The 288,358-nt window shown below is 35.0% G+C and overlaps 8 protein-coding genes and 2 long non-coding RNA genes across 14 annotated transcripts; 6 read left to right on the top strand and 4 right to left on the bottom strand.

Annotated features, from left to right (window-relative positions):
- Nucleotides 1-16,689: 16,689 nt before the first annotated feature.
- Nucleotides 16,690-129,303, top strand: LOC138336962 (plexin-A2-like). Of its 3 annotated transcripts, XM_069286612.1 has the most exons (28): nt 16,690-16,880; nt 17,035-17,146; nt 47,863-48,917; nt 69,642-69,830; nt 70,515-70,643; nt 73,764-73,864; nt 84,917-85,061; nt 85,650-85,827; nt 104,334-104,424; nt 104,875-104,962; nt 112,368-112,487; nt 112,844-112,948; nt 113,468-113,564; nt 114,028-114,194; nt 115,485-115,636; nt 115,831-115,936; nt 116,069-116,205; nt 116,686-116,853; nt 117,173-117,269; nt 117,713-118,138; nt 118,978-119,260; nt 120,287-120,406; nt 120,814-120,909; nt 121,341-121,525; nt 122,118-122,227; nt 122,657-122,816; nt 123,537-123,673; nt 124,596-129,303. In XM_069286612.1, exons 3-28 carry the CDS (start codon nt 47,868-47,870, stop codon nt 124,786-124,788), a joined length of 4,830 nt encoding a protein of 1,609 aa, XP_069142713.1. In that variant the 5' UTR covers nt 16,690-16,880; nt 17,035-17,146; nt 47,863-47,867; the 3' UTR covers nt 124,789-129,303. The 3 variants fall into 3 exon arrangements, with proteins under 3 accessions (XP_069142713.1, XP_069142712.1, XP_069142714.1); XM_069286611.1 differs by having other exon boundaries at nt 16,690-17,146; XM_069286613.1 differs by having other exon boundaries at nt 16,690-17,146; nt 85,650-85,821.
- LOC138336965 (uncharacterized) lies at nt 76,594-82,609 on the top strand. 2 transcript variants are annotated; one of them, XR_011210509.1, is made up of 5 exons: nt 76,802-77,053; nt 80,554-80,645; nt 80,859-80,951; nt 82,045-82,439; nt 82,554-82,609. It is a non-coding gene; the product is annotated as an uncharacterized lncRNA (long non-coding RNA). The 2 variants fall into 2 exon arrangements; XR_011210508.1 differs by lacking the exon at nt 82,554-82,609 and having other exon boundaries at nt 76,594-77,053; nt 82,045-82,390.
- On the top strand, nt 90,954-95,943 carry LOC138336963 (uncharacterized). Of its 2 annotated transcripts, XM_069286614.1 has the most exons (5): nt 90,954-93,075; nt 93,551-93,711; nt 94,272-94,441; nt 94,813-95,046; nt 95,800-95,943. In XM_069286614.1, exons 1-5 carry the CDS (start codon nt 92,978-92,980, stop codon nt 95,809-95,811), a joined length of 675 nt encoding a protein of 224 aa, XP_069142715.1. In that variant the 5' UTR covers nt 90,954-92,977; the 3' UTR covers nt 95,812-95,943. The 2 variants fall into 2 exon arrangements, with proteins under 2 accessions (XP_069142715.1, XP_069142717.1); XM_069286616.1 differs by lacking the exon at nt 94,813-95,046 and having other exon boundaries at nt 91,752-93,075.
- On the bottom strand, nt 96,797-98,659 carry LOC138336964 (uncharacterized; the record flags this gene model as incomplete). Its single annotated transcript, XM_069286617.1, has 1 exon — nt 96,797-98,659. A coding segment is annotated over one exon (1,167 nt), but the record flags the coding sequence as incomplete, so codon positions are not given.
- A 3,570-nt stretch (nt 129,304-132,873) lies between the features above and the next one.
- Nucleotides 132,874-143,115, bottom strand: LOC138336966 (testis-expressed protein 264 homolog). The gene is made up of 3 exons (XM_069286618.1): nt 142,836-143,115; nt 137,903-138,124; nt 132,874-137,163 (listed from the first exon to the last, which is right to left on the bottom strand). The coding sequence occupies exons 1-3, from the start codon at nt 143,097-143,099 to the stop codon at nt 136,648-136,650; spliced, it is 1,002 nt and encodes a 333-aa protein (XP_069142719.1). The 5' UTR covers nt 143,100-143,115; the 3' UTR covers nt 132,874-136,647.
- A 57,013-nt stretch (nt 143,116-200,128) lies between these two features.
- LOC138336261 (uncharacterized) lies at nt 200,129-204,586 on the top strand. Its single transcript, XR_011210405.1, has 3 exons — nt 200,129-200,233; nt 203,074-203,240; nt 204,338-204,586. It is a non-coding gene; the product is annotated as an uncharacterized lncRNA (long non-coding RNA).
- A 14,800-nt stretch (nt 204,587-219,386) lies between these two features.
- LOC138305151 (metalloproteinase inhibitor 2-like) lies at nt 219,387-228,546 on the top strand. Its single transcript, XM_069245564.1, has 5 exons — nt 219,387-219,510; nt 220,291-220,400; nt 220,514-220,619; nt 226,692-226,846; nt 227,606-228,546. The coding sequence occupies exons 1-5, from the start codon at nt 219,393-219,395 to the stop codon at nt 227,792-227,794; spliced, it is 678 nt and encodes a 225-aa protein (XP_069101665.1). The 5' UTR covers nt 219,387-219,392; the 3' UTR covers nt 227,795-228,546.
- Nucleotides 228,547-239,520: 10,974 nt separating this feature from the next.
- Nucleotides 239,521-246,068, top strand: LOC138304645 (metalloproteinase inhibitor 1-like). Its single transcript, XM_069244825.1, has 6 exons — nt 239,521-240,117; nt 240,600-240,682; nt 241,283-241,382; nt 242,091-242,254; nt 245,147-245,306; nt 245,684-246,068. Exons 1-6 carry the CDS (start codon nt 239,985-239,987, stop codon nt 245,725-245,727), a joined length of 684 nt encoding a protein of 227 aa, XP_069100926.1. The 5' UTR covers nt 239,521-239,984; the 3' UTR covers nt 245,728-246,068.
- Nucleotides 246,069-246,610: 542 nt separating this feature from the next.
- LOC138336037 (metalloproteinase inhibitor 3-like) lies at nt 246,611-252,990 on the bottom strand. The gene is made up of 6 exons (XM_069285303.1): nt 252,862-252,990; nt 251,775-251,881; nt 249,354-249,404; nt 248,605-248,695; nt 247,660-247,781; nt 246,611-246,834 (listed from the first exon to the last, which is right to left on the bottom strand). The coding sequence occupies exons 1-6, from the start codon at nt 252,911-252,913 to the stop codon at nt 246,667-246,669; spliced, it is 591 nt and encodes a 196-aa protein (XP_069141404.1). The 5' UTR covers nt 252,914-252,990; the 3' UTR covers nt 246,611-246,666.
- Nucleotides 252,991-263,162: 10,172 nt separating this feature from the next.
- On the bottom strand, nt 263,163-265,763 carry LOC138335921 (metalloproteinase inhibitor 3-like). Its single transcript, XM_069285109.1, has 5 exons — nt 265,446-265,763; nt 265,052-265,158; nt 264,592-264,691; nt 263,902-264,023; nt 263,163-263,416 (listed from the first exon to the last, which is right to left on the bottom strand). The coding sequence occupies exons 1-5, from the start codon at nt 265,600-265,602 to the stop codon at nt 263,237-263,239; spliced, it is 666 nt and encodes a 221-aa protein (XP_069141210.1). The 5' UTR covers nt 265,603-265,763; the 3' UTR covers nt 263,163-263,236.
- Nucleotides 265,764-288,358: the final 22,595 nt, after the last annotated feature.

The following is a 288,358-nucleotide window of genomic DNA, read 5'->3' on the forward strand; positions in this document are numbered from 1 at the left end:
AAGGTTTACTCTATAGTGGGATCTGACTGTAAACTTCAGACGGCTTGTTTGGAGTGTAATGTATGCTTCTAAATACATCTGCTTTTAATTCCTTCACGACTGGAATGGTTTCAGCCCGACTGGAAAGGATGAAGTGATCGTTTTTATCCTTTTCATGTATATGTAAATTCGATGGACTGTTTTTTTTTCTTATGGCACATTATTTAATCGTATTGTAATTTGAATCTTTTTACTAAAAGAAGATCCTTAATTTTACGTTCAGGTTGTTTCAAGTTTAATCAGACTTCTGTATTTTCCATTCCTTGTTATTCCGAACCCTTATACATCATTGCGAGTTGTAATCCAGCCTTGGATGGTTTTAGTATTTCCTATCTGTAAAAAATTGACCTATTTCCAGACAGTATCTGCCCAACGGACAAAGAAATTGCCTATTGTTTAGAACTTACAACGGACGTCGAGTCATGGTGACGAACGAAAACAGACAAAACGCGATTGTTAACATGGGAATGATCCAGTCAGTAACCTTCGCCACTTTCCGTAAAATATTTCATTTGTCGTTTACGCGGAATGCGTCGAATGTTTCCGATTGGGGACTGATTTTGAGTCTTGGCTTACTATTGGTTAGATCTATATAGACGCTTCAAGTTTTTCCCTCTTTATTTCCTATCAAGCTGAGGTTTATTCTTGCATTTTATCTTACTGAATGGAATCCATGAAAGTGCAAAAATCTAAATGAATGAAAGGCACATTAAAAGTACACTGTAGAAGTCCTCCAACAGGTGTAGAGTGTTAAATCTCGGCCCAACAACAATGCAAAGTTGTTGTTTTTTGTGGTCAAAAATGTTTGATGTTTCCACGTAACGATATTTATTGTTCTACAGTGTGAGTTTTATTCGAGTTCTAACTGTTTCGTATGTCCATAAACAATATATTAAAAGCCTTCTATTGACGTAAATGCAAATATTATACAAAATTGTCTGTACGGTATTCTTCTTAGAAGACAATATCCAAAGCATTTTATGGTATACTGTTTGTAGTTGCCATATGTCAGCGAGGCCATTATCGTGCTAGCATACTCCCCAGAGAAAGGCCGGGGAGCGACAATTTTAAAGTTCACATGTATGGTTGTAAAGTTTTTATAGATACCAGGTACACCAATGAACAGTCCGGGTGTTGTTCTCCATACTCTACTGTAGGTTGCTTTATATCGGCAATAGGCTAGTCTTGTTTTAAGGCATGCCCTGCAAGAAAACGCTACAAAACTCCCATGCCATCGACAGCTGCCGCCATGAAAAGCAGAAAAGGGAAAGAAGTTTTCTGTATTGCAATCTGCTATTTCAGCGTTAGACATGACATTCTTTGTGTTCTGTTACCGCCATTCCGACTGAGTTATCACCCAGTTGGGGCGCCATCGTTACCATCGTCGACGAATCGTCACGGCAGCCATTCTACCATTAACCGACAACCAGCAGCGACAGACGGAGATTTCGCCAATTTTACGATAGGCAGATGTACCTCTCTATGTCCCCAGGGGCTTTTAGATAAACTCTTAAATAGTTAAATACAGCAGAATAACTTTGAATATGTTATAAAAGTTAAGTAATTTTCAGATGGTTTGAGTACGATTTTGGAAAGAAAAAATAATATCTTAACTTATATGTTAATAAAACAAAATGCACTTCCGGTTTTGAATGCCTGATTTTCGAAAAACCAGGTAAAATTGCTCATTTTCATACTTTCAAAAATCATATTAAATAACATCAATTGGGAAAACTGATCACATCAAACCATGATATAATGTTTAAACTTTGTGTTGATGCAAAAGTATCATGTTTAAAAGAATACACTTAAATGTAGTTAGCCAAGGGAAAATGCCTATAAACTGGAGGTCCCTCTGCCTGTCAACATAGACAAAGAAGGAGTTTCCAATCTCTATGTATATATGTTTCTGCACAAACATAATTCTCGAATTCTGTTATCGCCATTCCTAATATAAGCGACCCTTCTATGCTGGTATTTAAATTGCGTAATCACCTCGATTTGAATTGAAATTTGGTATTGTTATCATCGTATCAAATACCTCATTTAAATATTTTGTATGTTTATTATGGAGAATACAAAACTTCCATTTTTTCTATAGTTATTTTGTTCGCCCGTGTAGATAATGTTAATTTAATTGTTCTCAGACTGAGGAATTGCTATATGACACTGAGGTAACGTAGTAAATAAAAAGGAATTGTTATGTGGTATTCACTTCCGAGTACCAGTGGATAGTGTTACAAAACTATAATTATGGGATATTAGTAATTTGTTTCTTAATGATTTTTTATGATTATATTTTCGACGATTTTACGTTTGTCAGATATTCAGTAATTTTTTAATATATATTTATTCCCTGCAATACAAGAATGTTTTATATATCTGCGTATGGATCACTTATGTTGTGTTCTGCGTATGGTTGTGTTTTGTTGTTTTGTAGTTTGTGTGTTTTTGTGTTGTGTGTTGTTTGTTTCTGGTGTTGTTGTGTGTTGTTTTGTTGTTGTGTGATGTTGTGTTGTTATGTTATGTGTTGTTTTGTTGTCAAAAATGTTGATGTTGTTTCCACGTAACGATATTTGTTGTGTTGTTTGGTGAGTTGTTTTTTGAGTTTTGTGTTGTTCGAGTTGTTGTGTTGTTGTTTCGTATGTCCATAAACAAACAATATTAAAAGCCTTTTATTGACGTAATGTTTGCAAATATTGATGTTACAAAATTGTGACCTTGTTGTATTTTGTATTGTATTCTGTCTTGAATATCCAAAGCATTTTATGTGTTGTGTTGTTGTTTGTAGTTGCCATATGTCAGCGAGTTTTTTGTGTGCTAGCATGCTGTGTTGTGTGATGCGTTGTTGTGATTGTGTGATGTTATTTTGTGAAAGGTTGTGGTTTTTTTTTCTGGGAGTGTGATGTGACAATTTTAAAGTTTCACATGTTGTGTTGTGGTTGTTGTGTTTTTATAGATACCTGTGTCCTGTGTACACCAATGAACAGTTGGGTGTTGTTCTCCATACTCTTGTAGGTTGCTTTATGTATCGGCAATAGGCTAGTCTTGTATTTTAAGGTCATGCCCTGCTGAAAGCCTTTTGACGTAAACGTTTACAAAACTCCCATGTGCCATTCGTTGCTGCCGCCATGAAAAGCAGAAACGGGGAAAGAAGTTTTTTCTGTATTTGTGAAGTTCTGTTTTATTTCGTGCGTTCCTATATGTCAAAGTTTTCGTGCTAGTTTGTAGGCCATTGGACATACGCATTTTTTGTGTTCTACCTTATTGAATTCTAAAGTTTATCGGCAATATTCTAAGTCGTAATTATTTTACCGCCAAAACTAAACCTTATATCATGACTGAGTTATCACCCAAAGAAAAGTTGGTTTGTTAAATACGGCAGCCATTCTACCATTAACCGACAACCAGCAGCGACAGACGGAGAGAGCCGGCGTGTTCTGGGCCGTCGCCTTCAAATGTTTCTCCCATACAGTACTCAATCTTGTGTGAAGTTTGCCACAAACCAAAAAGTATAATGTGAAGTTCAACATATATACATCTCAATCTGGCGTAAATCGACCCGCTCTTTCTGGTGAGATTAAATTGCCAGCTTACCTTATTGAATGTCTAAAGTTTTCAACATTCTAATTGTATCGTAATTATCTTGAGTGAAGAATGTGCAGCTCAATCGAGTGTAAAATGTCTCCAAAACTAAACCTTATATCATGTGAAGTTCATTCTTTTAGACAAAGAAGTATAGTTTGTTAAACTATGTTACAAATATCGCTCAAGAGGGAAAGGTATTGGAATCTAAATAGCTCAAAGTTATAAAGAACTTAAACTAGATATCAATCATGATATTTTAGATTAACAATACTTATTAAAAGAATAATTTTAATCATATACTTCCGTGTTCCCCTAGGCTACTAGAGTGATTTATCAAAGGCCTCAAACAATATTACACAATTTTAATAAACATTCCACATACATTTGTAAATCGATCATTTTGTCGACTTTTACAACAAATTGAGTGGTAGGTTTGCTGATTTTTCGATGGTTCGAAAATGTGGCGATATTGGCTGCTTTGCTATGGAGAGTAATTTCTTATCTGGTTAGTCGAAAGAACATTTACACATAATCTAACGGCCCGAGCTGTTATATAACGGCAGTAAATAAAAAAAATGCATGTCACATATTCTCATCGATACCATAAATTCCGAAATCGACGCTTTAATGATTGAGATCGTGACGTCCATGTGTGTAATTCGATATTCGTGACATAATCGGAATGACTATACGCATTATTTCAAATCTTATCACCGTGAAAATACTAAAAATATATTTCACTGTGGCATTTTATGAATACAATAATTATAAATAATATAATAAAATCATGTGCTAACTCAGAATGAAATTTTATGCATTTGTTTGTTTTCAATGTGTCAGACCCATTTTCAGAGACGAGGGACAACATGGCTGCAATCCGTTAGCCTTTCGTCACTAGAAGCCTGAACCATTTATTTGTTGTTAACACTCTACCTCCAATCTAAAATAAATAAAGTTTCTATTCCTTCTCGCAATAAACAAAGAGTATTCTTTATAAATGTTTTTTTTTTCAATCAAGCCGATCTCCGTGTTGTTCATTTACTCTAAGTATTTTCTAGTTGTGCAATAAAAATAAGATATAATTAAAATGCCACCGTTCATTCTCCAGAAAAGCTTTAGCAATAGTTGTTGTTTTTTCCTTATTTTCTTTGACTCTATGCCCCAAGACAGACATTTCATTGTTTTCAAAGTCTTATCTCGACAAGACCAACAACCATGTGATTGTTTGAAACAGTCCTTTTCTGTAAGACATAAATATCGTTTTGTTGTTTACAATGCCTCTTCTCATTTGATGCCCAAATATCAGTAGCTTTTATCAACCTTTATATACCAAGATATTACTTTACTAATCATAATTCTCACAAAATGAAAGGAATGTTTACTATATGCAATACAGCTCTTTTAAGTAAAATAAGTGGTTTTATTTAGCGAGTAATTCAGCATCTTTAAACTATATAAGGAAAAAATATATATAATTAGTTTCAATGTATCTAAATTTGTCTATTGATGACTGTCTCCATCTATTATTTCCCTCTTTATTTTTATTTTATTACATTGTATTATTATTTTTGTTCCTTTTGACCTCTTGTTGCATATGTACATATGTCATAAGTGAATAAAAAATTTGAAATCTTGAATCTCTGATATTAGTCAAACTATCATCTCTTTACTGTCTTCTTTACTATCTTCTCTGTCGATGAAGAGATGAGCCTTTATCTGGTAAGATATAATGTCCAATATTTATTTTTAAAGTCTTGGTATTTGTTGTTGGTTTTCATTCTTGCTTCATTTCTTTTAAAATTGTTTGGTTATTTCAATACCCTTTCTGTAAATCCATTGATGGCACTTTGGTTGTTTGAAATGGCCGATAACCTAAATATCGACCTGTTGTTGCCATTGAACCCTTTAAATCAAGCCCCATTATCGTTTGCTTATTCAATGCCCCATTTCCGTTCAAACCTTATTATAGCTCAGTTGTTTCCAATGACCGGTTTAATTATGTGCAAGATAACGCATTAGATGTTTATATCATTTCACAATTTCCTTTGCCATCTTTGTCTATAGATCTATAACTTTATTCCATTACGTCTTTTTCAATAAATCTTATATACCTTTTGGATATTCTTATTTTCCTCTCTGTCCCTCCCTGTCATCCAATTGTCTCCAATTTGTCGTCAGACATTAAGCCCACGAGCGGTTTTGATGTGTATTCTCTCGCGCGTGGTAATGTATGCTTAAGGTATCATTTGAGGATGCTCAGGTGCTGTTACTGTTGCATGTGACATTTGATGCTGATCATAGGGAGACGATCTCTGGAATGTCCTGACATTTCAGTCAGAAATAGAAAACAATCACTGCTGATGAAAAATAGTTTGGATACACATTTATTACATGGAAATCAAATCGTGCGAGGACAGATACGAACCTTTGGTGTCTATATAACAACTCTGTGGAATCGAACTTAGTTTGATAGCTTATCTTAATTGTCATCGTTTACAACAGATGTTCTGTGCAATTCTGAACCAGATAACGAAGGAATATTGAAAGAAGAGTTGAAGTAGATAGCGTTAATATTCAACTGACATTCTTGGTCATTATGTCGTAAAACGAGCATTACTGATACCTACTCCTACACATGTCCACTATTAGGTTTTATTTCACCTGATTGCATGCGTTGAGTATGCGACCTCATACGATAGCCTTATCCATTACATGTTGTTGTCGGCGCTCGATCGCAGGGCGCAACTTATTTAAACGTCTAAAACAGCACAAATGGCAAAATACATTCATCACATCATTTTGTGCATGGTTTTGAATGACACCATCCTTTATCAAATCCTTATTTAATCAGATCACTTGGATGTCGATGTGCTCAATTTTAGAGGTCACACGACATTATGTTTCGAAAGTGGCTCGTCGAATTCCTGTAGGAGTACACTTTAACGGGCTGTGCGGTGACGATTTTATGGAGAAAAGAACACATGCTATGTAGACACCGACAGTCAGGTTCATACGAAACAGGTGGCAAGGAATTGTCAACGGTCATGGTCGTCTGAGGACATTTTCAAGGAGACGTTAACAGTTAGGATCGGTGCTAAGATAACACCGACAGGCAGACTCTATATTACGGCAGGTGTCAATGAGACGACAGGCAGACTCTATATTACGGCAGGTGTCAATGAGACGACAGGCAGACTCTATATTACGGCAGGTGTCAATGAGACGACAGGCAGACTCTATATTACGGCAGGTGTCAATGAAACTCCAACAGTTAGGATCGGTGCTAAGGAAACACCGACAGGCAGACTCTATATTACGTCAGGTATCAATAAGACGCCAACAGTTAGGATCGGTGCTAAGGAAACACCGACAGGCAGACTCTATATTACGGCAAGGTGTCAATGAGACGACAGGCAGACTTTATATTACGGCAGGTGTCAATGAAACTCCAACAGTTAGGATCGGTGCTAAGGAAACACCGACAGGCAGACTCTATATTACGTCAGGTATCAATAAGACGCCAACAGTTAGGATCGGTGCTAAGGAAACACCGACAGGCAGACTCTATATTACGGCAGGTGTCAATGAGACGACAACAGTTAGGATCGGTGCTAAGGAAACACCGACAGGCAGACTCTATATTACGTCAGGTATCAATAAGACGCCAACAGTTAGGATCGGTGCTAAGGAAACACCGACAGGCAGACTCTATATTACGGCAGGTGTCAATGAGACGACAGGCAGACTCTATATTACGGCAGGTGTCAATGAGACGACAGGCAGACTCTATATTTTACGGCAGGTGTCAGTAAGACGCCAACAGTTAGATCGTGCTAAGGAAACACGACAGCAGACTATTACGAGGTCATAAGACGCCAACAGTTAGGATCGGTGCTAAGGAAACACCGACAGGCAGACTCTATATTACGTCAGGTATCAATAAGACGCCAACAGTTAGGATCGGTGCTAAGGAAACACCGACAGGCAGACTCTATATCACGGCAGGTGTCAATGAGACGACAGGCAGACTCTATATTACGGCAGCTGTCAATGAGACGACAGGCAAACTCTATATTACGGCAGCTGTCAATGAGACGCCAACAGTTAGGATCGGTGCTAAGGAAACACCGACAGGCAGACTCTATATTACGGCAGGTGTCAATGAGACGACAGGCAGACTCTATATTACGGAAGGTGTCAATGAGACGCCAAACGCTAGGGTCATTTGGGGATGGCTTCAAGGTTGCGCCAACAATCATCAGGGTCATACGAGGAACATTTGAAGTAGATGCCTTTTAAAAATGAGATGCCACCAGTTACGGTCTTTATGAACGAATACCAAGGAAACAAATAAGTAAAGTAAGCATGACCGGGTGCGAAAGTTTACCCATTTATCCCACACAGCATCTACATCTTACCCTATATAACCCCTATATAATCCCAATTCTGATCCATCAGAGTTACTTCCCTTCGTTTGACTACGTCAAAACAGACGAAGCGAAACGAAGGTAACTCACTCTGATAGATCAGACTTATTCCCTCATCCCTAACCTCTGATCTGAGGTGCGGCTGATATGTGCCCTGGTGACCTATATCCGTATAATATTGATTGAGGTTGACATTATGAATATTTGATATCCTCCCCGAGGGTATCATTCCCTCCTCTGTCATATCTGCGGTGTATCGCTATCACGGTCATTAGTCACCGTACAGGTGCCCAATCGATCGGCTCCCCCATTGTGGCGATATTGTTTGGATCGAGTTCATTTTTCAATTAGAATGTTTGTTTTAATGAATCGATCAAATTGTTGTTGAGCCACACGCATGTTGAAGAACTGCAGGTAGACGATTTGACATCAGTCTTCTGCTGTGTCAGATTTTTATACGTTGACACTGGGGACGGGGGAAATCATTTGGCGGACAGAGGAAATCGTCCAATAGCTCTGGAAGTCATCTGTCTTAAAGGCACAGCAAAGAATGACAATGCATTATGAATTGTTATGACTGTACATGTACATTATATCATGGGTGTTTTTTTTAAAGATAAATTTAATAATATGTACATTATGTATATACAATATATATAACTTGTCTAAACAGGCTCTTGTCTTATCTGGATTCCTTTCTATTCCAGCGTGTTTGTATGACATTTTCTTTTTTAATTAATAGCAATTAAAATTTATAAAATTCGGACATCTGGTACAGTATCATTAGTCCTCCACCGCTGGACGTGAGCACCACGTATCATTCGATAATAACTCAGCTTTCAGCTACCTAAAAAATCGGCCATGTCCTCATATGTAAGGGAACAATGGCGAAATTCAAAACAAACCAAATTAATTTGAAACATGTGCATTCTTTTAAACGAAAACCGATGAAAGCCACAAAAAATCAAAACAATACATTTAAACCTATAAAATGTCCAGATACGAGTATTATTTCAAAACCTAACACAAGCTGCATTGTCAGTACAAATGGTGCGACAATGCGAATCGTCTTATCGTGGTCATATTTATAAAGAAATGTCAACATACTTTTCGTCTAATCTGCTTCAGTTTGTCATTCGCCTTGGTTAAAATATCCGATAGCAATGACATTTTTAGAACGAATAATCATGCCCTGTCCCCACTCCGTCCCCGTCTGTCAGAAATCTTCCGTCCGTCGTTCAGAGCTACGTCATCGCAGCGATGACTATTTGAGCATGATACGAGACCATGTTTAATGCTCTTTTGTGCCAGGAATTCCAACTGGACACCATCCAAGGGATCAATAGCAACGATAGCCGCCGTTATTAACTTATGCTGTAATCAGCGTCCGAATGACTCCATATCAATATGGAATAATCTGCATTTGAATTGTATTTTTGTGCTGATTGTGCTGATAATAAAGGCTCCCACTCCGGTGTAAGTCACGTGACTCGAGAACGCCAAACCAGTCAATTAAAACCAAACTAGCATCGCCTGAATCACATACCGAAAACAGCATTAGAAACTATTATCTTCAATCGCCATGTATAATTTTAGATTTATAGTTATCCAATATCAATGCAGACTTAACGTTTTCCATATAATGTCTATTGATATTTCCTAAGTTTGGTACTGTGTCTGTTTCAGCGGACCTGTTACGGTCGACTTGGCATGTTTAGGTGCCCTTGTTGTTATTTAGTGATTTGATTAATGTGATCAATATAACACTTCTATCTTTGTGAGGAACATCATGTTTGGTTCACCACGTGCGCGCGTGACACGTTGACGTGTGCGGCGATACGGATGGCTGAATGCACGTCAACGCTTTTGAAATACAGTAATTGATTTTTTTTCTGAATACGGTCAAGTGGTTTTGGAACATGATATAATAAATGACTAAAGTGCAAATCAATTAATGATGACAGCAAAAACGTCTCAATACGTCGTTCTTCACCTAAACTTACAAATGGAATCGTCTGTTTTGAAGCATAAACATCAGGTTGGGGATAAAATAATCTAATTAGAAACTGACTGATAAAAAAGAAAAGTTGATGCTCGCTCTGCTCGTTTGTCTTTGTGTTGCACTTGTTGAACAGGATATTGAATTTCTATTGATGACTCTTGCATGTATGGCTACCATTAATGGAACAGCAAGACGGCATTTCTCTCCAGAAATGGTGCCGTGTTATGAACTTAAGCTCTATTGTTTTATGTGACTCACCATTACCTGTAAATATTACAAAACTGGGTATATAAATCTAGCGTATTTAACAGCGGGAGCAGCGGTGGAAGCTACACGAGAGCCGTTTCTTTACCGACACAGTTCTGATTTGTATTGACGATATACGATCCACTGCTCACTTCCTGTTTTGACTCATACCTATGTTTTTTACAGTTTGCCGCAGTATGTCTCTGGTGCTGGTTAGTCATGCCAATAAACAGGTGGCATTGTCTACATTTTCTGATTCCGTCAAACATGTCGACAATACGTGCTCGTCGATACTTTAGTGTTTCAAATGGCAAACCTTGCACATGCAATATAGAAAGTATAACTGGACAAAAGCTTCATTGGGGATACATCTGTTACAATGAAAATAATGGCGGAAAGCGTCATTTAAACATTTTTATCTAAAGACCTACTCCGTTTTAGAAACAAACACAAATTGGATGTTTGATATAGGACTAGACTATTTAAAACAACGCATTGGTTTTTTTTATCACATTTGATTCTTGCGTCCAAAAAAGAATGATATTGGCATTTGATAAGGCAAAAGGAATAGCCATTCATTCCAATAATGACCTTTCTAATAGCATATGACCTCAATTAATATCATTTATAAATTAAAGAAAATAATTCGACTATAAATGGTGATTACCATTATATAACTAAATACAACACGTGGTGCACATTGATAAAGACCATTTTCTTGTGTGAATCATGGCTGGTAAAATCAATGTTCTATTGGAATCCTAACGATTGAGGAGGAACATGCCACTTAATGATTTGAGGAGAACAACTCCCTTAGATAACCGTTATCTATTTACCACCAATATACGTGACGAATGCATGTAAAATATCCAATATGTCAAACCAAATTTATAGACGGCGTGAATGATTTCATGATGATCTCAGAGGATGCATCTCTCTCACGCAGCTATGTAACCCATTCACCCCTGAAGACACAGTGAGGCTAATCTAAATCAAAGGCTGGACCAGTCCATAATAACATTTCAGGGGTGTTAAGTTAAAGTTTTGACCTTCAACATGCGAATGGCGCATGGTCCCTTAGAAACTCCATCCAAAACACACCACCTGATGTTCTAAGAATAATTCCTACCGTTGTCTATACATATTGGTAATGTGAATCTTCTTTGTCACATTCTGAACACTTTCAGACACTAAGTTCCATCGATAGACACAACTCCGTAGCCAATCAAATTATCTCAGTGTTGAAGTGTCTAAACGTCTCCAATTTGCCTTCTGTGTTGTGGGATTTTGATTCCCTAACACTTGGGGTAGTGAGTTATAGGCCGGTTCTACGTTATATACATATTGTACTTTGTGTAATGAATCCCATGCCACATTCTAGGAGGAATTTGAATAGGCTTGCCGAATGCTTTTGACATTTTACATAGCCAGATATCAGCGCCAAACGTTCACATTATGTACTTTGCCCCTCCCCCATCCCCATCATTATTGTTACTTTGACTTGCCGTTCTTTGCTTCTAGGGTCGACAATGCGACAGTGCAACATGGCTGAACTCAGACACCATATACATGATGTAGCAAACACCAAATCTTGATTGGAATTAAAAATCATATAGTGGTATACCAACTAGTTTTGCAATAAAATGCATCCCAGCTGTGATAACGTAGCTCTAGAACACGGATGAACGATTTCATCAGTTGGTTGTCGTCAGAACAGTGTAAAGGCAGGGTTCTAAATGTAACCTTATTATGGATTATTTGTAAGTTTCTACGAAATGTGGCCTAAATTGAAGTCAGTGTTGAAGTATATGTTCCTGATTTATTTGTGTTTATCAATACTTACTAAACGTTACCGTACTTTTGACCATTAGTTTGCTCTATCTTAACGGAACACGGGATAAAGATATCAACCATTAATTCAAAACCAATTGTTATGATTCTGACTCAATAAATTGAATCAGTGGAGTGTGGGGAGATTGTAATTGGTCCGTACTCATGGTTGCTGGAGATAATATTTATACATGTTTTAACTGCAATGGTTACACAGAAACGATAAATTTGTGTGTTGTTTGTGTTCGAACGTAAAATACGCGGAAATTCCTATTCACACAAGGAGACACATGGGTCATAGCCGCGGAAGCATGGGCTTCTTACCAGCTTATCAAATGGTCTCACTAACGAACCATCATTAAGTCAACACTGTCTCTTGTATTGTTTACCAATAAATGTCCTCTTTTCGACGTTCACATCCTTACGGAATCCGGAAGGTGTCACCTTGTATTTTCATTTTCGCTTCTACGTATCATCATTAAGTCAACACTGTCTCTTGTATTGTTTACCAATAAATGTCCTCTTTTCGACGTTCACATCCTTACGGAATCCGGAAGGTGTCACCTTGTATTTTCATTTTCGCTTCTACGTATCCTATTTCACATAGCGACTGTAGTAGTTCGCGACCAAAGTTCTTATGGAAGTTCTGACGGATTACACCATCTAAAATATTTACTCGTCCATAATCATGATTGGTGTTAAGGTCGATCACCGAAGGCGTGTCAACTAACGAAGCGGTATAACTGATTAAGGGAGGCAACTAAGTAAGGGAGAAAACTTATTAAGGAGGCAACACACAAAGGGAGGTAACTAATCAAGGGAGACAACTTATCAAGAGAGGTAACTAATAAAGGGAGACAACTTATCAAGGGAAGTAACTAATCAAGGGAGACAACATATCAAGGGAGGTAACTCATCAAGGGAGACAACTTATAAAGGGAGGTAACTAATCAAGGGAGACAACTTATCAAAGGAGGTAACTAATCAAGGGAAGCAACTTATCAAGGGAGGTAACTAATCAAGGGAGGCAACCTGTAAAGGAAGGTAACTAATCAAGGGAGACAACTTATCAAGGGAGGTAACTAATCAAGGGAAGTAATTTATCAAGGGAAACATTTATCGAGGAGAAAACCTACAATGAATTTACCTTTTACTTTGGGGATTGTTTAGTAATTTGGACAAGCATAACAATTACTGTAATCATTTTTTACTATAACTATGACCAATAACATTACTTATAATAAGATGTCATCTATGACGAAAACTTCATAACACACATGCCTGTTTATGAAATGCAATTGTCGATAATTCCTGAGTTCCTGGTTATATGGCGTTTCTATTGACATTACTTGACCTTGACCTAGTTTTCCGTATGACCTCGAGTGATGAGGTTGTCTCGTGCTTCAGACAATGCGTTAGGTAGGTTATAACATCCTGGAGAATCATGACGGAACACATTATTACGGGATATATAGGGGCCGATTAGTGTCCGTGCGGATGTCAGACAGGTCATTACGGTCAGTCTGATACGAAACAGTGGTCACTTGGGCTCAATGGACTGGACACTAACTGTTTTACTCTCAGCTGCTTATCGGAAAATAGATAAAGCAATATATTCACAGTCTATAATCTTTTGACAGATGATGGGTTAGCCAACACGTAATTACTCCCGACCCTAGCTGTACCTGGTAGATTGTAAGATTTGATGTTTAAGTGATTATAAATGCTAGGCCATTCTCTCCAAACCACCAGTAGATATGTTCCATTTGATGCATTTTTACCGTTTCACAGAAAAATGATGGTTTGATCGATCGAAATGTAGATCGATTTAAAACAGCATAACTATTCATTTAAAAGGCCTTATTACGCGAAAACATAGTAAAATGAGGTCGTCATTGTATAATTCTTACAGAACCAGACGACGGCTTGTCTGTTGCTTTGACCTTGATATGTTCAAGGTTGGTAAACGGCATTCATTTCTCGTGTGATCTTTAACGTCGGAAAGACTTCGTCCTGGACATCCAGCCGGAACCTGAACACAATTAAACAGACATAAGTCCCATTATTGTATACAAACGGAACATTATTGGGTTCCTGAACTCAATGTCAATTCAAGGTCAGACTGATAATCATATATAAATAGTCTGATAGAAGACTTCTAAGTCAACATATATACTAGGAACGTGTATCTTTATTATTCGTCTACCTTAGCAACGGTCTATGCGGGTAAACCGTGAACTTACTTTCAGTGTCCTCTGATATTTCAAGGTCATTTTAATGTCACAGCATCAACTACAAATTGTTATGAAATGTTACTAAAATCCAACTTATGTGTTTTAAAAATACACTGAATCTGCAGAGAGCAGATCACGAAAAAAAGAGAGAGAGAAATATAAATGACGGCGTAATTGTTTGAAGTTATGTTCCTGGATCCGATGAAAGCAGACAACAACTCACAAAAACAACTACTAAAACTAAACAAACCGCTCACTTGTCATATTCCCGAACTATGCAAACTAATTCGATACCCGATTATTGAAACTGAAAACTATGGCCAAATCTGATCAACTTAGTTAGAACTGTGCACTGATTATAATTTGCATTCGGTCATTGTGGACGCTATATTACGGTAGTGTTTTGTTATTGTCGGGGTCGTATGAGGACCAGAGCAATCGCGTTTGTAGGACGCAATTGTAATTGCGGGTGCTCGAGCGATACCAGATTTCGTCTTCGATTTCGTCAAGGTTGCATATTACAATCTCAGCACACTGATCGTAAACTGATGAGTTATGGCAGACATGCTAGAACGTGCTCGTTTTCAGCTTCACCTAGTTTCCAATTCTGTTCCATAGAAACAATTAATTTTACCAAGGAATATGTTAGTTTGTACAATATTTGCCAAGATATGCGAAATAAAGTTTTTATTAACTTGACATTGAGGAAAGTAACTGATAATTTGGAACATTTACTTCACAAAAATGAAAAAAAAAAAAAAAAAAAAAAAAATCAGAAACGCAATTTTGATAAAATCTTGAGAAATGAAGGTCGAGCATTCCCATTGTAAGTTTCCATGACAACCAGTCATGTCTGTAGAAAATCTTCTTCCATGTGTTGATATTGAAAGACGTTTTTAATTTTTCAAGTGGGCCAATTTATTAGCGTGTTGATTTGTAGCTGTGGTTTTCTCCGATGTAGACTCGAGTGATAAATGGTAACATCGGCTTTAGGCTGCTCGCTTTAATTAACTACATCTAGATATTTTACATTGAACTTTCAATTTTAACTGGAATATTGACAGTTTTAAGCTCTGGTCCCGGCGGATTTATGGGTTTTACGCGTTCCGCCTTTAAGTGGAATTAAGTCTTTGTTTCAAATTTCAAATACGACATTTTCACTGAACTTAGAACTCGATTAGCTTTTCTGTACTCAGTGACCCGAGATATGAGTACATCTTACTTCATACACTAGGAGATGTCCTAAAGAAATCTGTTTGACCACGGACTAAAGTACTACTCCAACATGTTCTGGTGTCTCCAGTTCTCAAAAAAACTGATCGATAATTATTGGTTGGTTTGTTGTTCAGGCTAACGAGCTATGGTCATCTAAGGAAGGCCCTTGCTGTATGCAATACAATGTGTACTGTTTGGTATTTTGGTAGCATGCTTCAGTATGGTAGCACTATAAAATATGATTAAATGTATTGGTAATTAACAACTTTTCAACCATCCAATCTATGTCCCGAAATGCAAAAACAAAGCTCACATAATGTACTCGAGATATCTCGAATGACGAAAAATTGTCCGTCCAAAATTGGACGCTAATCATTGGTCTGCTCTCCTCATATCATATTTTAGTCACTTGCGAGTATCCAATTGTGAGTCGTTGTCGTGAGTTTATAAATCGTGAGTAGCTCTCGTGAGTCGCTGTCGTGGGTCTGCAAATCTTGAGTCGATGTCGACTGTCTCTTCAAATCGTGAGTCGCTGTCATGAGTCTCCAAATTGCGAGTCGTTGTCGTGAGTCTCCAAATCGTGAGTCGCTGCCATGAGTCTCCAAATTGCGAGTCGCTGTCGTGAGTCTCCAAATTGCGAGTCTATGTCGTGAGTCTCCAAATCGTGAGTCGCTGTCGTGAGTCTCCAAATCGTGAGTAGCTGTCGTGAGTCTCCAAATCGTGAGTCGCTGTCGTGAGTCTCCAAGTGATTTTTTTTAAATGAGTCTCCAAGTGATTTTTTTTAAATCTCCTAGTTATCCGTATCGACCTGAGAATGTATTTGAACCTACCCTAATTCATCTATATATCCATTTGTGTGTAATTTAGGGGTTTCTTTATCTGTTCCCTGCAATCCTTTGAACAATGTCTCAAAATATCATAGCATAGTTTGAAATACACATTCTCTTTCTGCTAAGATATCATGGTGCCATCCTTCATCCTTGTATCCTGACAGCGTCCGTGAGCCAGACTCTCGTGCTCGGCACGATCTCTGGGCCATTGTACCTCTCGGATAGAAACTCCAGCGAATCGTGCCACGGCCAGTCTGTGTTTCAGAGCGATCGTCTGCTGCCGCTATCCCGACACCGAGAGCCTAGTGAGTGGGTCTGCAGTCTGTCTGGTATATGTGTACCGTACACACACTCATTCCTGACATGTGTTCCCAGTCCTTTGTGTCCCGGGGTACCCAATCATAGCCTTCTGGATTTATACTTTCCTAACATTTCCGACTCGAAGGAACATCCGATACCACGGATTCTGGTGTGTTGATAACTAATCGTATCGTTGTGGGATAATTTTGATTTTTGAACTGTCTTTGTTTGAAGATTGGCGGTTACCTGTTTATTTTCACACTGCTGGAAAGTGTCGGTGTGGATACTTGTGATATTATTACTCATCGTTTTTCTTGTTTCAGTTTTTGTTGAATAATCGAAGAAGCCACTTTTAATTTGGTGACAATTTGGAATATCGCTGACATTCTGGATTAACTTTTGAAGACGACGATACTCATGTGCTGTGCACCAAAGGTAAGTTACCTGGTATACGTTTATATGGCGTCAACCGGTGCGACATAAAAGTATGGTTATCTTACAGACATTGTTCTGTCACAATCATGTACGAAAAATCTTCTGAACAGTATTGATTTTTATTGTTATGAATGATAACGAGAAAGAGCTTAATCAGTTTATCTATGAACTGGGACAATGGGTGCAGTATTGTTGGAATTTCTAGATCGTTAATCATGATTTTCTATATCTCTCTGTGCACACTAGACAAGTTTCACTGGCATGCAGGTAAGCTTACCAGCATGTATCATAACAGTGTTGAGAAGATTACCACTTATCAGCGCCATCTCGTGTAAATATTTGAACTTTCTCCTGGGAAAAAAAGATTGATGCTCAGAGTAGATAATGCAAATAATGAAAACTAGACATTTTGATTTTTTATATCTATGTGTATAGATGAACTTCTGTATTTCCTCCATATTTCATCCATGTAATGTGTGATAATGCAGAAGATTAAAGTCTGTCAACCATTGAGCTTGAATCACCATCCCTACTTACTCTAACCATCTGAAGGTAGCATATACAATTTCACACACTGCCTTGACAATCCTTTTTTTGAGGTCTGGTTTGCCAATCCTACAGTTAATGATTTAATATTATTCATATGTGTATACAATTGTCTTATTAGCAAATTAGAATAACTCTTGTTAGTCAAGTTTTTAGAATTGGAGAGCATATTTTCTTTACTGATTTACTTCTGTTTTCTATCAAATGCTGCCACAAGAGAAGTGATAGTTTTTTTATTTCAATGTTATAATATATGCCAACATACATTACTACACAAGACCTAAAGCAATCTTTATTGCTAGCCTTCAAGATAACCCAAGTCAAGAATGGCACCAACATTAATTTGATGTGTACAATGTACTTGGTGTTAATGTATCTCTCATTTCATGGTGATATCTTTGAGATTCTGCAGTATATGATGGAGATTTTTGTGGTATTTGGTAGATCATAAGTGTATCTTGATAATTTCAGGATTAATTGATGGTTGTTTCTCGTTGCCTACACATTTATCAATTGTTAAGAGAGTATGCTGCTGGTACCATATTCTACCATAAAAGAGCCGCCATCTCTATTTATGTGCCCTCCCCATTTTTTGCAGGCCCCAATTTCACTTATTTTGAATTAAATGCAGACAGAAAATATAAAAACAGTGAAGAATAATTTTAGATAAAAGACTAGTCCAAATTTCTTTCTATTAGACGCCCCCTTATTTCGTTCAATTGGTAAGCGTCGTGAGCACATATTAGGTCGAATACAGTATGTGTTTATGCGACTATCTAGTCTTTTGAATATCAAAATTATTAATTATATTTTACCTTTATTATAATATGGTGTCAAGTGTTTTATCTGATTCCAACTAGGGGAAGACAAATTAATTAGTACAGTAGGTATATAATAATCCAGCCGAGAAATTTTTACCCAAATATTTGGGTCTTATGGCTAGTTCAGTTCAATGTATCTTTGTTCCATAAAATATATCTGCAGGAATGTGAAAGAGAGTATCTAGAGAATGAGACAATTAAGGTGGTCTGGATATCAGAAATGTGACAATTATGGATTCACTTTCTGTGGAATCTCAGGAGATATTGAAATAAATAGAGGTCTGTGCCCCAGTTCTGGCTATTCTGAGAGGTTAACCAACACAGGGTATCAATCTGTTTTTGGATACTTTCATCATTTTAAATTCTTGATAAACATAAACAACAATGCATAATAAAATTATTACAGTGGTGTGAACACTCAATACTTCAGGATCCTTTATTTCTAGATTGTGCCATCAAACTTCCAGAAATTATACTACAGAAATATCCAGTAATACAGGGACCAGTATATAGTTATAAATGACAGAAATTTCGCAGTGATTGATTCATATACAATGACAATAATGATGCTGATCACAATTCATAGTGAGGGTGATAGTGATGAGAATGATGATGATACTAATGACAAATGATGGTGATGGTGATGATGATGATGATAATGATGACAAGAGTGATTAATAATAATAATGATGATGATGATAATGAAAATGATGATGATGATGATGGTGATGGTGATGATGATGGTGATGATGATAATGATGACAAGAGTGATTATAATAATAATGATGATGATGATAATGAAAATGATGATGATGATGATGGTGATGGTGATGATGATGATGATGATGATGATAATGATGACAAGAGTGATTATAATAATAATGATGATGATGATAATGAAAATGATGACGATGATGATAATGATGATGACAACAGTGATGATAATAATGATGATGATGATAAATATAATGATGATGATGATGGTGATGATGATGATAATGGTAATGATGATGATGATGGTGATGGTGATGATGATGATAATGATGACAGAGATGATTATAATAATATGATGATGATGATAATGAAAATGATGACAAGATGATGATACTAATGAATAATGATGATGATGATAATGATGATGATGATAATATTAATGATGATGATGATGGTGATGATGATGATAATGGTAATGATGATGATGATGGTGATGGTGATGATAATGGTGATGATGATAATATTAGGATGATGATGATGATGATGATGGTGATGATAATGATGATTGTGATGATTATGATGATGATGATGATAATGATGATATGAAAATGATGATGAAGGTAATGATGATAATGATGATGAAGGTAATGGTGATGATGATAATGATGCACAGGTGAGATGTAATATGATAGAATGTGTATACAGGTGAGAAGTACCTGTAAAAGATGTATGTAAAGGAAGATTGTAGATGTAAATTGGTGTCAGACTCGTTAATGCAGGTATGTGTGCTCTTAACAGGTGAGAATTTCCTACACGGTGACACCTGACGTAATAATTCAGCGTAGCAGCACATTCAGATTCTTAAGCTAAATTAAAGAATATTGATTAAAATATCTAACTCTAGCTAAAAAAACATATAAAAGTGATTGCTGACTTTCAAATTTGGTATTAAACCCCTGACAGAACCACTTCAAACGTAATGAAAATGAATTTTAAAGAGCGATATAAATATTCTAAAGGAAGGTTACATGTGGATAGTATGAATCACTAGATATAAAGCGCGCCGACCGATACTCAAGGTGGGGTCACCCAACCATATAAATTTGTCTTTCATCTGTTATGACTGAGAGTTTATTAGACAATACTCTTCCGTGTGGGTGATAAATTGTGATTTATACCTGTGTATGATATAGTCAATTATAGACAGGTGTATACTGACATTATGATACGTTATAAATGTTTATATTATTCCTAACACAAATATGCAATGTTATAAAATTTATGAATCCTATTTCAGATTTTTCACTAAGGTGAGATGTACATTTTCATATTATTTCAAGAAGAAAATTTATGAAAAGTAAAAAAAAAATTGTGTTTTGGGAGACTGCAGAATATCTTTGATGTGTCTCCTTGTGATAGTGTGTTTTGGGAGACTGCAGTATATCTTTGCTGTATCTCCTTGAGATAGTGTGTTTTAGGAGACTGCAGTATATCTTTGCTGTGTCTCATTGAGATAGTGGAATTCTTACTTGTATTATAGTGTGATCTCACTTAACCATACTGCTGAAGACACCAATCAGCACACCCCACCTGGTTGTACTATACTGACAGGCAAACCAGTGATCTCTCTCTGTTTGCTGAGCCCTAGTTAAGATCAGCAATCAGACTTTGTAGACTCCCAAATATTAAACAAAGGACAGTGTACATGCAATGATTTGTAAAATGTTTTCACTGTTAAATTGCTCTCTGTGTAACTTACTGATTATGAATATGCTGTCCTAGATATAGAAAAATACATTTTGATTTATTTCCTTTCTATACAATATCTTGATTAGTTTATATCAAAACATATATCTTGTGGAAAATTTTGGTAATGTTCCACTTTCCTAACTAAATCATGATTTATTTGTATGGTACCGTATGTTACTGAGTAAATGTTGATGTATTATAGCTTCTGTGTAGTTAATTTGAATCTTCAGGATGAAAGTAATTTTGTATTGTAGTATTTAATTTGAATATATACGGTTAATACATCAATACTAAACCAAGATGGAGTTGTTATCTGGTGAAAGGCGATTTAACACAGCACAAGGCTGAAATGATTTCTATAGACTTTACACCTCCTCAATTATCTAACATCTCCTTAGGCAGTTCTGGCTTCATATACCAGTAGGTCCAACATCCTGAAGACATCAATTACTGCCTATATACCTACACTGGGTAATTACCAACTCTGACAAATGTAATAAAAATATTGCTTTTTGTTAAAACGTGAAGATAAATTTATCCAATTATCAAAGAAATCCTGATACATTCCAATCACATGTTTCCTTTTTTTTTCTTTTTCGAGGAAGATAAATTTATTCCAATTATTTTGTGCAGGGTTCATCCATTGTGTAGCAGAGTTGGTCTGTGAAGGTTCGGGGAATAAATCGTAAAATCTTGGTAGCTGGGACACATTGTTAGTAGGGCTTGGTGCCATGCTACAGCAGTTTAAATGTAAATCTATCAGGCTGTTTTCACCACAGCTGCATGCATTGCTACAGTGGGGGTTTGTGTCTGGATTTCTGAAGAAAATTGGTAAATTACAGAATATACTAAGGAAAGGGTAGTCAGGCTTGGTTCAATTTTACTTAACATGCTGTCATCAGCGAAGGTTATTTAAAGACAGAAGTAAAACCGCATTTGTAAATTTGAATAAATGCATGTCTTTTTTCCACATTTTTTGCAATTGTGTTTAATTGGTGTGTTGTATGGTGCGACCGCGAAAGCCGTCTATAGAGTAAAGAAGAAACAGCAGGACCACACTAGCATTTTGTATTATCCTAGTATGATGTATGATGTATTCCATTGAAGTATGTCTAAATATATATGAAACATTTTCTCAAATACAGTATGCGACCCAATAATTATAAGTGCCTCGCCTCATCCTCCTTTCGGAGATCTTAATTTCACTGAAACCTTGAATTAAATGCAAACTGAAAATATGAAATCTATGTACGTTTATTTATTTGATAAATTGATTTATCAATTATGCAATGATTTTATCAAAGGCTATTGTTAGTACAAATTTAGTTTTAATAAGTTCCTTCCTTCCCTAATTTGAAAAAAGCACCCTAGAAGTTTATTTGGTTGAATCATGGTTGATAGAAGTTATAAAATTGAATTGACAAGGTTTAACTTGTGATATTTTACAAAAGGGAACTTTGAATAAAATGATGATATTCTAATTGTAAGTTTACCAAGGTAGCAGTTATGAGCTCAACTCACCACATAGCTTATGTCATTACTGTTACATCTGAGGAATATTTTACTGCCAATTCACATAAAACTGGAGAGAAGACAAATTGCTTTCTATATGTTCCTATTCATCACCATACTGCTGTGAAGTTTTATATTTCACAAACCTTACATCAGCTGTGTAGTAAGTCTCTCCACTAAAACTTCATCCCATCAACCTCACATCCATTTTCCTGTTGTCAAATAACTTGGTTCCTAAAGTGTTATAACATTTCCCTTTTCTTTCAATTTGAGGTTTATGCCAATCAATATCTTTTCTATATATTGATGTTTTTTGTTCTGTTCTGAATGCGAATCTAAAACTAATCAAGCATGAGTTCCGTTTGACATTTTTGTGTTGTTCGTTGTTGCATTATTATCAGTCCTCCAGGTACATTTCATAGATCCTTAAATCATGCGACTGTTGCAAAGACCCATGTAGAACGAATATATGTACCCGGCCTACTATACCTTTCGGCCGGGTACGAATTGGTCCCTATGTGTCGTAGTGGAGCACTGCCTCCGAAAATCACTCGAGCACAGTTTTCTATACTTTTTTGTAGTTTCCAATTATTTTAAGCGTATACATGCATATACATATTATTTTTGTCTAAAACAAACAAAACTACCTTTCTTAATATATACCGTACCACTCACAAGACGTCAAATTCACAACTTTTGGACTTGCCGTATAAATTCCCTTCAGAAAGACCTTCATATGTATTATTAAAAAAATAATGATCGATGAGAAATTGATACTTTATATAGTTCAGTTTTATTCCCTAGTAGGTAAGCGATATAAAAAAGTACGATAAAATGCAAAGAAACGTTTTATAATGGTTTGTACAATCATTAAATTGCTCTATTAGCAGTAATAGGCACCAATTGGAGCTCTAAAGACGACACCATTTTCTGTCTAAAGGTCTTTTGAGCTACAATATTGCAGCTAAGACCCATGGATACATGTACATTTAATATGTACCATTTCAGAAATCAAGAGATGTGTTGCATATCAATATGATATGTATGCATCTTGATTTAAATGTGAGTAAATATCTTAATTTTTATTGAGTCATTTATATATATAGCAACCACAAATATGATCATGTAGATAATATCCAAAATTAACACGATTATTGTGGATTTTGCCTGAAGCAAAAATTATCTCCTCTTTTTAAGTGCTGCAGAAAGCTGGAATTCTTTCCTCTATTGTTGGTGCCAAAATAGCCGTAATTATCTCCCCTTTTGTTAATGGATGCTAGTGTGTTATTTGTACAATTTACTGAAAAAAAAAATGAAAAAAAGTTTTCTCATCTTATCTGCAACATTGATTAAAGTTAACTTTAATATTTCATAAATAGAAATATCACAAAATTATAGGACATTTGATTCCCAGCGAGGTTTTCATTTCATGAGCAAAATCTGTTATTCTAGCTGAATGAGTGACATTCAGTATCTTTGTTTGACAACTTACCAACATCATCCCTTTCTTTAATTTTTTGTATGCAAGCTGGTATGGATACCAGGCCAATAATGTTGCCATTAGTAACACGATACATGATGATGCTGTTAAATGACCCAGAAGACACACCAGACATTTAACACAGACATGAATTCTGAACTTATTCAGATACAAATCTACATCAATATATGAGTACCATATATAAAAACACTGTAGGTCAGTCTGAACCCCACGACACAAAATATAAATTCCCCGCTTGATAATTCCTATCCCTAGGTCATCAGAACAGTTTTATGTGGAAGTCGATGAGGTGTAACCGTTATAAACAGCTGGTCGGTCATTCATTACCATATCACCTGCTCCGTTATCAGGTGTTTTAATGTTCGCGACACATCAAGGTGACCTTTACGGGGATACAGGTGATAAAGTTAATGTGCTATTAAATCAAGCGTGTCATATACAGTCTATATAACGGATATACAGCACACATAAAATAATATGTATATTTCTAAATGTTATAATAATGGTCATTTTTTGTCATTTTCTTTTGTTTTTTTTCTTTGGTGTTGTTCAATTATTTTACTTTTCTATTTAATAACTTGGGTCATTTAAGAACATGCCAGGTTTGTGCGTAGAGGAAAGCCAGAGTACGCAGAGAAAAACCACTAACCTGTGGTCAGCAACTGGCAGCTGTCACACATGGGATTCAAATTCGCAACCCAGAGGTGGAGGGTTTGGGGGAATATGTCGAGACATCTTAACTACTGCATGGACCACTGCGGCCCCTTTTGCTTTTTCTTCTACAGTAAATTTTGTTCATACAAAAATTGAGATTTATTTCTTTGTGGTTTTTTGGCAATAATAAACTGGGGACATTTCATTGAATCATGTTTCACACTAAATGTATATAACAATATTGTGCTAATTAGCAATAAAAGATATCTGATACTTCCAGAAGTTCTTGTTTCCGTAATGATATTGTACCCAGGGTGATGTCACAAAATGTCAATAAATTGCCTACAAATTTGATGAAACAGTTTCATAACACGAAGTAGAATGAATACTTTTAATGTTCCTATTGAAGTAATACACCATAAGCTTATCATAAGTCACTTATAGAAGTGTCTCTGTTTGGTTGTCGGTTGTCTCGCTACCGTATTACCAGTTTGATAATTGTTATATCTGGGTGAATCCTCTCGGGTGAAATATCTGTCGGGATAAAACCTACAGTGTGACGCCATGGACAGGGATACAATGATGACTGTTTAGAGAATGTATTGAAGCTTGTACATAAATGGCAATATAATCGACTGCTTTCTCTCTCAGCGGCCAAAAAGCATTTCAGACCGAGGTTAATTGATTGTGTGTGCTAATCATGGCCTTTATCCCTTAGGTCAGACTTGTTAAGTCACAGGTAATGCCTATCAACAATAATTGTGTGATGACTAGTGACATATTGAAATTCTAGGAAATTTATTCCACGTCGATGCTTGAATTTCGTGGGAGACAGTATATAGACACAGTCTGATGGCGTATATAGATCTGTGAAGCGTTCCGATCCTCTAGAACAGTCACCAGAATTACATTATGAACTTCATCTGATATAACCACCGTTTTTATTCTCTATCAGATTAGGCTGTTGTCGTACACAAGAGGATACCTAAAACGTATGAGTTGCTATGTTGTCGTGGAACATGGTTAGTCATCTCGTAACACAGGTATAGGTCTGCATTGATGCGGCGTGTACTGACCGATAAAAATATATGAGGTCATCTTTTTTTTAACGTTTTCTAGAATAAATCAATACGATGATGTCACAGGTATAAAAAGTAAGAGCACCTTCATCAGAGAGCAAGCTATCAATCATGATTAATTGGTAATATAAGTGGTTTTATTTATAATTGTGATTGTCTGAATCTTTTATAAGACAGGTACATTTCTCCATTAACAAAACATTATTAATTTCTATTTCAGAGTCATTTTAGAGCTTTTTTATCGTTACATATCCAGGTTTTAACTCGTATTCGACATTGCTGTTTGAGACACCTGGTGATGTCATGAGGGTGGTGAAGGTCAGTCATACATTCTGATCTAAAGACATAGATTAACTGTCGGAGCCATTGTTTACTAGCTGTATTGTTGTGTTGAGTTAAAGATGCTCCACCGCAGACAAAGCATAAATGATACTCTTCATTTGAACAATAATTGGTGTTAAATCATGTATACATATGTCTGATTAACACAATAAATAATATAAAATAATTTGTTTTGCATTTGGTGCTGTGCATGCGCAATCAGTATTTCATTCGACACAACATAGTGCTACAGAATTTTTTCGGAATGCAATTAATTGTTTTTGATATTTTTATCTTGAAACAAAATTAGAAGCTCAAACATTTCATTGGTGGTAATGGTGTAGAAATAAGTAACTTTTGTAACTGAAGAAAAACACTATGTCGTTTGCTCTAGTTTTTTATTGAGGAATATACTCTTTGTCAGTGGTGGAGCGTTACTTTACACAACTATTTAGTTATTTCCTTGTGGGAATTAATTATACATAAAGTGTAGGTGGATACTTTTATATGAAGGTATACTGTATACCGTACAATGACTCAGTGTTAATAAAAATTCCTGGGTCTGGCTAACAATGGGGTATACTGCAGTATAAGTTGATTAACGAAAATATGGACAATAATGTTTAGTTTTTATTTGAATAATGCAGTATTTGACCTGATGAGGTTTGTTTATTTTTACATCTTTTAACAGCCATGTCATTTATAGTAAGAAAGATTTTAATAGGCGGAGCTAAGCGGTGTACCCCTACCTGCACCACATTGAATTCATTAGAGGTATATGTTGGAACACCTTAACCATTCAGCCACCACAGCCCCTACCTGATGAGGACAAATTTACCTGCTACTAGAAACACACCGCTTTGCATTACAAGAAGATTGACGAGGTTCTTAAAATGTTCAAAAACAACATCTTGTCTTAAATGGACCATTCTCTGTTCCTGTGATAACTTATATGAAATAGTGGCCTCGCAGTGGTGTGGTGGTCAAGGTCCCCTACATAATTGGCCTTCCATGAACCATGAACTGACACTGCTCGGTGGTTTTTCTACAGGTACTTTGGCTTTTCTCTACTCACAAAGTTACCACCGCCATTTAAACCTGACTCATCCTTAAATGGCCGTGGCTGTTTATAGCATGTTAAACTGAAATAGAGTTATGGACAGTAAGACTGGAGAATTGTATTATAGTTATGAGATATGTATTGTAGTTACAGACAGCTGTGTAATCGGAGAATCAGAACAGGGGACAAGACAATTTATTACTGCGTAATCTGGGGGAAGCTGTGTAAACAGCATCAAAGATATAGCTATCTTGGTTCTCCAGAATGAGACAGGTAAAAATTACCAATTCATTTTACCTGTGTAAGAGTACAGCAGACGTTCCAGCCACTAGTTAGTTTACATAACTCTCCAACTAATTGGCTGAAATAGAGATACAAATGGCTGGTCTTGATTGCACTACCCTGCAGTGAACATAAATAAATTGGGAATGTTTTGTTTAATGTACAAACATTGATTTGGATGAAGATTCTGCCGTATCAGGGGCAAAATATTTAACTGACAATCATTCTTGAAATTCTAGAATGGACTATTCCGGACTTTGAACTAGAAGAATCTACATGCATGTTCAGGGGTGATCGGGTACAGACAAGTGCTAAATAGCACCATTTGTTTTCTGTGTATAGTTTATTCCACTTTAAAACATTGGAAACACAGGAGTATGCCTGAGAGGAGTTACCTGGGGAAAAAGATAGGGTTTGGTTTGTGTTTTTATGTTGTATTGACAGAGCCATTGAAGGATGTATGTCAGGTTTTGATGTATGCTTAGGATAGCAAATGGTCCACTCTTGCAAAGACCTTTTGAATGTCAGATAATTCATCACTTTCCAAACCAAAGTGGTTATGGTGGCCCTGTGTTTAAAATGTCCCAACATATTGCCACAAGCAATCCACCTCTGGGTCCCAAGTTAGAATCCCTTGTGGGGCAGTTGCCAGTTACTGACCAATGGTCAATGGTTTCTCTCCAAGTGCTATGGCTTTCCTTTAACATGTAAGCTTGTTACATCCTTAAATAACCCTTGCTGTTAATAGGACATTTACCTAATGAAACCAAACCAAATAGCAAGCCATGAATCCCTACAGAACCCTATAGAAGAGGACAGTGGAAGGAAGTAATTTGTATTATATAATACATCTTTTTTGTATGACCTTGACAAGGACACTGCGGTTTATGTTCCTATAAATTGTGTCGCTGGTCAGACGGTCAGTCAACTTGACATATATTATATTGGAACCATTAGGGCTGGTAATTTTATGGTTATTGGGGCAAAGATATTATCATAAAAACATATTGATCAGTTATATGGTTATAAGGTCTCAGACTTGTTACAGTACATCAGAAGTATCATGTTCACTGACCAACAGATATCATTTTACATTGACCATCAATAAGGTCAATATGTTGGGAGGGATTTTGCAAAAGACACACTAGACATTTTGCATCAACTTTTTCATCATGCTGTACTTTCTTCTTTCTGGAAATCGTCATTGATGCTAATGATCAAAATAATTGTCCAGATAAATTAAAAAAGAATAAATAGAATGTAAAAATTATGAATGGAAAGATGCATTTACCAAAAATGTGGTTGAAGGTCCATTGCAATGTTTATATTGTATATCTAGGCCAGTCATAACATTCTTCCTTGTAGAAATTGTCAGTGATGCTTAAATCATCAAAGGCGTTATTGTGCAAACAAATTTAAAAATTATATGAATGGAAAGGTCCTAAAGCTTAATAAGTCAAGATTTTTGTTAAAGTCCATTGACATGCTTTTTGTATTCCTTGACCATCAGTTATTGTCCTGCAATAAATAAAGCCATGTCATGATCGTTCTCGTAACGAATCTGTTGTACAATATATACATGTATATGACCACTTAGGGTAGATAGTATTGTAATGTATGGCCTTTGATGTATTGGTACTTCAGCTTATATTATTGTAATGTATGGGCTTTGATGTATTGGTACTTCAGCTTATAGTATTGTAATGTATGGGCTTTGATGTATTGGTACTTCAGCTTATAGTATTGTAATGTATGGGCTTTGATGTATTGGTACTTCAGCTTATAGTATTGTAATGTATGGGCTTTGATGTATTGGTACTTCAGCTTATAGTATTGTAATGTATGGGCTTTGATGTATTGGTACTTCAGCTTATAGTATTGTAATGTATGGGCTTTGATGTATTGGTACTTCAGCTTATAGTATTGTAATGTATGGGCTTTGATGTATTGGTACTTCAGCTTATAGTATTGTAATGTATGGGCTTTGATGTATTGGTACTTCAGCTTATAGTATTGTAATGTATGGGCTTTGATGTATTGGTACTTCAGCTTATAGTATTGTAATGTATGGGCTTTGATGTATTGGTACTTCAGCTTATAGTATTGTAATGTATGGGCTTTGATGTATTGGTACTTCAGCTTATAGTATTGTAATGTATGGCCTTTGATGTATTGGTACTTCAGCTTATAGTATTGTAATGTATGGCCTTTGATGTATTGGTACTTCAGCTTATAGTATTGTAATGTATGGGCTTTGATGTATTGGTACTTCAGCTTATAGTATTGTAATGTATGGCCTTTGATGTATTGGTACTTCAGCTTATAGTATTGTAATGTATGGGCCTTTGATGTATTGGTACTTCAGCTTATAGTATTGTAATGTATGGCCTTTGATGTATTGGTACTTCAGCTTATAGTATTGTAATGTATGGGCTTTGATGTATTGGTACTTCAGCTTATAGTATTGTAATGTATGGGCTTTGATGTATTGGTACTTCAGCTTATAGTATTGTAATGTATGGGCTTTGATGTATTGGTACTTCAGCTTATAGTATTGTAATGTATGGGCCTTTGATGTATTGGTACTTCAGCTTATAGTATTGTAATGTATGGGCTTTGATGTATTGGTACTTCAGCTTATAGTATTGTAATGTATGGCCTTTGATGTATTGGTACTTCAGCTTATAGTATTGTAATGTATGGGCTTTGATGTATTGGTACTTCAGCTTATAGTATTGTAATGTATGGGCTTTGATGTATTGGTACTTCAGCTTATAGTATTGTAATGTATGGGCTTTGATGTATTGGTACTTCAGCTTATAGTATTGTAATGTATGGGCTTTGATGTATTGGTACTTCAGCTTATAGTATTGTAATGTATGGCCTTTGATGTATTGGTACTTCAGCTTATAGTATTGTAATGTATGGCCTTTGATGTATTGGTACTTCAGCTTATAGTATTGTAATGTATGGCCTTTGATGTATTGGTACTTCAGCTTATAGTATTGTAATGTATGGCCTTTGATGTATTGGTACTTCAGCTTATATTACCATGACATGAACTGGTACAATTTGTTTACACGTAACAATAAATACTGTATTCAAAGCATATCCTGAAAGAACCGTATAAATAAGACATGACTGCCGATTGGTGTGTTATCTAAGCCAATAAAAGCAGTATACCATTAGAAAATTACCCTATTCTGGTTTTATTCACATGCTAATCAACTAATTAACTCTATTAACACTTGTTGGGAAACCTCTCATTATATAATGGAATGTTCAACCCCATGGGGAGAGGGGTTATGAATATTCATGAATGTTCAAGAACCTTTCATAAAGTTATGGATAAGCTAACTGGTTTTGGCAGTGTTTTGCTTATAAATTGCACTGTTTATGCCTTTTTGGGGATTAGGTCCTTCCCTGATTTGATATACATATATTGGAGTTGGAATTCGCAGTTCTGTACTATTTTAGGGTGTACACATGAATATTGGAATGTAAAACCGTTTTAGGAAATATTATGGAATTTTCAGCCTTTCTTTCCTCGCTTGTTCCTTAGTAGAATTTTCAGCCTTTGTTTTCTTGCTTGTTCCTTAGTAGAATTTTCAGCCTTTGTTTTCTTGCTTGTTCCTTAGTAGAATTTTCAGCCTTTGTTTCCTCGCTTGTTCCATAGTAGAATTATCAGCTTTTGATCCATTTGATTGACTGTGGTCTGGCTAAGTGGTTAAAGTGCTTTGGTGTGTCTTAGTGTGAAACCCATATGGATCAGTTCTAGTGGGCTAATTTTATTCTGGATACTCTGGCTTTCCTTATGGTCAAGTGTTTAATGTGCTGTACCTATCACCACCAGCCCTCCAACTCTTAGTTGTGTGTGGAGCACTACTAGTGTGAAGCGGTTTTACTCTGAGTACTCTGACTTTCCTTCACCTACTAAACCTGGCATTTTCTTGATGGCCCTTGAAAACTCATAATGAACTGTTCTAGTCATTGAATTAGAAGAGTTCAATAGTGTCTGTAGGGATGAATAGGCTAATATGACTTAAAACAAAAATATACCCTAACCTGAATAACTGTCCCAATGTGCTATATGTGCATGTATATTGGATTGTTTTAAGCTTTGTGATGGATATATTTGAAAATTTTGTTGTCTGTTTTATATTGGATGTCACCTCAGTTGATGTTTTATAACACATCCTTCAGATCTAACCTCCACACTCGCCCTATTTTCAAGGGTTATTGCCCTTGACCATCTAATCCACAAGAATTGACCTTCATTTTTTTTATTCCCCCCAGACAATTTAGGGAAGATTGGTTCTCTATGTAGAGATGGTGTGCATGTAGATATTTAGGTCTCGGAGACACACATTGGACTATTCCATCATGGTAAACGCTGCATTATAGTCACATTACTGTGGGATTACACTGCGGAAACACAGCATTTTGGTCAAGATTGGAGTTATATCCGTTACATTGTGTTACGCTACAGATCAGATAGTTTTTCAGGAAACGAAGTAATGCGGAGAAAATCAGTCGGGAATTCCTTTGCATATAGAACTCTTTATCTCTTTTAAGGCGAAATTTTACTAGGAAATTGAATTAGTTTGTTGAATTCTCAATAGATAAATTTATGACCAAGCCTAAGTCGCCCTGTCTGGTATTGATTGGAGCCCAAGGCTATAACTGGGAATCGCTCTTCATAGATAAGGTCAAAGAAAGATATAGTCAAGGAGGAAACGCTTAGTGATGAAAATGCAGTCAACGAAGAAGTCAATATAGTAAAGAACATATTAGATGTTAAACAGGAAGCATTTCATGTAACACAGTAGACAAAAGGTTTGATAATGTAGAATAGCATAAGATAGGATGTAAATAGAGAAAAAAAAAAGATTCCTTATGAATTTTCAGCATGGTTACAGCATTAATGCAGTATGGATACAGCATGATGAAGCATGCTGCTCATTTTCTTCCATTCTATATTCTTAACAATTGAGAAAGGTATGATGTACAGTCAAACTTGTCTATAAAGACCACCCAAGGGGCCAATACAATGGTCGCTATAGTGAAGAGGTCTTTATACACAGGTTGAATAATGCTGAAATAAACCATTTGAGATCATGAGAAAGTAGTCGTATTAAGCAGGTGGTCTTTATATAGAGATGATTGGTAAGTAGGTTTTACTATGGTAGAGGAGAGCTTTGATATAAATAGAGAAAGGTATGATGTAGTTAGAAGAAAGAAATGATGTAAACTTGATTGAGTATTCTTCATAATTCCTTTGATGTATCAAAAAAAGAAAGGAAAGATTGGATGTAATATCATAGAAAGATTTAGTGTGGCTAAAGTAGGGAATGTGATCAAAGTTTGATTTAGCAAAGACCAGAGAACTTGATGTGTAGTTCGATATGTTCTTTTGAAGGTATTTTTATGTCTTTTAATATCTAACACATTTTGAAACTGGATTTTAAAACTATTTGATGTATTTATAATAAGGCTTCAGACACCAGGAAAAGAAAACTATTGATGCAGAAAATATTAATCATTCTATAATTTGATATATCAGTAGTATTGGAGGTCACAGTACAGGAATACATTAAACAAGTTAAAAGGGAATACAAAATATTAAAGTTTAGAAAAACAACAACACTCGCTTTGAAGATTTCTTTTGAACATCATTATTCATCATGATTAAAATTACAAATGAGACTACCTAGGTATATTGCACTATTTATATTTCTGTGTGTATATTCATTACATAAAATATCAAAGAAACACAATTTAACAAAGCATGACAATTTATTGACTCGTGCCCTATCGGGCCTCGAACTCATGATCTACAGCACCCAATCGCCTAGCCAAACATATCTACCCCATCTACCACTGTGCCACATCCACGTCCCCCATTATTCATTTCATATATAGACAGGTATGATTTTGTTTTATGTTCCGACTTTCATTTGAATGTGGATGTTAGCTAACATACAGTATATATGTATTCTAGCTAAGACATGCTGTGTGGGCTTTACAATAGATAATATGATCAATATATAAATATAATGATTATTTAAGGGCCAAAATTTTAATTTTGCAGATATTTTTTCATTTAAACTATTAATTTCACAAAACATAAATATTACTTGTTTTACAGTATTTCAAAAGCAATAATGTGTCAGTAAAATATAGATTGCTCTTTGTGGCCCAAATGAAAGGTCAAGTACTCATGAGAAATAGAAGAGGTCAACCAATGAGTTGCCAGGTAGGTGACTGGTCACATCAGTTGTAAGACCTGATCGGCATCTCCTGCCTAATGAAGGCTGTGGTATGTCTCACTGATGTTTGTCTAAAATACAGAATCCTCACATAGTTCTCAGATGGCTTTGTAATAATCAAATATTGTTACCTGTCATATTATTGATAAAACAATTATTACGTAATTTTATTTTCATCACTGCTGCATTTGGTTATTTCTTTTGAACAATTATTATTGATCTACCTTTCATATTTGAAAAAGATTAAAGCAATTCTTAATGAAATAGTACAATAAGGAGGCTTTAGAGTTGATTTGATAAATATCCGGCCGTTTTACTCATGTTAAGAGGGCTAACAATTGATTGCACTGCATTATGTAAAAACTTTATGTAACCACATTCTCTTTGTCATGGCACCATTATACCAAGATAAAGCTTCCATGTTCACAAAATAAAAACGGAAAGCAAGAAGCATCCTGGCACATGGTGGTCTTCCATCAGCTATCGTAATACAATACTTGTGGTGATTGATCTATGATTTCTCCGTCTTTGATGTTTAACATTCTATGAGTGCTGTAAAATTACGCCATGTGTATTATTCTCTCCAATTATATCATTCTGCCTAGACTTCATTTTGATCTAATCTGCATTTCTGATGAATGAGGATTTAAAATGGTTGACAGAGCCAGGTTTGCTACCAAACAATGTGATTATGACTCATTTTAGACCATTAAGTTGCTATGACAATCTCCCAGGACAAAATCGACGTAATCCTAAAAAAAAAAAAAAAAAATTGATGGATCATAGAATATTGCATGCTACCCACACCATTATACAACTGTTCCTTCCTACGGCACAGGTTTCCATGGAAACCGGTAGTAACATAAAATTAATTTGGCATAATCCATTTTTTATTAAAATTAGAGTGCCCTGTTAATGTACCATCATCCTCAATTTTGTAAGTCTGGCTTTCCTGTATGATGCATCAAGAAGTGTCAAGGTCACAGTGTATATTACCGAAATTTAATATAAAATTGGAGATCATTGATTTATGAATATTTTATTGCTTAACCATCAGTTTTGATGGCAAGGTTTAACTTCAATGTGGATATAAAGCTATATATATATATATAACTTGAAAGTTATAAAATATAGGTTTCTTTGCATGTGCTGAATTTTGTATCAAGGTCGACCAGGCTGCTGTTCAATTATTTGTAGTTTCTATGTGGGCGTGTGATGTCTCTCCGATATAGAGGTATAGCATAGGTCCCTAGGGAGCTAGGACTCGAAGATTTGACATACTGCCAGGACTTCAGATGTTGTGTCCTGATGGCTAGTAGATAACGTTATCTGTCCATATTTCTCAAAAAGTCACATCTAAGCTTTCTAAGTTGTAGAAATTCTTTTATATGTTGATCAGAAACACTTTCACAAAAGGCGAAGTGTCGAGAAAATAACTACATTAGGTTTTGCAAAAAGTAGAAATGAAAAAATAGAGGTAATATATAACATATTCTCTATTTGCAGATAAGTACTGATTGTGACGTCATGTGTTTGCTAGCGTAACATCATATTTTTCAGAAGAAATGATGTGAATTTCACTCATTGAATTATGATATCACAAAGGATACCTGCCCGCAAGGGAGGTGAATTTTTAAAGCCACACTATACGTAACTATCAGCAAAAAGTCAAGTTAGATTCTACCCGATATTGTTAGTATTTGTAGATGTAGTTGAAATTAAGTCATATCAAAGAATATTTAAAATGATTTCTTAATAACTTTGGTACAGCAGTTGTTGAAAGTTGATACTTGTAAACATGCCTTCATTTTAAACTGGTCGCCATAGAAGTTACGATTATTGCCAAACGGAAGTTGGAAAGTTCATGACCCGTTCTCGGAAGAGTTCGGACAGATGTTATGTAGTTACGGTATTCACATGACGTTCTCGGCAACGATGTTACAATGTCGGCTTACCTCGGCTTGATTGAATAAGTGGGACCCACCTTGCGATGTTCAATGTTTATTTGATTTTTTTTCAAAATTTTCCGAATCATTATCACTCATTTTGACTCCGATTTAGTCCTATCTCTGCATAATTTATAATAGGATTTGTTTTTCACCTTTCTTCTAAATCATGAACAAAATATGACAGATACGGATAGTAGGGCTTTAATATGGAAAGATGGAATAAAGAGAGTTATTGCATTTTGCAATTGATGTTCTGCATCAGTTGTTTAAGGTTTTTGTATGCTTCATTGATTATTCCGTATAGTGTCCTTAGGTCACTTATCCAGCATTGTCATCTTTCTTTCTGCTGCAGTCTTCTAATGCATTCTGGGTGATTTACAGATTTATGCATGTGACACCCCGGTGAATTGCCTGAAAGAGCATCTCATGTAAAAGCTAAAATACTATTGGCCAAAATTCCTCATGGTTTTTCCAAGAATAAGGAGGTTTTTGAGATCCAATGATGTGGTTAAAGTACCAGTTACTGTCGATTAGTTCCACCTTCTGCTGATTATGATCATCAATTGATCACGTTACTGTTAGAATCACCAGAAGGTGGAACTAACCAATGGTAAATTGTGCTTTATCCACTTTGTATTGGTAAAACCCCCGTATTGTATTCAATTCAATGACCTTGACATCTTACTAAGTTTAAAATCATTCAAAATCATTCAAACATTTGTTAAGGATCTGTTACTGGTATAATTATACATGTAGCTGTAATACTCGGTAATCAAATTTCCCATATTTGGCTTTGTTTATGTTACTGGATAATGAAGTGCTCCTATCGGTATAACTTTTATACTTTATGATTTTGTCGCCTGCAGCAGCAGGAGGCTTAATTATCCAGGAAGTAATTAACAGGAGTTGATACTGCACCAACTCATTTCCACTTTATCTTAAATCAGCCTGAATTATTCATTGAAGACCGTATAAGGTAATCTAGATCTGTATTCCTCATCATTCTATGTGTATAGGTCTTAGACCTTCAAACGTCACAGCTTGTAATTTTTTGTCCTAATTAAAAAGTCAATCCTCGGGAGCTAGCTAATCTAGGTTAATGCTATAATTCACCGTGGGTTGATTGTTGTAAAATATACGCTGTGATCTAGAATAAGTCTAGGGTGTCCCAGTAAACACTATACTTTACACAATTCATATGTTCTAGTCTATAGTTATATAAACCATTATTTTTCACTACCCAAGGTGTCCCCATATCTCGATCCTATACAAAACGGCACAGCTGCCAGGCATTCTTTGTTTTCATGGATGGATGAACGTCACCCATAAATCAAAAAGCAAAAAAATATGCACTAAATAGTTATTGCATCAAATTCCTGTATAATTTCATATGGAGGAAAACGAAATGGAGTTTTAAATTAATGTAAGAGCAAATCCAGAGATCTAGCTGTCCTTAATACTTAACTTGATATAAAGTACATTAGGCTGAACTCATTACACGAGGAATTTTAATCATAGACATCCAAGAGCTGAACAAAGTGTCAAGCCGGTGCTGAACGAATAACGTTTTAAAAAGACCTAGATGGTTTTTGAGTGGTAGAAGATGGAAAAAGTTATAAAAATAAAGTTTTCTGTATCAGACAAATTTTTGTTTAGGTTCTTAAGCTGTAACTAACTTAGCCAGCAGTTTGTAACAGTTTAGTCATAAAAGACAGGCAAAGAAGTGTGTGCTTTGAAGTTGGTAAAGAAACTATGTGTGTATAATTATCTCCAGATTTGTGTGTGAGGAGGGAAGTGTTCTTCTCTCCTTCCTTCTTATCCTCATATAAATTATACCCCTTCCACTACACAGACTGGCATGATGTAAAATTAGGGTGTTTAACGAATTCTCCCCTGAAAATTCATAATGAACTGTTCCAGCCATTGAATTAGAAGGGTTCACGTGTGTAGTCAGGGGTGAATGAGTAAAAGGCTCAACAAGTTCTAAATTATTTTCAGTTTATATATATATTCTTTGCATATGACTCAAATTAATTTATTTTATGTTTGATGAGAGTTCTGCACCTGTATTATAACAAAAATCTATCTCAAGACACATGTTGTGCAAATGAATCTCATTTTCATATTGCAAATAACTTTTTCTTAATTTTTGACCATTACAATAGCAAAATGATTTAAGACAACTAATTTCATGAAATATTAATATGGGGCAACAAAGTGTAATTCCAACTGTGTAGACAAAATTGATTGTCTAATTTTCAAGGCAGCCTGCCCCTTTATCAAGACACACGTAAAACAGTTACATGATATAGACTTAACAATAGAAAATGCAAGAAGACAAAGGAAATACAATATTATAATCAAATTATAGTTAGCAGTGTAATGATGTCAGATGACACAGTCCAGATTTGACACTACGCCGCAGTATACAGGGCACAATTAAATTTTGGACTGGATACATACATCACCATGAACAGATGGGGAGACATTTCCAGTATGGTATTCCAGTCAAGCTGGGGGTACTTAAACCTTCTAAACATGTCTGCTGTATCATAAACTCTAATCAGTTCTGATCTTTCTGGTATATGGTCCCTCATCGGTCCTTCCATCTCTATTCCTTAAGGTCAAAGGTCAACTTTGTTTTTTAAATTCTTACTTGCTGATATAAAATGTATGTTATCTCAACTGCACAAGACACACAACAAGATTGTGGTAAGTTTTATCTTGATTCCATATAATAAGTATACAAATACATATTGAGAATACAAATGTTGTACATTGATATTTTTTAATATCTGACATCTTGTGATGTACTTGTAGCAGGACAGTTGAATGCCTGTGCTTCTGTTGAATTTAATTGAAGCTGCGGGCTAAAGCATGTGTGTTGTAAAGTGACTGAATTGGTGATCAATTTCATCTTGCTATCCAACTGGATGTCTCTATAATATTATTTGTTTGTTGTGACAAATGCAGAACTCTTGTATGGCTTGAGGTTTGCTTGAACAAATGGTGTTGTATTCCCTTTTGTCATAGATACCACAAGTACTTTATCTGTGTACATTATACATAAAATGGAAACTTTATTTAGCAGAAATGAATCCAGAAGTTATGTTTATGCAATTTGTAAGGTTTATAAATTTTGAGATAAAAAAAGAAAGTGACATCAACATGTACCAGTACAATTGAATCATTTTTAATTAGAGCCTTGTATTTAGATGCGGGGTTCCTTATTAGTAATCAGAATGTCTGTCTGTCCATCGATCTGTTTGTCCATCTATCCGCTTTTTTCTTTTGTACAATTACAATGGAAGGAAGTGGAATGTTGTTTCCAAATTTTGTATGATGGTTCCCCATGGCATCCAGATTTACTGTGTAACTTTATAGCTCAACTGGATTCAAAATGGCCATCATGGATTTTTAAGAAAATAAAAATGATTTGTTGCCAATGATACATAATCCATATTGATGAGGACTTACCTTAGTCTGATACCTTGGTGAGTCAGTCATTTAGTAGGACCTTGTCTGACTTAAAGTCACTATTCTAGTATTGACCTCCCTATTGTTATTCCCAATCTTCAGTTGGTACGCACATGCAATGATATATGGACAATATCATATTTTGTGCTATGGAATGAAGACCAAATCATTACTATGCTTGTCACTTAAAACAATGTGTAGTTACTTATGGTAACTAGGTATAGATAGCATTAAAAATTAATGATATTATTTATCGTGAGATATTTAAATGTATAACCTTACCAAATACACTTGGCATTGTGACGTCACAACATCACAGATGGCTGTTGATGATTGTACTATCCTTAATGATAAAGGTGTGTTTCCACATTGCAGGAGCAAAATCCCTTGATATGTTCTTGATAAGAATTGTTCCTGAACTGTTTTCAGTTGGCAATTATGTGAGTACGAATGTCAACTGGACAATTGCAAACTCAACATGAAACTCATGAAACTCTTGCATGTTTAGCTCGCTTCTTTAACTGGTTCATTATTTCATAATGGACTGCTCTTATAGTCTTTGATTTAGAAGTGCCTACATATGTTTATAGGGGTAAGTGAGTTAAATTTGCCAATTGGCCTCCATCCTCCTTAATATTTGCCATCAGAAAGCAATTCAGTGCTTAAATACCTGGTGAAACACCAAGAAAATTCTGTCTTTGACTTGGGTATTTGCATGTTACAGAGTTATCTGCCCTTGTGGGTAGGTATTGATTGTGATGTCATTTGCATACAAGCACAATATCTTATTTGTTTTGAAAAAATAGCGCAAGTTTTGCTCACAAAATAATGACTTTGTAATTAATACCTACCCTCAGGTCATAACCTGAAAATGCAAGATAAGAAAAGAAGAATATATGAGAATAAGATTAAGATAACATTAAAGAACTCGCTGCATCATTACGTTCTCGATCTCGTTATAATTATTTGGATTTCCTGTACGTTAAACAGCAGCCCAATTAAATGGAAATAACTCATATCTTGTTAACGATTTTAAAAGTGCTTACCCTACATTTTTTATTTTTTTTTTATCAAAAGTGTTGCTGATTTTCATAAAGGTAACTAACCGACATATACCTAGTACATGATACATCAGTTTTGTGAATGTTGATGTACCTTACATTGGTAGATAATGAAGTTATATAAAAGTGCCATTTCCATAGAGTATAATGACAGTACTCTCATCATTTTAGATTTGATGAGACAGTATTGTTCCCCTCTGGATATTTTGGAATCAATACCGTTATTTAGTGAGGCAGACATTAGTTTCTGGAGCTTTTATTTAAAGTGTAGATGATGAATGACTTTTTTGTACAAAAATTGACAACTGTGCCATGCCATCCACCACATGGGAAAGCATCAAATAGATAAATGTTCCATTTTTATGAGTTTGGTTGGCTGATTTTAATGAATGTTTTATTGCAATTCTTTTTAATTCAACTTCATATGTAGGATAGGAATTATTTATGAAGTTCTGTGCTTAATAAAATTCTCGTTTCTTTTCATAAAGAAAATTATATAACAAGTAAAATCAATTTCCATGTGAGAAATTTCTATTTACATACCGGTATGCCATAGAGTGTTCTAATAAAATGCTTTTCTTAAAATGTTTATTTTTATGACATTATTTTACCCCTGTAATTCCATGATGAACTGTTCCAGTCTTTGAGATAGATGAGTTTAAGCAAGTCTTTAGGGGTGAATGAATAAAAGAGTAATTCTCTCTGGAAATATGAATACATATATCATGGATGTTGGAAATCATAATTTGCAATATGTTTGAAATTACTTTCCTCAAATCTGTCTGAAACAAGTGAACTTGTCCCGATGATTTTGCATGACTAGTCACGATGATTTTGCATGACTACAACAGGATATTATGATGACATGTACCTGTGTGTGTTATCAAGTATATTTGAAGATTTGAATTTTATATTCCATAGTCATGGTTGTTTTTTATCCAGAAGAAATCGGAGAAACAAACTGGTCTGGACTGTCATTGGTTGTATCCATGTTCCGTCTTTGCATATGACAGAGTTAGCTCCCTTGCGGGTAGGTATCAATTGTTACGTCATTATTTTGTGAGTGCAATTCACATTGTTTTCTCCAAAACATATGACGTTACGCTCTTAAACACATGACGTCACAATCAATACCTACCTGCAAGTGCAGATAACTCTGTAATATGCCAATTCGGAATTGTACTGCTCTAGATGACTCCAGCTACTGCTAAAAGTAAATGCTATTAAACCGAACACACAAAACATCAAATGTAATGCAAATCTTTAAGAAGTGATTGTTCTTTATTCCACTTTCCATAAATCTGGTATAACATTTTCTAACAAAGTATATATATTCAAATGAATATGAATGTCAGTTTTTCAACACAGTGTATATGCATGTTCAGAAGACCTTCCATGCAAAAAGAGGAATTGCATGTAGAAATGCTTCAATAATCTGATTTAAATTTCCATTGTTGTTATTCAAAGTTAATGTCGGGGCTGCCTGCATTCTCAAGAATGATGTTAGGATAACACAAGATTATGTACAAGGAAAAAACCATCAGACACCATGATTTATAGACAGGAATATGGGACTGTATCATTGAAAGAAGCATAAAAGTCGACTTTTCATCTTAACATTTGACAGAAACATCTGACTTTCTAAATATGAATAACCTTCTTTGTACTGAGCTGTAGATGATTACAGAGATTGTGTAAGGCCACACAGAGGGACAGCCATAAAGAATGGGAAGAATAGGGGGAAGATCTGCTTCTGATACAGTAATCAGGCCTAGTGAAAAGGCTCCCTGACAAATGACATCACCTCCATCTAATACTTGGGAAAACTCAGGGGAGGGGGGAGGGGTAGACAAGAGATATAGGGTTAATGCTGTATAGGTATATGCAGAACAAGTTTCTTTACACATTGACCCAGTGAGGCGGTCTGGGAGGATCCAGAGATTGCACCTAGCTTACTTGTGCATTCCAGAGTCAACGGAATGATGCTTTTTAAGTCGTTATGTTTCTAGATATTTTAGTTTAAACAATTGAATTCTTTTTTGTAAAGGGGGGGGGGGATACATTTTAATGGTCTGAAAAATTTCCTGGATACAATTTTTCATGAGGGATACAAATACTATAACACCAGTAATTTGATGTTTTCATGTCTAAAAAATAAATGACCTTGTTACGACAATTCAAATTTTTTTTATTGAGATTTACATAGTTGTGTTGAATTTGTGTTTGAAACATTTTTGTGGCGATTAATTTTCATGATTTTGAATGCCCCACAAAATATAAAGAATACAAGTAGGTTTACAGTACAGCCAAACCTGTCTATAATGACCTCCCACGATGACAAAGAAAAATGGTCTTTATTAACAAGTGTCTTGCTATGCAGGTCAAATTGTATCAAAATAGGCGATTTGGGACCCAAAGAAAAAGATCTTATTAAGAAGGTGGTCTTTATAATGAGATGGTTGCCAGACAATTTTACTGTATTTGGCATTACCATATTTACAGAGTAGCTTACAACAGCCATTTTGTTGCCGTTAGGGTTGCTGACGATTTGGTGTGAAAGTTAGTCACATAACGAGACATTCACCTACGTCATTAGATTTTGTGCTTGTACTTTTTATGCACCAAAAATTCTGCTGAATTCAGCTACAATATGATGTGTTAATTTCAGCTTTTTATAACTGTAATTGTGTGTGCAGTAACATATTGCCGTGCCTATATAGCTTACCAGTATGCAGAGACGGTAATTTACTGTTAGATTCTAAAATCCATTTGTTGAGCAGGTCTTTTTCTTTAAAAATGAAAATAATTAGAAAAGTTTGCAGTATTAGAATTCAGTATGAGTTAATTAAGCAGTAATCCGACTGTTTCCTGAGTAAGTAGGAGTGTTCTAAAGTACATGTATAGCAATACTTAGTGCTGATCCGCAGGGTAATTTCCTTTTTTCCCTCCCTTGACAATATTGTCGGCTCCATGCGATTCTAGATAGACTCTAGCTGATGGTTTCGCACTGGTAGATAAGTTTATTATGCTAGTATCTGACTACCTAACAAGTCCATTGTGAGCATTAGAGATCGCTGAGATGGGTATAATCAAATGGGTATTGTTAGAGAATGTTATCCTAGATCGATTTTAAACCAGATATAAACATTTTAATTACTTTTGTACTACCGGCTATCATTGCATTCTTCTTGCTCTTTTTACGTCTTATCTGATGATACAACTCCAGCAAAAATCTGATGATACAACTCCAGCAAAAATTGTAACGAGAAAAAAGTAATATTATGTTCATCAAACCTCTGTATAAAGAACAACTAAGGGACAGAAATGTCCTTTATATACAGTTGTCCTTATATTGTAGATTGTATCAAATGGGGTTGACACATTTGTCCTTTATAGACAGTGTCCTTTATATACAGGTGTCCTTTATACAGAAGTCAATTATATATAAGATTTTACCAAATGGGATTGACACATCTGTCCTTTATAGACAGGTGTAGATTTTACCAAATGGGATTGACACATCTGTCCTTTATAGACAGGTGTCCTTTATACAGAGGTGTCTTTTCTAGCAGGTTGGGGACCATTCCAATAGTGATCTATTCCTTCTCAATCCATTTGAGGGGAGTGCGGACAGCATGTATTTACAGTGTGACTTTTTAGTGGGTTACATCAGATGTTTTCATGTATTTAAAGTATGACAAAAAAGGGTGATTTAAAATTCTTAAGTTTCCTGCAATTTAGAAAATAAATATCTGCATTAACAATGACTTACTTTGTATTAGCTAAAGGATAGTTAACAGGATCAACTTTATTTCTTTCAAAGTGTTTTTGAATGAATGCAAGTGAGATTTAATTTATTTCAATGTTCAAATCTCAATTCAAATAGAGAGATAAAAACCTACAAAAAGCCCATTGTATCTCTAATAATATTATTGAAATAGAATTATTGATACTCTAAGAAGCACACTATGCTTTCACAATTTTTTTTGATTTTACTGTTTTTATTAATGGTATTGCTGTTCTGTAGAATATCAGTGGTAACCAAATATGTATTGATCTCACCAAGCTTTCAAAGACGGGTGTGTAGTCTTTGGTATGTATATAACCAATGGTGTCGCCTTTCTGTGTGGATCTGATACTGTAAAGTAAACTTTTTGTTCCATATGGGAATGTTTTTACTCGATATTAAATTGAAACTACTGGGATTTAAAAGTTAAAATATATATTCCCCCAAAGATTTTCAATGGTATTTGAGAAAAAAGAATAAAATGCAGAAAATGAAATAATTGGAAATATTCTGTTGGTGCTTCAATGGGAATGATTCTAAATTGCAAAGTTATTAAAATATTGTCTGTTGCCTGCACTATATGTGATAAATCATGGTTTGATAAAGTGTCACCCTCTTATATCCTCCTTGAAGTAGGAATGTGATGTATCAATATCTCAGAGAATCAGTTGACATATTTTCAATCTCCAAGATGTATATGGTTTTTCTCTTTATGCCTCTGGCTGAAAGTGAGAAATGGACTGGTCTGTCCTGATGTGGTTGTAATCTTTGTTTTTCTTATAACTTTCGGTGGTGTATTGTTGGCCCTCTATGTGTCAGATAGCCACTAGCTGCTACTCAGAGATGATTGAGAAATTGACTACCTCTAGTAATAATAACTGTAAAAATAGAATTGTGTCATAATACAAAGCAATTATTTTGTATAAATTTAGTTAAAATATTTAGTTCGGACCCATATACGGTAGTTACATTGTTGCCTATCACACATGGGTTGTATAATGTAATTTTATCTTTCTGTGTACTGCAAAACTCAGGAGATTTACAAGTCTTATTGGTGTTACAACTAAGATAAACATAGGCTGATTTATAAATAGTTGACAAAAAATGGTCTTTTACAATCCATCGAGTGTTCTGCAGTTCAAATGAATTTATTACATAATTTGTTTACACCAATCTATATATGAAGAAATATAATATTTTCAACTTTTAGACCGACCGTTCAATAAAACCTTGTTATATTGCACAGTTCGAAGTTATATTGCACGCTTCCATGGAAACGTTATATTGCACGGTTCGAGATGTTATATTGCACGGCTTTAGGAACACCTCGCTGTTGTTGTCTAGTTTCGTAGAAAACTTCCGAGGAATTGCAAGTAACAGTGAGTTACATTATTATGACGTCACAAAGGTTCACGTTCAATTTCGCGCTGGATTTATAGATCTGTATCAAGCACGTCATGTAGACGTTAACTGTACCGAGTAAAGGACGGACACGATGAATGTATTAGATCAAAAGGCTGTAAGCAGGTCTAATAATGTGAAAACAGACAATAAGACATCCAAACCGGAGTTACAACGTGACGTACGTGGGCTATACGTCAATCTTCAATAGGATATTAAGTTTTTTTCCGTACGGTACGGTGTTGATGATTTTGTTAAGTGATTGTCGTATTCGTTTTATAAAAAAATATTCAACTGAAAAACTGGTGATTATGTAATAAAACAAATATTCCATGGTTACTGTGCTCTAGTTCATAATATTTACCCCTCGGTGATGGTAATCAACAAATGTTATATTGCACTCGGCCTTTGGCCTCGTGCAATATAACATTTGTTGATTACCATCACTTCGGGTTAAATATTATGAACTAGAGCACAGTAACCCATGAAATATTTGTATAATATAAGTCTGGGGTCTGGGATGATCAGATCATGGTGACCTGATAAATACATACTGTACTTTACTATTAGAGATAGGGTTATCATCCATGCTAATAATATCAAACAAGCTTTAGATGGATTTATGTGTATATTGTTAGTTTTATTGAAATACAATATCATGATAACATAACTGGGAGTTAAATTTGGAGAAATTATCTAAGAAAATATGATACCATATAATGAGTTGTAAAAACACTAGGAGATATGAACAATTTTAGTCGAGCATGACATTTAGCATCCTGAGTTTATCTTTTAAACCAAATGGAATACTTTTTATGTCCCTCTCTATGAAGCGGGAGATGGGAGGGATTAGATATAGTGTTACCCATGTCCCTCCTGTCATACCTTACCCCCCCTGAGTCCCTGGTACGTGTCCCATTCCGTCCCATCCTGTCGTGAACATACCATCCTGGGTATCTAGTCCTGTCCCATGCTTTGATAAACGGTGATGTGGGTATGTCTACAAGCATTTTAAGTTCTAAGTATTCTGAAGTAGGCAGAGCGAAAAATAAAGTGAAAAAGAAAAGAAAATCTACAATTAGCCAATTTTCAGTTCCTTATACATTTAGGAAATTTCCCAAGCCCAAGTTGACACTTTCGTTGTACGACTGTTTAAGTTGTGGTTGCAGTAGTTGCTACCATGTAACACCTCAGAACTGCAATGTCTTTTCTTCGTTATAAATGATTAATCAGCCATTCATTACAAACGCTGTAATGAATCAGAGCAGGTATTGGTACTGTCGTTAGGAAAGCCTAGCTCTCTGAACAAAGGTACTATCGCTCGCAGAACAGTGCATTCTTGGTGAAAGTGGGCAAAATGATTTAAGTATGTTTTCTGATCTTCATGTGGATAATAGTTCTGAACACGGGAGACTTTTACAGCTCTATTGAATAACGGACCTGCACCCATCTATCTGGGTTACGGTAGAAAATGGATGTGTATGCACTCTCACACTTTTTTTTTTATTATTTTCGATAGTGGTACACAGGAATCCTCTTAGGACTATCAGACATTGATATGAATTTATATACAGGGTGTGAGTTTAATGTTGTGTTGGAAAGCTTAAGGTTCACACTGAAGGTTTGACTTTAGTTCGAAAAGGGTTTCTCAATCTCCAGTATTTTACGGAGCGAAGCATTTACAGCGTTAGTGTATAGTGTTAATACCTATAAGAGAAGTGTTATGTGGGATTCGTCTGCTGATATTTTCGTCCGATCTCCCTATAAATCACCGATTAATTGCCAGTGATCTCTTCACTGCTGATTCAGTTAGCTGTTCAAACAAACCAATACGGAGGGCTTCCCTTCAGTGAGTGTAACAATGGAAAGATTATATTTATTCACATGTCGGCCATTGTGTTGAGGCCCGCTCTTTGTGATCCCTGAAATCTCACCCTTTGTGCTTGTCCATAAAACACAATATTTCCATAATTTATCAATTTACACACAAGTCTTAATGCTTCTGAGATAATTAATCAATGTATGAGGCAGTCAAACGGTTTTTGCGATTACAGATTTTTAACAGCAGACACACCAAATGCTTTAGAGCTGAATTTGTAAGCGACACTTACCGCGCTGTGTATTTTTTGGTGATGAATCAAACATGTAGGATATGTTTTTGTGTTTTGTTCTCTATTCAGGAATGAAAATCGATGACAGACAAAGTTAATTTAAAACTCCAGGAATTTTCTGTGGTTGTATGTCACATAGAAGTCTGATGGTGCACAATTAAAATTTCACATATGAAAGATGGAACATAAACTTTATCTTTCAAATGTGAATATTACTTGTTACACAGCAGACATATCTACCAGGAAACCCAGAATTATTGCTAACGTTGTCTAAGTGATAGAACAATATGTTAGATATTATAGGTATCTTACTTCTGTTTTTACATTTTAGGATAGATATCTGAAGACGCAGCTACTTTGTGTAAATCATAGAGCAATATTTTAATTACGGTAGATTTCTAATTTCTGTTTTTACATTTCAGGATAGATGAAGACAATGGATGTGATGATGTCACTAGTGCGGACATTTGTGTGCACCATGTGGTTGGTGCAGACGGCCAGCACCATGCACATTGTACATACGTTTCGTGATCTACACAAGGACACAACTCTACAAAACTTGAAAGTTAGTAAAATCACCGGTGATGTTTTCGTGGGTGCTACAAACGCTTTGTACCGTTTTACATCGGATCTTAATTCATTTCAAAAGGTTGCTATTGGACCAAGGGTAGATAACCCACACTGTCCTCCACCACATTTACCTTGCAACGACACAAAGAAATCCACAAACAGTTTTTCAGAAGGAATTGCAATTGATTATCAAGATAACACTCTTGTTGCTTGCATTAGTTTATTCCACGGAACATGCCAAATTCGACAACTGCAAAATATTTCTTTGGTTGTCAAGGAGTTATACCAGCCGTCTGTCCCAAACAACCCAGTCAAGTCCAGTCTTGTTTTTATTGCGCCTGGTGTCGAGAATAAAGATGCCTTGTACATAGGAGCGGCATACAGTAACCTTGGCAACAAGAAATATCGTGCTCTAGTTCCTCACATTAGTAGTAGAAATCTGAACTCTCTTGAATTTTCTTACGTCGATTCCTTGGGTGGCACCAGGATCAGTATATTACCTGAAGCCAGATTGGATATCCCTGTTGAATTCCTGTATGGATTTCCTTACGGTGGCTTTGTTTACTTCATCACTCGTCAGTACAAGTCGGCCATTGAATATATGTTCGTAACCAAAATAATAAGAATTTGTCAGCATGATAAATATTTCAACTCGTACACGGAAATCGAGCTGACTTGTCAACCCGAGTTCAACTTTGCTAGAGCAGCCTACTACGATGAATCAACAGAGAAACTTTATGTTGTGTTTGAGAATAACGAGTTTGACATGGATGGACCTTCAGCTGTCTGTGGATACAACATGGCCGAAACTGACCGCCTGTTTAACCTGACGGTAGAGGAGTGCTTCGATGGCGATGGAAATCTAGGACCTTCTCACATCCGAGAGCCTGCACCATGCCCTCCCAAGGTATGTAGATTTTATTTCTTACATATTCCTACACAGCAACTTCTATTGGGTTATCATACACAAACACAGTTATTTCCCTTGTGTAATGATTTACAGTTTTACTGAGCCTTATGAAGAAAGTCAGATGTTGGTAGATTTGATATATGTAGAGTTGAAGGTGAGGGACTACAGCAGTGTTGATGTTTCTTACACAAAAGGTCAGATCATGTTTAAGTGTCACCTGGCTTTGAGGTGAAGGTCAGAGATTATAGTGTAACTCCATCTTGAGATGAAGGTTACAGATTTAAAGTGTTACAGCACCTAGAGGTGAATGTCAGAGATTATAGTGTAACTCCACCTTGAGGTGAAGGTCAGTGATTATAGTGTAACTCCATCTTGAGATGAAGGTTACAGATTTATAGTGTTACTCCACCTAGAGGTGAAGGTCAGAGATTATAGTGTAACTCCACCTAGAGGTAAAGGTCAGGTTATAGTGTAACTCCACCTAGAGGTGAAGGTCAGATATTATAGTGGAACTCCACCTTGAGGTGAAGGTTAGAGATTATAGTGTAACTCCACCTAGAGGTGATGGTCAGGTTATAGTGGAACTCCATCTTGAGGTGAAGGTTAGATATTAAAGTGTAACACCACCTAGAGGTGAAGTTTATGTTATAGTGTAACTCCACCTAGAGGTGAAGGTCAGGTTATAGTGTAACTCCACCTAGAGGTGAAGGTCAGATATTAAAGTGGAACTCCACCTAGAGGTGAAGGTTAGAGATTATAGTGTAACTCCACCTAGAGGTGATGGTCAGGTTATAGTGGAACTCCATCTTGAGGTGAAGGTTAGATATTAAAGTGTAACACCACCTAGAGGTGAAGTTTATGTTATAGTGTAACTCCACCTTGAGATGAAGGTTAGAGGTTTATAGTGTAACTCCACCTAGAGGTGAAGGTCAGGTTATAGTGTAACTCCACCTAGAGGTGAAGGTCAGGTTATAGTGTAACACCACCTTAAGGTAAAGGTAAGATATTATAGTGAAACTCCACCATGAGGTAAAGGTCAGATATTATAGTGTAACACCACCTAGAGGTGTACAGTAAAACAGGATTATAACGAACCACTGAGGACCAACAAAATTGCTTTGTTATAAGCATAGTTCATCATACAGATAGTGCAGATATCTGTCATGGGAAATGAAAATTACTATGTTATAACCATGAATTTGTTGTTAGCGTGTTCATTATAGACGTGTTTTACGGTAACTCCCCCTAGATGTGAAGGTCAGAGGTTACACTGAAACTGTATAATTATTATCATGGGGGTGAAGGTCAGGAAATACAGTATAGACAAACCTGAAGTTGAAGGTTACTGAAGTAAAGTATTAATAAAAAGCATTCTGGTAAGATACGAACATCATGAATGAGAAAGAAAACCGTGTGTGTTATCAAAAAGTGAATTGAGAGTACAGACAATTTGATTGTATGAGGTCTACACACCAATTAGGTTATGGTAGGAGGAGTCGTGGAGAGTCTGTGGTACTACCAGTCTCTACCATCTGTCTGTAATAGTGTTACACAACTTACACATGATTAGGTCTTTATCTGTAAATGGACAAGTGGTTCCCTGTCAGGGTAAGAGCGATAAGGTGGACAAGTCTGTCGACTGATCCAGACAATTATAGATATTGACTTTCAGCTTCCAGCCTTATTTTGTATCAGCTGATAGGAGCGTAGAACATCAGGAGTACTTCATCATACAGGCGAAGCATAATGGCAATATTTAATCTCAACATAACTTCACTGAGCGACACATATTTAAAATATTTATTCTTACTATACCAGGTATATTGGTTTTTTTCATAAACTGATAATAACTGAAATAAATTGTTTTAAATGCAAAAATTTCTGAAATTGATATTACGTGATAGCCCAAAATACTTACTCCACAATAGAGCTCATATTTCATCATTAAATGCAACTTATGCAATCAGAACCGAAGAACAATAATATAAATATGCGGTTTAATTGATTTCTATTAGGTATTGTAACAAAATGAGCATGCAATATGTTAAAGTATTGTGTGTACACAACAAGACCTAACTGGACGTGTTCATGGGCAGCTGTACAAATTGTTTTCTGTATTTTGTGGCTCTTTTGTTATTTTGGGAGAGTTTGTCCGGGATGCACTAAACGTAAACCTATATACAATAGACAGAAGTACATGCTGCCTGTCTTCTACTCCAGGTGCACCAGAGAGATGGGATTTCCAATTTTCTGGTCTGTTTCTCCCGATATTGGTATGGCCGACTGTGGGCGGAAATGCATGTGTTGTACTCTCTTGTAACATACATCTAAATAAAGAAGCACTTTTACTTCAGTCCAAGGGTTTTGTATATGGCTTTAACAGTTTCTTCAGTATCATTAATTTCAGGTGAAGGATGGGTAACTTATATATTAAATAAGGATAAATAGAAAGTTTAACATTGGAATTCTGCCTTTTTCCCAACCCCTGTTTTTTTCTCCATTGATGAGGTTCTGCCATGGTGAAAATGCTTGCATACCATAGTCCTATTTTACGCTGTTTATTTGTTTACACACGTAGTTACCACTAATTTACTGGAAAACACATGTATTCTGTATTCTGGTATTTTTTGGGAAATAATTTGTTGAGGCCAACTAATGCAAGTGCTAGAGACCAACTGTGCTTAACTCTCTGTTGAATTTTCCTTGTTAGATCTCGTTTGTGAGTAGGATTAGACAGCATTTTGAGGTTAATTAGTAAAATCATGACAGAAAACTTGAGTGGATTAAAAAATAAAGGTTTTGAAATGTGTTAATGAGGGCATTGATTGGACTGGTGAATTGGTGTAATTAGAGGAGGCGATCAAATCTAATGAGGAAATTTTATTCTCAGTGTGGAATAATGTTGTAAGGGGCATTAAAGTTACATCATCTGGGACTTAGGAATTACATTAATGACAGATCATGTTTGGAAGGCATCTCATTTTAAGTTCTGGTAACAGTTAATAAAATTCAACCATGAGATTTTGTTATGCGTCACAAAGTGCATGAGTCCTTAAGAAGTTTTCAGATTTTGGGACAATAATGACCCCTATTCTTAATTGGTGAAACTTTTTACAAATCAAGCCAAATTTGGAAAATTTTGAATTTAGTCCTGGTTGATTTCAATACAATTGAATCAATTTGAAGTATCTAGTCAGAATGAGGGAAACAGGCAGCATTCGATCCAAATCAGTAAAAGATTTAAAAACAAGGCATATAAATTTTGCATTACCAAAATGCAAAAGTATTAAATCACTTTTAAGTATAAGCTTTGCTTATGTGACATCTTTCTAATAAAACTGAGATCAAAAGGAGATATTGAGATAAGAAAAACAAGAACAGCAAAGGGAGACAACAAGAGCAAGGGAGATAATCAGGGCAAGGAAATTTAAGTGGAGTAAAGGGAGACAACTAGAATAATGGAGATAATTGAGACAAGGAAAGACCATATGAAGAAATGAACATAAGCTACAAGCTATTTTTAACAGATCTTGATAAGGAAAGTGATAATTTCTGGGAAAGAAAACCTCACATTTTTTCATGTCTTTTCAAAAGAATATTACCAGGTATGTCAATAATTCAAACAAAAGATATCTCATGTTGAATCATATAGAAATACCCACAAGCTTAATTGTCTTATGTTGTGTATAAGCTACCTTTGACATAATTTTTTTGGCCTGCCTAATACCTCGGAGTTTGATCGGATTTTTGTTGTCCCTCCTAATTCTTCAGAGTTTGACATGATTTTTTGGCCCTCCTAGTACCTCGTAGTTTGATATAATTTTTAGGCCCCGCCTAATACCTCTAAGTTTGACATGATCTTTTGGCCCGCCTAATACCTCATATTTTGATATGATTTTTTGCCCCGTCTAATACCTCGGAGTTTGACATGATTTTTTGGCCCGCCTAATACCCCGGAGTTTGACATGATCTTTTGGCCCGCCTAATACCCCGGAGTTTGACATGATCTTTTGGCCCGCCTAATACCCTGGAGTTTGACATGATCTTTTGGCCCGCCTAATACCCCGGAGTTTGACATGATATTTTGGCCCGCCTAATACCCCGGAGTTTGACATGATCTTTTGGCCCGCCTAATACCCTGGAGTTTGACATGATCTTTTGGCCCGCCTAATACCCCTGAGTTTGACATGATATTTTGGCCAAGTTGAACACAGTAGGATTGTGTAATCATTTAGTCACTACAATACTTAGGTATAGAAAACAGAGTTAGAATAATCTAGTCTTTCAGTAGGTATTTGATGAAATCTTTTCCCTCTCAGGGTTTACAACCTTATCCAATCTATAGGTGCCTGTACAAAACCACAATAAATCTATCTTAAACATTTGAAAGTTGTTCTTGGCATATCAACGCCATGTGATTTCTATCCAATCAGATAACAGTATTTATGCAGTCCCTATTGATAGTTACCAAGTGGTAGACTATGGGAGATGTGGTCTGTTACAGAAGCAATGGATGTAACAAACACCACAAGCCGTTCATAAATATGTTTATATGTGTATGTAATGTTTTATACAGATCATAGGGACAGGTGTTAGGTAAAAAGATAAAATGTACATGTAATACTGGGGGCCATCTTAGAGTGAAGTCAGCAGAATAGGATTTTTTTTTTTTTTATAAATATAGTCGTATTTCATGATTAAAATATTGCACAATGAAATGACTTTTGTTATTTGCAGAATCATCAATAGTCCTTCGGGTTCACTGTTAATTTTTTGAATTTTGTAAGCAAAGTCACACAGGTAAAAAATATTAAAAACTATTTTTATCCAATACATACCCAGGATGCTTAGAAAAAAGGAAAAAAAACAAATTGAGATGGCGCTAAATGGAACAAAATTGAAGCCAATATTCAAAGAGGTAATGCAGATTTTAAGTAATCTACAAATCAATCTACAAAAGAAATGCTATACAGGAACTACACGAAGTTTATATTTTCAGTCTCGATTATTTGGAAAAGATTTTAATTCAAGGTGAGTGATTTGAGGCCAAGTTGAAGGATGCTTTAAAGGAAGATATGGTGTTATTGGATGGAGTAATGTGGAACTCAGTTTCCTGATGTCTTCATGTACAACATAAACCTGTGTTTGTCTCAACAATACACAATTTATTGTGTAAATGTAATGGGTCTGCATAAACATAGAATATAGTAAGTTAATCAAACTGTTTTCTATGACAGGTGCAAGTCATTATCATCGCACAAAGATGTGCTCATATAATTTTACAGATGAAATTTGGTCTTGAATAGTTTATTCTATTAGATTTAACACTTTTATGTTTAGAATTTAATTTCACCATTAATGCTTCAGGAAGTATAAAGATAAACACATCTTGTGTTAACTTTTTAAAAATGGAAGCCTTAAAAATGACTTGAAGAAAGCAGGGGCCAAGTGGTTAAGATGTTTTAACATATTACCATAAGGCTTCCACCTCTGGATTGCCAATTTGAATCCCATGTGGGGTAGTTGTCAGGTACTGATGGCTGGTCAATGATTTTTCTTCAGGTACTCCAGCTTTTCTCCACCAAAACACCTGGCACATCCTTCAATGACCCTGGCTGTTGATATGACATACATTAAAAAAAACAAATTGAAGAAACGAAACAAGGCAGAGCATAATTATTAAGATATATAATTGTTTGTTGTTTTTAAGGAAAGTGCAAAAAGACATAAGATATTAAGTGACTTATATAAACACACTGAACAAATGCTATGCCATTTATATATTGGAATACTATATATATATCTCTGAATTAATGTCCAGTAAGAATGGCAAGACTGTAAAATCATGACTGTTGATAATACCCTGTATTTAGGTGTCTGTGTATTGTTTTATGATTTCTATTTGGCCAGGCCAATAACTTTGCTACTGTAGCTTAATGGTCCTAATGGCAATGTCTGGCCCTGTGTGTTAATCAACTATAACATTACAGTGTGTGTATATGAAGGATTGACATTTCTCTAGTGTATTTGCAAGGCTGTGTATTGCAGATATATGAAATTCTCCTGCCCTTGTAATGTTAAAATTCTTTTTCCTTTTGGAGTAAAGCAGGGGTGTGGTGTGTCTTACCTCTTAAATGTTAAATTTCTTGTCCCTTAGGAGGGTGAAGTTACAGGGGTGTGGAATATCCCTATCCCTTTTGGGGTATTGCATGGGTGTGAAATTCCCCTGTCCATTTTGGGATAAAGCAAGTATGCAAAATCCCCCTTTCCCTGTTTGGGAAAAGCCATTGATGTGAAATATTTGTATACCTTTTGGGATCTTGCTGGGAATATGGAATTCCCCTGTCCCTTTGGGGTAATGCAGTTATGTGATTAATTCTAAGCCTTTTGGAGTCTTGCAGGGATGTAAAATTCCCCTATCCCTTTGAATTAAAGCAAGGATGTACAATTTCCCTGTATCATATATAATTCATTGGGATGCAGCAGGGATATAGTAAGGTGGGTACGTTTTTCCTCAATCATTGTCCCTCATTAAATTGGACACATTTTCACCAGGAATTACCTGTATTATCGATACAGATTGTATTGACATTTTCCCATTTTGAATTCATGGACATTACTTAAGGGATTCTAGTCAAATTTGAAAGAATCTTGTCAAATTTGAAAGAATCACATAAAAGTATACTGTTTGGGAATGGATTAAGTTTCAGGAAACCAGACCACTGCATACAATTCCTGGAACCAGTCTGGTGGCATCATCTCTTGACGGACTTAACCTTAAAAAACAACAAAATTATAATAAATCAGAGATTCAAGGAAAATAGGTCAAGCCCAATGTCACTAATGAGGAAAACTCTTGTGATGCTCCTGCTGCTTAAGTCTTTTTAGAGGAATTGATTAAATTTCCCCCCACATTAATAAAGAATATTATGATCTCAGACAAGTTTGATTTCCAAGGGAGATGGATCAAGGCCATTGTCACTATTTTGTTAAAGGTCTTGTTAACACTGGCAATGTGTAACTTTGCTCTAGCCAAAATTTTGGGTCATGTCTAAATGTAGGTCACAGTGACCTTTATGATTGAGGAAAATAATGGGTTCATCTACTACCATGGGAATTATGATTTTCTGAAAAGTTTTATTCATATTATCAGATTTTGTATTATTTTCTAATAGAGATGTGAATTTGCATATTTTCTTGTTGACTGCAAATTGTTTTATTCATTTTTAGCTCACCTGACCCGAAGGGCGATGAGCTTATGTCATGGCGCGGCGTCCGTCGTCCGTCCGTCAACATTTAATTTAAATAGCTACTAGTCATAGAGTTCCGCATGGATTGTGACCAAATTTGGCCACAAACATCCTTGGTTGAAGGGAAACAAAACTTGTATAAATTTTGCTCTGCCCCGGGCCCCCAGGGGCAGGAGGGGCGGGGTCCAATAGGGGTAATAGAGGTAAATCCTATAAATCGCTACTTGTCCTAGAGTTCTGCATGGATTGAACCAAATTTGGCCAGAAACATCCTTGGGGGAAGGGGAACAGAACTTGTATAAATTTTGGCTCTGACCCCCCGGGGGCAGGAGGGGCGGGGCCCAATAGGGGTAATAGAGGTAAATCCTATAAATCGCTACTTGTCCTAGAGTTCTACATGGATTGTAACCAAATTTGGCCAGAAACATCCTTGGGTGAAAGGGAACAGAATTTGTATAAATTTTGGCTCTGACCCCCTGGGGGCAGGAGGGGCGGGGCCCAATAGGGGAAATAGAGGTAAATCCTATAAATCGCTACTTGTCCTAGAGTTCTACATGGATTGTAACCAAATTTGGCCAGAAACATCCTTGGGGGAAGGGGAACAGAACTTGTATAAATTTTGGCTCTGACCCCCCGGGGGCAGGAGGGGCAGGCCCAATAGGGGAAATAGAGGTAAATCCTATAAATTGCTACTTGTCCTAGAGTTCTGCATGGATTGTAACCAAATTTGGCCACAAACATCCTTGGGGGAAGGGGAACAGAACTTGTATAAATTTTGGCTCTGACCCCCCGGGGGCAGGAGGGGCGGGGCCCAATAGGGAAATAAGAGGTAAATATTCAAATTCCTTCAGAAAAGAAACAATGAACCTGTATTCAGAACATGACTTGACATTACACACCAGGTGAGCGATACAGGCCCTCTGGGCCTCTTGTTGACATTATCTTCTGAAAGATATAAAAAAAACCGAATAGTTATAAACTTGTCTCTTTGATAATAAGAAAGATATGTGAATTTTTCAAAAAAAAAAAATCTCATAATAAATCAGATGAAAAATATTGAATGTCCAGTAAAACCTAGAATAATACCTATATGTTAATTTAGATATCCAGTAAAACCTGAAATAAAAGCCTACATGTTAAGCTAACCAGGCATAGGATCAAATCAAGCTTGTCTAGATATCCAGTAAAACCTGAAATAAAAGCCTACATATTAAGCTAACCAGGCATAGGATCAAATCAAGCTTGTCTAGATATCCAGTAAAACCTGAAATAAAAGCCTACATGTTAAGAATAACCAGGCATAGGATCAAATCAAGCTTGTCTAGATATCCAGTAAAACCTGGAATAAAAGCCTACATATTAAGATAACCAGGCATAGGATCAAATCAAGCTTGTCTAGATATCCAGTAAAACCTGAAATAAAAGCCTACATGTTAAGCTAACCAGGCATAGGATCAAATCAAGCTTGTCTAGATATCCAGTAAAACCTGAAATAAAAGCCTACATGTTAAGCTAACCAGGCATAGGATTAAATCAAGCTTGTCTAGATGACCAGTAAAACCTGGAATAAAAGCCTACATATTAAGCTAACCAGGCATAGGATCAAATCAAGCTTGTCTAGATATCCAGTAAAACCCGAAATAAAAGCCTACATGTTAAGCTAACCAGGCATAGGATTGAATCAAGCTTGTCTAGATATCCAGTAAAACCTGAAATAAAAGCCTACATGTTAAGCTAACCAGGCATAGGATCAAATCAAGCTTGTCTAGATATCCAGTAAAACCTGAAATAAAAGCCTACATGTTAAGCTAGCCAGGCATAGGATCAAATCAAGCTTGTCTAGATATCCAGTAAAACCCGAAATAAAAGCCTACATGTTAATTTAAGCTAGCCAGGCATAGGATCAAATCAAGCTTGTCTAGATATCCAGTAAAACCTGAAATAAAAGCCTACATGTTAAGCTAACCAGGCATAGGATTAAATCAAGCTTGTCTAGATGACCAGTAAAACCTGGAATAAAAGCCTACATATTAAGCTAACCAGGCATAGGATCAAATCAAGCTTGTCTAGATATCTAGTAAAACCCGAAATAAAAGCCTACATGTTAAGCTAGCCAGGCATAGGATTGAATCAAGCTTGTCTAGATATCCAGTAAAACCTGAAATAAAAGCCTACATGTTAAGCTAACCAGGCATAGGATCAAATCAAGCTTGTCTAGATATCCAGTAAAACCTGAAATAAAAGCCTACATGTTAAGCTAACCAGGCATAGGATCAAATCAAGCTTGTCTAGATATCCAGTAAAACCTGAAATAAAAGCCTACATGTTAAGCTAGCCAGGCATAGGATCAAATCAAGCTTGTCTAGATATCCAGTAAAACCTGAAATAAAAGCCTACATGTTAAGCTAACCAGGCATAGGATTAAATCAAGCTTGTCTAGATGACCAGTAAAACCTGGAATAAAAGCCTACATGTTAAGCTTACCAGGCATAGGATCAAATCAAGCTTGTCTAGATATCCAGTAAAACCTGAAATAAAAGCCTACATGTTAAGCTAACCAGGCATAGGATTGAATCAAGCTTGTCTAGATATCCAGTAAAACCTGAAATAAAAGCCTAACATGTTAAGCTAACCAGGCATAGGATTAAATCAAGCTTGTCTAGATGACCAGTAAAACCTGGAATAAAAGCCTACATATTAAGCTAACCAGGCATAGGATCGAATCAAGCTTGTCTAGATATCCAGTAAAACCTGGAATAAAAGCCTACATATTAAGCTAACCAGGCATAGGATCGAATCAAGCTTGTCTAGATATCCAGTAAAACCTGGAATAAAAGCCTACATATTAAGCTAACCAGGCATAGGATCGAATCAAGCTTGTCTAGATATCCAGTAAAACCTGAAATAAAAGCCTACATATTAAGCTAACCAGGCATAGGATCAAATCAAGCTTGTCTAGATATCCAGTAAAACTTGAAATAAAAGCCTACATATTAAGATAACCAGGCATAGGATCGAATCAAGTTTGTCTAGATATCCAGTAAAACCTGAAATAAAAGCCTACTTTTTAAGCTAACCAGGCATAGGATGGAATCAAGCTTGTCTAGATGTCCAGTAAAACCTGAAATAATACTTACATGTTAAGCTAACCAGGCATAGGATGGAATCAAGCTTGTCTAGATGTCCAGTAAAACCTGAAATAATACTTACATGTTAAGCTAACCAGGCATAGGATTAAATCAAGCTTGTCTAGATATCCAGTAAAACCTGGAATAAAAGCCTACATGTTAAGCTAACCAGGTGGAGGTACTTATAGACCACAGATATCCCTGGCTTCAGCAGCTGTCGACAAGCCTGTGAAATGCATGTGAATACCATAATGTTGTATGGTGCCAAGGTTTGTCTCCCCCCAATTGGGGTGAGGCGTGCAGTTGGTTCTCACAGGATGGTTATCTTCTCCCTCCCTCTAAACCTCTGTTCAAAAATGTTCGAAGGAGGGCAGATACTCAAATATGATTTCACATCAAAAACGTATTATATCTGGAAATCATTGGAGCACATGTTTTTGATGTATTTCACAGAATTTTGTAGAGGCCTTGTAATCAGTCCCAAACTTATCTTGATATGCAAAGCAACTGCTTTGCAGCTTGAAGGCGAAAATATTCACTTGATGACTTTGGTGGATTCTCCGCTTTCTATGTTGTCTTCCACGAAACACTTGCCGTTTATCTGTAAAGCGGCTACCTTTACATTAATTAAATAAGAAAATTCTTGTTAAGAGTTATTTAAGAGAGAAAGAAAATCGTTTGAATTTAATTAGGTACTGCATAGGCATCTCAACTAAATTCAAATTGATATTTTAAAGTGTTATTAACTGTTCAAAGTGTAATTTAGAATGATGTTTCAGAAACAAAAAGCGGAACAATGTTCATCTAATAGGATGGAGGCGGATGTAAAGATAATTAATTTTCGAAAAAAAAAATCTATTCTTGTAATTAGATTTGTTAATTTGTTTCTACTCTGCAGAACATTATCCACATGATGGGAGGGAAAGTTGATGTTAAATCTGTAACTTAATTATAATGTTTGAAGTGTTTGTTAAGTTATAAATCTACTACTGGCAGCCTTGTTGAGAATTTCCTGTTTCAAGGCTGTTAGACCTCAACTCATCCACTCCTTAAGACACATTTTAGACTCTTCTAAATCAGAGACTAGGCCAGTCCATTGTGAAATTTCAGGGGTGAATAAGATGAAATGACCCTGGTACTGGACATCTGTGTCATTTGTGTTCGTATAGATGTCATCACTGAAGGTTTTCATTGTAATTGTGAATTTTCTGCAGAGAAATTTGTTGGGTTTTCCATTGACACTGTCTCGTCAGGAGACTATAGTAGCTACAGGGTGGAATACCCGATAGGCCTGGAAAGCTGTTCTCTGTTGTCCATTTCATTATCTGATAAAACAATGGTACATGTGCACAGACAAATACACAAAGTAGACAATTTTACATCCTGAAATGTTCGATACATATCAAAGTTAATACAACATCTATTGCAACTAGAAATAATCATTACTGAACTGGAGTGAGTCTCTGAATACAACTCATGTGGCCATTTAACAAATGTAGCACTACTTATCTTTAATATTTTTATGACATAGCATCACTTTCCCTGCTTTCCTGAGAGCACGTATCTGGTTACTCATAGTAGCACTTTGTTGATTTTACATGAAAATAATCTCATTCATGTTTAACCTTTAATTATTCTGATTACCATTAGTGTAGGGAGCTGTCAGCCGTTAATTGAGGAAATGTTGACATTGTTTTATTTTCTACAGCCTCTGTGTCTAGGCGAGGCTTGAGGCAGCCAGGCTTTGCTGATGGTATCACAGGGCTGTATCTTTATATCAGTAATGTTTTATCCAAATGACATTCATATACAGCTAATGGAATTGAATGGAAAGTAATGAATGTGAGTTTCCTCATCATGACCAGGATGACTGTTTGTTAGAGTACAGGAACCAGGCCATAGCACTGATACACAAGCCAGCTTTCTCACACTTGCAAGTTGCCCAGCAACTTCATAGGATTCGACTTGGCCTCCAAGTTCCAAAAGCTGTGGATTAGCTCAAACACTCTCATAACTATAAATAGGCCTCCCCTTTTTTGAGGCCTCATTTGAACTGACCTCCAATTAAATGCAGACTGAAAATATGAAAACTAATAATTTCTTTTATAAATTGATTTATGACTTACTTTGTGCAACAATTTCATGAAAGGCTTACCCGGAATCCAAGTTTGATTCTATGAAGCACAAACCCCTTATATTTTCATATTTTTAGCATCTTGGGTGCTTATAGGGTTGACATTGTATAAGACAAAGTCCATTGCAGGAGATTTTGAAGATTGCTTGCCCCAATATTAATGCAGTACATGCATGCTTGGTACTGTATTGGGTGTGTGAACCATGCAACTACAAATGTCATATGTCAGGCCCCAAACTGTGATACCAGTCTTACTGTAAAATTTATTGTGTAACTTTGACAACTCTGATGAAAAACATACCCAATACGTCTTTCAGGTTTTTGTCAAGCACTCAAGATTTTTGAAAACGGGAACATAGCTGGCGGGGTTGTCACACGGAGAAATGACCCACAAGTCATTAAAACATGTCAATGACATCAACAGCATTACTTCTGGCTCTGTTGTAGGCTGGGCCAATTTGTGTGATTCTGTGTGAAGTCATAGAAAATATAGAAAATAGAACATGACCTTCCTAGTCTAGTGTGTCATAATGGTTACATTATTGAGTACGAAGTTAGAAATAAAAGCCATGGACTAAATTCATTCAAGTCCAGTCTGGTCCAAGATTGTCAATGAGTAAAATTTAAATAGCAGCTATTGTACTTACTGGGTGACAGTATAGTTTTCACAAAATCTTACCAATTCAATCAGTTCAGGTGTTTGATGGTAGTTAGTATATATATAATTAGAAATAACAAGGAATAGGGTAGAATGATGGTTGAAGAGTATTATTCTTACAATTGAGTTTTGGTGGTCATGTATAGCTACAACCTACCCAACGATATTCATAGTCGGACTCTACCTTAGATGTAAAGCTATTTTTTAAAATAGGATCTCGTAGTTAGTCATCACACAAACTAAAAAAATTCCTATGTAAATATATATATATGCAAGTCGTAAAGAAATGAAGCACTACAAGTAGCAGGATCCCAGTTTCCATTTGTAAATGTAGGTGTTTTTTTTTTAAATTTTCTTTTACCCAGTAATCTTCATTTGAAACAGTTTTTCGTTCCCCAAAGCAAATTTTAATCCGTAGCAGCTTAAACCCCAGCTATGCAGCTTATGAGGCTGCTGTAGTTTGTACAGTAAAACCAGTCGAACATGATGTTGGCAAATTGTACCAACATCCTACAGAAACCAACGAAATGAGACACGGATGTGACAAGATCTATCGTGACTGTCATGATAAACTTTGTCACATCAGTAGTCGAGGAAGAAAAAATCTCGACCTGTCTTCAGACTGAAGTATTAGTCTATTTCTTCAGAAATTGAATCAAATGGGGTGTTTTGTAGCTATGATGAAACTGTAACCTGGTGTAGTTTGTATATGTTTCCTCTTATTAGATAATACCGATAGAGATGGAGATGAAATGGGCGGTGTAAGGACAACTAAAGTCATGCTGAGATGTGATATTTGTGTCGTCATGTTATGGAAAAGTTGAGCAAAAGATTGATTATATGTCTGGCCTACCATGCCCCCAGAAACAGTTCTTCTGTGGGGAAGGAAGAATAAGATACAGTCTTATAAATTTGAAATCCAATTTGTCAGCATGCATGCTTATCATTTTGCGAATGGTTGGAAGTTGAGGATGTAGTGTTGACATTGGTACAGGAAAGCCAGCAGTCTATGTACTAGACACTGGGGCTATCGGTTATGAAGAATAAACATCTGGACATTTTCATCATATTCTTAGGAAATGCTTTCCACTCTTGTATATTTATTCTGTTGATGTAGTGAATTTATGGAATATATCTTGCAGACAATTTCAAAAGTTTGTTGACACTGTTTGATAAGTATCTCCTTTTTCAGGCTAAAATATGTATGTGGTTTTCTTACCTGTAGGGCCAAGTATATTTCTAGTTAATGAAAGTGGTATTTTTTTGAATCCTCAACTATTTAATTATTTGAATTCATATCTTATTTTGATTTGAAATGCATGATGTGCTGTATATTGTAAATATTAATGCCTCCATTATTCCTACTGGATCATCAACAGATACTGTCACAGTTCTAAAAGTGATCATAGTTAATAATGCACCTGTGACAAAATGGTACAGTCAAACCTGTCTATAAAGGACTCAAAAGGGTCATTACAAAAATGTCCTTTATAGACAGGTGTTCTTTATACAGAGGTCAATTATACAGGAAATTTGTACCAAACTGGGTTGATGAGTCCGTCCATTATAGACAAGTGTCCTTTATAACAAGTTTGACTGTATGTATTTAGCTCAATGTGTCTGTAAAAAGACTGTTTTTAGCTCAGAGCTCAGCCATGTTGTTTGATCACGATGTCGTTTTGATCTGGTTGTCTGTGGTCCAGTTTTGATGTCATGACAATCTGATTGTGTATAGTACTCCCCAGTGATTTGTGTTCCTTGGGAAGCTGAGCTATAAGGTCAAATCTGTGATGATGTATTGGTAAGTCTTCAGACTGTAAGTGGTCTAGTGGACTACAGTTGACCTGGTTTATGATGTATTGGTAAGTCTTCAGACTGACCTGGTTTAGTGGACTACAGTTGATGTATTGGTAAGTCTTCAGACTGTAAGTGGTCTAGTGGACTACAGTTGACCTGGTTTATGATGTATTGGTAAGTCTTCAGACTGTAATTGGTCTAGTGGACTACAGTTGACCTGGTTTATGATGTATTGGTAAGTCTTCAGACTGTAAGTGGTCTAGTGGACTACAGTTGACCTGGTTTATGATGTATTGGTAAGTCTTCAGACTGTAATTGGTCTGTGGACTACAGTTTGACTGGTTTATGATGTATTGGTAAGTCTTCAGACTGTAATTGGTCTAGTAGACTTACAGTTGACCTGGTTTATGATGTATTGGTAAGTCTTCAGACTGTAAGTGGTCTAGTGGACTACTGTTGACTGGTTTATGATGTATTGGTAAGTCTTCAGACTGTATTGTCTAGTAAATACAGTGACTGGTTTATGATGTATGGTAAGTCTTCAGACCTAGTGATTACAGTTTACCTGGATGAATGTATTGGTAAGTCTTCAGACTGTAATTGGTCTAGTGGACTACGTTGACCTGGTTTATGATGTATTGGTAAGTCTTCAGAGTAACTAGTACTACTGACGGTTTATGATATGGTACTTCAGACGTACGAGGTACCACAATAAAACAAACATAACTCAGAGAAACCCGGACTGTTCACAAGGCCATGTCTTACTTAAACTATTGAACAAGTCTGAACCCTAACTCGGAGAATAGTTTTAAATACCTAAACTATCGAACTAATAAAGTGTTTTCTTATGTTTGAGATTGTGCTTAACCTTAGCTCTGAGTTAACTATAAGCCTTAAAAAATAGTTCTGATATTAAGTCTTATCTAAGGTTATTTATAGCTTAGTCTTATCTTCGCTTAACCTTAGCTGTGTTATTGAACTAAGCCTTACCTTAGTTCTGATGTTAAGTCTTATCTAAGGTTAGTAGCTTAGTCTTATCTTTGCTTAACCTTAGCTGTGTTATTGAACTAAGCCTTACCTTAGTTCTGATATTAAGTCTTATCTAAGGTTATTTATAGCTTAGTCTTATCTTCGCTTAATCTTAGCTGTGTTATTGAACTAAGCCTTACCTTAGTTCTGATATTAAGCCTTACCTAAGCTATCTAGCTAAGTGTAATCTTAGCTATGATATTAGGTCTTACCTAAGCTTATTGAGCTAATCCTTATCTTAGCTCTGATATTAAGTCATCTTAGCTCAGACATCAAGCTTGGCCTTAAGTGTTGCCCAGCTAATTAGCAGATCTTGTTCCCAACTTCCCAGCTCATAAAATTGCGAAGCATTAGTTAACACAACAGAAATAAAGACAGAATAATCATGCAAGGCGTCTTAAAACCGATGGTACACAACACCGTTGATAAGACAATTACACTTGATATGACTGTGGCTGTCTTGAGAACAATACAGACGAGGACAGTGTGTCATGGACAATCATCACCTGACATACATACAACTAACTGCTGGTTACTGTTGGAAAAATCCTTGAAACATAACATGTAAAAGTTGGAGAAAGTAAAACTACCTATAAAGTGTAAGTTGAATATTTTCCTGGTGTAGTACCGCTGTTTGTCAACTTGATTACTCTATGTATACTTGGTTCCTTCAGCTTTAAAATCTACATTTATTTTCCTATTCACAGCAGCAATCATACCCAATGATGGATAAGAAGTAATTTCATTTAAATTTGTGGCAGTTAAAATCAGACTGAGACTGCGAGTAGCTAACCATGCTGCCAGCGTGGTTTGAGGATACACATAGCTAGCATGGTATCGGTGTGCCGAAAACTCATCAACAGCCTACAAGATAACATGTGCCACCGAAAATTGATTATAAAAACTTTTCAACTACATTGACTTCCACACAAAACCATTTTTATGTGTTTTTTTCCCTTTGGGATAATAGATAGAGTTCCTGAAGTTCGGTTTCGCGTCTTTTTCATTTCCTCGCTGATCCTTGCTCCTTGTATTCAGTTTGTGACGCTATCTTCTGACAGTAATGAAGAATGGTGACACAAGTGCAGCTAAACAAATATTGTACAACATTTATAATACGATTGCTTTCTAAAAGTACATAGGAACATGTTATGACAGTCATGCTGGGGTCACCGCAACATGTACGGCATCCTAGAGTTGATGCTACAGAGTTGATCACATGTACAATATGGTTTGATGCAGGTCCTTAAAGTCAGCTTTGGTTTGGGTTGTGTTAGGCTTGAAATCTTCATGGTAGACTATTAAGGATGTATTTACATTACTGAGATGGACCAACTGTTTTATCTATATTGTCCCAATGGGATCTCGACTGGCCCTTAACATGTGTCGTTTACCAGTGCTGTATATAGTTAAAGTTTCTTCTTCTTATGCCCCTACAATAAAATGGGAATGGGATACAGCTTAAGCCATGTTCAGATCCTGTGCTGTCTTGTCCTTTCCAGATTCCTTTTAGCATTTATGTCTTACAAATATATATTTCTAGTTGATATACTATAAAACTTCCCATAGCGACCACCTGTGTAAGGAGACCACCGGCTTATTAAGACCAATGTTCATGGTCCAAAATCACCAATTTCAGCACGATTTAACCTCTGTCCCTTTATAGACAGGCTGGACTCTACCATGTATTATTATAGCTGATATCATTTTGCTTACGGGTATTTATTTTCTTGCAATTAAAGCTGAAAGTAAAAGATAAAGTTTCAGCTAATAAAGATTGAAGTGATTTGGGTAAAGGGCAATAGAAAAAAAAATGTCTATGCATGACTGTTTATTATGCAGATTACAGATTTATGACAAAAATATCCTTCAATATCAAGAAAATGCCATCGTCTGAAAAATTACCAGCTAGACAATATAGGCGAAATCAAACACTATTTTTTCCTCAATAAGAAAGAATTTACATGTATATGGAAATACACGTGTTGTTTGCATATGGTGTGTAATGTATCAAGCACTATTAATGTCTAGACTTAAGTCAATTTTTAAAGTTTGGACTTAGCCGTTTGATGTATTAGCCAACACTGACGAGGAACAGATGGAGGTGTAAAATGTAACAAGACGATGACTCAAATATCAAGTTGTTTATTGGACAACATGTGTAAAACAACATTACAAGACTGATAATGTTGGTCTCGGCAGCACCTAAACAAACATTCCTGGCTGGCGTCCTTTTAAGCTTTTTCATGGTGTCAAAATAAACATGTATGACTTACAATGTCTATATCTACATGTATCAAGGCTCTACCTTTGAAGTCCTTATCAGCTTCCAATACATGATAATATCAAAACCATATGACTCTTCAGGCACAGTCAACTTTTTGCCATACAGAGTTATGCCCCTTGATTTAGCTTTCCTATCCTATTTTTCGGGTTACATGTACTTTCCTTTTCCAATAAAGAAAAAGGTACAAGTAATAATGAGGAAAGGTCTCTCTTGTCATCGTAATAATGACAATTGTAATCACCTATTTTCTATAGGAGAGGAGGTTTGAATGCTAAGTACAGGGTATTATACACATATATCATAGAGAATGTGTTTTTATGTGAATAATGGTTATTTCTAATTTTCTACCTCCTTAAGTAAGAGTTGGTTAAAAACCCAACAGCTATGTATACAAGTGTTGATGCGATAATTAGTAAATTGCCACATATTCACAGCCAAACTGTAAGAGTATTAACTATTTTCCTGACAGCTTCTTGTTTATGAATATAAGTGTGCACTATCTAGTGTTATTATCACAGCCTTCCCCACTTTGTCATGGTCGTCAGAGATATAATTAAAGTTATCTTGTCTTAATTATCTCTGGAAATATTTATGCTTTGAGTTGTCTCACATCCCAACAGTTTACCAAATGTATGCAAACAGGTATACAGTATTTATTGATTATCTTAGGTAATTAGCTTCCTCTCAGATTATCAGGTGTCTGTTTTCAAAGGAATTGTCACTGTAGCCAGACAAAGATAAACAATTCTACATACCAAGGGTTTATTGTCCTTCCTTTATTTTCCTTATAATATAGTAATATATATCTCCCTTTCCTTTTTATCCAAGTTTAAATTTTCAGATATTCTGAAGAGTTACTTCCCTTTTTCATTGTACTAATGAGGTGTGATCTGTGAGAAAATTACAGTAACTAATGGGCTTTTTCAGCTTTGTTACTTTTTTCCTGTTTTACATCCCATGTTTCATTCTTGATGATGGTAAACAACATCTGTTGTTCATTTCCACAACTCAAAGTACTTGTTGTGATTGAGCAGAACGACAAAGTCTATTACGACATATCATGGAGCAATTCATGTATCACTTTAACAATTAATTGTATGATTCTATCATTCTCGCGTTCTCTCCAAGATGCGTTGCCTGTGAAAGTGTGTTTAGGTATCATTTGTTCTGTCTGTTAAGAGTTTTTTCCAATGGTTTCCTGATGACAACTTTCACTAGGGTTCTTTGATGTATGACCTCGGGGTTGGAATGCCATGATCTGGGGGAACACAATACAAGAACAAGGGCTATAGGCTGGTTTTTTCCCTCCTTCTCTCTGCTATTTTACCCCATTGCCACTCAAAGAAGACGAGAGGCAAATGGCAAGTTGTAGCAAAGGAAAGCCAATTATAAGTTTGGCATTTCGGTAATCTATACCACAAAAAAACCCTCCAAATTCCATAGCTGGTGTATGTTCACTCATAATCAGATGAAAGGGATATAAAATTCATAAGCTATCTTGGAAGGCAGGAACATGTGATTGAGGTTTACGCCAGTTTTAATTGGTCTGACTTTAGGATGGTAACACTCTGTAGAAATCTTACCGTTCCTTGTCACTTGGCTCGGCAAATAACCATCGATCTTAATGGCCATCACTGCTGGCTAAGGTTAAGTTTTTCTTTCATGCACAATCTCCAATTTTTTATTGACTAATTTCATCAGAAATGTAAATCACGTTAATTGAAAAGACCTGCGTACACAAATGTTACTGATTTACCGTGCAGTGCTTAGCATCAGATTCGCAAGCGGTCTTACTAAAAAACCTCGTATCAACAGACTTCGTGTTTTACGGGGAGAGATTAATGATATAAAGGTCGTTTTTGGATAGGAATCAGAAAAAATATTTTAAATGTGAAACACTTTAGTCTACATCGGTCTATCACTGCTACAAATTGCTATCAAATTGGAGACATTCTTCCATAGACTGCGTGGCATTAGAATTGGGATAGATACGCAGAGGTAGAAGATTATACCAAACGATTCGACCCAGTGGTGCGGGCAAACAATACGTTTCCCAGAAAAGTCATTTGGCGTTGATATAGATTTTGTTCTGAACTGTTTTCCCTTGATACATACAGTGTTTTAAATCTCTAGCTGTACTTACAATGTTCATGTTACAGACATAGGTAGATGTGTGTTGGCCTGAAAATAAAAATCAGTCCAATGGCACTTTATAGATACTGTAGCAAAGACTTTTGTTACGATACCTTGAATTCCTCATTTCTTTCCTGATGCAACCCTTATTACTGACTTTGAATTTTTGTTTCAAGACCAGTGATTCTGACTACTTGAGAGATTCTTTTGCAGATATATTTTTTAACAATTCCTTAAACTCTTCATTTGTTTCCTGACACAACCCTTATTATTAAATTTACAAGACTTTCAACTTTTGGTTACAGACTGGTGAGCCTGACTATTGCGGGAACTCCACAGACAGCAGACGGTATGGCCCAATCCAGGGACGGAACCCAATCTTCCAGACACCCATCATTGAATTTCCTCGGACTGTTCTCACTTCGGTGGCTGTCACTACCAAAAATAACAATGTCCTCCTATTTCTGGGTACCAAGGATGGCACTCTGAAAAAGGTAGTTGTTAAGAGGACAGTTGTCATCATGAAAACAGCATGTCTTGTTCTTACTGGTTCGAAGGTCTTAATTTACTTCAGGAAAATTAAGGGAAATTTATTGCCCCAAAAACACCAATGGCCTCTTTTAAGGTACCAAGGATATGGTAATCTAGAAAAGGTTAGAGTATCGCTGTTATCACAAAAAAACTAACTCAGCTGTCTATCCGCTAAGAAAGCCTGAATACAGCAGAAAATTTGTTGTTCATATAAACAACATTGTAAATAAAAAAAGGGGGGTTGGGAAGAGTGAAGAAAAGTGAGATCATAGATATATGAGGTTCTCAAAACTAAAAGTTCAGTTGTTCTGAGGGGTACATTCAATGGACTATACCTTCGTTTGTACTGTAAAGCAACATATTTTCGAATATGGTTACCAGGTAACTTTCACAGACAAATAGAAATCATAAAACTCAATTGCTTTGAAGAAGTGTGAAGTATATAGTATTGAAAAAAGCATAATTCTTAAAGAAGTTATAATTACCGTATAGGCATTATAAAGCGAAAGTATGTTGTTGTGAAAATCAGTTGGTTTGCAGTACAAGATACAGACAGGACATTGTGGTGTATCCATCACTATGAATCTCTGAACTCTGCTGTTACTTTGTCCTGTATTACCAGATATGGTGACTTTGTTATGCTCCAGGTAATTCAGTCGCCAGGCAACATCGTGACAGAAGTCCAGGAAATGGACGTGGAGGTGGGGCAACCAATCAAAAATGAGATCCACTTCAACAGAGACTCAAGCATGCTGTATGTCATCACAGATCATAAGGTATGGCATGTCACATTGATCTACACATAAAACAAATGGTTGTAAATTTTTAATATTAATAATTATGTCGAGTAATTTAGGGGTTGCTTAGTGAATGACACAGCAAGATAAAATATAATTATCCATAAGTGCTTTTTTAGTGCATAGTTATTTAGAAATAAAAGAAAAGAAAACACACTTGACAAGGCCTCACCCTCAAGAAACTAGCTTGCTATATTTGCCTTGACCATTAAGAAACTAGCCTGTTATATTTGGCTTGACCATTAAGAAACTAGCCTGCTATATTTGGCTTGACCATTAGGAAACCAGGCTGATATATTTGGCGTGACCATTAGGAAACTAGCCTGATATATTTGGTTTGACCATTAAGAAACTAGCCTGATATATTTGGTTTGACCATTAAGAAACTAGCCTGCTATATTTGGCTTGACCATTAAGAAACTAGCCTGCTATATTTGGCTTGACCATTAGGAAACTAGCCTGATATATTTGGTTTGACCATTAAGAAACTAGCCTGATATATTTGGTTTGACCATTAGGAAACTAGCCTGATATATTTGGCTTGACCATTTAGAAACAAGGCTGATATATTTGGTTTGACCATTTAAGAAACTAGGCTGATATATTTGGCTTGACCATTAAGAAACTAGCCTGCTATATTTGGTTTGACCATTAGGAAACTAGCCTGATATATTTGGCTTGACCATTTAGAAACTAGGCTGATATATTTGGTTTGACCATTAAGAAACTAGCCTGCTATATTTGTTTGACCATTAGGAAACTAGCTGCTTATTTGGTTTGACCATTAGGAAACTAGCCTGATATATTTGGCTTGACCATTTAGAAACTAGGCTGATATATTTGGTTTGACCATTAAGAAACTAGCCTGCTATATTGGTTTGACCATTAGGAAACTAGCCTGCTATATTTGGTTTGACCATTAGGAAACTAGCCTGCTATATTTGGTTTGACCATTAAGAAACTAGCCTGCTATATTTGGTTTGACCATTAGGAAACTAGCCTGATATATTTGGCCTGACCATTTAGAAACTAGGCTGATATATTTGGTTTGACCATTAAGAAACTAGCCTGCTATATTTGGTTTGACCATTAGGAAGCTAGCCTGCTATATTTGGTTTGACCATTAAGAAACTAGCCTGCTATATTTGGTTTGACCATTAGGAAACTAGCCTGCTATATTTGGTTTACCATTAGGAAACTAGGCTGATATATTTGCCTTAATGATAAGGAAACTAAAATCTGATATGTGGAGTGTCGATTGGGAAATTGGTCAGATATTGGCTTCATGACCAATAGTAAACTAACTCAATATGAAATGACAGCGGAACTATCCTGATATGGAATGTCGATCAGTACACTATTCTGATTTTAGCTGACTAACGGGAAATTTTAACTAACCTGATAAGGACTGAAAATGAAAAACTAACCTGATATGGAATTGCTATGCAGACACCATTCTTATATAAAATGACCATTAGTAAATTATACCCAATATCGACTGGCCTTGTAATGTTATGAAAGAGTTCCCTCCCTGAGTAAGTCCATCTGTATAAATAAATAAACAGGAAAATGGACACGGAATAGACATTGAATAATACCATACATTGTGTGTAGTCATTTCCAATTCCTCATGTCTGTGGCTTCAGGTATATTTCTTGTTTTGACCATCTAGTCCCTGTAATCCTTAATTAACTACGCCCCATAGGAAAGCACAGTCTGGGTACACAGACAGCTTAGGGTCCTATTCTGTAAAGTATTAACACCACCGCGTCAAGGCTTCATTAAGATGTTATAGATGGACCAGACAAAACTACCACCTAGGTCTCTAGGACCACCATCCATAATAATGTGGTGGCCAGACCTAAAGTACTGTGATGGGGATGTTTAGATGTTAGTTTAGCTGGTGATGTCACATTTATAAATCGTTCCTGATTAATGTTGTATGTACCATAGAGATTCGTATAGAAAATATTTATCAACAAAACAAGAATGGTTCTTGTCAAAGCAAGATGTCTTGTGATGTAGGTATTAATGAGAGATGCTAACACTTAATTCAGACAATATACATAAAGACATCTATTATAATTTCTTTTATTAAAATCAAAATGCGTGCGCCTGAGTATAATACAGTCTTTTGTTATCTACATTAGTATAATGACACTACCATAGTTATTAACTGTTTACAGTCGTTTACAGTCATTTACAGCCGTTTACAGTCCTCGTAATGTGTAAAAGAAAGGCACCCAGCTCCTTAAATCTTGCCAGTATCTTTCTAGCCCTGAAAAAAATATGAAATTCAAGTAAAAAAAAAATCACCTTGAAACCACAAGTCTGTGTGCTTTAAAAGCAGTTGATGTCAGTCTTCATGAGGCAGACTGCATCTTTATTTTCACTGCCTCTGCTTTTGATTACGGTCTGTCGGAATAAAGTCCGGCCTCCAAAACACACACCAGCTCCAGCACAAAGCTATGGCTTTGTGTCTTTGTAAGATAATTCTACACTGTCAACTTGTTTAGTTTCGTCAAGTTAATGATGTTTCCTTTGGTGCTTGGGGGTAATTTTATTTATTTTTTTCTTCTGAGGCCATGTTTGGAGAAAGAAATAAACAGTTCGGAATAAAACCCAAATCTGAATACACAGAGTGCTATTTCTAACTCTGTGAAGGAAATCCTGTTTATCTTTTTTAATCTGAATAATTATGAGATAGTAGAGATAGATGAAAGATCCAATTGCAATAAAATATATTAATTGGAAAATGCAAAATGTAATAAATGTGCAAATGTTTAGTGTAACAAGTACATGTAAGTTTGTGAATGCTGCACATGCACAGATTTTAAACACTGCATTTGACCTAGAAGTGCCCAGTGTGTTACAATAGATGTTTAGTAAGACCAAATTTGTACTAGTCTTTATAAAATGAAGGCAAAAAAAAAATTTGCAAAAGAAAATAAATCAAGAAACCAGTGTTGATCTTAAGCTTAAACTTTTTTACCTGAAAATTGGGCACACAGATTATTCATTATACCCCCATCTCCCCTCCAATAACATGAACATTTCTGTACCCATTTTGTATAATACCTGATTTATTTTCTGTTTCAGCTCGTACTGGTTGACCTGCGACACTGTGAGGAAAAAACATCATGTGAGGAGTGTACTGGTTCTCCCGACCCTGTGTGTGGCTGGTGTGTCATGGAAAACAGGTATGGAGTAGATTATAATACTGGTTCACAGGTCCCTGTGTGTGGCTGGTGTGTCATGGAGAACAGGTATAAAGTTTTTTTTATAATACTCCTGTTCACAGGTCCCTGTGTGTGCCCAGGGGAAAAATAGGTACTTTGAGGTATACCTAAAGTGTACCTATCAGAATAGGTACGTTTTAGGTATACCTAAAAGATACCTATGGTTTTTGAGATATACCTAAAATGTACCCGATTTGGACTTTGAAATTCTCAAAGTACCTAAAACATACCCAATTTGGACTTTGAAATTCTCAAAGTACCTAAAACATACCCAATTTGGACTCTGAAATTCTCAAAGTACCTAAAATGTGCCTATGGTGGACTTTGAATATTTTAGAAATACCTATAATGTACCTACCCAGTGGGCACATAACGTCCGGACAACATTTTGGCAACGTTTTATTTAGGTTGCGACGTCGGGGACATTCTGACAATGTTGTGAGAACGTTTTTCTCCAAACGTCCTCACGACATTAGCAGTTGACGTCCTGAGAATGTTTTTATATGGTTAGGAAAAAAAACTTTGACAATAATTTAATATATTTCAAAAAGTATTATTGTTGGAAACAACTTTTAAAGGAAGCGAATGAATCTATTCAAATAGTGATACATACAAGTAGGCCTTATATTTTTCAATAATTATTAACTAATAAAAAAATAATTAATCATTTTTCGTACTTTTAAATAGTTTTATTTTTTAATTACAGATACAATAGGTATTAATTGAATAGATGAAAACAAAACAAAAAGTATAATTATAAATACCAAGTTTACATACCGATTATTACGTCAAATATGTAAACTACCGAGTTATGATAAAAGAGTTGTGTTACCTCCCTTTCATTTTAAAGTTTATCCGCTAGGGGTCGGTATTAACTAATTAAAACAAAAAATTAAAATCATTAGAATAAAGCGTCTTTTTTATACCAATAAATTGTGATTTTATTTATATGACATTTTACATATTTTCCCCGCACACTACAGAAACTAGGAGTGGAAACTCGTAAAGATTTGTTTGCGCGGTTATTTTTCACTTCCGGTTCTTTGTTCATTCAAACTTTGTGTACACACGTGCTTCACACGGATAACATTTCTTAGCCTAGACAGCATCCAAACAGGATATATAACTTCCAGATATCGACAGATATTTCAAAGTAAGTCTTTGTTGATTCGTATACAAACTTGTTTTTAAAAGAATGTGTTTATTATATTATATCGCGGTAAGTTATTTTATCTATATGTGTAGTCAGTATTTTGAGTATGTATACATACATTAACTTATACAAATTCCCTGATGTGCCTGTATCCTATTTGTGTTTTTATTTATGTAATAACGTACCGGCACATGAAAAATATATCGTCTAAATCATTATATAGATGTTTAATGTTTTATTCTGTTTTTCTTTTACAGATGATAATGCTTACATAAGTACACACGGAAGTACGTGAAATGGCTCCTACACAAACAGTCTAGGTGGAAGTTGTCGCACCTATTTCATGCAGGATGAGCAGAAGACATTAAAATATTATATAAACACTATATTTTGTTGTTATTGTATTTCAAAATACTAGAATAATGAAAATAAACAACGTAACATACAAACGTTGTGAAAACATTATATGAAAACATTCGGCGGACGTTGTCAAAAAACGTTCCCCAAACTTTCATTTGCAACCTTTTTGAAACCTAAATGCAACGTTGCGATCGGACCTAATAAAAACGTCCTCCGGATGTTGTGTGCCCACTGGGTAGTTTCAACTTAGTTTTTTTTTTTAGACTACCTAAAATGTGCCTCATATTGACTTCATTTCTGAATGTTACAAAGTACCTAAAATGTACCTATTTTTGACTTAGGATTTTTCCATGCCAGGTCCAAGTATCTGAAATATGTTAGGATGGAGTAATATGTGACTATGATAAATTGATTCATGTACATATTAAGACTTGAATATATTCTACATTCTCAAATGTACTTCTTTCCTGTGTTTTCTGTGAATTAAATTACATGTAGTCTTGCAATTGGATGTGTCAAATTTCCTCAGAAATTTTCGTTTAATTATCTTCAAATATATAATCATTATTTAAACACAATAATACTATAAATTCATTATTTTTCCTTTTCAACATTTGTATAATCTTCTGTTCATCATTTAATCACAGTTATTTGAAAATTATAAGAAACAAATATGCTTGGTTTATGACGGTAATCAAAATCACAGGGCATTTCTAAACATGTAAATTTTCACACCTGCATTGGCATTAACTTAAATCTTCCCAAACATGGCCAATTTTTAAAATTGTTTCACATCTTACAGGATGTAATAAACCATGTTTAGAACATTATGAAATAATTTTGATGACTTTCAGAAATAAATCCTTTAAATTTACATACAATTAAACAACTATCCATACATTCCATTAAAAGGGGTCTGGGGCCCATTATCCAGCTTGGATTAAACAAACACTCTACTTTATAGGTATGGAAATTATCGTTCAAATTAGTGATAAGCACACGTGTAGTGAACATGTTCCCCAAGCTGCATGCCGTAAACCGATATGTATACAGTAAACAATTTTGTCGTAAATAGCTAGTCAGACTGATACTTGTGAGTAAATATTCTTTCCATTACAATAATACCAGGAATACTTTATTTATTTACTTTCATCAATTATCAACATCAAAAATTGGTCGAAATATTTGTGCTGAAAGCTTCACTGACTGACTGGGGCACAGTCTGCATGCCGGAAACCAACAGTAAACACCGTTGTAGTAAATACGCTGTCGCTGATTAAATTATCTTTCTACTAGAATAACACCAGAAACACTTCAGTTATACAATTAAATCAATTAAAAACTTCACCAGTTGAAATATTTGCCGAAAGTCTCACGGAGACAATGATTTGTTTATGATGTACAGGGGAATCCCGGCCGGGGAATCCCCTTTGTTAATCACGTGACTTTTCGCGGGAAAATAGAGGAAGGTGTTTACGGAAGTATTTGAAAATGTAAACAACCCAGGCTCTGCTTTGCCGTGCCTACAGACGATGTTTTTGTCCTGTATAACCACAGAAAATCAACTTGATGGGGGTTTATTTCATGCTTGTTAGCTGATTCATCAATCACGGCAAGTTTAATATGTCAGAATGCAGGTACGTTTTCAATTTTCACCGTAGCTCAAATTACCGGTTACAAGCAGCAGGTTGTAAAATTTTAAAAATATCACAGAACCAAAATTTCTTGTTTTGGTAAATAAATAAGTCGTATAACTACTGAAAGCATGGCTTAGATTATTAGTATACCAAGTATTTCATGAATTTTGGACATAATTTAGATGAGTTTGAACGATTTTGATTGTTTATTATTATTATTATTTTTGAATTCACGGTTTGAGAAGAAAATATGTAGGCCTACTGTCTATTTGTTATTTAGCTCAAAAAGTGTCTTTTATGGGTTTTGGTATGTAAGTTGTGATGTTTTGCACACCATATACTATTATTGAATTAAAAAATGTAACTTGTAATATTAATATATATCTGGACGTTGTCTTCATGCTGGCAACAGAAAAGTAGGTCTCATCAATAATCGTCACCGACATTGAAAAGAACGAGAGTGTCCGGGTAATTTTCCTTAATATTCTGTTAAACAAAGCTGCAAAACTTTGATGATTGAAAGCTGTTACAAATATGCATGGAATATTTTGAAATACAAAGCATTTTATGGGTCCATATTTGCATGTAATTGGCTGGATTTTGATTAATTAAAATTATAATTCAAATATAAATTTGTGAAATTTATTTTTAAATTGGATACATAGTCTTATATGAATAAAGAAATCAAGCTATAGAAAGTAGAAGATATATAGTTATCTTCAATTTGTACATAAATATGAAATTAAAATTTATTTGTTTTATATTTTGGAATTTTATATACAGTATATTTCATATTTATGGTTCTAATGATTTAGTATTTATCTTGGTGAAAGGACCTCTTTCACGAACAATGGAAATTTGCCCACGAACCAATTTTTATTAAAACTAAATCTTACATGTAGCATCATTATTGCAAACCCTTGAAATACGTTTAAAAAATTCAAAAGGTCCCAGGGGCCTGTGCTGTGGCCAAATTAATGTTGCCCAGTAGAGGTGTATGACAGGGTTCCCTTTTTGATCCAAAAAGGTATCAAAATAATGTTTTTTATGTCATAAAACTGTATTATTTTCTGAAGAGTATAAATAATTGCATATTATGATCACAAAAAATGTAGGCAAAATGTGACAAATAAAAATTTGGGCTACATTTTAAAAGACAGAAAATATCGAAATTTTGGGTGTTATTTTCGGCCCATGTCAATTATTAACAATGGTAAATTCACCCACTTCCAGTTTGAGTGCACCAATAATATTTTCGAAAAAGTTGGCTCATTACCTGAAGTGAATATTGTGAAAATTTCAGAAAAATTGTGGACCGGTAAAATTTGTCGTTTAAAGGTTATAATATAGCAAGGTCTATTTTTTAGGCAGTATTACACTGTGGTCGCACCACGGCCCTTTTCAATCTTAAAATTGAGAAAACAAAGAAAGTAATTGCTTAATCTTATTTAATACTCATTAGTTACGTTAAATGTAAAGTAATAGTATGATTTTATAACCTATATATTGTAGAATAATCAAAATATTGAATCACAATAACAAAGTATTTCGGAATTTTTAGGGCATTATCGTTCACTTTTCAAGCTAGATAATGATTGCAACTGCATTCTCAGAAATATTCTTTTTATTTACTGCTGAAAGGCATATAAAGTAAAATAATAACAAAATTTAGAAAAAAAAATGGGTTGGAGTAGATTATTATGTAAGAGAATCAAGTTTTTTACCAATTTTCACACATCCAGTATATTAGTACATATATGTATAATGTTGTTGTTTTTCAAAATATTGTGCTTTCAAAGTGTTGGCAATGGCATCAAATCACACCATTACACACAAGTTTTTGTTTAAATAAAACATAGACAAATTGATTATTTTTTTCGTTCAAAATTGTATTAATTTTACTATATTAAGTATTTCTTAGCAGTTTAATATTTAGATTGTTCAGAACATTTTGTGATCAACCAACTGAAGTTTGATTTCGAGTTTTTGCATTTTTTTCAGAATTTTCATGAATTCCATATAGATAAACTAAGTTCAGTTCAAAAAACAACAGCATCTTTTATGGTTAACGAAACAGTCAAATGTTTTTGAGGTCCATAGTTTTATTTTTCATAATTAGCTTTGTGTATCGTAAACACATCATACTATCAATCACAATGGCATAAGGTTTATCATTTCAGGTATTAAATTTAATTTTAATTTTATTTAATTTTCTAATTATATAATAATACTAACATGGAATTCAGATATGATTATTGAAAATAAAGATACAATCACGTTTTGATGATCTACTTACAGATAACGTCTATTTTCATTATTAAAACTGCTTCATTCAGTTAGTTATTTTGCAAGATTAAAGAAGTATTTGCCATTAATGTATCTAAATCTGAAATGATACATAAATGAGTTTTCCCGACCAAATTAAACTTAAAATCTAAAACAATACAATATGTAAAAGTGATTAGATTTACATTTGTTAGCATGAATCAACATAAATGTTAATCTATCAGAAGTGTTAGCCCTTCAAATAATTGAACTACTGTAGGTTTGTAACATGACCCATGTAACCTGGTAACTATTCCCTGTCAAACCACACAGTTACAGAATCCCATTTTAATCACTCTTTTCACTGTAAATATGCTCTATAATTACAAAATAAATCATTAGAACAGTACATATTAGTGAAGCTACTTCAAATGCAAAACAGCTTATTGTGGTCATAAAAACACCAAATGTTTTGTAATTTTGATTATGTAAAACTTAATTTTTCTACAATGTTTCACTAAATAAATCAATTTGAAATCATATCAAGCGTTACAGATGAGAATTGGATTATACATTAATGTTGACATCGTTAGATTCGTGATTAATGATTCAAAATAAGCATATTCATAGCATTATGTAACGTTACTAAAAATAGACCTTGCTATATTATAACCTTTAAACGACAAATTTACCGGTCCACAATTTTTCTGAAATTTTCACAATATTCACTTCAGGTAATGAGCCAACCTTTTCGAAAATATTTTTGGTGCACTCAAACTGGAAGTGGGTGAATTACCATTGTTAATAATTGACATGGCCGAAAATAACACCCAAAATTTCGATATTTTCTGTCTTTAAAATGTAGCCAAAATTTTATTTGTCACATTTTGCCTACATATTTGTGATCATAATATGTAATTATTTATACTCTTCAGAAAATAATACAGTTTTATGACATAAAACATTATTTTGATACCTTTTTGGATCAAAAAGGGAACCCTGTCATACACCTCTACTGGGCAACATTAATTTGGCCACAGCACAGGCCCTGGGACCTTTTGAATTTTTTAAACGTATTTCAAGGGTTTGCATTAATGTTGCTACATGTAACATTTAGTTTTAATAAAATTGGTTCGTGGGCAAATTTCCATTGTTCGTGAAAGAGGTCCTTTACTTCTTGATGTATATATGATGCTTCCAATTAACTTGTAATGATTCATATAATTTTTTTCCAGGAATATCAGAATGGGCCATGGTGAGGAAAGAAGAAAACAATCACAAGTTAGACCAATTACTGGAGATTTGCACCAATCAGACACTTTCATTGGTAAAAATACTCATAAATATGGAAATGAATTGTGAATTATCAATGTTTGTGTGCAAAAGCAACTAATCAATTCATTCACAAATCTAGATGAATTAAAATATTAATTGAAATGATGATAATTCTAATTGAGAAACCACTAACATATTACATCATTCTTATAATTATTATAATTGGTCGCTATCCTTCATTCATTTTTTTTTTTACTTTCATCAGGTAATACTGCTGTGTGCATTGGAGTTAAAAAGTGGAGAAGACACTTCCCCCGGCATATACACTACAAAAGATGATTATATTACGCGTGGTAATGTATGTAAGGATTTTATTAAAATAGATTAATTTCATGTACATGTAGGGTAAACTTCATGTTTAGTTTATTTTCAGTGTTGTATGCAAAGCAAATGTGACTTAAGGTATTTAATAGTTAAATGAGGGGAAACAATTAAAAAAAAAAACCACTAAAATATCCTTTTTGGTGATAAAATCAATTCTTTATTAGGTAATGTTCTTTTTCGAAAACTTTTCCAGGTCCTAAATGTAAAATCAAGACCTTGATTTCAAAGGGTTATATGATCACTTATAACCTTGATTTTGCTGGAACATATCATAGCCGAAACTGAAGGCAGTTCAAGAGAAAAAACTGACCAATCACAGGCCTGCAGCAGATCTAGAGATTTAGTGATGCTCAACTTCAAAGCCATGCAATGTACAGTTAATTGAGTCTTTTGATGTATATCAAAGGACCAAACTATCTTCTCATCTGATGTCATACACAGAGCCTTCAGTTTCGCTATGACATATTCCCAGGGTGTAAAAGATTATAAGTGATCGTTACCCCTGGAAATCTAGGATGGGCCAAGTATTTCTAGGCTCTTATACCTATACTTCAATTCACTGGAACTTCTTGGTTTTATATCTGGTGGGTTATCATGACCTACATTGTGACCTTTGACATACATATACAACTAAGAATAGTCTAACATATTTACAGTAGGACTTTAGTTAATGGTGGAGATGTGGAATGGTAGTCTCATTGAAAGAAATTCTTGTTGACTGTTCAATCAAAATGTGTAAGCATTTGTTTCCCTAAGTTGAGTAAAACAATTTTTAATGAGCTTATTATAATAAAGCGTTTTGATTTGTTAATATTAGCGGAAACTTCAATATGTCTGCATCCAATGATGTAAAGTGGCCTTGCTTCATATTTTGTTAACTCTTGTTAACTCCTTCTGAATGTTTGCATATCTAGAATGCCGTTGTTTTAGATGGTGTAAACCATTCATCAAATCTTTCAAAAACTGTTTCAGTGTTGAATTGCATTAGTGATTACATATTTCGATAACTACTGGTGTTTGGATCTTTTGGATTCCTGCATGCTTTAATATTACCATTATTCTTTCAGTAAACTCCAACAAGAATCACCAGAACAACATTATCCTGTGCAAATCCGTCCACATTGTGAAGAGATATATTCATCAGTTGCAATCGACATGGAAACACTGTACCCTTTCCTAAGATTACATCGCCACATCCAGTGTCTTATGATGGATTAATTGATGTGAAAATGCTAAAAGGACATGGATAGTAAAGCTTTTGAAAATTACTGCATCGAACAGTGACTATGTATCTTGAATGATGTATTCAACTATCAATAAATATTATGTTGATTATTTTTGTGACTTGAAATTGATCAGATTTGTTTTGTTTAAAAAGCAATTTTTAAAATTACAATAAACTTTTTAAATGTTTTCTATTTTCATATTTCTATATCATGTTTTTAATGAGTTGTGAGTTCATGTTAAAAAACATGGGACATGTTTTAGATAGCTTTCGGGTACGTTTTAGGTAGCTCTCGGGTATGTTTTAGGTAGCTTTCGGGTATGTTTTAGGTAGCTTTCGGGTATGTTTTAGGTAGCTCTCGGGTACCTTTTAGGTAGCTTTCGGGTATGTTTTAGGTAGCTTTCGGGTACCTTTTAGGTAGCTTTCGGGTATGTTTTAGGTAGCTCTCGGGTACCTTTTAGGTAGCTTTCGGGTTTGTTTTAGGTAGCTCTCGGGTACCTTTTAGGTAGCTTTCGGGTATGTTTTAGGTAGCTTTCGGGTATGTTTTAGGTAGCTCTCCGGTATGTTTTAGGTAGCTTTCGGGTACATTTTAGGTAGCTTTCGGGTATGTTTTAGGTAGCTTTCGGGTATGTTTTAGGTAGCTCTCGGGTACCTTTTAGGTAGCTTTCGGGTATGTTTTAGGTAGCTTTCGGGTATGTTTTAGGTAGCTCTCGGGTACATTTTAGGTAGCTTTCGGGTATGTTTTAGGTACTTTGTATGTTTCGGGTATCTTTTAGGTATATTTCTCTGGGTATGTTTTAGGTAGCTTTCGGGTATGTTTTAGGTAGCTTTCGGGTACATTTTAGGTAGCTTTCGGGTATGTTTTAGGTACTTTGTATGTTTCGGGTATCTTTTAGGTATATTTCTCTGGGTATGTTTTAGGCACATCATGCCACTAGGCACATATTAGGTATACCTAAACTGTGCCTAAAACATACCTAAAATGTACCTATATTGACTATATAAAACCCCACATCATTCTCCCTCTTTTTCTTTCTTACCATAAAAGTACCTAAGGTATACCTTAGGTACACCTAAAAAAGTACCTAAAAGGTACCTATTTTTCCCCTGTGTGGCTGGTATGTTATTGAGAAAATGTATAAAATAGATTATAATACTCCTGGTTCCCAGGTCCCTGTGTGTGACTGGTATGTAATGGAGAACAGATATAAAGTAGATTATAATACTGGTTCACAGGTCCCTGTGTGTGACTGGTGTGTCATTGAGAACATGCAGGTGTGAAATAGATTATAATACTCTGGTTTCCAAGACCCTGTGTATACCTTATAGTCCTTGGGAATAATAGGTATAAAATCTACCAAACTATAATTTTCATGGGGCTAATTTCATATATTTTTCTTAACATAAGGAAGTCCCTTTAATGAAAACTCACCAAAACAAAGCATTACAAAATGTTCCATGACCCTGTGTGTAACTAATATGTAACAGAGACTAGCTTTGTATAGCTTTCCTCGTTCATATGTCTTGTGTTCTAATTCAATCAGATCACAGTAGTAGTATGTATTCGGTTTCTAAAACTTCAATAATAATAAGAATTATCCTTTATATTAAGCAGGCAGCCAGTAATTTCTAAAATAAGTATGCGCTGAAACTATATATAAAACTCAGTTTCACTTGGTAATTTATTGCATTTTCTGTAATGTAAACGATTTATTTTACAGTGTACACAGGGCATCTCACATTATCACAGAATCTGCCTACCTAGGGGACTTTATTAGTCAATTCCTCGGTTTTAAGCTTGACTCTATAGAGCGTTGGATCTGGTCTAGACTACAGATTGTAAAATATTCATATGATGTAGGCCGAATGGTGTTATCTTTGATTCCTGTTTGCTTTTAAAGACATTAAAATGCCTTTGAATTTGTATGATGTGAAGATGTTAACACATTGTGGAGGGGAGACAACTGTTGTAAAAAGCAGCTGTCGACTGGGGCCCCCTGTGGTATGCCTGTGTAAGATACAATTGATATGTATATTATCTCTGGGTCGGATTTATGTATTGGATCTGAAAAATTTACATATACTTTCAAAATTGAAACATAACTGGTAGGTGAAAACAGAATTATCAGTTGTGTGAGGTAAAAGAGTTTAACAGATATAGCTTATCGGATATCTAAATTAGTTAACAAATAGCCACAGGAACTACATGATTTCACAACATAACTGGTTGTAACCGTGGAAACAAAAGCAATTCAATAAAAAATTCCAAAGTTTACATATATCTCCATGGCTATTGATACCATTACTAACTACCACAGACCATTACATAAAAGATATAATACATAGTATTTATTCCTCATCTCGTTTTGCTTATCAACCATGACTACCACATATATTCAAACCTGTTTTAGCGACCACCTCTGTAAAATAATAAGACCCCAAATGGCCCCATTTATTCAACCTTTGTATAAAGACCACCTGGCTCTAAAGACCCCACTTTCTTTGTCCCTAGGGGGGTGTTTATAGACAGGTTTGACTGTCTAACCAGTGGAATCCATAGGAAAGCCCTTTGCATGTGTTTTCTTTACTTTAACAAACTCTATTTTATTGTTGTTTTATGGAATGAATGCCATGAATATTATTTAGAAATTCCTTCTCTAATGACCTCGTTATATCTGATGTCTCAAATTACCTCGTTATATCTGATGTTATAGATGTTTGGAGCAGGCTAGCTGTCCATCCTCCGCAGTCTATCCCCATTGGTTACCGGCTAAACAGGGAGCGTGTGCTAAAATGGTCGAGGTCCAACCCCACATCCTCAGTTACGAGAAACTGGACACAGACATGGAGAAACAGCAGGTGACATAGAGCTGGGATAGTCATGTTATTCTTTAGCAAATAAGTATAGGATCTCAAAAAGGCTCTCAGAAAAATAACAAAAACTTAGTAAACTCACACAACTTCAATAACCAATGTTTCGAAGAATTTCACTGTCAAAATATATTCCGAAAATCCAGTCAAGGCAGCCATTTTGTCATGCTGTTCTCAAATCCTGACGTCATGTCATTGTTTATAGATGTCATGACGTCTCCACGGATTTTATAGCCAATGAAATCGCTCCAAGTTATATTTCACTACCGACATATTGCCAAAATATATTTATAATTTGATTAAAGTTACTAGATATCAGATAGATTACATACTATAATAAACCAAATTTGTGTTCTTATTTTGACACCTCTGATATGCAATGGAGGGCATTTAATTTCATCCCTGTGTTCGTCGCAGCTTTTATAAGAAGACGTTTTCAGATATTTTACTGTGTCACACATATTATGGTGTCAGGTCAGTTCATTTAAAGTTGGAAAAAATGGAAATGTTTGTTATTATCAGCTTTATCAAGAATGTAATGACCTTATAGATAATTTGAGTGTCTATTATTTCCAGATTACATTTCGACTACAGGAGATCATGTTGAGCCCCAGAGATACAGACAATATTGAGCTGTTGTGTTACTTCTCCGGCCAGAACACCATGTCTAAGACCGCCGCCCAGATAAATGGTGAGACGGTAACGTGCCCATTACCGTCGCGACCAAAGTTCCCAGTACTGCCCGAGGGTAAGGGTGAGTAGTATGCTGGGCCGTCCTCGCTTTAACCCGCTTCTTAACGAGTAACCTAATTAACATGTAATAGTTGTCACATTCACTAACTACATCTACTTCGGGTGGTAACAACAAAAGTTTTTTTGAACAGTTGAACTTCAATGTATCGCTCATCTTAACGTTATACTAAGTTAAAAAGAAAAAAATAATATAAAAATAAAAGAAATTATTTTTTCTCAAATATCTTATAGCTTGTGAACAGTGTCACCTGTCAAAACCAGACCTTGTCTATGGATTTCTGTTAATCTGACATTTTCCTTCTTGATTACAGTAATTAAAACCTGTATAATCCAGAAACCTAGATATACCAACCAAATATGGTGTTTCCAACAGGTTTAAACAAGTTATACTGTGCATCTAGTACCTTGCAATTTTGTTTTGGCGGGATAACTTGAGATTTCAAAATTTTCGACCATAAATACTGTGAATTATTTTGCAATTCTGTCAATTTCTTTGTTTTTCGAAATTCCATTATGATTTATTTTGATAAGAAGATTGAAATAATTGAATGTGACCACTAACACAGTTCAGAATGGTATGATATGTTTTGAATGAGTAAAGCTTTGAAAACATTAGTCTTCACTATTGAAGTTTTGTAAATAAATGTTGAATTTTCAAAGCTTTGCTTAATATCTGTTGCTTGAAAAAGTTTACTGCACAGTAAATAAGAGTATTCATGTTCGTTGCCAAACTCGGATAACCTATAGTAAAAGACTTCTATAAAATATTTTTGAATAGAAAGCCATGATATAATTCAAGACTACTTGTTTGGTCCTAACCTTACTTTAATATACTGAAACTTTTATATACAAGAGTTGGCTTATTTGAGAATGACTGTACGGTAGACTTATATTAACAAATCAATATGTTGATATACTCTAAGATGTTGGAGCTTGGTCTAAAATTCACCAACACTTATATATATATATACCCATCACCTCATACTTATTGTTCTGTGGCTATAGTATCCATATTCAATTAAGTCAAGACAAAAAGTAAACTCTCGTTTGTTATCGCTTCCATCCCAACCAAATTTCATATAATGGATCCTGGTTTTCCCAGAAGGAGGCTGTTAGCACTGATAGTATGATAAGGTCAGGACATCCAGGGACAGTGTAGTCATGTTTCAGACACGGATAGGGTGTCACAGACACCTCAGAGAAAAAATATCTGTTATCATGTATAAAGTTCTGGTCCAGATCGTCTGTAGTTGTTGGTGGAATTTTAGATAAGCTTGTTTGTAGAAACAATATATTAGAATAGCTAGGATGTTTACTATTCAGGGTGTGGCTGTCGTTCTAACGTCTGCTCTAGACAGATTTGTGGATGTTTTTATTGTAGTGTTGGTCATAAAACATAAATACTTGCACTAGAGGTGTTCGGTAGGTGTAATAGTATACATATACATGTCAGCAGTTCACACTGAACAAACTACCTCTACAAGACATATGACCTTTAACACCCAAACCTAATGTAAATAAAAATTTTCAGGATTTAGGGTTTACTTGTACCCAGACATACAACCTTTAACCTATAACCCTTAACCTTTCGCTACCTCTAACCATAAATAAACTTTTCTTGACATTGGGTATTATTATACAGACACTCAACTAGACATTTATCATAACCTTTACCTCTAACCTTTGACCTTTTAAATTCATATTGTTAACTTAGAATGAAGTCTGGAATAGAATCACGTTACATATTGTAACTTTATAACATGGGCTGATAATTGTGTTTCATTGATTTCAAAATAAATTAGATTTGGGATCTTATTTATATTTATTAGGTAGAATTAATATAGCTAACACATCATAGATTTATTTGCTATAATCCATTAATTTGAATGGAAATAATCCACACTAACACAACTAATGTATATAATGCTATGTTCCTAGTTTGCTTGATCTAATTTGCTTTGATAACCATTTTACCTGCATTTTAACAACTCACCTGAGGTATACAGGACTCTCTAATGTTGGGTGTGTGTTTTAACTCTGGAACTCTGGTTTCCTGTAGAATATAGCTAGAAGCTTCACTCAATGCTTTAATACCCATGAGGACAAACTGCCCAGCATTACTACGAGGAGATGGAGATGTGGCTAATACTATCTACTAACTCCATTATTTAAATGTTAGTATTGTTGTTCATCTGTAGGTCAATGATCAAACGAAGTATGGAATTCTTTATTGTAGGAATACAATGCTTACAGTATTCAAACTTACTAAATTTAATTTAGATATAAAACTAATATGAAGGATAAGATAATGCATATATATGTTAACATATAAACTGTATTGACTCTTTTTATGTATTTGTGTCCCATGTAAATCAAGGAATGGTGTCTCATTGTCCTACTTTGTGTTAACAGGTGAACCCATACTATTTCATTTAGCCACATCAAGGAAAGTAACACTTAACATATCTTGGGGAAAGACAAGTGTGTAATCACTGTGTCATTCAGCTTATGGACTGACCCCCAGTCTCTATATTATTAAGATATCGCTAAAATTATGATTCAAAGTTTCCAACTAGGGGGAGATAATCTAGAATAAGAAATGCTGCTGAGAAAATCCTATCAATAATTTAGGGTCTGGTGCCAGTCCCCCTGGTCACATGTAAGAGGTGTCTACTATTGTAAGGTCACAGGGACTGGTAACAGAAGTTTGGGGGAAAAGGAGATTGACCAAGTCCCCCTCCCCCCATACCTGTGTTACCAGTCCCTGTCAAATATGTATAGGTTTATTTGCTATTGATTTCCATCCTGAGGTAACAAAAAGGAACTGATCATGGAAATGACGTGAAAATCAATATTTCATCAAGATTACATAACTCTATATTGCTGATTGCTCATGACTGACCGATCTGTAGACCAAGAAAATGCAGGACAGACAATTGCTATTAAGGAATGAATTAATTCACTCAGACTGCAAAAGCATATTGAATCTTTTGTGTCTGCCTGTGGTAATTAAGAGAGTGTCAGTCCTGTAGGCTGGAATACTATAGAGATTGGGGACACCAGTCATACTGTCATTATGTACAGTTTGGGGTACGATCAGCAGTCTGTATATGTACAGTTTGGGGTACGATCAGCAGTCTGTATTGTATGTTTATGCTACCAGACAATCTCTTGAGTTACAACACAATCATCATCACCACACTGAGCTTCATTTCCTTCTCTTAGATTTATGTCTGTCTTCTAAACCAAAACAACCCTGCCCTTATATGGTCGGTGCATCCATAATACACCAAGAGGGTCCCTTTTATCTAATGGTATAACGCGTCCAGACACCGCCGTCATCTATATAGAATGATGGTGTCTGTCATCAACAATTCCAGACAAATTGATTTAAAAGTATTTATCCAGTGACATGTAATCACAGTGTTTGGGGATGAACAAGAGCCTGGCTGATTCAGTTTCAATATCCTGCGAGTGTTTGATGCGGATAGGCTAGATCAGAGTCCAAAAGGATCGTGTCTTCAAACTCATACTGCCTAACGGCCAATCTATTTACCGTACATACATGTATATTTGTCCTTTGTTAAATAGAGACATCTATCCAACCATGGTTCTCTTAGTGATAAAAATAACAGATTTAAACTCAGACACAGATAGACATTTTTCAAAAGAATTTTTAAAAATTGGTCTGTCATGCAATATCATCATACGAAATTCAGGATTGTCAAGAGGAAAGCATCCTGTAAATTATTAAGGGATGAATCATGAATATTCAACTGTATCCATCCCAAGAATAATAAGGTATATATGTATCATATTGTATTATTTTCTTTTCATTAATCTAAGGGGTTTTATAGAAATTGGTTGAAAAAGTAAATTTAATAGTAATTTGGATTTATATACCCTAAAATTATAATGAATACAGGGGTTTCGAGATCCCTATACAAAATGGGTAAAGTACAATTTACCATCAAATAGTCCCTCCATTCGGTGATTATGACGTCATCATTTTATGTGAGTTTCATGAAGTCATAATCACCGGAAGGTGGGACTATTAAATGCTAAATTGTACTTTACGCATGTCGTTTAAGGACATCGAAACCCCCGTAGTGGATTATATTTGATGACTCTGATTATTATTTTCTCAACGTTTTTTTCCCCAAAGATTAGGAGACCATGCAGATTCTAATTGTAGCCCTCTTTAATGCCCTCACCATGAAAAGGGAGGGGGGCTATGTATACTATAACTCATTTCTGTCTTGTTCCATGACTTCATGTCAATGTCATATGGAGGTTGGGACTGGTGTGTTTTGGAATACCTCAGAAATCCTAAATGACTACTGTTGTTATTGGGTGCATTTTTTTTCCATCCCTTTGTGGTACAAATTATCATTATTATCTTGTGAGTGAAATCATGTCTTATTTGTGAATAAAGGTATACATTTCACTTGCAAACCACATAACATCACAATCATAATTCCTTTCCACAAGGGCAGATAATTCTGTAACACAGAAATACAGAATAGACAGACATCAAAATGGCTATTTTCTGTAATTATTTCTCATGTAAGATGTTTCCTTTATATTTCTCTACTTTTCAAACCTTTCACTTCAAACTTTGGGTAATGTTTGGACAAAAGATGGTGAGTACTTGAAGGTTTTTTTATGAACTTATTGAATGCAAGATGCTATTTCATATGGCAGTTAAGATAGCTTGGTGTATGGTTGTAGCATTGATGGATGTTTCCTTGTTTTATCAAACATCGTGTGATGTGATATTGCAGTGACCTTATCTTTGTTTTTCATGCTACTGTTGGAGCTCGTCAGATGAATGGAATATTGTTTGTGAAGCTTGGTTTCCAATTTGATCATTATATCATCTTGAATATGCTAGAATATGATTCTAATCTTTCAGATAATGAAAAAGGTTTTTCAGATAAGTAAACAGTTCAATTTAAAAACATTCAATTACTCCAGTAATTAGATAATAGAAAAATATAAAAACTATTAAATTGATCAATCATATTTAAACAATCAGAGTTTGCCCAAAGTTTGGACATTTTGTTTGATTTATTGGAGTTTCTGATTTGGGTTGCCTCTCACCAATTTTTACATTTTGTCATTAAAACAGCTGAGTTCTATAACTGATATGTAATTATACATATAACACATTATGTAACACATTTTTGTGAAGAATTCAAAGTACCATTTACACTTGGCCATCAATTTGTAATAGCCAGCATACCAATGGCCTACAATAGTTGTATACACTTTTTTAATGCAATCATAGACAAAGATATTGAGAGGAAAATTAAATCCGAACAATTTTTCCATGTACAGTGCTTGACATTCTATGGATGAGATGTGTTGATTGGAGCCAAAGAAACATATAAAGTAGATTTTCATAAGATAAGTAGGTCTAAGGTCCATAGGATACATAAGTTCAGATTATAGTGTAATCATAACGTACCACCAATGATATGTTGTCTGCATTTAGTTGTCATCTGTATGTTGTCCTGTCTCATTTGCTGTTGTAATTATCATTGTATCATTTGGACTTCATGCAAAAATTGGGAGACAAAGACATGTTGGATGTTTGTTTGATGTTGCACCAAAGGTTTATTTATGATACCAGGATTTGGGACATTGACAGTCTTCAAAGGTTTTCTTCTTGAATGTGGTATATATGGTATAAGCATGGACTTCTAAAGAGACTCTGGAGTTTGTTTACTTGCATGACTTTGACCTGACTTCATTGTTAAATGACAATTTGTCCAATTGTTCACAACTTTTTATGTATAATCAATGAGTTGAGAGACATAATGTTAATGATAATTACAAAACGTTCTTTGAAAAATAAGAAGGTTAGCTAAATAATTGAATTGAGCCTTGCTTCGTGTTTACACAATTTAGATATAAAAGATATATATCAATTTCTTAGATCCTATAAAAGTTATGTCTTAATTCTTATTGCAGGGTTTTACATATTTGACATTCTACTACAAGCTGTCACTATTTCTGAGTCACGAGATTAAGACCAACATAGGAACTTGCATACTCCCATAGGTCTCTGGTTTTTGACAGGAAACTTTGAATGTATTTCTTTTGCCATTTAATCTGGGATTTCGCATGCATACCCATAGCAGTATAGGACATCCAACATAATCAGACCATTTCACTTAGTAGTCTGATTTTCGTTAGACTTTCAGACGAGCTAACAATTAGAGAGAGCTGACTTTTAAACTTGAATCAGCAGATACTGAGACAGTTGTTTCTGTTACATAATTCCTGTTCCCGGTATAGAAATGTAAATTTATGGTAAAGATGTTCTTAGCCTGGTCAATTATCTTAGTCCCGAATGCAGACAATTTACATTTACTGATAAATATTACAGTTGTCCTATGGACCTGGAATTTGGCTTGGAAGATTCTTCAAACATCTTTAGTTGTGTCTCTGCTTGTGAGCCAGCACATTTAACCCAGATACATAGAGCTATCATTGATTAACTTAGTTATATAACAAAATATGTATTGATTTTTCACGAACATCCTACCAAAAACTTCCGTAATAGGAAACAAATTTATTTATCTTTGTTTGAAAGTTTGAATTTTTTCACAGAGGTTTTCTCGTTTGATTCAATATATGAGAAAAGAACCTGCAGAATTCTGTATACATCACAGTGATGGAGTAATCTTATCTAGTGAGGAATGACTGAGGTTTCCAATGCTGCTGTCACGTAACTACAATCAAGCAAAAACCCAAATATTATCAATTCAATATTACCTTTAAACTCACTTTTTTTCTTCAAGAAAGAAAACATCTGATTACAATGCTAGTCTGCCATGTCATTTATATACAACTGTATCTACACAGACATAACCTTGTCTGTGGTAGTGAATCTATACTTATAAACGGTAACACATCAAAATTAGGTTCAGACTCTGTGATCTTACTACGATTTACAGAAATTCCTGACATGATTAGAAACGATAAACAGAGACTCCTGGCACGATTTGTATAGAAATCAATTATACTGATCCACTTGTATCTGGAATCATAAATCTGATGATTTTAGGGTTCATCAGCGAGTTATCGCTCTTGGCGTCACTAGGTGGCGCTAGTGCTCTAGTTGGTATAGAAATATAAACAATATGGCGGCTTATCATTTGTGGAAAGTTGACAGATTGAAGTTAGAATTGTCAAAACGTGGTGCGGTATTACGAGGAAGAAAAGCTGATTTAATTGAACGGTAAGTGTATATTTGAGCATTTTTTCATTCCACAGAATTACGAATATGAAGCTATATGTATAGAATGCCTATCTAGGACTTGTCTTCTTCAAATCTCGCTTGAAGTACATGTACGAACGACTACTGTAGGCCTATAGATATATAAACATTGTATGAACGCTATTCCCGTCAATATTACATGCCAGTGTTGGTAATTAGATCGTTAACGGTAAATTACCGCAACACATAAATTATTTATCATGTACACTTGTACATGTATATACATGTAGTCGCTGTTTATATATGTCAAAATCTGACAGTGCCTAGGCGTTACGTATCTCACACATATTAACAGTATGTATGTTTTCCCATGGACAAACCAACAACATGATTATTTACTGCAATATGCATACAACATTAAGCCAATGAGTCCAGCAGATTGATTTAAAATTACATGCATATACACTATACAGTGTACTGTATATATTTATTGCAGTCTAGAAGCCTACGACAGGAACAAAAACTTTCGGGATGATGTTGTCCTTCTGCCAACACCATCACCATTACCTGATTGGCCAGTGGGAATGTTTGGGTTTCGGCAGTTGACGCTAGACCACAGAAACCAACTGCCAAGTCTAGGAATGTCACAGGTAGAAGGTACTGTATATCTTAACTTAATTAAAATACATACCTGGTAACATGAACCATACTTTTTTGTATAGATTTTGGTTTGGTTTTATAAGTTTAACGTCCTGTTAATAGCCAGGGTCATTTAAGGATGTGCCAGGTTTGTTGGTGGAGGAAAGCAAGAGTACCTGGATAAAAACCAACGACCAGTGGTAAGTACCTGGCAACTGTCCCACTTGGGATTCAAACTCAGAGGTGGAGGGCTTGTGGTAATGTGTCGAGACATGTTAACTACTTGGCCACTGTGGCCCCATTGGTATACACATGTGTAAAGTCAAATATTGAAGTCCAATTCAAGTACATGTGTTACTTAGTATTCAAGGAAATGTAATTAAATGTAGGTTGTAGTTATACAGTAAAAAACATTGATCTTCACACAAACTTGGTATGAAAAGCTATTGCAGGATATTTATAATATTGATTTAATTGAAAATTTTAAACAGTATGATCCCAAATATTTAATCATTCTTTCCTATTTGATATGATTTTGTTTTCATATAACTATGTATAACTGTATCTTGTTTTTGTAGGTTATTTTTTGTACAGGATGGCTGTTGACAAACAACATCAGTCCGATATTCAAGCTATTACTAAAGGCCGTCTCCTATTGGAGTCTGGACGGGTCGAGGCCTGCAGCTTTAAGGCAGAAGCTTCTGATGTGTTTCTGACTGGAACAGTTGCAGCAGCAATGAAAAAAAGAGTAAGCTTGCAAAATATAACCAGACAAACAATCTACTGAAAAACATACTTAAAACTTAGATATAAAACACCTTATTTAGTCCACTTTGGTACATATACCTGGTGTACATTCAAACCTGTCAATAAAGACCACTCAATGGACAAAGCAAAAATTGTCATAATCGCCAAGTGGTCATCATACACAGGTTGAATTGTGTTAAAATTGGTCATTTTAGACCTTAGAAAAATGGTCTTGATGTTAATTTGAGATTAGTTAATCACCTACATGACTTGTAGACTTTGTCTTACCAACAAGTCAATGTTCTGTCAGTGTGAAGTGGTCTTTATACAGAGGTGGTCGTTAAGGTAGGTTTTACTGTACAATTTTTACAGATTTCTTACAACTACAAAGTAAGACTCGGACCAAATGGCGAAGTCATAAATACGGATTGTGAGTGTCCAGCTGGTAAAGGTCCATGCGGTACATGCAAGCATGTCGCAGCCATTCTGCTTGTCCTTGTTCAGTTTATTGAAACGGGTAGACTTGCTATTCAGGGAAGCTGCACAGAACAACTGCAAACTTTTCACAAACCAAAGAAGAATTACCAAGGCAATAACAAAACAAATGTTCGTTCAATTTTTTGTTTCTTTTTAATATAAATCAATAAACCAGTGGTGAATGGGCAGTAGGATTTGAAAAAAAACACAGTTCCATTGTATATACAATTATATAGTGTTAGAATAAAATTACAAAACACATATATGTACCAATTTGAAAGAAGACCTGAAAACAAATTGTAATTATCAATCTGCCTTTGGTTAATTGGTTATATTCAGTTTGTTTTCAGAATTTTATTTATACCGGGTATGGTATTTTGTATAATTACTGAACATATCAACACATCTTTATTGTTTTCTTTTTTTTTGTTCTTATTGCTGTTGTTTGTTTTTGATTGTTATTGTTTGTTTTTAAACATTAATAAACAAGCATTTTATTTGGTGACAATAATTAATGGACTTATTATAGCAATATAAAGGTGCTGGCAGTATTATATGACAACAGAATATCATCTAGAAATGCTAGTTCTGATCAAACCTATATTTCATACATGTACCAAGATAATTAATAGCTTTTGAACAGAACATATTGCAATCTGTAATAATACTACTACACACATTCCCTTTCCATATACATGTATTATAAGAAATGTATGTTCGCCTAGTCTATACCAATCACCATAATTTTTAAGTCAGTATTACAGTGTAATATATATTTGGTTTGTAATATTGAAATTCAGTTTATTTCTGCTACTGTGTTTTCTGTTCCAAAATAATCTTATACATGCATATATTGAACTGTGTTGTCTACGTGTGTCATAGGTTCACCAGTGAAGGCAGAAGATATTGAATCCAGTTACGACATCAACATGGATGATCCTAGACCTGAGAGATACCGAGGTAATGCTGGTTACAACGCATTTGTCAAAACCCAAGTAATCAACTATTGCGCTGCATCATCCAAGGACCTTGCTTTTAGGTAAATTTTTAAACAGTGATTAAATTGCATTATCATGAAATCTTTGTATGTATGAAAATTTAAGAAAAATATGTAAAATTTAATGCAAAAATATAGAAACCTATATGAATCTAGATTCAGAACATTACTTGCTTAAGTAAATATTTTAAATATTGTATTCTACTGTTAATTGCTGAAATTTACTAGTAAACTTGGAAAATGATTAATATTGCACACATGAAAATAACATTAGAGTCAATTTGCAACAGATATCTCATGCCGAAGGCGAACATACAAGTGGCAGCAAGAGACCATGATTACAGCACACTACCTATTACTGAACATTGGGTTGATGCAGGAAATAAGGTATTGTTATATATAAAAAAAAACTTACAACATTGAATATATGACTGTCAAAGAGTTGTTAACCCCTGTCATTTAAAAAACATGGTGAATGACATTGCATAATGAGTTTTTTTTTATCATGAGAGTCAATTTTTATTGAATGTTGAATTTATAAGACTTGTGTATTATTTATAAGTTATTTATAGCATGTTTACTACCTGAATTAAATACTAACAATATTTTAAAATAAGTTAAAAAAGTATTTAATTTTGTATTCTAGGTGTTATCTATGGAAGAATCCCTAAAAATTGAAGAAACTACAAAAAAACAAAGTCTATGCAAGAAGTGGCACAAGGAGAGAAAGTGGCGCCTGACTTCTTCCAGATTCGGGGATATATGTAAAGCCACTGACCGACGGAACAAGGACCAGTTATGTCAATCTATGTTTGAACCTGCCACACTTAGTACACCAGCTATCATACATGGACAATCCTTTGAGAAGGCCGCATTAAAAAGTTTGAGGAAATTAAGGGGACAAGAGTCTATGCATGTGGGTTGAGGGTGGATATCAATAATAGTTTTCTTGCTGCCTCACCAGATGGCATTACAAGCCAGGGTGACCTTGTAGAAGTCAAATGTCCATACAGAGGTAGACATTCTGTAATTGATGTAAACACTGACTTTCCATTTTTAGTAAAAGATGAGCATGGAAACATGCATCTTAAGTCAAACCATAATTATTACTATCAAATTCAAGGGCAACTGAACATTTACAAGAAACAGAAATGTTTTTTTGTAGTCTATACATTTACAGATATTTTTGTAGAGGAGATTTATGCTGATAATTCTTTTTGGTCAGGTAGTATGCTGCCAAAGTTAGAATTATTTTACCAAAAATACTACAGGAAATTTGTAGCAGGAAAAATGTAGGTTTGCAATATTTTTTCAAAACATTGTTAAATATGCTCCTGTGTACAACATTAAGGTAATCAACTATAATATTTATGGTACTCTGGTATTTTTCTAGAATTACAATACTATAAGTTACCATATTTTAATTAATATTCTGTTGAAGTAGGTATTTACTTTTATATACATGTACATTGTACTAGTAGTGCTGACTAATGATCATGATACAAAAAGATAATGAACTTGTACACTATTATGTACGCCTATATATGTACATTACATGTATGAAGGATATTTATATAATTAACTTACAATGGATTGTCTGAAGTTTTGAATAGCAAAGCATATATATAAAATTCTAGATCCAAGAGTAACCTTACAATGTGACAGATTTGAATTCAGTATTTTATATGTTTTTGCTAAGCCTATTACTCTTTCAATGTGAATTCTTTTGGAAGCAATACGCCTATCTCTAACTACATCTTCTGCCTCTAACTGACTTTTACCCTTTAACATTGTTGGGGTATTTACTTGAACATCTTTTGATGCAAATAGATCCTGTACCATAATCCCCCTATCAGCCATGATACTGTCACCAGATGTAAACATAGAACGATCTTGTACAAGGCGAGAACGCTCAATTATCTGGCGGTCACTCGCGGAGCCTCCGTAAGCATCTGATATGTAAGAAACAGCACCTTTGGGTGTGCAGCCAACCATAGTCTTGAGAGTGTTTTTGTTTTTATAGGAAGAGAATGTAGCACTTTGGGCATTAACATTGCGCGGCTTGTGAATTGGAATCTCTGTAGCATCCAAAATTACTCTGGTTTTACTGAACTGGGAAAAGTTATCTGGCATATGCTCGTCAACAACATCTCTTGATGGCCAAATGTCAAGTTCTTTCAATTGGAAATACAGAAAGTTTATCCAAACATTTAGCAGGGTTGAAACAGTAGTTTCACTGATGTGAAAAAGATGACCAAGTTCAATGTTTTCTGTTGCTCTGCGTAATTTCATTAATGTTAAAAACAACTGATTTTCTGGTGACAAGACAGAGCATCTGAACTGCAAGTCATATGCAGCAGGACCAAGTATATTGAAAAATAACTTGAAATGATCATAGTCATCAAATCCTGTGTAGTATTTTAGTATTTTTGGAGAGCTGCGGAAATTTTCAATTGAATAACCTTGGCTACTCTCTTGAATTTCACACTGAGTAGACATATCACTGAATGATTTAATTTGGTCAACATGTTCAGTAGCTGTAACTATATGTAACTCTGAAACTTCACTTTCCACAACAACACTGTTACCAACACTAGGAATAGGCACATGCACTAAATCACTTTCTCTTCTCTTTTGCCGTTCATTACGTGCTTTAGAGGAAGGACTGACAGTGTTGCTAGAGGAGAATGGGAATACTGAAGGGACAGCATTTGGTTTTAATCTTTTACGTTCTCCTGAAATATAATATCAAGTAAGAATAAGATTTTTGTATGGGAAAAACTTGGCAGTATTTTAATTTATTTTTGGCTTTTTTATAATGTTGCTGTGAAGCTGATATACAATGTAGGTACACAAAAAACACTGTTAAAGCTTTTATAGATAGCAATAATTAAGAGATCTTGAATTTATCAGGTATTACAAAGTAAATTCTGTGTGTAGTTGTTTGTATGTTTTTTCTCTTTGTTTGTATACATTATGTATTTTTTCTCTTTGTTTGTATATTTTTTTCTCCAACTTCTTTTTAATACTGCTACATGTACACTGCATTTTGTTGATGCAATTCATATGCATAAAATTGTTTAAATCATATCATGATCTTAAATAAAACACCCAGTCACAAATTCAAATGGACAAGTGTTTTTTTCTCATTCAGCTGTCATGTTCATTATATACATGCATGCAGATTTACATGTATATACAAGATATTTGTAGGTAAACGTGTATCACAGGATTACACATATTTGATTTTATCAGAAATGTTTCGATTACTGTCTAAAATTATTCGATATGAATCAAATATGCATGCACCTGTGGTCATACGAATAGTAGGACACACACGCCACTGTCGTGGTCGCATTCGCCACTATTAACAACTAACAACGAATCGGTCTTGATATTTAATTTAACTTATATTATCAACGAAAAAATGAGCATTTCACAGTAAACGTTCTTGTCTTCCTTCCAAAATACATAGATGATATCGTTGGTCTCTTACCAAGCAATGTCTGCTCAACGTAATCCGTTTCGGAAAAGTGATCCGAACAGACCTTTGAATGCTTGCCGGGCTCCCATAAACCTTTGGTCTTTTCGTCCACACGACGGATTGCAACTCGCCATAACTTATTAAAGTGTGGATCAGAAGGGAATGAATGACCACTTCCATCCGATTTACAACCGGGAACACAACAGTAATAGGGCATTGCAAATGAAATAAAAAGCGTACTGTTTGGCCTAGCTACCAACCTATGTATTGGAACTCTTCAGTCTTTCCAGAACATACCAAGTAGAGCACGCGCGCCACCTACCGGGAAAATGTGCAGCCGATGAGCGCTATTGAGCTGTGATTTTAATGTCTATAGTTTGTCTTGATTTTAAATTTTTAAACCAAGGGAGACAACTTTATTTTAAAAGTCAATCTTTTGTGAATGATGATTGTCGCTGGTCTAGAATATAGATCAGTGATGAGTGTAATATGTTACAGCTGTATATGTGATTTGTGGTGAATTTCCTTTGGTCCTTACAGACATTAGATATTTTATGCCATGTTTGTAAGCCATGTTTACAAAAATAATTTAACCAAGGGGAGATAACTTTATTTCAAAGTTGGTCATTTGTGCATAAGGATGGCAGCTGGTCTAGAATATAGATCAGTGATGAGTTTAATATGTTAAGGCTATATGCATGATTCTAGGTGAATTTCTTTCAGACATTAGATACTTTATTGCATGTTTGTACGCCATTTTTTAATTTTTGAACCAAGAGGAGATAACTCAATTCTGAAATCTATCTTGGTACATGATGATGGTGGCTAGTCTAGAATATTGATCAGTATAAGAAGTTAGGGCTGTTTGTGTGATTCTTTGTGAATTTCCTTCAGTACTTTCAGACATTAGATACTTATGGCATGTTTGTAAGCCATTTTTGGTGGAGTGAATTTGTCAATATACTGACATTTTGTTCGTCTGATGCTCAGTTTACATGCAAAACCTTCATTTCCCCTCGTTAATGGTACCCAATTACAGTGTTGGGCCTGTAATCAAGACAGGCTGGTTCGTCTAATGTTTTCTTTTTTAACAGATCTAGTGGACCTGGTATTTCTGTCCAAAAGAAAATTGTACTTGGCAGACAGGCAATGTAAATACAGTGACTGGATCCTTTAGTCATATTATAGTACTATAAAATACTTGTAATCCCTATTTTTTTTTTTTGCTGGGGTGGGGGTAACATGACATTACAGTAATCGGTTTGATTTGTTTATTTTTATGTCCTGTTAACAGCCAGGGTTATGTAAGAACATGCAAGGTTTGATGTTGGAGGACAACCAGAGTCCCTGGAGAAAAACCAGTGGTCAATACCTGGCAACTGCCCCATATGGGATTCAAACTCCTGACCCAGAGGTGGAGGGCTTGTGATAGTATCTCATGACATCTTATCCACTCGGGCTGTGTCCCTTAAGTAGTTGACATATCGTAATTATCCATGTAACCGTGTAACTACAAGTAATAATGGCTCTGGTCTAAAGATTTGATATGATGTTCTGTTGAATTTGTTGCTTTAAAATATTAAAATGATTGAGTATCCAGAAAACTGAAGGAGTTGTCCCCTGGGGTGGGGGATGGAGGGAAGGGGGTGAGTGTTTATAGTTTGTTTGGTTTAATGTCCTATGATAAAGTCATTAAAGGACATGCCAATGGAGGAAAGTTGGTGTCCTCAACAATGACATTAGATCAACAATGAATGAAAATTATTTCTCCGATCTGTAACTCATAATGCATATTTTTTGTTTAACTTGTAGAAAATATTGTCACCGGAAATTCTAAAAAATAGATGACAACTTCTTCTTTCAATACTGAATGTTGAGATCAACATTTCAGATTTGGAGAAATCTGGAGACCTGTCTCTGGGGTGTAAGTCCTTCAACATACTCGTATATCATGTCGAGTGCACTGTTATACTTCCATAATTTAACTATCAACCCAGAGGTGCTGTGGGGAATTCTGACTGATTCTCCATATTGATTGAGTTGTCACCCTACCTTCATACTCGTATAAATCTCGACGGAAATTCCAATTATTGTCATATCGAAGATGCATCATTTAAATTTATCAAACTTCATTGCTTGTGCGTTTTTATGTAAAAATTTAATACAAAAAAGAGAAAAGAATTGGTGATATGTTTTTTATGATTTAATTTAGTAGATGGGTCACCTGATTTGATTTAACTTTAATGCTAGTGAAGGAACGTTTCTGTACTGCCTGAGGGAATTTCAATAAAACCGATGATTGGATTCATACTGAAGGATCTTTCTTAGTATAACTCTCCTTTGAAAATCTAGCTATTTCTGAATAAACTCCCTTTCTCTGATGTATCTGTATATCTCCTGAAGCCTCGATCCTTACCATATTTGTCTTTTGTTGAATTTGAAGCCCCATTCTCTAATGTATATTTATTTTCCCTGAATTATAAAGCCCCCTTTTCTGATGTATTAAATTTTCCCTGAATAAGCCCCCTTTTTTATGTATATATATTTTTTCCCTGAATAAGCCCCCTTCTATGATGTATTGAATTTTCTCTGAATATGCCCCCTTTTCAGATGTGTATTGATTTTTCCAGAATAAGCCTCTTTGTATGATGTTCATGTATTTGAATCATCCCTTAATAAGCCCCATTTTTGGACGTATTGAATTTTCCCCGATATAAGACCTAGCTGGCCTTTTCTGATGTGTACCGGTATTTAGTTTTCCTGAATAAGCCTTTTGGTATGATGTATTTGAATTTTTCCTGAATAAGCCCCCTTTTTATGTAAATATATTTCCCCTGAATAAACCCCTTTCTCTGATGCATATTTATTCCTGAACAACTCTTTCTTTTCTATTGTAAGCTATGATTTATGGAGCAGATTAGGTTAAGCGGATATTCAGGTTTAACGATGATGTTTGTTTTTATGCACAATTTAATGTCATTCTTTTTATTAAGTTGTACTATTTTACTTTGGCCACAATGATAAATTAGTTAATTTTCCTGACAATCTTTCATTTGACTCTCAAATTACCAACTGTCATGTCATGAGTGCAAGACTTTAGTAAGATAGTTACAACTTGATGGTTGATGGTTTTTCCTCAGGGTACTCTAGCTCCCCCATTAGCCAAGACAACTTGTCATATGTATGTTAATTGCAAGAGCACAGGGTACGAGCAATAACATTAATGTCTGCAGAAAATGACTTGATAGGAGGTTTGAGTAATTGGAAGTTGAGATATGGTGTGTTCACATGAATAATTAGAAGTTGAGATATGTGGTGTTCAGATAGTGTTGTATTGTACTACAAGATTATTGAATTCTTGATTAAACTGAACGTAATTAAATGATGGTTCCCCGGGGAAGCCTCGGGCCAAATCGATGAGGAAGTCGTTACTCTTAAGTATCCAGTACAGAAGGAAATTTGAAATCTCTTGTGAGATCTCTCAAGTGAATATTGGCTCATTTTCTCTGATCATTGTCAGCCAGATTATCAAAATGAAATTTGAATACCTGCCATAGAAAAAAGTTGTGCTATATGGCTCAGGATAGCAACTGTTTCCATTCAGATTCTATATTAATGAAAATTTCTACACTGGTCTTTGGGAGATCATTGTTTCATGAGAACAGAAATTGGACTCACTTCGTTTTTATTATTTTTCGTTTTATAAGAGATGAAATTTCCCAATCAGTCTCTTGAGCTGTATTCATATCATTAAAAAAAATCTGATGTAGGCTTCAAATAGATTTGTTCAGAATTTTGAATTAAGGGTGTAAACCTACATGACTCTGAATGGAGATTAGGTTTCTAAAATCTTCGGGTTCTTTTGTTTTTTAGCAGCATTACGTCACATAAAGATTAATTGATCTGTTGTTGAGGAACACTACTTAAGACTTGCATTGTCTCCAGATCTCAGCATATATTCATGATTGAATTGCAGAGATAGATGTTTAGATCAATACAACCACTTAAGCTTTACATCATATCTTTTTTATTCATTGAGTATTATGACAAAACACTTTTTACTGTAGAGGAAGATAGCAACACAGACCTAGCTATATAGCTATCAATATATAGTCTCCTATCACTGTTATAAAGCACCCTTAATGTTCTCCAAGATTTATCTCCCTTGTAGGAAGTCTTTTATCACTGAAAGTAAAAGAGGTTGGTATACTTAGTGTTTTGTATGATAAGGGCTAATCTGTGTCATTACAAGATAATACAGAACTAAGTGTTACAGTCACTGGAGGAAATTACCATGCCTAAAATGGAAACAATCAAATAAGAATGAGTAGGATACAATGTTTGTCTGACATGCTTTTAAAAAATTTGCTGATCTAATGCAAATTTTTTATTTCCCATTCACTGAAAAATATTTTAGCTTTATGTAATTTGTAGTTGGTCTAATGTCTTTGCAATAAAGCATATCCCACTGTTTCCAATATAATGAATAGGATATTTCTCAGAAGACATTTAGCTATATGACTTCCAAGTACGTAATTTTCAGCATATGTACTTATACGTACCCAACATTGATCATACAATTATTTTTACAAGTTTCCAAAGCTTCAACTCTGATATTTAAAACAATTCTTTAATCATCAACTGGAGATAGACTTATTGTTAAACCCCAACAACTCCATGGACCATACAAAGCCTAGATAAAAATTTATAACTTAATTTGAAATCCAATCTTATATTTCCAAAATTGTTTGAAATCCTTCATCGCATATGATAGATATAGATGTTTGGGTGGGATCACAGGTAAGTATACATTTGAACAGAAAAGATAGGTATAAATAGTGGGGATTCAGGTTGGGGGAGGGGTCACTTTGGTAAAACAGTTTGAGTTATATGTTATCTCGTACTAAACAAAGTAGCTGTGTTGTGTTCTTACAGATTACACTGATGTCCAGGTCGAGTTCCATGTACAGGGTCGGGCTGTGGTGAAGCGAAGTGTTCCTGTATTTGATTGTCGTCCTCACAAAAAGTAAGTTTTGTTATGATTCAAAATAGATATTCACAAGTTTCATTCATGTAAGTTTGGGGAAAGCCTCTAGATCTTGAGACCTGTTAAATCAAAGACATTGCTAGTATAATCTGTTAAGCTTTGACAACATATTATGCATTGTTGGTGTAAAAGTTGGTGATAATCATTTTAGCCCTGTCTGGATGGTGCCTTAAGATTATTTATAAAACTTTTCATGGAACAGATTTGATAATCGACTAGGCAAACAGAATCTGACTTTTGGAAAACTTGCAATATGAACAGTTCTGGCTGCTGATGCAAATGTTCAATCGAGGGCTCACTGTGTAATAGTTTTAATTTTCACAGTTCATAGAATTTTGTTATGCATCAAAGATACAATTCCTGTTTAAAGACCCAGAATAAAAAGAGTTTGGAATGATCTGAACTATAAATGTTGAATTTGTTTTGTAGTTGTACAACCTGTACAATGAGTAACTTTACCTGTGAGTGGCACCACGATACCAACAGTTGTAGTCGTGCTGGCAGTGTAACATCCGGAGTAAGTACTGTAAAGTATAAAATATTTTATAACAAATGTATAGACCCCCTCCCCCACATCCAGAGAAAAAATGAAGTGGTATATGGAGGGTGGGTGGGGGTGGGGTGGGTGTTCTTTGTGGGAGGGATCTCATTTGTGATAGGGTTCTTATTTGTGGGAGGGTCTTATTTGTGGGAGGGGTCTTATTTGTGGGAGGGATCTTATTTGTGGGAGGGGTCTTATTTGTGGAAGGATCTTATTTGTGGGCGGGGTCTTATTTGTGGGAGGGAGGGTCTTATTTGTGGAGGGGTCTTATTATGGGAGGGGTCTTATTTGCAATGAAATACGGTCATGAAAGTAACATCATAAAGTTTAATAATAAATGCTACACTTCCTTATGTAGCAATAAAATTGAGGATTATTTGGTCATATAATGATTGTAAGAAAGATAAATGGCAGGTTTCTAATAACGATGAAAACCTTTATATAGATTTCTGTATCAATTGAAGAATACTTTAAATATTTAAAAAAAAAAACAATTTTTAGATAAACCTGTGTTTGTTCCCTTTTATCAGTCTGCAACAGTTCAGCAAATTTATGAGGACTTTATTTCAAAGATGTCAAAATGTATTTGAAAATAACATTCTTTGACTTATAAACTGATAACTTGTCAATGGGATGCACATAAATTCTAAAGCTGTTTTTCTGGCCACAAGTCCAGATAGCAAAATCAGGTGTGATGGTTCATTCTGACAATTAAGTTGCAAGTTAAACTTTTTTGTCATGTGTGGAATAGTATAAAAACAATTGTGGCCTTGTGTGTTATATTTAGTACTGTCAGTGCATCTAATCTTCAGTATTACTGTCTAGTCCAGATACCTGTGTATTCTGATCAAAACCAGCCCTTGTCTAGTCCAGATACCTGTGTAATCTGATCAAAACCAGCCCTTGTCTAGTCCAGATACCTGTGTATTCTGATCAAAACCAACCCTTGTCTAGTCCAGATACCTGTGTATTCTGATCAAAACCAACCCTTGTCTAGTCCAGATACCTGTGTATTCTGATCAAAACCAACCCTTGTCTAGTCCAGATACCTGTGTATTCTGATCAAAACCAACCCTTGTCTAACCCTTGTCTAGTCCAGATACCTGTGTATTCTGATCAAAACCAACCCTTGTCTAGTCCAGATACCTGTGTATTCTGATCAAAACCAACCCTTGTCTAGTCCAGATACCTGTGTATTCTGATCAAAACCAACCCTTGTCTAGTCCAGATACCTGTGTATTCTGATCAAAACCAACCCTTGTCTAGTCCAGATACCTGTGTATTCTGATCAAAACCAACCTTGTCTAGTCCAGATACCTGTGTATTCTGATCAAAACCAACCCTTGTCTAGTCCAGATACCTGTGTATTCTGATCAAAACCAACCCTTGTCTAGTCCAGATACCTGTGTATTCTGATCAAAACCAACCCTTGTCTAGTCCAGATACCTGTGTATTCTGATCAAAACCAACCCTTGTCTAGTCCAGATACCTGTGTATTCTGATCAAAACCAACCCTTGTCTAGTCCTGATACCTGTGTATTCTGATCAAAACCAACCCTTGTCTAGTCCAGATACCTGTGTATTCTGATCAAAACCAACCCTTGTCTAGTCCTGATACCTGTGTATTCTGATCAAAACCAACCCTTGTCTAGTCCAGATACCTGTGTATTCTGATCAAAACCAACTCCTTGTCTAGTCCTGATACCTGTGTAATCTGATCAAAACCAACCCTTGTCTAGTCCAGATACCTGTGTATTCTGATCAAAACCAACCCTTGTCTAGTCCAGATACCTGTGTATTCTGATCAAAACCAACCCTTGTCTAGTCCTGATACCTGTGTATTCTGATCAAAACCAACCCTTGTCTAGTCCTGATACCTGTGTATTCTGATCAAAACCAACCCATGTCTAGTCCTGATACCTGTGTATTCTAATCAAAACCAACCCATGTCTAGTCCAGATACCTGTGTATTCTGATCAAAACCAACCCTTGTCTAGTCCTGATACCTGTGTATTCTGATCAAAACCAACCCTTGTCTAGTCCAGATACCTGTGTATTCTGATCAAAACCAACCCTTGTCTAGTCCAGATACCTGTGTATTCTGATCAAAACCAACCCTTGTCTAGTCCTGATACCTGTGTATTCTAATCAAAACCAACTCTTGTCTAGTCCTGATACCTGTGAATTCTGATCAAAACCAACCCATGTCTAGTCCTGATACCTGTGTATTCTAATCAAAACCAACCCATGTCTAGTCCAGATACCTGTGTATTCTGATCAAAACCAACCCTTGTCTAGTCCTGATACCTGTGTATTCTAATCAAAACCAACCCATGTCTAGTCCAGATACCTGGTTATTCTGATCAAAACCAACCCATGTCTAGTCCTGATACCTGTGTATTCTGATCAAAACCAACCCTTGTCTAGTCCAGATACCTGGTTATTCTGATCAAAACCAACCCTTGTCTAGTCCTGATACCTGTGTATTCTGATCAAAACCAACCCTTGTCTAGTCCAGATACCTGTGTATTCTGATCAAAACCAACCCTTGTCTAGTCCTGATACCTGTGTATTCTGATCAAAACCAACCCTTGTCTAGTCCTGATACCTGTGTATTCTGATCAAAACCAACCCTTGTCTAGTCCTGATACCTGTGTATTCTGATCAAAACCAACCCTTGTCTAGTCCTGATACCTGTGTATTCTGATCAAAACCAACCCTTGTCTAGTCCTGATACCTGTGAATTCTGATCAAAACCAACCCATGTCTAGTCCTGATACCTGTGTATTCTGATCAAAACCAACTCTTGTCTAGTCCTGATACCTGTGTATTCTAATCAAAACCAACCCTTGTCTAGTCCTGATACCTGTGTATTCTGATCAAAACCAACTCTTGTCTAGTCCTGATACCTGTGAATTCTGATCAAAACCAACCCATGTCTAGTCCTGATACCTGTGTATTCTGATCAAAACCAACTCTTGTCTAGTCCTGATACCTGTGTATTCTGATCAAAACCAACCCATGTCTAGTCCTGATACCTGTGTATTCTGATCAAAACCAACCCATGTCTAGTCCAGATACCTGGTTATTCTGATCAAAACCAACCCATGTGTCTAGTCCTGATACCTGTGTATTCTGATCAAAACCACCCTTGTCTAGTCCAGATACCTGTGTATTCTGATCAAAACCAACCCATGTCTAGTCCTGATACCTGTGTATTCTGATCAAAACCAACCCTTGTCTAGTCCAGATACCTGTGTATTCTGATCAAAACCAACCCTTGTCTAGTCCTGATACCTGTGTATTCTGATCAAAACCAACCCTTGTCTAGTCCTGATACCTGTGTATTCTGATCAAAACCAACCCATGTCTAGTCCAGATACCTGTGTATTCTGATCAAAACCAACCCTTGTCTAGTCCAGATACCTGTGTATTACTGATCAAAACCAACCCTTGTCTAGTCCAGATACCTGTGTATTCTGATCAAAACCAACCCTTGTCTAGTCTGGATACCTGTGTATTCTGATCAAAACCAACCCTTGTCTAGTCCAGATACCTGTGTATTCTGATCAAAACCAACCCATGTCTAGTCCTGATACCTGTGTATTCTGATCAAAACCAACTCTTGTCTAGTCCTGATACCTGTGAATTCTGATCAAAACCAACCCATGTCTAGTCCTGATACCTGTGTATTCTAATCAAAACCAACCCATGTCTAGTCCAGATACCTGTGTATTCTGACAAAAACCAACCCATGTCTAGTCCTGATACCTGTGTATTCTGATCAAAACCAACCCATGTCTAGTCCAGATACCTCTGTATTTTGATCAAAAACCAACCTATGTCTAGTCCAGATACCTGTGTATTCTGATCAAAACCAACCCTTGTCTAGTCCAGATACCTTTAAGTTTAATAATAAATGCTACACTTCCTTATGTAGCAATAAAATTGAGGATTATTTGGTCATATAATGATTGTAAGAAAGATAAATGGCAGGTTTCTAATAACGATGAAAACCTTTATATAGATTTCTGTATCAATTGAATACTTTAAATATTTAAAAAAAAACACCAATTTTTAGATAAACCTGTGTTTGTTCCCTTTTATCAGTCTGCAACAGTTCAGCAAATTTATGAGGACTTTATTTCTAAGATGTCAAAATGTATTTGAAAATAACATTCTTTGACTTATAAACTGATAACTTGTCAATGGGATGCACATAGATTATAAAGCTTTTTTTCTGGCCACAAGTCCAGATAGCAAAAATCAGGTGTGATGGTTCATTCTGACAATTAAGTTGCAATTAAGTTTTTTGTCATGTGTGGAATAGTATAAAAACAATTGTGGCCTTGTGTGTTATATTTAGTACTGTCAGTGCATCTAATCTTCAGTATTACTGTCTAGTCCAGATAACTGTGTATTCTGATCAAAACCAGCCCTTGTCTAGTCCAGATACCTGTGTATTCTGATCAAAACCAACCCTTGTCTAGTCCAGATACCTGTGTATTCTGATCAAAACCAGCCCTTGTCTAGTCCTGATACCTGTGTATTCTGATCAAAACCAACTCTTGTCTAGTCCTGATACCTGTGTATTCTGATCAAAACCAACCCCTTGTCTAGTCCAGATACCTGTGTATTCTGATCAAAACCAACCCTTGTCTAGTCCAGATACCTGTGTATTCTGATCAAAACCAACCCTTGTCTAGTCCTGATACCTGTGTATTCTGATCAAAACCACCCTTGTCTAGTCCTGATACCTGTGTATTCTGATCAAAACCAACCCATGTCTAGTCCTGATACCTGTGTATTCTAATCAAAAACCAACCCATGTCTAGTCCAGATACCTGTGTATTCTGACCAAAACCAACCTATGTCTAGTCCTGATACCTGTGTATTATGATCAAAACCAACCCATGTCTAGTCCAGATACCTCTGTATTTTGATCAAAACCAACCCATGTCTAGTCCAGATATCTGTGTATTCTGATCAAAAACCAACCCTTGTCTAGTCCAGATACCTGTGTATTCTGATCAAAACCAACCCTTGTCTAGTCCTGATACCTGTGTATTCTGATCAAAACCAACTCTTGTCTAGTCCTGATACTGTGTATTCTGATCAAAACCAACCCTTGTCTAGTCCTGATACCTGTGTATTCTGATCAACACCAACCCTTGTCTAGTCCAGATACCTGTGTATTCTGACAAAAACCAACCCATGTCTAGTCCTGATACCTGTGTATTCTGATCAAAACCAACCCATGTCTAGTCCAGATACCTCTGTATTTTGATCAAAACCAACCCTTGTCTAGTCCAGATACCTCTGTATTCTGATCAAAAACCAACCCTTGTCTAGTCCAGATACCTTTAAGTTTAATAATAAAATGATCAACACTTCCTTATGTAGCAATAAATTGAGGATTATTTGTCATATAATGATTGTAAGAAAATAAATGGCAGGTTTCTAATAACGATGAAAACCTTTATATAGATTTCTGTATTAATTGAAGAATACTTTAAATATTAAAAAAAAAAACAATTTTTTAGATAAACCTGTGTTTGTTCCCTTTTATCTTGATACCTGTAGTGTATTCTGATCAAAAACCAACCCTTGGCTTGTCTAGGATACCTGTGTATTCTGATCAAAACCAACCCTTGGCTTCTAGTACTGGATACCTGTGTAATACTGATCAAAACCAACCCTTTTCTAGTCCAGATACCTGGTTTTTGATCAAAAATATCCTGTAGTCCAGATATGTTTAATACCTATCAAAAACCAACCCTTGTCTTGTCCAGATACCTGTATGTATTACCTATAAAAACAATCCTTGTCTAGTCCTGATACATGTGTAATCTGATCAAAACCAGCCCTTGGCTTGTCTGGATACCTGTGTATTCTGATCAAAAACCAACCCTTGTTTCTAGTCCAGATACCTGTGTATTCTGATCAAAACCAACCCTTGTCTAGTCCTGATACCTGTGTATTCTGATCAAAACCAACCCTTGTCTAGTCCAGATACCTGTGTATTCTGATCAAAACCAACCCTTGTCTAGTCCTGATACCTGTGTATTCTGATCAAAACCAACCCTTGTCTAGTCCTGATAACTGTGTATACCCTATCAAAACCAACCCTTGTCTAGTCCTGATAACTGTGTATCTCTGATCAAAACCAACCCTTGTCTAGTCCTGATACCTGTGTATACCCTATCAAAACCAACCCTTGTCTGTCTAGATACCTGTGTATTCCTGATCAAAACCTACCTTGTCTGTCCTATACCCTATCAAAACCAACCCTTGTCTAGTCCTGATAACTGTGTATACCCTATCAAAACCAACCCTTGTCTAGTCCTGATACCTGTGTATTCTGATCAAAACCAACCCTTGTCTAGTCTGATACCTGTGTATTCTGATCAAAACCAACCCTTGGCTTGTCTGGATACCTGTGTATTCTGATCAAAACCAACCCTTTTCTAGTCCTGATACCTGTGTATTCTGATCAAAACCAACCCTTGTCTAGTCCTGATACCTGTGTATTCTGATCAAAACCAACCCTTGTCTAGTCCTGATACCTGTGTATTCTGATCAAAACCAACCCTTGTCTAGTCCTGATACCTGTGTATTACCTATAAAAACCAATCCTTGTCTAGTCCTGATACCTGTGTATTCTGATCAAAACCAACCCTTGTCTAGTCCAGATACCTGTGTATTCTGATCAAAACCAACCCTTGTCTAGTCCTGATACCTGTGTATTACCTATCAAAACCAACCCTTGTCTAGTCCTGATACCTGTGTATTCTGATCAAAACCAACCCTTGTCTAGTCCTGATACCTATGTATTCTGATCAAAAACCAACCCTTGTCTAGTCCTGATACCTGTGTATTCTGATAAAAACCAACCATTGTCTAGTCCTGATACCTGTGTATTACCTATAAAAACCAATCCTTGTCTAGTTCTGATACCTGTGTATTCTGATCAAAACCAACCCTTGTCTAGTCCTGATACCTGTGTATTACCTATAAAAACCAACCCTTGTCTAGTTCTGATACCTGTGTATTCTAACCAAAACCAACCCTTGTCTTGTCCAGATACCTGTGTATTTTGGCATAATTGTATGGTATTGTCCTTTTAGGAACTGTATAATCCAGAACCTGGCTATATTGGTCAAATATGACAGTCCTTGTGACATCCTGTTTAGGCAATTCGCACTGTATGTTAAAGAGGTTAATGATGGATACAATCTGTAAATACTTTGAACTAATCATAGCAAGTAGAAATGTCTTAACAATTGTCTTAAATTGTGATATTTGTGCATTGATGTTAAGCATGTCTGAGTATTTTTTTCGTGGTATAATTGTGTGTTTATTTCTGTCTGTATGATTTCAGTCAGCTGCAGTTACCAATGTGAATGCTTGTCCGATGATTGACAGTCCTTCGTTAGACACTGACATTGTGGTCCACTCTGGGGAGTCGAAACAGATCGCAGTGGGCGTGGTCAACCTACAGGTAATTATTCAGTATTGTCAAAATAATTATCATCAGGAATTCTTTCTGGTTTATAAGCCAGTAATGATTATAGTATATATTTCTTATGTCGCATGGTTGGTGTATATCTACAATTTAAAAAGTCATGCAGCCTTATAGTTTTCACAGCTGGAATGTGCAATTACCTACCCATAATGAAATACTATGAAATTTTGCGGAAGAAAAATCAATCCTGGATTCAAACCCGGGACCTCTGAATGCTCTACCAATAGAGATACCTGATTGCGACAGATTTACCCAGTCCCGCTACAAATATAATCATGATGTGTATCTTCTTTGTTTGCATCACCATGGTAATGTATATTCTGTTGTTACAGCCTGGTCAGACAGACAACATTAAGTGTAGCTTCCAGTATCTCAATCAGACTCAGGTCGTCGTAGGAACCATCCGCTCGACACTTCTCACCTGTGATCCGGTACAGGTAAGTCCTGGTAGCCTCACTTTGGATAAGTTACAGATTAATCCTAACAATTATGTCCAGCACACACTGTATGAGTCATATCTCATAAAAGTCATATCACGTAAAAGTTATATCATAAACAATTTTATTTGTAGGCTCTCCCAGTCAGACATGCATGTAACAGTATTTGTGTCATTGAGATATCATAATCATATTATTGTTTACCCTGTTTATTTTTACATAGGTCAAAATTTTTATAATTTTAAGTAAACATGAGAAAATAACATTTAAACGGTTTAAAATTTTTGCTATTTTACTTTTAGGGCATATATGAAATAAACTTTTCTCAGTATTTCGCAGATCAAATTTTCGCGATCATAGTAATACATGTCCTGCGAAATCACAAAAATGTCAACCCAAGTGAAAATATCCACTTAACTGAATTCATTACATTCTAATTTATAATATTCCATGCAACTAATGTTGAATAACTTCTTTGTATGTATTCAAGTTTATGAATGTTTTTTTTTTGTATTGCAGTTTTCATTCCTGGCTGACTTTGCCTATGTGACGGCCAAGTTCCAGGTTACCTGGGGTCCAAATCAGTACCCATTAGACAACCCGCGTGATATCACAGGTAATGTGGAGCCCCACTGGACTGTCATTGTCACAGTTAATAAACAACATAAGAACTATGTACCATAGTTGTGTGTTCTTCAACATTTATTTCGTCTGAATAGACCCTGAAACAAACAAAATACATATACGTAGACAAAAGCTAATCATTCAAACATCAAGGTAATTTCCCATATGATATTTGTTATGGCTCATTGTAATAGACATCCGATAACTAGACTGCAGCTAAATATGAGGATAAAAGTTAGGTAACTGATACAATATCATTTGTTCTCTGTTAAGAATAAATAAATGAATAAATAAAGAAATAAATAATGACAGGAATACACTGATCTTTGAACTTGGTGGGTTAAACTACTGTTAGATTCTGTTATCATTGCTTAAGGAAGAGATGTCAAGAGATTACTTTGTTTACCATCCATTTTATAGTACAGATATGTGTAACTATCATTTTTCTATTACAGTGAGGATCTATAAATGTAACCTGATGGTGACAAACTGTGGCCAGTGTCTGAGTATGGATTCCGAGTACGAGTGTGGATGGTGTGGGGACCAATGTTCTCTCCAGAAAAATTGTTCTGACTCCTGGCTGGACCGGTCATCAACCTGTCCAAACCCCAAAATACTCAGGGTAGGTAACTCCCAACCCTAAAATACTCGGGGTAGGTAACTCACAAATGACATCAGGTATCAATCACTAGTAACAGGATTATTGGTCAATGTAATGGTGAGGTGAAGTGCTACATCATATGTTTTGTTAGAATCAGTGATCTTGGCATTGTCATAGAGGTCGACTGTATTTATTAGAATCAGTGATGTTGACATTGTCATAGAGGTCAACTATATCTGTTAGAATCAGTGATATTGACATTGTCATAGAGGTCAACTGTATCTGTTAGAATCAGTGATCTTGACATTGTCATAGAGGTCAACTGTATCTGTTAGAATCAGTGATCTTGACATTGTCATAGAGGTCAACTGTATCTGTTAGAATCAGTGATCTTGACATTGTCATAGAGGTCAACTGTATTTGTTAGAATCAGTGATCTTGACATTGTCATAGAGGTCGTTAGAACAGTGATATTGACTGTCATAGAGTACTGTATCTGTTAGAATCAGTGATCTTGACATTGTCATAGAGGTCAACTGCATTGTTAGAATCATGATCTTGCTTGTCATAGAGGTCAAATTGTCATAGTCTAGAGGTCAACTGTATCTGTTAGAATCAGTGATCTTGATCTGTATTGTTGATCCATTGTCATAGAGGTCAACTGTATCTGTTAGAATCAGTGATCTTGACATTGTCATAGAGGTCAACTGTATTTGTTAGAATCAGTGATCTTGACATTGTCATAGAGGTCAACTGTATTTGTTAGAATCAAAGATCTTGACATTGTCATAGAGGTCAACTGTATTTGTTAGAATCAGTGATCTTGACATTGTCATAGAGGTCAACTGTATTTGTTAGAATCAAAGATCTTGCCATTGTCATAGAGGTCAACTGTATCTGTTAGAATCAGTGATCTTGACATTGTCATAGAGGTCAACTGTATCTGTTAGAATCAGTGATCTTGACATTGTCATAGAGGTCAACTGTATTTGTTAGAATCAGTGATCTTGACATTGTCATAGAGGTGCAACTGTAATAAAATCTTATTAAGACATTTTTAAATACAATGTATTCAGAGGTTTATGGTTGTTTTGTTTACAGCCTTTTAATGAAACATTAAGCATTATAAAACCAAACCAGTCATACAATTTGACCAGGGACATGCTAGGATCATAGGTATGACCTTTATAGACTGTCAAGGTCAAATTGTCCAACTTGGTCTTGATATCAAGGACTTTAACTCTTCTTAATTACATGTAGATATAACCTGAATCCTAGTCGAAATATATCAATGTTTTATGTTATTTTTAGTTTAATCCTAACACTGGACCAATCCAAGGCAAAACAAACATTTCTGTGACTGGGATCAATCTTGGAAAAGCTTACACAGATTTACAAAATGGTGTGGAAGTCGCTGGTGTGAGGTGTACTGTCCTTCCAGAGCACTTCTCACCATCTATTGGGTATGTATCTAGGACATCCAAAATCAAATCTTTAAACCTGAATTTTACTTTTACAACAGCAGGAAAACTTAATGTTAACGATTATGTCTTGTTAAAAATGCAAAGACAATACTTCACCTTCTGTTTTATGAATTGAAATTAAGTGATGACATTTCAGTTGGTTAAATGTTATTCTTTGGTTTATCTGACAATAGGTTTCGCTGTGAGACAGAGCCTGCACAGAGCACACAAGTCGGTAAAATTGTGGTGACGGTCGACAACCAGTATACTACAGAGTCAGAGGGAACTTTCTCATTTGTGGTATGTTTACTTAAAATTTCACTGAAAGTATTTTATCTAATTTTTTGCATTTGCAAAGAAACTTTTATCAAGTGTTATTATATTTTTAATAATGCACGAACAAGTTTATACTTTTACATTTTTCACTAACAGGACCCAACAGTAGACAGACTAAGACCAGATATGGGGCCCAAGTCTGGAGGTACTCGCATCACCATCACAGGCGTTAGTCTAGACACTGGCACCAGGACAACGGTGGACATTGGGGGCAGTCCATGTGAGGTTAAAAGGTAAGACAGGATAGCTACGTAGACATTGGGGGCAGTCCATGTGAGGTTAAAAGGTAGGACAGGATAACTACATAGACATTGGGGGCAGTCCATGTGAGGTTAAAAGGTAAGATAGGATAACTACATAGACATTGAGGGTAGTCTTTGTGAGGTTAAAAGGTAAGACAGGATAACTTTAGACATCGGGGGCAGTCCATGTGAGGTTAAAAGGTAATACAGGATAACTTTAGACATCGGGGGCAGTCCATGTGAGGGTAAAAGGTAAGACAGGATAACTTTAGACATCGGGGGCAGTCCATGTGAGGTTAAAAGGTAAGACAGGATAACTCTAGACATTGGGGTCCATGTGAGGTTTGCAGGAAAGACAACTAGGAACGGTAGACATCATTTAGGGCAGTCCTTTATGAGATTTCATTTAATATCCAAGATTTCCGTTGATCATCCATGGATGCTTAATCCATTCCTGTTATAATTATCCAGGAGGAACGCCACCATCCTGGAGTGTATTACCTCCCAACATATCGCTAACAAGGACACAGTAGAGGTGGAGGTTAGCTTCGGTGGATACAAACGTCTGCTGAGACCTCAGTTTACATATGTCGAGGATCCAACCATCACAGCTATAGAACCCACCAAGAGTATCCTAAGGTAAAACATGAAACATATCCTGGGTAGATTTTAATATATTCAGTATTGATATTTACAAGTTTGTCCATCATTATAAGTGAGGTTTAATGCATTTGCGGAGGTAGACATTCACGAATAGACTGCAATCGCATAATTCGCAAAAGTAAATCACATGTGAAAGAAAGTTATTTTTGGTAGTTGTTTCACCATTTAATATTTATAGAATGTAAATAATTGCAAAAAATCACAGAAATAATTCTTCAAATATCAAAAATACCTTTTACCTTTGATTACCAATTACTTTATGAAGTAGATTTTGAAACTGCGGGTTATTTTGTAGTGGAGGAATAACACTTACTGTGATCGGAGAGAGACTTGGTATGATACAGCGTCCAGAGTTCTTCGTCGAGGTCAATGATCAGATGTATCCTCCCTCTGTAAGTTATTTTAACATGAAACTATTTTTATGTGACATCTATGGTCAACCTGGATGCCAGAATTTTGCAGACTACCATAATATTGAGCTTTAGTCACATTTACTGTAAAAGTGGATATAATCACAAGACAAGCCATGTAATGTTTAATAGAAGTGTCCAGTCTCTCTTGGGACATGATTAGTTACCAGTCTAGTGCTTAATTTTGCGATTTGCAAATATGAAGCTTTTGTGATGGAATTGTTTTGTGGTGTACCAACAGAGTTTTGACTACACTATCCATACATTTCCAAAATATTATGTGTGGGGGAATATTTGCGTAATTAGCAGAAATCTTCCATTTGTGTTAATTATTGCATTTACAGTAGCATAAGTAAAGAAAGAAACAAAAGAATAACATTGTGAGTATGATGTTAACATTCACTGATTGAGTCTTGTCATTATAGGGTTATCCATGCCACCACATTGAGAACTACATGAACAAATGGCTGCTGTGTCAGACTCCGCGACTCGACTTCCTCGGAGAAAACGTCACGGAAACCAACCCACTTGAGGTACACTACGGTTTTAACCTGGATGGAGTGACAACATGGCGTAACATCTCGAAGCGGGAGAATATGGGACCTCTACTTTATTACCCTGATCCTGTGATAGAGAGATTCTCTGGTAAAAACATGGAGAAGAAATACAAGAAGGACAAACCTCTGGTGATTGACGGCCGGTTCGCGGGTGTGAGCCAGCTTATAAAGGATGTGAAGGTTGTTGTCGGCCAGAATGAGTGTATGAACCTTGTGACCTCTGACTCGACCATTAGCTGTGATCCACCCGAGAACCCAGACGGTATTGATTCTAAAGGCAATGCTCTCGTATTGGTAGGTAACTCATGTGGACCTTTTTAGGTCATCTGAGACAAAGTTATTCTAACCACCTTTTGTTCGTCTTCATGTGTCGTCCGTCGTATGTCCATAAATAATTTAAATTTTCGACTTCTTCTACAAAACTGCTGAAGAAAATTCAATGAAATTTTGCACAAATCTTTAAGGCATATGGCCAAAAAAATTAACAATATGGTCCCCACCCTCTTGGAGGGCTGTGGGAGGGGCCAAAAGAGGTAATATTGAGTCCTTTGGTAATTAATTTACCAATAATGGAAATCAATGCTTATATGAAGTCATAAGGTCTGTTCCATCTTTGCATATTACTGAGTTATCTGCCCTTTTAGTAGGTATCAGTTCTGACTTAATTAAGTGTGTTAGGGATAATTACCGGTACGTCATTTTTTTTTTTTTTAAATGGGGTGATCGAATTTTCACAACAGCAGATAACTTTGTAATGTGCAAATACAGGATAACTTTCCACCTGATTCTTAACAGTATCTTAGGTTATGAAAATATGGTATCAAATTAATTGCAAATTTTATCAACATTAATGAGAAGTAATCAAATATGAAAAGGAAATGTGCCAAACGTTAAGAGAGTTTATATAATTTTCTTTTAGTATTATTATTGTACTCTTCGATGGCTTTTGGTTGTTTGTAACTGCATGGTGTTTCCTGATGGATTTTTTGTTTCAAAACACTGAAGAATGAATTTGAAAGTCTATTGGATTGATCTAAGAAACCTTTGATATAAAATGTCTGTTGTTTGATCTTTTCCTTTTGAAATTTTAATTGAAATTAATTAAAGCACACTGTTAACTTCTACTTGTACAGATAAAAATTGGGTTTCTGACAAAGGATGTTGGCGTCCTTAACTATTTTGACAACGAGACTGAAGAGAAGCCAATAGCTCTAGGTATCATATTGGGTGTGGTCCTTCCCATCATCGCTATCATCACTCTACTGGCTATCTGTATCATACGACGACAGCGGAAAAACGGACCCAGTAAAAATGGAATTCCCGAGATGTTGAAGGACTACGATGGAAAGAATGAGGAGGCCGATATCGGGCTGAACCATGTGTCTGTGAAGGCTGACATGAACGGACAGATTCCAGGTATTACATTCGTTGCATGAAATTACATGTACACGGGATATTTATCATGCAATCTTGTAATGATACAGCTTTCTGCAGATGTTGTTTGTCTTGTTAGCTCACCTGGCCCGAAAGGGCCGGGAAGCTTGTGTCATGGCGCAGCGTTCATCGTCCATCGTCCGTAGTCCATCTGTCCGTCTGTCGTCCATTCGTCAACATTTCCTTTAAATCGCTACTTGTCCTAGAAGTTTGCATGGATTGTAACCAAATTTGGCCACAAACATTCTTTGGTGAAGGGGAACAAAACTTGTATAAATTTTGGCTCTGACCCACCGGGGGCAGGAGGGGCGGGGCCCAATAGAGGAATTTGAGGTAAATCCTATATTTGCTACTTGTCCTAGAGTTCTGCATGGATTGTAAACAAATTTGACCAGAAAAATCCTTGGGGGAAGGGGAACAGAACTTGTATAACTTTTGGCTCTGAACCCCTGGGGGTAGAAGGGGTGGGGCCCAATAGGGGAATAGAATAGAGGTAAATATTCAAATTACTTCAGAATAGAAACAATGAACATGTATACAGAACATTATTTGGCATTACACACTAGGTGAGCAATACAGGCCCTCTTGGCCTCTTGTTCATAATTTTAAAAGTTTATTAACCTGCAGTCTTACCAATATTTTTCATCACAAAGCTTTCATTTCCGATAATCTGATATTTTCTATCACAGAAGACTGTTTTTTTTTCACTGAAATCTTTGACTCAATGAAATTATCACTTTCTATAAAAACTCACACTCTGAAAATTGAGGACCTGTGCTATAACTTGAAAGTACTTCCAACTTATAGCTAGCAATTTCTGAGAGATCAAACCAAAACTTCATCAATGCTACCACAATGGTATAGATTATACAAACAATTAAGAAGGATCTAGAAACAAGTTATTGAATTGACATTGATATTTAATATGCCACCCTCAATAAATAAAGTATTATTGATCTGTTTCCTTAAATCTATTCTTTGACTTTAACTTCGACCTTCTGACCATAGATTCTGGACCTTATATCAGTGAGCTCCTGGCAAGAATTGAAGATGAAGCTGCACGCCAGAACATCAGTGACTTCCTCATACCTCGGTCTAAACTGGACATTGGCGAACTCGTGGGGAAAGGTCAGTTTAAAATGATATCGGTCAGAAAATGATATATTAGAGCTGAGGTTGTCTTACACACAAAGTTTATCACATCTATGAACCTTGCTTAAAACTTACTGTTGACAAACCTGTTATCATTACTCATATTCCTTGTTGAAAACTTTTGTTAAGTAATTTGAAGTAGCAGCTGTTGAGACCAGATTTACAATACTGTTAGTCATACCCCCTGTACACAATGATAAATGAACATACTATATCTTTTGTAGGTGTGTATACCCCCTGTACACAATGATAAATGAACATACTATATCTTTTGTAGGTGTGTATACCCCCTGTACACAATGATAAATGAACATACTATATCTTTTGTAGGTGTGTATACCCCCTGTACACAATGATAAATGAACATACTATATCTTTTGTAGGTGTGTATGGTAATACGTACCAGGCAACATATACGACCAGTGTTGGGGCTGATAGTGAGGAGAAAAAGACCGATGTAGCTGTCAAATCACTACTAGGTAGGTATCATATACTCAGGAAACATACGTAGTGCTCAGGAGAGTCTGAGAGACAGCTAGGATGAAAACATGTTATGTGTAGCTTGGGTGTTGTTCTCACTTACCAGCTATATATATGAGGTTTTGAGATTTTTTCCTGAGGTTGAGAAATTCTGGTTTGAAAAAAATAAATATTTTGAATACAATTGCTGCATTTAGATGGGTGTTACAATCCTGATGCACAATATTTGCATTGCATAGTATTTTTTGACATAACTTCAACTAGGACAGTGTTTGACTTGTATCTTTTATAAAAAAAAAGAGAAGAATTTCTTCAGTGTTTTTTGTAATTTCTAGATAAGTGATGCATGTCCCTTTGGGACTGTTGGAAATAAGACTTGAACTTTTAACCTTTGCTATTTGATTTTATGGTTTAACCTTTGACGTTACAGGTTGTAACACTGATAACAGCACAGTAGATGCTTTCCTACAGAAGTGTTTGGTACTGAAGGACCTACAACATCCTAACATCCTCCCCCTCCTAGGCCTTTGTCTATCTGCTGCTGAGGAACCACACATGGTGGTCCCATACCTCGAGAGGGGTGATCTCAAAACCTATGTCAGGGATCCATCAAAGGTAGGGGTGATCTCAAAACTTCTAACAAGGATCCTTCAAGGGTAAATAAACTTGGTGCTTAGTTGATTTGAGAAAACTGATCTCAAAACTGATTTTGTCAGGAATCTTATACTGGTAGTCTCCACACCTCCAGTTGTATTTCAAAACCTGTTTCAAGGATTCATCAAAGTGTTCGCTGACCTCAAAACCTATTGTAGTGATCTATTAAATGTTTTGAAATTAAGATAAGTTCCTAGACGTTCCTGTCCCTGTAGAAGGATGATCCATGATGAAATCTTCTTAAAACAATGATGTCATCCAGAAAGTAATATTGCCTGTTTCTTAAAAAGGACAGAATATGCACTAATGATGCAATGGACAATTTTAATGTTATTCTCCGTTTAATAATTTGTCTCGTGCTGCACTTCTAAAATTATAATTAAGGATTAATAGAAGGATAAACTATAAATTGCAAGAAATTTAAGAATAGACAGTTAAGAAACCTGAGCACACAGTATTATGGAAGACCACCTATGATAAAGGAGTTATATTTGTTATAACCCGCGGACTTTATGCTAAACTTTCAATGACAGTACCTACTTTGTATCTGTAGAACATCACAGTGATACAACTATTAGAGATGGCCCAACAGATCTCAGAGGCGATGGTGTACTTGGAAAGTTTACATATCGTCCATGGTGACCTAGCGGCTCGTAACTGTATGTAAGTATTACATTGACCACTGGAGAAATTAAGACAAAACTAAGCAATAGGTGCAGTCATGTATGTGGTAAATTAAATTTAACTTAAGGAGAAGCAACTGCATCAGTGAATGTAATAGAAAGATAAATATGGGAAATAGGGCATTTGTTTGCACATTTTAACTGAAACGCCCAGCTAAAGTGTTTTTGTTTCAATGTTTCTTTAATTGGCTATAGCCTGGTTCTTAAATTTCATATGTTTATCAAATTTGTCATATGTTTTCTTAAATTTGTGATGTTTTTCATGTATTAAATTGTGATGTTGTTTCTTGAATATGATTCAATACTTCTTGATTTTATATATCTGCATCTGTTGTTCCTTGAATTTACTATGTATTTCAAGTTATTTATTATCATGTTCTAAAATTGATAATGTTGTTTCAATGAACAGGTTGACAGATGACAAGGTGGTGCGTGTTTCTGGGTTTGGTGTGACAGATCTATACTCAGTAGAGTACTGTAAGGCTGACGAGGACAGGAATAAGATAGTCACTAAGTGGATGGCACCAGAGGCCATTGACAACTTCACCTTCTCTCATAAAACAGATGTCGTAAGTCTAACGGAAAATAATACTTCACTTCTCTCATAAAAAAGGCGTCGTAAGTCTCCCGAAAAATAATACTTCACTTCTCTCATAAAACAGACTTCGTGAATCTCACGGAAAATAATACTTCACTTCTCTCATAAAACAGACTTCGTGAATCTCACGGAAAATAATACTTCACTTCTCTCATAAAACAGACTTCGTAAATCTCACAGAAAATAATATTTCACTTCTCTCATAAAAACAGACTTCATAAATCTCACGGAAAATAATACTTCACTTCTCTTATAAAACAGACGTTGTAAGTCTCAAGGAAAATAATAAATCACTTCTCTCGTGACACAGACGTCGTAAGTCTCACCAGACATTATTAGTCTCACTAAAAAATAATGCTTCACCTATACTATAGATCATCAAAATAGATGTCGTAAGTCTCACCTCTGAAGGTTCTTAGAATCTTTTAGTTTTGTGTCCTGAAATCATGATAAAAGATTTCCAAGTACATTTTGTATTCAAATGTCACAGAAAAGTTTTCTTTTAAGTCAAACCCTTACCTACTTTATATATTTAAATATATAATGTTTTATAACACATTATTGTACATTACCTTTATCCCTCTGTCTCATTAGGATATAATGTAGTTTTCAAAGTAACTCCTTATCAAGTATTAAATCCGTAGTACCAGTTTGAATTGCTTTTATATATTGCTAAAATATTTTGTTTTAGTGGTCATATGGTGTGCTATTATGGGAACTGTTGACAAGGGGAGTAACTCCTTATCCGGATGTGGAATCAAAAGACTTGAAGAATTACTTAGAAGGAGGACATCATCTAAAAAAGCCACGGCAATGTCCAGAATCATTGTATGTATTAGTTTTATTTAACAAATGTAGATCATTAGATAAAAAAAAAAAGAAAAATGCAAAGTGTGTTATTTGGAGGTAAGTATTATTATAAGATAAAGAAATGTGTGAACTGCCCTCATTAAATTTCCTTTAAACCACCTGTTTATTAAACTCTTTGATTGGGTTCAATTACAACATAAATTTTACTTTTGTATAATGGCCACTTGGCTGTAAAAGACCATTTTTGTGTCGCCTGCAACGCAAGGGCGAAACTTATGTCAGCGTCTGGGAAATGGTTTCCGTGCCAATTAACTTAGGTATCTATTGTCCAATTTCAACCAAATTTTATACATTGCTTTATATCAATGAGTTCTCGGATGAGTTAGATAATGGTAAAAATCTGTCAATATTTGTAAGAGTAATGGGACTTTAAAATTGTCAAAACAGATAAATCCATGGTTTCTGCTCGATAACTTAAATATTAATTATCTTATTTCAACCAAATTTTTTATATTGTTTCATTTCAATGAAATCTCAGATGAGTTTGATAATGGTCAAAATTCGTCCATAATTGCAAGAGTTACGGGACTTTAAAATTGTCAAAACAGATAAATCTATGGTTTCCGCTCGATTACTTTAGTACCTAATTTATTGTCAAATTTCAACCAAATTTGATATGTTGCTTTATATTTATGAGATCTCAGAGTGGTTTGATACTAGTCAAAAACCCATCAATATTTGCAAGAGTTACGGGACTTGATAACTTCACTTAATGATTAACAATATTTTAAATTTTAAATAACTATTTTTTGTGATGCTGTGCAGGTGACACATCCACTTCCGTGGCATTCTTGTTCCTCAATGTACTTTTGGTAGAATTTATAGACATGTTTGACTGTGTTTGAAATATAAGTCCATTAAAATTCAATGTTTTTGATAGGTATGTGATGATGGTGCAGTGTTGGACAGACAGACCAAACGATAGGCCCACATTCCAGGAAGTCAACGACGACATGAAAACCTTCCTGTCAGCCGATAATGGCGAACAAAACGACGATACGTCAGACACTCAGCCGCTTAAGTCCAACATTGAACCTGGCGGCTCGTCAGAGTACTTAGAGGTCATAGGTTAATGTCTATAGGTCATAGAGGTCAAACATTTACTCTGCGAGTCAATTAATACACAACTGAGGTTTACAAGCCATATGCTTTAATTGCATCAACTGTTGTAACAGACATTCTCAATATGAGAAACAAAAAGGAATCAAATATGATATAGACCAGTGGTGTGCAAGAAAATGGCTACAAATGGTTGAGATGGAAGAAATTCTTAAATGAACGGACAAAAAGGTTGTGAAGGAAAGAACTGTGACATATACAATCTATCTGTGTATACACAAAGAAAGGAATATGGAAAAATCTATTCCTGTGTTTTGCAGACATGGCACTGCAGGTGCTGTTACCTGTGTAAAACTATACAAATTATGATGGAGAACGTGGATAGTGTCTTCTTCAGTACAATCAAGTACTTATGTGTGAATTTAATACAGTAAAACCTGACTTAATCGACACCCTGTCTTAAACGTCAATCAGGTCGGCAAAGTCGGCTTTCACTGTAGTTGTGTTTCAGAATGAATAGAATGGCCTACTTTGTGAAAGTTAAAAAAAAAAAATAATTTTTACCACCGACTTCAATGTACCAATGTGAATATTCATAATACCACTAAATCATTGTATCAAAGTGCTGAGGATGCCACATAGTGGAACTAAACTCAAGCTTCTTGTGTGTTGTTAGGAATCGTACAGCTGATGATGAATGAATGTAATAACTGTGGCCATCATGTTATATGTGTGTGTGGCCTAGCGTTTGTAGCAGATTCTATCGACTTATCATCATTATTTCATGTTTACTTTGGTTGGCCAAGCCAATGAAGAGGTAGATCAGTTGGTGTTTCATGCAATTTTGTGTTGTGTCAATTAATTAAACACATATCACCATATCAAACTCCGCATGTTCAAATTGACATTTTCCATCCATTCTAAAATAAATAATGTTACAATCATTATTGAAGCGTATACCATCGTGAACTCCTGTGTGTGATTAACAGTATTATGTGTTCATCATCACATAAAAAGTCTGTTGCAATAAGATTGTCAAATCTGATACTCAAATCATTTTCATTTATTCATCCGATTCATTTATTGTAAAAAAGTGTTCATTTACAGATTCTCAATCAATTGGATGTGATGTAATTTAGTGAGTGAAAGAAATGTCTTTGTGTCTCAAAGGCTTCAGATAAACATTATTATTAGTGCAAGAAAATATATGATAATATATACCTGCAGCTGTCAACATGTTGTCAATACAACCCCACCAACATGTACCTTATTTGTGGCAACGTCATTGTCAACTCCATTATCCAATGTTGGCTTTTACAGCTCCACCTGGGGGTAATGGTAGCGGTTACATGATGTCACTGCAGCTCCACCTGGTGTTGATATAGTTGACCATATACAGCTCCATCTTGTGGCCTATATGACGTCATTGCAGCTCCACCTGGTGTTGATATAGTTGACCATATACAGCTCCATCTTGTGGCCTATATGATGTCACTGCAGCTCCACCTGGTGTTGATATAGTTGACCATATACAGCTCCATCTTGTGGCCTATATGATGTCACTGCAGCTCCACCTAGTGTTGATGTAGTTGACCATATACAGCTCCATCTTGTGGCCTATATGATGTCACTGCAGCTCCACCTAGTGTTGATATAGTTGACCGTATACAGCTCCATCTTGTGGCCAATATGATGTCACTGCAGCTCCACCTAGTGTTGATATAGTTGACCATATACAGCTCCATCTTGTGGCCTATATGATGTCACTGCAGCTCCACCTAGTGTTGATATAGTTGACCATATACAGCTCCATCTTGTGGCCTATATGATGTCACTGCAGCTCCACCTGGTGTTGATATAGTTGACCATATACAGCTCCATCTTGTGGCCTATATGATGTCACTGCAGCTCCACCTGGTGTTGATATAGTTGACCATATACAGCTCCATCTTGTGGTCTATATGACGTCATTGCAGCTCCACCTGGTGTTGATGTAGTTGACCATACACAGCTCCATCTTGTGGTCTATGTAACATCATTGCAGCTCCACCTGGTGTTGATATAGTTGACCACATAATGCGCCAACTACTGGGTAAGGTAGCAGCCCAAATGGTGTGACAACTGAACAGTCAACCACAGTTCTGGCTCTGTCTGATAAAATACACAATGAAAATAGTGTTCATTTTATTGTAAAAATGTCTCGGAAGATAAAATCTGACCTTTTAATGTCGTATGAAGGTATGCAATAAGTTTTTGGACAAATTGTCACACATTATTATAATTAAATCTTTGGGACAAATTTAATTAAGTGTTAGGAAAGATTGTTTTTATGTTGGATTATCTGTTGAACAATTTTGTATATGTGTGCTTTATATTTGCATGTTTTTATGACTTTTATTTATTGATAAACAAAGCGGAAGCTGTTTTGTTGAAGACCAACGTAACTTGTACCAATTTTTTATGCTTTTAATGAACAAATTGTCTTTAACAATTATAGTTTATATCATGTGTGCCATTGTTCATATTAAATGTGTTCTAATTAATGCTATAAGTATGCATTTTAGGATGTCTCAATTGTCTTTTAGCATGTATCAGTGACCTTTGTGTATCATGAATGTCATTTGACAATGTTTGTCTATAAATTAGAAAGGTTACTGAAGCTAGCAATATACAGATGCCATGGACCTTTTAATTGAAAGTTTGACAGAAATGATGTGTTTTTATTTACAAAACATGAATCTTAATGTCTTTGCATAAAATTTTGAAATATTTTCATGTTTTAACTGAAAATGTTGTGAGATACTAGTTATGTGATGGAGCATCCATCTTGATTTTTTTAAGTGCTATCTTGCAAGCATACCCAGAACTGACTGTGTTTTGTCTCGGAGGCAAAGGTTAACTTTAGGGTACGGGTGATCCAACTTCTAATGTTCAAGCACCTTTCTCTATTACCGGTATTTTACTACTTCCATTACAAAAGTCTTATTCAAATATAGTCTTCATTACACACTATTTTGTCATTTTGTGGTATCTTTATTTTCTTCTCCTTTTGTTTTCTCCCAATATTATTTAAATAACATTTGATATTGCTGGCTATGTATGGTGTAGATAAGCATTCATCAATTCAATGGAAAATGACGATAAGATTCAATATGTTTTCTCCATTAAAGAATAATTAAGCATTTACGTTATATGTATAATGAAACATTGTGCAAAGTTATTCTGAATCTCACATATGTTAAAAGATTAAATTTTCCTGTGGTTTTCATTGATAGTGCTAGTAGATGTTTGTTTTAGTGTGTACCAATGTACGAGCCGGTGGGCTATCATAGGTGATTTGGAGATCCTGTGGGCCGATCAAACTATATCTTGCCTACATCGTAAAAGTGCAATATTACTTGTCTGTGCTTCTGTCAGTCAAAAAGCAGACCAAGTTGGTGCTTACTAGTTTCTGTCATGTACATGTCAAGAAAAAATCTCTATTAACTTTCTTAAATGTTAATTTTTAGGACCAACTCACATTAATACTAAGGGCCAATATTCTAATATCTGTGTTTCTGTAGTATATTTTTTACATTTGTCAATCATTTTCTAATTTTCACTACCAAATTAATATCTGTTTTAACATATTCTTGATGTGATCTTTTAGTCAAAATCTCATTTCCTCTTAGATATAAAAACCTCTGCTTGTGGCAGCTGTGGTCTTAGAATTGCCAGTCAGTGTTTTTATTACGTTTTATATGATTTTATTTTATATCACGTGAATGAATATTTATTGCTTTACTTAAAGGGGCTGAATGTAAGAGATAGAGAGATTGTTAATTTGCTGATGTCAGCTGGAGAACTGTCGAAATTCAAATTTAAATAAAATTTGTTCAAGGAACTAATTTGTCTTTGCTTATTACAGAATTTTCTGCTCTTGCTGGTATGTATCGATTGTTATGTCAATAGTTTGTTTTTGAAAACTACATTGATTTCTCAGAAAATTATGCTGTTATGTTCATGAACACTTGTAACAATTCCTACCTGCGAGGGGAGATAACTCTCGATCAATATGCAAATATGGAATTAGTTAAAACACGTTTCACTGCTGTAAGGTCTAAATATTGTAGCTCAAACATACTTAGCTAAAAAATGAAAAATCAAAAATGTTTGAATAAATCAAACAATTTGGACAAATCAAATAATCTTTGGACAATTTTTAAAAAGATTTTTGCTTGTATGATCCCCAAACAGCTACACTATAAAAATATTGGTTGATAAATTAACAACACCAATGTTAGTTTCCTGTTAAGAAAGAAATATCTCTATTACTTACTGATTCTGGTCTTATAGATAGTTCTGCTGTCTAAACTACCCGCACTGATATCTATTGTGAGAAATATATGTATGTAAAGTTGTGATGTGGCCCACGTTTTGTTGCTAGATTTATGTACATTTTGTCCTATTTATACAAACTTTATGTACGAATGCCAGGCTATTAAGTCGCTGTTCATATAATATCAATAAAGATGCTTTCTGAAATATGACGTGTTTTGTCAGTGTTGTTTATATGGAAAATATCTGATTTTTATCAACTTTGTTTGTTTTAAATGTACACCAAATCTTAGAAAGAAGCATGTTAATATCTCATACATTGAATGCTATAGTTATTCTAAATCAGATCAGGGCGTCCACGATCATGAAACAGTCTTTCATCTAAAACCAATCTTAGTAAAATTAGACTTGTAATTCCGCTCCACTATGATGCCCTTCGTTACGCACCAATACAAGATCTAACAATGCCCCGTTCGAAGTCACCTCAGCATCAGCCGCCTACGGAATCTTCAGTGTGGTTGATTCATTCAGAAATATAAACGGCTAACAGTACGTCCTGAGATGTTCCGATTATAGGCCATGGGTCATGCTGAGGTGACCCCGAACGGGGCATTGTTAGATATCGTAGTGGAACGGAATTACAAGTCAATTTTTTAATTAGATTGGTCTAAAACAGACTTATGAGTTAGACATCATATTTAATTGGCGAAGCAGATACTTAAATCCTGAAGACTGTTTCAAGGTTTTTGAACCAGATCTCTTGAGTTCTGTCTGATGACAGTGGCTTGTAGTTCCATTTGATGACTGAAATGACTTTAATACCAGGTCACATGTAATTATAAGCTATAGATGTCAAACAATTTTGCATAATGCCTTTCCATGGCCACGCCTTCTGGTAGGGAGGACGTGACCAACACCTATAAATAGGTCAATTATTAAAAGTACTGGTCAAATATATGATTGATAGAGTAGTTTGAGAGGAATTATTTATTCAGTTTGGTCAAATTGATACCTTTGATCTCTAAAAGTCTACAAAGTGAAATGGTTAGTATTATTCAAAGAACATCCATAATGTGAAAGAAAGAATATTTTTTGTATGTTGCGAGGTAAGTCAGACGTGTTTCAATAGATTATAGGACCCAATAAGCTGAACGGTCACTTGAGTTTTATTGACCATTTTTGGTCTTGGCTACTTAAACACTAATAGGACTCTTTGTAATGTTATTGCGGAGTTGTTATGTAAGGATTTAAGACTACCAGGTATTTTGATTTGACCACTGTAATCTGAAGCTCAGGGATTTGGCACAAATTTCCAACAAACGGTTAATATATGTTGTACATATGTATTATAGTGCACAAATATATAATGTATTGATCGTAAGTTGGAAATTTGTGCTAGGTCCCTGTGATCTGAAGCATTGGTAGAAGTCATAAATATGAACTTTGACTTTTTCAGGCATGCTAGTAAAAAGTCTGATCTCAAGACAAAGTAGTTTACGAAGGCCCGGGGGATCCGATGATTCCCAACTCATATCCAGAAAAAAGACAACTGTAAATGGATGAAATCCATAGAAACTTTCTCATACACTGAAATTTGGATCCACATATGAAAGAAAAACAAAGACATGAATTAATATTCCCAAATAGCACAAAGTTTACTACAATGAATAAATACAAATGCATTCCATTGCTTTTAACAAACGGTGCTTTTACCAGGAAGAACTGTTCACATAATATCACAATGACTAATCTAGTGGAGAAATCACAAAGAGGACGCATTTCTTAGCAGTGTGGAGATGACAAAAATATGCCACAGCATAGAAATGGCACTAAAAAAGGCCACATATCTCTTCTCATCCTGACATAGAAACAGTCAAAGATAATTTGAAATATCTCCAAACAGAAAAAGCCATTAAAACAACCGTAAGTACATAATAATTTGGCATTTTAAGAAGAAGAAACCTTTTTTTTTTTCTTTTTTTTTAATTTACTGCACATTTATAAATATTTTTCAAATACTAATCTACATGATATATGCTATCACCCAATATGTATTTCACTAAAAATTCTGTTGACCACTTATTTTCGTGACAAATTAATTTAGTGTTTTCATGCATGTACCTTTTCATAGCAACTTAATTTTGCAATTTAGACTCTAGTGGTTCTAATGTACTTTTGTTTGATACATTTTCGCGACATAAATTTTTCATGATTTCTGATGGTCCGCGAATCAAAGTACACGAAATATAATCCAGCATGAAAATAAGTTGGTTTACAACATGGAACGTCCCAGGGATCACGATCACACCAACATGGGACGTCCCAGGGATCACGATCACACCAACATGGGACGTGCCAGGGATCACGATCACAATCACACCAACATGGGACGTGCCAGGGATCACGATCACACCAACATGGGACGTGCCAGGGATCACGATCACACCAACATGGGACGTCCCAGGGATCACAATCACACCAACATGTGACGTGCCAGGGATCACGATCACACCAACATGGGACGTGCCAGGGATCACGATCACACCAACATGGGACGTGCCAGGGATCACGATCACACCAACATGGGACGTCCCAGGGATCACGATCACACCAACATGGGACGTCCCAGGGATCACAATCACACCAACATGGGACGTGCCAGGGATCACAATCACACCAACATGGGACGTGCCAGGGATCACAATCACACCAACATGGGACGTGCCAGGGATCACGATCACACCAACATGGGACGTGCCAGGGATCACGATCACACCAACATGGGACGTCCCAGGGATCACAATCACACCAACATGGGACGTGCCAGGGATCACAATCACACCAACATGGGACGTGCCAGGGATCACAATCACACCAACATGGGACGTCCCAGGGATCACGATCACACCAACATGGGACGTCCCAGGGATCACGATCACACCAACATGGGACGTGCCAGGGATCACCATCACACCAACTGGGACGCCGGATCACGATCACACCAACATGGGACGTGCCAAGGATCACGATCACACCAACATGGGACGTGCCAGGGATCACGATCACACCAACATGGGACGTGCCAGGGATCACAATCACACCAACATGGACGTGCCAGGGATCACAATCACACCAACATGGGACGTGCCAGGGATCACGATCACACCAACATGGGACGTGCCAGGGATCACGATCACACCAACATGGGACGTGCCAGGGATCACAATCACACCAACATGGGACGTGCCAGGGATCACAATCACACCAACATGGGACGTGCCAGGGATCACAATCACACCAACATGGGACGTGCCAGGGATCACGATCACACCAACATGGGACGTGCCAGGGATCACAATCACACCAACATGGGACGTGCCAGGGATCACGATCACACCAACATGGGACGTCCCAGGGATCACGATCACACCAACATGGGACGTGCCAGGGATCACAATCACACCAACATGGGACGTGCCAGGGATCACAATCACACCAACATGGGACGTCCATGGGATCACAATCACACCAACATGGGACGTCCCAGGGATCACATCACACCAACATGGGACGTGCCAGGGATCACGATCACACCAACATGGGACGTGCCAGGGATCACAATCACACCAACATGGGACGTCCCAGGGATCACGATCACACCAACATGGGACGTGCCAGGGATCACAATCACACCAACATGGGACGTGCCAGGGATCACAATCACACCAACATGGGACGTGCCAGGGATCACAATCACACCAACATGGGACGTGCCAGGGATCACAATCACACCAACATGGGACGTGCCAGGGATCACAATCACACCAACATGGGACGTGCCAGGGATCACAATCACACCAACATGGGACGTCCCAGGGATCACGATCACACCAACATGGGACGTGCCAGGGATCACGATCACACCAACATGGGACGTGCCAGGGATCACGATCACACCAACATGGGACGTGCCAGGGATCACGATCACACCAACATGGGACGTGCCAGGGATCACGATCACACCAACATGGGACGTCCCAGGGATCACAATCACACCAACATGGAGTATATTGGACAAGGCTTGTGAATCATAGGAACACTAGTGTGGCAAGTTCAATAAATACTGTATTCCACCCAATAAGTGGCCCCTACCCCTTTTTGAGACCTCAATTTCACTTACATTGACATAAATATAATACAGACTTACCTTTGAACCAATAAGATTTCTCCATTTGATTTTTTCTGTAAATTAATAAAATCTTATGAAATGGTAGGTCACATCTGGTTCTATTCTACACCCCTTCATATTTCAATGTTTAACTGCCTTGAGCGCTTATTGGGTCAAATATAGTAGGACTAATTACATGAATAACTATACACTGCTCTCCAAAAGTTCTGTTACATATATAAAGATTTGTCGGCATTTTATCTTTGAGAAAACTCTCGAACAAACAATTAATGAGTTTTAGAGAATATAAATAAGTTGATAGTTTATATATACTGATGCCTGTGTTAATAACGTAATAACATATTTCTGTACTTTATGTATACATGTATTGATAAAACTACATGTGTAACAGAACTTTTGGAGGGCAGTGTATTCCTTTCCTACATACAGTCAAAAGTTGAGTACCGGGAAACAGTTTAGAACTAAACAAACCATACAGATTATCATCAAATATTTTTTCTTAATTTCCTTAAGTCAAAACTTGTTTCTAATTAAATTTCCTTAAGTCAAAATTTTATATATTTAATGGGTTAATGAAAAGCATGGATAATTATCAATACATATTCTTTCCAAAAACAAAAGATAAGTTAAATAGTATATGATAACTGGAAAATGAAATGCATGAATAATCATTGACTCAATTTCTTCCAAGAGTCAAAAGCCAAATTAAATTGAACTACAGTTGTACCGGTAAATGAAATGCATGAATATCATCGACTTAATTTCTTCCCAGAGTCAAAAGTCAAGTTAATTGGACTACATACTGTTAAATGAAATGCATTAATTATTATCAACTTAATTTCTTCCCAGTCAAAAGTCAATTGGACTACTGGTAAATGAAATGCATGAATCATATTCGACTCAATTTGTCACAGAGTCAAAAGTCAAGTTAAATAAGACTACTATAAATGGATGAATTTCCTTTCCTTCCTAAGGTCAATATCTAAAATTTATATAGGTATGTACAACATGTACATACATAGGTATGTACAACATGTACATACCAAACTTACATACATATTAACTAAATATCTGGCATCCCACACAGAAATCTGTAGATGTACATTGTATTCCTCTAATTTTGGAACAGAAAAAAATATTGTCGTTATGATGACTGGCAGCATGATCATAAATGCAAATATCTTGAGTAAATATATACTAAAATCATGTACAGCATTACATATTAATCTTATCATTTATATTATTTATCTGACCAAAAAAACTTTTTGTCTCGTAACAGAGTTAAGTCTGATATATACATTTCAATGGAAATTTGTTAATCTAGAGTTTTGTAAAACTTTGTAAGTCTTTCATATAAAGTCTTAATAAGTTATGAAATCAATTAGTTGGTTGCATGCATTTGGATATCCACAAACTATGATAAATTCAAATGTCAAGAAAAAATAAACAAAAGTAAATTTTAAATTATTTCTGCATCTTTAAAACGTTACATATATACGTAGTAGAAAAAAGCTAGAAAAATTGCAAATATATCCAGTGTTTTTTAAATTTTTCTCAAACAGTTTATCATTAATACATATATATATCACATGCAAAAATATACATATTTAACATACATTATTCAAGTAGACTTGAAGTTGTGAATATGTGCAAATCACATGTGCTTAATGAAATGTATTTCAAACAAAACGAATAATGAATACATCTATCTAATTGACAAACATATAACTATATGATAAGCAGTATTGATTGAATTGTGTATATAGATATGTATAGTTTACATGGCTGAAATCTGACGAAAGCTCAAATTATTATTTTTTTTTGGAAGTGAGCTCAGAAACACCAGTAGACACTAGTACTGTCTTTTCAAACAACCATGACGAATCAAATAATTTGATAGATTAGCTTTGAAAGTGAATGTTAATCCACATACTAGTTCACATTTGGACATTACCCTGTAGTCCTGTACTAGGTGGCAGCCTCACGTATCAACTTTCAAGTAAACATACAACAATCTAATAACTCATATTATAAGGCCTTTTCTTTTATCTTTCATCAAAGATAAAAAGTAGGTCACATTTACTCGATTCGTGTATGCCAAACATTGCATTGGTGGACATATGGACCTATATATATACAGAGTATAAAGTTCCTGTGTCTCCTTATACCAAAGTGATAAGAATCAAGACAACCTCTTTTTGAATTATAAGTTAAGGGTCAAAATGTCACCTCAGTCCTAGTACCAAGTTCAAAGTTCTTATAATCATAATGTAGAAGCTAGAGTTTATTGAAGTGTTTTCTTGAATCTAGGTGAAAAAGTCAAAGTAAACCTAGGTCACAGAGACCTATATTTGGTACAACACACTTTCTGTTCTAGATGGACCCATACACCAAGCATGAAGTTCAAAGGCCTTACAATATGCAAATGTAGGAGCCTAAGAAGGTAGAGTCCCAACAAGCTCTTTCTAGAATGTCAGTCAAAGGTCAAAATATAGGTCATAGTGACCTACTTTTGATACGCATTGCACTATGTACATGTCCTAGTCAATAGCTAGGTGGACCAAATACACTAAATATAAGTATGAAGTTTCAGTTCCTTGAAATATAGGAGTGAGATCAAGAGCTATCCCAGAGCCTAACTCAATGTGCCCTCTTCTACTAGCTTTTCTGCTTCTGGAAGCTCTTCCGTCTATATGCTGGAAGATCTTCTGAGAAGATTTCGGCAAATTCTCTTCTTAGAAGAGCGCAAATTGAGTTGAGCTCAGAAATGAAGTGAGTGGAAGGAATGAGTGATAGACACTTATATACTTCTCAGTAAATTGTGTGAGACAAACAATGGTACAATCATCATTTAATACATACTCGCTAGAAACCATTAATGAAAATACCATCACTACAACAGCCAGCTATACAGCTAGTTCAAACTCGAATAATGGTAGGATCACTATACAAGCTACCTAGCTACAAGCATTGCTACAAACACTGGAATATAGAAAACCAACTTTACCTCACTGAGTCTAATTCATCAAAGTCATCTGTTCTAATTTCTTGTGAGAAAGCATATTGAATACGTATACTACATCCATTAGTCTGCAGTATAATCATTAGTTCACCAATTTGTGAGGAATTTGAAATTTTCTTACACAAAATTATATTTTTTACGTTTAATACCTTCTTGTAAGAGCAGACAACTCTGTATAACTTGAAGACTGTTTATACTAATGTAACCAGCAGCTATCTAGGTGTGACAACATATGACTGCATGATTCTCTTTTGATCTGTGAAGCATTAATCCGTGTAAATAAGGTGATCCCACTAATTATAATTAACATTATCATTAATTATATCTTCATATTTAATGCAATATTTATTCAGTTGGTATTTTTCCAGAAGACATTTCAGGGTCCATTTGTATTTCTTCAAATGATGAACTGGACTCGTTCCCGTCAGAAACGTCCCCGGAATTTTCACCGACATCTTTGCTCTTCTCAGGGCTGATTTCTGGAGTTGTCACTTGTTCTGAACTAAACCCAGAGTCTATTAAGTCTTGATTTTGTGTTCTTTGTGATATGTCCCTTGACTGCGATTTCGCTGGAGACTTTGATGGCCTTGGACTTCCTTCTGCAGTTGTTTCCTCGTTGTCTGAGACCTCACCCATGAAAGTTGTGGCAGAGGCCTCACTGCGGGAGACACTGCTGTCTAACATGCTTTCATCGAAGGAAGGTGCCTCAGATTCGGCGTCCTCAGTATCGTCCAGATTTAGTCCACTATCCTCCTCGGCCTCCTCCACATAGAACTCACTCTGTTTGGCCAGAGGAGCCATGAAGTGTATTTTGTCTGTGTCGTAAATTTCCAGCATCGGATGGGCACAAAGACGATGCTCCTGAAAAAAAGTTGGCATAAAGTACATGTAGTTTGTAGGAAAAACTGAGGTTCCCTAGCTATAAAAGTAAATTTACAGAGTAGATTTTCATTAACAATTCATACTGATCATGAGAAGATAATATTTTCAACATACATGATGAGATCTTCAATTTGGTATCCTCTAGCTTATGGTCCAATATTTATTTTATAATTAAAGCAAGTATTCTATGTTTGCATATTACAGAGTTATCTGCCCTTGCGGGTAGGTATCGATTGTGATGTCATGTGTTTGTGAGCGTAACATCATACTTTTCGGAGAAAATGATGTAATTTGCGCTTACAAAATATTGACGTAACAATCAATACCTATCCGCATGGAAGCTTACTCTGTAATATGCAGACAGAATAGAACTAAAAGAACCTCCAGCAACTTTCAAGTCACATATTTATATAAGCATTTTAGATACTGCTATTATTGAAAAAGAAAGGGTAAAATTGACAGTGAAAGAGTTGACAACCTGTCGCCACTGCTTTAAAGACATATCATACAAAGTCGGGAACAAGACTAACATGCGATTTGTAGAAGTTCCAAGGGAAAGAGCAAATTAAACCATAGAAATTTTTCACTTTTTGACTGATCAATCATTTAATACTTATTATTGTTATATGTATCATATCGAGAGACAAGTATCACGATACGTGTCCTATCATGTACTCAATACTTGTGAAAACTGAAATAGCAAATGAATTATTCTTACCTCTATGTACGAGTCCAGAGCTGGGTACACTTTAAATATGGCCATGAATATAGACAAGGTACTTTTGTAAGGAAAGAAAGTGCTGACGGCGAAGGAAACACTCGGCAGTTTGGTCACCTTATACCCTTCATCTAATAACTTCTTTTTGAATTCTTCATCCTCAGGTGATCCGTCCTCAGATAAAACACCTCCAACAGCATAACGCAATTTGTGAGAAGGGACCTGGAATGTCAAACAAGATAAACATTTTTATTAAGTACATGTACTAATACATTTGATAGAATTTGTCATTTTGACAGTTTTCAATCAAATGAAATATCTTATCCAACTTGTGAGTTTAAGTGATCATAGATACATTATATATATAACGGATAGCACATACAACTACGGTGGCTGATTTGTGCCATTTCGTCTTTTCGTCTTTTCGCCCCGAAAAGACGAGAATTAAGAAACCTTAATTTTCGTCTTTTCGCCCCGAAAAGACGAAATTTAACAACTTTAAATTTCGTCTTTTCGCCGCGAAAAGACGAAAAGACGAAAAGTCAAACACGAAAAGACGAAAGTGATACACGCTAATTAGCGACTTTGATTCTCGTCTTTTCGCCTTCAAAATTCTCGTCTTTTCGTCTTTTCGCCCCGAAAAGACGAAAATTAACAAACCTTAATTTTCGTCTTTTCGTCTTTTCGCCCCGAAAAGACGAAAATTAACAAACCTTAATTTTCGTGTTTTCGTCTTTTCGCCCCGAAAAGACGAAAATTAACAAACCTTAAATTTCGTCTTTTCGTCTTTTCGCCCCGAAAAGACGAAAATTAACAAACCTTAATTTTCGTCTTTTCGTCTTTTCGCCTTCCGGTCTGGTGTGGAAGTCATTTTGAAATCTTTTTATCTTAATATTGACTTAATTGTTCAATATAGAAGCATCAAAGTAGTTTATGATAACAATCGATTTATTAAATTGATAGTATTACAAGTATCTTCATCAATAACTAAGATTAGAAGTTTTAAAACAGAAGTCAACATGTTTGTTTACAGCAGTTACGTAGATTTCTCACACGTGGCATATGCCACGTGCCACTAACAGATTCATCATTCCGCAAATCCTTTAGCGTGATTGATACATTTTTTTAAAATTCATTAATATCTTATTTTTTTGTGTTCTAATCGCCCTCTTTAGCAATTACGCTTATCAAAACATTGCCGTGTATATGTAAGGACCATAATGAACTTAAGATGCTAAACATAGCACTTACAGGAGTTGCCTCCCCTACACAACTTGGAAAAAAAAGTTGTCGGCGGGTATTATTTGAAAGCGTTTGAACCACGGATAAACTTGTTAACAAAATAATTTATGAAAGATAACTCGTGAAGACTTTGAGTTTAAAGGAAGGACTTGTACCAAGAAATTGCTCAAATACAGTTAATTATAACAGTCAATCAGTAGGTACAATGTACTGTGTATTATTTGAAAAGACATTTTGACTACATACATGACATGGTCTTCATCATAATTGTACATTAGAAATTACATTATAATCTCCGTCGTATATGATAGATGACAAAGTATATCTGTAATTTGTATTTTTTTCGGGGCGAAAAGACGAAAAGACGAAAATTAAGGTTTGTTAATTTTCGTCTTTTCTTCGGGGCGAAAAGACGAAAAGACGAAAATTAAGGTTTGTAATTTTCGTCTTTTTGGGGCGAAAAGACGAAAAGACGAGATTTTTTAAGGCGAAAAGACGAAAATTAAATGCGCTAATTAGCGTGCTTCACTTTCGTCTTTTCGGGGCGAAAAGACGAAATTTAAATTTGTTAATTTTCGTCTTTTCGGGGCGAAAAGACGAGAATTAAGATATTTAATTTTCGTCTTTTCGGGGCGAAAAGACGAAAAGACGAAATGGCATAAATCAGCCACCGTATACAACCTCAATATTCCAGGGGTTAATTGTTCTCAATGACTGTATGGTATATATCCATACACCCCTGGACTATTTACTTACATGTGCAGTTTATATATTACTCCATCAATGTTAGAGGTATAGCACGACGAGACACTTTTGATCATTACGTCGTGTCTAACATCAGAAGTTTCTCAATATTGAGATCGTATATTATTGGTTTATATATATATTTGTCATAGCAATATTGAAGGCATTTCAAGATCTGTAGAAAAACACTCTGATCAACTACATATACAGCCTGATTAGAAAGTCTTCAAGACTATAAAGGGTGAGCTAGCTATATATATATTGCACCTCCAACCTCAAAACCCATATATGTACCATTAATTGGTCAAATTTATTCATGCGTGTACTGTATAAATAAATCAAAGGACTTTAATACACAAGTTGTCGCACAGAGACTTTAGCTATATGCTATATACATAGAAATAATATATATATATAGTCCAGGGATGAATAAAACTACAATGATTGCGTAACAGACTAACAGTTCTGGATCAACAACCAGGTATATACGTACCGGTAGCTCCAATGGTAGAGCAAATATTCTATGTATACTATATATAGCATTTGGAGGGTCTTAGATTTGCCTATAATTATCCATATTATATTCAGTTTGGTTCTAACTAAATTTGATATGCATTTTAATAACAAGGGATCCCAGAGGGATCTTGGCGCCCACCAAAGAATGATCTATATCTGACAAAGGAAAGATGGATCTTTTCTCTACTTTTTAAACTTTTTCAAACATACTACATATAAAATTTGAGACAGATTGCTTCAGTACCTTTTGAGAAATAGCGGTAACAAACTTCAACTATCAAAATCCAAGATGACTCCTTGGCGGCCATCTTGTTGATCAATCTGTCCCAAATCACAATATGCACAAATAGGGCCCTAGGGGAACCTACATGTGAAATTGGAGAAAGATCCATTCAATACTTTCTGAGAAATAGCGATAACAAACTTTGAATATAAAAATCCAAGATGGCTGCCTGGCAGCAATTTTGTTGACCGATCGGTCCCAAAATGAAATATGCACAACTAGGTCCCTAGAGGAACCTACATATGAAATTTGAGACAGATCCCTTCAGTACTTTCTGAGAAATAGCCATAACAAACTTTAACTATCGAAATCCAAGATGGCGGCCTGGCAGCCATCTTGTTCACCCATTGGTCCAAAAATGCAATATGCACAACAAGGGCTCTAGAGGAACCTACATATTAAATTTGAGAAAATCCCTTCAGCGCTTTTTGAGAAATGGGGATATCAAACCTTAACTATCAAAATCCAAGATGGCCGCCTGGCGGCCATCTTGTTTTTCCTATCAGACTCAAAATCTGTATGGCACAACTAAGAACCAAGGGTACCCTCCATGTGAAGTTTGAACAAAATCCCTTCAGTAGTTCTCAAGAAATATTGATAACAAACTTCAACTACCAAAATCAAAGATGGCTGCCTGGCGGCCATCTTGTTTTTCCGATCAGCCTCAAAATCTGTATGGCACAACTAGGTACCAAGGGTAACCTCCATGTGAAGATTGAACAAAATCTCTTCAGTAATTTTCAAGAAATACCGATAACAAACTTCAACTGCCAAAATCAAAGATGGCTGCCTGGCGGCCATCTTCTTTTTCCGATCAGCCTCAAAATCTGTATGGCACAACTACTGTGACCAAGGGTAACCTCCGTGTGAAGTTTGAACAAAATCCCTTCAGTAGTTCTCAAGAAATATCGATAACAAACTTCATCTGCCAAAATCAAAGATGGCCGCCTGGCGGCCATCTTGTTTTTCCGATCAGCCTCAAAATCTGTATGGCACAACTAGGGACCAAGGGTAACCTCCATGTGAAGTTTGAACAAAATCCCTTCAGTAGTTCTCAAGAAATATCGATAACAAACTTCAACTGCCCAAATCAAAGATGGCTGCCTGGCGGCCATCTTGTTTTTCCGATCAGCCTCAAAATCTGTATGGCACAAATATGGACCAAGGGAACCCTCCATGTGAAGTTTGAACAAAATCCCTGCAGCAGTTTTTAAGAAATAGTGATAACAAGCATTGTTTATGAACGGACGACGGACGACGGACGGCGGACCACGGACGCAGGGCGATTTGAATAGCCCACCATCTGATGATGGTGGGCTAATAAATACTGTATTTGACCCAATACATCCGTATAAGCACCCCTCCCCTTTTTTAGACTTCAATTTCACTTACTTTGATTTAAAAGCAGACTGAAAATATTAAAATTGTGTTGGTTTCCTTACCGATATCTTTTGCAAATTGATTTATGGCTTACTTTGAAGAATAATCTTATGAAAGACTAGTCCAAATCTGTTTCTATTACAGGTAAGCACCCCTTATTTGCCTCAATTTTTATTTTAAGTGCTGTGGGTGCTTATTGGTTCAAATACCTTATGATATAAGGTGATATAAACAGTACTTAAATTTGAACCTGGCTCTACCAAAATGTTTATATATATACATTTCATTGTCCAGATCAAGGGTAAATTTCAGGGTGATCTGACCTAGTTATTCTTGACACTTGTATAAAGAGCCAATACACATACTATGCCATTGTAGTGAATTAGCACAGTGATTATATATATGCTATGTACATACATTTTTAAAAGATCTTGGCCTATATTGAATACTGTATATTCCATGGAAACAAACTTAAGACAAGAACAATGTACATATAGACTATTGTTTTATCTATTTAAATTAAATGAGTCGACGAGAATATATTACTGGCACGTGGCCTATTGTTCAGTGATATACGCAGAATCTGTAGGTAAACAATTCGCCATTGTATCATGTGGTTTTTGTTTATCTCATTTAAATGTCTTGTAATGTATTTGCAATGGAACGTTTACTTTCAGAAATCTGCCATTCGGTTTTGAATGTATATTCCCGTTTTGACTAATAATTGCATCATAAGACTGGAAAGATCAGATCGTAATATTTGTTTACCACTTTGGGGTTGTCGTAGTAAATACAGACAACTCGATGGCCATTCGAAGGGGCGAGCAAACTGATGTCACTGCACAGCTGACCTGCTTCTTTGTAGGGCCCTCGTGCAAATTTGTATGCAATGGTAACCTCTCCTATTGGAGGCTTTCCGGTTCCAACAGTCACATTTTCAAATATGCCAGAGTAAACAATCAAAACAAAAAGTGTTAACAGCAAACAAAACAGCAATATTCCTATCCCTGCCAGCAGGAGTACTTCCGCCATTTCTGTCAATATTCCACTCGGATGACAACAACAAATTTGTAATAACCTGCCTATCGAAGCAAAGTCACGAAACGTTCCGAACGTTAGCCGTTTAAAGGGAAATAACTCTGCTTCACTTAAAATTTCCCGGGAAAAATCAAAAAAAATATTATTACACAAAATGATAACAAAAACCCGACATGTTTTAGAGAAAGTAATAATAACTATGAAAAGGAAATTATATTATGTAGAGCTATCACAGAAATTAAAGGCTTACTACATTTCCTACTCAAAAATAAAAAGTTTCTAAAAACATTGATAACATTTAACAAAATATTTAACGATAAACGCCAGATTCTATGCGTAATCTAAGCTGAAACTGAAAGTGAAGATTCATTGCGCTGGTTTGACGTCTAGCGCAGTGGTAGGACGACGACAGGAAACATAAGACGACCCGCGATATGAAAAGGTGATGATAAGTGTACTGTAGTATTTTTAACATTACGCTAATGATTTTTGCGACTCTATAAAATCATTAATTTCGTTTTACATTATAATTTTAAAAAAATGTAAACCGTTTCGGAGATGTTTGCACTTAGTGGGCCTTTAAAGCAAAGTTGCAACGAGCACAGTTCACTGTATCAGAGACTTAGAGAGTAGAGATAAGCAGCTTCCTCATGGCTGACTATATAAGCTGAAGTAGTACATGTAGATTGTTTCTATGGTTACAGCTGCAAAGTAAATTACGACCTGCGTTAATCTTAAGTGGATTGTTTTGAATGATAAGGTTCTGTATAGGCCTACATATACTCTAGTGACATCTAATTGTTTGCAATTTTAAAAAAAACCTACACATGCCATAGCTTTCAGTCTTTCCACATATATACATGCAATTTTAAGATCAGTTCCAGAAAGTTTTATAATACGATACATAGTCATGAGAAAAGAAAACGTGCCCCTGAATTATTTCCATTTTCTAAACATTTTTCTAGTAAAACGCCATATAAGAGGACACTAATTAAAATTTGAAACTAAAATATCCAGTAAATTACACTCCCATTCAATGTCAAGTAAGAGCCTTTTCAAAACAGACACTTCCAGGCCTTTTTACAAATTTCCGAAATTTGAAATTCAAAATTTAACAGTGAATCAAACTTGACCCTAATTAGTTTCATAGTTTTTAGGCATAATGGCAGTTATCGTCAATATCAATGTATTTCTTTCAACAATTTGTTTTCCTAAACATATTGACCGAAAGAGATATAATGGCGCATATCGGCCCGTTTCGACCTAAAGGTGGCCGTTTTCAAAATCCGAAAATAAATGTCAAAATATCAAGTTTCTGAACACACATACTTCACATCTGATACATAATTGATCTTATTTCGGAAAAAGAAGTTTGTTAATTACGGTAGAGGATTTATTAAATTACCACAGAGTTGCATTATCGTGCGATTTGTGACCTTTGGGTTTTCCAACATTAAAATCCATTTTTTACATAGAACGCATCATAAGACCAATTCTTACTATGACTCATTTTATTCAGCGTAGTAAAATACAACTTTAATCCTATTCCCAAAAAGTGGTCCTCCTATGCGCTCATATCGAAAATATACCGCAGTCTCCTAAAACACTATGAAAACACGCACCACGCACTTCATACACACAATACATGGCATACATGAGAGTCCGTCTTTACATGACCCCGGCTGTTAAAAGGACGTAAATATAATAAACCGAGCCAAACCAATGCATGCTAAACGGACTGGAATTCAAAAGAAGTATCACTTCTGATGTGACTTCTGATATTGTCGTTAATAAGTTGTTCATTAAATTACTATCACCATTAATATCAAAGGGCACATTTACATAAAATCATTAAATATATCACAGATTTCTGACTAGGAATCTTCTTTTTAAATAAAATTGCCATGACCAGACTAGCCTTAACATGATCAAAAAGGCTTAATAGTTGACCGAGACTCTTCTGATTTTACTTCCTAATCACATCTTCAAACACGTTCCCAACAGTGACTTTCGTTATCTTAGTAACAAAAATTCTCTGTTTCTTTCCCAATTATCTGCTTTTCTATATTTTTTCAAAACAGAGTTACAAAACATTCTTTTCTTGTACATGTAAATAACCTTTCAGAAAAAGAATAGATAAAATGGACATTTTTTTCTTTCTCTTTATTGTCTTTTCCTGAAATGAAGCATGCTCATCTATGATTTCTACCAAAAGTTTTTCCTGATCCCAATATGTACTTAATCATAACTTCAAATATGATTTTTTTTTATTATTGACGGGGCAGTTATGTGATAAAAATATGTTTTGATGACGTGGACCATACATAATGGGCTCTCGAAAAACTCAGACAGTCGAAAATGCATTTTAAAGCCTAGGTTTAGCCAATCATTACACAACTGCTTCAAATATCTTCGTTTAGTAGTTTTGGTTGTATGAAAAATATTTAACTAGCCATATCAGCAATTTTTTTATCAAAAATCATATAATTACGGTTTTTTTTCGTCAGACATTAGTCTACTTTTTCCTTAAGATATTTTATGTGCCGTAATTTTCATACTCAGGAATCAAGAAGAGCTTTAAGTTCTATTGAAGAACAAATTTCACAATTCATTCATCAGTCCAGTAAGGATAATATCAGTTCCAGAAAGTTTTAAAATACGATACATAGTCATGAGAAGAGAAAACGTGCCCCTGAATTATTTCCATTTTCTTAACATTTTTCTAGTAAAACGCCATATAAGAGTACACTAATTAATATTTGAAACTAAAATATCCAGTAAATTACACTCCCATTCAATGTCAAGTAAGAGAAAATTAAAACAAAATTTTAAACCAATTAAAAAAAAAATCGAGCTTCATTACTTTTATGACATATACTCGAGAAACAATTATTTTATGCAATGTATTTTTTGTTTTATTTAATATGTCAAAAAGATTACCAAATGTTACGTTCGGAAACTGTTTTTTTTCCCGTTTTTATTTAGTCTGGTAGATGATATAGTAGTATACCTATAAACTCGACTGATGACTTATATCAATGTAACAATATCTATATTGAAGATGAATTTCATTATTTTCATTTGTTAATTAAGGGTACATTATGAGTAAGACATATTAGGAAATATTGTTGGAAATATTCCTCTGATGATAAAGCTAAATAGCTGTTGAATGTTAATGTTTATGTAATTTTCAGTTTTGAGGAAATAAAAACTATTATTACAAAAGAATTATATGCTTTGGTAACTATATATTCGAAACCAATAAAATTTAGATGTCAAACATGTTTAAATATGAAATATGTATTATTTCATAAGATATTTATGAGATGTTTACTTTCTATAGATTCTATTGTATTTTGTATTGTATGAGCTGTGCTGATGGGCCGATGACCCAATATTTGAATACAACTTGAAACTTGAAGAGCTAGAGTGGAATATAAATGCATTGATATATAATTCATGTTCATCGTATATCAATTTTTGACATTGAAGGCCGCTTTTTTGATGAAAAATTCATTAACCATGCAAATATCACACAGAGATGATTTAGAAATTTAAATTGTCATTTTTGAAATATCCCTCAATGTATAGAATTGATTAATTTTGATTCTACAGAGGACAAACTAATATACAATGTACCTTTGTGATATACATTTATATAACTGCAATGACTAATTGTATGAATAACATATCTTGAAAACATTTTTTTTTTTTTTGCAATTTTGCCAGAATATCAAAGATGGCAAAATTCATCATTCAAGAATTTATCAAGAAAAACATCAGTACGAGTTTGGATTGATGTACAGGTGTAGTGATTGCTAAATAACTTGACATGTTTTAAATCAATAGTATTGTTTTATAACGAAATTAATTAAGATGGAAATAATTTTCAACATTTGATGTTGATTTATAATATTTATTTATTTCGTTCCATTGTGGTCAATAGTTTTTTTTTTTTGATTTTCAATTAAACTATGCTTTATAATTATATTTTAGATTCCCATTGCTTAATTAATTGATTCAAAAAACATTGCAAGTGATTTAACTGATATGATTAGTGTATAATCTAATACAATAATGTTACTAGAACTATAAGGGACTTTGTTGCTCGAAACATTCAATTGGCATGTTTAGCCAGTCAAATACAATACAAAAAGCAAGATACACGCATGAAGTGAACATTCTTAGTATTTGTCTTCCGTTTCATTATGCCATCGGTCAATTATGATAAATAAATGCTTTTGAAGGGATTCTTGGTTTTATTATTAATTTTTTTTTATTTAAATAAATTAATTAATTATTATTTAGTTATTAATAGCACATTACATCTTGTTCATACGAAATGTTATTATAAAGATGATAATAATTTTTGACCATATTGATTTTTTGATATCTTTAAATGCATAATGCGCTAACGCGTGTAGCAATTTTCGCAAATACGGATTAAAGTAGATTTCAATGAATTCAGAGTTGGTCGAGTAAAGAAATAATCAGCGTATTCTCTTGACATTAACAGGTGCAAAATCCAAAGAAACAGTTTGATAGACTTTTCGTTTTATTGTGTATGCTTTCATTCGAATAAGAGCATTAAGAATTGAATCGAAATGATGTCATGGTACAATGTATAAGGCCTTTATTTTCAGTATATGTATAGGACTGTTATTATTATCGATAGATCTATCGACATGATTAATTTCATTCGAGACGCACAAGAAATCTTGACGTCGAGATATAGGGAAGGGATAATTAATGCAAAGTGATATAATTAATGAAAAGGAAGGAAATGAATGAATTTAAAACAAAAGAATCACTATCGTGAGAGAGCTTTATCGATGACGTAATACTTCGCAGACGACACACGATTTCCTAAAATCATTGAAGTATGGTGCACTCTCTGTATACGGATGTAGGAGAAAAATATGGCCGCCATCACACACGCTTACATCTCGTCTGCTTCCAAACTTCATTTATATTGATGGAATACATGTACATTGTCACATATGTTTACAATGTAAATAAAACACCAGCTGATTAGAAAGCATATTTCCGTTAGATCCACTTACATACGATTTAGTTGTCGGTTACAATCACTGTCAATAATACAAATAATCTTAATACAAAATATTTCCGAAATAAATTCAGATGACTCTCTGGTGTTATTTCAAATATGAATGGTTGACAAGTTTTTAGTTTCATCTTTTAGTTACTCAGATAACAATGTAAATATCCTACCTAGAGACAATGGCGGTTTGACAAGATGACCAGTCATAGTCTATATCTGTGTAGCGGTTTTACCTACTATAAACGGCTGTAATTGATTAAGCCCTCATTAACATATACATTTCACTGTATATCGACTATATATAACCAGGATGAAGTAGATCGTGTAGTCGAGGCGTGGAACACCTGTCCTAGCACACAGGTAAATTGATTCTCTTCTCACCATACTTGGTATAGGTACAGTTACGATAATTGCAAAGTTGATATGATGTGGTATAGACTGATAGATTATTCCCATGGTTAGAAAATTCGCTTAAATTGTTTTAATATTAATTATATAATATAATATAATATAATATAACATAACATAATATAATGTAATATACAATGTATGACAAAATATTTACTACAATGTAATATGATTTGATATTGTATTTATTACTTGCTATCGAATTGTAAGCAAGGAACTTAATGAATTTTGGTATTTCGTCGTATTCCTATCTTAGCGCAACTCAAATAGAATAATCATGTTTATATTGATATGGCCAATAATTCATACACTTTGAAATGTAAAGAAAATCATATTAAAACTTTAATAAATTATGAGAATGTATGTAGCCTGAATAGCAAGGAAATACGTTTATAACGAAAATTTGAAATTGGCTACTATAAAATATTGCGTTTCACGTGTGCATTTAGGTAAGGTAGAAGCATGTGTAGCTTATCGATCAATAGATTTGGAAGTAGGTAGGTAGACTTTTAGCAGTGCATTGTGTGCAGTTGCAAGATTAATCTCCAAGACTATAAATAATGGACCTGATTATCAGGAACCAAAAATAGAATCTGCTTTTACGCCCGTGTAATAAGATCATATGATAAATTAAAAGCTATTTTTGAACTGATCTAATACATCTTATACATTATGTAGCGCAAAACTGCTTCTTGCATTTCAATTATCTTAATGTTGAAAATTATAAATTAATATTCCGTCGTGTGCATACACCAGCAAAAGTATCAACTTAAACATGAAAGCTGGTGACAACTTGACATCTGAACAAGACGTTCAATCACACAGATACATAATAAAGGTCCTTAAATCATACTATTAACTGAACTCAGACAATCCGGTCGAGTGCTCGTAAGGTTGAGAGTTGACAAAAGTCAAGAGGTCTCCCGTCAACTTAACCAACACAGTTGTCTTAAACGTTAAAAGGCCTTGATGACCTTCTCATAACAATCTCACCGACTCTCGTCTTTTAAAAAAATAAAACATGACCTTTGGTGGTATATTTATTATACGTTTCTGAAGATTGGGTCATAGACGATTGAATCAGGTTATTACTGACAGCAAATGTTAAAAGTTTGGTATTCAATTCCTTAGATTAAGTTTCACACATTGAACTCATATAAATGCTTTAATCGAGAAAATGCGGCCTAAACTTCATAGACAGATAAAACATGGGATGTTTGACGTACAACTCGTCATGTAAAGATTTTGAAGTTTGGAACGCGGTGGACACACGTTTCACAACTAAATAATTTATGGTAGTGATCGTTATCCGAACAGAGAAGCAATACATATAACATGCCGAGTCATAGCTGTTGAAGTCAAAGAGGAGACAATGATTTCATTGACACGTGCATGGATGTAAAATATATAAATTATATTTACATATTCATGTTGACTTAATTGAATACACTTAATTGAAACACCTAATTCATATTTATACATAGTGTCCTTTCAAATCTATATTTTGTTTTCAATATACATTGGCAAATCACATTTCATCTAGGATCAAAAATCAATATCCGTTTCACAATTTTAAAAGTGTATATGTTAGATTTGGATATTTTCCGGACATGCTTATTTCAGTTTATGTGAATGAATCTACCATTATAGGAACTACTTATTGCATTTAAAGAAGTTTGTGTGTTGAACTGTTTTTTTATTCAAAACTTTCGTGAAAAAAATAACAATAGAATCACCTTTAACCTGTGGAGTCTAACATCACACTTACGTAAGAGGAATTAGAGTTCCGGATAAACAAAACAAGATTGATGGAGTTTGATTAATTTAGCCAATCGTGACAACAAACAAACTTAACTAGTATACAATGTATTTGTATTAAAACTTTGTTAATAAAACTATGAATATACTTTCTAGAGAGAGATAGACCATAACATAAGAACAATTTTCAGTGCAATTTTGAACGCTATATTATTAGATACATTGGTTTACATTGAAGTAAGATTTGCCTAATTTGTATGTAAGAGGAAATGTAGTGTCTGTTTTAAAACACTTTAAGATTGATGGCGGTTTGGTGAATCCACGTCACTTTGTGGTAAAGTGTCCATGTCAAAGACACGCGCATCAACACATCCTTATTAATATGCATTTCCGTTTTCGAAATATCATGAGATTTTCACCTTAAGAGACACCTTAATTTAGACATGGTTTGATAGATAATGTCTATATCTCAAATTATTACCACCGATTTCAATATATGCAAAGGCATAATTATTTGTCTGTTAAGAAAATTACAGTTATTGTATTTTTTGTCTAACTTCTTAAGGGTAACTGGATGAATGTCTGACAAAAAAATTCTGCGCTCAATTAAAATAACAATAATGTTTGATAATTCAATTATTCTAACTTCCTATCAATTTTTTCACCAGTTTGGTTTTCATTGGCGGATAAAAACAAAAACTAAATTTTTCAAGCATACAAATCCATATGCATTACTATCCTTCCTTAGTTGCTTTCAATTGTGTTGGGTCATGTACATATTTACTGACAGTTTAACTGGAGCGGTACCTTTTCTCTACCCCATGTACTTACAGATTCCGTCCAAAATGAAGACAATGAAGAGCATTTATCCTACTATTATAGGATTATCAATGTTGGTTGCCATGGTACAGAATGGTAAGTTCATTGTTTATTTTCATTAGCTTTTTGAACTCCGAAATTGGAGATTCTTAGCTTCTAGTGGTCAGGATGCGACAGGGAATACTAGTAGCTTGTTTTATTTGACAAAAATAGTTTTTAATGATAATAAGTAGATAGAAAGAACAAAAGAGTGTTAGAAATATCAAGATAAAGAGAGGGGAAATATGTGGAAGTGTGATTGAGGAGAGTAGGAACGAAGGAGGGGGTAGGCTGTATGGGAATTGGCAGTGAGTCTGAGAAAGGAAGATTTGGAAATAAGGATATGATTATTCAGTTCTATAGGTAAACAACAAATGAGAATGCTTAAATATTGTTTGCTTAATAATTTGCTTTCTTAGACTACCATTTATTTTACAGCACCATGATTGTCTAAGAACTTTTGAAGGGAATACATACATTAAATTTATGTTTTCATAATTTTCAAATGTTTTTTTTTCTTTTTTCTTATTAATCCTCAGTATTATTTATCTATTTTTGGTTATTCAATGAATGCCATAAAAGCAACTTATTTATACTGAAGCACTAGTGAAAACATGTCATGTTTGTGTCAAGTTTAGGAAAATTAAATTAGAATAGAGGATATTCCTTGTTTCCATTTTTATTTATTTTCACCATAAAACCCGATATTTCATTGCGGAAAAACGTATTAAAAACAATAATTTGTGTTCCCATTTGTATTTATGGTATTCTATAACAATTATCAAGATTTTATGTAAATGATTCTCTTTTCATTTTAAGCGTCCATGCGGTCTCGTGCGGGCCTATGTCCACACCCACTGTTGGCCCAGCGTAATTGGGAAGTAAGGTGTATATCCGACTGTGCACATGATTACCACTGTCAGCCGTACCAGAAATGTTGTACCTATGACTACTGTGCCAGTTGTATAGACATTATACCCAAATGTGGAGATCACGTGGACCGTACGTCACATCCGCCGGGAGCCGGAAAGTGTTTTTCACAGTGTGACCTTGACAATCCTTGCCCCCTAGGCGAGGCGTGCTGTAGAGATGGATGTAAAAGTTACTGTTATGGACCATTTAAGTATTATTTACAACAGGTAATAAATGATTAGCAATATGAATCCGTTGTTTTGTTTTCCCCAAATCGTCCGAACCGACTATTCCTTCCAGTTTCAAATCAAGTGGGTGTCTACGACAAAGAGGGGTACATTGAAAGTGGCAAATAAAACCAAAATATGATTCTCAAAGAGTCAAAACTCCTACTAAAGAAGCAGTAAAATAGTATTTTTGACAGCGGGAGTGACGATGTCTTTCCTTTGTGTTAGAGAGACATGTTAGATAGAACAATAGAACTTGTTGGTCCTTCACTGCAGAACAAATGCACTTTTGGGACATAAGGTGAGAAACGCAGTAGGACGTTATCATAGTATCTGTTGTCCCCTTAGGATGATTATAGAAGTAGGTTAAATTGAGAATATCATCCTTTCTCTGTTTTTTCTTACTTATTTTATTTCTTCCTCACGTGTCCTTTGACATTGCCTCACTTGTACTGCTGTCCTGGTTCAGCGTTCGCTCCTCTGAGAAAGGCAGTGCGTCTGTTTCTGCTTAGCACTCGGAATTACGGGAGTATTCACACGACTGGTTTGCCGTTTCAGTATAAAGTAGTCGAATAGATTGTGTTGTGATGTGTCTTCGGAAGGATATATCGGGATATAGTACTATATAGATTCCACTTATACATGTACATTGAAATACCACAGGAATATACGGTACCGGAGCATCCCAAAACATATAATAACACACGCAACACATTGCACACAAGGAGACCGTCATTTAATGACGATATTTATTGATTGTTATTTTAGCGGATGAAAAATTAAGTTGATAACAGATGTAAACCAGATACCACCCATCAGTTGACAATCGAGAAGCATGATTGCGATGGATACAGTAATGACGTAATCACTGTATTTATGTCAATGATCCCTTATATTGTTACTTAAGCATTGGTTGTCATATTTTGATCTTCATTGGTGTGTGAAATACATTGGGTGTTCTAGTATATCTGTCATGATGCGAGTTAAAATATTGTGAATTAAGCTCAGCAGATCCATCAAGGAACTTCAATGATAATAAGGATAAAATTTATAGAAGGTAGCTCAATTAGTTACAATGACTATTCTCCCTTCACGCCTTCTCTAACTGAACGATAAGAGATGTTGAAGCGAAGTAGACTTTTTTCTGTATCTCAGCATATTACGTGACATCCTCGATACTCCAGGGGGTACTATCACTGACGTTACATCCACCCTGGACTATTCATAGTAAAACTGGAGGCAACAGAAGACAAATAATTTGATCCTTTGATGTATGTCAGATGAATTGTATAACGATACACTGTGGTTGAATGTGTGGCTTTGAAGTTGGGTGTCGCTCTCTTTAATCGTCAAAGGAAGTCTCTGCAGGCCAGTGGTTAAACTGCCTTCAGTCTTGAGATTGTCCATGGGTGGATATGATTTCAGTGATAGTAACCCCTTGAGTATCGAGGATGACTATTTGATCATTTTAATTTGTTAAAACGAGTACCCTATTTTGCCTCCAAACTGACCGATCGCCAGGTGTAACATAGCCACGCCTCGTGCTCACAAACGCACGTGTTTCTATTCAATGTCGGAGCAAACATCGTAGCACACACAATACAAAATACAAAGTCACGTGCGGTTTGATTGACAGCTGGCGATTCGTCAAAAGACGACAATTTCAGAGGTTCAGCTCAACTTTGATTTGCTAGGTTGTTTCTTGTTTTCGATGATAAATCTTTACAGTCAACAAACACTAAGGCCACTATGAAGTTTACTACCATATACTATAATAACACAAAATAAAATGTCGTTAACTATTTTATATGTCATTAATAAATACTTTTTTTTACATATTTACCTTAGTATTTGTTTTTGTACAAACCTATATTCCCATGACGTGTAAATAACTTTTCCCTTTGGAGTTACATAGGAATTGGTCGGGGTTATCGTCTGATACTCCAACGATCGTATTGAGACACAAGGTACCAATCAATATAATTCGATTTTCTTTGAATAGTCCAAGATATGCTGCTTGAGATAAATTACCCGTGTTATCAAAATGTCTACAAGGTATGGAAAAAGCCAATCTGCAAGAGAACAAAGGATTTGGCGACAGGACTGGCGTAAACAGGGAAGGTAGGTAGACATAGGCGACCCCGAGATAAACACTATACAGTACTGCCTGGGATGGTTATACCTCGAAGGGGAAAATGTGATTGTTTTACATTCCTAGTGAAGTGAAATATCTTAAACAGGTAAAATATCTTATTATTTCTAATAATGTATTCTGAATTCTGTTTTCTTCGGCATTTTATACATTAGATCTTTTTCGTGCAATAATGTTCACTGATACAATGCGATGATATATAATATAGAAAAAAAACCCTGATACATGATGTTTTATATAACTCCGAAAAATAACTAGTCAATTATACAATAGAATCAATATATTTATGCAGGGATGCGATATACGTCTTATGATGACGCGAAAGCAATTGAATTATAATGATGAAATGGAAATGTAAAAAAATATATTCCGGCAGTTTGATGTTATTTTTATCCATGTGTTTGAATCTTCTAAAATACATTTAGTAATCTCGTAATACTTGGTTTTTTTTCAGATATCACGATAATTTCTTTATCTATTCCAAATATGTTAATATCTAACATATATTAATTAAGTGTTGGTGAATGAGTTCAAATAAGTCGAATCTACATCATGCACTTCACAAACCAACACTTCTAAATGCTCGTCTTGCTTATAGATTTTAAAGTTATGATAATTCCAAAAATCTTCAGATACAGATTACAGGAATACGAAATTTAGTTTTTTTATTCTTTCACAACGGTGAGGAAGTCTGTAAAAGAAAAATAATTTTGAGCGATACCTATGATTTTGCAAAATACGTCATATTATCTTATGAATCCGTAACGAAAACAAAATACATGTACATTCATTAACATTCACAGGATTGTCACTACGTGTTGGAATATGACAAATTTCTACTATTAATATGCAATCTTGAAATCAAACACGGTATTTCCATTTACCACCAGGGGATGTTGTACTTACATCAAACCATGACAGATTCGTGCGACCTCACACTTGACATTAAATGGACAAACTAAAGCTGGCTGTTTTACCAACTATCTTTACAAATCAAATGCAATTGATGTGGATAAATTATCGAAAATGGATGTTTCGTACAGTATTATGACTATCTAAGAGTACCTTACACACAGAAGACAAGTCAAACGAACGTTTTTTGAGATAATTTTTGTCGTCTTTCTTTCATCTTTTGAATTAGGATTATTGAACTTAAAAGATGTTACACTTGAATACAGACTATTGAGCTTAAACGACGTACATGTATTTTAAACTTTATCCATGATACACAAATATGTATTTAAAACATTTTTTTTAAATTTCTTTTTTATAAAACCGTAAAATCTTTTGAATCCATACAGTACTCTGATATAACGTTAGAGGTTAGTACATTTATTTTATTGAAACCATAGCTAAATGCTCGTACATTATTGTTTACTGAAATAGATACATAATGTTTGAAAACTAAGTTGTGTAAAATGACATTGAGTGAAATGTACACTTCGGCATCATTTCTACATCTAGCAAATAGATACCTTCAAAATATTTAACAGGAGAGATAAATGTCAATTTCTGATTTTTTTTTCAGGAAACACAATCCAATATGGCGGCGGCTCATCACAGTGACGATACTAGATCCACAGACACATCTCGTAAGTCTGTCATACTGCATAGCATATCTTAAACATTTGTGTAATATAAATACTTTTAAGGTCACATATTCTATTGTAAAAGATAATATTTGATTTAAGAAATGTGAAGGAAACAATCTTGTGTCATGAGTAAAATGTCATTATTTTCAAGTCATGTATTTTGTGGAGTTATTAAACTATTTCAGAAACTGGGATTCGTTTTTGTAGAACATATAAGACTATTTCAAAAACTGAGATTCGTTTTTATAGAATTTATTAAACTATTTTAAAAACAGATATTCGTTTTTGTAGAACGTATTATAATGTTTTAGAAACTGGGATTCGTTTTTTTTTGTAGAACTTATTAGACTATTTCAGAAACTGAGAACTGATTAGACTATTCCAGAAATTGATATTCGTTTTTGTAGCACTTATTAGACTATTTCAGAAAATGAGATTCGTTTTTGTAAAATTTATTAGGCTATTTCAGAAACTGATCATGATCTTCGTTTTTGTAGCACTTATTAGACTATTTCAGAAACTAACATTCGTGTTTGTAGAACTTCTTAGTCTATTTCAGAAACTGAGATTCGTTTTTGTAGCACTTATTAGACTATTTCAGAAAATTATATTCGTTTTTGTAAAATTTATTAGGCTATTTCAGAAACTGATCATGATCTTCATATTTGTAGCACTTATTAGACTATTTCAGAAACTGAGATTCGTTTTTGTAAAATTTATTAGACTATTTCAGAAACTGAGCTTCGTTTTTTTTTTGAACTTATTAGACTATTTCAGAAACTAACATTCGTGTTTGTAGAACTTCAGAAACTGAGATTCTAAGATAAACCAGAGAGCGTGCACTATTCCTAAGCTAGGTTTCTTATGTTTTTTACTGTTCGCCGTCTCAGTATTTCATTGCGTTTATTATCTTGTTTTATATTGCCCTAAATCGTTAAGCATTAATTAGTACGGAAATTGTACTGTTAAAAGCTCTGAATTCTTTATCTATGTCATCTGTCGTATACAACGCGATTGCTGTAGAATGCAGAGCATTAAATGACATAGCTATCATAGAACAAATTGCTGACATTGTATAAGGTTGATTGAAGTATGATGTGATTACACTACAGGTGATGTTTCCAATGCCTTGGAGGTTTTATCGGAAGAGGAAAACAGGGATTTCCAGGATTTCAGGAAAAGTCTAGGGTAAGAATACTAGGTAAAAAACCCAAAATATGGAAAATTTTACAAAGGAAATTTTCGTTGCTCGCCTCCTATTGGTGAGTTATCCTCACGATGTGTAAAACATATTTCGTTGTGTTTATAGTCCCTGTTCCACGTTACAGTGTCCAAGAAATCATTTAAAGTGTCGACACAAAAATAAGTCATGTTATTCAGTATACATATGTAACTTTGAAAATGTCGCTAAAGACGAAAATTGAAGTAAATGAGACTTACCCATTCGGAAGACATTGGTCCACCATGTATAAAACAAGTTGAGGGCTTAGATTTCCTGAATAATTATATTTCCTGCAGCCACTGAGATTTCACTCATTAAGATATTTAATGTCATATCCATCGTCCTTAGTGAGTTCATGTTTAGTATTAACGCTATCAGATTGGGATTTTCACTTACAGATTTACTTCTCCCCTGTTGGGCCGTTTCTTATCTTGTTTATATTTATTTACAGAATCGTGGGCAGTTTCACAAAGCAAATGGTCAAGCTTGCCATTGACCAGCTGAAGCCCGAATTCGAGCGGATGGCGGAGCAAGCCGCTGACAGGGCAATGGATTCTAAGTCCAACAAGGTCAAGGAACTGCAGGACGAGCTCAATGGCCGCGAACGGGACCTCAAACAAATGAAACTGGAGAAAAAGATCCTACAGGCAAAACTCGAGAAAGAAATGTGTAATCGAGATATTATAGAAGTGGTCGATACCAAAGAGAAAGACATAAAGCGAATGGAAGTCGAGATAAACAGTCTCAAAAGTAAGCTGAAAAGGAAAGCAGACGAGCTGAAAAAAGAACGAGAAAAAGCAACGGAAGAAGAAACCAGACGAATGGAGATTCAGACATCACTTCAGTCGGAGATTGATCGGCTTAAAAAAGAACTCGATAAGGTGAAAGGTCACTTGGGACAGATTCGGTCAGCCAAAAATGTTGGAAATGAGGAGACACGAAAGTTACGTGAGCGTGAGCGCCAACTGATTGAGGAAATCGAAGAGTTGAGGAAACAGCAACCAAAGCTTCGGAGGAAGATTACGCGGTAAATGTTAAATGCGTCGCTGTACAACACATGACGTATTTGTATATGATATATGTAAACCTCAAAGTGTCAATCAAATCGTGTAGAGATACGGTTATATGTAATTATTTCAATGCATCAAAACAGTGTTTTATAACTTATGTGCTTACTAGACCTATTATGTGACTGCACATTTTTCCCTCGATTGAAAGGAATGGTGCAGAGAACACATTTATCTTCGATTCAGATTTCTATGTGTTTGTGGTGCTGAACAGGAATATAGATGTCTGACAGATTAACAGAAACTTAATATGATCGCTGATTTAGTATTATTTCCATTTACTTATGTTAATATCTGTAATGTATACTATTAGTTAAATATAGTTTTTTTTTGTTTCGAATAAAATCATAATTTTGACGTTCGGCGAACTTTATATACAGTTACTATGTGCTTTGTTTGCTGTAGATCTGGGTTTTTTTTTATCAAAATATCAAGGGAGAAAACTCTTATAAAACAATGTTAGACCTAAATATCGACATCTTCATTGACCAAGTAAATGCGAAAAGACACTTAAATGTATAATTCATTTTTTTTAGTTCAATGAATTTTTTTTTAGTTTCACATTGTTCAAACCAATAAATTTATAACGTAGTTAATTTACAAACTCTCATAGACGTCGCTACTCCAGATTTCCGTAAAGGTGATTTGTTTTGGACCAGGAGTTTCATCCATCGGTGTCAGGTTATATGTATCCCCGACAATCCAGGAGTTACTATCACTGACGTTTGGATTTGGATATAACGTCAGTGATACGCTTGGATATCACGTCAGTGATAGTATCTTCTTGGGAATCGAGAATGGGTTGCATGCATGATGCTACATGGTACATACCAATGTACTAAAGATCCCCTACCTACATGTATTTAATAACTTTGTTTAAGTTACATTTCAGATTGAATAACGAATGAATAGCGATATTAGGAATTTACAAGAAACCGAAACATGGGAAACCTGGTATTTTTTTTTTTTTTTTTTTTTTTTTTTTTTCTCATCTTGAAACCCATGGTGTCATTGTAAGATCCTTTTTTCGGCAATATTGCAGTGCCGTTAAGGACTTGGATTAAGGAGACGGCAAAGATGAAAGATAAATTTCCGCAAATAGGATCAAATATGATAAGATTACTTTATTTCACGTTCATCTGATATTATTATTCCTACAAATAATTTCGTTTCACACGTGTTAAGATTTTCAACTATTTTTAAGATATTGCAAAAAGCAACAGAACTTTTAAACGAAGGTATCGGAATATAACAATCAAAGTCTATCAAAGAATAGTCTCGCCGAGTCCGGTCTCAAGATATCGCAAGTCAAAAAAGTTGGCCGCTCTCGATAACCGGTGCTTTTGTGAAATGATATTCAGCTTAATCTAGCTCTCGTGATTATCAATCATCTTATAGATTAAAATGCATGCTTATGCTGCGAGATGATAATCGATGTTCGTCTAAATGTCCCCTAAAATATCTTTCGGTCACTTGCAGTATGACGCAAGTGATTTTTTTTCCAAATAACTAATACGTTATTACATTAATATGCGATTTATATTATCAATATTTATTTGCGGTTCCTTACAGACATTAGTAATTCACTCATGGATTCGGCAGTTTGTCAGAATTATTTTGAATATATGCTGATGTTGGGTTGATTCTCTGCAAGCGCTCTCTCCTTTTGAATCATCTTTGATTAGTACATGATACTATCTACAAGAGTGTTAAACTATGCAATATATATGATCAAGGACAAGTCATATATTAATTTTCATATGAATATTGTTATAATCAACTGAAGAACTCCGTAAAATTACCGGAAATTGTCAAAACAGACTCATACTGATCCAGAGACGTTTGTCCTCAAATTCACATGTTTGGTTGACGGACTTTGAATATTATCAGACTAAAATTAGATATGTTTTACTACTTTCGAAAATACATGGTTTTTTTCCTATGAAAACTTAGCTTTTATTTGATGTTAAAGCCAACATTTACCGACGAATATGAAGCAATGTGTGCTATCAATCTATACCTTCTAGAGGTAAAGTAAGGGAAGTAACAGAAAGTTAGAGGTAATGGACCCTTCAAACACAATAATGACTAAATCAAGTTAGCATTTTAAGCATTATGTAATGAGAATACACACACTTTAATTTAAAAGATTGGTTTATTTACATTATATATTAAACAAATTATGTTTTCAATCAGTATACAAAGCTTTGTTTTATTTTGCACAACCAGTGCAAATTTTGGATTTTATTTTTAAACAGTCCTCATGTGTTCAGCATACACTCTCAAACACAGCCACCCTGCAGTTTCAGTCACATCTGATCCTTGCCATTCATCCTCCGACCAATCTTCTCTCCATCCTGTCGATCTTTTCTCTCTTCTGTCTATCTTCAGGATTACGACACAGGGAAGGTCCACAATCGATATGAATGGAATGTATGTTACAACAGTAAAACACACAAACAGTATATTGTAGATTCTCAGTAATTAATGATTAACACGTCAGAGTTATTGATTATCACGCGGGTTTATCTTGATGATGGGAAGCTCTGTCGGTAAGCTCCGTCACGTGTTTCAATTCTGAAGTAAGCTGACGTAGGATAGATCGTATATACCAAGATAACACATTTAGATCTTCTCATTTTTCATTAACTTTGGCGTTTATCCACAAATACATTAAACAGTTCCTAATTAGTAGAAAATGTTAATCACCATCGAAGGTCGAGTATGTTTAGGCCTAGGGCCCAGCAGTTATCACAGAATAGTAATATAAGATATTTGATCATGTGACGTTGATCTGACAGGAGTAGAATTCTGTGTCCTATGTTTTAATTAATTCTCTTCACAACAGGAGTTGCCAGACACAGTAAACCCTTCTTACTTCATATATCATATGTATATATTATAAATAAAGTTCACAACATGGTTTCTTCATTCGTATTATCCAGAAACATTATGTAGTTCTAGATCTCCATACACAATACACACACCTCTCTTCCGGTTTTCCAGTACATTACGACGCTCGTCTCCTGGCGTAGTATCCGAGACATGCACAGATTCCCAGGATTCCGATTATAAGCCCGAGGACCAGGGCAATGGCATCTCCTGCATCAAATGCCTCTGCCCCAGGCAGAAACAGTGACAAAATGAACAGAGCTAGAGGCACAGTATGTAGAACGTCTGTCGCCATTTTGATATGCAGTGAACATGTGACGTGTCATATGACTGCACTAGGGGAAGCAACTCGTGTTAAAATTTTGTTACTTTCGGTTTGGTATTTTTTTTTTATTTCAGTTAACGTAAAGAATGCGAACGAAATAATTATTGCGTGCGAACGAAATAATTATTGCGTTTAAACGAAATAACTATTGAACTCATTATCATACATGGATGATATGACAGTAATCATGCCACCGTAGTAATATGATTAAGATATGGCCTACAACTTATGAAACGGCACTTTATCTAAAAATAGTTGTTTTCCTTATTTTTAACGATTTAAAGTTTTGTTTATTGTTTTTTACTTTATATATCTAATGAAATACACGTACCTATAATGGCGTACAGGGGACACTATACATGTCTATAATTGTATCTATCTTGTACTTACAGCATATATATATATATAGTATCTTGTACATAAATGAACAACTTAGTATATAAACTTGTACGTACAAGATACTACGTTGTGTGCGCAAATGTACAATATCATAATTTGTACGTGCAAGATACTGTAATAAATTTGTAAGATATGAAGTTTTACGTACAAGATAATAATTTGTAGGTACAAGATACTAGGTTGTACGTACATGATACAACGATGTACGTACAGACGTACAAGATAAGTGTTTGTGCATACGTACGTACAAATGTACACGATACTGTAAAAATAGATACTAAAAAGATACTAAATTAAACGTACAAGATAATAATTTGTATGGACATGATAAATAAAACTATATATTGGTCCTAACACGCTGCCGTAAATAAAAGCATTATATGTGCTTTTATATTACTGTGTATATGACTTTAATACATTATGCTTCAATATTTCCATTTGAATGTGTGCAATTGTGTTACAACGAACGTAAGTATATTTCAGTGGAAAATACATTTTTTTGTTTTAATTAAATTTCCTTCAAAACACATCGCACAGTGTTTTATGAACTAGGTATGTACATGTACCAATATGTATTCAGAATAGTTGATTTGATATCATGGGCATAATACATTAAATAGTTCCTAATATTTGCGTGAGTTTTAATTTCGATTGGTTGGCGAATTAACTTAATTCACGACATTTAAAACCCTGCGAAATAATTTAAAAATTTTGATTCTACATATCACGTGAATGACGCTTTCAAAGGTAATTCGCGAAAATATACCACTACGTAAAATCACAACAACACAGTAATGAAACTACTACTGGGAAATTTATCAATTAAACATAATTAATTTAGTATCACTGACTTGAAATAAATTCAATTAACCTTAAGAAAATGCTGCTTTGAATATAAAAGTTTAGTTTTAATTATCCCCACTAATTATCTACCGCAATTATTTCATTATTTTCAAAAACAAGACGGAAGTATGCTCATATCAAGGACTCACTTATAAATCCTTGCTCATGTTAATGATTTTAAATAACACCTTTTAAATTATAATACAGGTTTTTGGCTCTACAGATATTCTTCTCTCTCTGTATATTAAACGAAGTAACAAACATATATATACAAAGAGAGGAACATGTCTATAGAGCCAAACGCCTATGATTACATTTGAATTCATATGCTCTAATTACACCTAATACAAAATAATAATAATAATAGACTTTATTTAAACTTGATAACATGTTGAGCTTAGCAGCTCGTCTTACACATGGTTAAGATAAATATAAAATATACAAAATATACAATGTAAAGAAATATCTATACATTCATTAAAGAAATATGTAGCACACATAAAGAGGATATAAAATACATCTACAGGTCCAATACAGTTATCCCATCAAAAATCCTTAGCTGCTTTCTTAAAAGATAAAAGAGAGGTGCTATTTCTTATGTAGTCTGGTAAAATGTTCTAAACATAAGCTCCTTTATATTTAAAAGATCGTTTAAATGTGCTTGTACAGTGATTTGATAAATAAAAATATTTGAATTTGAAAATCTAGTATGTTTGCTGTGGATATCAGATATACGAATAAAATAATTCAAATTCAAAACGTGTATATAAATCGAGAAATGTTGAGTGGAAATAGTGAGATGCATACATGGGGCATCAACGTGGGTTATTATCGATAACTGCATACGTCTAGGTCTCTTTCTTTAGATATCAAATATAATGAGTTAATAATAATATTCCTAAGTCAATGAAGTATATATGATATATATATATATATAAAGTGCACCAGATCAATGCAACCGGCGCTAGTCTATGCTGATGAGGTCAACGCCAGATTAATTACTATGACCTCAAGTTTATATTACTGCAAGGATGTTTCTCGATTACGAATCCTGAACAGTGGCGTAGGAAGATGAAACGTAATGGGGGGCAAAGGTCCTCAATATTTTGTAACCCCCCCCCCGCCGCCGCACCTACAGGAGGAGATTAATTCAACTCCCAACCATATATGTTTTATGTACATTTTTCATATATCAGTAAATTTAATCCTTGTACACATTTATAGACAGTGGGGTCGCTATAAAAGGATATTAACGAATACGCAAATTGGCCAGATTAGCGTGTGAGCGCCGAAGGCGCGAGATTTTAGTGTTTTAGGTGTCTGAGGGTGACCCCCGGAAAAAATATAGTAATTTAGAATGGCTGAGATGAGGTTTACAATGTATTTTGATGATTTTGCGAGCGCCCGAAAGCGCGGGATTTTGGTGTTGGGGGGGGGGGGGGGGGGGGGTCCGGGGCCTCCTCTAGGAAAAATATGACGATTTAGAATAGCTTAAAGATGCTCCACCGCCGACAGAGCATAAATGATACTCATCATTTGAACAATAATTGGTGTTTAATCGTGTATATGTATGTCTAATAAACACAAAACATAATATAAAATAATTTGTTTTGCTTCTGGTGCATGCGCAATCAGTAATTCATTCCATATAGGATATAGTGCCAGGGAATTTTTTCGGGATGCAATTAATTATTTTTTATATTTTAAACTTTAAGTAAAATTAGAAGCTCAAACTTTTCAATGGTGGTAATGGTGTGAAGTAAGTAACTTTTGTAACTGAAGAAAAATACCAAATCGTCTGCTCCTGTTTTTGATAGTGAAAAAATACCATTTGTGCTTAAATGAGTTTTGATGAATTTGCGAGCGCCCGAAAGCGCGAGATTTTGGTGTTTGGGGGGTCCGGGTGTCTACCCCGGAAAAAAAATTACGGTTTAGAATGGCTGAGATGAGTTTTACGATGTATTTTAATGATTATAAAGCGTTCTTAACATGGTATTTTTTCTATTTAAAGCTGCTTGCATTTAGAAATGATAATTGTGTCGTCAAAACATTATGCAACCCTACTCGATCTGAATACACCGGCTTCACACCATCGGCACATGGTTGTGTAACATAAAAAATGAATTAATATTGTCTCGCTAAGACATAAACAAATTGATCTTTTAAGAGAATTTTTTTAGGTAGTACATAAAATCCTTTGATGGACATTTTTAGTCTAGTTCTGTGTATTGAATTTTGACTTGGCCTATTTAAGGTTTGACATTATGTCCTTGAACGTTTTAGGAAATACGCCGCGCAGCGGAAAATTTTCTAGAATGAAGTACGAAAAATGTGCAGGAGGACCCTTTTTTCTTTCAAATAAACATTTTTAGAAAATTTCAGTCGGCGAAAATGGGGGGGGGGGGGGGGCAAAAAGACATGTTTGCCCCCCCCCCCGTCCTGGGGAACGGGGGGGGGGGGGGGGGCAGTTGCCCCCCTGCCCCCCGCTTCCTACGCCCCTGCTGAAATAAGAAATCTACATCCAGAATGTAAGTGTGCTATTGATATACATGTATCTACCGATTACCAGGTATGTGTCTTTGTCAAGAGATGAGCACTTTTAAAATATACTTGTATACGGAGCGAAGTAAACAAGGAAAAGATATTCGTATTTATAATTAACACTGGTGTCAATTTACCAAAATATTAATCAATATAGTGAATTGCTTGACTAAAATCGTAAATTCATTTTAGAACGGAAAACAGTAATTTTTGGAAACGATCGATCTTTTACTACAGTAGTCGGTGCATCAGGTGAGCATTATAAATTCAATGTAAGTTTGCCTAAATAGATAATTTCTTTTGATTCATTCTGTTTGATTAATTCATTTATTATATTTACAGCTTTTGTTTCTTCCATGTACAGTACATACACTCTGTACATGCATGCTTGTGAACCAAAATAAGTGTAAGGTCTTCTATATTTTCTAGCCATCTTCGGAGTCCCCATGGAATACAGGATTAACATTTATTCATTCGTATATTGCTATAAAAACTGAGCTATGTGGATATTCTTTGGGTACCGTTATATGGTACAGAACTACATTGTACTGATATATATTTCTGCATATACAAAGGGAACTTTTATGGTGATTAACCATTTAAAGATTAAATAGTTATGAATTAAAAGGTTCTGCAGGTTCGCGAAAAAAACACATGCATATTTGGTTTGAATGGTTGGACCTAGTTCATCGTTTATGAACTAAAGACAAACCTAGTGGTTGTATATTGTTCTCAGACGAGCGTTGACAAAGCCCTCACAGCCTGTGACAAAGGCCTTTATCAAACACGTCAGGATTAAAAATAAAGAAACGGTCGCTGAATTACGAAAGCGGCATAGGTTCACATTTCCTGCTAAAGGGGGGTAACCGCTATTACAAACTTAGTATGTCACACTGTCAGCAAAATTCCGTGTTTTAGTAAGTTTTGGGTAGTATAGGGTATGTTTTTGGTAGTTTTGGGTAAGTTTTGGTAGTTTTGGGTAAGTTTTGGGTAGTTTTGGGTAGCTTTGGGTTGTTTTGGGTAAATCGTCGTGCCGGTACAGAAGCGAACTGCTAGGTCATACCAGGCATCAGGCACAGGGATCTGAGAATTAGTTACAGATTATATAATCACGGACCCACCAGAATACCATAAGACCATTTTTAAACGTTTTAGAGGTCTAGATAAAAAATGATAAAAAACATACTCTACATGGTACTATATACGAGTAGGGTGGAAAGCCCTAGACTCCAAATTTCTAACCCGCTTACCTTTAGCGGCTATAAAAACACATTTCTAGTATACATCGTCATAAAAACGGTTTCTACCGTTGGTAAGAGCGATAATTTTCCTTTCAAAATCATCCTGTATATCTATACAAAGTGCCGTCATTAAGACGATATAAGCCCATTATGACAAACATCTTGAAGCCATCTAATTAAAATTCATGCTGGCTTCGTTGCCGATATAATATGCATGAGCGAGCCCTCGGCTGCAATCTCGTGGGCCGGCTATAAAAAGTCCATAGATGTACAGTATATGTTTGAATAGTAACGGCGAAATCCATATATAGATGTACAACGTCCCGAGAAGAGAAACCTTTTACCGGTGTCGCCTTTATTGTAAAGAAATCACTCCAATATAGTTGTCAACAAATGTATTGCTGCCGTCAAAAATTACAACAGCGTCTGAACAGTCCATATATGTTTTTGGAGTCTATTTGCAAAGTGAAAATGACGTCAATGGATATAAAGACACTATGCAGTAACTATCTGACCTACTCTCCTTCTACGCACCCAGAGGCAAAATTGTAGTAGTATAGCCAGTGACTTTAGTGCGCATCCTAGAAGACTCACAGTATTACGCGCCTAAACAGGTCAAGACATTGAATGACGTCATAAACGATTTGAACATGTGTGTAGTAAACAAAATGACGAGTAGTAAAGGAGCGAAATATACATTAAGACCTTGTCAAACTACATTGGATTACATCCTTATTGATGAAACAACGATTGACAATATATCCCGATGTAATATTATAGAGAGGTTGCCTCAGACCACCTTCCAATCATCTGTGTATTTGATTTCACTGTCCCAACTGACGATAGTCGACGGAAAGACAACGTGGTGCATACTGCATGGAACAAAGCAACTGTTGATCATGTCGCTAATTTTATATGAACCATACATGAATTGGATACTTCGGCACAATTCGGCATTGGCGCGTTATACGAACAATTAACGTTATGCCTTACCTTAGCATCTGACGAAACAATACCCAAGCGGCGTTTTAAGGAATACCTAAAACCATACTGGACATCGGAGCTGGAAACAACCAAAGACATGGCTTTAAATTATAGACAAATTTGGATTAACGAGAACAGACCTCGCGGTTTATAATTAGTTAGAAACAACTGTACGAAAACGCATGAACAAAACACCGGACACCAACTGAACTTATATTTGGCGAAAAATGTGCACGTGACCGACAATGCGTTGTTGAGACTTTTGCAGACGTTTACGAAAACATATATAAGATGATCAAACTATGGATGACACCAATATTCATTTGCAAATACAAGAAGAACTTGATAGTGTGTTCACTTTTGATGAAATTGAGACAACAATCAGACAAATGAAACTTAAAAATGCTCCAGGAGCCGATATGGTAACGAGCAAACACATTCGATTTGGAGGGAAAGCCGTCATCGAAATTATTCAAAAATTAATGACCGTTATCAGAACTACCAGATTTATTCCCAAAACGTGGAAACGAGGAATTATAATTCCGATTTATAAAGGTGGTTTTAAGAAGAAAAATGACCCGAACAACATTACAGGCCTATCTCGTTTTTACCAGTGCTATACAAACGTATGGATAGTGTGATTTTAAACAGAATATCGCGTTGGATTCATTCATTCATTCATTTTTCCTGCTATTCAACAACAATGATTCAAAGTATCAAACTTAATTCAAAACTTGAGAATTAATGTCATAACAAAGAACCTCGACCTTAGATTCGATAAAGCAGAGTTCATTTTTGGTAAACTAATAAAATGTTACAAAAAGTTCCACATACACAATGTAATTTTATTGACAATAAAACACAACATACAAAATGTATATAAAAGCAAATGTTTCGAAATTGATCGTAACCTCACCAGTTTTAAAAAAACATATTAAATTTGAGTTAAAAGCACTTAAAAGTCTTATTTCGATATATATGACAATAGATATGAATTTCAGATAACTACTCGAATAAACGAATGGTTACAGTTATGAAAATATAAATTAAATAAAACGTTTGTTTTTCGTATAGCTAACTGACATTACTGGCCAACATTGTCTCCTGTTGCTTATGTCCTACAGAGTATAATTGTTTTGTTGTGTGTGTGTATGTTACTGTTATTTTTATCTATTTATTTATACATGTATTTATTTATTTTGTTCTCCCTTGTATTTATGTTTGTTTTTCAAATATTGTCTGTTTGTCAGAGGTAAACATATATACAGAAATACTGTGCTTGTTTAGATTGCCACTGATATAATATCTTACATATATGCATGTATATAACAAATTCTAATCCACATTAATCGACTCAACCTATAGCATTTTCCCTATTATGGTTATCTAATATTCAGTTCTTATCAGATTGTCTCTTTATAAAAGTTTATAGAATAATAATAATTAACCATTAAAATTACATAATTTCACATCAGAGAGTCTGACAACAGACACTATATTTTGTTTTCTTTTTCCCCTTCTTTTGTTACTGTCTTTTTGTCTTATTGTATTGCTTTTGTATGTTTTGTAATATATTTTGATAATAAATAAGATAAAAATAAAAACACCGGATATTGTATTCTCCAAGATGGCGTCAGTGTATATTGAGTGTTTGCTCGGTGCTTCGTAGAATTCCAAAATGTGACTGTTTAACTGGTTTGGATAATTATAAGAACTGATACAATGCATTGGTGGATGCTTCGTTGGTGAGATGGAGAGGCCATGAAAAGGTGATATTCTTCAAACTTTAATGTGGTTATTGGAATATCTATTTCGTTTGTCGATTTGAGTATATAATGCTACAGTTGGTAGTAGACTTAAGGTTACACATTGTGCACACGGTGTGAACTACGAGTGGACACGGAGTGCACGAGGTTTAGACTACAGGTAGACACGGAGTGCACGAGGTTTAGACTACAGGTAGACACGGAGTGCACAAGATTTAGACTACATGTAGACACGGAGTGCACTACGTGTGAACACGGTGTCCACTACAGGTGGACATCGTGTCCAGGTAACATGTCCACTACATCCAGACCACAGACAGACTAGATGATGTGTTAGGAGATATGAGAAAAGATATATTTATTCTGCAGTCTATATGGACTTTGACAGATAGAAATATTTATTGCGATCAGAAACATAATATTTATTGCAACATAAAATTGCCGTTAATTACTGGAAATCATTCGTACTGTAATGTTTCTTTGAATAGATACATATAAAGCAAAATGTATCAATACATATTATCATACAATTTAATTTATAAATAAGGACGTTTATTAGAAGTTATAAAAGCAAATTAACTGCGTAGCAAATTAACTGCGTACAGGTTGTTACGGTAAACCACGTACTGGTTTTGTCTCATCAATGGTAGTTCAAGTCCGCATTTTCCAAGTAAAAATTATTTTTCTTAGCTAGTGATATGCAGTTTAAACATTGACTTTTTATCTAATAAATCTTACTTTTGAAATTCTTTTTCGAACACATAAAATGATGAACCTTGCGTGGAGTAAGAATTTCAGTGTTGGCAGATCGTCGCCCAAGAGATATTTTGATCGGAAAAATATTTTGATTAAAAAGGATATATTGATGGGCATAATAAAAGCAAGGACATATAAACATAAATAGATTAAATTCTTCATAAAATGCTTAACTATGTATGTATGTAATATAGTTTTCTAAACGGCAAGGTGCGGGAAATAGTTTTAACCCTGTCAAATATATAATACGTATGCATTTGCTTTATGGAACCTGGCGCGTTGCAAAGCATTGGAAATATGAGAAATCGTCCATAGATGTTAAAAGTCGGCATTAGAAATTACATTTTATTGTGTCAACCGATTGAGGAACCTGTAAGCAGCAAAAATTTAGTATCGGGCATATATATATACATGTGGCTGCTCGTGAGCATCAACACTGTTCAAAGGACCAATCGCTAAAATGTAGGTCACATGCCTGATAATAAATCCAACTTCTACCCATGTAGATTCATAGTTGTTGATTAGATTCTGAATTTGTCACAATTATTTTAATTCTAGAAACTCTGATAATTTGACAATATCCTATTCTGACCTTCTTTTACAAACCGCGTGAATTACGTGATAACAATGTATGATCCATTCATGTAGTATATTGTACACTTAAAATATGCCTGCTCGAAAGGTAGACCCCTAGACTAGGACTGCAGTTGCCATGGTCACTTGGACTTCATACTGTTCCATCAACCACACAATGTATGTAATATATATATATATACTTTACCTGTGATTTCACACTCATCGAACACACGACCGAAATATCGTCACGCTCTACTGACTCGGTATATAGCACACGGACAGTACTGTCATCGAAGCCAGTTCCGGCACCCCGAAGGAAACAGAAACCTTCAAGGACGGCAGACAAGGTCAAGTCTGATAACCGTGAGGAGGACACCTCAATGGAGGAAGGAGTCATCACAGAGGTTAGCATCACCACAGATGTTCAGATACCAGTGGATGATGAACCTCAGGAGGACGATATGGACCACAACGACGCTAACAGTATCGCCAGTGAAGCAGAGGGCCATATTGATGAGGATGAGCGGGATGTCCCGCCTTTCACGAGACCTCCAGTGAGCCTGGAACTGAAGAAGATAACTCGGACGACGACGCAGAAAGTCAACCTGGAGACCGCCCATAGGAACCCAGACGTTCTAGTAGAATAGTGTCGGCTCCAGTTTGGGTGGTGTCCTCCGATAAAACACGCTAGGGCCTCTAATGGGTAGTTTCAAAATACCACTGCATGCTCAACCACTTCAGCCTTCATTAAGAATTATAAGTTTGTGTAAAAAATAAATCTTTACCGGTTATTGTTAGTGTTTATCTATGTACCATCCCATGATTGGCGCTATACAAGACTTTTTGAAACTTTCCGATTGAAAAAATTTGTGTGTCTCTAGCCGTCATGATTGATATGTGTGTAGTCATTTGTTTTCTCGGCGATGAATGGTCAATTATTTTCGAGAAGCCTATCAACGCCGACAAAACAAATCTACTGCACAACATTACTTACATGGCGGCCCTAGAGACATAATTTTTTTCAATCGGGAAATTTCAAAGGGCTACGTTAGGCAATATGGCATGGTATTTATCCTGGGATTTACTAACTGGTAAGTTTGTTTTCTACCCAAAAGTTCATTCTTACTGACGCTTGAAGTGTCAGTTTGGATTTGGACTAAGGATTTCGTCTGCAATCAGGCTAGTGTGAGGGGCGATTGGGAGCGACGGGCTCAGTTTCTAGAGCACATCTCCACCTCACCTTCCTTGAGTGCAGATCTAGAGGAGAGAAGAACTGCAACAGAGGCACTAGTCAAGCTAGTAGCAGGATTTGGCTAGTGTACAACTGACAGGGTACCAATATTTCTGGACTTCATTTTATTTTAAAATAGCTGACAGTATAAGAAATTTGTATTATTGTGTACATGATACGTGTTTGCACGTTCGTGGATTTTTTTAATTACAGATGTTGTAATACTAAGCTATTTCGTGATTTTATTGTGTTAAATACATGTATTAAATTTGAATTTCAGGCATTCAGATAAAAAAGTCATTTTGTTTTAATCATAGCTCATCTATGTCAGTCGATTATGTTTGTAATGACATTCTTTATAGTCTTATATTCTATTTTTTGTTCAGGATTCATCAAAATGAAGTCGAGACGAGCTTCTACGAAGAGGGGAGGATGTAACAGGGTCGATATATAATACACTTATATATCGTACCTTTTGTATTCTATAAATATGTTGCTTATTTTTAATGATGTAGATATTGCTACAAATAAAGATTTGCTTGGAAAAATCTATTATTGTTTATTTCAATCTTTCAAACATTCCCGCCAGTTTTATACTTATAATATACATGTATAGGGACATGTTATAGCCTACTGGTTTACCCAGGGGTCACTGGTCAGTTTCGGCCTTTATTGGTTTTCCCGCCTAAGTTATACCTGGACAGATATTGATACTGGTCAGACGTGGTATCGTCTGGTAAAATTGACACAACCCTGACTTGACTTGGACGTATGTAACTATGTAAGTAAGTGATCTATGCAATACTAACTTCACAATTCCCAGTCCAACTAATCACTGTCGATTTATATCCCGAATATTCAAATTTCCGATTTTTGTATTATTACGGTATTACTATACTCTATCATGCATTAATAAAATGAGTTTTAAAAAGTCAATTGTTTATAACAAACGCGCATTTCGGCTGGAACGTTTGTATATATTAACGATCGTCTACAGATTGTTCTGATAGTTAATTATTTTTTATAATTTAGAACATCCCCAGCCAGGTAATTACAGCCGACTATGGTCATGGTGGTCTAGCCATGTATTGGGCTCTGTACCACATGGAGGTATCTATCTAATCATATTTTTTATATTGAAATAATTATATTCCAAAGTCTATATATAGATTCTGGTAGAATGAATGTATAGAACTTGACAAAATGTCACGTTATATTATGTTGTAATTTATGATGATTTTAAATTAACGTAACGCTCTGTATATCTATAAACGTACAGATTATATTTATCGCTTAAATGAAATATCTAATATATTCATTTCATCATGTGCAAATGGTTAAACGTATCTGAATAAGATGTAATAAATTGTAATAGTTGTAAGGTTATAACCGTAAGAGTTATTCCCCTTGATTGTGTATATAGCGAAGTACATGTATCTTTAACTTTATATATCGTAATATTATAATGTATGTTCCTGTATATTTACAGGGTCCACTTGCAATTGATGATGTACAATTCCATTAACAAATTGGCGAAGTTACCGAATCCAAATCCGGAATTGGCGTTATATTTCCATACTCCAATACACCCCACGGTTACATTTGTGTGTGATTTGAGTATACTTCTTAATTATATTCTGCGTGTGTGTAGTGATGGTAGTTTTAGTTGGTGTATCATGTCTGTTACTGAACTTGTATTGTGATATCTGTTTTATACATGTATGTAGCGTGCTGCTTTTCGTTGTATTTTTTCAATTTGTGTGATCTGGTGTGTGTGGTAGGGGTCTTATACGTACGTCATAAAATAGGAACACGCTGACTTTTTGTTCGGTAGATGACAATTCAGTTAACGCGACCCTAATATGTCTATAAACACGAACCTGTCAAGACAGCTGAATTTCTTGAATGAGATTACCATGACGTCATCACAAATCGACAAGGATGTTTTCGTTATTTTAAATAAAATCACTGGAGAGCTTGATAAAGATGCGTTTAAAGAAAATGTGAAATCGATATATAACGTGGCCCTACCCCATTTGGTACACGACCCCTTTTGGTACAAAATTCGGGGTTTCCCCTCTAGAATCCTAGTTACTGTGTTTTGTTATCTATACTATTGTGATATGAAAATACGAGTATAACATGACAATTTAAACTCAAATTTGACTTCGATCGTCGATTTATATTCGTATACGCCTACATCGAAATGTGCGAAAGAGGCGTAAATGTTAGCAGTGGGTGCCGTAGATCCATTCGACAGCTATTCTAATTTTTATGCTACATTGTTATCCGTTTTCATCAATAGTAAACGCATTAAATGAATCTCTCTCTATATCCCTAAAATTCTTCGGATATCATTTCCATAACGATTCCTCTTTTATTAACGCAGATACGCCACTTTTCTGAGTATAACACCGCAATTCAAACATCCCGCTTCGCCATTTTTGTTTTTACTACCAATGCGCATGCCTCAACGTTGCTGACTAAAACGATCTACCAGGCCAGGTGCTCGGTTAGGGGTTTAATGATCCGGATTTATAGCAAGGCTATATCTATATCTATACATTATGTGTTGGCGTCAGTTATTACTTTTTTGTTTATTAATCACTAAGATTGTAAAATAACCTTCACCACATGAATGTGCTTTTGTCTTAAATCAAATGAGATAATCAAACAACAGACCAGTGACATTTCCCCCAGACAATGACCAATGAGGACAACCTACGTCACCGAAAGTGATATCGGGCACACAAAAACAATGAAAAAACGCCCGCTTCAAGATGAAAATCGGCTGAAATTATGACATAAAAGCAATGCATCTTCTAAACCTATTGTGCGTCAAAGACAGTGTATTGTTAGAGACTCTGTGAAATTATTAGATATCGTCAAACTAGCTCAGATTATGCAAACACCTCGACACAATATTTTTCGACAGCAGGGATATCGGTCACATTTTATTCACTAAAACGTTATAAATTGCAAATAAATAAATTTTGCTGCCACAAAACTGTCCCGTTTACTAATATGTAATATATGACTGTTGGAAGAAAATATTTCATTCATTATATCTGCTAGTGGAGAATTATATACGGTGCGTAATTAGAAATTATGAAAGTGATATCGGTCACACTTAGAACTTTAGGGGTAACGGTCACAACCAAAGTTACGAAAACTGTGGATAAGACGCTAAATTACTTTTATTGAATTATCTGATCTTGAAAGACGACTTTTTAACCCCTATCAGCAAATGGTTAACGAGCTATTGAAATCGCTTTTCGTCTATTGCTCGTCATCCGTCCGTCTTTTTTTCCACATCGTGGCTACTGGTTACATTTTATTCACCGAAAATATGTCAAGTGTAATGTATTTTAACTTTACTGTTATTCACTGATACAAAATACCTTATTTCAAGTAGTAGCTATCGTTCATTTAATCCTCTACAAAAGTGACATACCTGTATAACCTAGTTGGTGTTTTGTTGTTTTTAAAAAGGATGTCGTTCACAGGGTAACGGTCACATCCATAGATTTTGAAATGGTTTGTCGCTTCGTAAAGATTGCTGAAATATTGCAGCGTTGTTTTCCCTAACTATAAGAATTCAGGTAAAGAAGAAATGCTACCGAGATACATGATGCATCATTAACTATTATCGTAACTATTTTTTATAGTTTTTATATAGGGAAAACACATTTATAGCATATTTTGCTCAATTTTCATAGAAAACGTGTGTGATATTGTTTAGAATTTTTCCTAGATTACATTTTATTATCATATATCTATATTGGTCCTGGTCAACCCCCCTTGGGCAAGAGGGTGGGGCCAAAAGGGCAAAGTAGGCACAAACTTTAAAAATCTTCAGTCTAATACTGGAAAATGGAAAGGATCTCATACTCTTCATAGAGGACATCTGTCTTAAGGTGTTTTATGAAAAATTGTATTATATGACCATGGGTCTTCATGTTTCCCCTGGGGAGGGGGTTAAGTTATAATTACTTTAGTTTATTTAGGAAAATACACATGTATGAACATTATTTATTCATAAAATAAGAAATTAGTCCATTTTTGTCAGAAATATATCCCTATGTGAATGGCCATTGAATCTATCAACTAACTGTCCATGACTGATCCCCAGGGGCCTTATGGCATTGGCCTTAGGGATGGGCCCAAAACGGTCAATATGCTAAAACTTTAAAAATCTTCTTCTTGAAATTCGGAACCGGTTAATCAAATTACTCTGCATAGATGGTAAAGCTTAAAGTCCCTTTACAAAAATAGTGAATTATATGACCGTCTGGGGTCTCAATTTTCCCCTGGGGAGGGAGTTCAACAATTACTATAGTTGATAAAATTATTACACATTGATGAACATTACTTGCCTTAATTTTGATAGAAGACTTAGTCAAGATGTGGTTGTATCTATAGCCTAGGATACATTTTAACATCATATCCATATTGGGTCTTGGTCGACCCCAGGGACCAGAGGGGCGGTGCCAAAGGGGTCAAACAAGTATATCATTTCAAAAATCTTTCTTCTGAATTCACATGATCTTCATAGATTAAGAAAGTCAAATTTATAAAATTCATGACAGACTTCAAGGCCTGATGGGCCAACATATATGTTTATATGCATTTGCTATTGTTTCATTCTGTATCTGAAATCAGTGACCGGTTAAGGCCCATGGGGCCTCTTGTTGCTGAATATTTGGTTATTCGTACACTGATATTGTTTTCGTTTTTGTTCTAACAGTATTTGTATCACACCCTTTGTTCTTCATTGTCTTTGCGTGGAATGTTATAGCTGAAGCGGATTAGCAGATCACGCAATCCTTAATACAAGAATGTCAAATTACCTCTCCATGGGGTAAGGTATACTATATTAACGGACTTGCAGTGTGAAAGTAAACATAATATATGTACTTCCGCAGGTGACTAAAAACAAGAGACTACGTAAAACTTAAAAGAAACATTATCTAAAATATACTATATCGAAAATATCTATATATACGTGGTAACGAACTTCAAGTTGTCGACTACCGCAATTTTCCCATGGTGCATTTATTACTTTAAAATTCCAGAAAGGTTCATTAAGTATTAAGCTCACATGTTGAATTTGAACCATAGCAGCAAGTCCACCTATTAGAGTCAAGAAAGATGACTTTCTAAACATGAAATTAAAAAAAGATCCTGAATACTCTCTGGGAAATACATGTAGCGGTTATCGAAGTAAATCGATTTCGGATTGATTCCGAAATATGTTATACATATAACTGGATCTACATATGAAATCCATTCCAGTACTTTCAAAGTAATAACAGAAATAAAAGAAGGACGGATGACGAGTAATGGGGAAGGCTATTTTTATAGCTCGCCAACCATTTGCTGATGGTGGGTTAAAAAGATCAATTCAATAAAAGCATTTTGACGGGGTATCCATTTGAGTTAATAACGACTACATGTACAATGCTGTAATATTCAGTTTTCGTAACTTTGGATATCGCTAACTGAACTTTCAATGTAAATAAGTCCGCTCCAATATATTTACAATGTAAATATAATATATATATATATATATATATATATATATATGGTGAATGTACAAGAGGAAAGTCATCGACTCTTTATTTTATATATATATATATATATATATATATATATATATATATATATATATTTCTCTGTACTTTCAGACTTTGAGGAATAAAGAATGATTATTGTGATGTAATACAAGATTAACATTTTTTTTGGTATTCATCTTGAAGCAAATACACACACTGACGAGAAAGGCCCATAAAACATTCCCACTAATCCTTTAGTCCGATATTTAGAATTTGTTAAAATGTTTCGTCTCCTTAATCTAAACCACTGACTAGTGTGCTTTGGTGCCATCTCTAAGCACCATGATTACATCTTTGTTCAAATACCACGATATATTTACAAGAATATCTGAAACAAGTCAACGGATCACATTGTCATTTATAATGGCCTTTCTGTGTTTTTTTTCGGTTACATATAATTTTTTTTAAAAAACAAAAAGTAAACCACTACTGTCAGTTGTAAAAAAACAACTGGGCTTAATCATAGCTGTAATATTGTAGCTCAAAATGCTTAATTGCACTTTAAAATGGCTGTACCGAGTATAATGACAATGTCAATATGTTAATTTTTTCTAACCACTGTTGACTACATCAGAGCTACAAATCGATGTTAATTTAATTTTGTATATTAGTAGATGTAAAATGGCAATCCCAAAATGAAACCCCACCCTACCCCACCCCACCTTTTGGACGTGAACTACTTTGAAATTGTTTGATTATACCTACAATGTCATGCTTCTATTCTAATGTATCATTTGTATTAATTATTAATTGGACAACTTCTGCAATATATATGTATATTTAAATTGAATTATTTGGCATAAAAATCACAAATCTTTAATACATTGAATCTTGTACATATGTGTTTGACTTCTGAAACTCGTGGGTGGATGACCTGTGATCGCTATTTGCGAATTGACTTTTTTGGTCTGTATCCCACGAGTGGAAGGAGTATTTTTCACATACACAATTTTTCAACTAAACAAAACATAAATCACATTATACATCATATAATTTACAAACTTTGTTTATCTAAATTCAGATACTATAATTTTTTTTATTTAAAAGAGTATATTTTGTAAATTACATGTATATAATATTAAATGCATTGTGTTATCTGGGGGAGAATCTGTATAGGCTTAGCCTGTTGTTTGATCCATTTTCATATTTTTTTTTATGAAATTTGACCTTACTACCGTCACTTTCCTTTCATAGTAACGTCTGACCTTACTACCGTCACTTTCCTTTTACTAGTAACGTCTGACCTTACTACCGTCACTTTCCTTTTACTAGTAACGTCCTGACCTTACTACCGTCACTTTCCTTTTACTAAGTAACGTCTGACCTTACTACCGTCACTTTCCTTTTACTAGTAACGTCTGACCTTACTACCGTCACTTTCCTTTATTTAGTAACGTCTGACCTTACTACCGTTCACTTTCCTTTTACTAGTAACGTCTGACCTTACTACCGTCACTTTCCTTTTACTAGTAACGTCTGACCTTACTACCGTCACTTTCCTTTACATTAGTAACGTCTGAAATTTGCTGAAATTGACTTTCCTTTTACTAGTAACGTCTGACCTTACTACCGTCACTTTCCTTTTACTAGTAATCCGTCTGACCTTACTACCGTCACTTTCCTTTTTACTACTAACGTCTGACCTTACTACCGTCCAATTTCCTTTTACTAGTAACGTCTGACCTTACTACCGTCACTTTCCTTTTACTAGTAACGTCTGACCTTACTACCGTCACTTTCCTTTTACTAGTAACGTCTGACCTTACTACCGTCACTTTTCCTTTTACTAGTAACGTCTGACCTTACTACCGTCACTTTCCTTTTACTAATAATGTCTGACCTTACTACCGTCACTTTCCTTTTACTAGTAACGTCCTGACCTTACTACCGTCACTTTCCTTTTACTATTAGTTAACGTCTGACCTTACTACCGTCACTTTCCTTTTACTAGTAACGTCTGACCTTACTACCGTCACTTTCCTTTTACTAGTACAGTCTGACCTTACTACCGTCACTTTCCTTTTACTAGTAACGTCTGACCTTACTACCGTCACTTTCCTTTTACTAGTAACGTCCTGACCTTACTACCGTCACTTTCCTTTTACTAGTAACGCCTGACCTTACTACCGTCACTTTCCTTTTATTAGTAAACGTCTGACCTTACTACCGTCACTTTCCTTTTACTAAGTAACGTCTGACCTTACTACCGTCACTTTCCTTTTACTAGTAACGTCCTGACCTTACTACCGTCACTTTCCTTTTACTAGTAACGTCTGACATTACTACCTTACATTCCTTTTACTAGTAACGTCTGACCCTACTACCGTCACTTTCCTTTTACTAGTAACGTTTGACCTTACTACCGTCACTTTCCTTTCATTAGTAACGTCTGACCTTACTACCGTCACTTTCCTTTTACTAGTAACGTTTGACCTTACTACCGTCACTTTCCTTTTACTAGTAACGTCTGACCTTACTACCGTCACTTTACTTTTACTAGTAACGTCTGACCTTACTACCGTCACTTTCCTTTTACAAGTAACGTCTGACCTTACTACCGTCACTTTCCTTTTACTAGTAACGTCTGACCTTACTACCGTCACTTTCCTTTTACTAGTAACGTCTGACCTTACTACCGTCACTTTCCTTTTACTAGTAACGTCTGACCTTACTACCGTCACTTCCCTTTTACTAGTAACGTCTGACCTTACTACCGTCACTTCCCTTTTACTAGTAACGTCTGACCTTACTACCGTCACTTTCCTTTTTACTAGTAACGTCTGACCTTACTACCGTCACTTTCCTTTTACTAGTAACGTCTGACCTTACTACCGTCACTTTCCTTTTATTAGTAACGTCTGACCTTACTACCGTCACTTTCCTTTTACTAGTAACGTCTGACCTTACTACCGTCACTTTCCTTTTACTAGTAACGTCTGACCTTACTACCGTCACTTTCCTTTTACTAGTAACGTCTCTGACCTTACTACCGTCACTTTCCTTTTACTAGTAACGTCTGACCTTACTACCGTCACTTTCCTTTTATTAGTAACGTCTGACCTTACTACCGTCACTTTCCTTTTACTAGTAACGTCTGACCTTACTACCGTCACTTTCCTTTTATTAGTAACGCCTGACCTTACTACCGTCACTTTCCTTTTACTAGTAACGTCTGACCTTACTACCGTCACTTTCCTTTTACTAGTAACGTCTGACCTTACTACCGTCACTTCCTTTTACTAGTATGTCTGACCTTACTACCGTCACTTTCCTTTTACTAGTAACGTTTGACCTTACTACCGTCACTTTTCCTTTACTAGTAACGGTCTGACCTTACTACCGTCACTTTACTTTCATTAGTAACGCCTGACCTTACTACCGTCACTTTCCTTTTATTAGTAACGTCTGACCTTACTACCGTCACTTTCCTTTTACTAGTAACGTCTGACCTTACTACCGTCACTTTCCTTTTACTAGTAACGTCTGACCTTACTACCGTCACTTTACCTTATTTACTAGTAACGTCTGACCTTACTACCGTCACTTTCCTTTTATTAGTAACGTCTGACCTTACTACCGTCACTTTCCTTTTACTAGTAACGTCTGACCTTACTACCGTCACTTTCCTTTTACTTAGTAACGTCTGACCTTACTACCGTCACTTTCCTTTTACTAGTAACGTTCTGACCTTACTACCGTCACTTTCCTTTTATTAGTAACGTCTGACCTTACTACCGTCACTTTCCTTTTAACTAGTAACGTCTGACCTTACTACCGTCACTTTCCTTTTACTAGTAACGTCTGACCTTACTACCGTCACATTCCTTTTATTAGTAGCGTCTGACCTTACGACCGTCACTTTCCTTTTATTAGTAACGCCTGACCTTACTACCGTCACTTTCCTTTTACTAGTAACGTCTGACCTTACTACCGTCACTTCCTTTTACTAGTAACGTCTGACCTTACTACCGTCACTTTCCTTTTACTAGTAACGTCTGACCTTACTACCGTCACTTTCCTTTTACTAGTAACGTTTGACCTTACTACCGTCACTTTCCTTTTACTAGTAACGTCTGACCTTACTACCGTCACTTTCCTTTTACTAGTAACGTCTGACCTTACTACCGTCACTTTACTTTCATTAGTAACGTCTGACCTTACTACCGTCACTTTCCTTTCATTAGTAACGCCTGACCTTACTACCGTCACTTTCTTTTACTAGTAACGTTGACCTTACTACCGTCACTTTCCTTTTACTAGTAACGTCTGACCTTACTACCGTCACTTTCCTTTACATTAGTAACGTCTGACCTTTACTACCGTCACTTTCCTTTTATTAGTAACGTCTGACCTTACTACCGTCACTTTCCTTACTATAACGTCTGACCTTACTACCGTCACTTTCCTTTCATTAGTAACGTCTGACCTTACTACCGTCACTTTACTTTTCATTAGTAACGTCTGACCTTACTACCGTCACTTTCCTTTTACATTAGTAACGTCTGACCTTACTACCGTCACTTTCCTTTTACTAGTAACGTCTGACCTTACTACCGTCACTTTCCTTTTACTAGTAACGCCTGACCTTACTACCGTCACTTTACTTTCATTAGTAACGACTGACCTTAATACCGTCACTTTACTTTCATTAGTAACGTCTGACCTTAATACCGTCACTTTCCTTTTATTAGTAACGTCTGACCTTACTACCGTCACTTTCCTTTTACTAGTAACGTCTGACCTTACTACCGTCACTTTCCTTTTATTAGTAACGTCTGACCTTACTACCGTCACTTTCCTTTTACTAGTAACGTCTGACCTTACTACCGTCACTTTCCTTTTCTAGTAACGTCTGACCTTACTACCGTCACTTTCCTTTTACTAGTAACGTCTGACCTTACTACCGTCACTTTCCTTTTACTAGTAACGTCTGACCTTAATACCGTCACTTTACTTTCATTAGTAACGTCTGACCTTAATACCGTCACTTAACTTTCATTAGTAACGCCTGACCTTACTACCGTCACTTTACTTTCATTAGTAACGTCTGACCTTACTACCGTCACTTTACTTTCATTAGTAACGTCTGACCTTACTACCGTCACTTTCCTTTTACTAGTAACGTCTGACCTTACTACCGTCACTTTACTTTCATTAGTAACGTCTGACCTTAATACCGTCACTTTACTTTCATTAGTAACGTCTGACCTTACTACCGTCACTTTCCTTTCACTAGTAACGTCTGACCTTACTACCGTCACTTTCCTTTTACTAGTAACGTCTGACCTTACTACCGTCACTTTCCTTTTACTAGTAACGTCTGACCTTACTACCGTCACTTTCCTTTTACTAGTAACGTCTGACCTTACTACCGTCACTTTCCTTTTATTAGTAACGTCTGACCTTACTACCGTCACTTTCCTTTTACTAGTAACGTCTGACCTTACTACCGTCACTTTCCTTTTACTAGTAACGTCTGACCTTACTACCGTCACTTTCCTTTTACTAGTAACGCCTGACCTTACTACCGTCACTTTACTTTCATTAGTAACGTCTGACCTTACTACCGTCACTTTCCTTTTACTAGTAACGCCTGACCTTACTACCGTCACTTTCCTTTCATTAGTAACGTCTGACCTTACTACCGTCACTTTCCTTTTACTAGTAACGCCTGACCTTACTACCGTCACTTTACTTTTATTAGTAACGTCTGACCTTACTACCGTCACTTTCCTTTTACTAGTAACGCCTGACCTTACTACCGTCACTTTCCTTTTACTAGTAACGTCTGACCTTACTACCGTCACTTTCCTTTTATTAGTAACGTCTGACCTTACTACCGTCACTTTCTTTTCATTAGTAACGTCTGACCTTACTACCGTCACTTTCCTTTTATTAGTAACGTCTGACCTTACTACCGTCACTTTCCTTTTTACTAGTAACGTCTGACCTTACTACCGTCACTTTCCTTTTATTAGTAACGTCTGACCTTACTACCGTCACTTTCCTTTTACTAGTAACGTCTGACCTTACTACCGTCACTTTCCTTTTATTAGTAACGTCTGACCTTAATACCGTCACTTTACTTTTATTAGTAACGTCTGACCTTAATACCGTCACTTTACTTTCATTAGTAACGCCTGACCTTACTACCGTCACTTTCCTTTTACTAGTAACGTCTGACCTTACTACCGTCACTTTCCTTTTACTAGTAACGTCTGACCTTACTACCGTCACTTTCCTTTTACTAGTAACGTCTGACCTTACTACCGTCACTTTCCTTTTACTAGTAACGTCTGACCTTACTACCGTCACTTTCCTTTTACTAGTAACGTCTGACCTTACTACCGTCACTTTCCTTTTACTAGTAACGTCTGACCTTACTACCGTCACTTTACTTTTATTAGTAACGTCTGACCTTACTACCGTCACTTTACTTTTACTAGTAACGTCTGACCTTACTACCGTCACTTTCCTTTCATTAGTAACGTCTGACCTTACTACCGTCACTTTCCTTTTATTAGTAACGTCTGACCTTACTACCGTCACTTTCCTTTTATTAGTAACGTCTGACCTTACTACCGTCACTTTCCTTTTATTAGTACTTACGTCCTGACCTTACTACCGTCACTACGTCCTTTTACTAGTAACGTCTGACCTTACTACCGTCACTTTCCTTTTACTAGTAACGTCTGACCTTACTACCGTCACTTTACTTTTCATTAGTAACGCCTGACCTTACTACCGTCACTTTCCTTTTTTTAGTAACGTCCTGACCTTACTACCGTCACTTTCCTTTTACTAGTAACGTCTGACCTTACTACCGTCACTTTCCTTTTACTAGTAACGTCTGACCTTACTACCGTCACTTTACTTTTATTAGTAACGTCTGACCTTACTACCGTCACTTTACTTTCATTAGTAACGTCTGACCTTACTACCGTCACTTTCCTTTATTAGTAACGTTCTGACCTTACTACCGTCACTTTCCTTTTACTAGTAACGTCTGACCTTACTACACCGTCACTTTCCTTTTATTAGTAACGTCTGACCTTACTACCGTCACTTTCCTTTTACTAGTAACGTCTGACCTTACTACCGTCACTTTCCTTTATTAGTAACGTCTGACCTTACTACCGTCACTTTCCTTTTACTAGTAACGTCTGACCTTACTACCGTCACTTTCCTTTTATTAGTAACGTCTGACCTTACTACCGTCACTTTCCTTTTTACTAGTAACGTCTGACCTTACTACCGTCACTTTCCTTTTACTAGTAACGTCTGACCTTACTACCGTCACTTTCCTTTTACTAGTAACGTCTGACCTTACTACCGTCACTTTCCTTTTACTAGTAACGTCTGACCTTACTACCGTCACTTTCCTTTTACTAGTAACGTCTGACCTTACTACCGTCACTTTCCTTTTACTAGTAACGTCTGACCTTACTACCGTCACTTTCCTTTTACTAGTAACGTCTGACCTTACTACCGTCACTTTCCTTTTACTAGTAACGTCTGACCTTACTACCGTCACTTTCCTTTTATTAGTAACGTCTGACCTTACTACCGTCACTTTCCTTTTACTAGTAACGTCTGACCTTAATACCGTCACTTTACTTTCATTAGTAACACCTGACCTTACTACCGTCACTTTACTTTCATTAGTAACGTCTGACCTTACTACCGTCACTTTCCTTTTATTAGTAACGTCTGACCTTACTACCGTCACTTTCCTTTTACTAGTAACGTCTGACCTTACTACCGTCACTTTCCTTTTACTAGTAACGTCTGACCTTACTACCGTCACTTTCCTTTTACTAGTAACGTCTGACCTTACTACCGTCACTTTCCTTTCATTAGTAACGTCTGACCTTACTACCGTCACTTTACTTTCATTAGTAACGCCTGACCTTACTACCGTCACTTTCCTTTTATTAGTAACGTCTGACCTTACTACCGTCACTTTCCTTTCATTAGTAACGTCTGACCTTACTACCGTCACTTTCCTTTTACTAGTAACGTCTGACCTTACTACCGTCACTTTCCTTTTACTAGTAACGTCTGACCTTACTACCGTCACTTTCCTTTTATTAGTAACGTCTGACCTTACTACCGTCACTTTCCTTTTACTAGTAACGTCTGACCTTACTACCGTCACTTAACTTTTACTAGTAACATCTGACCTTACTACCGTCACTTTCCTTTTACTAGTAACTTCTGACCTTATTACCGTCACTTTCCTTTTACTAGTAACGTCTGACCTTACTACCGTCACTTTCCTTTTACTAGTAACGTCTGACCTTACTACCGTCACTTTCCTTTTATTAGTAACGTCTGACCTTACTACCGTCACTTTCCTTTTATTAGTAACGTCTGACCTTACTACCGTCACTTTCCTTTTACTAGTAACGTCTGACCTTACTACCGTCACTTTCCTTTTACTAGTAACGTCTGACCTTACTACCGTCACTTTCCTTTCATTAGTAACGCCTGACCTTACTACCGTCACTTTACTTTCATTAGTAACGTCTGACCTTACTACCGTCACTTTCCTTTTATTAGTAACGTCTGACCTTACTACCGTCACTTTCCTTTCATTAGTAACGTCTGACCTTACTACCGTCACTTTCCTTTTATTAGTAACGTCTGACCTTACTACCGTCACTTTCCTTTTACTAGTAACGTCTGACCTTACTACCGTCACTTTCCTTTTATTAGTAACGTCTGACCTTACTACCGTCACTTTCCTTTTACTAGTAACGTCTGACCTTACTACCGTCACTTTCCTTTCATTAGTAACGTCTGACCTTACTACCGTCACTTTACTTTCATTAGTAACGCCTGACCTTACTACCGTCACTTTCCTTTCATTAGTAACGCCTGACCTTACTACCGTCACTTTACTTTCATTAGTAACGTCTGACCTTACTACCGTCACTTTACTTTCATTAGTAACGCCTGACCTTACTACCGTCACTTTACTTTCATTAGTAACGTCTGACCTTACTACCGTCACTTTACTTTCATTAGTAACGTCTGACCTTACTACCGTCACTTTCCTTTTATTAGTAACGTCTGACCTTACTACCGTCACTTTACTTTTATTAGTAACGCCTGACCTTACTACCGTCACTTTCCTTTTATTAGTAACGTCTGACCTTACTACCGTCACTTTCCTTTCATTAGTAACGTCTGACCTTACTACCGTCACTTTCCTTTTACTAGTAACGTCTGACCTTACTACAGTCACTTTCCTTTTACTAGTAACGTCTGACCTTACTACCGTCACTTTCCTTTTACTAGTAACGCCTGACCTTACTACCGTCACTTTACTTTTATTAGTAACGTCTGACCTTACTACCGTCACTTTCCTTTTATTAGTAACGTCTGACCTTACTACCGTCACTTTCCTTTTATTAGTAACGTCTGACCTTACTACCGTCACTTTCCTTTTACTAGTAACGTCTGACCTTACTACCGTCACTTTCCTTTTACTAGTAACGTCTGACCTTACTACCGTCTTTTTTCCTTTTACTAGTAACGTCTGACCTTACTACCGTCACTTTACTTTTACTAGTAACGTCTGACCTTACTACCGTCACTTTCCTTTTACTAGTAACGCCTGACCTTACTACCGTCACTTTACTTTCATTAGTAACGTCTGACCTTACTACCGTCACTTTCCTTTCATTAGTAACGCCTGACCTTACTACCGTCACTTTCCTTTCATTAGTAACGTCTGACCTTACTACCGTCACTTTCCTTTTATTAGTAACGTCTGACCTTACTACCGTCACTTTCCTTTTACTAGTAACGTCTGACCTTACTACCGTCACTTTCCTTTTATTAGTAACGTCTGACCTTACTACCGTCACTTTCCTTTTACTAGTAACGCCTGACCTTACTACCGTCACTTTCCTTTCATTAGTAACGTCTGACCTTACTACCGTCACTTTACTTTCATTAGTAACGTCTGACCTTACTACCGTCACTTTCCTTTCATTAGTAACGCCTGACCTTACTACCGTCACTTTCCTTTCATTAGTAACGTCTGACCTTACTACCGTCACTTTCCTTTTATTAGTAACGTCTGACCTTACTACCGTCACTTTCTTTTATACTAGTAACGTCTGACCTTACTACCGTCACTTTCCTTTTCATTAGTAACGTCTGACCTTACTACCGTCACTTAACTTTCATTAGTAACGTCTGACCTTACTACCGTCACTTTACTTTCATTAGTAACGTCTGACCTTACTACCGTCACTTTACTTTCATTAGTAACGCCTGACCTTACTACCGTCACTTTACTTTTACTAGTAACGTCTGACCTTACTACAGTCACTTTCCTTTTACTAGTAACGTCTGACCTTACTACAGTCACTTTCCTTTTACTAGTAACGCCTGACCTTACTTTCGTCACTTTCCTTTATTAGTAACGTCTGACCTTACTACCGTCACTTTCCTTTTATTAGTAACGTCTGACCTTACTACCGTCACTTTCCTTTTTAAGTAACGCCTGACCTTACTACCGTCACTTTACTTTCATTAGTAACGCCTGACCTTACTACCGTCACTTTCCTTTTACTAGTAACGTCTGACCTTACTACCGTCACTTTACTTTCATTAGTATAACGTCTGACCTTACTACCGTCACTTTCCTTTTATTAGTAACGTCTGACCTTACTACCGTCACTTTCCTTTTACTAGTAACGTCTGACCTTACTACCGTCACTTTCCTTTTATTAGTAACGTCTGACCTTACTACCGTCACTTTCCTTTTATTAGTAACGTCTGACCTTACTATAAGTTACCTTACCGTCACTTTCCTTTTACTAGTAACGTCTGACCTTACTACCGTCACTTTCCTTTTATTAGTAACGTCTGACCTTACTACCGTCACTTTCCTTTTATTAGTAACGTCTGACCTTACTACCGTCACTTTCCTTTTATTAGTAACGCCTGACCTTACTACCGTCACTTTCCTTTTACTAGTAACGTCTGACCTTACTACGTCACTTTCCTTTTATTAGTAACGTCTGACCTTACTACCGTCACTTTCCTTTTATTAGTAACGCCTGACCTTACTACCGTCACTTTCCTTTTACTAGTAATGTCTGACCTTACTACACGTCACTTTTACTTTTACTAGTAACGCCTGACCTTACTACCGTCACTTTACTTTCATTAGTAACGTCTGACCTTACTACCGTCACTTTCCTTTCATTAGTAACGCCTGACCTTACTACCGTCAACTTTCCTTTTATTAGTAACGCCTGACCTTACTACCGTCACTTTCCTTTTACTAGTAACGTCTGACCTTACTACCGTCACTTTCCTTTTATTAGTAACGTCTGACCTTACTACCGTCACTTTCCTTTTCATTAGTAACGCCTGACCTTACTACCGTCACTTTACTTTTATTAGTAACGTCTGACCTTACGACCGTCACTTTCCTTTTATTAGTAACGTCCTGACCTTACTACCGTCACTTTACTTTCATAAGTAACGTCTGACCTTACTACCGTCACTTTACTTTCATTAGTAACGTCTGACCTTACTACAGTCACTTTACTTTCATTAGTAATACCTGACCTTAATACCGTCTCTTTCCTTTCATTAGTAACGTCTGACCTTACTACCGTCACTTTCCTTTCTATTAGTAACGTCTGACCTTACTACCGTCACTTTCCTTTTTACTAGTAAACGTCTGACCTTACTACCGTCACTTTCCTTTTTATTAGTTAACGTCCTGACCTTACTACCGTCACTTTCCTTTTATTAGTAACGCCTGACCTTACTACCGTCACTTTCCTTTTATTAGTAACGTCTGACCTTACTACCGTCACTTTCCTTTTCACTAGTAACGTCTGACCTTACTACCGTCACTTTCCTTTTATTAGTAACGTCTGACCTTACTACCGTCACTTTCCTTTTATACTAGTAACGTCTGACCTTACTACCGTCACTTTCCTTTTACTAGTAACGTCTGACCTTACTACCGTCACTTTCCTTTTACTAGTAACGTCCTGACCTTACTACCGTCACTTTCCTTTTACTAGTAACGTCTGACCTTACTACCGTCACTTTACTTTCATTAGTAACGTCTGACCTTACTACCGTCCACTTTCTTTTTTTCTGTTTATGACCTTTACAATTATCAGACGGTCTTTATTGTGTTATTTTCATGAATAACCATTTGACCTTACTCCTATGTCATCTTTCTTTTCATCATTTAAGTTTGTTTCTTTATTCCCATGCTGGCAGTCTGAACTTGAGTACAAAAAATCTTATCACTTTTCATTATCTCTGTCTCTGTTGGCGATTGCAGTTTGATGGAGTCACTTAGAAAAAAATTCTTCTGAACCGTTTACAATATGTGTTTCTCATACTTTACTAGTTCGTCGAATACTTGTGAAAAATCATACCTTTCTACGTCATACTGTTTGAATATCTAAAACTTCGCTAGGTTTCCTGATGACGAGTTGATTGATGTACTTTTCAGTTTTGAAACATTACGGATGGCCTCTGCTACTTTTGGGCGGTCACACTCATTCCTTATGGTCAGTAAAATTGAAAATGTTGAAAAAAAACAACACCAATTCAATGGTCACAATTTGATGAATATTTTTCAACTGTGTTTCCAACATGATCTGTTTCCTTAAATTATCTATACAAATATCTGTTTCTGTTGGCGATGTGCTGTTAATGGAGTTTCAGAAAATATTGATGAAGGAGTTTAAGAAAGTATCTCATTCACATCATTGACGTCTTCCCGCTCGATGCGGCTCTCATCAACTATGTTTCATAGCCAGTTCAACGAAATCATTTCACTCTCTGCATATCTGTTTTTGTTGGTGATGTAGTCTTAATGGATATAGTTCCAGAAAATTTCGATTCATCGAGTTTGAAAGAAATGTCTTATTTACTACGTGGTTGTTTCTCCTGTAAATGCGGTCTGAACAAATTCAACGAAATCTCATTTTCAGTATCTCTGTTTCTGTTGGCAATGTGTATTTAAGAAGTTTCAGGAAATATCTCTTTTCACAACATGGCTGTTTCCCCTGGCGATGTGGTTTTAAGGAGTTACAGAAAATATCGGATTATGGAGTTTTCAGAAATATCTCACTCTCATCATCCGTGTTTCTTCTGGCAATGCGGGCATGGCCAGTACAACGAAACCATCTCAATCTCAGTATCTCTGTGTCTGCTGGTGATGCGGTCTTAAGGAGTTGCAGGAAATGTATCATTCATGATATCGCTGTTTGCCTTGGCTAGGCAGTGGTAATGAGTTTTATGAAATCATATCAATTTAAACGTCCCCAATTTGCATGTCGAATCTGAGTTGTGTGTTCAATGAAATTATCTCATTTTTAGCATCTCTGTTTCTGTTGGCGATGCAGTTTTAAGCACTCTGAGAAAATATCGGATTTTGAAATTCTCAAAACTGTCTCACTCTCATCATTTGTGTTTCTGCTGATAATGCGGACCTAAGCAGTTATACGAATAATTTCCCTCATCATCTCTGTTGCTGTTGCCGATGCGGTCTTTACGGTGTTCCAGATTTTTTTATGCTTCATAAAATCGGGAAATAATATCTGATTCACAACATCCCCGGTTATTCTTTCGATTTGGGTTTAACAGTTCCAACGAAATCATCTCATTTTTAGGATCTCTGATTCCCATGACGGTGTGGACTTAATGAAGTATTTTCCCTGTGGATACGGCTTATTGAGTTTCCTGAAATTATCTCTTTCTCAACCGCAGTTTCCTATTGGCTCAACGAGTTCTACGACATCATCTAAGTTCCAGTTCCTATATGTGTTTCTCCTAGCGGGTTAAACACTATGCTATTGTGACGAATACTTGTTAAAATGTGACCTTTTGACAGACGACCAACTTCTTGTCTGTGATTTCTTATAATACTTCGCTAAGTTGTCTCCTGATGGTAGCATTACCCGACTGTACGTGTCGAAGGAGGTTATAAACATGTGCGGATGCTGCGACCTAGTAGCCTCGTGACCTGATCATTTGGAATGTTTAAGGCCATATGCTCCTTGCTATGAACTGGGTTTTAGAATTCCCAAAAATGTCTCACTGTCATCATTTGTGTTTCTGCTGATAATGCGGGCATAACCAGTTCTACGAATAATTTCCCTCTCATCATCTCTGTTGCTGTTGGCGATGCGGTCTTTACGGTGTTCCAGATTTTTTATGCTTCATGAAATCAGGAAATAATATCTGATTCACAACATCCCCGGTTATTCTTTCGATTTGGGTTTAACAGCTCCAACGAAATCATCTGATTTTTAGGATCTCTGATTCCCATGACGGTGTGGACTTAATGAAGTATTTTCCCTGTCGATGCGGCTTATTGAGTTTCCTGAAATTATCTCTTTCTCAACCGCAGTTTCCTATTGGCTCAACGAGTTCTACGACATCATCTAAGTTCCAGTTCCTATATGTGTTTCTCCTAGCGGGTTAAACACTATGCTATTGTGACGAATACTTGTTAAAATGTGACCTTTTGACAGACGACCAACTTCCTGTCTGTGATTTCTTATAATACTTCGCTAGGTTGTCTCCTGATGGTAGCATTACCCGACTGTACATGTCGAAGGAGGTTATAAACATGTGCGGATGCTGCGACCTAGTAGCCTCGTGACTTGATCATTTGGAATGTTTAAGGCCATAGGCTCCTTGCTATGAAGTGGATGCGGTCTTTTATATCCACGAAGTTCATGGTTTAGAAGTAGTTAAACCGCCTCTGCTACTTTTGGGCGGTCACACTCATTCCTTATGGTCAGTAAAGTTGAAAATGTTGAAAAACAACACCAATTCAATGGTCACAATTTGATGAATATTTTTCAACTGTGTTTCCAAACATGATCTGTTTCCTTAAATTATCTATACAAATATATGTTTCTGTTGGCGATGTGTTGTTAATGGAGTTTCAGAAAATATTGATGAAGGAGTTTAAGAAAGTATCTCATTCACATCATTGACGTCTTCCCGCTCGATGCGGCTCTCATCAACTATGTTTCATAGCCAGTTCAACGAAATCATTTCACTCTCTGCATATCTGTTTTTGTTGGTGATGTAGTCTTAATGGATATAGTTCCAGAAAATTTCGGTTCATCGAGTTTGAAAGAAATGTCTTATTTACTACGTGGTTGTTTCTCCTGTAAATGCGGCCTGAACAAATTCAACGAAATCTCATTTTCAGTATCTCTGTTTCTGTTGGCAATGTGTATTTAAGAAGTTTCAGGAAATATCTCTTTTCACAACATGGCTGTTTCCCCTGGCGATGTGGTTTTAAGGAGTTACAGAAAATATCGGATTATGGAGTTTTCAGAAATATCTCACTCTCATCATCCGTGTTTCTTCTGGCAATGCGGGCATGGCCAGTACAACGAAACCATCTCAATGTCATTATCTCTGTGTCTGCTGGTGATGCGGTCTTAAGGAGTTGCAGGAAATGTATCATTCATGATATCGCTGTTTGCCTTGGCTATGCAGTGGTAATGAGTTTGATGAAATCATATCAATTTAAACGTCCCCAATTCGCATGTCGAATCTGAGTTGTGTGTTCAATGAAATTATCTCATTTTTAGCATCTCTGTTTCTGTTGGCGATGCAGTTTTAAGCACTCTGAGAAAATATCGGATTTTAAAATTCTCAAAACTGTCTCACTCTCATCATTTGTGTTTCTGCTGATAATGCGGGCATAACCAGTTCTACGAATAATTTCCCTCTCATCATCTCTGTTGCTGTTGGCGATGCGGTCTTTACGGTGTTCCAGATTTTTTATGCTTCATGAAATCAGGAAATAATATCTGTTTCACAACATCCCCGGTTATTCTTTCGATTTGGGTTTAACAGCTCCAACGAAATCATCTCATTTTTAGGATCTCTGATTCCCATGACGGTGTGGACTTAATGAAGTATTTTCTCTGTCGATGCGGCTTATTGAGTTTCCTGAAATTATCTCTTTCTCAACCGCAGTTTCCTATTGGCTCAACGAGTTCTACGACATCATCTAAGTTCCAGTTCCTGTATGTGTTTCTCCTAGCGGGTTAAACACTCTGCTATTGTGACGAATATTTGTTAAAATGTGACCTTTTGCCAGACGACCAACTTCTTGTCTGTGATTTCTTATAATACTTCGCTAGATTGTCTCCTGATGGTAGCATTACCCGACTGTACATGTCGAAGGAGGTTATAAACATGTGCGGATGCTGCGACCTAGTAGCCTCGTGACTTGATCATTTGGAATGTTTAAGGCCATAGGCTCCTTGCTATGAACTGGATGCGGTCTTTTATATCCACGAAGTTCATGGTTTAGAAGTAGTTAAACCGCCTCTGCTACTTTTGGGCGGTCACACTCATTCCTTATGGTCAGTAAAATTGAAAATGTTGAAAAACAACACCAATTCAATGGTCACAATTTGATGAATATTTTTCAACTGTGTTTCCAAACATGATCTGTTTCCTTAAATTATCTATACAAATATCTGTTTCTGTTGGCGATGTGCTGTTAATGGAGTTTCAGAAAATATTGATGAAGGAGTTTAAGAAAGTATCTCATTCACATCATTGACGTCTTCCCGCTCGATGCGGCTCTCATCAACTATGTTTCATAGCCAGTTCAACGCAATCATTTCCCTCTCAGCATATCTGTTTCTGTTGGTGATGTAGTCTTAATGGATATAGTTCCAGAAAATTTCGGTTCATCGAGTTTGAAAGAAATGTCTTATTTACTACGTGGTTGTTTCTCCTGTAAATGCGGCCTGAACAAATTCAACGAAATCTCATTTTCAGTATCTCTGTTTCTGTTGGCAATGTGTATTTAACAAGTTTCAGGAAATATCTCTTTTCACAACATGGCTGTTTCCCCTGGCGATATGGATTTAAGGAGTTACAGAAAATATCGGATTATGGAGTTTTCAGAAATATCTCACTCTCATCATCCGTGTTTCTGCTGGCAATGCGGGCATAGCCAGTACAACGAAACCATCTCAATCTCATTATCTCTGTTTCTGCTGGTGATGCGGTCTTAAGGAGTTGCAGGAAATGTATCATTCATGATATCGCTGTTTGCCTTGGCGATGCAGTGGTAATGAGTTTTATGAAATCATATCAATTTAAACGTCCCCAATTCGCATGTCGAATCTGAGTTGTGTGTTCAATGAAATTATCTCATTTTTAGCATCTCTGTTTCTGTTGGCGATGCAGTTTTAAGCACTCTGAGAAAATATCGGATTTTAAAATTCTCAAAACTGTCTCACTCTCATCATTTGTGTTTCTGCTGATAATGCGGACATAACCAGTTCTACGAATAATTTCCCTCTCATCATCTCTGTTGCTTTTACTTGTTTGTTTTAGATCCCTTCATTACTTTATAAGAAATAGCGATACTGGTAACAAGAATTATTGACGGAAGGTGTGGTTTGGTGTGGCTATAGTAATGATGACTTAAAGTTACCATACGCACGTACCAATGGAATGGTGGAAGGAGCTGATAACAGGATTCACCAGTATGGAAGTGTTAACATATTTATTATCCTGATAGTTTAGTCTTTGTAAAAATAATGAACATAATTTTTTGTACATAAGGTGATGTCATGCTCAACATAAAACATGAACTATTAGATACGACCCCTTACAGCCTCCCACTACACTGGTACACATCTCACACACGCAACATACAACATACCCGAGAGGCCGTTCTTTAAATAACCATGGCTGTGAAAGTTATATGTGCCGTAATATTCATACTTACGAATCAAGAAAAGCTTTTAGATAGAGGATATCCCTTATTTCTTGATGAATATCAGTTATATTTTATCGAGTGAGGTGGAAACTTTGATATTTTTCACGAGTGCCGAGTGAAAAATATCAAAGTTTCCATCTCACGAGATGGACTATTACTGGTATTTATCAAGAAACAAGGAGCATTATATTTATTACAATTGTTTTCTCAATTCCATTTACAGATAACCATTACTACTAGTTCCGCCAAAGGTTATTACGCCATTGTATTTTAAAGAGTTATTTGTCCTTGCTATTATTATGTCGTAGTTTTGTGAGCATAACGTCATATATTTATACACAAAAATATAACGTCATTTTTGTGTACAAAGTAATAACGTAACAATCAAAATGATATTTTCACTGTCAATGCTGCATTTCGATTGGTCAAAAGCGAGTAAAAATATCGAAATTGATATGTTCAGTGAAGTATATCGTTTTTATATTCACCGTAAAACCTGATATTTAACTGCGAGAAATGGTAATTTATGTTATTCACCACCAAAATGACATTCTGAGAATTAAAATGCGTAGGGTTTAACTGTACAACTACAATAAGAGCTCAAAATAAATTATGGCGGTACTGCCAAAAATCGTATAGTAGAGAATAAGTATACACGGTCATATCATCAAGCCAAGTTGTGGTCTACAATTTATGAGGCAAGTTTATATCCATTTGAATGATTTTTTACAGCTTAATTCCTCAACAGTTATGTGTTTGAACTGAAGTAAAAATGTCAAAAGTTATGACACATTTAACTTTAATTTGACGTTCATCTACTAAAACGCCCAACTAACCAAAATCGCGAAACAACGACCTATTCTTGGTCAATTTGACTACATATGATGATAATACACATAATTCAGTTTTAAAAACAGAAAGCTTAAAATTAATATGATGCATTGTTTCGTGATAATATGCATAGAAACCACTTCAGTATCAAAACGTAGAAAGCCAGTGTAGGCTGATCACATGGGTGAAACGGACGATACGATTGGGCGTGAACCACGGAAAATGGCCAATCCGATTAGGATTTAATCAAGTCTGACTGTTTACACTTGTACTACATCTGCCTGATGTAAATACGTATATAGGTGCAACATTTGTGTCTGACCTCGCAGTCAGTGTGAAATATTTTATACAGCACTGCACAGGACGAGAGTAGGTATGAGAAGATACTAAGCTTATAGACCATATTGACGGATTCCTGATGATATTAGTAGATTTCTTGCTGATAATGGAGTGAGACATGCATTTTGTTTGAAAATGGGTTTCCACATACAGTTGTATATCATATGCATTAATTTTTTATGTAAAGTGTTATGAATATGTAGCTTGAATAATTTGGCAATATGTACATAACAGTGTACCTTTCAGTCTAAGAAGTCAACCAGTAAAACAAACGCTCTTGTATACCTGCTATAGATACTAAAATAAACGTTATATCCTGATTATTTTGTGACAGAAATATGCTGAGAACCCTGAAATGTACATTTGTCGCATATTTTGCCAAAGTGTACAAGCTACTACCTAATGTTAGCCCTGATGCTTACACACTTTTTATCAACTTCGTTATGTACAAGTATAACTTAATAAGAGTGAAATATAGGTATGCAAAATAACACTAGTTTAAGGTAGAAAACCCATGCAATTTTTTTTTCTAACAGGTCATATTGTCTTGCATTATTCATGCAGATTTCAAATCTGTATAGAAAAATGGATGCCATCCGTATAAATTTTCGTTATTTCCGTGGACCGTTTCTTTATGTAATTATCATGTTTTGCCATATTTTCGCCCCTAAAAATCTATAAATAGGCAAAAAAGGAAATGAAAATCTATGTCAATTTCACGATATTTATATGTGATATGCCCAATGTAACACATTTTTCAAATATCATATAGACACATGGGGTCCTCGATCAAATTTTCACAATTTTGTAAGCTTGAAGTTTGTAACTCATAACTCTACCTTCATTACCATTAGGGCTAAGATGGGTCATATTTGACTATGTTTTGAAAATCATGTCATATAAAAAAGCAATCCACATTATTTCATATGTTTTTGTGATATCGTATCTGGTTTTTGTCTGTTTATTTTTATGAGTTTCTCCAAATTTTGTGTTATAAGGAAATCCATAGGCAATTTTTTCAGAATTCCGGAATTTCGGTCCGGCCTGGTCACCTCTTATAATTTATAGCGACGAACGTTACATCCGGTGTTTGAAAATCCTTTCCCATTACGAAAAGGATAGCAAAAACTCAGAGATAGCATTTAATATTCACATCATTATATGCAAACAATTTTCACCTATTGAAAATATCCAAGTGGAATGTCGTAGCGTATCGGAAACCAGTCCAGAATTCAAAACAACCTTGGCAGCTTACGGTTTAGCGTCATATAAAATGGCGCGGTTTTCAAAAGTATGGACCTATCTTAAAGAGTCTCTTATACCTTTTATGTAAACACTAGCTATTGTTCAATATTGTAGACTTTTCGACGGATATTATATAAGTATAGTAGGCCGTGATTTGACCTGGATTTGTATAGAGGCCGTTATGTTATATATATTTCTAAGTCGATTCCGGGTAGAGTCAACTTTTCAAAGAAAGAGAACTTGTGCAAATGTAGTTAATTAGGTTATTGATAATACAAATGATTTTTTTATAATTGTTTTCTTTATTTTATCAAAAGGAAATGCTTGGTGCCGCCATCTTTTTTATCACCAGCCTCGTTCTGGTGTTGGTACCAACGAGTAATGGCTGTTCATGTTTTCCTCGACACCCACAAAAAATTCTCTGTGATGTAGATTTTGGTAAATAAATACGAGATATAACAAAGAAAACCACGGCTTGAAATAGCAGATGCTATTTTAGTGCTTCTAAGTTAATGTACCGCCCACGAATGGTATCTTTTTAATCTATTAAAGATAGAAGCAAAATAATAAGTATAGTACTTTTCTTCAGTAATAAAAGTTGCTTATTTAACACTTTTACCGTCATTGGCTTATTATTTCATTTCTTCCTAAAATGATTAAAAATCCATGTCACTATGCCTTATATAGAATAAGGTAGGCTTACTGATTGCACAGACAACAAAAGTAAAAAGATTACTTTATATGTAGTTTTGTGTCACTGCTCTATCCACCCATTGGTTTCCGTCCAATCTGATTTAAATACAGATGCTTATAATCATTCCGTTCAAAAGCGAATTTGACAATATCCCATAAGGGGTCATGTTTGGATGACCTTGATACCACCTGCACTTCAGATCAAGTTCATTTTCTACTCCTTGCTACATCAGCTGAAAACGCCATTTCTCCCCAATAAACATATACAATGAGCTTTGTTGTGCATTTTGGGCGAGATTACTACATACACGAAAATAATTCACACAGCTTTTTCAAACTGTTTTGTCCTCAGTCAAGATTCTGGAGGTAGCAATTTGATTGGCCATTTTCAAAGGTAATCAGAATGTGACCCTTAATGGGATGTTGTCAGATCCTCTATCAAACGTAGTGATAATAATAAGAATCTGTATTTTTAATCAGATTGGTTTCCAATGATTGACTTATCACTGTTGAGAGCCTAGATTTATGTTTTTTGAAAAGCATAACACGAATGTGAATAAAATATGAACGAAAAGAGCATGGAAAATTTTAAAAAATCATTACAAAATTTGGAAATTCATCATATTCTGATATAAGAAATAATTTCATAGTTTGTATTTCAGTCATCCTAGGTTTCCAAATTGGAGATACGATGAATCCGGAGAGTCCGGATTCCGGAACCCTTCCTACTATTGGCGGACAGAGAAATTACACACTTTCTGTGATGGAGGTCTTCAAGGTAATGTGGTTATGTATGTGGATGAATTTGCGAACATTCTTGATGCTAAATGTGTTGTTCGCAAACATATATTAAAACTTTCCTATGCTTTGTATGGTATATATCTTGATCCTAACACTCTTGTTGTAATTGTTTTTGCAATAAAATGCGTTTAAACTCAACACCAACACTAACCGTGCGTTCCATTTGCGGATTCGTACCAGATGCACTAAAGTGATACGGCACCGCCAAACGGAACGCGTTTGGATTTTTCCATGATGGCAGCACCCATATGAAGGATACGCTTCGAATATAAAAGCTAAGTAATTTCTGTGTTTACAATGAAATGGAAATAAAAATAATACCTAAATAGTTTCAGCACACATTGAAATAACGACCCATGTAATTTTATCAAAGAAAACATTCCGGTGACAAAGGAAGAATCTCGGGTCCGCCATCTTGGGTACAAGTGGAACGCTTCTGAAAACGAACCACTTGTATCGGTTCGGTTCGGCTGGTACAGCGCGTTCCATTACAGATACAGCGGGTTCATACCAGTTGTATCTGCAAATGGAACGCACGGTAACTTAAATTAGTGAGTTTTTTCTCTCTTTCATCTTTGAATCTATTTTTCATTCATGCAAAAAAGTAGTACTCCCAATTAGTTTCTCCCTTCTCGCTATTCTCTTTAATGTTACATATGGAATTCAATCTGTAATTTCATTACATATGAGCATATCCTCCCAGTCCTCCAACAGCCAGTTTACAATTTTATTCTCTCTGCTTTCTTTCTTTCTCTCCTGTCAAAGTGGTCATTGCAAACGCTTTATTAAACACTCATTTAGATATATATTATTTATAATTTAGTTTTGTAAATATATATATTATTTATAATTTCGTTTTGTAAAAAAGTTTATATTAGATTATTTCTGAGTGAAAAAAAAATAATTCACATTACAGGGTGATAAAAAATGGAAGAATTGTGTGATCCAAATCAGTACAGGATCAAGTAGTGCTGCGTGTGGTGTTGATGTAAAGGCAAAAGTTTTATGGTTACTTACTGGTATGTTATATAGCCACAAGGTTACTTACAGGTATGTTATATAATCACAAGGTTACTTACAGGTATGCTATATAGTAACAAGGTTAATTACTGGTATGCTATATAGTCACAAGGTTACTTACAGGTATGTTATATAATCATAAGGTCACTTACATGTATGTTATATAGTCACAAGGTTATTTACAGGTATGTTTTGTAGTAACAAGTTACCTACAGGTATGTTATATAGCAACAAGGTTATTTACAGGTATGTTATATAGCAACAAGGTTACTTACTGGTATGCTATATAGTAACTACAAAAACTATTTGAAAAAGTACTCTACTATAGAATAGCGAAAGTTTGTTCCGAGATAAGCTTTCCTCATCGCCTTCAGCAAGGGATTAGAGAAGACTGTGTTAGTATTGTTGCTGCCTTCACGGTAAGGGAAGCTGTAAGTCATCTTCTTGAACGTAACTCGAAAGTGTACGCAGCGTTTTTAGATAAAGCGAAAGCCTTCAATAGTGTCTGAATAAATGGTCTTCTCAGTAAACTCTACAATCTTGGCTTTAATGGTAAGATATTGCGGATCATAGCGAACTCTTTTAAGGGTGTTACATCATGCATACTGCACGAAGGCAGAACTGGAAGTCCATATCCTGTCGAGCAAGGCGTGGGTCAAGGTCGGACATTATCCGCATGTTATTTTCTAGTTATGATCAACGACCTTATTCTAGAGCTTGACTCGTGTCCGTTTGGACTCACTGGTCATAATCTACACATACCAGCAATATTTCTAGCGGATGACACTTTACTTATGGACTGTTCCATTGGGAACTTGCAGTGTCTCCTGGACTTAGTGTATAGCTTCTCACGAAAATGGCGTCTTAATTACAACCCCGGGAAAAGTAGTAGATACAGTTTCAAAGGGGCCACACAAAGCGCGTTCCACGAACTCATTGTGCACTCGGAGGACAACCTATTCCGTGGGTCACAACCAAGGAATACGCCGGTATAGTTTTGACTCAGAATTTGCATTGCGACGAGAGCATAAAAAAAGCTTGTCAGAATGGGAGACAATCACTGAATTCATTGATAAGCGTTGGTGTTCACTGTGGCGACATGAATCCGTTGATAAGCTGCAAGCTTCACTGTTCTATAGTCGCGATAAAATATTAGACTTTCTTGTAAACTTATTAGAAGTTACAGAATATGTAACATTCGACCACCTTTCAGAGGAAAAGCAAAGCCAATTTCTACTTGGAAGCCAGGTGGATATTCCTCTTGATCATGATAGATTGGAAATAATGATGATAAACATAACTGACCTACTTCCATCACTAATTGAACATATAAACACTTTACTTTGAAAATGTGATTTTGAAGTTCTAAACTGAATATGGATTTGTTTTAATTGAAATGTAAAATAGGTATGAAATCTCTGAAAAGAGGAAATAAAGAAAATCTATCTGTAGATTATATATAGTCACAAGGTTACTTACAGATATTTTATGTAGTAACAACTTTACTAACGGTAATGTCATATGGTAACAAGGTTACCTACAGGTATGTTATATATTAACAAGGTAACTTACAGGTATGTTATATAGTAACAAGGTTACTTACTGGTATGTTATATAGTAACAAGGTTACTTACAGGTATGTTATATAGTAACAAGGTTACTTACAGGTATGTTATCAAGTCAAAAAGGTTACTTACAGGTATGTTATATAGGAACAAGGTTACTTACAGGTATGTTATATAGTAACAATGTAACTTACAGGTATATTATATAGTAACAAGGTTACTTACAGGTATCTTATATAGTAACAAGGTTACTTACAGGTATGTTATATAGTAACAAGGTTACTTACAGGTATGTTATATAGTAACAAGGTTACTTACAGGTATGTTATATAGTAACAAGGTTACTTACAGGTATGTTATATAGTAACAAGGTTACTTACAGGTATGTTATATAGTAACAAGGTTACTTACAGGTAGGTTATATAGTCAAAAGTTTACTTACAGGTATGCTATATAGTCACATGGTTACTTATAATGTACATGTATGTAATATGGTCACTACGTTACTTACAGGTATGTTATATAGTAACAAGGTTACTTACGGGTATGTTATATAGCAACAAGGTTACTTACAGGTATTTTATATATAGTCACAAGTTTTCTTACATGTATGTTATATAGTCACAGGGTTACTTACAGGTATATTATGTAGTAACAAGGTTACTTACAGTAATGTTATATAGTTACAAGGTTACTTACGGGTATGTTATATAGCAACAATGTTACTTATAGGTATTTTATATATAGTCACAAGTTTACTTACATGTATGTTATACAGTCACATGGTTACTTGCATGTATGCTCTATTGTCACTAGGTTAATTACAGGTATGTTTTATAGAAACAGGCTTACTTATAGGTATGTTTTATAGCCACTAGGTTACTTACAGGTATGTTATATAGTCACTAGGTTACTTACAGGTATGTTATATAGTAACAAGGTTACTTACAGGTATGTTTTATAGTCACAAGGTTATTTACCAGTATGCGTTATAGTCGCAAGATTACTTACAGGTATGTTATATGGTCACAAGGTAACTTACATGTATGCTTTATAGTCATAGGGTTATCGATAGGTATGTCAAATTTACATTTAATTTCTTTTAATCAAATTGTTCAGTGGGTAATTGTCATTGTATTATATACGTAAAACTTTTGCGACTCTATTATCAATCTCGTTTTACCTTCCCATTAAATAAATCCAAAGCCGCTTCGAAAAAGGTTGTGGACAGGTTACGCTAAAACAGAAGCGTTTTCTATTGAAATGACACACAGGTTACACAAGACTAATTAATGGGGAGAAGGTACACTCTATCAGTATATGCGATTGGAACAAACCGTATTCCTCACTCAAACCACAACAAAAGGGATTCATTGAAGGAACTAACGAAAGAAAGGAGACGTACTTAGGATGTGGAAACCAAAACTGCAACAAATGTGAAGTGAGTATCACAATTTTGTAATCACGTAGAAAATCGGACAACTTACATTCGAGAATTATGCTGTAGAACTTGAAAAATTGGTAAAACTAAAATGAAGGATGAAATGTGCTTTATTGTCGACATAATTTTTCATAACAGGATTTACATGATTGATAATGACTATAAATACGCGTGATATTACGTTTTTGGATATGATTATATATTTTATCTCACTACCCGATAAGTATCCCATTGTAACGTCATTTAAGCATTGATGTGACTATTTTTGAACTTCATTGGGGTATAAAAGACATTTTGTTTGCAAGCTGTGTGAATCGCGTAGTGGATTCTCACAAAAGTTTGCAAACAAAATTTATTTCATAACCCCATGAAGTTAACAAATAGTCACATCAATGCAGATAATTACTTTTTTTCAGATTACGTGATAACATAAAACACATTTAAATGTACGATTTCATTGATTTTCTACACAACGTCGACGTCTCTATTGTGACGTCATGATAACGCCGGGTTTTCGCGCCATTCTCAGATTTTTTTTTCAAAGTACTATGAAGAAAGAGTAGCTGTCAATCAGAAAGTAGGATATAGCTTCAAAACAAATAAAAATTAATTATAAGTTTGTGAACGTAACTCACGTCATCTGACGTAACGATCGCAAACACATGACGTCACAGTTAATACCTATCCGCAAGGACGTTTACTATTTTAGTGTGCAAATACAAAAAGAAGTTGTAGTTTAAAAAAATTGGGAATATGCAACTGAATGACAATATATGCCACGGTATCATAGTTTATCTACATCGCCTTTTGATAATTAAACTGTTGATTTGTTACATCCTAATTATGATTATTTTTAAACCTGTAGTTGTTTTCTATTTTATGTAGGTATTAAACATATTTGAACACTATCAAGCATAAATCTTTAGTAACTTCTAGCCATTTCCTTAATAACTAAACCTTTCGACAAAATAAATTTTGCATTGTTGAGTTATATCGACTATGCCTACCAAAGCGGAGCAGAATGTTTTTTATTGTGACATTCCTCAATTTATGATACTGTTTTTCCATCAAAATTCTTTTGAACTTTGTCTTACCAGATAAAGAGATGTCCCGATCATGACTGCAGCAACGTAAATCCTACACACGGAGTCTGCGGCTGGGATGGGGGACAGTGCTACAGGGACAACCTCAGCTGCCAATTCAGTCAAGGTTCTTGCCAGTGGAGCAGTGGGAGCGATGTCATAAGCTGCACTAACGGTTCACCCGAGTGACTAATATCATTAGATCACACTTTCATTATCAAATGTCGAAAAACTTGTTGACATGTCGTAATTAAGAAATTAAAATTCGATGCAAATAATGTGTTTAATGGTATGTATTAAAATTAATGTATACTATTCATGTAAAACACATAACCACAAAAGACATTTTGTTTCATTTTGAACTTTCAAATGAATTTTCCTTCCAGTATTTTCTTCTGTATCCTGTTGGTTGGTTTTTTTATTAGCTTAACATCATATTAATAGTTAAGGTCGAGCGACCTTCCAAGTAAGAAATGTATTTCGAACGTTAATGTCTCAATAGTTTGGGAGACTGCAGTATGTTCGTGGTGTATCGCTTTGTAATAGCGGGACATGGGGAGATCCCAAAACGACGTGGGTAAAGTACTATTTATCGTCGATTAGTCCCACCTTCCGGTCAATATGGCTTCTGATCACCCTTGTTTTGACCTTTACCCTCAATTTGCGTCCGGAACTAATCTAAATCCGAGGAGTTCGAGTGAGTTCACAAACCGAAAGTGGCACAGAGAAAACGTCTTTCTTCGTTGCTCATGTATCTTTACTTCTTTGGAGACAGTTAAACATGTGGATGTTACAGAGTTTAATGTTATAACATAATTATGCATCGTTTTGAGTCACCTTTAGTCGATATTCAAAACAGCTAGTTAAATCTATGGCTATGCAATAATGGTCGCCTTCATCTGATTGAAGAACATGTCATGTTATTATTAATACATGTACCTCGTTAATTTTCTGAAACTTTTTACATAAATTCCGACATAAAATAGTTGTTTATATTTTAAAAAAAATCTTTAGTCAGAGACGCAGATAATACGTCGTAGATAGGCCTAATACATCTCTGCTTTAGTGTTACATTTTCATCTTAAATATTAGGCATCTAAGTGCCATAGCGATTTATGAACTGGACGAAATATACTCTATACCACAATGAAATACAATGTAAGCTGTAGAAGTCATTAAAAGATTGTTAGCCATTTATTTATATGACACAATGAATAAAAAATTAATTAAGAACACAAACTTTCTACACAAGTGTGAGATATCTCAGAAATTTGAAAATTGAAGATGTCACTTTACAATCACTGATCATAGTGTGAAATGTAAGATATAATATACCTCTGCACTAATGTACATGTACCTATACATTTTCACTGCAATCTCACTCTGTAACCTTACCAAGCGCAGTTAGCAGTCATAAAGACTATGACCTTCAATCGCTTATTATGACGACATTATTATTGTGACGCCATAATTGTCATGCCAGCGATCACGGAAAACGGATGTTCTAATGGCTGTTCCATCCTTGACGATAATGAATGATTAATTCACTATAGATGCAAAATCCCCTAGTATTTCAACACAAAATTATAACCAAATGTAAATATAAACATTGAACGTCATACCGTTGGCATTAATAGCCAATATTATTGCTAACTGGTCAGAGGCAAATCCAACATGAAGCGCTCCATGGAATTTGCCACTGTCCACTTGGCATTCATATGGCTATGAATGCCAACTGCAAGACGTTCAATGCTTAAATGTACTACACTTCTCACATGTATGACAGTATAAAAATATCGAATGTGAGAAAGATTGGAAAACTGGAGAGAGAGTGAGGAATTAAAAAAAGGATTATTGGCTATAGTTAATTGTTGTATATAGTAGTTTAAATGACCTGGACCACACAAAGGGTCATTAGGACACAAAGGGGTCAGGAGTGTGAGAAAGTGTCTGTGAGGTTACTGAGGTGGCTATGGACAATAGGATGCGAGGTTAATTTAGAATAATTCAGTGGACACGTAATCTTGGTCCCGAGACAGGACAGTAGTTTCATCAAAAGACTTGTGAAGTGAAATGTAGCCACACCTTCTAGATTCCAATAGAATTTGAGAATTCGAATGAGGACAGATATGATATGAATAGGAAAGATATAAGGAGAGTGATAGAAGGTGGTCATGGAGAACAGATCAGGGCAGAATTACAGAGTGACAGAGACAGAATGGATAGAGAGTTATAATTCCCCAGGTAGTGGCGATGAGGAAGAAATTGAAGAAGCGAGTATGGAGTTGAAGTATGAGATAACACCTGAACTGTAAAAATGATACACCAACAAATGAATAAAACAAGTAAAACTGCATTTACAGCCTAATAGTGTCTTCCTCCCCAATAACCTCATCACCAAAAAGATGACCACCAACACACCAAAAACCTTCAGGTTATACATGTATGTGCTCACATATACTTTAGGAAATACTCATAACCCATAACAATTTGTGTAAAAGACTAAGATACCTTGTATTCTATGAAGAATATTTGATTTATCATATCTGGGAATTTGGCTTAACCGCTAAAATAGCTCTACATGTTACCTGAGTTTGCTCAGGTAAGACACAAGGTGTCACACCGACCTGTAAGTGTGAGGATGACCCCCTGGGGCTTTTTATGTGTATACCTATATCTATATGACTTGACACTGCATACATGTATACCCAATGTATCATTAAAATTGACAAGTTAATTGTATGGATTGATTATTAGTGTGGTCATGGGACTATTAATACATTTTTTGATTAATCATTTTGTTGTTTTTAAAACAAAGTTACCTATATATAAATATTATATACAAAGATAATACTTTTTTATAATTGGGATGTACAGTTGTGTATTTAAAATTGTACATATAGATGTAAAGTGACCTTGGAGATAATTTCACATTCAATTAAATGATCATATTAAGAAAAGATTAAAAAAAACTATGTCTATATAACTATCACCTGTCTATATAACTACCACCTGTCTATATAACTACCACGTGTCTATATAACTACCACCTGTATATATAACTACCACCTGTATATATAACTATCACCTGTCTATATATCTATCACATGTCTATAACTATCACATGTCTATATATATCTATCACATATATATATATATATATTTATCGCATGTCTATATATATCACATGTCTATATAACTATAGTAACCACCTGTCTATACTGCCTGTCTGTATAACTATATCGCCTCTCTATATAACAATAATATAACATTGACCCACACGATGTATATCTCCTATATACTACCCATATAATTAACATTGATATTGTATTACATGTATCTAATGTATCATAATACACTGTATAATAGATACAATGTATTTTATGTTCCTCCAACTTAAAAATAACTCAATACAGAATATACATTGAAATGGCCACCATAGGTGACATATATTTATTATCATGAAGAATTAAAACAATAACATTATGACATCAAAACAAATCTTTTTTCACTCAAAAAGTATTTTGAAACTACATTACCAAACATTATTACAATTAGCCCTAGTGGGGTTGTAAAAATCCGCCACACTGACAAACAAAAATAAATGATAAAGAGGGTGGCACGTGGGTGGGTTGCAAAATTGTCCCAAACACTAAAATTTGTTTAAGCTTTAACACAAAGGATTTCGTCTTTCTTTTCTAAATATAAACTGAGAAAGTTGCGCATGCGCCTCTCCATGTAAACCCAAACCTAAATATTTTGACCAATCAGAGTTCCCAGAATCATTTATCTCCCCACAAATTACAATTTATATTAAAGGTGCTTACCCCATAAACCTCTTTTAAAGCTACCCAAGTTTTTTAAGATTCTTGTAAAACACATTATGATAACATGCCTACACGCAGGCAGTATAAAGCCTATATAGCTACCTAAACTTAATATCTAATGCTATATTTATAAGTATTCTTAAAAGGGCCACTACCTTTCCGAAACGGCTTTTAATTTTTAAAATAGGAATGTAAAACGAGATCAATAATTTTGTAGAGTCGCAGAAGTTATTAACTATACGTTTACTAGCACACTTATCATCACCTTCAGAACTGTTTTATTAGAATAAATAAAATATTAATTTTCATAACGCGGGTCGCTTTATGTTTCCGCCGTCGTCCTAAATGCCGCGCGGTAGTTGACTATCACTGCGCCACACGGCAAAACAGCGAAATGAATCTCCACTGTTATCGTACATTAGACAGGAAATCTTGCATATGTTTGGTGTTGTAACCTCATCTTAAGCCATCGATATATATTTTCTTTTGGTATTAATGTTTTTAAGAAACCTTTAAATTTTGCTCCGGAAAGGTGGTGGGCCTTTAAGTTTTCGTAAACATAAATTAAGCTAATAAATTAGCTGCCTTTTATGTTCCTCCAACTTAAAAATAACTCAATACAGAATAGACATTGAAATGGCCACCATAGGTGACATATATTTATTATCATGAAGAATTAAAACAATAACATTATGACATCAAAAATCGTTTTTCACTCAAAAAGTATTTTGAAACTACATTACCAAACATTATTACAATTAGCCCTAGTGGGGTTGTAAAAATCCGCCACAAAAGTGTGTATCTGCAACACAGATAAACACTTTCCCCACTAGATACAATGTATTTTATAAGTAACTTTTTTTGATAATATTTCAACAATTATTATTCTATCCATTTAACATTGTCACCTTAATATTACCTATCTACATTGGGTATATATAGATATGCAGTGTCAAGTCATATATAAATTAGATCATCTGACTGAACTTTTCATCATGTTAGACATGCATCGATCATGCTGGTATGAAGGTATACCAATTTTATTCAAATGAATAAACTTGACCTTCATTCAATGTCACAGGGGTGAAAATGTCAAATCTTTACACATCTTTTTGTGAATAACTAAGAGGCCTAAGCCTAGATTCCTGATATTGGGACTGTGACATGCTGGGATGAAGGCCTACAAGCTTAAGTTTGTTAACATGGACGCCCTTGACCTTCATTCAATGTCACAGCTATCGAATCAGATGACCATATAGGACCACATGTCTCTTGTTTTGGTAATATATTCCTAAACTTTCTAGAAATATTTGACATAATACAATGTATTGGATACTCTTTTTTTTATTCCATATTGACTAAATTAAAAAAGCTGAATAATTTTAATAGTTCAACTTTTAAAACTTGACTAAATTATTTTGCTTATAAAAATATATATCTATAGATCGATACTTGTAAAGAGAAAACGAATATTGGTATCAAATACATGCATGTTTTATTCATGAAATTTAAATAAATGTCTTGTGTACGCCCAAGTCTGTAACATGACAACTCATACATCAAATCTAATATCAATTCGAAGTAATAATATTTGTAACTATACATCTATGCTGTCATATATTGTTTTATAATATACAAGTTGTACGTTCTATAATTCAGTTAAACTATGAAAGAAGCTTCAATAGAATATCCTTTGAAATAGAAATACAGGACTAATAAACTATTTTTTCATCTTTTCCTTCTTCTTCTTTTCATTTGTGTGTATAATTTATTTGTCTATTTGTGTGTGAGGGTGTGTGTGGGTGAGGGTGTGTGTGTGTGTAAAAACTCTGCTGTGTGTGTGATTGTTGGTGTTCTTTTAAATTTTGTGTATATTTTTGTCCTCTTCAAAATTAATATTTATCAACATGTATATATATTTTTTGTTCTCTTTATTTCTCATGCATTTTGTTTTGACACTGACTCAGTTTTTGTCCCCCACCTCCCTTATAGCCATTATAAATGCAGTGAGTAGCATACAATAAAAGATCATAGAAGCTTGAATGTAGATCATCCTCCATACTCTAGTAGTTTTGCTATGAAATATTCTAGGGGTGGATATAACGGCAGTGATAGTAACTCTTGGAACATTGAGGATAAATGTAGTGTAAAAGTGTATGACATTTGTGTTAGTACCTGTAGTTCCATGCTTACCTACTGTATTGATTAAATGATAACAAATGATTACAAACGGTCACCTGATCATGAGTTCTGATACAGAATGAAACAAAAGACATTATATACATTGTAAGCACTATATTTATTGGCCTAATTGCACCCAAAGTTTTATTCATTTCCTATACAAAATTGAGTAAATAATGCTCATGAATGTGTTTTCCCTAAATAAACTATAGTAATTTTGCCCCCCTCCCCATGAGAAAATCTGATACCCCAGGACTATGAAATATACCATTTTGGTAGAGGGGCCTTTAGACCTTACAATCAACCAAATAAGTAACATTTATAGTAACAGGATAGGGGGAAATACTGAATACATTGTTTATTAGTTGTTAAAAATGTTTGGGATTTCTGTGCTGACAACTCAATATTAGAATTAAATCATTTGAAAGCAATTTGATTCATGCCATATATACAGTGTATTTATCATCCAATGATTGCAAAATCAAACATAAGCAGTATTAAACTCTTCCTTTTAAAAATGAAACTATACATATATGAGGCATTCTACAAAAATGTCTCACTTTCAGTTTTAAAAATCTTCGAAAAAATAGGTTGAGTATCAAAGTCACAACTGTTACAAGATGAATTTCTCTCTTATTGCAAAATGGATAGATTATACTTCTACCAGAAATTGGGGGTTTCTATTATTATTGCATTACACAGATTTTAACTTAAGCAAAAAATTTGTGAACATTTATACAGCAATAATTCTGTGCAAGCATTGCTTGCAATATTGCAACTCCATTCACACTTATGCTATCTGAGTCTATATATCTAAGACTCTTCTGTTATTGTTGTGTTTTGTATTTATGAGTAATTATCAAGAATACATATATTGTCATTAAGTTGTGCTGTCCATGTGGTTTAAAGATATTAACCTATTTAACCCATTCAACATCGAATAACAGTTAAGGTCATTCATTTGAACAACATATTAGCTCTTCATTCTAGCAAGCTGCATGCCCAATGTGGCAAAAAAAAATTTTCAGCCTATCTGATCCCTGTGATTAAGAATGATGGCCATTGGTCAAGGTCATTTATTTGATCAACTTATTGCATGTTCTATTTATATAAGCCCTTCATCCAAGCAAGATATTAAGATCAAATATCGAGTTTCTAGTCATCTAAGTTATTGGTAAGAAGTGGTTTAAATATTATAGCCATTTGACCCTGTGACCTTGAATGACAGTCAATGTCATTCATTTACCACAAACTTAAAAGTCCTTCATTCAAGCAAGCTACATACCCAATATTGACAACATATCATTGTTGGAAATTGTAAGGGGAGATAGTCTTGCCCCTACTCCGATTAGTGGCTTGATTGTAGACCAAATAGATATCATTGGCCTGTGTGGTTGATATATAAGATTTTACTGGTCCATATGAGAGAGAGACAGAGAGGAGAAATAAAATAAATTAATTATACATTAATTATAGCAAAACAAGTTTTTCCCATTTTTGCCATTCCTTTCGAAATTTCACTACATAAACATTACCTTTGTTATAAGCCAAATATTTTTGAGCATTATGATAGTCTTGAATAGCATTAAGTAGAGAATTTAAATTTAAAGATTTGTGAAGACATTAACGCATTATATATATATATATATATATAACATGACATTTCCAAAGCAAGTGTGTAATAGTTTCCTATTCCGAGTTGCAAAGTGTACACATAGGCGACTGAACAATTTGAGCTTTAAATAAGAAAGAATTAGTTGCTAGAATACGTATGATTAACTCTACATTGAAACCACTGGAACTATGTGTTTCTTTTAAAATCACAAATGGAATTTCTTTTGTCCTGATGGTACATTTTTGGTTTTTATCAGACTATTGTAAAACACTTTGGAACCTTTTGATTTGCTAAACATCCTTTGGAGAAGGGGAACAGAGCTTGTATAAATGTTGGCTCTGACCCCCCAGGGGCAGGAAGGGCGGGGCGCAATAGGGGAAATAGAGATAAATCCTATAAATCGCTACTAGTCCTAGAATCCTGCATGGATTGAAACCAAAATTGGCCTAAAACATTCTTTGGGGAAGGGGAACAGACTTCGTAATGCCTCGTTGTTGCGAGATAGATAAAATACCATTCTTATAACCTAAATTTATAGAATGAACTACAAAATTACCTAAGGATTTCCAGAAACATTTAAAGAACTCTACTGTGAAACCAACTATCACTGGAGATTTATTATTTTTCATGTTTTTTAGTGTTTTACCAGCCTCTTCTAGTGTGATATGATCTTCAAAATTTCCAGAATCATGTTCATTAATCTTATTTATATTGTAAGGATCTAAGATTTGGATGTGCAAGATTTAGATGGCAGAGGAAAGTCGGAGTACCCGGAGAAAAAACAGACCAGTGGTCAGTACCTGGCAACTACCCCACATGGGATTCAAACTTGCAACTCAGAGGTGGAGGGCTTGTGATATAGTATGTCGAGACATCTTAATCACTTACTTAACCACAAGAATATTGGTTTTTGTACTGCACTGTAGAACACTAACATTTCTATATAAACAAGCGTCACCAACTCATAGAGTTGTATAGAACTATAGGTGGGTCGAACGCCATGATGCCTTTCATGTCTTCATTGATTTTCTACCTGCTACAGTGGAAAATATTTTTGAAGGAAAATCTAGAAAACCCCTCAACCATCTCTACCACCACCAAGGCTTGTGACAAAGATTTCTTTTCAAACATCCACATATCTTTAGAATGATGTGAGTCATTCACATCATTCTAAAGATATGTGGAACCTTTTCCGGTGACAAGCTGTGAGTGTGAGAGAAGTATTTAAGTTGTCTGCGACTTTTAAAACCTATCTGAGATAAACCATGGGACAGGATAGACTAAGTGCTCTTGCACTGATGTTTATCCATAGGACAGTGATTGTATTAGGGTCACTGATATTGTGACAGAATTTGCCAGGAAACACCCAAGGAGAATGCAGGTCCACAAATATCCTGTTTGAGGATTAGACATATACAATGGAGTGTTAACTGACATTAGAGACATTTAACATCATGTAACAGGGTGCAGGATTTACAATAAATTTAATACCTGCCTCTGCCAGGGATCGAACTCGGGACCTCTGGCTCAACCGATCGAGCTAAAGAGAAGTTCTCTCTAGCCGAGCGATATATTGCGGCTAGTATTGACCAGGGTTACATACTCCCCCTCCAGGAATCAACTCGTCCTCGAGTTTCCAGGGGTCACAACGATTCCTTCGCAGGTATCGTGAAGTATCATTCCCGAGTCCCTACGTGGGCGCCGATGTAACAGGGTGCAGGATTTACAAAAAAATTAATACCTGCCTCTGCCAGGGATCGAACTCGGGACCTCTGGATTACTAGTCTGACGCTCAACCGATCGAGCTTAAGAGAAGTTCTCTCTAGTCGAGCGATATATTGCGGCAAGTATTGACCAGGGTTACAATCATATTATCAATTTTAAGACTTTCTGAAGTAGTAGCAATAGGTGATATATGTGATAATGATGTTATTAAGTATTATTTTATGAAAATAGTAGTTATTAATGTGATAATAGTTTCACATCAACCTTGTGGTTTGTAGTATGTTGGTAATGTACACAGTTTGTAATACTTTAAGTCTATAATTTAATTACTGCAATAGTAAATAATATGATGATAGTGTTGGTTCAATATATTTTCCAAGTTGTTGATGTATAAAAGTATATATTTACATTTTGCCACAGCGACTCTCATTACTCTAATGATAATCGTGATCTGCATTATGAGCCAATAAATTCAGCCTAGACTTTGTGTAGTAATATCTATATAAATGGATGTGTGTCTTGTTTACTGACACCATGTTAGTCCGCGCGGGAAAATTGACATTGTAGTTGAATGAACCAGTTTGGTTATGAATCTATAATTATCTTCGACTTGTCGTGTTGTTCGAGTTGTCGACTTGTCGCCTTCCTGTTACAAATGCCATTTGGCTTCGCTAATGAAAATAATTGTATGCCCAGATAAAGAAAATATCATAAAAAGAAAGAAAATATCTTACATTTTATATCACATAAATGCTATATTTTTATGGGCATGATTCATGTTACAATATAACACTCTTTCATATGGATAACTTAACGTATACACTGTATTTATGCTTTTTCAATTTTTTGTGAATAACTGTACTGTAGTGTAGTGCAATCAATCCCTGGGACGACTCGAAGATCGGTGTCCAATCGAGGAGTTACACATATGTTCTTGCACATTATATAAAGAAGGTTTGACACATCATATAAATGAACCCGAATATGTTTAATTTAAGCTACATCATATAAAGGTAAAAGGCATCCGAATATCTCGATTATAACGAACGGAGCAGAATGGTAAATGAAATATATAACTGAATATAAAGAATAAAAGCACTGCACTCGCGTATATATGTTTATATCGGTAAAATAAATAAAGAGCGAAGCCCGAGGTCATTATATTTTAAATTATACCAGGGCGGTAAACTTTAGGATTCTTAATTATATACAAGATTGCATTTATTGGAGATATAAACTGCATAAACACAGATTTGGATGGCAGATGGCAGATGGAAGTAATATTCATAGTGCCCTAACGGGCGCTTTTCTATTTATCTGCCACCCAGATTTAATTGTTAAATAATGCTAAGCTTATGACTTACTGCAGTAGTGCCTAATGTGATAGTAGTACTGGTGTTAATATATAAATTATTGGTTTCATATTTGCAATTTTATTAACAATTTTTTTTAATTATAAAATGTAGCACTCAAATCATTCATAAGAATATATATATGTCATTAATAATTCAATATGTAGTTTAAATTCTAGTCTTGTAAGTGATGATCATTGTTTAAAAAATAACAATTGATTATACATGCATGAAGTCAGAATATAATTTGTATGTTGATATAGGTTTCTTGTTGTAATTTGTTGAATTAAACACTTAGATAATGTTTTTGGCTACAAGCTATAGCATCTTTACATTATTCTTTTCAACAAGTTATATACCGACAAGAAAGAAATTTTTATCTCATATTTTTCCAAAATGTAATATATACAGTGTTCCTGTTCAATTGTGAAAATGAATCAATGTTTCTAAGACTTTTTGTCACTTTCACAAGCAGTAGTTCTATCAGAAATTATGCTGAGATCTGAGAATAATAGCATAATGAATTCTCAATGCCATCATATGGGAATTTTTCCCCTCAAATTGTGCCCCGCCCCCCTGCACACCAAGACCTGGATCCGCCCCTGTTTAAAATATATAGTGCATAGGAAATATTTGTATAAATTTATGTTAACATTATAAGCTACCGCTATTTATATGCTAACTAAACCTGCTATCTTAATTGACAAAACGACAAGATTTTAACAATGGAAACATACCGTGTTTGAAATGTATTCTCTGTATATTGATACACAGGGAATCGCATACCTAAAAATACGAAACTGATTTTACAAATTAAATGCCAGCTACCGGCGCTGACAAGAGTGTTCGTTTGGAACCTTCCTTCCGGTGATTATGACGTCGTCATTTGACGTGATTTTTGTGACGTCATATTTACCGGAATGTGGGAATAATCGACGATAAATAGTACTTTACCCACGTCGTTTTGGGATCGCGAAACCCTCATAATAGAAAATCGACCTTGATGGAAGAATTGCTGGAAGACACAAAGCATCATTGTAAGGCGCGTCGGCTGAATTAATGTTATTGAAACCACGCTATCGCTAAAATAGAAAATAATATATGTAATATCTTGGCATGGAAATTTAGTTAAGTCCTTATGATTTAAATGAAGGAAATAAAATTACAAGGCATATCTCAACGTCATACTATTGACTAATTAAAGTAGTATACAGGCACCCGTGATAACAGTATACATACAAATAGAATCGAATGTCTCAAGAGAAATGTAATATCCTTATACGACTCACTCAATACTACACTACGTAAAAGGATAGTCATACACACTACTAACGTTGTAAAATGTTTTCGACCATTGCTTCATATTTATCTGGCATAACATGTCTCCTACCGCGATGTATGTCCGGGTTCATCAGGAAAGCAGAGAGAGTTGTGGTCCTCAACAAGCATCAAATGGTGTCTTAAATCATGTAAATGTTGATATAATCTAAAGTCATGATATATGCACAGATCGTGAAATATAAAGCTCAGATAGGTATTTATACTGTATAGTGGTTATCGATGAATAATTCAATTTTGCTTGTAACGATCATTTTCATTGGCTTAAAAATTGTACTTTATCAGTCCTTACAGAAAATATTATGGAAATATAACAGTGAAATCTGAGTGTAGTTTCATCAAGTTTTTTGTGTAATGTATCTCCATAACCTTAAAAAACTATTCAATTTAATTCTTAACTAGATAACATAACACCATACAGGTACGTCATGTTTTAGCATAAAGTAACCTATGACCAACAGTTTTTCTAAAATCTAGATAAGGATGCGGACAGTAAATGACCATATAAAACATGAACAATAACCTTTGGTGAGTTATTTTGACCTTGACCTTCATATCAGATTTCAATAATGTATAATAAAGATTAAAAGTGAATGGTAAAGGTGATTACATCGAACATAGGTAATAAAAGTCGGACTTGCATATACAATATGTAATATAGGAAAAATCCATTATCAAATCCTTTTGTACTGACAAGCTGTTTCCAAATCTCTGTTATTCTGCATGATAAGATCGAAAATGTTGCGAATAATGTTATCTACGGACAGAAGACATCACGACGATATTATCTCAAACAAAATAGTCTGGTGTCTTTGAACTTCGGTGTTGTGTGTTTGGGTGCTTTGGGCTCTATCTTGTATTTTGGTTCCGTATTTAGACAGCCTGATATTACTAACAGACAGTTATAATTTTGTAGTTGTGGTTTGTTCGTGTTTGTGACCTTGACAGCATAATAGCTGCAATGTTTTTACATTGGTTGTCATATTTGTATCACGCATAGGTGTGTAAAATATTGGATGTTCTAGCATATCTATCTTATGTGCATATACACTATTAGCTTTGCTAGAACACCCAATGTATGTTACACACTAAAGCATGTCAAAAATATGACAATCAATGCTTATATTTGCATATAAACGAGTCTTTATCATTTTCAAAAAATTGGAAAAAAATAAAGCATGAATATAAAACTTGAACGTCTGGTTAGAGAAAAATATCAGCTGATGGAACAGCCTGTGTTTGGCGGGAAATGGTGGGTGCCTGTGATTTCCGATGTGTTACCATGGACAACCGACTAAACAATAAAAGTAGATGAAATAGACCTATCGATAGACCATAAAATACAAAGATAAATACAACACTTCGATTTATTTTTAATATTTTGATTAAAATATATCTTTATATTTTCAATTTTAAGAATATTTAACATTATTCCAGTGAATTCTCCAATGACTTAAACCCAGTGTTTTCATGACCTCTTTAATTCTGATGAAGGTACAAGTATCTCACTGATATTTTTAATGTTGGAAATTATCATACATTGGGTTTAGTAGCAACTGTAGGTAATGTGCAGTGGCAATGTAAATATAAGGAAAAACTGTAAACTAAAATGTATGTTTCGCGTGCGATTCCCCGAAGCTAATTAATATCTACATCCTCTATATTGATGAGAGTTTCCATTAGATTTTTCAAATCCGTGAAGGCTAATCTTCGCAAATTTGTTTTGAAATGAAAATCGCGAAAATGAATAGCCGCGAAAGAAGTTTGTTTACAGTATATATAAAATGTCACTCGGCCATGTGACAGTAGATGAAGTAACTTGTCCTACTTCTAATTGACAGAATCGACATAGTTTAAAAATGAAGCATAGGTGAGATATCTGTCCTTAGGGAAGGTTTTGATTGTTACCTTGTGTATATTGTATTTGTGATGAGCGTAACGTCATATTTTTCTGGAAAACGACGTAATTTGTGTTCATTAAGCAATGACGATGAAATAGACACCTACCCTCAAGGGAGATAATTCTGTAATATGCTAGACATCAGGTAAACTTTTTGCACTTTTCAAGCCAGGAGGGTTCGGTCGATATCCAATATTCATGTTTTGTTTTAAACCTTTAAATACCTTTCTCGCAACACAAAAAAACAATACAGTCAATCTTTACGTACTAACCTTTTATATGTTTTTGTCCGCTTGATAGGAAATTGCCAATCCGATTAGGAGTGAACCATATGTTTCTCCAATAGTATATATAGGATACCGTCTATTTGGTGTCCTTAAGCCTGTGCAGGTACTTCATCTAATCAGTTGGACTCTAGGGTAAGTATTGAATTTAACTGTAAATGTATTATATTAACAAATCATAAGTAAATACTCGAACAAATATCTATGTAGAGCATCTTTATTCTTGAAACTGATATCAGAAAAGTCTTGGACAATATATTGTTTTGTTTTCGAAAGTGACTAGACTAAAAAATACCATCTGATTGTTTTGTATGATGTTCTTGATTTGCTTTTGCAAAGCGGAAACACAAAGAAAATAACGACGTCACAATGAAACAAAACTATCTGTTAGGGAAGGGTAAAGTCTTTATTTTCATTGATGATATATGCTATCCTTGCTTGTATGTATTGATTGTGACGTAACGTGTTTGTGAAAAAGGCGTCATATTTTTCGGAGAAAACAACGTGAATAGCGTCCACAAAATAATGACGTAAAATTGGTACCTACCCGCAAGGGAGCTAACTCTGTAATATGCAAAGACGGAATATTGAATATAATACAAGAAAAAATTGATATGACGTTTAACATGTGACGTTCGATATAACCAAAACAGCTAAATCTAATTAATACGTGTCACAAATAGTATTGGTTTGCACGAGGATAAAGCATAAAAAGTTTGAAATTAATCAAAGCCACCACGTGTATAGTTTAACTGATTGACAAATAAGTGTCATATCACAGCGATTTTGATACATTGTGCCCACATACTTAATGATGTCGTGTTGGTTTCTTTATTAAGCGGGATAAAATGTTGGCTGCTGCTATCTTAGTTACTAGTGGTTTGTTACTGTTCTCTATACCAGCCAGTAATGGTTGTACGTGCCTCTTCAGACACCCACAACAAGTTGTATGTGAGTCAGATTTTGGTAAGTACCCAATAAATATTACCTGTAAAAATGTTGTGTAATGAGAACGTGTAAAACATTCTTACGTGATGACGTGGAAATATTGACAATTGATAGCAATCATATTTCCTACTAATCAATAAGTATTCTCATGTAAATTAACGCTTTGGAAAGAAACATTTTAAAAGATCCAAAGTGACTTGCTTCTTCTGCCACATTTATCTCGTGGTGTAACCGATCGTTCCGGATATTGTGAACGACATCACCAACTTTTACGTTTAAGAATATTTCTGTTATATTGGAACTATAAAATTATCTTATTGGAAATGTATGAAACCAATGATCAAACATAGTGTCTAGCACAATACGCCGTGTTATTCCACTCTTAGGCCATTGTATATGTCGGCAAATAACGTTATCTTATTTTGGCTTTCTTAAAGATGATTTAGTTGTGGTAGAGACAGGTCAGACAACTCGGGTTTATTGGATATGGAATTTATTTCACACTCGAAAGTTATATTTTAAAAGTTACAAAAGACACGAGCTTAAAAAATAGGATAACAAACTCATGTGAAATAAATTCCATATCTAACACCCACCCGTTGTGTAACCTCTATTTGGCAAGTTGACCGAGCTATATTTACCTGAGAGTAATATGTTTCTTGGACAACAAATTCCTTGCCGAGTGTTGAGCAGCCAAAATCCTTTTCAATGGTCCATTCTACACGGTAGACCATGTACATCTATATAAATGGTATTATCTTTTCCTTTAAAATATGTCCTTTTTCAATCACATTTCAGTCATCAAAGGCGTCCAAATCGGAGACAGAGAGGTTCCATTTTCCGACGACAACCTTCCTCCGGTTGGTGGAAACAGAATTTACACAATTTTGGTGAAGGTTGTCTACAAGGTAGGCTATCAATAAGGATATATATTTATAAATATTCAAGATGCATATTTTCGTAAAGATTATCCGTTCCAGTACCCGCTGGTATATTTTATTATGCACTTTATTTCCTAAAGGGTAATAAGACGATACAAGAGGGTTCGGAGATCGAAGTCAGTACAGGATTAAACAGTGCTGCCTGTGGAGTCAATGTAACGCCAGAAGTATTATGGTTACTTACAGGTATGTTATATAGTCACAAGGTTACTTACATGTATGTTATATAGTCACTTGGTTACTTACAGGTATGTTTTATAGTAACAAGGTTACTTACAGGTATGTTATATAGTAACAAGGTTACTTAAAGGTATGTTATATAGTTACTACGTTACTTACAGGTATGTTATATAGTAACAAAGTTACTTATAGGTATACTATAGTCAAAAGGTTATTTACAGGTATGGGATATAGTCACTAGGTAACTTACATGTATGTTATATAGTCACAAGTTTACTTACGTGTATGGTATATAGTCACTAGGTAACTTAAATGTATGCTATAAAATCACAAGGTTACTTACAGGTATGGGATATAGTCACTAGATAACTTACATGTATGTTATATAGAAACAAGGTAACTTACAGGTATGTTATATAGTCACTAGATAACTTACATGTATGTTATATAGAAACAAGGTAACTTACAGGTATGTTATATAGTAACAAGGTACTGAAAAGTATGTTATATAGTCACATGGTTACTTACAAGTATTTTATATAGCCATAAGGTAACTTACAGGTATGTTATATAGTTACTACGTTACTTACAGGTATGTTATGTAGTAACAAGGTTACTTACAGGTATGCTATATGGTCACTAGGTTTCTTTCATGTATGTTATATAGTTACTACGTTACTTACACGTATGGGATATAGTCACTAGGTAACTTACATGTATGTTATAAAGTCACAAGGTTATTTACAGGTATGTTATATAGTAACAAGGTAACTTACAGGTATGTTATATAGTAACAAGGTTACTGAAAAGTATGTTACATAGTCACTAGGTTACTTACAAGTATTTTATATAGCCATAAGGTAACTTACAGGTATGTTATATAGTCACAAGGTTTCTTGCACGTATGCTATATGGTCACTAAGTTACTTATATGTATGTGATATAGTCACAAGGTTACTTACATATATATAGTCAGAATGTAACAAACAGGTATGCTATATGGTTAATTGGTTACTTACATGTATGTTATATAGGCACTAGGTTACTAACAGATATATCATATAGTCAGAAGGTAACTTACATGTATGTAATATGGTCACTAGGTTACTTAAATATATGTTGTTAAGTCACAAGGTAACTTACATGTATGTTATATAGTCACAAAGTTACTTACAGGTATGTTATATGGTAACTAGGTTTCTTTCATATATTTAATATAGTCACAAAGTATGAAATATTGTCACAAGGTAACATACAGGTATGATATATGGTCACTAGGTTACTAAAATGTATGTTATATAGTTACTAGATTACTTGCCGGTATGCAATATAGTCACAAGGTAACTTAATTGTATGTTATATAGCCACAAGGTTACTTACGTGTATGGTATATAGTCACAAGGTTACTTACAGGTATGTTATATAGTTACTAGGTTACTTACAGGTATGCAATATAGTCACAAGGTAACTTAATTGTATGCTATATACCCACAGGTTTACTTACGTGTATGGTATATAGTCACCAGGTAACTTAAATGTATGGTATAAAATCACAAGGTTACTTACAGGTATGGGATATAGTCACTAGGTAACTTACATGTATGTTATATGGTCACTAGGTTACTTTTATATATGTTATACAATGTATAGTCACAAGGTAACTAACATGTATGATATATAGTCTAAAGGTAACTTTAAGGTATGTTATATGGTCACTAGGTTTCTTACCTGTATGTTATGTATTCACTAGGTTGCTTACATGTATGTTATATAGTCATAAGGTAACTTACATGTATGTTATATGGTCACTATGTTACTTACAGGTATGTTATATGGTCACTATGTTACTTACATGTTTGTTATGAAGTCACAAGGTAACATACAGGTATGTTTTATAATCATAAGGTTACTTACAGGTATGTTATATAGTCACTAGGTTACTTACAAATATGTCATATAGTCACAAGGTAACTTAAAGGTATGTTATATAGTCACAAGGTAACTAACAGGTATGTTATGTAGTCACAAGGTTTCTTACATCTACATGCATGTGGTGTTGATGTAAAGACAAACGTTTTATGGTTACTTACAGGTATGTTTTTTATAGTCACTACGTTACTTACGGGTATGTTATATAGTCACATGGCTACTTAAATGTATATAATATTGACACCAAATTAGTATAATAAAGTCAGAAGGATACCGAAATTTATGTCAAATAGTAATATGGTGAAGGGAGGCTGAAGTTGGCTCCGAGTTCCGAGTTTCGAGTTTAGTTTAAGGACTTTGTCTTTAAAATTAAATTTACGAAATTCAGTTTATGTGATTAGAACATATTGCAAATGTTGTCTGTTATGTTTTGTTATGGATTGTTTGTGATAAAGTCAATTTAAATACGTTTTCAAATAACTTCTATTTCCGTGGACCTAGTTCCGTTTCAGTAAAAGGAAATTCTCTATCATTCTAGATAAAATCAGTCAATATTCTTTGGACGTATTAGAAATGTTACCTGTTGTCTTTTTGCATAAATTACTAGTGTGACAAAACACATACACATGGTATTTAGTTAAAAGTTATTTTAATAGTACTTCGCGTTGTGTATTACATATCGTTTGCATACTCCAGTTCCGAACCCCTTCGATCCCCCGTCCGGGGGGTGTTGCCTTGTAGCCTACATCCTGGAGTCTCTCTCTCTCTCAACTCTCTCAATTCCCAGTAAATCTATCAACCTAACACCTACTTCTCCATGCCCCTTTGTTAATATATTAAAAAGGCACGTGTATCCCGAAATATCTAATCCCCATCTAACTTAAACCTTACGCTTTGCTTCGTTATCATGTTGGCTGTACCGCGGACCACTTTGATAAACTGCAAGTCAGGTTCCGCCCTGCTCATCTTGGATTTGACAGACTACGTGATACAGCGCAAGGCAACACTGCTGCTTCTGACTATCACATATTTATACCTATCAATTTATTTTTTGTTTTACTTTCCCATGTGTACTATATCAAATGTACTTTTAAACTTAGTGTTACATAATATCGACCCATTTTGTTACATACCTTCACCGCCAAGAATATTAACCAATATTCCAAAACCAATATACAAAATGTTAACTGATAATAAGACCCATCACTATCTTAACTGATAGTTAGATTCATTGCCATCTTAACTAATAATTATGGTAACCATTAACCTTACCGATATTCATACTTATCACTAAGTAATCATTCGTTAATATCTTTCCCATTAAAACATTTCCCTGAAATCAGACATAACATTCTCGACATACGAACCTATTGCAATTACATATCCATGATGTCACACAGTGTCCTAATATTTCAATTCACAGCAACTTCCTTTGTATTCAATAAAGTGTGCATCAACCAATGACGCATATGCACTACTATATCTTATCGCATTTTCATTAATCATTCACATTGTCCTAAACTGACTAACATGTTCATTAAACTTCACAGTGTCCTAAACTGAATTGCATGTTCATAAAACTTTGTTTTATATTCCAGTCATTGATTACAAAATGACGACTCGTAGCACAGTTCACAACATGGCCATTAACTACATCGCAACATTAATCCAATAATAGTTCACATAATCCACTGGTCGAACATTTCAGTCATTGATAAGAAAACAGTTCACAGCATTGCGATAAGCTACAAAACTGAACGTCCACAATATCATTAAGTTACGCATAAATGAATACATAGTCCATGACTTCGCGACCTCCATAAGTTTGTACAAGGCCATCTCAATAATTCCACAGGTTCCAGCAGTAGTAATTCAAGCCCAGTTCCATTTTGAACCAATGAATTACGTTTTCAATCTCCACATTGGAAATATCATGTTATTTGTTTGGTGAAATATACAGCGGTATCCTTTAGCAGTCAATTAATGCTGTACATTATTTCTAACTCAATGATGTTCATTGGCGAGTTCTATGGTTATTCCGATATTTCCCATATCGGTCCAATGAGACGAATTGTATATCCCTGTGACAAAGTATCATCCACGCTATTCACCTGTTTCTGATTACTCGCCTTACTGCAGTTAATATCCTATATAAAATTTGAAATATTTGAGCGGATCCATAATTAAATTTGTAGTCTTGCTAGTTTCCAAAGTCTCTTTAAATATAACTTCTCGCAACAGTTATTAATCACTTAACTTGTAGAGTCATAAAACTTCATGCTTGTAAAGAATGTTTCAAATCAGCAGGATCCATTTAAGATTCAGTCACAGTTTTACACGGCTACACAATGTTTGGTAAAACAACACACAGTCCACAAACAATGATGCAAAACAGTTAATACTTATCAATCCATGATCCACAAAGACGGTATTCCAATAGCTCACGATACGACCAAAAACTACTCTATACATACAAATTTAAACTGTTCCTCCAGGACACACTTTCCTGTAACTTATTCCATTAAATAATGACCAGGGTCACACAGACACACCTGGTCCCTCGGAAACTCTCCTGCAGGAACTGTTCGCTTCCTGCCACAGTGATGGGGAATATATCCCTATTCCTAGAGCGTAAGCCTCGCTTTCCGTATTCCGAACGGCATTACACTGGAGATCCCTTTCCGACTCCTCAATACATCAATGAAATAAGTAACAGGAACTGTCCTTTCCTCGGTTACCCGTTCTTATCCTGGTCACAGCACCATTTATAAATACCGTATGTGACAAAACACATACACATGGTATTTAGTTAAAAGTTATTTTAATAGTACTTCGCGTTGTGTATTACATATCGTTTGCATACTCCAGTTCCTAACCCCTCGGATCCCCCGTCCGGGAAATGTTGCCTTGTGGCCTACATCCTAGAGTCTCTCTCTCAACTCTCTCAATTCCCAGTAAATCTATCAACCTAACACCTACTTCTCCATGCCCCTTTGTGAATATATTAAAAAGGCACGTGTGTCCCAAAATATATAATCCCCATCTAACTTAAACCTTACGCTTTGCTGCGTTATCATGTTGGCTGCACCGCTGACCAGTTTGATAAACTGCAAGTCCGTCCTGCTCATCTTGGATATGACAGATTATGTGATACCGCGCAAGGCAACACTGCTGCTTCTGACTATCACATATGCATACCTATCAATCTATTATTTGTTTTACTTTCCCATGTGTACTATATCAAATGTACTTTTAAACTTAGTGGTGCATACTAAATATCGACCCATTTTGTTACACTAGTGGTAAATCCACTTTAATTCATTTTTCGATCGATTCTCATTTTCGTGTTCCGTTTAAGTAAAATGGAACTCGGAACCAGTTTCGAGTTTCGTTTAAGGATTTTCTTTTTAAATAAGATTAAAGAAATTCAGTTTATGTAATTGAAACATATTACAAATGTTGTCTGTTGTGTTTTGTCATTGATAATTTGTGATAGAGTCAGGTTTAAAAACGTTTATTTTCAAATAACTCCTATTTCTGTGGACCTAGTGCCGTTTAGGGCAGTCGAAGTCTACGGTCACACGCGAGTACGGGTTCGTATGATACGTTCGAATACTATCATGACCAGGTGTAAACTACGCCGATAATGGTCACGGACTTCAGCACACCATCTTTGGGCGAGTTGTCTCAGGTGAGGTGAAAGCCAACTCCGTGGAACCCCAACTCACCCAGTGTCCTCACAACAATTACAATGTCACTTACTATAGTCACAATTTTACGTATTTGTATGCAATCTAGCCACAATAATATTTACAGGTATGTAAAATAGACACAAAATTCAAAATATTATATTTAGATAAACAAATAACATAGTCGCCTTAACGTGTATGGATCAAAGTGGTTCTTTGTATCCTGTATGGCAGCCTATGATAACAGAGAGTAAACCTAAAGCTGTACAGATAAATGTGATATTACAGTTCGTTACATATAGACGCCTGATAGGAACACTGATGGGGAATGAAAATTACTAAGTTATAAACATGAATTCGTTGTAAGCGTGTCCGTTATACACTGATTCACTGTACATTTGTGTAGATAAGGACAAATGATATGTCTTTAAATTTTCAATCTTATTTAATTTATATACAGGACGAATAAGTGTAGTTAAAGGAAAGACAGTGTATTCCATTAGTCTCTGTGACTGGAACAGGGAATGTTCCACACTTACTCCACAACAGCTGGGCTTCCTTGGAACCGGGGAAACTTACTTTGGAAGAAGAAATAAAAATTGCAAGAAATGTAAAGTGAGTAACAAATCCATTTTTGCGTTAATATTCTCAAAGATATAAATAAAATCCCAACCGATCTTAAGTAACAATGTAAAGGTACCTATGTTAGCGGTTGCTATAATGTCATATTTAAATTATAATCAGCACAATTTATTTTTTTCGTGTGTGCATTTGTACGATATTTTGTACTATGAGTAGTACATACCAGTGTATTTTCACCATTCATTAAGATTAATCACATTTACCTGTCAGATTTTCAAAGCAACCCACCAAGCACTGTTTTTAATTTTTTTTCCGTTTTGGTCCTTTTCGGTTTTTGTAAACATTATATACATTGAAACCGAACGAAACATTAGGAGGTCCTTCGTTATAACGCAAGTAAAATCTAATATGTAGTTCTATCTGTTTCGTATGATTTCTTTTAATTCAAAGAGTGTCTAACTATAATGAGCTACTATATACCCGTTTAGTTTAAACCGTATTTTTATCTCAAATTAATACATAAATAACGGTATATAGAAATGTAAAAGTTCAGAAAACGTTTTACAATACAATAGCCCTAGTATGTATACCGGCTGGTGAGTGGTAACACAAAACAGAGCACCTTGAACTAGTGAGAATTAACAATAACAGATGCATGAGAGAAGTAATTATTTATCAATGGAGCTTTTACGTTAATTTTGGAAAAGTAACTACTCTGTAACCAATTAATCAATAGATCAGAAATTAAAAAAAAAAAATCACGTAACACCCTCTATTTCGCTTTCTCATTAGATTACAAGATGCCCCAACAATGACTGTAGTGCGGTGAAAGCGACAGCAACAACTTGTCTTACAGACGCTAAACAGTGTTATGGCGAAACTCTCAGCTGTCAGTACAAGAGGAAGGGATGTCAATGGAGGGGCAAGCAAGATGCCAAGAAATGCATTGGTTCAAAAGAGAAAGAAGTCAAAATGATTTAACAAAATACGTGTATGTACGTTTTTGGAGGATATCTTGAAAAATAAAATCAGAATTATTGAAAATGCAGATGTTACTCAAACAGCGGAATGGGCTAAATGCAGATTAAACACAGTAATCCAGATATTGTTTTGTATATTTTGAATCTCCTCTCCTACAAGTATTTCTTGTATCAAAACTTTTTCTTTCCTACTTTTAATTTCCAGATATACACCGAAGAAATGTTGTTTTTTATGAATCGCTAACGACGTTACAAATACATGTTTAGTGAGGTACACCTTTGGAATCCGCAGTATCTAAATTCTACTACCCTTCGAATCAGACCGCAGATGCAGTATAGTGTAATTACTTGGCCAACCGACGATGGAGGTACAGTGTAGTAGGAATACCCGATAGCCGGTTACTTTATCGGGAATGATCTTTGCGAGATTTCACAGGTCATCGTCTTGGTAAAAAAAAAAAAAAAAAAAAAATGGTTTCATAAAATATAAAATTTGGTGAATTATATATTGTATGATGGGTAAACTTTGCAAAATTTTGATTGGCTAAAATTTGATTTTCTAGTTTTGCATCAAAATCACGAAAATTTTCACTGACGAAAATAATCGGCTATACGGCTAATCGTCAACACTTTACTTTGAAAGTGGTAGGTGATGATGATGGTAAAAATGACAGCATAGACTAGAAGCTTCAGATCGATTGGGCTTCTAATTGTCAAAAGTTTTAACTTCAAACTCTTCTGAAATCATTGACATTTAATCAAGCAATGATTTCATATCCTAATTGTCAGTGGTCTACTATCCGAGTCGATTCAAGGTTGCGTTAACAAAATTAGTTATCTAAATTAGTTAATACAAATATTCAACATAACTTTAAATGACTCAGATAGGGTAAAAAAGAACAATACAGTACATTGTGTCTATGTTGATGGAAGAAAACATTCCACCAGCACAGTCGTTATGTATCAAATAAAATGTAAATGGAATAAAACCTGTGTCGGTTCTTGTTTTTTTTTTTTATGGAAATCTGACTATATTGTGCGTTGTATTCATTTTTTGAAATATCTAACAGTCCAAATTTAATATATTTATGTCACTACACCTCACCTTGTTTCGTTTGACTTCTATATATTAGATATGCTCTGTTTTTCCTCTTTTCTCATTGGTGCTATCAATATGCGCTTCATATGTTTATTTACTTAACAGTTAAGTCAATATTTTGATTGGATACAAGTTTATTTCAATGAAAAAACATGTTTTTTTTATTTCATTGTTAAAACGATGTCTACACGATATGCACATAGTACTAAGATACCATAAGGGGTCACGTTCCGGTGACGGCACGGATTGGACAATCACGAAGGTAAAACGAAATAGGAATAATGTGATGAAATGTCTTGTGCATGTGAATAAGCCGGTTGGAGTTTACGCATCTCAACCGCAAAGAGTGTACACGAATGAGAAAACAAATCTGTATGTTCATTCCAATGATGTCCGATACATTTGGCGTACACGTTTTAATTGTAAATACTACATATGGCTAACCATAGAATCAACACAAAGCTTCGAAAGTAAAGGTTTTAACTTGTTGATACGTAATGTATTGTTATGTATTTTGAAATTACCCCTCAAACCGCTGCTGTCTACGCCGAGTCTGTGTCTCTGTCGATGTTAGAAATATCTATTGTTTCTATTGGTGATTGCATGACGTTAAAATATGACAATCCGCGCAAACGTTATTTTAGTAGAAAGATAATCATATAACGAAGAGTATGCTTTACCATCACTGAAGATACTAGTCCCGCAAAACGATATCGGGTATCACATGGTACGTGTATTAGTCCCATTTATTCCACATAAGTGAGTATTTTCTAAAGGACCTCTTTCACAAACAATGGAAATTTGCCCACGAACCAATTTCATCGAAACTAAATGTTACATGTAGCAACATTAATGCAAACCCTTGAAATACGTTTAAAAAATTCAGGTCCCAGGGGCCTGTGCTGTGGCCAAATTAAACTTGCCCAGTAGAGGTGTATGATAGGGTTCCCTTTTTGATCCAAAAGGTATCAAAATAATGTTTTATGTAATAAAACTGTTTTAATTTCTGAAGAGTATAGATAATTACATATTACGATCACAAATATGTAGGCAAAATGTAACAAACAAAATTTTGGCTACAGTTTTAAGACAGAAAATGTTGAAATTTTGGGTGTTATTTTCGGCCATGTCAATTATTAACAATGGTGATTCACCCACTTCCAGTTTGAGTGCACCAAAAATATTTTCTAAAAAGTTGGCTCATTACCTTAAGTAAATATAGTGAACATTTCAGAAAAATTGTGGACCGGTAAATTTGTCGTTTAAAGGTCTTATTGAGGCAAGGTCTATTTTAGCAATATAACACTATGGTCGCACGACGGCCGTTTTCAATCATAAAATTGAGAAAACAAAGAAAGTTATTTGTTAAGGTTCATGTATAGGCTTTAACCAGTGATATTTTGCAACCCTACAACTCATTACTGTGCTGCAATTGAACAAAACTAACTTCATTAATTTGCTGGTGTGTACCCTGGCTAACTGACTGTCAATCTTACTGTGGATATGTAATTTGTGAAGCTGCTTTAAATTTCAGTAAACTAAGAGAAAAATGTATATTTCTGGAGAAGAAATAGAACTCGTGTAAATTGCATTGATGGCACCACATAAACATGCTATCGTGTTCAGTAGTGACTATGCCAGGTACTCCAACAGTTTGTTTGGCAAAAGCGGACCAGCGAATAGCGCAGGAGCCTATTGTTGTAAATGCAAATGACTGCTTTAAATGGCGGATCACAAATATAGCATATAAGAAGACATTTTAATTGATACAAGTACTCCTATATACACTTTAAGGTACTCTGAACATACTCTGAACATGACAAGAAGACTATTTACGAAAAAAATAGTTAAAATGTGGACTTTGAGGCTCTTTCCGGAAATTTGCATTTTTCACCCCAAACAGGTCGGTTGAACTACTTTTTTTCGTGAAGAGTCTTCTTGTCATGTTCAGAGTACCTTATGGTGTCTATAAGAACATTTGTATCAATTGAGATAGCTTCTTATATGCGATATTTGTGATCCGCCATTTAGAGCAGCCATTTGCATTTACTACAATAGGCTCCTGCGCTATTTGCTGGTCCGATTTTGCCAAACAAACCGTTGGAGTACCTGGCATATTCACAACTGAACACGATGGCATGATTATTTGGTTCCATCAATGCAATTCACACGAGTTCTATGTCTTCTCCAGAAATATACATTTTTCTCATATTTTACTGAATTTTACAAGCAGCTTCACAAATTACATATCAACAGTAAGACTGACAGTTAGCCAGGGTATATACCAACAATTAAGGAAATTAGTTCTGTTCAATTGCAGCACAGTAATGAGTTTTAGGCTTGCAAAATATCACTGTTTAAAGCCTTTACATGAACCTTAATCTTATTTAATACTCATTAGTTACATTAAATGTAAAGTAAGATATGATTTTATAACCTATATATTGTAGCATAATCAAAATATTGAATCACAATAACAAAGTGTTTCGGAATTTTAGGGCTTCATCATTCACTTTTTAAGCTACACGTAGATGATGATCGCAACTGCATTCTCAATGTTCTTTTTATTTACAGCTGAAAGGCATATAAAGTAAAATAATAACAAAGTTTAGAAAAAAAATGGGTGGAAGTAGATTATTATGCAAGAGAATCAAGTTTTTACCAATTTTCACACATTCTGTATATTAGTACATACATTTATATGTATAATGTTGTTATTTTTCTTCAAAATATTGTGCTTTCAAAATGTTCGTTGGCAATGGCATTAAATCACACCACTACAAGTTTTTGTGTTAAAAACGAAGACAAATTGATACATGATTTTTCGTTCAAAGTTGCATTAATTTAACCATATTTAGTATTTCTTAGCAGTGTAAGATTTAAATTGTTCAGAACATTTTGTGATCAATCAACTGAAGTTTGATTTCGAGTTTTTGAATTTTCTTCAGAATTTTCATGAATTCCATAAAGGTTAACTAGATATTTTTTTTCAGTTTAAAAACTAACAGCATCTTCTATGGTTAATGAAACAGTCAAAATGTTTTGAGGTCCACAGTTTTATTTTTCATAATTAGCTTTGTGTTTCGTAAATACATCATACTATCAATCAAAATGGCTTAAGGTTTTCATTTCAGGTATTAAATTTTGATTTTATAGGAAATTTGGTTATCACAACATGAATTATACATGTCAGGGGGAGCCAAATAAATTAATTTACACGTTACACAAAGCTAAGTAACATAAGTATATATAATACAATGCATCTCAATGAATTCCAGTTTGATCAAACACTGTTATTTCCTGTTTGACTGTTTCTCCATTATCTCTGTACGATTAATACCGTATTGGCCAATTAACATTTTCAGATATGTTTTTGTCCATAAGGATTAATTACTTCAGAATTACTAATAAAATTCATATAATTCTGAACTCAAAGTCAATTTATATATTATGCAATAAGACGGTTTCAACACCACACACTCTTTACCACAGGGATATACACCATGTACATATACTGTTATCGAAGCCATTCTTTTGTATCTAATACTCAGTAAAGCTATTTAATTTTCTAATTATCAAATAATACTAATATGGAATTCAAATATGATTATTGACAATAAAGATTTAATCAAGTTTTGATTATCTAATTCCAGATAACGTGTATTTTCATTATTAAAACTGCTACATTCAGTTAGTTATTTTGCAAGATTAAAGAAGTATTTGGCATTAATGTATCTAAATTTGGAATGGTATATAAAATGAGTTTCCCAAATTAAACTTAAAATCTAAAACAATGCAATATGCAAAAGTGATAAGATTTACATTTGTTAGCATGAATCAACATAAACGTTAATCTATCAGAAGTGTTAGCCCTACAACTAATTGAACTACTGTAGGTTTGTAACAAATGACCCATGTAACTTGGTAACTCTTCGCTCTCAAACTAGATACTTACAGAATCCCATTTTAATCACTCTCTTCACTGTAAACATGCTCTATAATTACAAAATAAATCATTAGAACAGGACATATTAGTGAAGCTACTTCAAATGCAAAACAGCTTATTATGGTCTTAAAACACCCAAATGTTTTGTAATTTTGATTATGTAAAACTTAATTTTTCTACAAAGCATCACTGAATAAATCAATTTGAAATCATTTCAAGCGTTATAGATGAGTAGTGGATTATATATTAATGTTGACACCGTTAGATTCGTGATTAATGATCCAAAATAAGCATATTCATATAATTATGTAACGTTTCTAAAAATAGACCTTGCCATATTATAACCTTTAAACGACAAATTTACCGGTCCACAATTTTTCTGATATTTTCACTACATTTACTTATGGTAATGAGCCAACTTTTTAGAAAATATTTTTGGTGCACTCAAACCGGAAGTGGGTGAATCACCGTTGTTAATAATTGACATGGCCGAAATTTCAACATTTTCTGTCTTAAAAATGCAGCCAAAATTTTATTTGTTACATTTTGCCTACATATTTGTGATCGTAATATGTAATTATTTATACACTTTAGAAAATAATACAGTTTGATGACATAAAACATTATTTTGATACATTTTTGGATGAAAAAGGGAATCCTGTCATACACCTCTACTGGGCAACTTTAATTTGGCCATAGCACAGGCCCCTGGGACCTTTTGAATTTTTTAAACGTATTTCAAGGGTTTGCATTAATGTTGCTACATATAACATTTAGTTTCGATTGGTTCGTGGGCAAATTTCCATTGTTCGTGAAAGAGGTCCATACAAAAAGCCCAAGCCACAATGCCTGTCAGAACACCGCAATATGACGTCACTCGATTATTGGTGATGTTGACAAATATATGGTGTGAAAATAATGAAAATGTCACAGAATCAGCCAATCAGAATGCTAACACCCGTAGGGAAATTGTCAATCAACATTATTTCTATAACAATATGTGTTATTTAACTCTTATTTGTCAACATCATCAAAGCGTGTCACGGCATACTGATTGGATCATGTATATTACGAAACTGCTATTGTTAACGGTGTTGAAATCTGCCCCACTTACTAATAGGCTCTAAATACGTAATGTGTAATAGTTGATGTTGCAATTACTTGTAAATACAGGAAACTTAAACCAATGGTTGCTTTATGTAATTGTATGACTTATCTCTTATTTGACTGATGACACTACATATGTACCAGTACACTTCATTTGCAGATTTTATCGGAAAACTATCCTAGCCACATTTCCATCGGCTAAAGAGGATTTGATTGTGATTGAAGTAGGCCACAATTCACGTGGTTGTTATCTATGGATTTTTTTCACACTACAATGTATGTTTAAAAAGTTACAAACGAAGCTCGAGAAAGCCCGTGTCATTTTTAACTTTTAAAAAATAACTCACTAGCGTAGAATTAATTCAATGTCCATTAATCTCTCGTAACGTGACCTATATTTATCAAATTCTTGGGCAGTTCAAAATAACCGAAAGTTTGTAACAGTTTGTTAAATTTATCCAATATTACATATAACAGAAACATATTTTACTAAAAATTGTCACTGGATAATTTGATGGCTTTTCACCAAAAAGGAATTTCGGTTAAGGCCATTTATATTAACCAACTTGGTAGTCCTTTGTCTGAACGTGCTATTTTAGGTATAAGGCCTTTTAAACCTTGACAAGAAGCAGTTTAATATTTTAGTATATTTCGTCCATGTGACCTTGAATGAAGGTCAAGGTCATTCATATTATCAAACTTAGTAAGCATTTATGTCAGCATGTCACATGCCTAATTTCACAAGAAGTCATTCGAAGATTTTAGGTTGTTTGGCCCGGGTGACCTTGAATATATGCCAAGGTCATTCAAATTAATAAGCTTTGTAGGAATTTATGTTAGCATGCTACATGCCTAATAGTAGGTCTCTGGGCCTTCTAGAACTCGAGAAGATTTTTTTTGTGATATTTTCGAAAAAAATGAATTCATGAACTTTGACCCTGTTAACGAGTTATTGTCAAAAATGCAAAACCAGAAGTGAGGTCATGGCGACCATATTGATTTTTGACCAATATCAAATTGCTGGTGTCACACCTTCAACTCATGCCTTATAATATGGTGACACGTTCATTGGCATTTCACAAACATTTCGAGAAACATTTGTATACAACCCTCTGTGCAGAATAACAATAAAAACAGAACGAAAACAATGTCTTTTCACCCATAGGTAAAAGGTCCTAAATATATTAGATTTCAATAGTAGATGTAGTAAAAGTAAAGGACCCTTGTTATTCATGTTGTTTATTCTATACATCATCAACATGACCTTTTGGCTAAGATATAATTTGCATAAACTCAGGTAACGGGTGGTATTTATCTATGGATAATATATTTATATACATATCTATCTCTGTATATAAAATATGCTCCGAATTTCCACTATTCTCATTGGTTTATACATTATCACTTGATGTTCAATATATAGCATATCGACTCGGTGTTTTTAGAAACGTCTTTAATGTTGATAATTTAGTGGAAAAATATTTAGATAATTACACAATTATATGATATTAACAACGGATGAATTATGTTGTTCATGTTTCAAAATTATGAACAACTATAGATTTACAAACTTTCGGATCAACTGCATAGAGATCAAACAGTTCGGGCAACATCGCAAACGAAAAGCTACTCCAAGTTATGTGGTTTTAAAAGAGACAGAAACTTTATTCGGGTGATAGGGAAAGCTGGTACACTTTCAACACTCATTACGGGAGGTAGGAACCCGAAATACAATATTAATGAGTTTTTAATCTGTTGAAACATTCATGTAAGCTTGGTTTGTAATGGCCTTAGCGGTTAGCATTTCTAGTTTTCCTTCATCCAGTCATTTCGGCAACAGAGTAAGTATTGGCTTTGATATCATACTGAAAAAAAATGAATTTGTTAATAGTAATGCTATATTATGTTCTATAATATTATACATATATCGACTTATTTTCAACTGGATACGATGAGTTCAACCCTCGAATGGGACACTTACTTGATATTAGCCCCTCAAAGAGAGTGACATGCTGATATTTTAAGTATGTGCAATGTTCTTTTTCATAAGAAGTTTATCCTTTACATGTAGTATATGATAAATATCCCTAAACTTCTTTTATTGAAAGTTTTCCGTTCAATTAAAGATTCGGTTTGATCACCGTTGATCGCAATAAAATCGATTATGATAAACGTAAGATGACCCATATCAGCCGACATGGCAACTGCATTATCAAACTATAGTTGTATCCACATTTGTGGTGATTATCATGGCAACTGATTTAGTAAAAAAAACGCTCACAAACATGTTTGTCATTTTACATGTTTGTCATCCTTACTAATGGCCCGTATTAGCCGTATTGACGAGTGTCTGGCTTTTGAGACAATTAAGATTCTACACCACCGATATCAAGCCGAGTTTGACGCTGGTTGAACACAATGGTAGAAATGTGTATACTGCAACAGTTTAGGAAAGCAAATGGCATGTTGGCTGATATGGACCATCGTACCCTTTTAGACTACATGTATATGGTCTAAATGTTTTCTTTATTAAACAGGATAAAATGTTGGTTGCTGCCATCGTGGTTACTAGTGGTGTGTTACTGACCTTAATATCAGCCGATGATAGTTGTTTATGCTTCTCATCTTTTCACTCATAAAACAATGTGTGTGGGTAAGATTTTGGTAACTATTCCTAAAAAAGTCATATAAATTTGATCAATGTAACGTTATAAAGCCTTAAACGGCTAGTTGGTCCTTGCGAGTAACTACATTATGCTGTTTCATGCACATCAATAGTTATATTTTATAGTGGAATGTCAAGGGAAAGAGATGTCAGTGACACCGTTGTAAGGGAATGTCAAGGGAAAGAGATGTCAGTGACACCGTGGTATGGGAATGTCAAGGGAAAGAGATGTCAGTGACACCGTGGTAAGGGAATGCCAAGGGAAAGAGATGTCAGTGACACCGTGGTAAGGCACTCGCCTTTAACCAACGTTAACACAACTAATCCTATCGGAGGTGGGAAGGTATGGGACCATATACCTTACTATGTGTGCATCGGTAGTTTCTGCCCAAATTGAGTCACATTGTACACAAAGCTACATTATATTGTTAATGTCCAAAGGAGAACGTTTTTCTAAGATGATATTTATTCATTGATGAAACACTTTCTATATTGTCATATTAAAGTCATTGAAGATATCCAGGAAGGGGATAGAGAAGATGCATCTGCTGGTATTGGAAGTTGAAGAATTTACACAATTTTGGTAAAGGTTGTCTATTAAAAGACATGTTGTAGGAATGGGACCACGACCGAGGTTGGATCACGGGATGCCCTGGTCATAAGCAGATTTTTTTTACCAGATCCAATAAATACATACGCAGTAATATTAAGGGGTAATAATTAGTATATTTGAATGTAATTTATGCTGTCGTGTTTACCTGGAGACAATATGTGTGCAGAAAACCAAGCATCAAGACACTGGACAGTTAACCGAAATCAGAAACTAAAATATTCAGAATGCAAATTTTGTTTATTTTATCATTCATGTACACTTATTGCGGTTGAGATATGTATTCTCCAACCGGCTAATTCACATAAACATAGCACATAATTCGCTGTTATAGTGAAATGACTACATACACAAAAACAAATCTGTTAATTCTTCATGATTGGCCAATCCGAAAGGCAACAGGAACTTAACCCGTTATGACATCTTAGTGCTATATGAAAAAAATGCTTATTTAACTTCATTAAGACATCGTGCAGACACATTAAAATCAATAAATCAAGCTGTTGTTTGTATTTAAATAAACCAAATCAAATTATTTTTGCTAGTCTTTAACGATGGAATTGACAAATGTAAATAAGCATATAAAGTGCATAGTGATAGTACAGCGTGTATAGCGAATATGTTTTTCTTTAATTAATTCATAAGTCACTCTCTTCAATCGAAAAAAGAAGTTCACTAATGCTGTATATCGATTTTTTAATTTCCGTAATGAGTGCTGAAAGTGTATCAGTTTTCTCTTATCACACGAATCAAGTTTCTGTCTCGTTCAAAATCACGTACGTTTGCGATGTTTCTGAACTGTTTTGATTTCTAACCAGTTAATCCAAAACTTTATAAATCTGTATTTGCTAAACATTCATAATTTTGAAAGTTGAACAATTTATTTTATCCTGTTAGTCTCATTGAAGGAACTAATAGCATGTAAATGTCATAAAATAAAATAAAACAGTTATCGGCCTCTTTTCGGGTTGATGCGTGCACTTTTGAGGAGTGATTCCTAATGATAACCATCACACCTAAAAATAGGTAATAATTGTATAATATAGTGTGATAAAATACAAAATAATAAAACATCAAGATCATTTTAAACAAATTTTGCAGTTTTACATCAGAATTTAATACGTTTTGCCGAAAAGATTAGATGAAGTATATTTGGACCAACTTCAGTGGAGATATTATCAATAGTGTAATGGTATATATTTCCATTTGCTCGCGACTGGCACTATACAACCTTACCAAACAAAAAGGGAATTAATAACATCAAACAATTCTGCTATAACTTCCTTTGGTGTAGCGATATGTAGAATGCATTTCGTAACGTCGTTGTAACCGACGTAATATTTATCTTTCAATTTTAGTCCCTCTGTATAACCTTACCAAGTGAGGTTGGCAAATATCAGCATATGAACTGCCATTCGCTTATTATGACGTCATTATTATTGTGATGTGAACTTGTCATGCCAACGCAGCGATCACGGACAATTACTGTTCAAACGCCTGTTCCATTCTTGACGATACCGAATGTGTTTATTCATTATATACGCAAAATCTTGGTATTAAATACATGTATAGACATTGAACGTCTTTCAGTTGGCTTTCATAGCCAATACGAATACCAACTGAACTGTAAGAAAAGCATGGAAATAAATTTTGTCATGACAAAAACAATTTTTGTAAAAAAAAAAAAAAAATCATTTTTGTCTAGTGAAGTATAAATTTGTAAAACAAAAGCGAATCTATTTTAGCAGAATAGCTGTTGAGTACACATGATTAATTTTGATTGCAAATTTGCAAAAAGATAAATTCCAATTTGGCGCCAACAATGTCAAGTCGTTTTCTCGTCGTTCTTTAACATTTGAATAGTTGTTTGTGTGTGTCTGAGTTTTAGAACTTTATATCTTTTATATTAATCGTGTATTAAAACTGCCACCGTTTTGGACATCCATTGGTGAGATACAGCCATATGTTTAAGTATTTATGATGAAGCTATAATTTGTTCGTGTTTGTATGGTGGATGATTTGTGCCATTTTCGCTTTTTCGCTATCATATGGCATAAACAATGGATAAATTGTGTTGTTAAAGTTTTTAAAATTTTGAACCTCAAGTAACAACAGATTTATGAACTTAATTTTGAACTTGGTTAGAGATCAAAACAGTTAAGCAACATCGCAAACGAAAAGCTACTGTTAGGTACGTGGTTTTAAAAGACGCAGAAACTTGATTCGGGTGATAAGGTAAGCTGGTGAATTTTCAGCAGTCATTACGGAAATTAGGAACTCGATATACAGCATTAATGTTTTTTTAATCTGTTGAAACATCATGTTCCCTTGGCTGAAACGCTCAAAGCAATAAGTGTTAACCACACTGAGCTCCTAGAGTAGGTATATATAGACTATAGATCATTTTATCACTAAAATTGGTCCAGGTATATTGCATCCAATCATTTCGGTAAGTATTGGATTTAGCTATCAACCAGTTGAATTTGTTAATAGTTTTGTTAGTTATCAATAATATTATAAAATTATCGACATGTGTTCAGGTGGATACTATGAGTTATCAACCCTCGATAGTGACATTTATATGCTATTAGGCCTTTTTGAGAAGTTTATCATTTACATATAATGCATGATAAATATATATTGTAATACGAAGTGAGATGACGTATCACACGTGCTGACGGTACATCAAGTCGATTTTGATAAAAGTTACCCTCATAGATAATATCGTTCTTGTGATTTTCTTTATTTAAATAAACAGGAAAAAATGCTGGTTGCTGTCGTCTTCGTTGCTGTCGGTATGTTGCTGCAATTAGTGTCAGCCTATAATTATTGTCCATGCATCATATTAAACCATGCACCCGCTCACCCACAAAGCGCTATTTGTGAGTCAGATTTTGGTAAGTATTCATAATATGTGGACTAAAGTGATTTATGTAATCCAATAATGTTTGTGTTAATGTCGAGGGAGGGGGGAGGGGGTGACACCTTGGTAAGGCACTCACCTTCAACCAACGCAACCAATCCGATCTGATGTGGTCAAGTATGGAACAGGACCAAGTTGAATCCATTGACTTAAAATTCTCCATTACAGATTTCAAGGAAAACCTCCATAACTTAGAATTTTCCTTATTTTTATAATGCTTTTCATGGGGAAAGTTAAGATAAAGAACTCCTTAAAGTTGTCGAATGTTCATGAATCTGAGCCTATATACAATTGTACCTTTACTATGGTTTCTCTGAATAATTATATATAAGTCGGTTTCCGCCAACATTGATACCCTCTGTTTGCAAACTTCTTGTTACATTATAGTCTAGAGCTCTCTTATCAGTTGAAATTTATTTGTTGACACAATATCGCCTTTAATACATCCTATTGCAGTTATTGAAGGCATCCAGGTGGGGGAAAGAGAAGATGTATCTGCTGGAAGAATTTACACAATTTTGATAAAGTTTATCTACAAGGTAGGATATATAGTTACATATTTATTATTCATTCTTCAGCCATTAAACACCATTGGCAACAAAGGTGGTATACCGAAACAAACAATAAACTGTTTAAAATACAACCTACACTTCATCCTTCCAGTCGGATAGACCGCAGAGAGGAAGTTTCTCTCTCTCGGCTCCGAACTGGACACACATTTTTTTACACATTCCTATCTATTGAGAGGGGATTCTTCTCTCAGAGTGGAGCATGTTTTATTGCATTGTATTGATTTTATATCAACGCAACACTCATCGTTTCATCAACATTGTGCATGAGTTTTCTCGTGTGTTTTAGCCAATACTATTTAATCCTATGCAACTCCTTTTATTATATCAACATTTACATTTCATTTTTTTTTTACTTTTTCTTATCCTGATCTTTTAGATACAGTCCTTGTTTGTATCCTAATTCTAATGCCTGCCTTGTAGTTTGGCCCTAAATAACCTTAGTTATCGATGGGCCGTAAAATTCAAACAAGCAAACAAATTATTCATGAAGCTAAATATGACCGCGTTCTCTTCATCGTCCGTATATCCCTCGGTCCGTCTTAACAAGCGCTTTGTTTTTTATTGTAGGGCGCGGAGAAGATAGAAGTGGGCTCAAAGATCGAAGTCATTACACCAAGCGATCTATGTGGTGTTTATGTATGGTCAGACATGTTATGTTTACTTGCAGGTATGCTATATAGTCACACGGTTACTTACAGGTAGGTCCTATTAGGTTACTTACATGTATAGTTAAATGGTTACTTACCAGTAATAAATAAACAAATGTACTCAAAATGTTACCTACATGCATGTAATATAGTCAAAATCTTACGTACATGTATGTTAGTTAGTATTTACAGGTACGTTGCATATTCAAAAGGTTACTTATACGTATGTTGCATACATGTAGTCATTATTTCTTAAATGTACTTAACATATTAAAAAAAGAATTTGATTAAAGTATAAAGTAATATTAGCGCACGCGAGTTTCCTTCAAGTGTAAATGATAAAGTTTTGTTTACGTGAAGATTGTTTACATATGATGCATTGTAGTCGCATGACACCCTACGGAATTGTGGCACAGTTCTTTACCTGTATGCTATATTGTTTGCTATCATTTTAACGCGTATGACTGATCACATTTGAACACAGTGTTATAATAAAGTGTGGTTCATTGTATTACGATTCAATATTACTTACATGTAAAACTTGTCTTGCTGTAACTTTCAAGTATATTTTGTAATGTCTTAATTATTTATTTGAATGTTTGAATCAAAGTCTATATTACCATAGGAACACCGAATGCCAGATTTGTAAGGCACAGTTTAGGAGGACAATTACAAATACGAGTCCTTTATGAATATATCCACGTCGTGTCTATTTTATTTACATACAGGAAAGATAATTGACGATACAGGAAAGAGTACATTTTATATCGATCTGTGTCGTGGCTGGAACAGAGTAGTTGACACACTTACCCCACAACAAAACGCCTTCCTTGGAAATTATACTGGGGAAACATATTTCGGGAGAGGAAACGTCAATTGCGAGATATGTAGAGTGAGTAACGAATCCATCATTGCGTTAGTTTGAAAAATGTAAACAAAGATAAAAATCTTATGTAATTTTAAGTGTCGAAATAATTAATAACAATAGATATTTGATTTTTGATGGAACAAATACAATAATTTATATTTACATTTTCACTTCTTCAAACCTCAATGAAACTAAAAACTTCGATCATTTCATTTCCCATTGAAGATGCTTGGTCGTTCGCCGACCTCTGACCGGGGTGTCTTGAATACATTTTGACATTGTTTACATTATGACCTAGTTTTACGCCACTTCAGTTTTGAATAAACTTTCTTGTCTGTGGTAATATCGTTGTACAATTAGAAACACAGGCGGGAATACTTGATAAAGTGATAATAAAAATCGTCAGTAATATGAAATTACACCGATAATTTGTACGTACTTTGATAAAACGCTGACTTAGCTTCAAGCTCCGGTAAAATGCTGAACATAAGGAAGGCAGTGAGGTTCACCACTCATCGAAAGTAGGCATAATCGAAAGCGAATCTGTATACGGTGACATACATGTATGTAGAAACGATAGATTCCATGAAAAAATGCTCAAATAGTAAACAGATTTATTTCAGCGACATTAGGCCTAACGCCCGTTATCAACCAAACGATTCCAGGAGTGTCAAAAACCCACGACATTGGAGTGTCGTTGGAAACCGCCAACATTTTAAATCGATGATTCTCTACTTACTTGATTTATAATTTTAATCCCAAATCTCAAATCGATACCGAAGTTTCACAAAAAACACAGAAGTCTTATAGTGATTCTCGACGACTAAATCCACAGTTAATACGTTTTATTGAAGCCCAAAATTATCATGTTATTGGATGGTATCGCATACCATACCATAGACACAATGATTTAGTTTCACACTAGGTTTAGTTAATAAATATTTAAAAGTCAGCTGCAAATAATAACCAAACAGAAATACAACATTGCAATTGAGTTTAAAAAGGTTTGATTATGTGTAGATACCGACTATTCATCATTTTCACCAATCGTCATTTTCTTCGAACCCGGACCCTTGCTAAATCGAGCAACCAGATCACACATTCACTGCATTTCTAGTATTGCGCAGAAAGTTTTGTATTTGACATAAGAATGTTTAATGGTATAATTTAAACCTCGTGCAAATGTTATATGAATTACAGGCGTTTGGCTCTAAAGAAATTTCTCTCTATATATATATGTAATACTATGTTAAGGTCTATAGCTCCGCCGGCCATATCACACTACCAAATTTCAGAAAAAAGAAACCGTATAAGATGTGAGAATGGGAATAATATCAATTGACATCCAGATAATCTATCTTTAATTTGATATATGAAAAAATATATATTATGCCATATACTAATAAACATCACTACGTATCCGGTAACACTGGAACACAGCCAGATTTCAACCGGTCCGACACTGTAGTGTCCTCCGAAAAACACGCCAGGGCTAGTTAGTTCATGTCTAAATACCATTCATTTGCCCAACGTAGCACTTTGATATTTTCGATTGAAAATGTGTGTCTCTAGCCGCCATGTAAGTATGTCAGTAGTATATTTGTTTTCTCGGCGTTGATTGGCTCTCGAAAATAATTGACCAATCAAAGCCGAGAAAACAAATGTACTACACATATGATATTATGGCGGCAAGACACACAATTTTTCAACCGGAAATTTCAAAGGGCTGTTAGTGAGCAAATGGATGGTATTTAGACATGAACTAAATAACAGGTATGCTTGTTTTCTATCAAATTTACATTCTTTTGAAGCTGAAGTGTTGACATGCAGTGGTTTTTGAGCTACCCATTTGAGCCCTGGCGTGTTTATCGGAGGACACCACAGTGTCTGACCAGTTGAAATCTGGCTGTTTTCCGATGCTTCTGGATACCTATTGACGTTTATATGGCATGGTATATATATTGTATCATATATCAAATTAAAGATAAATTATCTGACTGTCGATTTAGAGTATTCCCATTGTCTATAGAGCCAAACCCTTGTGTATGAATTGAATTCTTCTTCAGTCAATGCAAGCAAAGAATTGTCAATCAATCCTAAGTATCTGATATTTTATGTTTATAATGATTGTGAAATAATAACAAAATGAATTTTTTAACGGTTTAAAAATGTAATGAAGCCGATATTTTTTTGCTGAAAGTAGTGTCTCCAGAACATGATAACAAGCTCCTAGTCTTCATTTTTATTGTCTTCATCTTACTTTGACGTTATACCATTTTTTGTAACTTTAATATTTCGTAGATCTGGGTTGTAGATATCAGTCATCTTCTACCAGTCACCTAGTTTAAGCTTTTTCAATTTCATGGTAACAATTCCGTTATCACCATCGCATTCCTAAGGATCACTGTAAAAACCTTAAAACATGAAATGCTGAATCAATTAAAACACAAATGAAATTATCAACGGCATGGATTTTTTTGTTTCTTTAAATATCCGTGAATACATACAGATAAGAACATATCAACAAGTTCTTATATTTACAGGCAAATATTTAAAATCAGCACTGTCCTATTGCTTATGTGTTATATGTTTGGAGATGGATTTATATAAGTACATTGGACTTGTTTCTAAATCCAACCTTTTATGACATGTATATTGTACTGTATAATTATTGAATTGAATGAATATTGTTTAAACTAAATATCTAAAATCAAAATATAAAGAGTAAAAAGTAAGTACGAATTCCCCGCGCACAATTTAAATACATACACGCGAAAGTAATCAAACTTAGTGAAATATTCCAATCCTACTGGGAAACATATTAATTCACTCATTTAAAAAGCTGTTAACTATACTGAGCACAGATGACTTGGACACTCACTATTAAAAAACACCATAGTTTATTTTCATTTTCAGGTCGTGAGTTGCCATGGCACACACTGTACATCTGTTTGGAATTTTCCTGGGATCTGTATCACGGACACTAAACCGTGTTATGGCGAAACCCTCAGCTGCCAATACAATGGGGGAAAATGTGAATGGATGGGCAAGAAGGATGCCGAGAAATGTTTCAACAGTGAGTTAAGTTACGCTCTCGGAGTATAAATTGAATATAAGTTTGTGAAAATGAATAAGAATTTGTTAACTACTACCGGTAACAGGTTGGCCATGATGCCGTCATTAAAACGGAATTGAAAAATATGATTTACTAGACGTAATGACAATTAGCTTTGTGGAGTCAACTAATTAACTTATTAGGAAATGTTTAATTTACTGGAATGGTATTCATAAATACTTGTAATTTTAGTTGCATGCCGACGACGAGATTCTGGTAAACCAACACTGTTGTAACAGTGTCTTTAATAGGGTTTAATTTAGAAGCGTTCAATTTTAATTTAACCGTTTAGTATCTGACTTGCTAATTATAAGGTATGCTATGTATTTTGACTGTAGGTCGCCCACCTCCCGTGTTGGCACAATTCGTACCCGCAAACTAGACGCTTCCGCATTTCTGGAAATTCCGTAATGGACATAGGATTTCAAAGAAAGATGAATGTTTCGGAGTACTACCTGCATTACAAGGTGACAGTGCCTAGTGTCACCCGAGGCGAAGCCGAGCGTGACAATGATGTTCCTCGGGGTGACACAAGACACTGTCACCCTCTAATGTTGATAGTATTTATTTTATTATACCAAATTCTTTACAAACAAACCTAGTTTTCAAGTATTTACAATATGTCAAAACATTTTTTTTTATTTTAGCTAAAGTCGAAAACTCACTGTCGGCTGTAAAATAGCACACCAGTTCCATACTGTAGCGCTTATAACCATTGTAGTGTAAAAATACTAACAATAAACATTTAATACAAATATTTTGTTGTCTCATTTTGTTTTAATTTGAACGTTTTTGTAAATCTTAATGAAATTTTGCCTCGTCCCGTCGTCTGTTTACCACATAAGTAAGTTCACGCTTGTAATCGTGTGTCTTTCGTTCATCTAATTACCGACGTGATAATATAAAAAACCTAGGTTCGGTTTACAACTGTTAAGTTACCATCGATTCATGAAACTGGGTTTGTTAAATTTCAGGAAGAAATGTTGCATGAGTAGGACCATACACGCCCAGACCGGGGATGGAACCCGAGATGCCCTGAACATTGGAAGAATGTTTTACCAGATCAGATACCAACCGATAAATACGTACTTATAACTTTTAACGAGTAATAATAATCATATTTGTATGTAATTCATGCTATCGTGTTTACCTGGAGGCAATGTGTGTGCAGAAAACCAAGCATCGAGGCAGCGTACAATTAATGATAATCAGAAACTAAAATATTCAGAATGCAAAGATTGTTTATTTCAACAGATGGTGATTAACCATACATTTCAAGATAACGATTCCACTTCTATGGTGTCATAAGAAGGATACGACATTATAGAGGAGGGGAAGTAGCTTGCTGAACGCAGGACTTAAATGTGTTACTCTTCTTCCATTTACACTCGGGAGCACAACCCTCCTTTTGAACCTCCACACAAGATGCATACTGACAGAAACAGATATCTGTCGGGGGAGGATCGATGATGCACTTGTCTTCGCCCGTCTTTGGAAGAAAGGAATTGTAAAGTGAATTTTTAGTTTAACCGTTTCAAATTCTTCGATTAATAGATAAAATAAAATAAACTAGGACCCTTTAAAGATGCTCCACCGCCGACAGAGCATAAACTATACTCAAAATTTGAACAATAATTGGTGTTTAATCCTGTACATAAATGTCTAATCCACTCAAAAATAATATAAAATAATTCATTTTGCCTTTGATGCAAGTGAAATAAGTATTTCATTCCATATAGGACATAGTGTCACGGGTTTTTTTCGGGATGCAATTAATCATTTTTAATATTTTTCAACTTTTCAATGATGGTAATGGTATAAAGTAAGTAAGGTTTCTAATTGAAGAAAAATACTAAATCGCCTGCTGCTGTTTTTGATAGAGAAAAAACACTATTTGTAAGCGGTGGAGCATCTTTAATACAGATAGTTTTAAAATACATGACTATACGTGTGAGCATGTTTTCCTCTCTATTACCTCGCAATTTTATTACTCACTCAATTTTACATTGCCATAAAAACCATTGAAATAGACAACTTCAATTGGCATGATTGAAAGGAATGAAAGAAAAAAAAATTAAGTTTGGTGTAATAAACAGTGTTTTCTTGGTGTATTCAAAACATTGTAATAAGCTATGACTTCCAAACTTAACAGAGGTTTTTACTGTCACCTACAAAACCAATCAAAATATCAAACTCACAATGAGACACGTTTGTATCATTTTCAGCCAAAAGAATCAGGATTATGATGATAATGTGTGCAATAATTGCAAATTTAATACGATAAATCACGAAAATTGTTTATTCTAAGACTCACCGAACATTGGCAGTTGTTAGGGTATCTCTTGTTGAGGCCAATCTTCATGTGTGACGTCACTTCCTCCCAGGGAATGTGAAGGCCGCATTCATCTATTTTCAGCTGACCATCAACTACAAATCCTGTAACGCGGGAATGAACATTTACAAGTATTTACATTAGACGCCATATGAACCATACAGTAGTTTGGTGTTCACTTTTGCTTCAAACTAAACATAATATAAACGAGCAGTTTGCTACTTTATGAAATGTATTGTTCTACAAACTAAATTTCAAAATTGCATATTGAATTTATAATGTTAGTTTTGTCATAGGTTATTACACAATCGCTGATAACAGTAAATAACATATACGATATCAATGCGAGGTGAATAGATTAACAAAGAAAGAAGGAAAGAAAGAATGAAAGAAAAGGAGGAGGATTCCGCAAAGTAAGCTAGATCGTTTCATTGTAAAATAATTATTTTTTTTCATACTAAATCAAACTCACTAATTGGCAGATTCTTTTTCTTCATATACTACGAAGAAAAAATCCGAGATTGGCGCGAAAATTCGATGTTATCATGACGTCACAATAGAGACGTCGACGTTGCATATTGATTAAGAAAAAAATCCACTGGAAATTTACAAGAATCGTACGTTTAAACGTATTTTATGGTCTCAAAAATGAATTATAAGTATTGATGTAACTATTTTTTAACTTCAAAGGTGAATGAAATAAATTTTGTTTGTAATTTTTTTTGAGAATCCGCTACGCGGATTCACCCAGTTTGCAAACAAAATTTCTTTCATACCCCTATGAAGTTAAAAAAATAGTAACATCAATGCTGAAATAATCACGATTTCGTCTATCTGGATAAAGTATAGTTAATATAACTAATAATGATTGAAAAATAGTGCATGAATTTTCAACTTGAGTAAGAAATACTATGTTAAAACACCTACCACTTATCAAGTACGTTTGATCCACATCAAGTTGTACGCTGCATTGTTCCAGTGTACACAGAGAGAAAAAACAGCCTACCGTCGCATTACTCTGTAAATTATAAAATATATTTTATCTTAGTGTAACTGTGAGTTCGTCGATAATAACATTTTGCTAAGAGATATTGACAAAGGTCGCCGTTACGAATTTGAAACATATATTTTTTCTATCAGAAAATGTAGAACTTATATTGATATGTTCAGACTAGTATAATTAGTATTATAATACTTATTAGTTTGTATAGAGAAATGTTGTCAATCAAGTAATTAATCATTATTAACCTTTAATTATTTAAACATAATTATAAAAAAGTTAACCATAATGCGTTGGAAGATGATACTAATAAACTCATGGAGTTATTTTAAGTCTTTTACAAACTTCATATAGAATACCGGAATTATTTATAATTCAGAGAATCTATCCAGAATCAGAATAATACATCTCGTTATAGTAACAGTAAAAATGATTATCAATTATATACAACACGTATTACACAGCCACCATTTCAAATGTTTGCATTAATCATGATATCCACCATCCGCTGTACAGAATGTCATAAAAAGATACAATACAATGATTTGATTTATATATTTTGATTTTGGTTTAAATAAAAAAGAAAATTAACATTTGGATATATCTTTATAAAACTCAGTATGTTTATATGGTGTAAACATAGACGAAGAAAGTATACTGTGATTTCAATACATACCGTCAAACTCTCTACGACACATGTTGCTTCAACACTTGGTACTGACGGTTCCTGAAAGAGAAAATAACAAATTGGCTTCAAATATATACATTTTAAATAATCCAACTGTGACTGCGTTTAACTGACGACTTATGACTTATAATCTACCGAAACATATAGTGTTTTGAAATCAAAATCAATGATATTCAACACCATTGGTTTTTTTTTATTAATATTTTATCTTTTATTGCCGTTGTAAAATGTTTGTATCCTCCAATTCGTTTGGCTATTAGGCAACCTTTCATTTAATTAAATTCTCTAGTCAATTATGTTATTGATAAATTGACACCCGGCAAATAGTACTTCTACACAGGAAAAAGTGCATACATTTTTACGTAAGTTATAAAACGCGTGTAAAACGCATGTTGAGGACCACGCATGTAAAACGTACGTACGAAACGTATGTAATACATGTGTTAAATATGCGTAATACGCATGGTAAACAGGCGTAAAACGTAAACGCATGTAAAACGGATGTTTCAAAACATATGTTATACAAATGTTTGATCCTATTACAAAATCCACCTTTTTTGTTTTTATGTACATTTACATTGTCTTTGAATTTGCACCATATATTTTTGTCATTTTCAAAAGTAAAGTTTAATTCCATTTTATTTGTATTTCGGTTCCTGTCCAATGACTGATATTTTTCATACATAGTATGTTGTATTTACAAACGAGTGACTACATTGATAAATTTCATAATCTTAGGATGATTTTATTTTTCCTACATCAATTTGTCCGTAACGTCACTTTATCACTTAGATTTTAAAGGCTAAAAAAATTACTGAAGTCGTGCCCAATGTTCAATTGTTTTCAAATTCTGGCTCAGAGAGTCCAGAAACCAAGTAAGAAACTTCAGATATTTACACAGAATCTCAGAATAGCATTCAAATGTATTCTATGAATATACAATAAATAAAGATTACCGGAATATAAATTTGTCCGGCCATTAGAATCTGTCATGTTATAGCACAGGTGTCTGCTTCTGGTTTTGAAAACATACAATAACCTACTCCTACTACATATATAGTAGGGAAAGCTATTATTTTTAAACCAGAAACAGACGCCAGCTATGGTATCGAGGATGATCAAACAGCAGTTGTAGACCTACTACATTGTACACCATGAAGCGCTGGTCAGCTAATATTGATCATATTTATTCAGAGCATTAGTCTTCAAAACTGTTAAAATTAAAATTTAAAAAGACGAAATCAACATTAGCGGTTTTGCTTCTGTTCACAATCAGTAGATGTACATATAATTGTAGACCTACATGTATCATCATACGATATTGAAGCTGCATTGTTCTATCATGAGGCTAGTATGAGGCTCACTATAAGTTGCTTGAAGACATATATAGATAAAATGAAACCAAACCATAGAGGCTATTAAACATGTATTTGCATATGGGATTATCATTTTTGAAAAAAAAAACCATTGCATGTCTTCAATAACATTGATACAATTAATGTTTTACGTGTAATTAGTAGGGTTATTTTTAACAGACGTCATTTTTACATGTGGTGGAAAACAAACGTACGTAAAAAATATGTGAAATATACGTTTAACGCGTGTTTTTTTTCCAAACGTACGTTTTACGCATGGTGGCCAAAACATAGGTAAAACGCATATTTTAAACATACGTTTAACGCATGTTTTTCAAACGTATGTAAAACATGCGTTGCACTTTTTGCTGTGTAGCAATATACATCTACATGACATCCTAATCAGAAGTAAATATTATAAGAAGTACATATAATCAATAAATAAAGGCAGATAGTATTTTTATTTTTCTGTGAAAATATTCAAAGTATCCCTCCTCTCAAAGAACAAAGCCAGTGTGAAAGAAAAGACAAATGAGTTGGAAGGGATGGATGACAAACCATCTAATATACATATGTATATATAACGGTAAACTTCTGTGATAATATAATTCAATGGTTTTGATTGATGTGATATAACGAATGATTCCATGACCTTAATCTATACATGATTGCCACGGTGCTCACACATTATCTTTCGAACGGTGTTCATTGAGCCATACATTCAAAATCATTATTGGATTGAAAATGGATTATGAGAGCAACACTGACCAAGCGAAAATAACATCATTCATCAAAAATATAACTGTGTACAACTGTGATATTTTCGAATTTCCTGCCGTAGTTGATTCAGATAAGTATCCTGGGAGGATTCTATAAATTTCCATGAGTGTAAAAGATGAGGAAAATGGTAGATGATCTTTATTGACCAATCTCACGATTGTGACTTTTCTGAAGCCCAAAAAACGCCACGGATTTGCGACTATCCTGAACTTGTAAAACGTATACAGAATAAAACCAACACTTAAAGACTATAATTCCCCGTTATAGACATTACCTTGAAGACCTTGTCAATGATGATGTTGTACTTTATTTGTGGATCAAGGTCTGCCGTTTCTGGATCGTCTCCAACCATAGTTATATCGGTAACTGTGGTTCTCATCACTATTACACATACAAACACCATTGTTATAATATTCAATATGGCTTTATACAGTGACAGATATAATTATAAATCATATTACATTTTTCACATAATCTTTTGTATGATTTATTCAATTTGATCGATCAAATAATTTGTTTTAAAAATAATTTAAATCGAAATACTGTTAACTTACTTATTTAAGCGTAGTCGTATCTTAACGCAAGTGTCAAACACTGTAAGGTATGATTTATTAGCGAATATGTAAATTAGCGCAATTCTGTAGAAGCGGAAATATACCTTTACATAATTTAACTCCGCACATAAATCAGCGCTTAATTAAAATAAAACTACCATAAAATAAGTACGTTTACAGTAATCGTTTCTATGTGAAATAAAAGTCTTTTTTCTATTGTCAATTTAAAAAAATTGTAACATTTTCAGTTTGACAATAGTCACCTTCTTGTTTATTATTTGGTTTTAATCACTTATGTATTTGTAGCTCTAAAGAAAATAGCATTGACTTTTCCAACGTCCATTTTATTTATAAATCTAGGTATAAATTGTATGTTATCAAAATAACCATTTTTATTAATCAATTTATCATAAGAAAATCATTTTAAAAGCTTTATTCTCAAAATCTTTTGAGATTATAATGTCATAAAAAGGGACATTCCTTTTCACAAACGTTTATGATTTAATTTTAATAACTCTTACTAATTCGGCATTGATTTTCGTGCTTAACAGCTTTACTTGTTTTTTTTTTTACAAAAAAGCAAATTCAGTTGAAGCGCATTGATATCTTAGACAGTAAATGAGTTTGTCCAATGTCTGCCGCTTAAAATTTCCCGTTATTCGTGCATTAAGTCGTAATACTTGACGTTAATTTTTCAGACTAAGCAAAAATAACCCCAAACTTCAACCCACTGAAAATGAGTGTAAAAACTGAAAGCAAATTATCAAAATTACTACTACAAAGGGAGTAAACCGTGCTTAAACTTACCGAAATCGCTTGAACAGAAAGCGTCCTGTGGATGGATCTTATCCGGACACATGGGACAGGTACATGTTGATGTTTCAACTTTAAAACAGACAAGGGCTGCCAATATCAGTACAAATCCCGGGAAATCCATTTTGTAATTTCTGCAAATAATAAAATTTCCGGTGACTTTTAGGACATTTAAGATATGCATGTTTGAATAATAAAATAAAAACTATTTACAAAGAAATAACCATTTTCAGAAGGAAATGAAAAATATTTCCAGGCATACGAAGTTTTGTGATAAAACGTTATGCTATATAATATCGTTGCAACAAAAATGAAATTAGAAAGAGTTCATCTCAGTAAACTTTAAATTAAAAATCAGATATTGTAACGGGCGAAGGGCTCCAAGATACAATTGTTTAGAATAAAAGGCAACAGACTGACATGGAATTTAACAGTACATATAAACAAGTGTCATTTAACGGCATGAGTTAATTTTCAAAGGTGAACTTGAAAACCATTCTTTTTGACGTGCTTAAATAATAATCACGGGAATCAGATAGTCAAAATAAATATCTAGGCCTCAAAATTGAGAAAGAAGATATTCCATCAGTATCAAAGAATATATTAATGTGCATAATTATCCCCAAGGCGGTTGATTAAAATTAAAATCTAAAGATGTATCATAATTATTAATGATTAAAATCGCTAAATTTTACATAACTTTATATAAGGAAAACGGCGGTTTGAAATAAGAAATGCACACCTACCTTCTGTTCTCAGCGATCATCGGATACATTGAGTGGTTCAGGACCAGCGATACAAATATACATAGGCACAATCTCATTAAAGATAAATAACGGATACATTAGTTTTTAATGTGTTGAACATAAGTTGCATTCCTACTGGTGCTTGAAAAAGTCTAACGACAAATTGATATGTGTCTACAACATAAAGAACACGTGTTTACATGATGAAAGAATTCTGAAAGGTGCGTAAAAGGGAATTCAATTACTGAAATACATAATGCGAATCAAATGTCGGTATGTTGGTAAGGCGTCAGTAGATATCGGAAAGTGTAGAAAGTACAACCACTGTGTAAATCTATGTGATTGTATCAAGAAAATAACTTTAATATCTTTCTTTCCTTTTGGAAATCGTATTCCTCCTCATGCCTGTCTTACCGATAACATCTTTTCTGCATATGTTACACCTAAGAACTAGTTAATGTCGTTATAGGAAAGGTATGCTTTGAATACCCTTAGCTGTTAACAGTTCTTCAACTTATAATACAATTAAAAAACATGCTAATTAGCCTGAATCAAAATAACTTGAGACGTCTGTCTATTACACAACCTAACGTTTAAGCACATCAAATACTGCAGAGTATCCATATATTGATAGGATTTCGAGATAAATGTGTGGTTAAATTACATTTTTTTGTGATAAATAATAAATAAAACTTGTTTTCACTCTAAATGTTAGCTACCGTTATCTTTGCTCATAAAATCGATATCTGATTTATTTTTCCAAATCGATATAATATCGCAAATATATCAAGACAAACTTTCTGATTCCTTACTGCCGAATTAGTTGAATTAATCGCAGAAATAATCAGATCACGGTTGTAAGAATACATCTCTTTCTTCCTCCCGATGGAAGACATATGTTTACTTGTGTAGCTCATAGTTAGATAATTATTCTTAATCTTGCCTAGATAATTAGTCAGTTCGATCGATTTCTGATACAAGCTTGAATATAAAAATGTTGATGACTGATATCCGATTACTCTCACAGTACCTATTACTATACCGAGGGTACGGTTTAGTCATCCGAGGTCACAAGTTACTAATCTGAGGTCATTGATTACTTAGATACCTTTAGTGTCACCTCATGAACCAGTAGGTACCCAGTACTTGGGAATACAAAACGATGGTTACGTATACGTATTTCCTTTTAGGAAACAACCAATTAAATGAAAAAAAACACTCCGAAATAGCCCCTGTGTATACAAGATTGAGCCAAGGATAGAATTTTAACTTTAAAGTTTAAAGGAATTTTTTTTTCAGACTGGTAATTATTCCAAGATAACCATGATATGACTTTGGAAATTCAGATTGAGATTTAGGTTCAAAATATCGATTTTGTTAATAAATAGGTTAAAACATTAGAATTTCAGGATAATTAGTGAAAAGTGCGTCTAATGTCAACATAGCTAACCTGGTAGGAGTTTGAGCTAAAGAACCCAAACTTTTGTTCTATCTTGTGTTATATGAGAACCTAGACTTTAATTATAGGATACAATAGATAACTAATATTCCTCTGTTTTAATAATACATTGCAAAACTTCAACAAACTTTAACAATGTGGTCTATGTAAAATTATTTAGTCGGTTATTCTTTTTAACTTCCTTCTGTTATTTTTCCGCCAACATAGGCCGTCTTACTGCTATATAATTTCAGTGACTAATAAACGATATTTTGAGAAGCTCTTTGACTATGGAATAAACGAAAACAGAGCACCCACTTTTTCGCAAACATATTGTGGTTTATGGTATTTGAGTTTGAAGACTAAATGAAAGTTTTTCATGTAAAGAAAAATGGTATTTTATAATTGTAAGTGTGTTTGGAAGCAGACATAGAAGATATATGGGTTGATTAAAAAATAATCGAAATTTGCAAGAAAAAAACCCGCTAATGCATTCAGCTTCTCGAGGTCATGCTTGAAAATAAATATAAGTAAGCATGAAGAGTTTGAGGTCAAAATGCATTTGTATTATATGCAATTTCGCTTCATAGTTTCAATGAAAATTTTACGACTGTTTACCTTCATGTACCATCTTCAAAAATTATGTCCCCTTCAGACCTCCCAGCATGAATTGCCAAGTGCGACTAGTTTTAGTGTAATCTATTTACACATTGTAATGGTATTTAAGATAAATATCCAAATACGACAAAGTGTTTTCGTTTAGAACGAAAAATATACAGTTAAAGTTATATGTTACGTAATTATCCTACTCACGAATCAAGATAAGATTTTAAAATGTTTTTCACCACCAAACGTTACCAGTATTTTGGGAATTACAATACTTGCAATGTATAGTCAAATATTTACATTTGGCCACTGCGACTCCCATTACACTAATGATAATCGTGATCTGTATTATGAGCCAATAAATGCAGCCTAGACTTGGTGCAGTAATATCTTAATAAATGAATGTTAGTCTTTTTGCTGAAACCATGTTAGTCCGCGCAGAAAAGTTGACATTATAGTTGAATGAACCAGTTTGTTTATGAAACTTGTAAAAAATCTTTTAAATGTCTGGATAATTGAAAGTAAAATGAAACGCTATTGAAAAACATTGAAATTTTGTTATCTTTTCAATATTTTATAGGGACTATTTTTTATTACATTGAACTTGGCTGTTGAGGTTAAATGGCTGAAGTGGGAAATCTAAATATTCACTCGCATCTCAATTATGTTTTACTTTGAACTAGAAAGTAAAATGTAAATATAACAATTAAAGGATTGTTAGATTGCATTTATTGGATATATAAATGCAATCTGGGTGGCAGATAAATATTCATAGCGCCCTAACGGGCGCCATTCTATTTATCTGCCACCCAGATTGCATTTATATCTCCAATAAATGCAATCTAACAATCCTTTAATTGTTAAATAAGAGCTCAAAATGAATGTCCGCAGTACTGCCAAAAATTGTTATACATGTACAGTACATGTATTTACGCCTATAATGCGATCATGACCGTGAAGTCAAATTGTGGTCTACATTTTTACAGTGCTATCTGTAAATGTAAAGGGACTACAACAGGTATGTTTTCATTTTAGCGAAGACAAAATAGCATGTCAACTGTTTTGCCCATATAACTTTAAAGTGTGAAGTTGTCATGTTGATATAATAAGTCTGCCCTGCAGGTAGGGCGTTAGAGTTTTACCTGCTGCCCTTTTGCATGATCGTAAAAGGTGACTAAATTTAGGATCTTATCTTTTCTATTATTCCTAACTGACTTTGTCCTTCCTAATGCCTCCCTTGGCACCGCCTCACTTTTGGCCTTGAGTTGAGCGTTCGCTCCTGTGTGGAAGGCTCTGGGTTCTGTCCCCTGGCCGAGACACACCAAAGTCTATAAAGGTGATAGTTTCTGCTCCATCTTAGCGCTCAGCATTCAGGGAGTGGGACGACTGGTTCGGCCGTTGTCAGTATAATGTGACCGGGTGAGGTGTGTTGCTTGGTGTCTTCGGCGGCATGTTTCAGTGATATAGCACTATAAAAAGGGCAACAGTTCGACTATACAAGAAGAATCTACATGAGTATACCGCAGTCTCCTAAAACACGCACCTCGCACAACATACACGCAACACACAGCATACATGGGAGGCCGTCCTTACACGACCATTGCTGTTAACAGGACGTTAATTAATCAAACAAACAAACAAAGATATGATAAGTTTATGATTTCCCTTGACTTTGCTTTGTGCAATCAGAGGCTAAGGCGAGGGAAATGGAAAAGGTCAGGAATTTTGAGACTTAAACTAAACACAGTCTAAGATGATGTAATTTTGATATTTAATATGTCAAAGCAGAAACTTGTCAAAATGTTCTATGCAAGATATCATATGTTCGTTTGTTTTCTTGTATTCAAGCTGTGCTTCCGGGTCAAAATTCGATTCTGCTATGAATTGTTATTATTGCCACATTCCATTTCCTATTAGATGTCTAAGTCTGATATCATGTATCTTTGTACTTCCGAGATAATGCGTGTTTATATTCTTAGTATATCTTTTTATTTAGCATGCAGCTTGTTGACTGCTTTCTAATTTATTGATACGTAGATATTTCTGGCAGATACCTATGTTGCCTGGTTACGGCAACGAAGATGGCTTGATTGGAAACTAGCTCCACCCAACGTTCGTGTAGCCTGGCAACTGATGGTGTAATCGAAAAAAATACCTCCGCCCATCTCGTCAAATACAAATTGAAAACAGTCATTTCCTAATACCCTATTTTCACTTTAGAATAATGTTTGAATGCTTGTGTTGGAAAATGAGTTTTGTTACAGCTTGATATGTTTTATGAACGCATTCTATCTAAAGTAACGTACAATGTACCATGAAGGGTAAAAGAATTCAAAATATATTAAATGTTTTAAAAACTAATTACAGGGTGACTGTGCTGCCGACCACTCAGTAATCAACTTCAGTATTTGTTACTCCGTATACAAACAACACGCATACTCAAGAGATATTCTCCTCTATAACAATGCTGATGTTATCAGAATGAACCGTATGATTGATAGTATAAACTGGGTAAGTATAAATGAGCAGCATGATGTAAATGATTTTAATAAGATACTTGTTGACACTGTAAATAAAGCTATTGATGATTGTATACCTAAGAGGAAGATTACAGTTAGACCAAATGATAAACCATGGATGTCAAATGAGATCAGGCTAAAAATAAGACAGAGAAATAGAGCCCATAAAAAAGCAGTACAAAGTAATAATCCTGATCATTGGGCACATTTTAGAAATGTAAGAAATGAACTTATTGCCTTAATACGTACAGTTAAATCTGCATACATAGAAAATTTAGAAAACTCTCTTAACAACGAGTCTATTTCAGCATCAAAATGGTGGAAATCTTCAAAATCAATCTTGAAAATTGATGACAAATCACCTATCATTCCTACACTAAATTGTAATAATACCGTTTTATTTCATCTACTAGATAAAGCATAATGTCTTGTTGATTATTTTACAACTATAGCAACTTCTTCTGACTATATAGATCCACTGCCTCCTGTTCCTGAATCTCTCAGTACTCTAAATAATATTTTATTTCAAGAACAGGAGGTGAGGGATCAAGTGACTGTATTGAATGATAGAAAGCCTGTAGGATCTGATGAAATTGCACCCAAAATTATCAAACTCCTCTCTCCATCACTTGTAACTCCTCTTGCTTTGTTGTTCAATAAAACTATGTCTACAGGCTCTATTCCTCTGTCTTGGAAATTAGCAAATATCAATGCTATATATAAAGGTAAAGGTAATAAATGTGATGTATCCAACTATCGTCCTATTTCTATCACATGTTGCTTTAGTAAGATATTAGAAGAAATATTTTCAAATATTTATATAACCACCTAATCCAATATGAAATTATTACAAAATATCAGTCTGGATTTATCCCAGGTGATTCTACTGTCTACCAACTTCTATCAATGTATAATACAATTATACAAAAGCTTGATGAAGGACTTGAAGTTAGGTCAATATACTGTGACATAAGCAAAGCATTTGATCGAGTTTGGCATCCTGGTTTACTATTCAAACTTGAAATGTATGGGATCAAAGGCAATCTCCTTAATTGGTTTAAGGATTATCTATCAAATCGTAAACATAGGGTTATGACAGAAGGCTTCTGTTCATCTCCACGACAGGTAAGTGCCGGTGTCCCCCAGGGATCAGTCCTCGGCCCCTTTCTATTTCTTATATATATTAATGATATCACTGATTGTATAATTAATGAAAAAAGATTATTTGCAGATGACACATCTATCTTTAGAGTAATACATACCACTCCAATAGATGCTGCCAATAGCTTATCCAGTGACCTAGTTAATATTGATGTGTGGTCCAAAAAATGGGACATTAAATTTAATCCAAATAAAACTGAGTCATTAACTTTTAGTCGTAAAAGGAACACAATTTATCCTGATATCTTATTCTAAAATGAAATTGCATCACATTGAATATATTTATGATAAAGCATGTAAACGTCTTAAGGTTTATGTAAAGGCTTTAACCAGTGATATTTTGCAAGCCTATAACTCATTACTGTGCTGCAATTGAACAAAACTAACTTCATTAATTGTTGGTATGTGCCCTGGCTATTGTCAGTCTTACTGTGGATATTTCAGTAAAATAAGAGAAAAATGTATATTTCTGGAGAAGACATAGAACTCGTGTGAATTGCATTGATGGCACCAAATAAACTAGCTCGTGTTCAGTAGTGCCTATGCCAGGTACTCCAACAGTAAATAGCATATAAGAAGACATTTTAATTGATACAAGTGCTCGTATATACACTATAAGGTACTCTGAACATGACAAGAAGACTATTTACGAAATGTGGACTTTGAGGCTCTTTCCGGAAATTTGAATTTTTCGCCCCAAACAGATCGGTTGAACTATTTTTTTCGTGAATAGTCTTCTTGTCATGTTCAGAGTACCTTGTGGTGTCTATAAGAACATTTGTATCAATTGAGATGGCTTCTTATATGCGGTATTTGTGATCCGCTATCCCCAAACAGATCGGTTGAACTATTTTTTTCGTGAATAGTCTTCTTGTCATGTTCAGAGTACCTTGTGGTGTCTATAAGAACATTTGTATCAATTGAGATGGCTTCTTATATGCGGTATTTGTGATCCGCTATTTATAGCAGCCATTTGCATTTACTACAATAGGCTCCTGCGCTATTTGCTGGTCCGATTTTGCCAAACAAACTGTTGGAGTACCTGGCATATTCACAACTGAACACGATGGCATGATTATTTTGTTCCATCAATGCAATTCACACGAGTTCTATGTCTTCTCCAGAAATATACATTTTTCTCATATTTTACTGAATTTTACAAGCAGCTTCACAAATTAAATGTCCACAATAAGACTGGTAGTTAGCCAGGGTATATACCAACAATTAATGAAATTATGTCTGTTCAATTGCAGCATAGCAATGAGGTTTAGGCTTGCAAAATACTGTTTTAAGCCTTTACATTAACCTGAGTCAACTAAAATCAGTAAAATATAAAATGAGCCGTAAAACACTAGTCACTTTGTATACCTCTTATATTCGACCTATTTTACAGTATGGTGATATTATTTTCGATAACTGTACCAAAGAAGAAGCAAATTTACTAGAATTGATACAAACTGAAGCTGCCCGCATTATCACTGGAGTGCGTAAGGGAACCTCTCACTATAAACTTTACTGTGAACTTGGTTGGGACACCCTTGCTGCAAGACGGAAAAAAACATAGACTAATACTTCTTTATAAAATTCTCTTTGGAACAACACCAAATTATCTAAATGAATTTGAGCCACACTTTAATAATGCCAATCCGTATCTACTGCGTAATGATAGAATGTTTACTATTCCACTATGCAGAACCAATATCTATGCAAAAAGTTTCATTCCAGCCACATTGAAAGATTATAATGAACTTGCAGCGAGGTATGACCTCACCAGTGTTACATCAATCTATCAGTTTAAAAAACTTTTAAAAATGTATTTAAGTGATATCAGATTAGAAAATGTTAATTACAATTATTTTAATGCTGGCACCAGGGAGAACAATATACTCCTTTGTCAGTTAAGAAACAATGTGAGCAATCTTAACTTTGACTTACACCGAGATCATCTTAAATCTTAAATATGATGAACCCCGAAGAATACTAAGAGAGATTCGGTCTAAATCAAAATCATAATCATTATAACTTAAATATGTTTTTGTCTGGCTGTGAAACTTGTAATAAATTAACCAATTTAAACATATTTGATAGTGTCATTGAGTTCATTAGAGCTACCAATCGATTTTTACCTGTATAGATCTTGATATCATCCCAATATTGATCTGCGATCTGCTTTTTATATTTTTCCTTACTAAAAATAGCATTAATAGATAGCACACTTTATTTTCATTATGGTCACCTACTCTACTCCCCCTTCTCCCCCCTCCCCCTCTTTTCTGATTGGCATGTAATTTATGGCACCTAATTTATATTGTTTAACATATTATAATGATACATTCAAATTATCACATATGAAAGCATACATAACTGTTTGTTTATATAATAAGTAAGGTTTGTTTATGAAATACGTTAGGACAATATCAAGATTATGTATTTATTCAAAATTTCTTGAATCTAAATTAACTTCATCTCATTCAGATCCATTGATATTAATGATATATTCCATCTTCAATGATAGTACAGTTATTTTATTACTAAAACTTGAATATAATATCCTTGACTGGATCCAAAAATACATAGGTGGATGACCACTGGCAAATAAGCCATTATGGACATTTAGGTCTGTATCCTATGTGTGGATGGATCCAGTCATTTATATTATATTCTAATCTCTAAATTATGATTATATATATTTTGAAAAACAATAAATTTCGCACATAAGTATATTGGAGATGAAATCTTAAATACTGTCCTTATCCCAACACTATTCATCAATACAATTGCTATAGTATATGTTCATGAATATGTTCAAAATTAGAATTTTGTTGAATCATATGTATATACTCATTGTTACTAGGAGAAAACTAATATAGGCAATGCCTGTTGTTTGATCCTTTTTCGTTATTCGAAATAAAATTTGTTGAAACTGTGCTGCCGGCTCATGTTTCTTCTTTTTAAGAAATGGCTAGTAATAATAAAATAACTTATTAGAATGTAGATGTTTGTAATTTGTGGTTAAATTCGGGTCAATCAAATGCATTGTACCATGTGAATGTTGCTTATAATGCATCGTGTAGTTTGAAGAATAATTCGCAATTTATCATTAAGTGTAAGCATTGGTGTATACAAGTACTTCAATTTCATCGGGTTATGAACACACTTGTGAGAGTCCATCACGCAGATGCATATAGTTTGCAAGACAAATTCCCATATCATGATAAAATTAAAAAACAACTTAAATAAATTATAACCCTGTGTGAAAACGAAACTTTAGTATTCATTAAAATTATCTTTAATTCCATTCAATGAATAGGCATATGTATATTTTCAGATCAAATATATATTATTATTCAATGCGATTGAAATAATTTCTTTTCTTTTTCAAAGAGATAACTCATTTTGCGAAAATATATAAAGTCTGCTACTACTGAGTAAAAGGGCTTGCCTCCCTTTAACTATTTTCTAAATTAGCACTATGTTGCAAAAACGTCCTCTATGAACATAAATTGTTATTTTTTTATAATTTCGCATATGAATGATACTCAAGACAATTATACAACGTACTCGTCCAGTTTATATTAATCCGATGTGAACAATATATAAAATACACAATGAATAAAACACAGAATACAAAATAAAACATTTTTCTTGTATACATGTATTGTTTGTCAAAGAAAATGATGCCTGATCCCAACACCGTGTTGAGGAAGGAGGAGGGACATAGTTTCGAGTAAAGTTTGTAAACTAAATCTTGACTAGAAACAACCAACAATCAAAATAATGATGACAGAGAAATGACAATACTAAATCATGTATGCTGCAATCAATTGGATTTTATTTTTTTCAGCGCCTCATACGATAAATCAAGACACAAATCCAGGTTATGTTTTGCCGTCATGGGTCTAGATAATAGAGACGTTGAGGCTATCGTCGAAACAGGCACCAAATGTTTTGCTCTCCTTCCATTTACACTCTGGTGCACATCCGGCCTTGGACGAATCTACGCAGGTCGCGTACTTGCAGTAACAATCCTTCTGTGCCGGAATCAAACCTGTGTCTATTTGGCAATTACTTTCACCAACCTGTGTTAGGTACAGAAACAGCTTTCAGTAAGTCATCATATGAAGATAAAGGTATCCATTGATTGGTAATTTCAAAAATTGAATCTATATTTGATATATGCGAATCTTTATAAAGTTACAAATAAAATATTTTACGTTAACAGGTTTTTATTTGCCTTTTAGAATGATCACTATGACACCTTTTAATTTAGAAGATCATTCTAAAAATCTAATTGATTATGCATTTATAATCTTTTTACATTAATATACAATGTACATTATGAAATATAAAGTTATTATTATAATAAAGAATAGACGAACCGTCAAAAAACCCAAGCAAATATCACACTTTCTTACTAATTGCGCGCGGCTATACGATTTCAAGGGCCATATCGGCGAAAACCACGCGGACTATTCCCCAAAACGGTTAAGGCACAGCAAATTATAGTAAGCATAATTTATTTGACATATTGTTTTCATTATGAATAATAAGATACATGTTTTACCTCACATTGACAATTTTTCTCATATCGTTTATTGATACCAATCTTCATGTGGCTAGTGACTTCTTCCCATGGTTCGTGCAGGCCACACGGGTCCAAAACAAGATCACCTACCTCTATTGTACCTACAATATTACGAAGTGTACATTATGAGATGGATTATACTCTTATGTTAAGGTAATTGCCCCGAATAATATTAATGTAGTTGTCTTCTAAAGTATTACACCAATATTTATACATGACTGTTTCAACACATCATGCCTATAACTCATTTACTTGTTTTTGCGACTTTTGTGGGTGAAAAAATACAATGTATGAGTAAAACATATAGGATAGTAATTATTTACCAAACTGCATAAACATTCTTTCTTATCCTACGTCAAATGTATTCGAATGCCGTTTTTATATATTTTTATATGGTTTTAAATATAGCGATTCATGTTTTCTGACTTGAAAAATGTCATTCGTGTTGAGATGTTTTCTGACTTGAAAAATGTCATTCGTGTTGAGATAAAAAAATCTTTCAAAATGGTTGGCATATATTGTATTTTTCATAGTTTTCATTGGCAGCTTTAAGATGCAAGAGTGATTTTGTTTTAAATATAAAGCCCCGTTACAAACATATTCCTACAGTCAAATTACAGGAAAATCAGAGGATTGAAGATGGTATCTTCAGGACATGTGTTTACTGACCACTGAGTAAGTATTTTTCGCCGATGATCAGTCCTACACCACATGGGAGGGTGTCTCGGAGGGTCCACACTTCCTCATAACAACCCAGTGTCACATTTCCCTGTAAATGTTGATAAAGATTAAGTTAGATTTTAAGATGCCTTTTAAAATTCAATTTGGCGGTGAAAGTATATCTTTAAGGTAAATAATGATACTAAATATTTAGATCCAGTGATTTTAAAAATGAATGATTTTAAGGACATTATATTATATGATTTGCTTGTGTCTCCAAACATTACAAATTGCTTAAAGTGACTGCAAAATTGATAATGAATTACTTTGTTCAGAATAATAGACTATAAGTGTATGATGTATTTTACAGATATATATTCAAAGATGATACACGTTAAACCGTTATCTTAAATGCACCGGACAATGATCTAGACTCGGTATTTTACGCATTACGATTCTATATACAAACCTTGTAGATTTTCTCGACAATGATGGTATATTTGTCCCGAGGGTCCACCTCTGGAGTTAGAGGATTATCGCCATAATTGGTCAAATCGTCCACAACGGCCTTAATCACTGTCAATTAAAATATATGTGGTTAGAGTCTCCTTTTACAAAAAAAACAATCTTTATAAAGTTCTTCTGCGAAAAAAGTCCACTTTTGGAATAACATTGGCCTTAATGATGTTACATGTACATAGTAACAACCAAACATGTAGGTCAATTCAGGGTAAAATAATCTGACTTGAAATTGGTGTCTTGTTCACGTAAAATTGATGTTATTTTCAGGTCATTTGCAGGTGAATTTCAATATTCAAGCTCTTGTCAGGAAAAATTGCCTACTATTGCCTATGAAACCTTACCGAAATCTGCTTTGCAGAATGCTTCTTGTGGATGGACCTTGTCCGGACACTGTGGACACATGCCATATATGGTTAGTATGTTAAAATTAAGTAGTATGGCCAATGTCGTAACGAGTCCACTGCAACCCATTTTGGAAATACTGCAATACAAACTCATGTATTTGACGATGAACAAAATTATAGCCTCGAAATGAATGTCTGTACATTGATAGGGTCAATTTATCTTTCAACAAAACTTTATTTCAATATACAATATCAATAAAAAGGGTTAGAACGTTCGATAGATAATCTCTTTACAATTCCAAATTCATTTCGAGGTTATGCGAAATCATTACGCCGTTATATAACAGTTATAAATAGAGGCAATTTTCTCCTTTTTGGACTAAAAAGGTAATTTTTAATCCAATAAGTAATGGTCATTACATGCAAACTTGAATTATATACAAATGAAGTGACTTTATATAATAAACGATATTGTAGTTCAGTAGTTTTTGCAGTATAGACATTTCTGTAAAATATATTCTTAGAAGTAATGTCAAACAACCAATATTATATAAATCTGATGATACAAATTCTATTTTTCATAAGAATAATGAATGAGAGGTTTGAACCATGTAGCCGTAGGCTCCGAACAAACGATATGTTGTAATGTTCGTTTGTAAAACTTGGATGATATGTTTAATAGTATTGGTTATATTTAGTAGAATAAATGTGAATAGAAGAGGAGAAAATGTAGCGCCCAGATCGGGGCTTGAACCCATGACTTTCGCAGAACACTAGCGGGGGTGTACGAATTGAGCTTCCTGGTCGACAATAACCTCCCACGTCCTACTCATGACATTAACAGTGTGAAATTGCAAAATTTGAACTTCTATGCAATATTGATATTACAAAAATGTATATGTATGAAATGACAAAAAATATAATGTTAAGCATTCTTGAATTTAAAACTATAAAAACTATATGAAAACAAATCTCACCTTTTTATGAAAAATGTGCCAAACTCTTTTGATCTTCGCCGGAAAATGCTCTGTGATTGTGCTTCACCACTTTTATGCACAGAGGTTATCATCAAATGTAAATTACAGGATTTATCGCACTTGAATGCATCAAAACATTAACACTGCCGTTCAAAATGGCAGAATGGCAATTAAACATGGAATGTGCATTCAGCAAACATTAGACACACGTGTTGTACATCATAATGATTGATATTTAATTTCTATGACATTAATATTCAGAAAAGGAAATAAAATAATCAATGTAAAGTACCCATAATAAGATATGTGCCAGTAAACCATGTTTAAAAGTTGGTAGTTACTTTGTGGAAGACATTACAGTGTGTAATGTCCATCTGATTTTTAATTTAATGGACATATCTTTAACCATTTTCCAGTCTGATTCAAAATTGATGATTAAATTGTTTGAAATGTAAGAAATCTGATATCATGTGTGACGTTTATAAGAAAAAATCATAATGATAATGCTAGACAATCATACATCACTTATTGTATGAAACTTTTGTGCAAAGTTTTTCTGAATGAGGACACACAGGCCTGCAGAGACTTCCTTTGAAGACAATAGATAGCGACAACCAGCTCCAAGGCCTTACACTGTACCGTCATTCCATTGCTTTGATGTAAACAAATGACTTAACTACCGGTTCATCTGTTATCGCTCACGCAGCCTTTAGTGTTGTTATGACAAAGTCCAGGGAAGGATATTACGACCGTAATAGTAGCCCCTGGAATATCACCCATTACTGTTAGAAATTGACAATACACAAAAACTTTCTTCGAAAATGAATATCACAGATAATGGTTCCTTGTGAAATGAAACGACGGAGCAATATAAGATGAATATATTATCAATGAATAAAAATAACACATAATCACTCAATTTGTTTGTGAAATATTGCGTTTTTTATCAGCATCATATACACTCTACGAAACAGAAAACAGTTGGTTATCAGGCGCGCATGGTTCTTTTTTTCCACGCACCCTTTCATATGACTGATTTGTTCCTATTTTATTCCAAGTCAATCTAAATAACGCTGTTATTAAGATTTTGTTCATTTTTGTGAAATATGTTTTTTTTCTGGAGAGGTGCACAAAAACATAAAGTGGAAAATAACCAGTTGCTCTAATGTGAGATAACATATTGCGTAATTGTAATCATGTCATGTTTTCATATCTCATTAATGTCTGGGAGATGTTTTGGTTGGGAACCTCGGCTGTTAAATTACGTAATAACAACAGATTGAAGCCATACTTAATTTTACCATTATTGGACGAAAATCATATTAATGTGATCAGTTTGACGGTTATCATAATCAATGACGTAACGTTATCATGACTTAAACCTTTGGTTAGAGAGTTTTTGTTCTCGATACTTTGATCCGTATTAATATCGATTTATCATTATAACTAATGTATGCAGCATAGTTTTGTATTACCACTTTTTCAGTTAAATTTCAAATTTGTTTTGGATTAAGAGGGGAATTAGGACAACTCGCATACTATTGCACCTTTATACGACTTTTGTAAGGAAAATCGTATACTTTGTGTCCTTTAGGTGCCTGGTCCTTTGTTAGATGATGGTGACAAGGTACACATCGTACTATTCATCGGATGGTCACACTAAAATTGTCACTGGTTGTGTGAAAATATAATTGCATAAATTACATAAAAACGCGATATTTACTTTCCAACAGTTCGACGTTTTGTTGTTTTACAATTAAAGGGTCAATTCAGTGAGGCTAATACTGTTACATTACCTCGAAGAAAAATATGATATAAATGTATTATTCTACATTCCTTATGAAACATATAACAAGAAATATTGACAAATCTCACGACATTGTTAAGTATTTAATTGATACCGTTGAAATTCCAAATCGTTAATCAATACGATTAAGCAGGTACAACATAAACGTTGTACCCATACCTGAGCCAAAGTCACGAATGTTTACCAAATGCAATACATAACCACTTAGGAGTAATAAGGTAAACACACTACTGTAAGAGCGGTTTGAGTAGTTCTAGACAAACATGTCTTTACCACACTGGCAAGGGTTAGGGTTCGGCACACAAGACGCCCGACCACTAAGTGTAATGGCTGACGATAAGCGAATTTGAACATTTCACATACATTTCACTACAGTGCGCTTTTCTCGCATATCGCAATAAAACCAAACTATAATTGTGTCGTTATATGAATACTACAACTATAATATAATGCAGCAGTAAATATGTTTTTTTTTTATTCAGGTACATCAGCAAACATTAGAATTAATGTTCATAATGTTTGTTGGGTTAAATAATTAACCTGTATATTTAACGTTTTATTAACTTATCTCTTGTTTACCAACAGAGAAAATAAACATAACAGTTAATATATACATGTATATATTCGGATTTTAATTAAATTACATTGCACATATATGTGTTTTTAACATTTATGGAGGGCAAACAGTAACGAATAAAAATCAAGGTCAAGTTAAGTTGTCACCTGTGGTCAGTTCTCTAATACACAATGTACATGTACATAGATTTACCTGTGATAATTGGGTTGGATAACATGACACTAGAGGGGGTAACCCATGTGCTAACAGACTGAATGATTGGTATTTGGTATCTATAAATATATTATAAAGGAAATGTTGGTGGTCAGGTAGGAAGTCCAATAGGTAAAATGCCCTTAGGGCTTAGGATATAGAAGGCCTCTCTGCATAGATGAAAAAGTATCTTTACAAATAAATTCATATCTACGTCCCCTAATACTGTATTTCCATTAAAAAGGAAAAATATATTCATACATAAAAAACTCCTATATAACAAAAACAAATCAAATAAAAGTAATATTGCCGATATTTTATAAGAAAAAGTTTTCTGAAAAGAAAAAAAAAAGAAAAATCAATTCTTGAAATAAAAAAAATCCATTCTTGATATCAAAATCAGAATTATTTTAAAAGACAAAAATAGCACATCATGCATAACTAAAATAAATAAAATATCTTTTTTATACTGATGTGCAGTATTATCTGAAATGAATAAAGCCATCTTACGTTTGTAACTGTGGATGGATTCAGTTTGGCTCTCTTCTTTGGTGGGGGTGGGGACGGGCTACTGTCTGGTGATGGTTGGGTGCTGCTATGCCTGCTCTCAAATTCTTGAAGAATGATACTAAGTTCACTTGGGGAATCTACAAAAAAAAATGAAAAATACATGAACAGGAAGATGGATGGCAAACCAAAAATGTTGCCAATTTTTGTGAAACCAGGTTTTTTTTTCTTTATTAATACTCTGATAAAAACAATCAATAATTTAATTATTATAATTTTGATTAATGTTGTTTACCTTATGGATATAAGATTTTCATATTTTCTATTTGGTCAAGAACGTCCAAATTGAGACAGGTTGGTCTCCTCTCGCATCTTAAAATACTTTCAGAAGATGGATTTGTACAATATGTGAATTAAATTTTATAAAAGATGAAAGTAATTTTTTAATTGTATCTGATTTATTGATTTTTAAAATGTATCAAAGAAGAATTAAGTACAAACTTATAAATGCATGGATTGAACTAAAAATAGGCATATATTTCATAATCTAGATATAGGCCTATACTCGTGTTTTTATATCAGACTAGAATATAAGCTAGATAGTTCTAAGTGAACACCGTTCCAGTCTGGCCAACTTTCCTGTTTTCACACCTTGGTAGCTACAGTGCCTCCAATTTCTTCTCCATCCCATATGCATCTGATTGATTCATTTGGCTTCAAAATCCCTGCCACAATCTTAGTCGTTGGTACTATGCCACAGCTTTTATCATCAAACAGAAGTGCTGCATAACGAGGAACTTTAGCTGTAAAATAAATCAACATGTCTATAAGTGTATAGCTGTAAAATAAATTAACATGTCTATAAGTAATTAGAGAAAATCTCAACCAGAAGCTTACATTTATATTACTACAAGATGACTTTACTTACATTTACAATGATCATTATAATAGATTTTTTCTAGCCTATCAAATCTTTTACTAATTAGGAACTGTAATGTTTGTTAATTAAGTTTTTAATCCTCCCTTAAACTTCATTATCTGTGTAAAGCAGTCGAGTGTATGTAGGTACATGTACATGTATTCATGTACTGACGTACAAGTATATATAGTAAAAACAAGAGAAATAGTTATTGATATTGAAATATAAAGGAAACGTCAATTCAAAATTCCTGTTACAAGAAGAATATTATCAATTTCAATATCTTTTTTCAATCCTTAATAATTTGGGCAACTTATGAATACTTACAAATCAAAGATTGCTGTCTGGCGGTCATGATTTCACAGTGGATCCGGGCAGTAAGTAGACAAAAAAGTTCACGCGCAAATGTTGAGGTTACCACAATGACGACAATTAGATAGTGAATGTTTCTACAAAACTGAACTGTGGAGAAGCCACAATCAAATCTAGAAGTACGAACTCAATTGAGTTGTTTTCATAAGCTACTCAACAATAGCAGCTAATGAGATGATTTGTGTTGTACAGGTAAATCCCCCATGGCCAGTAGCTGTTTGCTAACAGTGAATTGAATTGAATTGAACAGTGGAATGGAAAATAAATTCAGGCTTTGATAATCAATAATTATGTGGCTTAAACAATCATATTTAAAATTTGTAACAACTCGATAACAACAAAATGTTATTCAACATAAAATTAGCATTCTAATACTTTAGAACAATGAAGGAGCGAAGGAACTACATGTAATCGTATGTATACATTCATTTTATTTGAATAGAATGTGATGAAATAGAAGAAATAATTAAAGGTATTTTGAAATGCAGTTTCATAATGATGATTAACAAAATTAATTAAATTTGCAAGTGAAGTACGATAAGATTGTCTTGAGTCTTCTGTGTGTGTGACTTGAATTAATGAATATTGTATGATAATAATATCAATTCTACAGTATCATGTGTATATGTTTCTCGAAAACCCGAATAAAAAAACCAAGTTATTAAATTGACAAGTTCAATTGTCCTTGCACACTGTTTGGATTACTTTTATTCCCCCATATTACAACTGTTATTAATTTTAAGAATCCATGGTATACGAAAAAATCATTCATTTATTTATTTCAAAGTGAATAGAAGTTATTCCACAAATTTAATTATACGTTATGTATGTATACTTGTATTTGTAAGGTTATACTGGAACATGTGTGTATCACACTGGCAGTGTAAAACTGAAGTGCACTACGTAGTGCACTAGAGTTAACATTGTAGTGCACTAGAGTTAACATTGTAGTGCACTAGAGTTAACACTGTAGTGAACTGGAGTTCACATCGTAGTGCACTCTAGTGCACTACAATGTTTAGTCTAGTGCACTACGTTGTTCACTACGTGTGCACTACAAAGTGCACTAGATACCAAGTTTAGTTTGTTCCCAACTGTAATCTAATTTCTATTAGAACTGGTTTGCTTCCGAACTATGTGCAAATTTAAATGTACTCTTAGACTGAATGGTCTCTTTAACACTTGTGAAATTGTCAAAAGACTTAAATATCTCTCTAAATAGAATATAATAATGTTCACTTCTACAAAGAGAGTGACCATGCATGTCTCCAATATGTTTGTCCACTATATACATCGCTCTGTGTAGTGATCACATTCACGGTAGACCTACTAAGTAAAATTTCCACTTCCCAATTTTTGGTGACTTTTACAAGTCAAAGTAGTTTGCAATTTTCATGTCTTGATATTTTATGACTAGCATATTATAAAATCCATATATCCATTACATAAAACTCCCATACGTTTGTATGTTATAATCCAGAACAAACAATCTACCTGTATCGAACTGAAATAAGATTCGAGGAACGGCCATCCTTCCAATTAATATAAGTATCAAAGACTACAAAATATAAATACTCTCACTTTATTTGCAAGTATTTATTTGCTGAACATTAGCTTAGACATTAGATGTATTATATACAAATATAGCTCGCAAAGCTGGCGGCCATCTTGATATTCAAAATGGCGGTCCTTCTACATGAAGTTTAACACTCTTAGAATGTTCCTTATGTGTCAATAATATGAATGTAGACGTTGAAAAATTAGGGTCCAGCTGGTATAGAACGTAAGATATGGGTCGCAGAAGATGGGTTTTGGCGGCCATTTAGAAAACCAATATGGCGGCCGTGACGGGCCGTGATTTTTGGGGGTCCATTTTTTTCCTGAAACCTTATGTCATAAACAGGTCATATGGAAAGTTTGATGCTTTCTTCAAACTTTCAACGATTTTGCCAAAAAATCGACCTTAGCCGCTCCACTATTAATATCGTTGATTGTTGATCTTACTAATTGTATGCTTTCCTATCTCTGTTGAAATTTATACTTATAGTTATCTTTCAAAAGTATCGATATTGTTTCGTTTATTTTTTACTTATTGAAGCGTATCAGGTTCACATATGAAAATATTTTTCAGGATAACGAAAATGTTTTATTTGGCGACCGCCAAATAATTATCTGGTAGCCGCCACTTAATTATCTGGTGGCCGCAAAATAAAACATTTTCGTTAACCTGAAAAATGTTTTCCTATGTGAGCCTAATACGCTTCCGTACCGTAGTTAATAGACGCTTCGCTTGAAAATATTTTTATTTAAAAAAGCAGTTCGTTTTGAAATCGTCAAACAGTCGGAAAAGCACAGCATTACCAATACATTTTCAAACTTGTTTTCAATGGTCCATTCTAGTTGACGGGACTGTTGTAAAAAAACCTGTTTGCTGATGTACGTTATCTCCAGCAGCACAGATATTGTGAAATATCTTCGCCAGAAATATCATATACTTTATCGATTTTGAAACCGACTTCTACAGATTTCTTCAACAACATAAATCCATCTTTGATTTTCCACTAGATGTCTGCTCATCGAAGGCATTTCCCCCGTAATTATCAGTGCATTTCTCCACTTTAAACATATTTTGTTATTGTGTAAAAAACAAGTTTACACCTACATTATGAATCCATTTGTTCTGGCCTCGTAAATATGAAACTGAAATATGCTTTCGACAGACGAATAAAATTAAATCACTTATACAATATCTGTGTAAGGAGTAGCAATATCATTCTTTCATATTACAAGCTAGTGCGATATATTGATTTTTAATCAGGTTGATTTTGTTGTAGCATGCTTGGTGATATTTGCTTGCAGTATGTCATGTCTTCATACCAAAATGGACTGGATTTACACACGCATATCTCTAACATGCTGAATATCGCGTTGACAGTTATTTTTAAAAGATATAGCATAAGATGTACTTTGTAAGCCATCGATGACACAACAAACCTGTTCTCTTCAAGTTATTTCTGATAAAAAGTCGTTTAGTATAGGCGTTAAAACATTTATATGCATCATATCATGTAGACCTGTAATGGCTAAAAGGATATCACGCATTGAAAATTCTTTATTAAGTACATCGTCACGTGAAACTCAAGTTTGTTATTGGAGGTGATGGGCGCATATCATGTGATATGCCTCTTTGATGATACTAAGTCAGCCGTAATCTTCAGCACTTTTTCTTCTTGTTACGTGCTTGCTGTAGTGTACTTTGAATTAAGAGTCAGCAAGCTTCAGTATGATAATGCTTTCTAAAGACGTCCTCTCTTTTTTTGTCGTTTACGTTAAGTGTGTGCTTTAGACACTAGAGAGTGGTTAAGTTATGTTTGTTACTGAAGTAGGTTATAGTGTTAGCCTACTTCACTGAACCATTATGTAAAAGAAAAAAGGGCTGGGCAATCTTTTTTCTATCTTACTGAACTAGTCGCCCCATCCGTGCTGCAATATTGCAGCTTTAAAAACCTCTATTCTGTATTTGAATATTACAGAGTGACCTCCCTTTCGGGTATATGTAGGTATCCATTGTGACGTCATTACTTTGTGAGCCCAACTCATCATTTTCTCTGAAAAGTATGACGTTACCTATTGAAACACATAACATCATTCAATACCTACTCGCAAGGGCAGAAAAAAAATATGTAATATGCAAATACGGAATACAGATAAGGATGTCGTCTTTGAAAAATAGAGTTGGCCGGGGACGTGTAATCGTTCTAGTCCCATCCCTATCAGTGCTTCTCTAGATCAAACGGCAGTCCCGACAAATATCCTCCAAGGGACGACGGCTGTATCTAAATCTCAGATCTGGTGAGGGTCACATAAAGGGATAGGAAAGTCATCGGTCTCGTGTACTTAATACATTACGTAAAGGCCAACCTTGACGTTTATGTATACAGTACCCTTGCGGGTAGCTATCAATAATGACGTCATTATGTTTTAAGCGAAATTTACGTCGTTTTTTTGTTGTTGTAAAAAATGACATTACGCTCCCAAACATATGAGCAATCAATTACGTTACAACCAATACTTATCTGCTATGGAAGAAAACTGTAATTTTCAAATATGTTAAAATTCACTCACCATGTCATACCTTTTAACGTTTTGGCGGGACTATGGTTTCTATTGGTGATGGAATGACGTCAAAAGACGATTTCCCGCTCTAACGTCTTTTCAGGGGGAAGATTATAAAGACTTAAGTTTTAACACCACTGGAGATACTAGTACTGCACCAACGATATCGAGTTTTATTTGGTACATGAATTAATTTCATAATCAGACTGATACTTACACGTATTGGTAGCAATAATGAAACATTTTCTGAGGTCTTTGAGGTCTTTGGACGTGCACAATGTTAAAACTACACATTAAGAAAACATCTCCAACGAGCAGGTCATTAGGGCTATAAAGAATATAAATAGATTGCCATTAATTTGAAACAAAGGGGAAATTGATCATTCTCAATGACAGGTTAGGAATTGATTTAGGAATCAAATTTACAAAATGCACACTTATCATTTAAAACTCTAAAATCAACGACCATGGAATCTATTCCAATATCAATTTAATATCGCTATGAGATCATAATTACAGGAAGGTAATTATCTTCGCCTATCAAGATAATTAGTAAGCAGGATATACACTGAGCGAGAGGTACCCTAATTTCAATATGCCCGGAGATTATATAATATGATATTAATCCTATTCATCACGATGCCTTTCTCTGTCGATCATCATACCTCAGGCTCTAAATGAGCAAACTTCATCAGTTCAAGGACATTTCACCACGATAGTGTGTCATTGTGTCATTCACCCAAGTAAAAATATTCATTGTTGTTCCAAATATCAATCTCCGTGATCAATGTCGAAGTATACCAATTTCCTTTTTGTATAACACTTCGCAAGCGCCAATGCCTTGGGGTACTTTTCCCCTTAGATTTATTTCACTGTTGTACTAAGAAAGAAAGCTATACTTTATGGGTGACAGTTTTTGTGGGCATTATGCTTGAAGCAATAGGTCACATGGAAATTTTACTACAAAAACAATAATTTACATTTGTTACTCTCGTAATTGGAAACATATCGGGTAGAACTGTCATAAACATCAAACTTCCCTGGCAGTAGATAAAATAAAAAAATGGCGCGATTTGTTCATTATTCTACATCTATTTCTTTATTTCAAATTTGTGGTTTTGAGCCCCTTATACTTATTGTCTGGTTTCGATCGCTGGTCGATGCTTTTTCTCCTTGTGTGCCGGTTTTCTTCAAACACAAACACATGGCATTTTCTTTGACTTTCATGACTTGCACTTTAAATAGAATGTCACACAATTAAACAAGACGTATTTCAGTACGACATTCTAATTACAAACATGTAAATTATATTTGATTGTTTGTTTGATTAATTAACGTCCTATTAACAACCAGTGTCATGTAAGGACGGCTTCCCATGTATGCAGCGTGTGGCGTGTGTGAAGTGCGCGATGCGTGTTTGGGAGACTGTGGTATATTCATATAGTGTCCTCTTATAAAGTGGAACTGTTGCCCTTTTATAGTGCTATATCACTGAAGCAAAAGACACTAAACAACACATGAGATACCATGTTTTTAATAGCTTCGGCTTAAACTAGAATGTCACACGAAGAAGGAGTCTTTCCGTACGATAATATAGATATCAGAAATCTCCACACAGCAACAAATTCCAATTTACATCTTATTATTACACTTACACATGTCTGCCCTGTGGTATCAGAAAGCTCTAAGCCTGTGGAGCCAGGATGGAATTTAACTTGCAGAGCACGTTTCGCAAAACACAACAATAGACATTTACACGTTCACATTCGTTACCTAACGTCGTTTGTCAGACTAGATGTGCTCCAGTATACTATTGTATAATATATTATCGCTGTATGGCATAGAAGGTTTTTGTTCGCCTGAATTTGTTTTATTTGGTATCTAATTTCCCAGATGTGCCCTAAATTCAAAGTGTTTGTATTTACAATATGTTTTCTTGTCTTCGCTTTAGAATTTGCCCGTCGGCACTATCTAGTAATATTTTTCACATATTTTATTATTCAATAAACCAACTGAATACTAAACATGGAACAATTGACTTTTCTTTCAGAACAAAACATAAGATAGACATATCATTACATGCTATTGTCTGTATATGGTTTATTTACGGCCAATAAGACTCATATGTACTCTACTGAAAATAGCAGTAATGTTAAATGAAATGGAGAAACTGATTCAAGCTTTGTCTAGTGGCTGTCAAAAAAAGTAGATAAATTTGAATCAAATGCTTAGATTATAAGAGATTTATCACAGCCATCGCATGTAAAACTTAACCTAGGGTATAAACTGAATATGTCATAGATTAACAATTGATTCGGATTGTTATTTGGAATTAAAAGTCTTATAGCTAAAGCACCTCAACATGGGAAAAATACACCTTATTTCAAATCTAACCGGTTGTCCACACAATATTTTGTATTTCAATTTCTAACAGTTCTTTTCTTTTATAATTTGTTTAGTGGATTTTTATTTCTTAAATAATTTTCAACTGTGTAACATTTCAGAGATAAGATTTTCACGAGGTTATAGAATTCCATGTGTATAATAGATTGAATTAACGCTCCAATTTCCCGATCTTGACTTCTACACTTGTAATTTATTTGTACTTAAATACTTTGGAGGCGATTTATTACCGCGATTTCACACTGCCCTCGAAATACGCGAAATAAATTGCACGCAAATAAACGTCGGTTCATAGTAAGTATATACCAAGAAGATTTTAAAGATGCGCCACCGCTCAAATAGTAATTTCTCTCTCTAAGAAACATAAGCAGACGAATAAGTATTTATCTTCAGTTTCAAAAGTTACTTACTTTACCATTCACCATTACAACGTCAATTGAAAAGTTTGAGCTTCTTATTTTAATAGTATTATTTCAAAAATAATTACTTGTGTCCATAGCAAAATCCGTGGCACTTTGTCCTTTATAAAATGAAGTTCATGTACTGATTTCACATGCACCAAAAGGAAAATAAATAATTCTATATTTATGTTTGTGTAATAAGACACATATATACACGATTAAAATCAATTATAGTTCACATGATGGTATATCGTTTACACTCTGTCGGCTGTGGAGCATCCTTAAATAAATGTTTATTGTTATGGCAATATAACATGAAACACCTAATAACATCAAACACCTATATTAAAATCTTTCAAATTAATCGTAAAATGTTTTCGATATAAACATAATACCAAATGGAAACATTGTCCTTTAAATGCCGCTGTACCTCTTCCTTCAGTAGAAAGACATTTATATGGTCGTTACTAGGTAACAGTGTTAATACAATGACAATAAATTCTGTGTGCTTAGGTCACCTTACAACCTTAGAAAATCAAACGGGATAAATTAACAGTCTTACTAAGCGACAACATGCAACATTGAAGCATATTTGTGTTTGCGTTACGTGTTTAATTACACCAATTAAGTAAAACGTACACCACGATATGCGATCTATTTCGTAACATTTCCCACAGCACTGGGAATCTTGAGTCTACACGTCTGTGTTGCACACGGCCTAAGTGATTCAGCTCCTCGTTTTATAGTGTCGCAGGACCGTCTCAAGATCTCTACTTCGGTGCAATTACAATAAAGTTTGCTATTAATTCTGTTTTACTGTTGTTAATGTACGACTTTGTACTTATAAATGTATTTTCGAGTCTTCGGTTTAATTTAAGACTAGTGCTTTACTAGCCATAAAGCAACGTCCCCCAGACCACAGACATTGCTTAGTAAACCAATCAGCAATTGGAGACAATTGCTTTCCCCAGGAATTCGTTCGTAGGATTTTCAGCTTGAAACAGATTGGGGCACTCGCTAATTCAATAAGTTTGTAAAATCAAAGCGTGTGTCCTGTATTGTTCCAGCACGCATTGGAACACTTTCCCTCCGCCATTTCCGCTCCGTTAGAGCAAGAGGGTGACCGGGGTCCCTTAATTGGATAACGTTAAATCACTTTCCTTACACCGGTAACACCTTTCTGGGCAATTTCTTCCTTTTTTGCACGACCATTAATCCATCTTTACTCAGCAGTAACATTAACCTTAAGCTCCCGTTATCTGAGGGCTACAATTGTTACAGTAATACAAATATTCATTTTCTTTCTTGAAGAGGTGCTGACCTATATGGTAGTGGAAGGCCATACACACTGAGGCATGGTGTGGTTTCGTGTTGTTGCGCCATTATCTATACCTACGACTTCCGACCACTTTTCATCAGCATGAATGATCTATGACTATACTTTTAGAGCCTCGTCGTGAATGGATCTCCTGGCAACATTAAACAAGACTAGATATCAATAGCACATCGGTATTATAAGTCATGTCCTTTGATTTAGAGAACACATCAGTCACATTTTAAAGACAAAGAAAAGCCGGTAAGTGCAAAATTGAGTCAATATTTAGGGAACCATGCAAAGTGCATTACATCATAGAGTTAAGTTTTATCTTAAAAACTGTAGAAGAAACAAAGCACATGTTTGCCTAATCATTTGATCTACCTTCAGTTTTGTTTTAACCACTTCAGACCAACACATCAACCCTTTGTCAACTCTCGCAGTGAGGTCAGGTTGGAACGTACTAGAGTTTCAGTGCTTCTCAGACGTCAGTAATAGTCTATTTCATCTTTCCACATTACAGAGTTAGCTCCCTTGCGGAAAGGTACCAATTGTTACGTCATTATTTTGTAAGCGCCAATTAACGTCGTTTTCTCCGAAAAAGTATGACGTTATGCTCGCAAACACGTGACGTTACAAACTCGGTAATATGTCATTAGCCGTTCATCTTTTAAACCATTCCCGTAGCACATATTTGTAGTTAAAGTTACATGTGCCGTAATTTTCTTACTCACGAATCAAGAAGACCTTTTAACATTTATTCACCAAAAAATGACCAACATATTGAGGATTACACAATTTACAATATATAGGTTTTAATTAAAGGGACTACAATGAGATTTGAAAAAAAAAAGTTTTTTGCCAGTAGTGCCAAATTCATTATATTTACATATACAGCGCAGTGAAATGAGTATATACGCTCAGACCATGAAGCAGAGTTGTGATCTACAACTTCATTTCACAGTTTTACAATGTTAGTAGTAATTGTAAAATTATATCTGCAAGTATATTTCTATACAAGGCATTAACAAAGAATTATACAGTCCATAATTCTGCATTGTACCTAATGTTTGTAAGACACCATATGTTTATCTGTTCGTTTGAATGCTTTTCACAGCATAATTCATTAAACCGTATGGTTTTCAATGCCTTTCAAAAAGGTATTACCAAGTATTAAACTCATGATTTAGTTCATATATCTAAACATCGGTAGTAACAAGTCCAGAGAAATGACACCAAATATATTTCCAAATGATTTCTGCAAAACGTGTATAGCGCCCCTCAGTCATATGGAGAGACCTTTCCCCCGCCAACTAACTCTATATTGCTACAATATTATTGTCCGTAAATCACACAGGAAAATAATATAGTGATATGATGAGTAAAATACCGCCCACTCTGGAGAGATAATAGACCAGACAGCGGGTCAATGTCTTCTTCCCGACCGTAAAAAGCCTTACATAAGAAGGGGGCATTTCTTTTATCTCCTGCCCAAAGGCTGTAACACTAGAACGCAGCTCACCGAATCCCCAGCATCCCGTATTTCATATACAATATATAAATCCCTGGTATTTGAAATAGAGCGACATCTATATGTTCTTAGCTATACTAATAATCCAGACGGACCATTCTCTTTATTTCCGGAAAGCCAACATCCTCTGAGAATACGGCTACACGAAAAAGTCCATTATTCGTTCCGGGACCCTAATTACTGGAGAATCGTAAGAGTTGATCCGGTCCGTTAAATAACTTCATTTACCAAACACTGATCTATCTAAATGTTCCCGAGGACAATAGAACTCGAGACCATGTATATGCCATCATTGGCTTTGTAAGTCAGGATACGGCAGTGCCCTATTGTCTGCTGGGGTTGAGGCGATGTGAGGATTATATGACCTGTCTGTGTTGGATGGCGCATTGCAAACGCTCCTTAACGATATAAGTATGTTCATTACGTGGTAACTCATTGTAACAATCTACTACCGACCAACCGGCCATATTATTGTTTATTTTTCTTGGTTTTCCGCCAATCTCATTGGGCGTCGGTACCCCACGTGACCCCCTATAAAACAATGATCGACTGGTAAAAGTTGATTGAAAAAAGTTGATTGACCGATCTGTCTATAAATAGATCGGGAATATCCGAGACAGTGCATCGAAGTGTCGAAGTCATCTAAACGTTTGAATGTAGCATGCATTATTACGCTGATAATTAAAACGTTTCTAAGATGCCGATTTTGTTGGACACATATTTTTGTCAAACACTGAGAATGAAAGGCAGAAACAGCTGCAGGTGTGCCTCTCTGCCGGTAGAGCAGAAATAAAACATACAAAGATACAACGTTACCAGCGGTGCTTGTACATAAATATGTATTTAGACATTTACAGCAATCCAACAGTTGAGAACTATGAAACACACAGTATGGGTTTGATGATGCATTCTCCATCTTCTTCATTGTATCTGTGAACAAGAACTAAAACGAAAACTGCATTTAAATCCTCGGATCATTGGTACAATATTTCTGGATATATATATATATAAAATATAATATTTAACTGAAAATCAATGTAGATGTTCACACTAGACTATCACATACATGTGTTTTTATGTATTGCATCAAGGACGTAGGTGACACTTTTAAATCCGCGATTGCATGTAAAGAAAAACCAAGTCAAATAATAAAACAAGTATAGCAATTTGAATTCGGTCGATGCATGTTTTTATTGACCAAAGAAACATTATTAACCTCGGACTACGTCATCGGTCAATAATGTTTCATTTGTCAATAAAAAGCATGCATCGACCTCATCAAAATGCTATAATTGCATAATATAGTATACATACAGACACTCTCTATAACAATCAGGCGTTAACTAAAACGTCGCTTTCGGAAACATATGATTCGAACTGAGAATAGAACTTGAATGTCACCTTCCAATAAAGTTCAATAATAATTTACAAGAGATCTAAACTAACATTGACGCAATACATGGTAGGTGAACGTTTTGTGGATTTTTTGTGGAAGTTTTTATATTTTTGTGTCATCCCTCAAAATGACAATACCAGAACAGCATTAGAAAACACTTTTTTTCAAATTCTTCGTTGTCATATTGCTCCTAACCTTTATTGTTAATATACAAGAATGTTTAACATATTTGCTTTAACCTGATTAAAACCAGGGCCCGCAATATGTGTTGTTATATCTTCACCAAACTCAGCAAGTAAGAATGGAGTTCTTAAGATTCTTATAAAAATTATAAATTTAAAGTAGTATTCCCAGAAATCATTTTATCTTGATTTGAAAATTGTCGTTAAACTACGATTAACCTAATAACCTTTTGAACAACTGGGCCCAGATTTTTGAGCATCGATCTTCGACTTTCATTTCGGAGACAAACCGTCTACTTTTACAACTTTGTCTATTAATTTATGCTGCCCCTTGGTCATTTGTCTAATGAAGGTGACATGGTACACATCGTACTAGTCATAGAAACACCACATTCATTACCCGTATACCAAATGTTATAACCAAATGTATTGATACGTGTTTCCTTTTGTACAACTGTAAGTATTCGCTCTTATCTAAAATGTCATTTGAATGTTGATAGCTCAGCTTCAAGATAGGCGCGGATAAAAAGCATAACAAACGGTTTTTCTATTTGTTACATACGAAAATCAATATGTATGATGCAAATATTGTTGTGACAGACATTCAATGTTAATATCCGGCTTAGATAGGTCATTATTGTGTAATCAGGGTTATGATAAATCAGATTCATTTATTTTAGATGTGACATAAAACGCTAATAGAGAGATTCACAATGCCCATTACAACTTGCCAAATTGCCAACAGACCTTGAACAAATGATTTTTTTTCTTAAAAAACCCCACAGGGCAAGAAGAGCGTAGTGATTGTTCTTGGAATAAAGGAAAACAACAAAATATAAAATCAAATTATACGTTTTGATTTTACCTTTTAATGGTAGTTGCATGGCAACAACAAAGGATGCAATTAACTTTGTTCAAATTAAAAGGCATTTCAACATTAGTTTTCGCACACAGACGGTTGTATTTACTTCCAAACAGACAGGCGACAGTCGCTTAGGGACTATTGTTAGAGAGCATGACAGTACAGCAAAGTGAACATTTCGTGGTAATGCTTTCTAACACGTGCTCTCCAGAACCATGTAACGTTACACAAGTGTGTACTATCGTCTATATGCTTGCTATGCACGGACATTAAGGGCGCGGTGACAAAAGGCTATTATGAAAGGTAATGGAGAGCATAGAATTGCCAGATTTTTCAAAAACAAAAACAACAAATAAAAAACTCATAACAAACAAATAAAGATGAGTTATGCATGTTTGACAGCAATATAATATAACCTTTTCGCGACTTATTCTTTCATAGTTTAGAGCTTTCAACATATATCGCGGACATAAATATCTATTGTGGTGTTTTTGTGGTTCCACAGCAATTACGAAAATAACGACAGTTATTTTTACACACGAGCAGTTCCTTTATATATTTTATATTTTTGTCGGTTATGGAAACAAAGATATTGCATTGACTTTACTTAAACATTACGACTAGCGACCAGTTTCTATCCTAGACGCAGAGTTCAAACAAGGATAATATAATCTGCTGTAAGAATGCAGCTGAGACTATTTGATCAATATTATTAGTATTGCTGCAAGACTAGTGAATATAATCAAATCTTATTGTCAAAATAATTAAAATTAATTTACTATAAACCACATTTTCCTTTGATGAATGAGTAAACGTGACTTTACTTAGTTACAGAAAATAATTGATGACTTGATTTGGTTTATAACATTTCAAATATATATTCTTCTGAATTCTACGATCATTATTCTCTAAATTAGTATAACATGCCCACAGAATAAAGCCGTATTATACCATCACTGAAGACTGACGTTCATGTTCTGATGGTTATTTAAGAAAACAGACCGTCTTCTCTGTTGGGCTATCCACAGTTTGTCCAACACAACATGACAGGACACTCATCCCTGATAGGTGGCGCCTTACTACTGTCTACCCATAAAGCCGTCTGCTCTGATACCGACGTCCATTTCCGCCCGCACACGTCGACAAGAGAAGAACACAAGCAAGAGACATGTTACAGTACCATTGCACGTAACGCCACAGCAGCAGGATTGCGGGAATTCGTGAGGCCCAGCCAAGCCTGACGGAACCTCAAAGGAAATCCTCATTACGTCTTTTATAAATTTCGTGTAGAAGATCATGTCTTGCTTGTAGTATTTTTTTTAAATCCCGCAGAACTTCGTTAAATCTGATTGATGGTCTTTTTACCGCATTTTTATAATCCTGATTTGTTTTTATTTAAACTCTCGCACTTGTCTCAGACGTATGACAGCTGTGAACTTCAACAGTACGAAATCAAATAGGGTGCGGTGTCTCTGAGATACTGTTACGATTTTCAAATATTCCTTGCTATCAATTTAAAATACTCTTTCAAACATATGTAAACATATCAATAATATATATACGAAGCATTAGGAAAATATTTATAATATAGATATATTAAGCGTAGCAATAAAATGCTCTAAATCTATAAGATATTTTCTTTTTCATGTATTCGTTGTTGTCGTGTGTTTGTAGATTCGGATGGTTTAGGTGTATTTTTGCTGCTATACGAGGGATGTTCCGAAATTAATGTTACTTGCGCAATATCTCGTGGAAATCGTGCTAAATGGGCTTAAAACTACCTCGTGGCGATAGCGTGATATCTGAAGCGTGAAATAGGTAAATATCTCGCTCACAATTACACTGACCTTGGTGCTGTGTACATTGTTTTGTAGCGCACTCGTTACACTCTATACAAATATGGTTGACAAGAGAGTTGGAAACGTAATTGAAATTAGGGCCTATATCAAAGGTAGGTCTCTACTTGGCTAAAGCCGGTGGATATATATCGTGAGGTGTGTGATATATATGGGAAGGGTCAAATGTCGTATAAAACTATTTGTAGGTGGGTTGCTCGATTTAAGTCGGGACACCAGCATCTTAAAGATGCTGCCCACACAGGTCGCCCTGCAACAACAACAACAAAGCATAACATTGAACTAATTCGACAAATCCTTGAAAAAGATGCAAGGTACACTGTCCGGCAGTTAGCTAAAATGACAGGCTTGTCTTTAGCACGTATTCATTGCATTTTAAAGAAACATCTTAAGCTGGGCAAGATCAATGCCAGGTCGATACCCCATTTACTAACTGACAACCAAAACAGGTCTCGGGTTGACAAGGCCAAATCTTTATTGAAGAAATACCCAAAATACAGTAAAAAGCTTTTGATAATTTGGTCACAGGTGATGAAACATGGGTGTATTTTTTCGAAAACAAAAGAAAATGCTCTAATCGAATCTGGGCAAACTAAAACGCCAGGCGCCCTAGCATTGCTAAAAGAATACGCACCGTGAAGAAGGTTTTGTATGTCATATTCTTTGATAACAAGGGTCCAATCATTCAAATCCCTATTTCAAAAGGCAACACTGTCATAGCGAAGTATTATAGTGACGTTGTACTTAGAAAACTTAAGAAAGTCTACAAACGCCGCCGCCCACAGACAGGTTTGAAGTACCTCAGGCTCTTACATGATAATGCGCCAGCATACAAGGCGCGCATTGTAACGGTTTTTTGAAGGCAGAAAAGGTCACTGTCCTCCCCCACCCTATATATTCATCAGACTTGGCCCCCTGTGACTTTTTCTTGTTCCCCAAACTAAAATTTCACCTGTCTGGAACAAAATATAAATCAATAAATGCCCAATGCATAAATGCAGAGGGGGAGTACTTCGAGGGACAGGACAAAGTAAAATGATCAGAATTACTTCTATCAAAGAGAAATCACCAAAGTAACAATAATTTTGGAACACCCTTCGTAATAGCGTTTCAGATTTAGCAGGCTAATACCTCGGCAAACACGACACAAAGGTTGAAGATCTATGTTAGAAGGTGTAAGCCACATTACTAACTAGACCATAGCTGTCTACAGTTCGACCAATTAATAGGAACAGTACTTTAATGGCTAGCCGTGTTTAGTAGGTGGGGAAATATTGGAGGTGGATTAAAGCCGGAAATAATCTAGCTGCGGTCAGTATTTGGCAAATGTCACACATTGGATCCGAACTCACAGAATAATAAAAGACTCCGCAAGCACGTGGTCAAAAAGTCAGTCCATGCCTTTAAAGATGCTCCATCGCTGACAAATGGTATTTTTTCACTATCAAAAACAGAAGACGATTTAGTACTTTTCTTCAGTTACAAAAATTACTTACTTTACACCATAACCACTATTGAAAAGTTTGTCCTTTTAATTTTACAACAAGTTAAAAAATAATTAATTGCATCCCGAAAAAATTCCGTGGCACTACATCATATATGGAATGAAGTACTGATTGCACATGCACCAAAGGCAAAATAAATTATTTAATATTATTTTTTTGTGCTAATTAGACATAGATATACATGATCAAACACCAATTATTGTTCAAATGATGAATATCATTTATGCTCTCTCGGCGGTGGAGCATCTTTAAGTAAAGGATTTCCGTTTAAAATGACCAGAACAAGACTTATCATCCTACATGTACATAAAAATAAATTTGTAATACATATGACCACCTTAATAGTAACTCAGTGACGTATTGTACATATTTTATAGCTTGCATCATGGTGAGCCGGTGGTTGTCGTGTTAATGACATGTTATTGGAATATTTGTATTGTTGCTTGTAAATGAAAGTAAAACATGCAAACAATGCATGCATCAGTAGAACACAATCAGGCCATGCATACATGCACATTATACAAAGGAAATAATCTATAACATGCAATGAGGATATTTGTTTGACCCTATTCCGGCTTTTTATTTGCCAAAACTTTGACACACTCTAGACCTTGAATACCTATGGTAGATTTTCCAAAATGATGTTTAAAAAAAATCAAGCTCGGTGAGCTACTGACCTATATTCGTTTGGACATTATGACGCACGAAAGACAGCTTGGTGGGGAAAATATCGCGTACTACAAACTGCTCAAGTGCCAACATACAAAAAGTTTCTGGTCAAAGTCGTACAAAATCGGCAACATCTATACCATGTTATGATACATTGGACGATTGATATCACGTTTTATGAAAAAAACCTATTGATTTTATCATAATACTTTACACTGAACGTTATAGTGCTAGTAGGAATTCTGTAGGTCTACGATGACGGACATGACATATTGAAAAACGCCATTGCTGGTTCAAAGGCGACTTGTTCTCGCATGGGAACCATCAACACATCGTCTGGACGTCTAGACCCACGCCCATCGCCCTTCACGAAAAAATCAGATTATTGAAAATCTAAAAAAGGGAATATGATTGAATGCTAACGTGATGCTGACTTAAAGCTTTTTAATAAAAGTTGATGCATCACTTTGCGATGATAGAGTACCTCTGCAGCCCTCCACATATTCATACAAAATATCAATATACATGTATCATTCACAATTGGCAATCCCACAGAGTTAATGACTCCATTTTGTTTTTAAATGAACAATTAAACGTGAATATAATGAACAATTATAACAATGGGCGCGTGCGTGATACAGAAAACGATGGGTTTTATAGGTGATATGGAAACCGTTTTTCATTTCAGAAGAGAGACTTTCTCAGTCAGTGGCGTCGTAAAGGAATGCCTCTGCTTTCTGTAAAATTACAGCAAGAAATAAGCGTAGGAAATTACTACTTCTGGTATGGAAAAGTGAAGATGTCACGGCATAAAGTGTCATAATATGCGATTCCTGACGGAAAGCATGTTGGTAATATGTTTCCAGGTCACATTTACCTTGCTCCGTCGACGATATTAGCTGTTCATGATTATTCCCCGTCAAATGTTTGATGGAAAAGTTCGCCGAATGTCATACACCTGCACAGAAGGAAACATCACATTATATTACATACGGGTTTTAATTCATTTGCGTTAAAAGTATGTTCGGCACCAGGGAGAGAAGCTTATGTACAGCAGGCGAGTCGTGAATGAAACTTAATAACGGCGTTACGTCGCCAGGCAACAAATCTAAACCTATCGAAAATATTGATTTTAGATACAATTACACAGCTAAATACGTACGTAAACGAAGACCTTACGACGCCTTGCCTTAACTGATGAGCTGTCGTCAATGCTATCTTTTCAAATCAGAACACCTAGAGGGAATTCTCTCCTCCGTGGGTGATGTAAGTGTTGTGTCTAGGTATACTTTGTTTACTACAATATGTATGTGCAACAATGAC

This window comes from Argopecten irradians, chromosome 12, assembly GCF_041381155.1.
Source record: "Argopecten irradians isolate NY chromosome 12, Ai_NY, whole genome shotgun sequence".
NCBI lineage: Eukaryota > Metazoa > Mollusca > Bivalvia > Pectinida > Pectinidae > Argopecten > Argopecten irradians.

Excerpts from the sequence above, each read along its gene's own strand:
- LOC138336962 (XM_069286611.1), top strand. The coding sequence starts at position 47,868 with ATGAAGACAATGGATGTGATGATGTCACTAGTGCGGACATTTGTGTGC. Across the intron at positions 119,261-120,286 it reads CATGAACGGACAGATTCCAG|ATTCTGGACCTTATATCAGT; the intron begins GTATTACATTCG and ends TTCTGACCATAG. Across the intron at positions 120,910-121,340 it reads AGCTGTCAAATCACTACTAG|GTTGTAACACTGATAACAGC; the intron begins GTAGGTATCATA and ends TTGACGTTACAG.
- LOC138336963 (XM_069286614.1), top strand. The coding sequence starts at position 92,978 with ATGGCGGCTTATCATTTGTGGAAAGTTGACAGATTGAAGTTAGAATTG. Across the intron at positions 93,076-93,550 it reads AAAGCTGATTTAATTGAACG|TCTAGAAGCCTACGACAGGA; the intron begins GTAAGTGTATAT and ends TATTTATTGCAG. Across the intron at positions 94,442-94,812 it reads CAGCAGCAATGAAAAAAAGA|ATTTCTTACAACTACAAAGT; the intron begins GTAAGCTTGCAA and ends CAATTTTTACAG.
- LOC138336966 (XM_069286618.1), bottom strand. The coding sequence starts at position 143,099 with ATGGCGGAAGTACTCCTGCTGGCAGGGATAGGAATATTGCTGTTTTGT. Across the intron at positions 138,125-142,835 it reads ACTACGACAACCCCAAAGTG|GTCCCTTCTCACAAATTGCG; the intron begins GTAAACAAATAT and ends TTGACATTCCAG. Across the intron at positions 137,164-137,902 it reads CTCTGGACTCGTACATAGAG|GAGCATCGTCTTTGTGCCCA; the intron begins GTAAGAATAATT and ends ACTTTTTTTCAG.
- LOC138305151 (XM_069245564.1), top strand. The coding sequence starts at position 219,393 with ATGTTGGCTGCTGCTATCTTAGTTACTAGTGGTTTGTTACTGTTCTCT. Across the intron at positions 220,620-226,691 it reads AGTATTATGGTTACTTACAG|GACGAATAAGTGTAGTTAAA; the intron begins GTATGTTATATA and ends ATTTATATACAG. Across the intron at positions 226,847-227,605 it reads AAAATTGCAAGAAATGTAAA|ATTACAAGATGCCCCAACAA; the intron begins GTGAGTAACAAA and ends CTTTCTCATTAG.
- LOC138304645 (XM_069244825.1), top strand. The coding sequence starts at position 239,985 with ATGCTGGTTGCTGTCGTCTTCGTTGCTGTCGGTATGTTGCTGCAATTA. Across the intron at positions 240,118-240,599 it reads TATTTGTGAGTCAGATTTTG|TTATTGAAGGCATCCAGGTG; the intron begins GTAAGTATTCAT and ends ATCCTATTGCAG. Across the intron at positions 241,383-242,090 it reads CATGTTATGTTTACTTGCAG|GAAAGATAATTGACGATACA; the intron begins GTATGCTATATA and ends ATTTACATACAG.
- LOC138336037 (XM_069285303.1), bottom strand. The coding sequence starts at position 252,913 with ATGTGTCCGGATAAGATCCATCCACAGGACGCTTTCTGTTCAAGCGAT. Across the intron at positions 248,696-249,353 it reads GTGTCGTAGAGAGTTTGACG|AGTAATGCGACGGTAGGCTG; the intron begins GTATGTATTGAA and ends TATAATTTACAG. Across the intron at positions 246,835-247,659 it reads CTAACAACTGCCAATGTTCG|ACGGGCGAAGACAAGTGCAT; the intron begins GTGAGTCTTAGA and ends TTTCTTCCAAAG.
- LOC138335921 (XM_069285109.1), bottom strand. The coding sequence starts at position 265,602 with ATGAGTTTGTATTGCAGTATTTCCAAAATGGGTTGCAGTGGACTCGTT. Across the intron at positions 264,692-265,051 it reads TTGTCGAGAAAATCTACAAG|GGAAATGTGACACTGGGTTG; the intron begins GTTTGTATATAG and ends CAACATTTACAG. Across the intron at positions 264,024-264,591 it reads CGAAAAATACTTACTCAGTG|GTACAATAGAGGTAGGTGAT; the intron begins GTCAGTAAACAC and ends GTAATATTGTAG.